Source organism: Wyeomyia smithii, chromosome 1, assembly GCF_029784165.1.
Source record: "Wyeomyia smithii strain HCP4-BCI-WySm-NY-G18 chromosome 1, ASM2978416v1, whole genome shotgun sequence".
In the NCBI taxonomy this organism is placed as follows: domain Eukaryota; kingdom Metazoa; phylum Arthropoda; class Insecta; order Diptera; family Culicidae; genus Wyeomyia; species Wyeomyia smithii.
The window spans coordinates 167,516,845-167,725,902 of record NC_073694.1 but is presented as its reverse complement, the minus strand read 5'-3'; the positions used below and the strand labels follow the sequence as shown (position 1 = coordinate 167,725,902).

At 39.1% G+C, this 209,058-nt stretch overlaps 14 protein-coding genes across 22 annotated transcripts; 9 read left to right on the top strand and 5 right to left on the bottom strand.

Moving 5' to 3' along the window:
- Positions 1–32,119: 32,119 nt before the first annotated feature.
- Positions 32,120–50,563, bottom strand: LOC129719666 (ATP-binding cassette sub-family G member 5). The gene is made up of 7 exons (XM_055671061.1): positions 50,420–50,563; positions 50,181–50,352; positions 48,335–48,933; positions 48,136–48,279; positions 32,995–33,374; positions 32,606–32,936; positions 32,120–32,524 (listed from the first exon to the last, which is right to left on the bottom strand). The coding sequence occupies exons 2-7, from the start codon at positions 50,232–50,234 to the stop codon at positions 32,224–32,226; spliced, it is 1,809 nt and encodes a 602-aa protein (XP_055527036.1). The 5' UTR covers positions 50,235–50,352; positions 50,420–50,563; the 3' UTR covers positions 32,120–32,223.
- On the bottom strand, positions 33,466–37,592 carry LOC129719656 (uncharacterized). The gene is made up of 2 exons (XM_055671052.1): positions 36,705–37,592; positions 33,466–35,408 (listed from the first exon to the last, which is right to left on the bottom strand). Exons 1-2 carry the CDS (start codon positions 36,876–36,878, stop codon positions 33,501–33,503), a joined length of 2,082 nt encoding a protein of 693 aa, XP_055527027.1. The 5' UTR covers positions 36,879–37,592; the 3' UTR covers positions 33,466–33,500.
- A 4,562-nt stretch (positions 50,564–55,125) lies between the features above and the next one.
- On the bottom strand, positions 55,126–59,450 carry LOC129719677 (ATP-binding cassette sub-family G member 8-like). Its single transcript, XM_055671070.1, has 5 exons — positions 59,318–59,450; positions 59,079–59,250; positions 57,233–57,831; positions 57,034–57,177; positions 55,126–56,900 (listed from the first exon to the last, which is right to left on the bottom strand). The coding sequence occupies exons 2-5, from the start codon at positions 59,130–59,132 to the stop codon at positions 56,837–56,839; spliced, it is 861 nt and encodes a 286-aa protein (XP_055527045.1). The 5' UTR covers positions 59,133–59,250; positions 59,318–59,450; the 3' UTR covers positions 55,126–56,836.
- LOC129719646 (ATP-binding cassette sub-family G member 8) lies at positions 59,345–116,477 on the top strand. 2 transcript variants are annotated; one of them, XM_055671041.1, is made up of 9 exons: positions 59,345–60,965; positions 105,048–105,194; positions 111,719–112,084; positions 112,141–112,590; positions 112,651–113,412; positions 113,466–113,609; positions 113,667–113,926; positions 113,986–114,266; positions 115,809–116,477. In XM_055671041.1, exons 2-9 carry the CDS (start codon positions 105,067–105,069, stop codon positions 116,049–116,051), a joined length of 2,634 nt encoding a protein of 877 aa, XP_055527016.1. In that variant the 5' UTR covers positions 59,345–60,965; positions 105,048–105,066; the 3' UTR covers positions 116,052–116,477. The 2 variants fall into 2 exon arrangements, with proteins under 2 accessions (XP_055527016.1, XP_055527019.1); XM_055671044.1 differs by lacking the exon at positions 105,048–105,194.
- Positions 116,478–118,741: 2,264 nt separating this feature from the next.
- On the top strand, positions 118,742–125,327 carry LOC129733936 (protein D3-like). The gene is made up of 2 exons (XM_055695560.1): positions 118,742–119,266; positions 124,969–125,327. The coding sequence occupies exons 1-2, from the start codon at positions 118,791–118,793 to the stop codon at positions 125,108–125,110; spliced, it is 618 nt and encodes a 205-aa protein (XP_055551535.1). The 5' UTR covers positions 118,742–118,790; the 3' UTR covers positions 125,111–125,327.
- A 69-nt stretch (positions 125,328–125,396) lies between these two features.
- Positions 125,397–126,879, top strand: LOC129733937 (protein D2-like). Its single transcript, XM_055695561.1, has 2 exons — positions 125,397–125,949; positions 126,020–126,879. Exons 1-2 carry the CDS (start codon positions 125,528–125,530, stop codon positions 126,171–126,173), a joined length of 576 nt encoding a protein of 191 aa, XP_055551536.1. The 5' UTR covers positions 125,397–125,527; the 3' UTR covers positions 126,174–126,879.
- A 3,287-nt stretch (positions 126,880–130,166) lies between these two features.
- Positions 130,167–131,299, bottom strand: LOC129733934 (protein D3-like). The gene is made up of 2 exons (XM_055695559.1): positions 130,981–131,299; positions 130,167–130,767 (listed from the first exon to the last, which is right to left on the bottom strand). Exons 1-2 carry the CDS (start codon positions 131,161–131,163, stop codon positions 130,276–130,278), a joined length of 675 nt encoding a protein of 224 aa, XP_055551534.1. The 5' UTR covers positions 131,164–131,299; the 3' UTR covers positions 130,167–130,275.
- LOC129733933 (protein D3-like) lies at positions 130,508–133,628 on the top strand. Its single transcript, XM_055695558.1, has 2 exons — positions 130,508–133,412; positions 133,493–133,628. The coding sequence occupies exons 1-2, from the start codon at positions 132,785–132,787 to the stop codon at positions 133,546–133,548; spliced, it is 684 nt and encodes a 227-aa protein (XP_055551533.1). The 5' UTR covers positions 130,508–132,784; the 3' UTR covers positions 133,549–133,628.
- An 11,547-nt stretch (positions 133,629–145,175) lies between these two features.
- On the top strand, positions 145,176–147,362 carry LOC129717347 (uncharacterized protein K02A2.6-like). Its single transcript, XM_055667221.1, has one exon. It carries the CDS (start codon positions 145,176–145,178, stop codon positions 147,360–147,362), a length of 2,187 nt encoding a protein of 728 aa, XP_055523196.1.
- Positions 147,363–147,448: 86 nt separating this feature from the next.
- Positions 147,449–148,906, top strand: LOC129717346 (uncharacterized protein K02A2.6-like). Its single transcript, XM_055667219.1, has one exon. It carries the CDS (start codon positions 147,449–147,451, stop codon positions 148,904–148,906), a length of 1,458 nt encoding a protein of 485 aa, XP_055523194.1.
- A 351-nt stretch (positions 148,907–149,257) lies between these two features.
- Positions 149,258–149,986, top strand: LOC129717345 (uncharacterized protein K02A2.6-like). The gene has a single exon (XM_055667218.1). The coding sequence runs from the start codon at positions 149,258–149,260 to the stop codon at positions 149,984–149,986; it is 729 nt and encodes a 242-aa protein (XP_055523193.1).
- A 1,084-nt stretch (positions 149,987–151,070) lies between these two features.
- Positions 151,071–159,388, top strand: LOC129734101 (yemanuclein). 4 transcript variants are annotated; one of them, XR_008729782.1, is made up of 5 exons: positions 151,071–151,687; positions 153,822–156,464; positions 156,524–156,683; positions 156,795–156,955; positions 158,750–158,891. XR_008729782.1 is itself a non-coding variant. In XM_055695833.1 (4 exons), exons 1-4 carry the CDS (start codon positions 151,442–151,444, stop codon positions 158,881–158,883), a joined length of 3,183 nt encoding a protein of 1,060 aa, XP_055551808.1. In that variant the 5' UTR covers positions 151,071–151,441; the 3' UTR covers positions 158,884–159,388. The 4 variants fall into 4 exon arrangements, 1 of the variants encoding a protein (XP_055551808.1); XR_008729780.1 differs by lacking the exon at positions 156,795–156,955 and adding an exon at positions 158,271–158,586 and having other exon boundaries at positions 158,750–158,886; XR_008729781.1 differs by lacking the exon at positions 158,750–158,891 and adding an exon at positions 158,271–158,398.
- A 6,498-nt stretch (positions 159,389–165,886) lies between these two features.
- On the bottom strand, positions 165,887–193,115 carry LOC129721633 (atlastin). Of its 5 annotated transcripts, none has more exons than XM_055674412.1 (8): positions 192,980–193,115; positions 171,194–171,579; positions 170,980–171,129; positions 170,661–170,816; positions 169,971–170,600; positions 169,627–169,907; positions 169,494–169,560; positions 165,887–167,716 (listed from the first exon to the last, which is right to left on the bottom strand). In XM_055674412.1, the coding sequence occupies exons 2-8, from the start codon at positions 171,386–171,388 to the stop codon at positions 167,543–167,545; spliced, it is 1,653 nt and encodes a 550-aa protein (XP_055530387.1). In that variant the 5' UTR covers positions 171,389–171,579; positions 192,980–193,115; the 3' UTR covers positions 165,887–167,542. The 5 variants fall into 5 exon arrangements, with proteins under 5 accessions (XP_055530387.1, XP_055530413.1, XP_055530377.1 ...); XM_055674438.1 differs by having other exon boundaries at positions 192,889–193,001; XM_055674402.1 differs by lacking the exon at positions 192,980–193,115 and adding an exon at positions 192,002–192,407.
- Positions 193,116–200,174: 7,059 nt separating this feature from the next.
- On the top strand, positions 200,175–205,280 carry LOC129717864 (uncharacterized). The gene is made up of 15 exons (XM_055668095.1): positions 200,175–200,314; positions 200,374–200,748; positions 200,811–200,996; positions 201,055–201,420; positions 201,490–201,666; positions 201,725–201,763; positions 201,819–201,845; positions 201,906–202,142; positions 202,203–202,526; positions 202,585–202,905; positions 202,973–203,251; positions 203,304–203,492; positions 203,565–203,765; positions 203,840–204,292; positions 204,348–205,280. Exons 1-15 carry the CDS (start codon positions 200,305–200,307, stop codon positions 205,106–205,108), a joined length of 3,945 nt encoding a protein of 1,314 aa, XP_055524070.1. The 5' UTR covers positions 200,175–200,304; the 3' UTR covers positions 205,109–205,280.
- Positions 205,281–209,058: the final 3,778 nt, after the last annotated feature.

The window sequence follows — 209,058 nt, the reverse complement described above, 5'->3', positions numbered from 1 at the left end:
CAATCATCAACATAAAAGTAATGGTTTAGATAACTCTGCTTTTGTCATAAAGTTTGTAATAGTCTTGTACAAACAACTCGATTCTCGTTCAGTTCAGGCAAATTTCAGAGGTTTAGTTCGAATAAAACATCAAAATTAGTTGAAAGTTCAACTTTCACAAAAACTCTTTCACTTTTCTCACTTTCACTTTAACTCTCTGAAGTTATGATACCTGAAAAATAGTGGTAGTATTGAGTAATTCCACAAAAAAACGGGCAACCATTTAAGTAGACTATTTTTGATTTGGCTGGAACTTTGCAGAGATGTTTCTTTTGGCAAAAGGTGGAATTTTGTGACATTTTTTTATTTTGTATCACGACTTATTTTTAAGAAGCTATGTAAAAATAAGTATTAATAATTACAAACATTTTTAGAGCCTAAGAGGTTCCTTCGATCAGTGTGATCACTTCGGCAAATTTGAAGAAAATAATTTTGTCTTTCTGATGGGGCGTCCCCTCGTGGACAAGCGAGGTAATTTATCAAACCTCCCCATCCCCCCTCTTTGTCCACGTGGAAAGCCAAGTTTCACTCGCGTTCCTTCATATAACATTTTGCTTGCCTCGTTTTATGTAATAGCGGCCCAAGCTTTGAATAATTGGAAACGCTTTTAATTGCCAGAAAAAACAGCACAATCGATTAAAAAATCTATACTAAAAAGATTTTGATTTCCGAAATAGTTGTAAACTGCTCGAAAAAAAACAAATAAGTGATTAAAAACCAAACGGATTCAATACGGCAGAAAGCTTCTGTTGCAGCTAGAAAGATGAAATCTTTTCTACAAGATAGAAAAGTTGAAAAAAAAAACGCAGCATACTGATTGAAAGCATTTTAACCAGAAAATGAAAAATAGGGTAAGGAAAGCTTAAGCAGTGGCGCCTATTTTAATCAGTCGCAGGAAACGGTCCTCAAACACCCGAATTTTGATCATTATCGACAATTTCAATGACTAGAACAAACACTCCGATTACCTAGCTGTCTCACGAATACATAAAATACTGTTTAACGCAGAAAAATCTTTGAATAAACATCAATAGAAATGAATCCATCGAAATTGCAGCCCTCCAGGCGCCACTTCGGGTGCTGAAAATAATCCCCTGCAAAACAGATGCAAACTGCTTAGAATAGGTTCGGGGTGATTGAAATAGTGTCCCATTGGGAACTTTAATTGATGATTGTTGAAGTTTGCTAACTCAGTTTCACAATCTTAAAACAAGCGCTGACAGAGAAAAAGATAAAGAAAAATTGGATATACGGGTCATTCCATACGAAGTGACCACGAAAAAACACAAACTTGGACATGACCATCACAGATTTTGCTCAAAGTTGGGAGAATTACTCATCTACTGTCACTTTGGAAAAATCCCAAATTTGGTGTCGATTGGAATACTCCCCGCTCTGTGGGACCCCCCTGTTTATTGCAAAGTCACGCATTTTTTGTTCAAAATCTCTTTTTTCTTTTTCTTACAATTCATAGACGTAAGATGTCCGAAAAATACTGAGAGATGATTTTTGAAGAAAATAAACCAAGGAATCCAGAAAAATACACGTTTTGACCGGAAGTGTTGCCAGATAAATTATTTTTCCATTTGAAAACTGCTTCTTACGTAAAACTTTCTGAGAAACACGATGAGACCATCAAATTTAAAAGAAAATTAGCTACATTGGCCGAAAAATGCAAATTTAATTTTAAAATACAAAAATAATCTATCTGACAACCCTTCCAGGCAAAAACAATAATTTTTTTGGATTCCTTGGTTTATTTACTTCAAAACTCACCTATCACTTTTTTTCGGGTGACTTATGTCTATAAATTATAAAATAAAATAATTACGAAGTTTACAACTTTTTTCATAAAAATGTTATATCTCGAGATTGGCTCATATTACCTCGGGATGATAGTTATTTCTTATGTAAAATTTTCCAAGAAACACGATGAAATTATCAAATTTAAAATCAAAATGGCTGCATTTGCCGAAAAATGTAAATTTAGTTTTCAAATACAAAAATAATTTATCTGGCAACACTTCCGATCAAAACGTGTATTTTTTTGGATTCCTTGGTTTATTTTCTTAAAAAATCATCTATCAGTATTTTTCGGACATCTTACGTCTATGAATTGTAAGAAAAAGAAAAAGGGGATTTTTGACAAAAATTGCGCGACTTTGCAATGAAGAGGGGGGTCCTAGAGAGCGGGGGGTATTCCAATCGACACCAAAATTGGGATTTTTCCAAAGAGACAGTAGATGAATAATTCCCTCAACTTTGAACAAAATCTGTGATGGTCGTGTCCAAGTGGTATGTACACCCATATGACCCATACTTATGTTTGATTTTCGCCTAACACATTTCGAGTACTTCGTCGAAATATACAGGCGGCTCCCAAAACTGCTTAAAATATGTTTCCTATCCTATTTAATTTTAGTTTAAGGCAAACAGGCAAATCTTAAAAAATAGGAAAACCTAAACAAATTGAGCTCAAATTTATCTTACGAACGACAGGAAAAGACCGACAACTACCTTAAAAAATTTATATAGAAATTAACGTCAAAAAACTCTAAAAAGTCTCTAAAAACTAGTAAGAAAGCATACAAAAGTTTACACTGGAAAAACATCCTGATATCTAGCAGAAGTCGAGAAGAAAATAACCCTGAATATAACTTTAAGTGACTAAAAACACGTTAAGGAAAACAAAACAAAAATTCTTCTCTAAGCAAAAAAAATACTTCTAAATTTAGTCCAAAAACAAAAATTACTCTTAGAAACAGTTGAATAATGAAGATTAAAATTTACATGTAATTGACAAATGGAAGTCGATTGTCTTTTTCAAAATATTCATACATATTATCGCACGCATAGGAAAAAAAAAAAGCAAATAAATATGGCCCCAAACGCGGCCTAAAAAGCATGAAAATAAAATCATCTCGAACATATCTCCAACTTTTAGAAGTCAGAATGGTTAGAAATTTACATAATCAAAATATAGCGAAAATGCCTAAAAACGTATAACAGCGGAAAGGCCCAACAGAAATTAATTGCAAATAAATAGAAAACTGTTCGAATGAGCAGAGAAACGCCTCTGAAAAAGAAAGAACCTTGATCTCAAATTAGTATCTAACAACTTGAAAGAGCAACTGTTAACCAGAAAAAAACTCGAGTAAACACTATCAAGTTCAATTTCATATGTATAGTCTAGTTGATGTAGCTTGAAACAACTGAAAACATTTATTTCGAATAGAAAAGAAGATTACTGAATTTAGTTCAAAATAATTAAAAAACGTCACTGATGTCTAGAAAAAGTCAACAATGGAACAACAATAGACAGAAAAGATTCAAATAAAATATGATCACAAATTACCCAAAGAGGACTGTCAAATGTTTCGTAGGTAAAGAAGAAACAGAAGAATAAAAATGTCTAAAATTGTGCTAAATGGATAAAGCAAATTAGGTTTTCCGAACTAACTTAAAATGCTTAGGAACACTCCTGGAAGGCTAAAAAAACTAAGAAAATGATCTTAAATTTGGTACAAACTAATAAATTAATTCTGTGGAGAGGAAAAGGTAAAAAATAAAATGATTTAAATCCAGTTAAATGGTTGAAGAATAGAAACGTTCTGAAAGAAAAGGGGAAAGCAGAAAATGATTCCAAGTTTAGCGAAAAGTGGATGGCTGAAACTAAAAGTGCCTCAAAGATCTCTGCTGACGAATGAAAATGATAAAATAAAGAAATATATCTTAGAAGCCTAATTTATCACAAATACAGCTGACAACGACTCTAAGATTAGAACAGCTGTGAATTTTTTAATATTTTTTTTTTACTCTCGCTTATTTTCCGTCGGTCTAGTTCCGCCACTGTTGTTGTGCCAATCACCGACGCACAGTGGGGAATCGCTGGCCATCGACCCAAAATTGAAAATGCGAATTTCGTTTCAATTATATTTTTCCTATAGTTGTACACTGTTGAAGTGTCAGAATCCAAATTTTTAGAGCATTATGATATAATTGGAATTTTCTATGATTTTTAAAAGTGTACTGAGTCAGCGTTTTTTAGCGTTTTTCTTGAAAAAAATGCAATGTTGCGAAATTTGCTAGAGAGTCAAGGGTAACTTGAATCTTGATGACGTCTAAGGGAAAGTTGTCTGTAAAATAGTGGAGAATAAATCCTCATCATTGAATAATGTATAATCACATTGTAATACTCAAAAAAATTAAGCGGAATCAAAAGAATACGTATTTTTTGCATAAAACAGCGTTTAAAGTTTATACGGCAGTTTTTGGCACTATTGGCACTAGTTTTAAAAGATAGCTTGGAAAAAATGCTTCCAAATGCGTCTAGTCCGATCCTGCGCAGAGTTGCGCAGAGTACCCTTCTTTCGAAGAGAAACAACGAGTGTTCGGCACATGACAGATTTTAAAAATGTAAATTTAAGTTGTACACTGCAAACAGTCAACAGAACAACAATTAACTTGTATTCGTCTGATAATAACAATGTTTTCAAACATGTCTCAGTATGATTAATCACACTGTTCTCATATTTACACGTTTAACTCATCAATATTCCGATATTCAACGCAGAATCAAAAACTAATCACATTGTTTTGGATCACCAGCACTGAGTACCAAAATCATGTTTTAAGTTTGTATCATACCAGTCACATGTAAAAACAATCGTGTAAACACAAATTATGACATAATAAATCGCCTGCTAATTTTTGCAGAGGAATTAGGGAATTATTATTTTGACGTTAGTAACTGCATTTTGAAAACTCTCTTCAAAGATATTAAAACCGTATTAAAAATGAACACAAAAATGAAGATGAAGGTAGAAGTGAATGAAAAGAAGAATGCGATAAAGAGACTAATATAGTCACTTTGAAAAAAACAAGTCATAATTAATTTTCTTCACAAAGCATATTTTTTAATTGATTTTTTTTTATTTTCTCAATAACTGATAATAATATTTTTATGTTTTTTATGTCATATGAAAGTTTTTCAAGCATCATGCATTTCGTTTTCTAAAATATTGAAACCGACGTAAAGTTTTCCTCATATAATATATATAAAAAACATGAAAATTCCCCTGGCGTCAAAAATATGCATTTTCATGCAAAAATAATATCAAATTCGGACTCAGCGTCCAAAAATTATATAAAAATCATGCATTTTATATGATTTTAAGACATTTTTTTGCTTGGCCAGCATTTGTATGGAGTCGCCCCACTGTGCGACGCCCAGGGAGGCAACTCCACCCAGAACCCTAACGCCAATGGCTTTACTTCCTCATGCGATGGAAGACGTGATCTCAGATATTTTTCGCCTTAGAAAATCTCCCGGTGTCGGCTAGGATTGAATATAGACCAGTTGGGTTGGTTGTGAGTGGATCACGCCACCCCACAACCATCGACACCTATGTCGGCGTTGGGATTCGAACCCAGGCGTCGAGCGTGGTTGGAGGAGACGTTACCAACCACGCTACCAACCACGCTTTTTTTCGGCATAATTCCATGTTTTTGGAAAAATATCATGTCCACGTGGACATTATCATTACCCCCCAACCGTGGACATTTGCGTACCGCCTACTTCCTCCCCCCCTCCCTAAATTGTCCTCGTAAAATGTGTACAGCCCCTGACTAAGAAAAAAACACTCTAAAAAAATTTCTAAGGAGAACAGTTACAAAAAAAATTAAAGAAGCTCATTCTTTTTAAATTTAATTATTCTATGCAAACTATAAAAGATTAACTAAACAATGATGGCTGCTTGATCATGGAGAAATAAGAAACAAAAAAGTTAAGATTCATCAGAAAAAAAAACAAAAAATTGGTTTGATTGGTATAACGTTTACATTAAAGTTGTAGACAGTTAATTTGTAAATTTGTGTTTCCAGAAAAAATGGTGACAGTGCTTATTTTTTGGACCAAATTATTATCTGCAACTTTACTGAAAGTTTTTTTTAATTGGTATTGATCCGATGATGTTTTAAGATCAACGGATTCATGAAAGTGAATCGATCAGTTAATATATGCATTAATCTAGTCAGTACCAAAATCATCAGTATTGCTGGCTGCACTGCTTCAACGATAGCAGCCTTCTGAACAACATTGCCAATACCAATTCGAATCATCATGACAATACCAGCACCGATTAATACTTAATAAGAGCAACAGATGCGTTTTGAACAATACACATTTGTTGTATTTATTCATTTATTTCGTCAAACTAATATAGACTACATTCAATTACAATTAGATTACAATGATTCACTAATGTGCATTGTTCCTAATACTTAATTGCGTTTTTTTTATTTCTTGTCACCGCTGTGTCGATTACTTCACTGTAACTGTAGATATAATAGCGCATCATGCGATTGACTGGGCCACCATATTGTTTCTTGAGAGTAATTTAAAAAGACATAAAAAATGTTACGTAAAAGTTATTGCCATAAACATATTGCTACAAGATAGTCTATCATATTATTAGTGTCTCTAATTCAAAATATTATTGAAGAGAAGAAGTTTGTTTCGAAGTTTCAAAAATTCTTGCTAAGATCACTCTCGAATGTAACGATGCATATAATGTAACAAACGAAAGTAATGTTGTAGATTCTACACGGCCAGAAATAATGTCATTGATATATGTATGCATTGCAAGTTTACGACATTCTTTTAACGGCTGACAACACAAAATTTGGAATTTTTTCAACTGCTGTCATAAAAAGGAGGATAATTATTTTTCATGAAGATACATTCATTATGAACTAACAAAAACTATTGAGCAATTGAGAAAGGTCCGTTGCCGGCCTCCCGACGAAGCTTTCTTATGATGCCGAAATAAGTGCTTTGTACGGCCTTCAAGTCCGCTTTTCGAGTGCATCTCTTGATTCTACCGATCAATTGTTGCCATAAACATATTGCTACAAGATAGTCTATCATATTATTATTGTCTCTAATTCTAAAAATTATTGAAGAGAAGAAGTTTGTTTCGAAGTTTCAAAAATTCTTGCTAAGATCACTCTCGAATGTAACGATGCATATAATGTAACAAACAGCTTTAGCTTGTAGTTCTACGTCAATCTTGCGAGTCGTGGCTTCACATCATGCTTCGAAACCTGAACCAACTAAAACTATGTAATGAGAAAAAATTTGACATAAGGCATTTAAAAACCAATGTATGTAGGCAGATCCCAAGACCAGAATGTTCTCATTTCGATGAAACCAATCATTTTAAACAATTAATCCTTTGAGTTTGGAGGTGTCTAATATCGGAATCGTCAAGCATTTGTAGACGTTTAACAAGTCGCAAGGTCAATCATTGGAAGTATGTTGAATCATTTTTGAATGTTTAAAATTATCTATATTCCTGTATGGACTCATCACTGCGCCAAAAAATATTGATCTTTTGTGACATCGCCCGGATGTTTACTGTATTCCGCATTTGTGTTACTAGCATTATTAAAGTTAGTGACATGATTACTAGAATATGTATTTGTGTGTATGCTTTTTCACTTGGCTGGATAACGAATGTGTCTTAGCTGAGCAGTTCCGCAAACAATGTCCCAATTTTATTTTGTTTTTTTTTTTAAATTGTCATTTTTGATTTGGCTGAAATATCGCATAGACGTTACTAAAGGCAAAAGATGCCGTTTTTTGGTATTGGTTGATTTTTTTTGGAACACGACTCATATTTGAGAAGCTACTGACAAATGCTATTTTGGGAAGGTATTGATGATTACAAAAATTTTTAGGGCAAAAACGGTTTGTTTGATCGGTGTGACGTCTTCGGCGAAGTCGTAGGTAATAATTTTGTCTTTCCGAAAAAAATATACACTCTAAGAAAAAAATATTTATTTTTCGAAAAAACGTTAGAAGAAATATTAAAAATAATTATCTAAAAGAGCTCATTTTTTTTAAATCTAATTTTTCTTATATAAAAACTACAAAAGATTACCCAAACAATGCAATCGGTCCGATCTTGGAGAAATCAAGGAAAAAAAGATTTTTTGAAAAAAAAGACTTTTTTTTCACAAGGTACATTTCTTTATGGAAGGACAGAATTATTATCTACAACTTTGCCGAAGAGACAATCAAACAAGCCGTTTTGACTGTAAACATATTTTTAATTCCCCATAGAGTGCTCTATTGGATATTAAAAATATTTCCACAGCCAGAACGGTTCGAATGATTGGTATAGTGTCTTCGACAAAGTTGTAAATATATTTTTTTCTTTCCAAAAAATAAATTAAAAAAAAAATTTCTTTCAAAAATCATAACTTTTTCCCCTTATTTCTTTATGATCGGACCGATTGCATTGTTTAGGTATTCTTTTGTAGTTTTTATTGAAAAAAATTGATTCCTCAAAAGTGAGTTTTTTTAAATAATTATTTTAAAATTTTCTTTTACTTTTTTTTTCAAAAAATAAATATTTTTTTCTCAGAGTGTATGATTTTTTCGGAAAGACAAAATTATTATATATAACTTTGCCGAAGACGTCACACCGATCAAACAAACCGTTTTGGCCCTAAAATATTTGTAATCATCAATACCTTCCCAAAATAGCATTTTTCAATGGCTTCTCAAAAATGAATCGTGTCTAAAAAATTCTACCAATAGCACAAAACGGCATCTTTTGCCTATAGAAACGTCTATGCAAAGTTTAAGCCTAATCAAACATGTCCGATTAAACTGGTTGCCCGTTTTTGTGGAATTGCTCAGCTGTGACACAATTTTGCTGAATATATCTTCACGCTCTTTTCGATGCTTTGACTGGTATAATTTACTACTAAAACATAAACATATTATTTACCATCGTCCTATGTGTGAAAGATTTTGAATGTTGTTAAATCTACCTTACGCTAGGTGAAATACCTTCAACAACAGATCATTGTGTTATACTTTACGCACAATTTTTGAATGAAATCGAGGGAAACCTTGTAAGAATAGGAAGAACGAAATAAATAATTAATGTTCAAATGAAACTGATAAAATGAGGATATTTAATAAACACGTGGTTGTAATGAAAATTACATTACATTGCAATTTTTTGGCCTATCATGGTAATGTCCAGTTTAGCTATCAAATAGCAATAAATTCGTAATTGATTAGCACAGTGCAATAGCTGTTTAATATTCCAACTCTGACAGCCGGATTCGATTCGCAATCATTATCGGATTCACATTTTCGATCTACGATGCGGCATCCTTCGCGCATCAATCACTATACTGAGAGCGATTACGCAGTGCCACATTGCCATCACTCTACACTCGTCAGGTGTCATCTTTTTTGTCCCTCTTCTGACGGTTGATCTTGCAAAGATCGGGCTAGTGGATAGTCGAAAAAAAGCTCACTGGTTAGCCCCAGAAAGGTCAGTCGAAACGTAAACACAGAGTGTTGCTAACCAACGTAAAATCCGACGAAGAGCTGCTCAATGTTTGAGTGGAGAAGAGATCAAGATTAATTAAAAGCGGTTTAGTGTCGGTTTGATTGATCGAAATGAGTTTTCTATAATGTGGCACGGCGATTTGCTGGAGATTAGCGATCTAATATGCTGTGGCGTGTTTGATTCAGCAACATTATGGACATGTTTTATGTTTTTGAAGCGAAAATCTCCAGATGAATGTCTTCATCGTTTGCATGGTCTTAAGCGGGGCAGCGTCTTTGGATGAAACCCTAAGATTTACCTCGCATTGCTGTTAATTGGTTCCGAGTGTCGTGAATTCAAACTATTTGTTGAAAATAATAGATTAATAGAATTATGTTTGCTTGAATTGAAAATCTGCTAGTCTCTTTAGTAATCTGTTGTGAAAATTATTTGATAATAAATAAGCCAATAAAAGAAACTTAGTATTTGTTCTTGCTTCAACGACAGTCATTGATGTGGCAGGAACTTAAACAGCAATAGAGCGAATGGTACCGATGTTACTAGTTTTCTAGAAGCGAAAAACCCCTACAACCGATGGCCACTTGGTCAATTATCCATTTTTGTTGCAATCATCCAATTCAAAATCTTCCTTCCGGCCTCAAGGCTATCATCAATTGCACCATTCAACGGTAAAATAATCTCCAGCTCACACCAACACCGACTGTAGGTCATAAATATCTGCTGTAATTATATTTGCGCTAGCACCTCAAACAGTACCGAGTGATGCCGCAAAGGAATGCAACCTAGGTCGGATTTTGGTCACATGGAGGCTGCGCGGCACATAGCCGGCAGCAGTCCGAAAGGGCAATTATTGCCAAATTTTTATTTTTCTTAAAATAACCGACCGTCGTTCATTGTCACCTCGTCATCTATTTGAAAGCAGGTCGTTTTTTTTTACTCAACCAGTCTGTCTGTGATTGCACTATAACGATCCAAGACGGGCGGACGGTAATAAAACCAGCTGCGCGAGTGGAAAATTACAGTCGCCGTTCAAATGCTTGTTAGACGATTATTATCTGCGTGTATTTCCTCGGCGAATTCTCATCATTTAATGTTTTAATTCGACATCACCCCTGCACCCCTAGACGGCGACGACGACGAGGACCGCAAAGGCCGTAATTATGAAGTGTGAAAATGACCGAAAATCACGCGCGTGCATTTTAATGTTTCTTCGTTTGGATATAGGATTTTTTTGTCTTTCATTTCGGCTTGACCGTGGTCTGGGTCATCCATCCGCGATCATCGGTTACAATAAAATTAAGCTCTCGGTCCCCCTTGTAGGCGCTTCGGTTTCCGTTTCCCATTGTAACGCTACCATGAAATTGAATCGAACACACGTTAGTTAGCGCGAATTGCTTCGAAACGCAACCAAATCGTCACACCAGTTGCGTGGGAATATTTGGCAAGCCAGAGGTCTCTCGCATTCCGACTAGTGAACGGAATTGGTGCATTCATCTGTGGGTTTTTTACGATCGTAGGAAGTATTGTTTGACCTTTAGCTTTAAATGCGTGTTCTTACTGTACTTTGGTAACTTCAGATATCATCTTGAACTACTAAGCTCCTAAGGTTTAGAGAACTTTCACATAATTTATTGGTTGCTCGGTCGTGCAACAAATCATTCTGAAATCAACAGCCACCGGCAAACAGCACTGAAGCAGGATATAGTCCTGTGCTTCTTTTATTTCGGTTGTGCAACCGAACGTCAATCAATCGTGACCCTTAGCCCTGCAATGAGTCCGTAAAAGAAGCGGTTGCTCATCAGGTAGGAGCCTCTACAGTAGTGGCCGTCGCAGCTATTTACCGGTAAGCGATTAGAGAAAACTGAAGATCCAATATGCACTGTTCAGCTGTCCAAATTTGAAGATGACACTTGATTGCGACTCACGTCCCAATGGCAGCTCAATCAGAAGCCAACAATGATGAATGCCCCTTCACGAATAGAATAGGAAACCTTTAATGGTATGTCACAGTTACAATGTTGCTCGTAATTTGTCAAAATAACTGCGAGAAACTTTACCGGCACTTGTGTTGTTTGTGAAGAAGTGGCAATCACATTCCGCAGCTCTGGGCTGTGATTCGCCCGGTCACAATCGTGGATAAACGTTGACCTTTATGTGGCATTATGCAACTAGACAAAACAACTATTTTCAACTGTCGGTGCGTAATAGATGAGCTTATAAAGCTAGCTCAAAAATAAACATTTCTTGTGATACAGTTAGTCAAATCTCAAATCTTAAAAGCTTCCAAGTTTGCACTCGTTACGAAATCGCGCGAAAGCTAAACTGGATACGCACTTGCTCCTAATCCGCACAAACGAAAAAAAAAACTTAGGCCATCATGATCATCATGATCATCGCCTCATAACAGCCAGTTATCCGCGACAGAGAGAATGCCGACGGATGTTTGAAATTTAATTAACCTTTCACCTGCCCAGATGGCCAAAAGTAACCGATGGAGTTGAAAGTTAGGGTGGTGTTTGTTTCGTTGCTGCGACGGCACCATCATACCGTTCGACACCGCAAAGCAGGGAAGCGTGGAATACACTTTGCAATATTAAGATAAAAATAGGTGAAATGCGAGTCGCAAGAGCCGGTTACGCAATAAACTTTGCAGAATTTTCTCACTATGTGGTGAATAGTGTTATTTAATGGGCGAACCATTATCTTTGCTTTGAATGCGTTGAAATATAGTAATTTAATGTAAACAAACATTATTCACTCTCACTGAATTCTCAAAGATTGGACCATGGTAATGAACATCAGAAGATTGCACAACACCTTTTTTCGTTCAAATTAAAATTTCTTGTCTTAAAGTATTTAATCTTCCTTTTAATTTTAAATTTGACTTTTCACTATTTCATTTACAGTGACGGACAAAACAATAGGACCACTTGAACATGTTTTCTTGCATCAATCAAATAACTCAGTTAAAGGATCTCGTAACCAGTACAGTATGTGTTATTAATTGATGGATAATAGCACTACAAATCGGTACTATTAAATAAGTAAAAGTGTTACTACTTCAGTTTAACAAAAACAAAAACAACTTTTATTGGTTCATTTCATGTGACAAAATAATAGGACCATTTTGCAAAATATGAGGTCTGGAATGATTCAGGTCAAAGTTCTTGATCGAATGTTAATATTTTGTTGTATATCCTTTATTTCTGATAACCTCCCGAACTCTCTTCGGCATAGAATCGACCAATGCTTGACATGTACCAATGGGTATGGCATACCAAGCCTCTTGAACTTTTGACCACAGTTCTACTTTGTTTCGTGATTTTGACGGGCCAATCGACTTCTTAACAATCGACCACAAGTTTTCAATTGAGTTTAAATCCGGGGGTTGAGCGAGCCATTCCAGCACGTCGATTTTCCTATCACAAAACCACTTTTTTACTGAGCGTGCAGTGTGTTTCGGATCGTTGTCTTGCATAAAAATCCATTTAAGTGACATGTCCCACTCTGCATAGGGGAGCATGATAGTCTCTAATATCTCTGCGTACAGATATTGGTCCATGTTTTGCTTAATTCAAAATATAGGACCAACCCCATACCACGAGAAGCATCCCCAAACCATTATGTCTCCACCTCCATGCTTGAATGTTTTAGTGGTGTACTGAGGCTTGTATGCAGCATCGGTTGGACGTCTGACCCATCTCTATCCATCAGATCCGACCAAATTTATCTTGGATTCGTCGGACCAGAGTATGTTTCTCCACTTTTTGCCATTTTCGGGTCCGACCCGATCCAAATGGTCCCTAGCAAACTTCAGCCGGTTTTGGAGATGTCTTTTGTTAAGCAATGGTACTTCTCGGGGGCTTCGTCCGACAAGATCTTGCTCAACAAGTCTTCGGCGAACGGTTCTCGAGCTGACTGACAAACCCAACTCCTGTTTTATGCTTGCTGTTGATTTGAAAGGATCGACATTCGAAAGCCGCTTGATTTGGTTATCCGGCAAAATTTATTTTATAAACTGAAATCGGAAATTGTGGGCCTATTTTTATGTCCAACGGGTTTTTAACATGCTTGACTATTGTTTATTACTGGAGTCTATAACACAATCTCTTGTGTCGATGAAGCGGTATATGAAAACATCAAATTAGTACCAGTGTTTGACATGTAGAGGCGCTTTGCTGCTTTTTGAAATGGCAGTTAAAGGGAGGTATTTGAATTTAGTATTTAAAGTGGTCTTATTGTTTTGTCTGTCACTGTATTTACACATTTTATGTAGAATTTTATTTTATATTTGTTGGATTTGTTATTTTTTGATTCTTCCAAAATCGAATGTCATGAAATCTACAAATCCTGAAACGGTTAAAATCCATGAAACCTAGAATACTTATATCCTAATATTTTGAAATCTGTAAATTCATATAGGATGCGAAAGTCCTATAATTTTGAAATCCTCCAATCCTGAAATTTTGAAGTCTAAAAATCACGATATCTTAATACTCAAATCTTAAAATCATAACAAAACAAGGCTTAGGAACTAGGATTTTGCTGTTGAAACTTGAGTTTTCTGTTTATTGGACAAAGGGTTTGCAGCTAACCACAGGACAATTGCAGGCTAACGCTGCGATTCCATTTTGATACTAACAGTCGCTCTCAGGCAGGATTCAAACATACAATGACTGGCTTGTCAGGCTTGTCGTATCACAAGACTAACTAGATGGCCTTAAAATCCTACATTTGCAAAATCCCAAAACCTCAAAATACAAGAATCCTGAAATGCCAGAATGCTTGAAGGCTGAGATTCTAAAAGCCAGAGATTGCGCGTCGTGCCATGATCACAATTTCCTGAAGAGAACTATTAAACGTTATTCAGACCAGTTTTATTATAAGAAAGTTCTTTGACAACCAAATGACCTGATTCTACTAAGATTCGAACCCACGACCACTCGCATATCAAAGCGGATTCTGTAATCATAAAAAAAAATCGGAAAAACTCCTAAAATACTAAAAATCTTCAAATACCTATATCTTTAAATTCAAGAATGCTGAAACCCTAAGATTCTTGAATTTTTTTAAATTCTAGCCTCCAAGACTCTCCGATGCTCCAATTTTTTTCACTACATATAATCAAATCCCATATATATATAGTTATATAATGAAATCAGAAAAAATTGATAAATGTTTTGTTGTTTTCGAATAAATAAGAAGAATTTTATTTTTGACAACCCCCTTAAAGTTTTCTTACGAAAAAAAACAATTATATCTTGCAGCCAAGGATGGGAAAAATCGTTCAAGTGATAATTAATCAGTAGTCTAAACTGATTCTCTATCGCTTTCGATAATTTCAAAAAGGTATATGGTAAAAATTTTCACTCGCGATTACTTTGATTTGTTTCGTTTCGCGCTTTCGATTTTTTTCACACGTGTAGATAGGTACAACACGCCCAAACCGAGAAGCTAATTTTCTTCTTTTGAAATATGTAGGTAAACGAAAATGAAAGCTGGATGTTCTACGGCGTGTTGTCTTCTAGAAATAGAAATTTAGATACTGGTATTATGGACGGGGTGCATCAAACAGATTTCCAGAAAGCATGTATTCAAGTATATTACATGCAAGCTTTCATGTAATATAGGGCTTCGAAAGTGGTTTTCTTCGGCAGGTTCCTGCATAAGATCGCTGTACAAAACCTGCCGAAGAAAACCACTGACGAAGCCGTCCGCTACCCTACATGAAGTACTTGCAAGATTGAGATTTTAATTGCCTTATAGTTTGGAGGTTTCAACCAAGAAATACATTAGAGAATTATCGAGTGAATAGTTTGATACTTTGGCTGCACTTGGCTTGTATACTCTCAATGTGCTCTTTGAAAATAAGTTTTTTATCATAAATTAGTCCCAAGTACTTAACCTTGTCGGACCAACAACGTGATTATTGTTTGGCTTGAGGAAAGAAGCCCTAGGCTTATGCGGAAAAATTATCATTTGAGTTTTAGAAGCATTGGGAGAGATTTTCAACTTTTGCAAGTAGGAAGAAAAAATATCTAAACTTTTCTGCAATCGACTGCATATGACACGAAGACTTGTTCCTTTTACGGAAATGCTTGTGTCATCGCAGAACAATGACTTTGTGCATCCTGGAGGCAAATCAGGAAGGTCTGAAGTGAATATGTTGTACAGGACTAGACCCAAGACTGAACCTTGAGGCACACCTGCTCTGACAGGAAATCTATCAGATTTTGAATTCTGATAGACAACCTGCAGAGTTCGATCAGTAAGATAATTTTTTAAAATTTTGATTAGGAAAATTGGAAAATTAAAAGTTTGCAATTTCGCAATCAAACCTTTATGCCAAACACTGTCGAATGCTTTTTCTATGTCTAAAAGAGCAGCTCCAGTGGAAAAACCTTCAGATTTGTTAGCTCGTATCATATTAGAAACTCTGAGCAATTGATGAGTTGTGGAATGCCCATGGCGAAATCCAAACTGTTCATTTGCAAAAATTGAATTTTCGTTGATGTGTGACATCATTCTGTTAAGAATAACTCTCTCAAACAGTTTACTTATTGAAGAAAGCAAACTGATTGGTCGATAACTTGAAACTTCAGCTGGGTTCTTATCCGGTTTTAAAATGGGAGTAATTTTTGCATTTTTCCATAATTTGGGAAAATATGCAATTTTGAAGCAGCAATTGAAAATTTTCACTAAAAAATCCATTGTGCTCTCAGGGAGATGTTTGATTAGTATATTAAAGATTCCATCGTCACCAGGTGCTTTCATATTTTTGAAATTTTTAATAATTGATTTAATCTCATTCAAGTTAGTTTCAATTATTTCTGCAGGTAAAAAATTCTGGGAAGAAATTAAATCAAATTGACGTGTGACTTCATTTTCAATTGGACTCACAAAATTCAAATTTGAGCTATGAACACTCTCAAACTGCTGAGCAAGTCTTTGAGCCTTTTGTTCATTGGATACAACACCATCTTTTAAAACTGGAATAGGCTTTGAAGGTTTCTTAAGAATCTTCGACAGCTTCCAAAATGGTTTTGAATATGGTTTCAATTTTTCAACTTTAGTCTCAAAATTTTGATTTCTCAGAAGAGTAAATCTATGTTTAATCTCTTTCTGTAAATCTTTATAAATAGTTTAAAAATCAGGGTCACGAGAACGTTGATATTGACGTCTGCGGACATTTTTCAAACGAATTAGAAGTTGAAGATTTTCGTCATTATTGGTGAATCAAATTTCACTTGAGCCTTTGGAACAGAATAATTCCTGGCATCAACAATTGCACATTTTAATACTTCCAAAGCGGAATCAATATTCACTTCGTTTTGCAAATCAAGCTCATTATTGAAATTTCTCTCAATATAATTTTTGTATCTTTCCCAATTAGCTTTGTTATAGTTAAAAACAGAGCTCATAGGGTTTAAAACTGATTCATGTGATAAAAAAAAAGTTATTGGAAGATGGTCAGCATGTGTGATCAAATCACTACTCACATGACTTTGATCTGTCAGCACCAAATCAATTGTTGAAGGGTTTCTTACAGAAGAAAAGCATGTAGGACTATTCGGAGACAAAATAGAATAGTATCCTGAAGAACAATCATTGAATAAAATTTTGCCATTGGAATTACTTTGAGAATTATTCCATGAACGATGTTTAGCGTTAAAATCGCCGATTATGAAAAATTTCGAACGATTTCTGGTGAGTTTTTGTAAATCACCTTTAAAATAATTTTTGAGCTCGCGTGTGCATTGAAATGGTAAATATGCTGCGGCAATGAATAAAATCCCAAGTTCAGTTTGAACTTCAATTCCCAAAGTTTCAATAACTTTCGTCTCAAGATGGGGAAGAGCACGATGTTTGATTCGGCGATGAATAACAATTGCAACTCCACCGCCGGAACCCTGAATCCTATCATATCTATGAACCACGTAATTGGGATCATATTTTAATTTAATGTTAGGTTTCAAAAATGTTTCAGTAATAATTGCAATATGCACATTATTTACTGGTAAAAAATTAAAAAGCTCATTCTCATTGGCCTTCAATGAGCGAGCATTCCAATTTAATATTTTAATTGTTTTATTTAAAATCATTGCTAAATTTTAAATTAGAAACAATTTTAATAGTAAAATTTGTGCCTATTTGAATGGCTTCAAACATTGATTTTGCCTGCAACATGGCGTTCATAAGATCGAACATTGCCTGTTGCAAAAAAGAAAGTTTACCTACCGTAATAGGCCCCAGGCAGCAATATTAGCTGGAGTAATAGGTGTACAATTATTTTCTAGCGTGTTTTGCTTACCCATATTAACGGTCATTTTCGAACTACCAACACTAGGCGGTATAATGTTCGAACTACCTGTAACCTGTGCATAAGTTAAACGGGTATGCAAAGGAGTAGGTAAACTATGCGTCACTGGTACGCTTGGAGAATTTTGTTTTGAAGTTGGTTTTAATTGAGAAATTGAATTTTGTTTACCTTGCCTTGCCTTAACAATTGCTAAACGGACTGGGCATTGATAAAAATTTGACATATGGTTGCCGTTACAATTCGCACAGCGAAAATTTTTACTCTCTTTCACAGGACATGTGTCCTTTTTGTGAGAAGAGTCTCCACAATTAAGACATTTTTGGTCCATGTTACAGAATTTGGAACCATGGCCATAACGTTGGCAAGTACGGCATTGGGTGATATGCTTTTCACCTCCGCCATACTTCCTATAAGTTTCCCACTTTACACGCACATTATACAAAGTATGTGCTTTTTCAAAAAATTTTAAGTTGTTAACCTCATTGCGGTTAAAATGAATTAAATAATTAACAAGGGAAATTCCAGCTCTCTGACTGTTTTCGCCTCGTGATTTTTGTTTCATTAGAATTACTTGGGTAGGGGCTATGCCAAGTAATCCTGTCAAGTAAGTTTGATCTCATCAACGGTTTGATCGTTGGTGAGACCTTTCAAGACAACCTTGAACGGCTTGGCGTTCTTGGTGTCATATGTAAAAAATTTGTACATCTTGTCAGTTAAATACTGAACAAGACGATCACGACCCTTTACTGAGTCGGCTAATAAGCGGCATTCACCTCTACGGCCAATTTGATAGGTAACTTTAACGTCAGAAACAAACGTTGAAAGTTCTTTTTTGAATATATTAAATTCAGAAGAAATAGTTACCACAATAGGTGGAACTTTCTCCTTTTTTAAAGATTTTATATTTTGTATAGTTTCATTATTGGTAACTTCCATTTCACCAGCTTCTTGCTCAGGCAAAATATCAAAAGGATTGTCACTACAGACACTCGATGTGTCAGAAAGAGATGCCTCTCTTTTCCTCCCCGCAGCGATGCGAGGTTTCTTTTTCCGTCCAGCCATTTCAGGTGATACGAAAAAAGTTAAAACAAATGTTAATTCAAAAGTAGGTAGTCTTGAGAAAAACTGATGGGAAATAACTTTCAGGTAGTCTTTAAAAGACACACTGACAAAACACAAACTTTGAAGCTATAGGCAGTCAAAGACCAGTCCACAAGCAACCGAAAAAACGTCTGATCTGTAGGACAGTTCAAGACGCACTGAGTTTTCTTATTTGTTTATTTGTTTATAGCATCATCTGACAGTTGTCTTAATGAATCGATCATTTAGGGAACGTTCTTTAATTACGCAGCACTAAACCAACTATTTTCAACACCCCCGGGCTGGAAAGCGTAACAAAATCATAACTCATTAATAACATATTTACTGCCCATAAAAGCAGAAGAGTCCCATATGGAAATGCTCACAATTGAGAAAAATGCAAATGGATCTTAAATTGAAGGCAAATAATTATGATTTATGTTTTGTTCAACTGTATGTTCATGAGGTGGACCATTATATAATTCTCAGAACTTTTGCCAGAATTCCAAACTTGGAAATAATTGATGGGACTCGTTTGCCTTTATTTCTTCTTTATATACAAAAAATAAAAGCATATTAGTCTCTACGCATTTCGGTCAAGGCATTTATTATCATTCCTTTTTATGTCTACATTATGTCTATGTGAACAATTTATTTCAACCCAACATTTTTTGAAATGGTCGCATTTTATCATACGAACTGCAATATAGTGGTTTGGTTTCAACGGGTTGCAACATGGACCAGTGTATGTGAATTACCAAAAAGCAACTAAAGCTAATAGACGAAAGCTCGTTCGACATAGAGTCTACAATGAAACTCCTAGAGAGTCCACGAGGAATCGATGCAAAGCGTTAGGCCACACTACTGAACACTCATCCAAAATGTTAAGAAAGATTTCTGAAAACAGTTGCCAGAAATAATCTTTACTTTCACTTCCGATTTTTTTCGAAAACACATATTAATTTAAATCAGTTTTAATGTCTCTAACTTATTTTTAATTGAACCTTGCAAACATGAACTGTGTTTTCCTTTATTTAAGTCAGTGATATTTTTAGGAGAACATTTGTTTTTAAATTGATAACAAATGTGAAATGTTGTTTTTAACAGACAATTGAATACATACTTAGTACGGGACTCGTATGCCTTTATTTTCAATATGGGATAGGCAAATTTTGGTATTTTTCCAGTATTTTTAGAACAAACTTCCATACTTCATCAAGGCATACGAAAATTTGAACAAAATTAGATACATTGACATCATAAACAAAATTTTGTCTAAAGATCATATGGGACTCTTATGCATTTATGGGCAGTGTAGCTATGAGAACGTCAAAAGATATTCACGTTTCATGCATGGATATGAAAATATTATAAATATTTGAGTTGCTTTTAAAATATCTCATTAAAAGTAAGTTTTTAAGTGTAAATTGTTCGTTACTGGTTATTTATACTATATTCAGTTAGTTTTCGGTGTTCAAAGACATGAGAATAGCTGAATGGGTCATTTTTTTTTATTTTTAATGCAAATTATTGGTTTGTTATTGAAATATCAAGCTTTCATATAGTCTTTGAGGAACAATATTTTGGTATTATTTTTTGTTATTTTACCAACTATGTAAACCATATAACGATCAACATGAGGTGTATTTCCAATATCCTCCGGGCCGCTCCGTTTGTATTGATCCTCAAATTTTTGCGTGTGAGTTGCAGCGCTTTGTCAGATAGCCCCCCTTTCTTCTCCATTAGCGTTACGTATTTTATGGAACTTCCCTCACAACATTTCAGCCTCAAATATGTCATATTTGAAATGAAAAAACAAACAAAAAATCCTGCTATACACATAGAATCGAGTCTAAAATTGTTTACAATCGAATCATATATGATTGAATTTATACATAATAAAGTTCGACCCGCATGCCAAAATCTGTCAAGTCTTAAATTTCGAAAATTTAAATATACCAAACAAAGTAGGAAATTCTGAAAATCTCAAAGTAGTAAAATTCAAAAATCCTGAAATCACAAAATCCATAAATTCAGAAATCTCGAAATTATAGAACCTCAATATTCTGAAATCTTGAGCTTATAACATCCAAGAATGTTGAAAGCCTTAAATCCTAATCTTCTGGTATTCCGAAATCCTGCACTTTTAGAATCTTAAGTCCTGATATCCTAAAATTTTGAAATCTTGACATCTTATAATCATAGGTTTCTGGTATCCTTAAATCTTGAAGTCCCAACACTCCGGAAACTAAAAATCGTAAGTGTTGCATCTTAAATCCTAAATTCTCGGATTTCCAGAATCATAAATCCTAACATTTCTTCAAAAGAGGTAATCCACGCAACTTCTCAAATCGATGCTGATAGATCGTTTCCGATTTCGCTGAAAGTTTGCACAGTTGTTCCTTTTTGATAAAAAGGCCATTTTATGATAACAGTCCTTCATGTAGACTCGCGATTGTTGTTTCAAAAGTGGTAACTGATAAATAAAAATTTCCATATTAGAAAAACGGCCTGTTTGATTGAAATGGTGTCTTCAGCAAAGTAATAAAATACCAAATTTTGACAGAGAACTAGACATTGTACTACACATGCAGCCATCTTCTAGGTGTGAAGAAATTTGATTTTTAGAAAATGGACTTTTTGAGATATTTAATATTTTGTGACAATTTGGAAAAATTGGCACAGAAAAAAAATATTTTTTGCAGTGTATATATTTTTTCTAGAGCCGCAATTTCATAACCTACAACTATGCTGAAGACACCATTTCAATCGAACAAGCTGTTTTTCTGATATAGAAATTATTATTCATCAGTCACCATTTTGGGTAGGTCCTTTTAAAACAGCAGTCGCGAGTCTACATGAAGAACTGATATCATAAAATTGACCTTTTTATCATAATGGAACAACTGTGAAAAGTTTGAGCAAAATCGAAAATGACATGCTAATATATATTGTTTGCCTATTTTCCATGGAATGCCTCAAAAACGCAAGTTTTTAAATTTTAAGCTTCTTAAATCTCAGAATCCCTAATGTTTTAATATGCTTATCCTTAAATCCCAAAATCCTCTTATTCCCAAAGTTCCAAAATCTAAAAAACTTGACAATTCCAAAATTGTTATACATATATTGTAATCATTAAATCGCAAAATCCTGCGATTCTGAAATTCAAAAATACTAAAGTCTATGAATCCATGAATGATATTTTTTAACTTTTTTTTAATTTTAAAACCTCAATATTCCAGAATCCCAATGTACCAAAATCCTAAAATCCTGAAAGCGTCTAATCTCAACATATCAGAACAATGAGGTTTTTAAATCCCAAAATCATAAAACCTCAAACTCAAAAAATACCAAAACCTTAATATCTTGAAATACTAAAGTATCAATATCCTGCAGTTCTTAAATCCTAACATCCTAGAACCCTTTATCATAAAAACCACAATATCGTGAGATCCATAAATCCCAATATCTTAAAGTTGTAAAATCTCAAATTGCTTATATCTTGAAATTTTTAAATCCTGAACCCTAAAACACTAAAGTCGCTTTTTACGCGGGGCATACGTGCCGCGTAAAAGAAAATCGCGTAAAATTCGGAATCCGCGTAAAAAACGCGTAAATTCCGGAATCTGCGTGAAAAAACCGCGTAAATTCTGGAATCCGCGTAAATTCCGGAGTCCGAGTAAAAAAATTCCGGAACCCGCGAAAGAAAAAATTACCACTTAAACTCCGGAATCCGCGTAAAAACTGCTTGAATTCCGGAATCCGCAAAAAACGTGTAAATTCTGGAATCTGCGTAAAAATAGCCGCGTAAAAACGACCTTAGTGTATCATTTAATCCCAAAACATTCAAATTATATAATTCTACATTTCTATAACTTTTTTATCCTTCAATTCTAAAACCGTGATACGCCAATCCATTGGCAACGTTTTAGGGTTTATCGGTTCGAGTAGTAGTAAGTTTCGATGCCTATAAACTGAAATTTTGTTTGTTTCATTGCTCGAAAATTTTGTTCATAAATTAGACTCTTACATAGGGTATCGAACGTCTTCGTCAGTGGTTTTCTTCGGCTCCCTTTTGCATAAGATTGCTGCAGAAAAACTGCCGAAGAAAACCACTGACGAAGACGTTCGATACCCTAGTTGCTTTCGTAGATTAGGGAATATAAGGATAATAAATTTTTTGCCCTGCAGGAAAATAAAGATATGTTTTATATAAAAATGGGTTTTTGTCCCGAGAAAAAAATATTAAACTTGTTCCCTTTCTGTGCTTTTGCGTGGGTCACATTTGCAACCAAATTAGGAACCGGTATCACCCTCCGGTGACCGGTCTAAAACTGAACCAACTGAAGGACTCATTGGGGATATTCAATCAAAGCGATGCAAATAGCTTTGTTGTGTACAACTTAGTGCCCATTCGAAATGCAGCGCGTCGATGTCATGCACGATAGAAGATGTTACACTCTTACTTCATTTATCGATGGATTCTACCACAACATGATTCGTACCGGCAGGATTAGAGCGTGGGAATTAACACAGCCGGGATCGTATATTAGTTTGAAAAGGTAATCGCAGATAATATCTGACACGTACCTAATTGGTTAGTATTCATCATCTGGTTATATCACCATCGATTTGTCTGGTTACATTCACTTTCCCGTGGGTGATGGCATTATCAAAAATCTGCCGAGTCGAGTATCATCATTTTATATCCCACTTAGTCTTGAGTCTAAGCTCGAATTGAAATGTATCAAACTTCTGCAACCTTCCTGGTTAGACTGTTATCCAACCGTTTCGTGAGTCAGAAGTACACACATCGATGTAAATAAACACTCTCTGCTCGAGGTTCATGTTTTGTCGGTTTGCAATCTAAATAGTATAACTTGGTTAAAAACGCGAGACCGTTCGTCATCAGCCTGATACGATTACTTTCAATTTCCGTCGAGATACCACTCATCTTCGGGGCCACGGTCACAAGCTTCCTCCGCTCTCGAGTTGGTCTGAGGCGCTTTGGCGTGCTCACTCTAAACTTTATGGTTACAGCTCAAGTTTCTTTGTTCGGCTTTTCCGTGAAAATATTTTTCTTCTGGGCTTTCGTCTCTGTTGCATGCACGACTAGCAAATGATGAGTGGCTTGGGATGAATATAGCGAAAGAAAAAAAACTATCGCTTGGAAGCAAAAAAAAGCAAGAGAAAGACACGCTTGGCATCTAAAGACCCGATCTACGATGTTGCGCGCAGAGTTCTCACACAGTTGGGGTCTCGACCGATTGCGTAACGTATTAAAATAAATTAGCAAGATACAACGGCAGTAGCAGCATCGGCAGCAGCAGGGTACTACAACAAATTGATAACGTAATTCGCAGCGCATCATTAGACATTCTACCGCGAATTCAACTTTGCAGCTTCTGCTTAATATGCGAAACTTTGTTGCAACATCAAGAAAAGTTTCTTTCGGTTATAGTGATATGTTTTAATGTCACTGCAGCTCATCAAGCACAGTTTCGACATTCCTGTTTGGTTTCCAGTTTTCACTCCGGTTTTCCTAATTACAACATGAAGCTATCCTCCAACAGCATCTAAAGGTCGTCTGTCGCTTTCGGAGTGATGGCATACTTCTTGAGTATTCTTTCGATCTTGCGGAACGCGGGGCCAGCACTACGATCTTGGGCCGCCTACATGACAAGTGAATGGTTCAAGTACACCCTTGTAGCTGCGGGTGTTGTTGTTTATGTTGCAGAGGCCAACCGTGTCGAGTCACAGGACGGGAATTCGTACCCGCACCATGAAGACTGTGATCTAGTTTTGAAGAAGAGTTCGAACCGCGCGCTGCCAGCTAGGGTCGGCAAGCCGTTTGTAGCTTCGTTCCTGCAACAGTCCCAATGACGCTGTCGAGCCATTCACAACCGTTGGGATGATGAGGATGATGATGATGATGAAAGATGCTCTTTGCAGCGATGCGGTATGTTGGATTGTGCCGATCGTTTCCAAAGAGAATGTGATGCGCGAATATCATTTGATCAATTGTAATTTGATTTATGAAGCATTTCGTAGGGCCTTAAACTAAGAAGAAGGCAAAAGATCATCGAGGGTTTGTTTGATGACAATCCTTGTAATTCAGTTTCTTAAAATGAAGATATTAAAAATAATTACAAAAAGATTCTAAAAATAATTATCTAGGAGCCAACAGAATTTCTTCAAAAGCCAATCAATTAATGTTTTTCTTTTTTTTTTTTTTAAGGGGGGATTTGTTAGTAGCTTAAGTATTTATGATAAATATTAGTAAATAATGAGTATGTGTGTCCAATCACAAATGGTGACTTCTCAACACTGTTAGAAATTTGTAATTTTAATTGTTAGGATTTGTTTGCTTTCGCAATTAGGACTTATCATTCGTAGGGATTTAAACCTACATGTCAGAAAAGGCGAAGTAAACTTACAACTAACTTAATTGCTAACTTATTGGCTATAAAGAGAGCTTATCGTAGCAATTGAGGATTGCAACGATTTTTGACGAAAATTGTTAATAATTTTATTTGACATAGCTTCTAATGGTTCAACACCAGTAAGTCTATGTAATTCGAGTGTACCAAACCAAGGAGGACGCTTCAAAATCATTTTCAGAATTTTATTCTGAATCCTTTGAAGCGTTTTCTTCCTTGTTGAACAGCAACTTGACCAGATCGGTACAGCATAAAGCATTGCTGGTCTAAAAATTTGTTTGTAAATCAAAAGTTTGTTCTTCAAACAAAGTTTAGAATTCCTGTTAATGAGAGGATATAAACATCTCGTATATTTGATGCACTTGGCTTGTATACTCTCAATGTGCTCTTTGAAAATAAGTTTTTAATTAATGTTTTTCTTACATTTGTGTTTAGGGTTGGGAAGAAGATTTGAAACATAATGCTACTTTTTGGCTATATCTAAATAGAACCATGGTAATGTAGGTATTTGATATATGAATGATACGAAATGTACGGAATTCTTCGGGCTGCAATAATAAATCAAGTTAGATACATAAAACCACCAAATTGGCCTTGGAATGTACTCTCAAAACTTGAATTAGTTGCATCCTGATGATTAACTTTATCGTAATAAGAATCTCCACACTCACCCACCAAAATCTCCTATAGTAATAAACGCGTCGCTAATACAATGAGATTGAACTTACGTCACGTGGAGTAATGTTTTGCAGTAAAAGCACTGATTTGTTGTTTGATGGTTTTCCATCGCCATAGGTAAGCAGCATATTGAATATGTTCCGCTGCTGGGCCAAGATATTACGGACTGGCATATTGGGTTGTCTCCCTCGGGACCTGAGAGTACGGGTCTAGTTGCTGTTTCCGGATCCGGGGTCTTAACGTGTTCTTGTCGTTTGGTTGGATGTAGGCGGAAGGGAATAGGATTAAACTGGGGCGTGGATGGATTTTAGGAAAACATAATAAGGGACATGTAGGATAGGTCACGGCTAGCCAAGACATCACGAACAGGAACAGCCGGCTGCCTACTTTCGGCCTGCAGGGAAGCTATTAATTTAGACCTGGCGTCACGGTGTACAGGGCATAACCAAACCACATGCTCTATGTCGTGATAACCCTCACCACAGGCACAGATACCACTTTCCCCGAGCCCAACACGACGGAGATGCGCGTCAAATCTATAGTGATTGGACATAAACCGGGACATCACGCAAATGAAAACCCGACCTACATCCAACCCCTTGAACCACGGGTTCGTCGATACTTTGGGGATTATGGAATGTAACCACCTTCCCAATTCCCCTCTGGTCCAAGCATTTTGCCAACTGATGATCGTATTCTGACGTACAAGTGCGAAAAATTCATTAAAAGCAATTGGTCTTTCATAAATATCACCGTTTGTTGCGCCCACCTTAGCCAAAGAGTCCGCTTGCTCATTGCCCGGTATCGAGCAGTGAGAAGGGACCCACGCTAAGGTAATCTGAAACGATTTTTCGGATAAAGCACTCAGATGTTGCCGTATTTTCCCCAGGAAATACGGAGAGTGCTTAACGTCTTTCATCGATCGGAGAGCCTCAATGGAACTGAGACTGTCCCTAAAGATGAAATAATGGTCGATAATCCCTAGGGTGTACTTAATTGCAGCCAATTCTGCGACGTAAACAGAAGCAGGATTATCGAGCTTATGGGAGACGGTTAAATTGTTATTGAAATTACCGAAGCCAGTGGACCCATCGAGAAGTGAACCGTCAGTGTAGAACATATTGTTGCAGTTGATGTTTCGATATTTATTGGAAAAAATTTTGGGGATCTGCTGCACGCGTAAATGATCCGGGATTCCACGAATTTCTTCTATTATAGATGTATCGAAAAACACAGTAGAATCAGAAGTATTTGATAAGTCGACACGATTTGGAATATTCGAAGAAGGGTTAATATTTTGGGACATGTGATGAAAATACAATGTCATAAACCGGGTTTGAGAATTAAGTTCGATTAACCTTTTAAAATTTTCAATCACGGGACGGTTCAAGACCTAACATTTTATAAGAATACGAGAAGACAGGCTCCAAAAGCGGTTTTTCAATGGTAGTACTCCAGCTAAGACCTCCAAACTCATCGTATGGGTCGATTGCATGCAACCTAAGGCGATACGCAAACAACGATATTGTATTCGCTCCAGTTTGATCAGATGTGTGTTTGCTGCGGAGCGGAAGCAGAAACACCCGTATTCAATAACAGACAATATCGTTGTTTGGTAAAGCCTTATAAGGTCTCCTGGATGGGCTCCCCACCATTGTCCGGTTATTGTACGAAGAAAATTCACTCTTTGTTGACATTTTTTCATCAGATACCTCACGTGACAACCCCAGGTGCCTTTAGAGTCGAACCAGATACCAAGATATTTGTGTACCAAAACCTGAGAAATCGTTTTACCCATTGATTGTGTTTGAAGCTGAGCAGGTTCATGCTTCCTAGAAAAAACTACTATCTCAGTCTTCTCCGGAGAGAATTCGATACCTAGCTGTAAAGCCCAAGCAGACAAATTGTCCAAGGTATCTTGCAATGGTCCTTGCAAATCGGCAGCTTTGGCTCCTGTAACAGAGATTACACTGTCGTCTGCAAGTTGTCTTATCGTGCATGAATTTGCCAGACATTCGTCGATGTCATTTACATAAAAGTTGTAAAGAAGGGGGCTTAAACATGAGCCCTGGGGAAGACCCATGTAGCTAATGCGAAAAGTTGCCAAATCGCCGTGCGTAAAATGCATGTGCTTTTCGGACAACAAATTGTGCAAAAAATTGTTTAAAATTGGAGAAAATCCTTGTCGGTGAAGTTTGCTCGAAAGAATGTCAATAGAAACGGAATCAAAAGCCCCCTTAATGTCCAAGAACGCAGACGCCATTTGTTCTTTGCGAGCATACGCCAGCTGAATATCTGTTGAAAGCAGCGCAAGACAATCATTCGTCCCTTTGGCACGGCGGAAGCCAAATTGAGTATCCGATAGTAGGCCATTTGATTCGACCCAATGGTCTAAACGACGGAGTATCATTTTTTCCATCAATTTCCGGATACAGGAAAGCATTGCAATCGGCCTATAAGAGTTGTGATCAGAAGCTGGTTTCCCTGGTTTTTGGATGGCGATCACCTTCACTTGCCTCCAATCCTGCGGTACAATGTTTTGCTCCAGGAACTTATTGAACAAGTTCAACAAGCGCCTCTTGGCATTGCCGGGTAGATTCTTCAACAAGTTGAATTTGATTCTATCTAACCCAGGCGCGTTATTGTTACAGGACAGGAGGGCAACTGAAAGTTCTGCCATCGTAAAAGGTGATTCTATCGCGTCGTGGCCCGGAGACGCATCACGAACAATATTTTGCTCAGGAACAGAGTCCGGACATACTTTCCTGGCAAAATCAAATATCCACCTACTTGAAGACTCCTCGCTTTCGTTGACCGTTACGCGATTCCGCATTCTTCGGGCTGTGTTCCAAAGAGTGTTCATCGATGTCTCCCCCGACGTCTCGTTCACGAACCGACGCCAATATCCGCGTTTCTTTGCTTTAGCCAAGCTTTTAAGCTTGGTATCAAGCTCCGAATACCGTAAATAGTCGCCAGGTATACCTCCCTTCTGGTAGGCCAAAAACGCGTCGGATCTTTGCGTGTAGACATCGGAGAACTCTTGGTCCCACCACGGAGTGGGAGGCCGTTCTTTAATCGTTACGCCGGGATATTTCTTCGTTTGGGCTTGCAACGCGGCGTCGAGAATCAAGCCCGCGAGGAGGTTGTATTCTTCAAGTGGTGGATGATGTTGAATCGAATCGACCGCTTTTGAAATCATTTCCTCGTATAACTTCCAATCGACATTCCGTGTGAGGTCATACGGAATGTCAACTGGTCGCATGCGAGTTGACCCGTTATTAATTGAAATAAGAATAGGCAAATGGTCGCTACCGTGAGGATCGAGGATTACCTTCCATGTGCAATCCAACCGTTGCGACGTCGAACATAAGGATAGATCCAAAGCGCTTGGGCGCGCTGGAGGTTTCGGGATACGTGTCATTTCGCCGTTGTTTAAAATAGTCATGTCGAAGTCATCGCAAAGGTTATAGATTAAAGAGGAGCGGTTATCATTGTAAGGGGAACCCCAAGCCACGCCATGAGAGTTGAAGTCTCCCAAAATCAAACGTGGCGAGGGAAGAAGTTCTATTAAATCAAAGAGCAGCCGTTGCCCAACCTGTGCTCTGGGAGGAATATATACTGAGGCAATACAAAGCTCTTTACCTTGTATTGTCATTTGACATGCGACAACTTCCATGCCTGGAATCGAGGGGAGGTTAATACGATAGAAAGAGTAGCACTTTTTAATCCCTAAAAGTACTCCTCCATATGGGGTGTCTCGATCAAGGCGAATAATATTAAAATCATGGAAGTTGAGATCAATATTTGAAGTAAGCCAAGTTTCACAAAGGGAAAATGCATCGCATTTGTTTTTATTTATCATAACTTTAAACGAATCAATTTTTGGTAAAATACTTCTACAATTCCACTGTAAGACAGAGATAGAATCCTTCATATACGCAGTTGAATTAGGCATCGAAGGATACAATCGCTGCAAGGAGGGGCCATTGGGCAGTCAACTGCTTCAGAAACGATCTAACTGTTGGGAGAAATGCTGTAAGAAAAAATTTAATTGGATCGGGTACATTGAAAGTTTCAAAAATCCAGTCCACAATGTCAGAAAATTTCACTAATCCAGAGTTTGTTTCATCAACTGGATGTGCAAAAGGAACAACTGGGGTTTTAGATGTTCCTGGCAGTGCTGGGAACTCCTTCTGGGACTTTAAATTTGCAAGCCCAGGAGGAGTTTGCTTCGGTTTTTCCGCAGCACTGTTTGGTTTGCTTGTAACTTTCATTTCACTTTGAGAAATCTTAGGACCTTTTCTGGGAAGTTTAGGAGAGGAAATATTTTCCCTCTTTCTAGACTCCCCAGGATTGGCGTAAGATGTTCCCGCTGGTGAATCGTCAGAATCGGTTTCATCAGAGGACAACAGATCATAAGGGTTTGATGTAATGGGAGAAGTGGTAACGGTCTTCTTCAGCATCTCAGCGTAAGAACGCTTCGAACGCTCTTTGAGAGACCTCTTTATTTTATCCCTGCGCTGCATGTACACCGCACATGTCGAGAGCTCATGCTGACTCTCCCCACAGTGAATGCATTTTTCAGCATTTTTACTGCAGGAATCATCCGCATGATTCTCCCCACACTTGCCACAACGTGCCTTATTGCAGCAGTAGGCGGCGGTGTGGCCTAAATGCTTACAATTCAGGCAGTTCATGACGCGAGGCACATATAATCGCACAGGGAGACGAACCCGGTGGATCGAGACGTGGCTTGGTAGCGCTGACCCGGCGAACGTAACTCGAAACGAGTCTGACGGGGTGTATACTGTTTTGCCACCGATGATCGATGCTGACCGCAATTGCTTGCAGTCGAGCACCTTTACATCGGGACAGGTTTTGTTTTTAAAGCACCCTTTGGCACTTGCCAGTATACACTCGACGGACAGACTCGAATCGGTTATGACACCGTCGATCTCCACGTCTCGTGCGGGTATGTAAACGCGATACTCGCGTGTGAAGAGCTCAGAGCAAGCTATATCGTTGGCCTCTTTCATGTTACTGACCACGACACGGAGCTTGTTAGGCCGGACCTTGGAAATTTCGGTCACGCCCTTGTACTCCTTCGTCAGGTCTTTAGAAATCTGCAAGAGGTTCAACTGTTTCGATTTCGGTCCCGCCTTTGGCCGAAAATAGCCAGTATAGCTGCCCTGGGCTCCGTCTGGGTAAAGCCTTGGGCGAGGGGGGACTGAAGAATGAACAGGGGAGGGGGTAACAGAAGGGTCAGGGTCAGAGGGGTTCGGGGATGGTGGCGCGGGAGGCGAGGGATCTACATCCATCCCGCTAAGTCTAGCGCTTTAGCGCCGACAAGAGCACGTACCTTTTTACTTCTCCCTTCCAGTAAGGTTGGTTGTCCGATCGTTCGAAGTTGCAGCCGTTACAGCCAGCAGCACCAATACAGCAGCAGCAAACAGCCACCAGCAGCGAGCCAGGTGTGAGATCACTCCACACAGCGATACCACTCACTGTCAACTGATGGCTTCTTTTTTTTCCTCTTTTGTGTCTCGTCCACTGCTGTAGCACAATTCAGCCAGCAGCCAAATCGGCTTACGCACCAGCTGGTAGTCACGATGCGAAACAGTTGCACAAAGGCGCGACCTTGAACCCGGATTTATTTCACTCGACCAGGCAAACAATGCCAACACTTGTTCACACGTCTTTCTGTTTTATATTCTATCGGAGCGATCACCGATCACACATCCGATACTGATGCGTGTTCGGCACAGAATCCTAGAGAAACAATTATTCCTTCCGATTTTACCCCTGTGCTTTTCTAACTTTTTCTTTCTTGGCTTTGAAAACATTATCGCTATTCTAAGACATTCGGTTTAAAAAAAATTATTCATCGATCGTATCAATGAAACTTTGACCGCTTTTGAGCTACAAATCCGGAAGTCCCATGAAGCCGAAATTTTGCATGACGACTTTTTACCAGAACGCGTCAACTTACGTGAGAGTGTCGTATTGACCTTGCTCGCTAGGTTCGTCGCTTTAACGTTATGTTTTCGAGGAAACTTATTTGAATCTCTGAAAAAATGGTAATGGCTAGGGACACCACATTTTTTTCCGGTTTGAGCTTTTGACACCTTTTGGCACCAGTGTTATTTACGCTAAGACAATTCCTGGCCAGAATTATTTCATTCAGAACATTTCAGATAGCAATAGCTTACTTTTTCTTTATTATTTCAGTTTAACGTTAGGCATAAATAATTAAAAATCACTCTAAAATAATCCATTCGGACTGTCAACCGCGTCAATCCCGAAACTTTCGTCTCACGCACCGTGGCATTGGAAGCAAATATAGAATCATGTTGAAGGCGCACAAACCCAGTGCGAAGGCAATGCAAGCCGCAATGTCGGTCGTCTCTTGCGGGTGAGCTTTGCCGATGCGCTCTAGCAGAAACTCGGCCGGCTGTGGACAAGTTAGCCCTGCCGCGGGATTGCAATCCATCCGGCGTGCATGAAAGATGGTCGTATGCAGCAGTGAGCTGGCGTACTTCGTGTGAATTCCTTTGGCATTTTCCTGCAGCCATGGCGAAAGCCCTTTGTATGAGCTTTTTAGTGTCGGCGAAGAGAAGGAGAGAGAGAAAACCGATTATTGCTGGTTGCATACCATGCGGGCGTTAGCGACTTACCGTACTGTTCCGCTAGCTAGGGACAGACAGATGACCAGAGTATAGGAAACAGCGATCGCTGCGTTAATCTGGGACTTTATCACCAGCAGGAAGGCAATGCTAAGCTGCTCGGCAAGCACGAAACAAGTCCATAGTGCGATTACGATGTACATGAAGGTAAGGCCATCGGGGGTCGTAGGATTCAGCACGAGTGGATAAAATACGCACGATGCGATGGCAGCCGAGATGAAGGAAAATGGCATCGACACTGCATTGTAAGCAATCAGTAGGGTAGCTCCGGTATACAAACCCTCCGAGTATTCCTGACAAAAACGTTTTCTCCAGGTGGGAACTAAATTAAAGCATGCTCTGAGCTTAATTTTCCAAATTTAAAGTAACATAATACTTACACAAGCTTATCGTAGTCCAAATGCCCACTCCATAACTCAGTCCTAGTACTGTCATAATCATTCCACTTTTGCTGAAGAAACCGCGCGAATCGTCTCCAATTTGGCTGTAGAATAACCACATGAGTCCCATGGCTACTGGAAGGGCCAGCAACCGCAGAAACATTGCCTTCATACCTGCATAACCGCAGGAGAAGGTCGCCGCCAGCAGGCGCAGATACAGAACGCCCCAAACCTTGAGCTCTCCTGGTTTGCCATAGGCGAGTGGAATCTTGCCGCTACCGATGGGATTAATCGGAGCTTCTGGCATGGGAGATTCCCGCGCGAAACGTTCTACCAGAGCTTCAATCTGCTGACTCGATTCCAAAAAGCGGTCACGGGATCTGAAGAAAGAAAAATGCAGTGGGTTTTGAATTTGGTAAAAACTGGAGTCCACGAGAAGGGCGGTCATCAAACAAACAGGGAGATACCCAATCGGCTTATAAATACAACATTTCAAGTCTTTTTATTCACGGTCCGTTCTGATTCAAGTACAGCATCATGTCGATTTCATCGTGCCGCAGCACGGCCCGTTTTTTCATAAAATCACGCTGCTGCTCGGTTCGACCGAACAGCTGTTTCATGTCGTCACAGGCCGCCGGAATGTTTAGTACACGCTGGCAAAGCTTCTTTAGTAGTGGGAATGCATTTTCGTTGCGCCAATAACTCAGGATGTCCATTGGTGTTTCCAGTTTGATGTTTACGTACTGCCGGATTTCGTCGTCCACCACATCGGCAGATTCGACCTCTAGGGACGCATCCATGTACTCGTAAAATTTCGTTTCTTTCTGGATTTCACTGCTGTCCGTCTTTCCGCAGCTGTATAGTTTTTTGAGCTGCTCGATGCCATCCTGATCACGTTGCAACTGTTGCTTTACTATCGCGAGGGTCTCTGTGCGCTCTTCGTCAGTGAGAAATCGAAGTCCTTTGAACTTCGGATCAAGAAACACGGCGATTTTATGATAATCGTGTAGTTTTAGGCTTTGCCTAATCTGCGATTGGAATGCTTCTTTTACAGTCTTCGTTTCTGCATCGTCATTCTCCTCCAGTCGGAAGCACTTTTCAAGTTTTTTCTTCCACAGGACCACCTCGCTGATGGTCACATTGCTGTCGGAAATAAGACTACTGATGGGCTCCTTGAACGGAGCCATTATTTTCCACATGGAATCCTCTTCCGCCGCAACATCACTGTCATCTCGTACAAAAGTTCTCTCCAGATAGAGTTTACTATCGAGCTTGACTGCGGCCATGACGGTTTTCATTATTTTCCAGAGAGCGGTCACCACGCATGGAATCGCTTCAAAACCGTCAGTACAAATACCGTCAAGCTCTGAGCCGCACACCAACTTCAGAGGTTCAGTCTGTTCTTTATCCAATGTTGTGGTTACAATAGTTGGAAATTCATCCCTGAATGATTCCAATTCATCCATGGGTACAGTCTTAACGTTGATTTTACGGAAATAGTAGTCTTCCGCGATGGTGTAGGAGTTTATTGTGACGTAGGTTTTCTGTTCAGCTTCGTTTCTAAACCTGCTAAAGCTATAGCTAAGATCACAGTCTTGCAGTGCTTGATTCAGCTGGCATTTTGCCTGCTGATAAATTGAGGGAATGGCATGTTCCAAGAGTTTTTCCCGATCGGCCAGGAAGCCGATGTCCTGTTGGCCGTAGAAAACTCCAATATTGACCAACATTTGAGCAAAGGTTCGAAAGCTTTGACTATCGAACATGTCGACACTGCTGAGATCTTTATAGAGAAAACAGGCCTGCTGTCGGACTAAATCGTCGATCACATTCTGCGGCATTTGGGTAGTCTGGAATTTGACGGCGTTCGACTGTGTCGGTCCCACTGCCGCCGACGCTTTGGCCGGTAAGTTTCGATTGGAAGCCGGCTGTTGTTCAATTTTGACCTCCACTCCAGACGGAAGTTTAATCTTACATTTGTGTCTGAGCAATGATCCTGTTCCGGTGCTCGCCTTGTGCAACACCAGCCAGCCGCATTCCAGACAGCGGACATAGTTCTGCTTGACCCCTTTATAGTACATCGGCATGTACCTGGCCCAGGTGCTGTTGTTGTTGTGATGCTTCCTGTACACCAGATCTGGATCTTTCTCCGTGATCTTCTGCTCTAGCATGTCCTTGGTGAGTAAATTAACCTGGGCCGGTTTAAACATCTGATCCGTCAGATAAGAAAGGTTGCTCATTTGAATTTGAATAATCTTCTGTGGGTTATTCCCGGTAGTCTTCCGGAACGGTTCGACCAGCGAACGCGAACTGGTTTTAATTTCAATTTCCGGTTCGTGAGGGGCTTCATCGTTGGAGAAATCCTCCAAAACCTGAGCCAGGGTACTGTGCGCATCCAGCGATACCTCCGAGTCGGCCTAAAAAGACAGGGGGCAAAGTTGGTTTGGCTTCGCTTGGGGGAAATGTTGAACGCGTGAACAGTACGTGAAAGATAGAGCTGTGTGACGTGGTTTGTAGTGGCATTGTTAGACTACAATCCTTATATAGTAATAATCGTTCAATGATTAATGTTTATGATTGGCGAAATACTGATGAAATATATATTCCGCTATTAATTGCAAAACCTGGAAAAACTTTAACAACAAGCTGTACTGTAATTGCTGAGAACCGTAATCCATTACTGGATATGTGAACAAAATTAAAATTATCAAAAAGTGTCAAGAAATGCCAACAATGTCGAAAATGTTAAAAATTATATTTCTAAAATGTGAAAATCAATGAATTTTGAACAACTCATCCGAAATCTTCTAGTAAAACAAAAAATTAAAAATTAAATTGTAGGTAACTATAATTTTTATTTATTCAAATTAAATTTTTGATTGAAATTTATCGCCCGCTTCGGTCATATGAATTATTAGAATGCAGTAGATGATGATAGAATAACTAAGAAACTTATAAAATCTGACCTTTTGCGAAGTAATCAATATTAAATGGTTAATGGAGATGGCAATCATACCCGCCTAACATTGGGAATTGAATTATGCGTTAAACCTGACAAAAAAAAACATTCCGTTTGAGCAAAACTGCAATGGTTCATACTGAATAGTAACAGAAACATTCTACCAAATACATATAAGAGTTGTAGGCACCTAATTTAACTGAAACTTTGCGTGACTCAAAAACAAACCATCACTTTTGCAACATAGAACGATCACACGTTCCTCAGTATCAATCTACCAATTACTAATAAGTTCAAAAATTGTAAAGGTTTACCACCCAGCGTTTCCCCACTGAATGGCAACATTTCCATTTCATAACTTAGGAATACCGTGTTGAGCACGATATCACGTCACGATATTGCAGTGCGAGGTGAACCCACAAACAAATGCTCTTTTCCCTCTCTAGTTTCGTTTCTCATCCAATCACAGTTAACGGTATTGCGGAACTCACTCTCTTTTTTCCCTCTCCCTCTCTCTTTTCTAATTTCGAGCGCAACAACTACCGACAAGTTGCGTCTCCATCTCCACTTGTTTGTATTTGATTTCGTACAGCTAAAAACGCCGAACAATGCGAAGCTCTACGTCTACGTCTACCGACAAGCAAACCAGTCACTTTCACAGCTCGTGAACTCGGTCGGCCATCTTGAGGCGACCGTTGACCACGTCACGACCGTTTCACGTACTGTCTGAGGGGCGAACAGTAATTCCGGTTACCTGTATGTCATGATTGGGCACCTCCTCCTTGATCTGATTTATCTCAACCGGCATGTAAACCATGTGCATTACATCCTTGCTATCGCGTCTCGAACCGTCCGCAGTTTTATTGCCCACATCACATACCGGGGATGACGTAGACGAACTCGACATCGGCTGATTGCGTCGAAACATCCTCTCAGGTCACGAATTCTGCAGCATACGCCTCAAGCTAGTTTGTTGTATTCTTGCGAATTACCGTCGTGCCTCAGCAGCCTGTTCCAAGCGGGTTGCATGTCCTGTACGCGTTTCGAATTGCTTGCTTCCACCTTTGTTTTATTTTCTTCCCTTCGCTTTGTGCTGTTGTCACGCACGCACACTGATCTGCAGAGAGCAATAACCACCTGTACAGTACGGGAATTCACCTCTTCTGCTGATTCGACAACAATCAAATAAACACAACCATTCCAATGCGCTCCCAAACATCGACTGACTTGTGAGAGTAAAGCCGCTGCTTCAGGCGCTGGCTCTGGTTGAGTGTAGAAGTAGAACTGAACTGCCACCGATCCGAGTGAGAGTCACGTTTTTCGTGGTAGCTTACCCAACCCCTCCGCTTCCAAGTGTCCGTGTGTCCGCTATCAACAACTGACACCGCGATAGTCGAACACGAAATACACGAACGATGGGTGGATTCACAAGTGGCTTCGGAACCACCAACAGCAGCAAACTGTGTACTAGTTTACCTATGTAGCATTCATTGTTCGCCTTCGTTTTTTTAACCATTTAAGTTTTCAGCCCAGCTTTTTACTCGAGTACCCGGTGCCAATAGGCACTTAGCCAGGAACCAAATAGGCTGGGAGAGAAAGGTAGTGCTATAGAAACACGAACGAATGTGAAATTAGCGTTAGCTCAGGTTTTGGAGAGGTTGCCAGTTTGGCTGTTTCGAATTAATGATTTTTCCTGACTACAGACGTAAACTTTATAATTTTGTACTTACACCAACCCGGAAAATATAATATTTCATACCGAATGAATTATAGGAAAAATATGTCTCGTTATGACAGGCTTAGCGCCAACTAGACTAAATGTTAGCAGCATACTTTGAAAATTGGGTTGTTTAGCTATATCATTTGAAATAGCTGCATTTTCTGAGCAATACATATTTTTTCAAAGACTTGTATCCTTTTTTTCGGTATTTTAAATCACGAGTTAAGACTGCTCGAAATCAAAATTGAATGACAGTTCGCCTAATTGTCATGCGATTTAAAGCGATTTCCATTCTTCATTTGAAAATCAAAGGACAACGATATAAACTTTTTGAAAATTACGTTTTGCTCAGAAAAAATCATTCTTTTAGCCGAGATGGTATAAAAGTCAAAAGTTCGTATATAGCTAAACAACCAAACTCAATGGAATAGCAACTCTGCATACTTTTTTTCAAAAAATTGTCTAGACTAACATTTAAAAAAGTCTGAAGTTTTTAATTTTTTTCATAAATTGATATATCTAAATAATGACAAAAAGTGTGTCACTCTAGAGTAAAGATTTGAGTTTACGGGGAAAATTTCAAGAAAATAAGCTACACCAAATATAACAAGCATTGGATAATAAAAACCATACTTTGAATAGGACCTAATTCGAGCTCGCAGTCAGTAGCGAGAAATAAAAAAAAATTGCTCTTAGTTTATAAGATACCTTATAAAGCAAGGTACCAGATAAATTAACTCCGTAAAACATTAATATGTATTGTGTCGTATCAAATATGTCTTATTTGAAGAAAAAAAAGTAAGAGTTACGGTGAACTTGCGTATTACGAAGGCATCGCATTATTTGTTTTATTGTATGGAAAAATGCGGAATATTTAAAAATGTTGTTAATATTTGGTTCAAATAATATTACTAAATCCCAATGAGGCACTCTGGTAACAAAATGGAAGGCTTTTTCACACTGGAAACCAGACAGCCAGCAGAAATTTTGTGTAGTTGCCATAGCTACTGATGCTGCTGCTAAGTAAGGACTGTTGTAGTGGCTATCTAGAACTGATATGACCAGTTTAGGCTGAATCAGGTTGTTATATACGCCAAATAGTACATTCCCGAGTTACTAGGTCTATAGTTCTGTCGACCGTGCTTGGGAAAGTAAGCATTAAGCGACCAATCAGAGGGCGAATTTAGCGTTTTAGTAAGGCTTGACAATTTTCAATAGTACAATAGTTCGAATGATCAAATTACAATTTTTGCATTTGGGAGAACGCATAGGAGATTTTCCAATCGATTGCTGCAAGAACGAAGAAAATCCATCCAAAACTAACCATTTTATGAGCATTTGAAATTGGACAAATTTTTTACTTTTTCTGTATTTAGATTTTTATTTTACATCCCTATGTAACCGAACTTCCTGAGAGACATAGTTTTACATCGAAAAATTTATCTAAAGAGAATAAATTAATTATATTAGTCAAGAATTGATAACGGGTTAACGGAAACAGCAGTCTTTCGAATCACTACTAAATCATAGGTGCAATTATTTTACCATGACTGCATACGGTGTTTGCGCACAATAGTGATCAACAAGGACATATTTAATAGGTACCTAAGTTGAATCTGTTTTAATTGTATCAAGCACGAAAACAGTTATCGGTACGGATGTATAGCCAAGTTGAAAGCTACTTTGCCATAATCATTGCGAACTTTTACCGGTAGCTCACATAACAAAATTCGGTTTCTATGAGAGAACAACTCGGACCTATTCCAAAATAAAACAAAACTCTAGCAACACCGTTGTTTTGTTTTTTTTCTGCTGCTTCAACTGAACAGTGGCGCGCAATTTCGGTCAACTTTGTCTGACTACCGTCGTGCCTGAATCACCAATTTTTCGCCGGAGAAGCGTGACAAAATGCTCACCGTTCGGAGAGGCCAACACAAGCGAGTTTTACGTGCTTATATTGTTGCTTTTTTGTGTCTGTTGTTCACCTCCGAACTAACATAGATGGTGTGTATAAGACGGCAGGAGGGAGAGAGAAAAAAAGCTAAAACAAACATGGTAAAATTTAATCCGTCAAGTCACGCACAGTCTACTACGCCGTGGCGGATTTCGCTCTGGAAGATCACGCTTTGCTAATTTTGCCAGCTCATCGCTCGTGGGAATCGTGACTGCAGTAGGGTTCACGATTTCACAGCATTCTAGCCCAGGCGACGACGTGGGGTTGCTATTGAAGCCAAAAGCGAGCCCGTGAAACAGATAAAGCAAATAAGTGCTTTCCGAGCTTCCATCGAACAAATTGTCCTTGAAAAGAAAAGATCATTCATCTTTTGCATGTTCTCGTTTCTTTCGCTGCGTCCGCTGTCGCAGGCTCGCACGTTGATTGGAAAAGGTGTAACTACGAGAACAACCAAAAGGTGAGCAAAGAGGAAAAGCAACAAAACTCACATCGTGTTCGCTGCCCTATGACGAGGATAATACCTGGCGTAGCAGTTGGAGAAGACAGTGCATTCCGGTGGTCCCCTACAACACAAGGGAAGAAGAGCGTGAGTGTCACAACAGACACCGCAGTATTAACGGAGAATTTTATGAGAGAAGCGAACGCGAGCCAGCGCAGATAGCTCTCAGACGAACAACTGTAAGAGCGAATCTTTTTTCTGTGATGGAATTTAACATTCTACAAAGCTCGTTCGCCTTTTCGGCACACAGTGTGACACGTTGGTTCCAAAGTAGCAACCTCTCAACGACAACAAAACAACTGGCAACAATATTTATGTTTGGGAAATTGGATTAGGTCGGTTTGGATTGCACGCCTAATTTTGGCTTTCCTAAGTCCATTTTCAAACCGTGGAATATAATAATTACCCGATATTCGTGCATTCTTTCAGAGTAGGTTTCTTTTTTTTTAGGAGAAAACAAAATTCTCGTTTAAATTGATAACATGATTTTTTTGTTCTCTGTCATTGATCGTTGATTACCAAAATTAAGGCGAACAGATTAGTACGATTTTATTTCGGAACGGAACCGGTACTCATGTTCATGTACTGAGCTGGGTAATATTTCCGGGGTGTGTAATTCAGTTTCAACAGCATGAACAAAATCAGGAAGACAGGAAATCATCTCACTTCGCTATGGACGAGTTCGCTATGGATACATCAATTCGAGAATTGAAATATTATTACTCTTAAATTATTATTCTTAAATTTGAATCATTTCAATAATTATTTTTAAATTTGCGTACTTATAGTAACCAATAAATTGACAATTTTGGCTGCTTACTCACCAAGATTTACAACAAGAAAATCAAATCATATTTTTTTAAATTGTGTAATAACAAACATGGTTATTGTTTTTGTCATGATATCATGTTTTCTTATAATTGAAATTTTCAAATTTTTGACCATCAGATTTATGTATTACTTTTTACTTTCAGTTTTTTGGAGTAGAATACTTCTCTCAGGAAGTTCGGCTACATAGGGATGTGAAATGAACTTCTAAAACCGAAGAAAGTGAAAAATATGTCCAATTTCAAATACTAATAAATCGGTTAGTATTCGATGGATTTTCTTCGTTCTTGCAGCAATAGATTGGAAAATCTTCTAAGATTCATCCCAAAATAAGATAATTGTAATTCTATTATTCACACTATTGTACTATTGAAAATAGTCAAGCCTTGTTGAAACGAAAAATTCGACCTCTGATTGCTAGTTATATGATTGCTTCCCAAGCACGGTCGACAGAATCATATACCTTGCAATTGAAAACATGCTATTTGGCCTATATAAGAGCCTCAGTTTCAGCTCATAATAGTTCTAGACAGCGACAACAGCAGTCGTCCTTCCTTAGCAGCAGCACTAGCCCTGTGGTTGGTCACCACGTCTCAGGAGCAGCGCGGTTTTTCTCAGCGTGTGTCACCAGACTGCCATTATTCCCCCTGTGTTGGGGCAGCATGAAGATTGCATTGAATTGAATTTTTGACAACACAAGCAAGCGTTCTGTGTTGGATCCTGGCAATTTAAATCTGTCGCGCCCGTCTAATTCACTGAATGTGAAATAGCTTCCACAAAGCATGTTGTCCGTGTATCTTAATTCCCCCATTGTTAGGGCAGCTCAAAGGCTGCGATCAGCAACCGATTTTGAACCGCAAAATGCCTTTTTAAAGACAAATAAACAAGTAATTGAAGGTTAATAATTTTCTGGTATCAACACAAGCAGACATTCTGTGCGTGATGCAATCAAATTCTGTTGCAGTTGTCTAGTTTTTACTTTATTGAGGTAACCCCCCACTGTAAGGGCAGCGCAAAGGCTGTGATCAGCATAAGCGATTTTGAATAACAAACTGCCCTATTAGAACACCCTCACAAAAGCAGTTAGTTCGACTATGCAGAGCTAATGTGAAGTCGATTCAATCGATCAGCATGAACAGAATTTCGTCGTCTCCCAGCTGCTAAGTTGCAACATGATGCGACACGCAGCAGCGAGCAAACGAAATCGCTTGATGTTACAAGCCGCAATACGATTAGGGGTTAAATAAAGTATTCTACTTCAACCTTGCGGTCGTGGCTTTGCACACAACCCTCCTGTGATTTTTTTTTTCATTCAATCTTTCATCCGCTAAATAAGCGTCAAACTTACTTTCGTACCAAGAGTTCGGAACGGAACCGGGCTTTGAAGAACATTCTAATTCTGGACCAAAAACCGGAAGAGAGCTGGAGGTTACAGAATTCGCTTTGATAGGCGAATGGCAACGAGTTCTAATCATAGTAGAATCAGATCAGTTCCTCCCACTTTGATCCGTCCCTCACTTCAGACCCGACACACAGTTGAACTAACAGCTCTGATACTTGGCAGGCGTACCTAACGTGGCTCGGTTTTTTTTTATATCTGTATGCCTGAAGGGCACTGGGTACTGAAATGCCACTGCGACATTCTTGCTGATTGTCTTTTGTGGCGGGCCCTGATTGCTGTGCACAGGTTACGGATTGTTCGTACTCATTGATGGAGTAGAACTGTTTTGTTGTAAACCTGTACCCCAATTAGGTACAACATAGTTGATGAAACTAATGACCTGCTTGGGATTGGAGCTCCATGCTTGGTATGGAGTTAAAAGGTAACTTCCTAAGAAGTTGTACCTAGAGGAAGCAAGAGTATCGCAAGAGCAAAGCAAATGCTCTGAACTCTCTGGTTCAGATTTGCAGAATCGGCAGGTGTCGTTCAACACTACGCCGATTTTCTTTAAATGATAAAAAGCGGGACAGTGTCCGGTGAGGAGTCCCGTGATTATCCGTAGGTCACTACGATTTAGACTAAGTAGCTTTCTGGCGGTTCCAGGGTTCGGATAGATAAACTGTTTGCCTTGTCTACAACCCTGTGCCTGTTGCCATTGGGATACTATTTCTAGCCTTTCCCAAGTTAATAGTTCGCTTTTGATAGCGGAAATGGACGTACCCAGAAACGGCTCGGGACCAATAAACCGCTGAGCTGATCCCTGTCTTGCTAGGTAGTCAGCGTGTTCATTACCCTCGACTCCGCAGTGTCCGGGCACCCAAAACAGAAAAACTGAATTCTGTCGGGAAAGTTCCCGTAGAGTTTCAATGCATTCCCAAACAAGTTTGGAAGCGCATTTGACGGACTTAAGTGCTAGTAGTGCTGCTTGACTGTCCGAGAATATACCGATTTTCGCATGTCTGTAGTTGCGTTGCAGACATATTTTTGCGCAGATATATATGGCATATACCTCTGCTTGAAAAACGGTGGGCCATTTTCCCAGGGAAAACGTTTCCCTGATACCGGGTCCGTATATACCAGATCCCGTTAGGGATCCCATTTTCGAGCCGTCCGTAGAAAAATTGACGATGCCAGGTGGAAGATTAGGCCCTCCATTGTTCCACATAGAGCGGTTTGTTTCAATCACTCTATATGGAATATCCATGTTGGACCTAACGTCCATCCAGTCGGAGACTGTGGTTAATAGCGGAGTTAGTTTGAACTCCCTAAGTATGCGAAGGTGGCCGATTTGGTTCCCTTCAAGTATGGTTTTCCTCCTTTGCAACCTTAGAGCGCCAAGCTCTGCTTCCTTTTTCACATGAAGATGTAGAGGTAGTAGGCAAAGCATAGCTTCCATGGCTGCAGTTGGAGTTGTTCGCATAGCGCTGGTAACCGAAAGACATGCAAGTCTTTGAACTTTTTTGAGTTTGGCTTGCGCAGTCACTTCGTTCACCTTAGGCCACCACACTAGAGCAGCATAGGTGATTCTTGGTCGGGCAATGGTCTTGTAAGATCAGAGTGCCAAGTCTGGTTTCAGTCCCAAGGTCTTACCGAAGAGAGTTCTGCAGGCCCAGATCGCTGAGATCGCTTTCTTAGCGGCATGATCCAGTTGTGCAGACCAGTTCAGTTTCTTGTCCAGAATAATTCCGAGATATTTGACTTCATTGCTGAAGCCCAGTCTAACTCCACTCAGTATTGGAGGAGTGATGGAGATCGTCCTTCGTCTGCCGAATGGAATTAGGACTGTTTTTAAGGGGTTTATGTTTAGACCCTCCTGTAAACACCATGACATGGTGGTATTCAGAGCCGTTTGCATTCGGCTCGACAGAGTTGCGTCATCTTTACCTCTGACGATGAGGACGATGTCATCGGCGTATCCAATGACCTCGTAACCAAGCTGTGAAAGCTTGTTGAGAAGTGCGTCGACAACTAGTGACCATAACAAGGGCGAGAGAACTCCTCCTTGCGGACACCCCTTGATCACTGACATTGTTACAGACGAATCTCCCAAGGTTGCTGTGATCACTCTGCTAGAGAGCATTGCGTGTATCCAGTTCCTTGAAGTTTGGTCGATTCCCTTATGAGAAAGAGCCGTATCGAACGTGGCTCGGTAAAGAAGAGCAGTAGCGTTAGGCGTAGAGGGAAAAGTTAAAGTTTTAAAAAACCGTCTCCCATCCCGGCGACAAAACTACCGCTTCTTTCCGTAACAGTAGTGAGAGATGCAGAGGTAAACTCGGTCTCTGGCGACAAATGAATGTATCACTTTCTTTCTTACTTACCTACCGACAGTAATACCGTAGCCAGCGCCGTTATCATTCTTATATAAAGCGGAAGCTGCTGAATTGTTGTACATTTGAGATGGTAAATTATTCCCTAAATTATTCATCTTACGGTGGTTCTTCGTGCAACTTCTCTAGCTTAGATCCAACACTGCAGAGTAACTGCGAAATGTGCTGTACGGTCATAAAAGCCTAAGTTTAAGAGTTCTAACCTTCGACCAAAGCCCGGACCCCCTCGTCCTCCCTCGTGGACAACCGTGGACATTTATGAAACACCCCCTCCCTCCTCTTTGTCCACGTGGACGTATTTTTGCAAAAAAAAACTAGGAAACGATTTTTTTGTGGTTCATTTAGGGATTAAACATAATTAATGCCAATAAAAAATAACAAAAATAATTTCAAATTGAGCAGCCAAGACCAGAAAAGTGATGAATAAAATGGGCTGAGAAACATACCAGAAGAATTATATTCTAAATTTTGCTGAAAATGGTTCCAAAGTTGGAAGAGACTAAAAACAAAAATAATTTCAAATGCTACTGGAAATTTTTATCAAAAAGAGCTGAAAGGTTGATCTCATATTAGTTGATGCAAAAATTTAATTACTTTCTTTCAAACCAGCAAAGAAATCCAAATACAGGTCGGACTCGATTATCCGGAGTATCAAAAATTTGTTTGTGGATAATCTAATTACAAAAAAAATTATTCAGATTTGCAGGTAACAAACATAAAATAAATATTTCTTTCTGTTATTTTAATTTTGCAGTGACGTAGCCAAAATTTATTTTTTAGTAGGAAAGTGATAAAATCTTGAGTAGTAAACAAATTAAATTGGACATTGGTTATTTTCACTAAGAAGAGACATGAATTGTACCTAACAAATATGCCGGAAGGGGTAGTGAAGGTTAAAATTTGTAATAAGAAGTAAAAACGAACACCAAAAATTTAATTTCCAGATAATCGATTTCCGGATAGTTGAGTCTCCGGATAATCGAATCCCTGATAAGCGAGTCCGACCTGTACTTGCGAACGGCTTTAAAGTCTAGAAGAAACTAAACGGAATATATTCACAATTTATGCGTTGAATGATTGATAACACTCCTAAAAGGGAGAAAAATAACATAATGGACCTCATTAACTGCTCTAAAATGACTTCTAGCAAAACAAAATATGAAGCCAAACAGAAAACAGTCAAAACAAAATTCAAAAAATTTGTGAAACCAAAAAATAACAAAAAAAAAATTCTAATAAATTTGTGAACCGCTCGAAGAAACTAAATAAAAAATGAAAGTTTCTGTTGAAGCTGGAGAGATTAAAAAATTTCTACAAGTTAGAAAAGATTTAAAAAATAATAAATAAACCAAATTTAACTCAAAATACATGAAAACGTTTCGACAAGCAAACTCAGGAAAACAGAAAAACTTCCATTTTATCCGGCAAAAAGAGGAAATTACTTTTAAATACCAGTACTAAACATCAAAATGATCTTAAATTTGGTTCAAATTAATAAAGTAGGTAATTCTAACGAGAGGAAAAGTCCGAAGGGATGATAATTTCAGTTCAGCCCAGTTAATGGTTGGAGGAAGCCTTAAATAAAAGAAAAGATCAAAGCACAAATTGATTCCAAATTCAGCAAAAAGTGATATACGACATTCGGCCCTTTGGAGCAATTTTATACCGTTAGTTTTTTCAGTGATTGCTATACCTTTCTAGGAGAAAGGCAAAAATCGTGTCTATGTGGACATCGTCATATATACCCCCATGTGTCACAAAATATCACAATATTCGAAACCTCCTCCCCCCAAATGCGTTACATCATCAATGGATGGTTCCTAATCAGTAGTCCAAATTGATTCTTTATCACATCCGATAATTTCAAAACCTTTGAAGTATACATATCAAATTTTCGAAAACTAGTTCCAAGTAGTACTTACATATTAGATGAATTTTTACAAATACTAAATTTCAACTGTATTTTCATCTGTTTTCACTGCGTTGAAGATAATCAAAAGTTGCCAAATCAGTTTCTTATAACGCGAAAAAAATCATATTAAAAATGTTGTATTTGGTATAAGTCGAAATGCCTTAAGACGCTGATCTGATGAATGCTAATCAAAACCAGAATTCTTCTACGAAAGCCTTTAATAGTATTATGAATACGGGGGCGCATTGTAAATGGATGTTTGAGCAGCGGTTCCAATGTTGAGATGACTATGGAAGCGTTGTGAAGAATGGTTTGTTTTTCATAATTTAGGATAAATTCAACCAAATTTACTACATTTCAATTGTTGGGCGATTCCATAAGAGCAGCTAACCGTATTTTGTTTATTTGCTCAATGATTTCGCTAAACCCATGAATTCTTCGTGAACGTCGGCTTTGTGAGATGAATAATGGAACAAATACTCTACTTGAGTTTGTTTGTTTCGTTCCCGCACATTCATTTTTTTTACACGTGTTGGTATCTGTATAATACACGCAAACCAAGAAGTTCATATATTTCTTTAAAAAAAAGAAGCAAGAAGGTAAGCAAAATGTTGTGCGGGGCGATCAGATATCAGAGGAAGAGAGGAATACTAGTTTTCCGGGAAGATGTGTTCAGGGAAATTTGTCCTGCATCATTTTTTAAGTACATGCGAGATTGAGATTTTTATTGCCGCATACTTTGGAGCCTTCAGCCTAGAAATATATAGCAGAATTGTCTAGAGACCGGTTAGATATTTTTAAACGTTTCTAGGGGGCTTAAAGGATGTATGATTTATGAAATTCATGTTTTAAAAGTATTAGAAAATCATTGTGAGTCCTGTTTTACAGTATTGTCAGACATTTTTATAGACGTCATATTATTGCGAAAATTTCAGCATAAAATTATTGACCTAAAAAAATATCGGTGCATAAATTTTTGTTTTTTAATAACGAAAATTTTCGACATTGACTATCCTATAATTATCATCCACGATTTTTCTTATCTGTCTCTAAGTAGCCGCATCGTTAATAAATTGAAATTGGTAAAACTATTTCATGCGAAAGAAATTTGGAAATGATTCACCGAGTTCTTGGTGATCACTAAATTCAAGTGACAATGGAAAATGCAGTGGCTCTTGCCTGCGCAAACCCAGAATAACTTGCACTAACTTAGGGATGCAATAGCAACTTAGGTTAGCATGAGCGTTTAGTCCATAATTTAAATTACACGTTTTACACGTAAACCCATTTGGTGTTGAGGTACGATACTAGTCGCAAGATCGAATCTCGACTGGGAAGAGACTGTTATCGTTGGTAGCATCACAGCGCTGCCTGCCCATAAACAACACGAACAATACAAAAGTACGAAGTATCATTAAAATACTAAAACCAACATATTCGAGTCTTTAGTGGACTTCAAATAATTCAGAAGTGTTTCCCAAATTATAAAAAAAATCGTACCTACCTTCGATCAACGGTTGACAAGCACAGATAGTACATCAGGGGGTTCTCTAGCTGTGGACATGGAAAGCCAATCCCGTGGAAGTACTCCAGCATAGCTCTGGTTCCGCCTGAATAGACAGCTCCTCCCAAGCAAAGGAACAAAGCCCTACAAGTCACGTGAAAACAAAATCACCGCCACAGAATAAAAATCTGTACCTTACCTATCCAGAAACGGAAATACGTCCGACCGAGGTTTCTCCATTGAAAGCAGAATCCCGCAGCCTGTCTTCTTCGCCGAGTTGGACAGAATACTGATCAGCAGATAAGCACTCAGCGGATCAAGTCCCTGTGTCGGTTCGTCTAGCAACAGCATAACCGGATCCCGTACAAGCTGAATTCCAATAGCCAGCCGCCTTTTCTCACTGATGTTCAAATTTTCCACCTTTTTGTGCGATACCTGTGACAGCGCCAAATCAGCCAGCACCTGGCGCACCTTCGAGCTCTTCAAATACCCACCAAGAATGGTTGGAGTGTAGTTCAGCGTCTGCGAGACAGTCAATCCGGGCACAAAGGTACAGGCATGCGTTACGTATCCGCAGCGCTGCTGAAACAGTGATTTCGTCAGTGGAGACCCATTCAGCAGCACCTGACCGCGGGAGGATCCTTCGGAACGGCGTGCGATCACATCCAACAGGGCGCGCTTGCCGCTACCCTTGGAGCCCAGAATGGCCATCACTTCACCACTGTGCACCGTCAAGTGGACACCCTTCAGAACCAGCGCCGATTGGCCACCACCATTGAAGCAACCGCCGGTGTCAACCTGCAAGGATTAACGGTAAGTAGTCTTTTTCGATATTTTTTCCACATTTATGTTAATTGAATCTGAAAAGATACATCAGTGGTCTTAACTTGAAAAGGTAGTTATAACAACATTGAATATCCATTACTATAGAACATCTCAAATGTATAGTAGTTCGTTATAAATAACAGAAAGTGAAACAATAATCGTGAATGCAACTTTTGACTATATATTAACACAGAAAAATGTTTTTAAGTTTTGATTTCTTGCGATTTGGTGAAATTTGTTTTTTTTTCTCTTCATTTTTGTGATTCACGACAAAACGATTTGCCTCCCCAGCTGGTCTCGAGGTTCGATGCTGGCCTAACAAGCCAGTTGTCGTAGGTTCGAGTCTCGGCTCGGGAGAGACTGTTAATGTCAGTAGGATCGTAGCGCTAGCCCCGCAATTGTCTTGTACACTCAACAGTTGGCTGCGAAGTCTGTGTATAGTAAACAGAAGGTCAAGTTCCGAATCGGAATGTAGCACCAAGGCTTTGCTTTGCTTTGACAAAACGATTTACGATTTACGATTATTCTAGTAAAACTTCACAGAGCTGTTTTGGTTTACTACATACGTTATGGTTTACGCTATTCCATAATACCTATAATCTCAACATTACAAAAAATGCACTTTCAATTTTTTAGATGAAACATCAAAATGTTGAGAGTATTTGAAAATGCCATAACACTATAGGTACATCATTTTATTTTCAGATTACACCTTAATAGCCCAACAAGCAAATTTTAACAACCTTTAGAATTTTCCATTTCAAATAACATATTTGTACGAGCACGTAAAAGACTCCAAAGTGACAGCAAGTATGCTTTAATTGCATTTTGTTCCGATATACAAAATACACGAAAAGTTACACGTCCAATGTTTTCAAAGCAAGGAAATTTCAGCACAGACGAAAATTCATCACAGTGATGCAATCAAAAACTTCTAATAGTGGACAAGGCTTATAAACATTCCAAAACCCCACCTGTATAAATGAAACATGTTTTCATTCTTTGGATTACCACAAAACAAAAGTGACTTGAATGCTTTCGTAAACACAAACCCGCCATGTAGATCACGTTCACAGATTCGTTTGATTAGACCAACCGAGCAGACGCATCCCGTGCTTCCGAACAGGGCACGGAGAGGCGAGTGTACCCTCGGCAACTCGACAACAGGTCAGTCGAAAAAGGTCACGTCGCTGTGCATGGCCTCGAAGAGCAAAACTTACCTCGGTGGTATGGTAAATGTTATGTGCCTCCAGCACGTAGTCACTGCCGATCATGTTTGTTTGATTGCTCTTGCTCGCTCGATTCACAACCGCGCTAGCTGCTCTCACTGCACCGCGGGGAAACTCTGCAGAAAATGACTTAACTCACAGTCCCACACAACAGTCCCGCTATCTGTGATCCAAGAGGAAAGAGAATTTAGAGAGCAAAATTCAAGAACCGAAAGCACGCAGAGGTCCACCTCGAAAACACAACTGCCACACTGCGCGGTCCGTTCGCGACTGAATTGGTTGGTGGACTCTCGCCGTGGCTCTCGGCTGGGCGATAGTTCTCGCGATTTCGAATCGAATGTTCGAAAATCGTACACCAACAAAACTACGCTAGCAACTCTTCAGAGACTCGCATGATCCATCTCTTCGAGTTTACTGTAGTCCCTAGCCAATTTAGTTTGGAACAACGCGGTTTCCACTTTTTCGAACTTCTATCGTGTACTTTAGTTGTGCTGCACACAACTACCATCACACGAACACGCACGCCGCTCCCGATGCAACTCTGGCGTGGCGATCGCGCATTTTCGCGAGAGACTGCCACTGTCAACATGGCAGCTTGGCGAGCGTCTGCTCAGTTGAGTTGAGGTAACCCCCCTCAGTTGAGTTGAGGTAACCCCCCACTGTAAGGGCAGCGCAAAGGCTGTGATCAGCATAAGCGATTTTGAATAACAAACTGCCCTATTAGAACACCCTCACAAAAGCAGTTAGTTCGACTATGCAGAGCTAATGTGAAGTCGATTCAATCGATCAGCATGAACAGAATTTCGTCGTCTCCCAGCTGCTAAGTTGCAACATGATGCGACACGCAGCAGCGAGCAAACGAAATCGCTTGATGTTACAAGCCGCAATACGATTAGGGGTTAAATAAAGTATTCTACTTCAACCTTGCGGTCGTGGCTTTGCACACAACCCTCCTGTGATTTTTTTTTTCATTCAATCTTTCATCCGCTAAATAAGCGTCAAACTTACTTTCGTACCAAGAGTTCGGAACGGAACCGGGCTTTGAAGAACATTCTAATTCTGGACCAAAAACCGGAAGAGAGCTGGAGGTTACAGAATTCGCTTTGATAGGCGAATGGCAACGAGTTCTAATCATAGTAGAATCAGATCAGTTCCTCCCACTTTGATCCGTCCCTCACTTCAGACCCGACACACAGTTGAACTAACAGCTCTGATACTTGGCAGGCGTACCTAACGTGGCTCGGTTTTTTTTTATATCTGTATGCCTGAAGGGCACTGGGTACTGAAATGCCACTGCGACATTCTTGCTGATTGTCTTTTGTGGCGGGCCCTGATTGCTGTGCACAGGTTACGGATTGTTCGTACTCATTGATGGAGTAGAACTGTTTTGTTGTAAACCTGTACCCCAATTAGGTACAACATAGTTGATGAAACTAATGACCTGCTTGGGATTGGAGCTCCATGCTTGGTATGGAGTTAAAAGGTAACTTCCTAAGAAGTTGTACCTAGAGGAAGCAAGAGTATCGCAAGAGCAAAGCAAATGCTCTGAACTCTCTGGTTCAGATTTGCAGAATCGGCAGGTGTCGTTCAACACTACGCCGATTTTCTTTAAATGATAAAAAGCGGGACAGTGTCCGGTGAGGAGTCCCGTGATTATCCGTAGGTCACTACGATTTAGACTAAGTAGCTTTCTGGCGGTTCCAGGGTTCGGATAGATAAACTGTTTGCCTTGTCTACAACCCTGTGCCTGTTGCCATTGGGATACTATTTCTAGCCTTTCCCAAGTTAATAGTTCGCTTTTGATAGCGGAAATGGACGTACCCAGAAACGGCTCGGGACCAATAAACCGCTGAGCTGATCCCTGTCTTGCTAGGTAGTCAGCGTGTTCATTACCCTCGACTCCGCAGTGTCCGGGCACCCAAAACAGAAAAACTGAATTCTGTCGGGAAAGTTCCCGTAGAGTTTCAATGCATTCCCAAACAAGTTTGGAAGCGCATTTGACGGACTTAAGTGCTAGTAGTGCTGCTTGACTGTCCGAGAATATACCGATTTTCGCATGTCTGTAGTTGCGTTGCAGACATATTTTTGCGCAGATATATATGGCATATACCTCTGCTTGAAAAACGGTGGGCCATTTTCCCAGGGAAAACGTTTCCCTGATACCGGGTCCGTATATACCAGATCCCGTTAGGGATCCCATTTTCGAGCCGTCCGTAGAAAAATTGACGATGCCAGGTGGAAGATTAGGCCCTCCATTGTTCCACATAGAGCGGTTTGTTTCAATCACTCTATATGGAATATCCATGTTGGACCTAACGTCCATCCAGTCGGAGACTGTGGTTAATAGCGGAGTTAGTTTGAACTCCCTAAGTATGCGAAGGTGGCCGATTTGGTTCCCTTCAAGTATGGTTTTCCTCCTTTGCAACCTTAGAGCGCCAAGCTCTGCTTCCTTTTTCACATGAAGATGTAGAGGTAGTAGGCAAAGCATAGCTTCCATGGCTGCAGTTGGAGTTGTTCGCATAGCGCTGGTAACCGAAAGACATGCAAGTCTTTGAACTTTTTTGAGTTTGGCTTGCGCAGTCACTTCGTTCACCTTAGGCCACCACACTAGAGCAGCATAGGTGATTCTTGGTCGGGCAATGGTCTTGTAAGATCAGAGTGCCAAGTCTGGTTTCAGTCCCAAGGTCTTACCGAAGAGAGTTCTGCAGGCCCAGATCGCTGAGATCGCTTTCTTAGCGGCATGATCCAGTTGTGCAGACCAGTTCAGTTTCTTGTCCAGAATAATTCCGAGATATTTGACTTCATTGCTGAAGCCCAGTCTAACTCCACTCAGTATTGGAGGAGTGATGGAGATCGTCCTTCGTCTGCCGAATGGAATTAGGACTGTTTTTAAGGGGTTTATGTTTAGACCCTCCTGTAAACACCATGACATGGTGGTATTCAGAGCCGTTTGCATTCGGCTCGACAGAGTTGCGTCATCTTTACCTCTGACGATGAGGACGATGTCATCGGCGTATCCAATGACCTCGTAACCAAGCTGTGAAAGCTTGTTGAGAAGTGCGTCGACAACTAGTGACCATAACAAGGGCGAGAGAACTCCTCCTTGCGGACACCCCTTGATCACTGACATTGTTACAGACGAATCTCCCAAGGTTGCTGTGATCACTCTGCTAGAGAGCATTGCGTGTATCCAGTTCCTTGAAGTTTGGTCGATTCCCTTATGAGAAAGAGCCGTATCGAACGTGGCTCGGTAAAGAAGAGCAGTAGCGTTAGGCGTAGAGGGAAAAGTTAAAGTTTTAAAAAACCGTCTCCCATCCCGGCGACAAAACTACCGCTTCTTTCCGTAACAGTAGTGAGAGATGCAGAGGTAAACTCGGTCTCTGGCGACAAATGAATGTAACACTTTCTTTCTTACTTACCTACCGACAGTAATACCGTAGCCAGCGCCGTTATCATTCTTATATAAAGCGGAAGCTGCTGAATTGTTGTACATTTGAGATGGTAAATTATTCCCTAAATTATTCATCTTACGGTGGTTCTTCGTGCAACTTCTCTAGCTTAGATCCAACACTGCAGAGTAACTGCGAAATGTGCTGTACGGTCATAAAAGCCTAAGTTTAAGAGTTCTAACCTTCGACCAAAGCCCGGACCCCCTCGTCCTCCCTCGTGGACAACCGTGGACATTTATGAAACACCCCCTCCCTCCTCTTTGTCCACGTGGACGTATTTTTGCAAAAAAAAACTAGGAAACGATTTTTTTGTGGTTCATTTAGGGATTAAACATAATTAATGCCAATAAAAAATAACAAAAATAATTTCAAATTGAGCAGCCAAGACCAGAAAAGTGATGAATAAAATGGGCTGAGAAACATACCAGAAGAATTATATTCTAAATTTTGCTGAAAATGGTTCCAAAGTTGGAAGAGACTAAAAACAAAAATAATTTCAAATGCTACTGGAAATTTTTATCAAAAAGAGCTGAAAGGTTGATCTCATATTAGTTGATGCAAAAATTTAATTACTTTCTTTCAAACCAGCAAAGAAATCCAAATACAGGTCGGACTCGATTATCCGGAGTATCAAAAATTTGTTTGTGGATAATCTAATTACAAAAAAAATTATTCAGATTTGCAGGTAACAAACATAAAATAAATATTTCTTTCTGTTATTTTAATTTTGCAGTGACGTAGCCAAAATTTATTTTTTAGTAGGAAAGTGATAAAATCTTGAGTAGTAAACAAATTAAATTGGACATTGGTTATTTTCACTAAGAAGAGACATGAATTGTACCTAACAAATATGCCGGAAGGGGTAGTGAAGGTTAAAATTTGTAATAAGAAGTAAAAACGAACACCAAAAATTTAATTTCCAGATAATCGATTTCCGGATAGTTGAGTCTCCGGATAATCGAATCCCTGATAAGCGAGTCCGACCTGTACTTGCGAACGGCTTTAAAGTCTAGAAGAAACTAAACGGAATATATTCACAATTTATGCGTTGAATGATTGATAACACTCCTAAAAGGGAGAAAAATAACATAATGGACCTCATTAACTGCTCTAAAATGACTTCTAGCAAAACAAAATATGAAGCCAAACAGAAAACAGTCAAAACAAAATTCAAAAAATTTGTGAAACCAAAAAATAACAAAAAAAAAATTCTAATAAATTTGTGAACCGCTCGAAGAAACTAAATAAAAAATGAAAGTTTCTGTTGAAGCTGGAGAGATTAAAAAATTTCTACAAGTTAGAAAAGATTTAAAAAATAATAAATAAACCAAATTTAACTCAAAATACATGAAAACGTTTCGACAAGCAAACTCAGGAAAACAGAAAAACTTCCATTTTATCCGGCAAAAAGAGGAAATTACTTTTAAATACCAGTACTAAACATCAAAATGATCTTAAATTTGGTTCAAATTAATAAAGTAGGTAATTCTAACGAGAGGAAAAGTCCGAAGGGATGATAATTTCAGTTCAGCCCAGTTAATGGTTGGAGGAAGCCTTAAATAAAAGAAAAGATCAAAGCACAAATTGATTCCAAATTCAGCAAAAAGTGATATACGACATTCGGCCCTTTGGAGCAATTTTATACCGTTAGTTTTTTCAGTGATTGCTATACCTTTCTAGGAGAAAGGCAAAAATCGTGTCTATGTGGACATCGTCATATATACCCCCATGTGTCACAAAATATCACAATATTCGAAACCTCCTCCCCCCAAATGCGTTACATCATCAATGGATGGTTCCTAATCAGTAGTCCAAATTGATTCTTTATCACATCCGATAATTTCAAAACCTTTGAAGTATACATATCAAATTTTCGAAAACTAGTTCCAAGTAGTACTTACATATTAGATGAATTTTTACAAATACTAAATTTCAACTGTATTTTCATCTGTTTTCACTGCGTTGAAGATAATCAAAAGTTGCCAAATCAGTTTCTTATAACGCGAAAAAAATCATATTAAAAATGTTGTATTTGGTATAAGTCGAAATGCCTTAAGACGCTGATCTGATGAATGCTAATCAAAACCAGAATTCTTCTACGAAAGCCTTTAATAGTATTATGAATACGGGGGCGCATTGTAAATGGATGTTTGAGCAGCGGTTCCAATGTTGAGATGACTATGGAAGCGTTGTGAAGAATGGTTTGTTTTTCATAATTTAGGATAAATTCAACCAAATTTACTACATTTCAATTGTTGGGCGATTCCATAAGAGCAGCTAACCGTATTTTGTTTATTTGCTCAATGATTTCGCTAAACCCATGAATTCTTCGTGAACGTCGGCTTTGTGAGATGAATAATGGAACAAATACTCTACTTGAGTTTGTTTGTTTCGTTCCCGCACATTCATTTTTTTTACACGTGTTGGTATCTGTATAATACACGCAAACCAAGAAGTTCATATATTTCTTTAAAAAAAAGAAGCAAGAAGGTAAGCAAAATGTTGTGCGGGGCGATCAGATATCAGAGGAAGAGAGGAATACTAGTTTTCCGGGAAGATGTGTTCAGGGAAATTTGTCCTGCATCATTTTTTAAGTACATGCGAGATTGAGATTTTTATTGCCGCATACTTTGGAGCCTTCAGCCTAGAAATATATAGCAGAATTGTCTAGAGACCGGTTAGATATTTTTAAACGTTTCTAGGGGGCTTAAAGGATGTATGATTTATGAAATTCATGTTTTAAAAGTATTAGAAAATCATTGTGAGTCCTGTTTTACAGTATTGTCAGACATTTTTATAGACGTCATATTATTGCGAAAATTTCAGCATAAAATTATTGACCTAAAAAAATATCGGTGCATAAATTTTTGTTTTTTAATAACGAAAATTTTCGACATTGACTATCCTATAATTATCATCCACGATTTTTCTTATCTGTCTCTAAGTAGCCGCATCGTTAATAAATTGAAATTGGTAAAACTATTTCATGCGAAAGAAATTTGGAAATGATTCACCGAGTTCTTGGTGATCACTAAATTCAAGTGACAATGGAAAATGCAGTGGCTCTTGCCTGCGCAAACCCAGAATAACTTGCACTAACTTAGGGATGCAATAGCAACTTAGGTTAGCATGAGCGTTTAGTCCATAATTTAAATTACACGTTTTACACGTAAACCCATTTGGTGTTGAGGTACGATACTAGTCGCAAGATCGAATCTCGACTGGGAAGAGACTGTTATCGTTGGTAGCATCACAGCGCTGCCTGCCCATAAACAACACGAACAATACAAAAGTACGAAGTATCATTAAAATACTAAAACCAACATATTCGAGTCTTTAGTGGACTTCAAATAATTCAGAAGTGTTTCCCAAATTATAAAAAAAATCGTACCTACCTTCGATCAACGGTTGACAAGCACAGATAGTACATCAGGGGGTTCTCTAGCTGTGGACATGGAAAGCCAATCCCGTGGAAGTACTCCAGCATAGCTCTGGTTCCGCCTGAATAGACAGCTCCTCCCAAGCAAAGGAACAAAGCCCTACAAGTCACGTGAAAACAAAATCACCGCCACAGAATAAAAATCTGTACCTTACCTATCCAGAAACGGAAATACGTCCGACCGAGGTTTCTCCATTGAAAGCAGAATCCCGCAGCCTGTCTTCTTCGCCGAGTTGGACAGAATACTGATCAGCAGATAAGCACTCAGCGGATCAAGTCCCTGTGTCGGTTCGTCTAGCAACAGCATAACCGGATCCCGTACAAGCTGAATTCCAATAGCCAGCCGCCTTTTCTCACTGATGTTCAAATTTTCCACCTTTTTGTGCGATACCTGTGACAGCGCCAAATCAGCCAGCACCTGGCGCACCTTCGAGCCCTTCAAATACCCACCAAGAATGGTTGGAGTGTAGTTCAGCGTCTGCGAGACAGTCAATCCGGGCACAAAGGTACAGGCATGCGTTACGTATCCGCAGCGCTGCTGAAACAGTGATTTCGTCAGTGGAGACCCATTCAGCAGCACCTGACCGCGGGAGGATCCTTCGGAACGGCGTGCGATCACATCCAACAGGGCGCGCTTGCCGCTACCCTTGGAGCCCAGAATGGCCATCACTTCACCACTGTGCACCGTCAAGTGGACACCCTTCAGAACCAGCGCCGATTGGCCACCACCATTGAAGCAACCGCCGGTGTCAACCTGCAAGGATTAACGGTAAGTAGTCTTTTTCGATATTTTTTCCACATTTATGTTAATTGAATCTGAAAAGATACATCAGTGGTCTTAACTTGAAAAGGTAGTTATAACAACATTGAATATCCATTACTATAGAACATCTCAAATGTATAGTAGTTCGTTATAAATAACAGAAAGTGAAACAATAATCGTGAATGCAACTTTTGACTATATATTAACACAGAAAAATGTTTTTAAGTTTTGATTTCTTGCGATTTGGTGAAATTTGTTTTTTTTTCTCTTCATTTTTGTGATTCACGACAAAACGATTTGCCTCCCCAGCTGGTCTCGAGGTTCGATGCTGGCCTAACAAGCCAGTTGTCGTAGGTTCGAGTCTCGGCTCGGGAGAGACTGTTAATGTCAGTAGGATCGTAGCGCTAGCCCCGCAATTGTCTTGTACACTCAACAGTTGGCTGCGAAGTCTGTGTATAGTAAACAGAAGGTCAAGTTCCGAATCGGAATGTAGCACCAAGGCTTTGCTTTGCTTTGACAAAACGATTTACGATTTACGATTATTCTAGTAAAACTTCACAGAGCTGTTTTGGTTTACTACATACGTTATGGTTTACGCTATTCCATAATACCTATAATCTCAACATTACAAAAAATGCACTTTCAATTTTTTAGATGAAACATCAAAATGTTGAGAGTATTTGAAAATGCCATAACACTATAGGTACATCATTTTATTTTCAGATTACACCTTAATAGCCCAACAAGCAAATTTTAACAACCTTTAGAATTTTCCATTTCAAATAACATATTTGTACGAGCACGTAAAAGACTCCAAAGTGACAGCAAGTATGCTTTAATTGCATTTTGTTCCGATATACAAAATACACGAAAAGTTACACGTCCAATGTTTTCAAAGCAAGGAAATTTCAGCACAGACGAAAATTCATCACAGTGATGCAATCAAAAACTTCTAATAGTGGACAAGGCTTATAAACATTCCAAAACCCCACCTGTATAAATGAAACATGTTTTCATTCTTTGGATTACCACAAAACAAAAGTGACTTGAATGCTTTCGTAAACACAAACCCGCCATGTAGATCACGTTCACAGATTCGTTTGATTAGACCAACCGAGCAGACGCATCCCGTGCTTCCGAACAGGGCACGGAGAGGCGAGTGTACCCTCGGCAACTCGACAACAGGTCAGTCGAAAAAGGTCACGTCGCTGTGCATGGCCTCGAAGAGCAAAACTTACCTCGGTGGTATGGTAAATGTTATGTGCCTCCAGCACGTAGTCACTGCCGATCATGTTTGTTTGATTGCTCTTGCTCGCTCGATTCACAACCGCGCTAGCTGCTCTCACTGCACCGCGGGGAAACTCTGCAGAAAATGACTTAACTCACAGTCCCACACAACAGTCCCGCTATCTGTGATCCAAGAGGAAAGAGAATTTAGAGAGCAAAATTCAAGAACCGAAAGCACGCAGAGGTCCACCTCGAAAACACAACTGCCACACTGCGCGGTCCGTTCGCGACTGAATTGGTTGGTGGACTCTCGCCGTGGCTCTCGGCTGGGCGATAGTTCTCGCGATTTCGAATCGAATGTTCGAAAATCGTACACCAACAAAACTACGCTAGCAACTCTTCAGAGACTCGCATGATCCATCTCTTCGAGTTTACTGTAGTCCCTAGCCAATTTAGTTTGGAACAACGCGGTTTCCACTTTTTCGAACTTCTATCGTGTACTTTAGTTGTGCTGCACACAACTACCATCACACGAACACGCACGCCGCTCCCGATGCAACTCTGGCGTGGCGATCGCGCATTTTCGCGAGAGACTGCCACTGTCAACATGGCAGCTTGGCGAGCGTCTGCTCAGTTGAGGTTTCACTTCGCTGCCAACTAGGCACAAACCGTTTTTTCTCGTACTACTACCGTTTCCAGTTATACCCGAAAGTCAGACCACCACCGCCGTGTGGAACTAATCGGGGCCTACTTTACTGTACAAATCGGATTCGACTATTAAAATGATAAGAAAGTAGCCTATAGAACAATTTTGATTGTGCGTTCATCTAGGAAAGAAAAACTAACTGGAGTGCGTTCTGAGTGACGAAAGAAACATATGTGTGGGAGTTTGACGTTTTGATTCTTTGATGGTGGAAAAAAACACCGCCGAAGCTGAATGGAACAAAATTGAAGGTTAAACCTATTTTTCTACGCGTCCAAACGTCGTCAAAACGAATGCGGGAATAATTTAAATGCAGTTTAAAGTGCTAATCACACACCATCATATCCGTTCGGCAATAAAAAAGGTGACAAACAAATAGTCGACCAACTCGAGGGCAGCACGAATTACGGTCATTCCTTCTGAAAACTGGTTGTTGTGTCGGTCCAAAGTGGTGCGATCAGAAGAGTGTACGGTGAGCTCGTGATAAAAAGAGTGGAGAGTAGAAGAAAATTGATTTTGCGTTGCCCCAAGGAACGACGACGGCGACGCAGAGAAATTCCTCTTGGATTAAACCATCTTGATCTGTTTTTCCTGTGCGCATGTGTAAGTGATTGTCTGTTCGATTTTTGTGTTAGTGAACGAAACAAAAAAAGAATAACAAAAAAATCGTCGGGTTCGTCGCCGCACACTGGGAAGACAAATTCTTTCCGAGAGCCGCCTGGAATGAAAAGTAGGCAATGATTTGAATGACTTGGCTGATCTGAATAGGGGGCGAAATATTTCTGTTGATCTCATTTTCCACCCATGGTTTACGGAATCACGATTATCTAATCTCGCGAATGGTTTTTCTGCTAGTACAGAGGAAGACGCGGATTCAGAAGTGTGATTTTGGCCACAATACAAAGCTGAGGTAACCTAAACGAGACAACTTGCAGAAGGACGACAGTAACTTAGAAAGGCGATTAAAGGCTAGGAACAATAAAAAAAGAAACCCGTGGGTGGTAGCGCTCTCACTGAAAGCATTATAGACTTAAAACAAGCGGTTTGCTAGAACCGAGCTTGATCTGATGAATTTTCTAGCTGGAAAATACATGAAGGATTAAAGTCGCCGAACGATTGACCGTCCAACCAGCCAACAAAAACCAGTAAAAAAGAAGCTCGCCCGATTGTGAAGGCGTGAACAAGCAACTTGAAGGTGAGTGAACTGTTTTTTTTAGTTTTTTTTTCTGTTAGTCACGTTTCGCATAAACTTATTCAAGGTTCTTTAGCTGGAACCTCTCGTCTGCATTACAGTCTTGCTTCGATTCTGTCAACTGCATGGTAAATTTTGTTCCAATTGAAACTGTTATTTCGATAGTTTCGAGAAGCATGCAGAACCGAGCCAACCAGTGTAGCCGTCATGGCTTTGAAAAGATGTTAGAAATGTTGAGAACTACGGGAGGGCTCTTAGTGGGAGCTCTTTGGTCTGGGGGTCAACAGAGGATACCAAAAACATGTCTAAAAGGTTTAAAATGTCAGAACTGTTTATTTGGAAGATGCCAATTGTCAGGAACGCCAACCATATCAAAAATATTTGAATTGGTAAATTTACAAATAACCCAATAAACTAAAATTTTAACTTTTCAGCCTACCGAGATTAAATCAAATGTAATCGGTTTAATACTAAATTTTTTACAGAACTTTATTTCTATTGGATAGCTGATCATTTGTAAATCGATTCGAGAAAAAATCATTTCTTTGGTTACTGCGACTCCAAACTCTACAGTCCAATTACTTCTTTAACAGTTATGTCACGACGATGATGTGTTGGATTGTGCACACATTTTGACGCGACTTTCTCCACATGGGCATATGCGAAACCAAGCATATTTCGGTTTATTGTCAGATCGTGCTAATGTTTGTTTGCAAGTGAGATGCAAATAAAAATTTGTTAACATTTCGCAAAAGAAAGCCACACTTATACTTTCTATGAGGTGTACGGAATAACAATTTCCAACCGATCGTGATGATATTTAGCTGAAACGTAATGCTAGCAATTGTTTATAATTACCTAAATAACATTGGTTAAAAGATATGGATAATATTTTATCTGTGAATCCATCAATTACGTAAAACAGTGCCTGGTATACATTTCATAATAAAATCATCCTAATATCAGAAAAAAAACCTAAACTTTATATCTACCATGGATCAGGATTTTTTAATCGCTCAACGGTAATGTCCCTTGCCTCGTCTGGCCATTTGGTTTATTCAGAGGCGGCCAAACCGGTCGGTGAGTGGCGTACCACATTGGCATCGAGCAGAACGATAAATCGTCTAGTTTCTCCTCCGCTGCCTCCATTGCTCCGTCGCGAATAATTACTAGTAGCTGATGGTTGTAGTGAAACCCCTCCGCAACTCTATCCCGTCTTGGGGGACAAGTTTCAGAACTACACTTGTAGTAGACACTAGATTCCTTAGCCTACCCACACAAGTCCACAAGCTACGCGCTTCAATTGCAGCCGATAGTGGGCAAATGGCCACGACGGCAGCTGCATCAGCAGCAACATTCCAAACATGATGAATCTAAACTTGGCATCAACCGACGGTTCAACTTGTCTCGGGGCATAATGGCTTTTATATCCGTGTTTTCTTTTGAAGTTCTGTTCAATGGTAAAACAAACCCGAGCAAGCCAGTACGCGGTTTTGCAAAAAATGGCGGAGAAATGGTTTCAAGTGCAGCACTTGAATTTTAACTACCAACGTCTAAACTGGTTGTAAAACGTTTTCTCTTCGAGGGGGGAATTTCTACTCTAAACTGCAAGTTCTGATCTTTACGACCATTGCCCTGGGAAGTTGGAAGGCAGGATTGTGACTTATACAAGGGATAAACTGAGAAGCAAACGAAATTATTTAGTCACACAACTTCACAGTATATTCAGTGAAATGCAAAAACATAACATTTTACAGTGAAAAAACCCATTCTAATTGACCCCTTTTTTCAGCAGTGAACTCGAGTTTGAAACTAGTTCAGTTTATGATACTGGATGTTACCACTTTTTCGTCCCCTAACATTGAAATGGGTAATGTTTGATAAAAACTGATTTTATTAAATCATCTGTGTAGTAAACGCCGATGCTCGGTTTAATGTGGCCAATTGAAAATTTGTTTTGTATGCGAATTCTCTCCACTCCAAAATCTCCACTTCCAAGACTACCACTCAATATTTTCATTCGTGCTAATTTATCTAGTTGCTTAGTTTTATCAACGCGATGAGAAGCCGTATTGGAATTTGTAAACGTGATTCTTCTTCTAGTTTTAGAGATTTCATTTTGTAACATTTCAACAATTACACCATTACTGTAAAAGTAACATGGAACAACTGTTTTCCTTTTTTGTGCGAAGTGGATTGCCTAAAAATGATTATCGGTAACTAAAGGAGTGCCTGCGAGTGAAATATTCGTGAACAAAAATGAGAAAGTATTTAAAATATACGTTAAATATATTGAAAAACTTTGACCTTTAAATATGAATAACAATCAGACAAGTCGGTTCATACCTTTAACTTTCAAGACTATCCAATTCGTTAATTACGATCACGATCGCAATTACCATTTTCGCATGCAACTATGACGATCAGCAAAATCGACAAGCACACTAATGCAGAGTTATTCACTGGTCCCTTTGGGCTACACGTTGCGCAGCAACTCTCTGTTTATAAACAAAACACGCCCAAATCGTACGTAAGTAGGATCTTTACTCCACACACTTTTTGCCTTTTACCAGAAATAAACAACCAAGCTGAAATCCTCATCAAACCATCGATTATCAGCTGTTATTTTATTTGGCCATTCCAGCGGAAGGCCACATTAGATATTCGGTGAGAAGTGGCAAAGTGGATTCGGCCTAGCTCGAAAGCCCTACTGGCACCAGCGTTGGGAAGCAGATTGCTTACGGGCGGGCAGCATCGCGCTTTTTCTCCTTTTTTTGGGAGGTAATAATTTATCCGCGGAGAAAGTTGACTAACCTGTTGCGAACAAGCTCGCAAGCGAACAAAAACCGGGTTCGGCTTGATTTTGGATTCCGAAATGTCAAATTTCGTTGTAGCGCGATGCGAGTGTGCGCGAAGAAACATGCTAATTGGAGGCTTAACCACAGGGTGTAAACCGACTTGTCGCATCTTCGGCTTCATAGAATCGATTCAAATAATGAAATTTTGTATTGTCCTAGTTTTGAGAGCCTAATCTTTTTCGAATGACGTGCTGATCTGTCCGGTCGTGGTGCAACCCCACTTCCACACTGCGGAACGGTTCAGTGAACCACCGACATTGCTGTTGGAGGTGTCGTTAATGCTAGCTCTAATGACTTCGGATTCCGTCCCAGTTGGTAAAACGCAGTTTGGATGGCATTAAAACAAATGACATAACGTACATCATATAGATATGTTTGTTGGAGATGGAATTCCATAACCACTTATGAAATATTGGACAGCGTAGCGGGTTTTGTTAGCCGAAACTATTGACCTTGACGAGTACTAATTAGAAATATGAAGTTGGGTTTTTGTCGGACTGCATAGCATAGTCGTGGAAAGTGACTTTAGCACCGACTGGGTTCAACCGGTAAAAGTAAACGCAAAAATAGTCAATTGCACACATGAATTGCACACACGGATGACATTTTTTTCCTGGATTCAGAATCACATATGAAGTTTTGCTGCACGCAATCGACTGCTTGGTAAGTTATTAATCTTTTCTATCCATCATAAGTACCGTTCTGTTTGCGCATTGGTTAGAAATATGATCATGATCGTTGTTTTCGCATGATATTACAACACAACTCGTGAGCATATATAGTACGCAGTTACTATATCGTCGATTTGCGTGCCGGGAACCAGATCCAACGGCCACTCCATCCCGGAGCCAACGTTCGGCTACAAAACTCGCTTGTCGAGTTCTCATTTTTCCAGTCTAGCAGCAGCTTAAACTTACAACGTTCGGGATTGGACAGCCGTCCGTTAGGATTTCATTCTTAGCACATTCTAACGCGATTATCGGCTTAGGTAGCAGTGTGCATGATGTGGAGAACATTTCAAATGCGGTTGCATAGAATTGTGCCAATTGTACTGCTATATTGCCACGACATGTTAATCTCTTATTTGGGGAGAAAATGTTAAATTTGTTTGGTTAAATTTTCATCTTATTTTATTTTGACCTTCTTCATCTAATTAGAGCGGTTCAAACCATTATTTCCATAGTTAGCTTGGTTCAGCTTTTAGAGTCGTTCTACAACCATTTTAAGCTGAATTCGTTTTTCATTCTTTCAAGCCTCTTAAAGAATTTTCAGATGTTTCAAACTACATTTACGAAAGTTTTTAAGTTTTTTAAATTAGGCTTGGTATTTTTTCTCCTTCATATTTGCTGGTCTCGAGGTATGATGCTGACCTAATTAGCCAGTCGTCGTATGTTCGAATCCCGACTCTGGAGAGACTGTTCGTATCAATAGAATCGTAGCGCAAGCCCCGCAATTGGGTCCAGTGTTCTAATAGTTGGCTGCGAAGTCTGTGTCCTATAAATTGAAAGGTTAAGTTCGACAGCGAAATGTTAGTAGACACTTGAGCTTTTCTTTGTTTTTCATACTAATTTGTAATCAATTTTTAGCATTTTTCTCTGATTTTATTGGCGATTCTCCGTTGAAACGGTCTCTTTTCAATTTGGAATGAATTTATAATGTGGCCTTTACACTGTTTTAGGTTTTCCAGGCATTTTGGTTGAATTTTGACCATGTAATTTATTGGTCCTTCTAACTAGAAGTTTAAGATATGTTCGAGGTTATTTTATTGCTCTTCAGGCCACATTCTTTTTTAGTTTGTTTTGACTAAGCTTCTTAAGTGCCTTCATTTATTTTGCATCTGATAGATCTAGCTTTTAGTAGCGCTTTTGATAAAATTTGGTAAATTTGTACATCTCATTGAAACTTAAGGTTTTTTTCTTTTTCACTTTTAAACAATTTCTACCGCTTTTTCGGTCACCGGTTCGAGGAAAATTTTCGCTTGTTTTCTTACCTGCAGTTGCGTATTTTGAATTTTGAGTTATTTTTTCTCTATCGTATTTTAGCCACGTTATACTCAAGATTATTTGCTTCTTGACTCCTTTTGGATTTTAGGGATGCATTTAGCATAAACTTATGTATGCTCTCTATCTACCTTTCAGACGTTTTAAACATTTTTGAGGTTTATCAGGAATATATTTTTAGTTGCAGCTTCGGCTTCGTCCTGGCGTGAGGTAAATTCAACCTCAACTTTTGAACTTGTTGAACTGAAATTGGAATTATATTCTTTGTTTACTTTCGGTTTTAAATGTTTTTAATTAGTTTACTTCTAGGAGCGTTTTCATGCATTTGGGTTAATTTTGGTGTATTCGTTTTTATCGTTTTTTAACTTGTAAAAATATTTAATTTTTTTTAAACCTTTTTGTTTTAGTTTCTTTTTTATTTTCTTCGAGCAGTTTACAATTATGCCCGAAATCAAAGTTTGTTTCGGCTATTTCTGTATATAAAAAGCTTTTTCCAAAAATTTTAGGGTAAGTTTTGGCTATTTTATGTTTGGCCTTCAATTTTGTTTTATTTCAAGTTAATCTAGAGTGGATTTTGGAAGCTATTGTGTTGTTCATCTGATGTTAAGAAGTGTTTTTAATCATCAAAAGCAAACATTGCTATTATATTTCTTTCGGTTTTTTCTTGACTATAAAAGCCGTTGCAACATTCGGATTTTTTGCAGAAAAGTTTGTTTTGCAACAATCAGTATGACATCAACATTTCGGCTTTTTTGTAACAATAATTTACAGTAACATTTGAAATTATTTTTAATTTTAGTCTCTTCAATCTTCGAAACCGTTTACAGGAATCAATTTCTGTTTTGCCCTTTTCTATTCTTTAAGTGCGTTTCTTAGCCAAGTGTAAAGTATTTTAAAAAATTGGAGTTATTTTTCTCGGTCTTTTAGCGGTCTTTTCGGTCTTTTAGCGTTGTCATTAAACATGTTGACCTATATTGTTTTCATTGATTGATTAGCTGGTCTTTTCTGGTTTTCGGTTTTAATTTTTCATCATTACCGTGCTGAATCGAAACCCGTACAGTATCGAAATCCGTACACCTTGATGTTTTTTCAGTTTTAAGCATTATAAAAATGAAAATTCATAAGGTAGTTACATGTACATTGTACATGTAATCATCATATGAATTTTCATTTTTATAATGCTTAAAACTGAAGAAAAACATCACGGTGTACGGATTTCGATACTGTACGGGTTTCGATCCAGCAAGGTAATCATTCTGGTAGTGATCGGGAGAAATTTTAGACTATTTTAAGATAAACCCACGACCACGATCATTTATTGCAAAAGGGGTTTTAGGCCATTTCAACTTATCTGGGAATACGCTTTTGATTAATTATTCCGTATTTTTTGGGTGCCTTTAATTTTAATCGATTTTTAATGCTAAATTTGATTTTATAGTACAGTGCTGTTGCGATTTGAGTCCACAATTTAGTGATTATTAAATTTATTTGATCCATTAGATTCAATTGGTTTGAAAAAATGTATGATTGTATTAAAGAACACCTCTAGAGAAATTCTACCAGGTATACAACCTTAGGGGTTGTATGAAATGGTGACGTATATATATTAATTTTAACTATTGTTTATCATATTTAACTACGCCTGTTATACAACGTGTATCTCCAACTGTTATAAGGGCCCCACTTGTTGTCGTACTAAGAACAAGAATGAAGTTAAATTTGCTACACGCTGTCTTCTGTATCGAGTTGAGCGTAGATTTTTGCAATGTAGGTGAGGCGACGCAGACTCGAGAATAAGAAACGAAACAAAACACCTTCGATACTACTGAGTGGTTGTCATGAACACCAAAAGAAAATTTATGCTTTCCTGATGCGGATATCACCTGTTTCTAAGATTAACTAATTTGTGTTTTCGAAATTGGACCGATAACGGGGTTCTACTGGGTACAAAGGAAAAATTGAACCGGAAAATCGAGGGTTATATCTTATTGTGACAAACTGTTCGTAGGCAACACTGCCGTTCTTCTTTGGTGCCCCGGTCGTTATTGTAAAAATGATTATTGAGAAATACATGAATATTTTACATTAGGTTAGTAGTTGCGAAAATTTTCATAACTCTTATCTTCAACCATTCATAATTCTGAAAAGAACCGATTCCGTAATTTCCAACTAGAAATGCGTGCTACAGAACGCTGATGATCGCACCACCGGTAGCATTGAACCTCTAACAGCTATACTCCACTCGTTACCGTGTGACGAACAAGAATGAAGTTGAATTTTCTACACGCAGTCTTTTGTATCGAATTGAGTGTAGATTTTCGCAATGTAGGCGGAGCGACGCAGAATGAGAAACGAATTACTCGAGAATGAGAAACGAAACAAAACACTTTGCTGAGTCAAAACATGTAGGCAGTGGAATTTATTCCGTCCATGTTATTGTTATCCGTGCTCGGGAAGTAAGGCAATATCGAGGAAAGTGTATGGGAATTGGAAAAGCAATAATGTTAAACATTATACCAAACAATTGTCACCCATTTTATCTATCCACCGACACATAAATGACTAAGATGCATTAAGTCGTTCGCTTGCTACAATCGTTTGGAATCTGACGCAACATTTGCAAGTTTCATTTTCAGTTTTACAAAATGTACTCTAGTATAGAAAACAAAGTCATAGTGCTGCGTCAAAACTTGTTCAAAAATTACGATTTTGCTACAGAATTGCCATGTTTATTGTACGACTTTCATGCAAAGCCGCTGTACATAGTCTGAGCCACTGTCAATGATTGTGCACTTCTTCCAGCACTTTTTAGATTGAGCAGTCCACTCGACAATGATTAAGTAATTACCCGAACGCCGATGGTGTAGTGAAAAGCTTAACATACTTTTCTACCACAACACGCTGCATAGTTTCACCGTTCGCTATGTCGTACTGTTTCTTCCACATTCCCGGAGCGGTGCTAGCAAACGTCTTTCCAGGGGACTGAAGCTGGTCACTCCTAAAACTGGGTCGGCATCCATTAATCGTACTGGAAATTACACTTTTTCTTAGATACATGCAAGTAAATTAAATTTGATTTATTTCGCACGTACATCGCATTTCGGGTAACTTCAACTAACGATTTAAATTTTGCTACGATTTAAAACCCGTCTGAACAATTGTATGAACCATGAAAGCAAAACGGCAGCTTGCGCCTTCTCATTTGACAGACACGCATTTGAGCATCATCATTCGATGCGTTTGATTACCACGGATCAAAGTCCTCTCGAAAATTTGTTCACACTATTCTTTCTTTACAGTGGCAAATTGCTGGTGAAATTTTTTGCAAATCTTTTTGTGCAACAATCATGCTTGCTGCAGACAGAGTGGGTTTTTTGAAAGTGCTTTCAGTTCGAACCCGATTCGGTCGGAGTTTGAAGCAAGTTGAAATGTTATAATTGTTAGCACAACCATAAGAGTAGGCATACATAAAACGCCTTTTAACCTTGTTTGGATTTTTTCTTCCAATTGGCCTGCGGTGAATTTATCCAATACACCTAAACTGCAACACTTATGCTCTGATCTGCTCTATACCGAACCCATTGTTGCAGGCGAAGATCGAACGGCAGAAAAGGCAAAGCAAATACGAAATTTCTCTTTTTACTGGGCCATTAAATTAGTTAAAAAAATTACTGATCTCGTATCGGTATTCGCAATTTCGGCGCAAGTAAGACGCACAGGAGAAACGAAAAAAGCCGAAACGCGGAAACGTGGAAACCGGTGGGTGACTGCAGGTGTAAGCAATACCAAAAAACTGCGATGGTTCATTTACCGGCCACTGCACTGTAAACAAAACAAACACTCGGACTTCATTTTCCAAACAATTAATGTTAATTAACCGCTCGGATCGTTTTTCGATCTCGTCTTCATTATTTCTTCTGTTTTTTGTGTTAGCTTGGCGTTTGAAGGAAATATTCAGAGCGTTTCATACGCGTCGGAAATTGTAGTCCCGTCACGTGATTAGTCAGAAATCCCACATATATCGTATTTTATGACGATTTTGGTGCCCCAAGCCACCAACATTTTTTCAGAGACTTAAATAAGTTTCCTCGTAAACTTAACGTTTAAACGACGAATCCACAATTATTATGTGACATTTTGACGCAATTTGAGGCGTTCCGACGATGCACGATGGGTTTAGTGCAGCATTTTTTTCACTTTTGTTGACCAGTGTAATAAAAAATGATCATGTACAATCGATAGTACACGATTCATTCAATGACAAACAGAAGCTTAGACGTTAGACCCGGGAACATTTTGCTGCAATTTTCTAGGTCATCAATCAATAGTTTTATCGTAGTCATTAGTCACCTCGGAATAACTGGCCGACAACAAGCTGCGAGCTGGACAATCAAGCACACGGTGATCGTTTTATTGCCGCTATGTAATGCACCTTTCCGCTCTGTAAAACTCTGCAGCCGGCGGCGGCGGCGCGGCACACTGGAGGAGATGCTCTAGCGCAACCGCCTCCACCTTAAGCTCAGCGGGACCGGTTCTGCTCGGTACACCGCAATCGAACACGCCAGCGCGATTCCGAAAAAGGAGACCGGCTGTTATCTAATTGAATAACGCACCACGTATGCCACCTTTGAGTGCACTATTTTGGAACATGGGGGAGTGATAAACAATTCCTGGCCGAGTCGAGTTTTATTGATGCTATATAGGAAGATCTACGTTGTGGTTGCTGTTTGTGTGAATAATAATTATCCATTATAGCTGCGCAAGCACCGCCTTTTTGCGGCACTTGAGAATGCATATCGCGTACCATGGAAGATCAGTGCACACAACTTAATAGAAGTACGGAACTGACTTGGCTGGTTGCATTTTACTTTCCACTCGGGGAGCAAAGCATTCTTGAATGATGACTGAAAGCGCTTCGTCGTTTTAGTGACAAAGCAATAGAAAATGCAAGCTGCTAGTTTCCGAAACATTTTCCTATGCCGTCTTTCTTTCAATGCCAGGGGGATTAAAAACGCGAAACCGACCGAAGCGAGTTCGCAAGGTTTCGTAGATTGCTCAGCTGAGCTTTAAAAGTGAGCAATAGTTCCGGCACGGGTCTTGTTCGGTGGGAGGGCACATCGCGGGTGTTTCTTGTTGCGTGACGCGTCGGTATAAGTTTGTCTATGATTCGAAGGTTTTTCAAGGTTTATTAAGTCTGCACAGCTGCTATGAATAGTTGAAGGTATGGTTGAGAGGTTGCCAAATTTTGTTGGTATTGAATAAAAGAAAATATTTCGATTTATTTTTCTCTGATGAGAATATAATCATGATGCATAAAACATATTCAAATTTACTGCCAAATTTTATCCGTCTTTTTCCAAAATTTTGGGCATCCATAACTTTTGAAAACCACATAAAATTTCATGTATTTTTCACCAACTGATTGCATAATAATGAAAAAAAATGTGTTTCTTTTATTATCAAGATCCATCAGTACAATATCGGCAATATCGACATTTTACTGTCGATTACACTTACCAACACTTTTTCAGGGACTCAGATGGGTTTTCCCGTAAGAAAATGTAGAAGCGACGAACCCGGTGAGCAATTACTCTGCGGCCTTTTCATCGCACTTTTGTGTTTACTAGTGGCACAAAAAACCGCAGGAATGCTTAAAAAGCTGTAATCATTTTTGGGCAACTTTATTTTCGGTTTTGCGACCAATGTTATATACATTGGAAAAAATGTATTTGACTTATCTAGAGCAGAAATGCTGTGAAGGAACTTCCATAAATTATGTAATACTTAGGGAGCGAGGGTGAGGTTGGGGACTTGCGCAGCATAAAAAAAATTCGTGTGGCATATGACAAAAATTGGGAACATGAATTAAAAAAAATAAAACACATTTAAAGAAATACATTTTTTTTCAAATCCACAAAAAATGTTTCAAAAATTAAAAAAATTTATAAAAACTGTTTTTTAGGAAATGTGTAGAAATTTTAAGGGGGTTAGTCGGAAATAATTTTTTTTTATATATTTATGAACAACAAAAAAAATTTCGATTGTATGAAGTAAAAAAAAAAAATTGTATATAATCAAGTCCAATCTGTATTTGAAATTTTTAAAACTTTTCACAATCTTTTACATATTTGATATTTTTGAATTCGTTGATATTTTCGTCGTTTATGATAGTTTTGACATTTTTGCCATTTTGACTTCTGTGTCAGATGGTCTCAGCGTACGATACTAGTACGATACATAAAATTCAGGCAACAGTTTTGTAAGGAATTTGTATTTAAACCAGTTAATTCCGCAGAATAATCGGAATGAACGAGCAGACAATCAAATAACATAGGACTGTTGCACACTCCTTCCTCTGCAGGGAGTAAAGAGAAACACCTGTTTTTTTAAATTGAATTCCGGTGCCCGCCCACTTTTCTTTTCACTTAGGCCTTTTATTCCGCTTTACTGGGAGAGTAGCTTTCTTTCGAATGATATACTATTCAATTTCGTTCTCATTAAGAGCCGCGAACCGCGAGACCGCCGTCGAGTGCAATGCCACTAGTGCGGTAAATTTCCCATAATCGTGTTGTATGTTGATAACTATTGAATTGCTGTATGCTGCACCCAATATGTTCAGTGTACCGAAACTTGTGGACTGTTTTGTTCAATGCAGCAGTCGGAACACGGATGACCATCGACCACAGAGCAGGTCGATTGAGTCTAAATCTTGAACAACCTGACCAAGAGGGTCAACAAGCAAATTCAATCTCGAACCTCAATTCTTGGCATGACTTCCATCGAGCAAACGCGTGGTTGCACGTGATAATTCGCTCAATTTAACACGTACAGTTATAAGCCTCCACACCGAAAGCGAACCGTTCCGTTAGTCGACGGCGGTCGTCGTCGCGATGGCGGGAGCCGCTGTACTGCCAGACAGGGAAGGAGATTGGTTTGCTGATTTACATGTCTTCGCTTATGAATATTCGTATTTTTTGTTTGTTTGTGATGAGAACATATACCGAACATTTTTGATAGATAGTTCATGTGCTCTAAACCTTACACCCTAACCAGGGGACGGTATTACATTTCTTAGCGGAATCATCACCATTATCTAGTAAAAGTGCTAGACGGTCAATCCATCAATGTATGCAGATGATTATAAACCGAGGAGAGATTGAAGATGTGGTGTTTATTATGTTGACTGTGTTATTGCTTTTTAACGCTTTTGTCTAAACGCGTTGTACTTTTAACTGATGACTCTCAAAATTGAAAGGCAACTCTGCTTACGTGATTTGTCAACACAAATATTACCAGAACCAGTTTTGTTATGATAAAATACACGAAGACTTGAAACTGTGAAGTGTAAAAAGCGTGAGTAACACATTATAAACATTCCATTATAGCGTCCACCATTACGATGAGTAAATCCGTCTCCATATTGGCGGGAAGAAAGATTTAGATTTGAGTGGCCTTGAACATTTTTTAACATACCGAGGATCGGAAAATCCATGTTAGATAAGAATAATTTAAATAGTTATGACTCAAATAACTTGAAAAATTCTGTCTGAAATACTAGAAATATTCTACACAACCAAAGCTATTTTCTGTCCACAACCAAATCATTTTCCGAACAATCAAATTTATGTTATTTGAGATTGAATGAACACTGGCAACATTAAACATTTTGTGAAACTTATGGAAATAATTTAAATTTATGGAAGATATAAATTAAAATCCTGATCATTCTTCAAAAGCCATTCGATGCCTACTAAAATATTCTCAGTTCATCAAATGCTTGCAATTAGGAAATTCACACAATATCATCTTCAAATTTCACACAATATCATCTTCTCCACTATTACCAGATACATTCTGCAAAAACGAAAAATAAATATATAACGTTCAGATAATCAGATTACAATCAATAGTAATTTCCACACAACTGAATGGGTTACAAAAATCGGAATATTGTTCTATAGACAAAACGCACAACATTTCTGCTATGTGACAAATATTAATATTATTTCTATACTTGGGAGTTGAAAATGAAGCACAAGAAATTAACCCTCTGCGGGTGCATCACACTAACATAGATAGAATTAAAAATAAGAACCTCTATTTCTAAGCAAAACAAATCATAACAACATGAATTTCATTAGGTCTCATTGTAGCCTTCCCGATATAGTGCGGTAAGACGTAGTCCTACGTCAAAATTCAAATAAATTTGATGAGAATGGGGACTCTTAGCTATTGTGGAAATGCAGAACGTTTTTCATTAAACACTTTAAGTTTTGGGTTGTGCCAGAGTTGCACGAAGCCGACGTTATGACGTGAAAAATTGTCCCCGAACCAAACTGTGACCGCGAATGAATCGGATGTCAAAATTTGCTTTGCAACTTCGATTTTTTGGTTAGGTAGTTAGTTTTTCCTATTTCCGCAATATAAAATGGCCAACAAAAAAGAGACAATCTTGTCGGAACCATCGCTTAAGTTCTGACAACTTTACAGTGCTAGAGCTAGCAGTACTTGGTTATGTATTTATTACGTAGGTTTCGGACTCGCCGCGTTTGCAAAATCCAAAACGAGTTCTATGGGTGGAAACGGCTACGCTTTTAGGTACGCAACCTTGATGAGTTCCGTTTACTGAACTTCAAACTAGGTAGCAGCCCGTTGCACAATGCACAGCCGTCACCGTTTTAGTGTTAAACAATGTGTGATAAATATTGCGCTCGTTACCGGAATATAGAATGCCGGTGGGTGGTCTTGTTAGACTGAACAATGTCTCAAGTCACCCAATTCCTAATTCGTTGTAGGTTTTGTCTACCCACAAGGAAGCTAGCGGTTTGCTACGGCCTTGCCTTTCACTATCCAAAACAAATACCGTTCAGATGGATTGAGTAGTCTGCCTTCATTTACGACACCTAACCAAAAATAAAACCAACCAATAGATCTTACGTAAAAGCTGCCAAAATTGACCGAAGGTCGACTTGGATTTGCGTGTCGATATGCGAAAATAAAGCGCGGGCATGTTTTTGAACTTGAACTTGCGTTCATCACATTGAGCAGCGCGGTAAAGTCATACGTGCCGTATGGTTTTCTGCGCAGCGAATGTTGCTTTGCTGTTCACAGTTTGCCTTTTAGCACAGCAGTGACGAACGTGGGACCTCGGAAAAAACTGCAGCAAAATCTACCATTAACTCACACAAATGAGTATGCTACGATTTTTGTTGATTCGTTTTCCAACTCGATGATAAAACCAGCAAATATTCGTTAGTTTTACCGGGGAATTTCAACTATCTTCACCGATCCGGCCAGACTTTAGCAGCTTCAGGTCGGATCGTGGCGTTTTTTTTTTGTAACCTCCATGACGGCGACCGAGAGTTCAGCGACTTTTACGTACTCTTCTTTAGCCGTCGTCGCATTTGGCAATTCGTTATAGCGCTTGTTCGTAAGCTCTTGAAAACACCGCGTCTTATCGGAATGGTTGGTGGGTGAAAGCGCTGCTGCTCCGGGCAGGATCCTCGACGGCAGCGCTCTACACTACGAAGACAATAACGATGATGATGACGACGACGGTTACCGGGAATACAAATGACTGTGTAGTGCAGTCCGCCACAAGCGAAGAAGTTCCCTGTGTGGCTCTTCAGTGGTCTGCGGATGTTGAAAAGCAAGAAACCTTTCCTTAGCGCGATGGTCGAGCTATGCAATACGAAGAGTAGCCGATGATGTGGCGGAACTTGCATTCTTACTTACTTCATAATACATGGCTTGTACATTGACCAACCGAACGAAGGAGGTCTCTTCGTCCCATTCCCGCCACGAAATGATGCCGCGCGGGAAGTGATTGTTTTTCTTTGCTCTTCAGGTTTCATGTTGGATAGAAGTTTTTTTTATGGCCATGGTCGTAACAAACGACTGACTAACGTTCTTCGAGTTCTCTTTCGTACTCCTACACTTGGCCGTGCAGGTATGGCACAGGATGATGATTGCTAATGGCGATGTTATGCTGCTAGCAAAACATATTCCAGTTCGTATGAGATAAGTTTTCTATTGATTTTATTAACAAAGCCTGTTGCTCGATATTAAATTCGAATTCATGTGCATGTTTCAATCAGTTCTTCCTATTTGCTGGTCAGCTGGTTTTAAACTATCTGAGTCGTTCTCTCGAAGAGCATCCATTTTCGAATATTTTCTTAAAACACGTTCCAGTGTTATAATCATTGGTAGAACACGTGAAGATTTATTACAATTGTACCCGTCTTTGCTTCCGGTTTACAGTTAATTCAATTCGTGACTCGCTAGTGAGATGGAGCATGAACATTGCATGTTCATCAACGTAAATGTATTCATTCAAATCATTTTGTTAGGAATAGAAATTTCATCCGCTTCAAAATGTTTTCAGAATAGCTGGCGATTTTTTATTATTCAACCGAGATCAGACGCTCTTATGTGACTTGATTAGAGTTTTTTTATTTTTAAAGCAGTGAAATGTATCACCTACGAAAAAAAATATTTCGTTAAAAATTGGGTGGAATGTACAGAATTCATAAAAAAACAATGGTAAATAGAGGTTTTACTCAGAGATCAAACTAAAAAAAATAGAAGATTAAAGCTTTTGAACAATTTCTGTAAATTTCGGTGCCCCTAGTGAAAGATAGCTTTTTCAGAGACTCAAATGAGTTTTCTCTCATAAGCCAACGTAGAAGCGATGAAACTGGCGAACAATTACTCTGCGGCATATAACTATTTTAGGTTTGAGGGCAACATTTTTTTCGGTTTTGTTGTTATTAAACAACAAAACTAACATTACAGGTCGGACTAATTAACCATGCCACACTGTTTCCAAACTGACGCAAAAAATGATTTTAGAGCCGCATTCTATAGATTCTATAGAAGTTGCAGTTTTGTGACTAATCCATTTAACAGTTCTACAATATTGTTTACTATAACGAAACGAACGATTTCTTTAAAGGAAGTTTATTTTTATCTCACATATTTCTTTGGTTATTGACGATTTTTACTTAAATAATGCACTATCTTACACTAATTATTTTTTACTTTAAAAAGTTGATTTTGGAGCCGTAGTGTCTTCAGCAAAGTTATTTTGTTATTTATTCTTTATTTTATATAAGTTTGAGTTCTGTGATTATTCCACAGTTTAAGTGAGAAACAAATTTTATTTTTCTTATTTTTATATATAAAAATCCATTATGCTGAGTAAAGTTGTGGCACATTTTATAGCAAACAACTTTGTCGAAGACACCATATTGCTATCTGCCAATTTAACCCTCTAGTGCCCAAGTTAATTTTCAGACGGACTTCGAAAAAATCACTATGCATTTTTATAAACATTTTTTAAGTATTGATTGGAGATTTTTAAAGGTTCAACTGGAGACCGTCTGAAGGCGGCACTGGGCACTAGAGGGTTAAATAAACTATTTTGAAGTTTTTCTGTAGAATGCTCCTCAAAAACATTTCAGTAGATTTACTTTTCATTATGATTCTCTAAAAAATTTCAATGTTCTGCATGCAATATTGTTCACTATAATACAACACACAAGATTACCGGAGGAAGTTAATTGAATGATGTTTTACGTATACTTCAAAATAAAAATAGTTTAGTCTGCAGATATTTGCCGATTTAAAAAATATCTGCTATTAAATAAGTGCGTTGTTTTAGAGTATATTGAAAAATTGATTTTGTGTGGCAATCTGTAAAAAACTACGAAAGTCTAGTTGGCGTCTTTGACAAAGTTGTTTATTAAAAAATGTGCTACAGCTTTGCCTGTCAAGTGGATTAATCACAAAATTGTAACCTCTATAAAATGGCAAATAATTAATGGATCAACCTTGCTGAAGGTACTAGGGTGCTAAAATCAGTTTTTTAGATTAAAATAATTTCGATCACGTTTTTGTAGCTTTGAAAACAGTGTGCACTCCTGTGAATTTTGGTGCCCCTGGCCTTTTCAGTTACGCGAAAAAAGCTCCCACCCACTCCAACGCGAACGTTAACCGTGCGCCTCCTTTCACTATTGACTCGGTGAAGACGCTAAGTTAATTACTCGACAATCTTCTATGAACGTTAATCGTGCGCCTCCTTTCACTGCTGAATCGATGGAGACGCCAAGTACATCTTTTTAGGGAGCGAGCCTAAGGGGAAATTGGGATATAGAGCTCAATAGTAATATTCTACTAGGTCGCTCAGGAAGGTCGTCTACATAGGGATGTAAAATGAAAATCTAAAATCGGAAATATGTCCAATTCCAAATGCTAATATACCGGTTATTTTCAATGGATTCAATCGATTGGAAAATCATCTATGCATCAGCCCAAATGCAGAAAATTGTAATTTGTTTATTCGAGCTATTATAGGGGAACTGCTCCATTATTCATCTCAGCCCATATATTCATCTCATACAACATGAAAACACAATTGAAAACAGAAAAAAATGCATATTTTCTAACTAAATCGATCTACTAATCCATGGAATGGATTCTTCTTAGTTCACTTTAGTTTTCTCATAAAGTAGAACCCTCAAAAACTCACTTAAAAGCTCTAAATTTGATATAATAGTCAGACATCTGCACTCCAAAAACACATTTATTTCAATCACCTACCTCAGAAAACAAAATCCGTGGATTGTTCAATACGGCTACAACGGGACTCGTTCAGCAGCCAACCAAAGTTTCTTTCATCACTAGCGGACCACTTTTTATTTTAATCACTAAACAAAATCACTCACTACACTAAGAATACTTTAATCTTTGAAATATTCACCTCAAATTTCTAAAAACAAGCTTAAATTAGCAGAAATATATGAGATGAATTACTGCAATTCCTAAATTTCAGCTGTATGTATTTTCATCTGTTTTCACTGCGTTGAAGAAAATCAAAAGTCGCCAAATCGGTTTCTGTTAATACGAACAAATCATACTGAAAATGTTGAATTATTCCGACACAATTGACATAAATGGACAGCACTGCCGTGGTTACCTACGTTACAATATTTGCACGTAAACACTACAGCGGATATCTAGGTAACCTACTACCATGGGCTGCGGCTACGGTCATTCATGATAATGTGATTCATTCATGATTAACAGTGCACTGCAGTGTGATGAATATGGAGGCGTCGTGAGATGAATAATTGAGCAGTGATTAAAGTTTTGAGATTGATATGGAAGCGTTGTACAAAATGGTTTGTTTTACAAAATTCAGGATAAATCTAGCTAAGTTAACTAAATATACAATACTGAACGATTCTATAAGAGCACGTAAGCATATTTTGTTTATTTGTTCAATGATTTCATGAAAATTTGTTGTTTAATCCGTGCATTCTTCGTGAATATCGGCTTAATGAGATGAATAATGGAGCAGTTACCATACTATTGAAAATTGTGGAGCCTTGTTGAAATTTCGATTTCGGCTTCGTTAGTCGTTTGCTGGCTTTCCCTAAAAAGGACGACAGAATAGTATACCTAGCTAGCCGGGGATGCTCTTTGTGGGCTACATAAGAGCCTGCTCCTGCTCAAACTAGTGATGGGAAATATCGCCCGAAGCGGGTATCGATAACTTTGGGATTTTTATCAATAAGTATCGTTATTTTGACAGTGATTTGACAATTGGCGATGAGACAAGTAAAAGAGATTTTAAGGCTGTTCGCACCTACGCGAATTCTCATATGTAAATGTCAATTTATGTGTGAAAACAAAAGCAAAAATATTTCCTTCCTATAATTTTTGAATGCTTTTACTATTTTAGATTCGATTACATATACTATGGACCGGGGTGAAATTGATCAATTTTTATAATGTTTCCCAGTTAACTAGCTTCATGTACATTTTCCCCGGAATAGTACATATTTAACACAAGTACTGGCATATGCTTTAGAAAACCACTATGGCTATTGGTTAAATTTCTATCGTCTACTACATGTAACAAATTCGAGAATTCTATAAGGTACAATGAGATAAATCTGGGTAAATTTGATAAGCCTTGAAATTCATACATTCTGTAGAAAATGTGCTTCTTTTCGATAAGATTTATTATGAAAATGATGATTTCTGAACTGAAAAATATCAATCACGGAAACGAAAATATCGATATTTCAGGGTAAAAACTATTCATTTTGGTTTACGAGCTGCAGTTTGCTAAATTTGCTCTCATTTGATCATCGTTCTATCGTTTTTTATTCGGTTTGTTGCAAAAGCTCAAAAACTAGCTCTGAAATTTAAATCTTTGTGGTTTCCTGCGAATTCATCAGTATTACTTTAATGGTATGGAGTTATCATTGTTAAAAATTATATTTTTTTGGCTTTTATCAAACTTTACTCAGTGCTCAAAATTTGACGTAATTAACCCATAATTATAATTGCTTTAAGTAAATTCAATACTTTTATTTTGTTATTTGGAAACTTGTTTGATCAAATGTGACTGAGTTTTGACTGAGTTAGAAGAATTTTTCGAAAATATGTAAAATGGCACCGTGCATGCAAGGGTTAACTTTGACAAGTATGTGAATCTTGCAAAAGTTGCCTTTAGGACACGTAAACATTTCCTAGTGTTGTAAGATCAATATCTTTTGATTATTATTTTTTACCACGAATTTTCAGGTGATCAATTTCACTCCACTGATTAATTTCACCCCATTCCACGGCACTTAATAGAAAAAACATTTTTTTTTCTTTTCAATTTCAAATATGACTTACATGAAGCTAAAACATCGTATGAGAATATTCATAAAATACGTAACGCTTGGAAGGGAGGAAGACCGGTTAAAAGTAAACAAATCAGTGTACACTGTTCAAATTTTTTCTTTTGGTTTAAATGCAGTTACAATACAAAAATAACTGTGAAATATATTTTCCTCATCCAGACGGGACACAAACCCGCAATTCCCGGCATGGTATTCCAGGCCAATTATACTACTGGGAAGGTAATCCTCCCTCAGAATAATATCGTTCACCCTCTACTATTACGTCCCGCTTCGATCAATCACACACTGCCTTGTGCAAGTTATTTTTGTAACTGAGAGATTGTCTCTTTCACACTTTGTATAGCGACTTACTATACCTACCGGTCAGTGTCAAACGAGACGTTCAGTTGGTGGCAGAACTTCCACCGAAACGTATCAATCTTTAAATATTTTTTTGTTAGAAATTTGTTTTCTGAATTACTGACTTCAAGAGAGTTAGTCGAAAACTAAATTCCTGTTTATTCAAAAAGTTATAAAACATTTATGCAAAATAAACAAAAAAAGTTCTTTTTCTGATTCGATTATATGTAATGAAAGAATGGAGACTATATATAGTCGAGTTCGACTTGACTGTTTTGAGATTTTACACATTTTGTAACGTTTCTGGCATTTTTGAATTTTTTTGTATTTTTGATATTTATGACACTTTCAACATTGTTTTTATTACATTTTTGACATTCGACGGGTTTCGCGTCAACTCGATCAGATGTTGGCAACACACTTTAGCATTCAATAAAACTTTGCATAGCTTGTTTTTGGAAATTTATCTAGACTAAAAGAGGCTAAAATTGATAAACCTATTTTTTATAAATCGTTATATCTGAATAAATACCGAGTGTGAGAGCAAGGTGTCAAAAGACGGCTCTCAGGAAATTGGTTGAAAATTTCATTAAGAAATATTGAAAGAATAATAATTTTAGGATTCTACACTGAACATAAGGGAAATCCCGTCTCAAGTGTGCGCACCTCATGTCAACAACCTTCTCAGATTTGGCTCAAACTTCAGGGAATTGTTCATATAAGGCCACAATACAAAAATCTTAACTGGGACCCTCATCAAAAACTTTTTTTCTTTTAATTATGGTTATAAGTACATAATGTCTAGAGATAGGCTGAACTCTTCAAAACTAATGAAAAAAATTAGTGGAGTAAGCTAAAAGAAATATCAATTTCATGCGTCAGTGTTGCCAAATATATTATTTTCGAATTAAAAAAATTGAATTGCATAAATCGGCAAATGAATATATTTAATGAAAGTTCCGAACAATATGGTTGCAGTGGTTCAAACCTCACAAGAAACGAGTATATTTTGATTTTGAATTTGATAATTTCATCGTGTTTCTGAGACAGTTTTACATGAAATACACTTATAAACTCACAAAAACTCGAGTTACAGCATTGTTAGGAAAGTAAAATTTTCTTTGGGCTTAAGTATTTTTTGTATGTTATAAAAAAGGACAGTCTAGACACTGCATTTTGAAGAAAACTGGTCAAGAAATCCAAAAAATAGCGATTTTGATTGATATTTTATTTTTACGTTTTTTGGCAAATGAAAATATTTTGATTTTGAATTTTACAAAAATTACATGAAAAACATTTATCACTCATAAGTAGGTGTTATGGGTAAAACTCGAATTGCCGCATATTTAAGAAATAAATACAAGTTTACTCGATTTGCTTACAATCACTGTTCCTCTTATGGTAATTCTAGATGATGCAATTGAAGATAATTAGCCAATGAATCGAGAAAATGAATAAATTTCGACCAAAAATATGCAGAGTTTAACAGGTAATCTGACTTTGACAAACGGGGGGTCATGAGTTCGGATCTTAGTAGAATCAGATCATTCAATGCCAAAGAACCTAAGCATGGGATTATTTTCAGGCTCCTCACTTACCTTTACTTGTCGTACAATACTGACTTCCCCTTGACAGAATAAGTCCCTCTCATATTCAAACCCTCCAGTCAGGGTCACATAACTGAAAATTCTCCAGGAAATTGGTTACACTTGTCAGAAAGAACGGTGTAGTGGAACAGTGAGCATAATAAAAGGATGAAAGCATACACACAAACACGGATAAACAATAAGCCTGCCGCTTACTCTCGATAGTGGTGTTGCTAATAACATAAGTGAGGAATACAACAGACACACGGGCAATACCACAAAAATTAACGTTTCTGGTCGCAAAATTCGATTCGCACGATTTTTATGGTAATCTATACAATAATTTTGGTTATACAAATATTGGTAGTTAATTTTTTTTTTCAAATTTGGAACTTACTCGTTTCCTTGCTTTGATGGATCCATGTGGACAAAATAAACCTGTATTTTGGGCTCTTGGGGGTCATATTGCATAACACTGTAAAGGTATATCGGTACGATTTGTTCTGTGAATCGATTACCTAGACTGACTAGTAATAGCAACGGAATGTGCATTTTCGACCCAGAAAAAACCAGCAACAACCGTTACTACTGCAAACTCGCTCCGCCAGGTGAACCCGCTTGATGCAACATCCTATATCATGTAAATTAGATCAGATACACGGCGCGCAGTGGACTTACGTGCCCATTCGCGATCGCCGAAGATTGCATAAATCCTGTTGTCAACTAGTTTTTGCCCGTCTTGTTCGCTGGTTTACTGAACCGTTTCCTTGCGGTTAACTACCGAATCGACACGGTAGTACGCATCGAGCAATGTGCGTCTGTAGGACCTTGTCAACGGCGTGGCGGCGCGGCACTCGACCAAGTATGTTTTTAGGGCTACCTGGAGCGCCGCCTAACTGTGTCTTCACGCGATCGAAGCAAACGACCGGTTGGCTTCAATAGCCGTGCAGCGTTTGCTTCTTCAAACGCTTTAAAACTGACTGACTGACACAAAACAAAATAAAATTGAAAAAAAAAAACGCCGCACGCCATGATGCAACCCACAGAGCACCGAGACGTAAGATAATGTTTCGCTGGTGGTATCCATGTATGTACATACACATCCTGGTACGGTTATAGTATGAACCTGCCATGGACTAGATAAAATTTATTATTTTTACTAGGCCAACATATCGAAACTGAACCTACTTTTACTTCCTCGAGACAATACGCACCTGCGGTGGTGGTAATCAAACAGCGTATGTTTCTAATATGTTCCTTTTACATCACTATGAAGTTGATCTATTCGGAAGCTCTCCACTCGGTCTCGGTTAAACTCCTTCTCCTGCTTTCATTGCTAGAAGATTATCTTACCCTGGCTGTCAGTTTCCAGGTGGCCATTTATCTGCAAAAGAAAATTTACCAATACCAACGCACCAAGTTTTTCGGTTGTTATTTGGTTAGAATATCGACTGCGATTTTTTAAGGCACTGAACAACTTTCAAAAAGGCCAGTGCCAACTAGACACACCCAACGGCGTCTAATTTGGTTAATTTTCCATACTTGGCAGACTCACCGATTGCCCTCGGTTGTGTTCGTGCTGTGGGACGCCATCGGATATCGCTAACATTTGATCGTTCAAAATAAATCTACACTGGACGGTGGCCTTGCCTGCAACGTGCTGCAAGTCAGTATCAAAGAGGATCAACGTCGCGTGACGAGTGAAAATGTGCAATTGAACTTCACCTCGAAAACGAAATCTAGAAACAATAATCAACCCGTCAATGGTTTCCAAATGCGCTTGGACCTTGTTATTCTTCAGTTTTGTTTCTTAGTAGAAGTAAAAATAGAGATATTGGGTATGTTTCTTTCTTGTTGACATTATCCACGGACGGAAGTCTCATGCTTGGCTGTGTGGATTGCCTTTTCTGTGTGTTTACCGTTTCAGCACCAGAGTCAAATATACACGCATTAGCAAGCATCTCTACTGATTCTAAAACGAAAGAAAAAATTGAAAATTCAGTAAACCATTACTTATTTTACATTTGCCTCGCTATTCCGAAGAAAAACAAACCTTGGATAATCAAATGCCATACCTTTTCCGGTTGGCACACTTTGTCATGTTCGAAGTGGGATATTATTCAGCGGCTGCGTAACCGCATGTCCACTGAAGCACAAACTGATCACCGACAGCCCTGATCCCGCTAGCTGAAATGGCAAAAATAAAACTATCTAACCGGATGATGAGAATAACCCAACTCTTACAGACTTCCCTACCCACAGCACCAAACTAAAAGGTCGTACGTTGGACGTATTCCTATATTTTACTCACCACCAAAATGTCAAAAAGTGCAACAAATGAAAAATGGATTGAAGCAATTGGGCACTTCTTCCACCGTCTTCGAAAGCAATGAGCAATCAAAACAATCAAGTTTCGTACAACGACACGAACATCTAATTGTTCACCAGCAGCAGGTGAAATGACTTATCCGATATCGAGAGATTCGGGTACCAGTAGCATGTTGATAACCCAACAACAATGAAAATGACATTTTCTTTTCCATCGGACGGGGTCAACCGCTGGCCACCTCGGAAAAGACCATTGTTCAATTGACTTTTGTCGAGATCATCTTGCTGCAAACCGTGAATCGTGGAACTAAATTGTTGATGACGGTATGATGATGAAGGTGGTAATGACCTCCCACGACTTTCTGTGTGGCAAGGGGTCACGGGCATCTTGGAGCCATTTTCCACCGTACCGCGCAGCATCCAAATTGAATGCACGCAACGCGGAGAAAAGGAAAGGAGGCTTGAGCTTTTGCAGTGTAGCAGACAGTGGTGGCAGTGGTTTCGTGCTCTCACTCTCGATTGAATCGCTCAACGATTTCGCGCGTTTTGCGCTCGTAAAGTCGGGTCGAAAAGAAAGATTTTTCTCGCCATGTCTTTTGTTTTGATTTTGTTTTTACCCACAAAGTTTTAATTTTTCCCTCGAAGTCGCTGAAGCTGTGTGTGTATGTAGGTGCATGGTCGATTGATTGTCGGATGATTATCTGGCACTTTCCCAGAGTTGCATGAATACTATGATTTCCAACGGCAAATTGGACTAGTTTATTTAAGCTCGTTTTGATTCCTATGATTCCAAACTAGCTGCCTATAGTTTTACTTGTGACATGGAGTTGCTGGAGACATTCGTGATAAACGACTTATTGCTGATTATTCGTTTTTATTTGAGCATTGTTTCTTCATGTAAAATTTTAGTAAAAATATTATTGCATTAAATCCCAAAACACGGAACAGCACTTGACATTTTGGAGCATGGTGAAAAATTTTCAAATATTGTAATTTTAAAATATTGTATTGCATAATATTTTGAAAATGTAGTCTACAACGGTTGGCGCAAATAAATACATAAATTATCGAAGATCGAAATTTTTCGCATTTATTTTTTTGAATCATGACTAATTTTTGAGAAAAAATAGTTAGCTTAGCTTACCCGATCAGTAAAACAAAACAAAAATGCAATAGAAGCTGTTAGTTTTGCTATGCGAAAAACCTATCAACCTGTGTTTTCAATTTAACAACACTCGTTAGGTGTTGAAATAACAGAAATTATAACAAAAATTATTCTACTAACTAGTATCAATCCCATATCAAACTTTGTTACTAACGTATCAACTAGCATATAGAACTAGTTGATAGCAACCATTGTTAGTAATAGCATGCTTTTATAGAGACGAATTATTTGGTAGATTTAGTTCAGAACAACTTCGTTTCAGGATTTGTTATCGTATCTCGTTCAGATAAATTCGCATCAATATATGTTATTTGTATCTCGTGTAGATAGAACTTTGATTTTTTTAGTTATGCTCTTCTGATCCGGTAGTTCTGACTGTATATATCTTTGGTTGCTACTCCATGACGGGTCCGAGGTCTCAAGATCAGTGCTGATAAAAGTCATATTCCCCAGCAAAATTCTTCGAAAATTACAGCCAATCATTTTCAATTTTCACTTCCAATGATCGCAGCACTCTTTCAGATACGCTAGATTTTCGTCCTAGTAACGTGCTGTACTCAGATGAAATAGATCGCGCGCATCGTTCACGGTTACGGAATTAAATTTGACGACAAATCCAACCAAATGATCTTCACTTCAAAGCGAAAAAGAAAAACAAACAGTCCACTCAACCAAAATGAACCTCACCGAAACACTTTTTCACTGACACTGACCGATGCCTTGACAATCTTCGTTAACTGATAAACTGATTTTGTTGTCTTGATTCCATCGCATGAAATATAATGAGGTGTTTTGACAGTTCACTTCCATGCAAAAACCGGGAAGGGAGAACTCTGTAAGGATTGTAAAAAAATAACGTTTATGGATGCTTTTTTTCACTTTCACTCAAAAGTGTCAACAAATATCAACCCTGCGGTCAAGATGCACAATGAATCAACTGAAAGAACGACTGGGAGTAGTAATTCCTTCTTACTATGCATCACTCAATGACCCGATTTTTTATAGACCAATGACGGCGCTGGACACGTCCTTACAGTCAGATGAGTATATCGTCGGTTTAGTGCAACACCGGCACAGCTCATTTTTTCCATTTCACAAAGGCCTGTTTCGAAATTCACCAACAAACCTGAGTTTTAAGCTGATGTGTCTTTGGAATTCAAATCAAAAACATGCACCAAAGAAGGTAAAAAAGAGATTTTAACTTGTTCATAGTTTTCGTGAAAGTGATAAAGGTAGTTTCAAACGTTTAAATTTTTCAATCTCGTTTCTTTTGGAACTATGAATCTCGAGCTGTGCTAGTGCTACACGAAACCTACAAGGAATGTTAAAATGTTTGCTTTGTTAGAGACCGAGTACCCCTGCATCCCTACAAAGACCATGGAGTTTTTGTTAGTGGATTGAGTTTTTGATCAGGATTCACTCTGATAAAGTGATATGACCATGATTTAATTGGATTAATGTAATAATATAGTAATGATCAAGTTCATATTATGTGAGATTGATAAAAATAAATTATTACAACGAGAATATTAGTGCATGTAAAGAAGACCTCGGTTGGCTGCATTCCATAGCTGAAATATTCAAATTTCTAACGTATAAAACGCAAAAAAAATATTGACAATATTCGAAAAACTTAGGAAAGTGTCCATCATGTTGTGCTAAAAACCTAAATTAATCCACCTACCGGTAAGACCCAGCCTATCTCATTCAAACTTATTATTTGTAAAAATAAATTTACATGAACGCTTCAATCCAATAAATGTGTATTCACTTTTTGGGTTCTAAAATAATGATGTTGTAATAGAAGTATAAAATATGAAATTTGACGTAATGTAAATGCTCAAAAAAAAGCGAAACAAAAGAAATAACTCTTAATTTCGAACAATTCAATCACGTGCGATACCGGGAACATTCAAATGGTACGATACCACATTTAAATTATATTGTGGCCACATATATTGATCAAAGCAGGTATAGTTTTAAATAGCCTTTGAATTTCATTTCTTTCCATAACTTTTGAACCACATATGAAATTGTTATGAAGTATGTTATTTGTAAGTTTGAGAGATGACTCGTTCGTATGACACTAGTTATGTTCAAATAAGTCGTGTAATCTTTGAGATAATAGAATTTCGTTGTTTTATTAACAATTTAATACATAACGGTTGCTTAGTTCGATTATAATCAAATGAAATGGGAACGTATAGGGCAGCCAAACTTTGAAACCACGTGTTAAATCATAATTCATCAGTTAACCTCAACCAGCCCGTTCATCTGATAATACTATTGATCAAATCGGTTGTGTACTTTCTAAGATAATGAAGTTTCGTGATTTTCACAATTCGGTACATTACAGACGAAGTTACAGTTCGATTACAGTAAAATTCAATAGGGTGTTATGAGTCAGCTAGACCTTTCATTTGACACTGATTTCGTGAAAATCGGTTCAACCATCTCTGAGAAAAGTGAGTGAGTATATGTATTCTTCGGAATATGTTCCTTTTCATAGCTAGATTTCACATTTTTAAACATAACAGGCAAAGTAATATTCCAATTGCAAAAAAATCAAAAGGGTCTTATGGGGTAACTAGACCTTTCATATGACACTGATTTTGTGAAAATTCGTCCAGCCATCTCTGAGAAACATGAGTGAAATTAAACAGTATTCAGAAGACGTTACTTTTCATAACTTTTGAACCACACGTTCAATCTATATAAAATTCAAAACTTAAGGGTTTTTAAGATAGCCCGTTCATTTGATACCAATTTTATTGAAATCGGTTGTGTGGTTTCTGAGATATTGATGTTTCGTGATTTTTACATTTTTAAACATAACCTCTAAAATAAAAATCCAATTACAATGAAATTTAATAGGGTCTTATGGGGCAACTAGACCTTTCATTTGCATATAATTTCATTAAAATCGGTCCTGCCATCTCTGAGAAAAGTGAGTGAAAATAAAAATCTGCACACACACACACACACACACACACACACACACACACACACACACACACACACACACACACACACACACACACACACATACAGAACTGAGTAGAGTGATATATGCCATTTGGCCCTTTGGAGCACTTTCATATCTTCGGTTTTGCAAGTGATTGCTATACCTTTCTAGGAGAAAGGCAAAAAGTTTAAAAAAATTATTAATTAGGAGTAAAATATTCGTGCTGAAGAAATAGCGAAATAAAAGAAATGACTTTGAATTTCGTACACTTCAATCACGAGCAATACCGGGAACGTACGAATAGCACAATACAAAATTTAAATTTTGTTGAGGCCATATGTTTTGATCAAAGCAGTTACAGTTTTAAATAGCCTTTGAATTTCATTTCTTTTCCTAATTTTTAAACCACATATCAAATTGCTATGAAATTTCTTACTTGTGAGTTTGAGGGACAACCCGTTCAAATGACACTAGATATGTTCAAATAAGTCGTGTGATCTTTGAGATAATTGACTTTCGTTGTTTTTATAATTTAATACATAACGGTTGGAATAAAAATACGATTATAGTCAAATAAAATGGGAACCTATAGGAAAGCCAAACTTTTCATTTGACACTAAGATGGTTGAATTTAGTCCAGCCATTTTTGGGAAAACGAGTGAATTTGAAAAGTCACCGGAACATGTTTCTTTTCACAATTTTTGAACCACGTGTTTAATCACTATAAAATTCATCAATTAACCTTTAACTAGCCCGTTCATTTGATACCAATATTATTCAAATCGGTTGTGTTCTTTCTGAGATAATGAAGTTTCGTGATTTTCATATTTTGATACATTACAGACAAAGTAACAGACCGATTACATTGAAACTCAATAGGGTGTTATGAGTCAGCTAGACCTTTCATTTGACACTAATTTCGTGGAAATCGGTTCAGCCATCTCTGAGAAAAGTGAGTGAGCTTAAGTAGTCTTCGGAATATGTTTCTTTTCAAAGCTGGATTTCACATTTTTAAACATAACAGGCAAAGTAATAGTCCGATTGCAAAAAAAATCAATAGGGTCTTATGGCGTAATTAGACCTTCCAAATGACACTGATTCTGTGGAAATCGGTTCAGCCATCTCTGAGAAACATGAGTGAGATTAAACACTCTCCAAAACACGTTTCTTTGAATAACTTCTGAACCACACGTTCAATCTTCATGAAACTCAAAAGTTAAGGGTTTTTTAAGTAGCTCGTTTATTTAAACCAATTTAAAATCGGCTGAGTAGTTTCTGAGATATTGATGTTTTGTGATTTTCACATTTTTGAACATAACCTCTAAACTAAAAATCCGATTGCAATGAAATTCAATAGGGTCTTATGGGGCAACTTGACCTCTCATTTGCAAATAATTTCATGAAGATCGGTCCAGCCATCTCTGAGAAAATCGAGTGAGATTGGGAGAGCGTTACATACACACACACATACACACACACACATACACACACACACACATACAGAAAATGCTCAGCTCGTCAAACTAAGTCGATTGATATACGAGATTCGACCCTTTGGAGCACTTTTATACCTTTGGTTTTCCAGTGATTGCTATACCTTTCTAGGAGAAAGGCAAAAATGATGAATTGAAACAAGAATTGAAATAAGTTATTATAACAACATTGCATCAGCTCGTAGTCGGCTGCGAGGATAAAAAATTTGCTTATAGATTTTAAGTCATCCGATATAATTGGCGCCGTTAAACATTGAATTGTATTTGTGCCGTGTCAAATAAATGATTTGTGAAGAAAAAAAAAACAACATTGCACCGTATAAAGTCATCCAAACAACATAGATATGATCATGTACATATATATTGTGAGATTAATAAAAATGAATTATAAAATACAATAAGAAGTATTTGGTTGACTGCCTTCCATAGCTCAAATTTTAAGATTTTAAGTGTAGAAAACGTTAAAAAAAAATTAAAAAAAAAATAGATTCGAAAACATGTGGAAACTGTCCGTTATATTGTGTTCCCAAAAAATGATGAACTTTTATGAGACTAATTCATGACATATCAACAGCAATAGCTGTTGTGCTCCTTTCTGTGGCTAAAAGCATGAACTAAAATAAGTTATTATGACAGCATTGCAGCGTTCGCATAAACGTGTCGCTCCTTTCTACAGCCATTCACCGCATGAAGTCATCCGGACGTTCACGCATTTATCACAACCACGAACGTTATCGACAAAAAGTGGGGACAAATCGGAGTACCGAGATACGACGATTTACTGGTTGAGCGAAACAGAAAAGACCCTACACGGCTATAGACCGTTTTACGAGACGTTTCAGTACTCAATCTATACGTATAAAAATGGAGTTCTGTCTGTCTGTCTGTGTGTCTGATCCATATAGACTTGGAAACTACTGAACCGATTGACATGAAAATTTGTATGTAAGGGTTTTTGAGGCCGGGTAAGGTTCTTATGATAGTTTGAGACCCCTCCCTCCTCTGGAAGGGAGGGTTCCCATACAAATGAAAATATTTTCATGGTGAATCGACATCCCTCCTTCATCTGGAAGGGAAGGGTCCCATACAAAAAATACACAAATCCCTGCACAACTCAAGAGCTAATCAAATAAACAGAACCAAAATCGCCATGAGCATATTTTTGGGGGCAAAAAATACCTTCGTGTTGGTGCGAAGTTTTCCGGGACAGCTAGTTTATGAATGAAATTTTACCAGAAAACATTGAACTGCTGGCATAACGCACGTTAAAGCAACATAAACATCAGCAAATACCGTTTATCCTATCCTACCAGTTCGTTAAATGATCTAAACACGTATGTACGGGAAATGTCACTTATCTTCATAAGCAAACGCATAAAGAATGTATGATGAAGATCGCAAAAAACGAAAAAATAGCAGGGAAAAACTGATATTGCAATCCACATACGCGACATTTTCCTGCACTTTTTTGAAAAAGTTTAATGTAAAAATGGCATTGATGATTAAAAATATTTTTAGAGTCAAACCGATCAACGGTGTGACCATACCACATACCACATACCATACCATACCATGACAAATTTGGCATTTGGTTGGGGGAATTATTCATCTAGGTTCACTTTGAAAAAATCCCAAATGTGGTGTCGATTTTTCGTGGCAAAATAACGCATTTTTTGTTCAGACCGCTTTTTTTCTTTTCCTTACAATTCACAGACATAAGATGTCCGGAAAATACTGACAAATGATTTTTAAAGAAAATTAACCAAGGAATCCAGAAAAAATATAATTTTTGACCGTAATAGATTCCAAACGATACCAAAATTGAGAATTTTTGTTCAAAACAAAGCTAGATAATAAATTCTCTCAACTTTAGGCCAAATCCGCGATATACGATGCCGATTTTGTGCTGTTTAGTGGTCACTTTCTATGAAATGTCGCATATCTTTCAAGAAAAACACAAAAATATAACTGTAAATAAAATCAAACTCTAGATTTTTTTACGGAAAATACAAAAGCTTAGCGAAACAGTAATAGTTGATTGAACTTAGAAAAACAAATTAATTTTTATGAATTGTTATCTGCTATTATGCCGAAAACACTATACCGATCAAACAAACAGTTTTGGCTCTAATACTATGTTTATCATTAGTAGGCACTCGGCTCAGGAAAAACTTCTAAAATTAAATTTTCCGTTAGCACAAAGAATGTTGTGAATATATAAATCAAACTAACCCGAGAACCTAAAATCGTGATACTCAAATCGTAATAATATATATCCCTGTGTTGCAGAGAAAAGGAGAACCTGCGAAAAAGTCTAACAAATGTGTTTTATCGACGAACGCTAAAAGCTATAATTTTCAATTATTCTTTTGTTTTCTGATTATTATTTCCTTTACTTACATTTAATTGTACCTTACTCTTCTACCACCTATCCACCGTAATATTTCCATCCAATTGACAACTGTAGGTTCGATCGTTTTCATAATTTCAGCATAATTTAACCTCTATTCTACTTTCTTGCATGAAAAATAAGTATCAGCGGCTTGATCCACTTTTTACTCTGTTCTCGATGACAACGAATTAAACCTTTTCAAAGAATAAGTTATTGAGAGCGTTAGTTGCGCTTCTAGCACTTTACTTTTAATATTTTTCAATTCTCAATTCGATAGTGTAATGTGTAACCTTGCCAGTGTTTCTTCGTTCTTCACTTTCGACTTTACTTGTTCTTCTCTCTCTACATTTTCTTCCTCTTCATTTCTCTTTATACATACTTCCCTTAGCCCTGTCAAAGAAACGTCATTGGACAGTCAGCTGAGTACGGGGCTTACAGTTGTTTCAGTAACCCGTTACACCCTGAGTTCTCAGAACTAAAATCAAAATCTAAAACTCCTGAAATTTTGGTATCTTAGATACTAAGATCTAAATACTAATATCCCGAAACCCCACAATCCCCGAATCTAAAAAAAATGAATAAATTAAATCTCAGAATACTAAAATCATAAAACTCCTGTAATACTGCATTAAAATTTTATGAGCTTCTCAATGTCCTGAAATCCTGTAATATTAAGATTATAAGATGCTTAAGTCTTGAAATCCCAAACCTAAAGTCCAAAAATCCAGAAATGTCATATGCCTAAAATTGCAAAATCCTGAAATCCACAAATCCTACAATCCTAAAATCTTAAAATCCCAATATTTTATTATTATTATTCTAAAAACCTAGGACTGTTATAATTCTGGAACTTAAAATTAACAAATTAGGTATACTAAATCGAAATCCTAAGATCTTATAACCCGAAAACCCATTAAATTCAATGATCTCAGAATCTTAAAATCCTGAATTCCTGAAATACCAAAATAGTAAAGTTCCAAAATCTGAAGTTTCTAGAATCTGGAAATTGCAACATCCCAGAGTCTCAAAATCACTAAATCATTAAATCCCAAAAACCTTAACCCTCATATTCTATCCTCAGAACCTAGAATTCCAGAATTCTAACATCCTCAAATTTTAAAATTGGTAATTTCAAAATTGCAAAATTTTTGAAATCCCAAAATCCTAATACACTGGGGTCTTTTTTTACGCGGTTGATTGCACCGCGTTTAAAAGTTTAGAGTAGATTTACTTATACTAAATTTATTTGACACCGCTTACAAATAATTTTCCAAATCGCACAAAAATGATCCGCGCTATTGTAAAAAAACCCCGTTTGGAAAAACGTATAAAAATAACCCGCGTTAAAAAAAGACCCCAGTGTAACCAAAAAAAATCGAATAGCAAAAAATCAAAAGTTAGGAAACCTGAATTATAGAAAAGTCGAAAATTGAGAAAATGAAAAAAAATGTTTACGAATAAATATTTACGATAGTTATCAAAATCATCCATTTGAAATATCATAACATGCAGATTAAACATCGATTAACGAATTCACGAAACGATTCCTACCTACACAGCTAGGAAAGGTGCATTCAATTTTAATTTACTTTCCACTACCAAAAAAATCAATTCACATCGATAACTACACTACATACAGAGCAAATTAAAATCGATTATAGCGTTCTAGTAGGTGCAGCGAAATACATGTAACTGTATATGTAATTTTATTGGTGTTCTTATTGCCAAAAATCAACAATAGATGATCACTAACAACATTGAATGCGGGAAAAATGAGATAGGATAAATGTTTTAATTATGATATAAAAAATATTGATTGCAAATTACAATGTTAGAGACAACATTTACGACATGTTTTGATAACATCTATAGAGGTACATAATATGTTAAATGCATAAAACATAAAGTTATTACTCAAGAAGCAACAAACGAAGATGTGAAAGGTCTACAAAAGAACTCTAATTGTTTTTCTCAAGCTTTAACTGCACTGGTAGGAGAAAGTCAACTTCTTGGGACCTATGTTATATTATTTTCAGAGGAAAAACAAAAACAATACTAAAACAAATAAATCTAATACTTTCTGTCACCGTAACCGAACGCGGTGAAAGGGAAAACAGATTGCTCTCGCTTGACGGCTTCACACGAAATGCCCCTCGAGGGAAAGATTTCACTTACGCAACTCGGACGCGAGAGCCTTATTTGCATTAGCCGCTAGTTTGTTTAAATTCCGGATAGTCAACACTCAACACATTTTAGATCATCGCATACATAACCTCCGAGGTTTCCGAATCGAATCATGGTTTGAACTTTTCGTCTGATTCAAATCGAATTCCAATCGCTCGCCACCACCGCTTTACTATGCAGGTCGCGACTTGCATAAATATTTCTGAAGAAAGTTTCCTCTGTCAAATCCTGTACGCAACGGCGTGGCGACGTTCGATCACAGCCAAAAACGGTCACTTTCTCTCGCAGGCGTCCGGCAAGAGTTGCCATCATCACATCAGCATGCCGCAGCAGCAGTGCTTGGTGGTAACACCTGACACACAGTCGATTCCGATGGTAATGACGAACGATGATGGTAATGATCATGATAATGTAGGCAGTGATGACGGGACGCATAGGCAGAGGAATGAACTTTAAGTGGTCACGTGGTGGCGCGAAAAGAAAGCCAAATTGATGCGAAGGCTTATTTGGTTGTTGGAAGGTGGCATCGCCCTCGCGTGAAATGCGCAGAGAAAATTAGTCAATTCACAAGGGAATTGGAAACTGGATGGACTATACAAGCACCTAGAACCAAGAAGTACTTTATTGCAAAGCAATCCCACGTATGTCAAGATGACAACTGAGGGAGTTCGTGGAAATCATTACATAAGAACTTCGTGTAGAACCCGGATGCGACGAGCAAAACTTCCAACCATTTCAAAGCACAAAGGCGTGATTCACAGTGTCGGTTCTCCGTCACACATCTTCTCCAAATGACAGTTAATCTTTTATGTGCTGCCGGCGCTTGTTTCATTGCTAGCGACCGCAATGTGATGCATGAAAGAGTTCAAACCTCACTCCGAAGTCTGCCGGAAGAAGTCACTTCCTTTACTACCACGAGCGATGCGAGCAGGCAAATAAAAGGCGAACGCCTGCGCCAGCAGCAGACCAAATAGAGATGCTAAGTGTTGGTGCAACCTTGAATTTCGAGCACACCCCATCGACTTGCGAAACCGTACGGTTTTCTCAAGTGGGCACGGACCGGTACCAAAGTAATTGATTACATTTTTTGGTATATATACACATGTATGTAGGCAATTCCAGGCTAATGAGCTCCAGTAGTGTATACTTATATCTGTCCGTAAATGGGTGCCAAGTAAGTTGATCCCGTTCGCAGGCCCCCGATGATGGCTCTCAGCGTGATCTTACACACCCGGCCGATAGACTGTTATTAGAAAGTTGTATCCAAATTACCTAAAACAAACCACTCAGCTGCCATTTCGCTGAAGTTGGTAATTTGTTCCCTTTTGTAGTCGAAAAACTGTGGTTTTGCGGACACTAGAAAGCTTTAATATGTAATTGTTTTCGCTTGAAAAAAAATCAGCTGTAGTTGCTTAGACAAACGATACATGAGCCATTCTAAATTATGCTACAGCCTCAGGGCGCACCCGCAATCCATGGCAGCGCATTATTACAGTGCATACAAAGTAGACATTCCAGTTCCATGGGCAGCGAATTTGTGCCACAGTTGCAGTATGTTGTGGTGTCACAGATATATGATCATGTTTTTACCGCCCAAGGCTGACGCAACTATAGTGGCTTGAACCCTAAACTAAGAGGTACAATAATACTGCCATGCAGCTTGAGGCGTAGCTCAGTTATCGGAATTTCGATCAATTTGTTCGTGCCTCGGACAGATAGATTTTTCCGATTTGAAAACTTGCTTACTTCTCGCAAAGATTTAATGTTTCTTTTCCCATATAGCTAGTTGCAATGAACTCCTAATAATATATACTAATATTAGAGTCAAATTCAATAACGTTTTTCTGTGGTTTTAATTCATTCTCAGCCTCGTCAATCATTGGAAGTCTTCGAAATTCTTTTCATTATTGAATTTTTGATAGTTAGATACATTTTTCTGCGAAAAAAATACTTAATTTGTTTGCCTATTTTGTCCATTTCTGGTTTTGAAAATAATAATTAAAGACTAAATATCAATACAGCGTTTATTTTTTTTATTATTTATATAATACATTAGTTACCGTATAATGGGGTGAAGTTGATCACCTGGAAATTCGTGATAGAAAATACTAATCAAAAGATACTGATCATACACTAGGCAATCTTTACGTGTCCAAAAATGCATCTTTTGCAAGATTTACATACCTGTCAAAGTTAATCCTTGCTAGACCTGTGCGCCGATCATATAATCGGCGGCGGCGGCGTAGAAAACATTTTACCTCGGCGGGGACCGGCGCGCCGTCGTGACGCCGTTGGCTTATATCGGCGGCGGCGGCGTGTATCGGCGTGACACTAATTACCACTCATAATATAATTGCGCATAATGTGTGCGTTCAGTTTTGAAAAAAAAAAGATAGATAGTTTGTCGATGAGTTCATTTTGGTTAACCGTAGACCGACTTTGGGAAAATTCGATAGATCTTACGTTAGAGGGTCGTTTTCAATTTTCATATATTTTGTTAGGTTACCCATGGAAATACTGAAAAAATGGGATACTCTTTTCATTCAAATAGAGTTCTTCGTTAAACTCCACAGATTCTTCATTACCATCTGGAAAATTTTGGTTTGCTCGAAATAGCGTTGAAAAAAGCAACAAAACCACATGAACTATGTGATGTCATTACTATGAAAATCACCCTTAAATATGATGGGTCGAAAGCGATCCATTCTGACCGAAAAATCCGCAAATATCACCATAGTAATGAAAAATAGCTGAAAGTGTTTTTTTCGACGTTCAAGCAACAAAGTAAGGAAAATTCAGCAAAAACATAGTCGATTTTCAGTGAATTCTCGCATATTGATCTAAAAAAAAACTTAGTATTCTAGAGAAAACTAAAATCTTTACCAAAAAATAGATGAAAAACCACTAATCATTTTTTCTTAATTTTTTTAACATTCCCGGATTGCCCATCCGTTTACATAAAAATTAAAAATAAAAATAAACATATAAACTCATGTTATAATAACTGAAACAATATTCTCGAAGCAAACTGGCCCCGTGCAAATTATGATAATGACTTCGAATTTTTCTATATCTTTCGATAAAAAAGACTAAAGTCTAAATATTTAATGTCAAATATCGTATCAAATTTACACAAATTAAAATAATTTACACTTAGGGAACAACCCGTTAAGCATACAGACGGAAGGCATACGGACGCAAGGCATATAACGCTAGTCATAATGGATGGCAGGCATACGGGCACGAGGCATATGGACGCGAGGCCGATTGGACGCGAAGCCGAAGGGACGCGAGGCCGAATGGACGCAAGGCCGAATAGACACAAGGCCGATGGGAAGTGAGGTGGAATACGGTATTATCGTCATCATCACAGCCCTCTTTAAATAACATGTATTTCGCTTCAGGATGTCATTTAGAAAGCAATACACTCGCGGCCTTCGGCTGACTCGCTGTTCGAGCGAATGATGTCGTTACTCGCTACCGCTCGTTCGGACTTAACTAAGGGAAAGAAACTCTGTTTGAGTAGACCTAGCAAATCTGTAGATCAGTCGTTTGTGTGCAAGAGGCCGCCGCTTCCGACGGCGGGTCAGCAGCCGGCACGGACTGCGGAAACCACGGCAGCTTAGTGCCGCCACGTTTTCTTGCCCTCGGTTATGCGTCTGCGCCGCATGATTTGAAAAAATATTATGCCCAACCTAAACTCTTTAGGAATATATTTACGCTTAAACTACATACGTAGAGAAAAAAATATCTGATTTAAATATAGAATTCATTGAATGACGCTTTTTGTCAATCATCAAGGGTGCAACATATTTTTCAATAGACTCTGATGCGGAATATATGTTGCAAATCCGGAACACATAGTCATGATAATTGGATCTCATGCGATCATACAATATCGTATTCAGCCTCGCGTCCATTCGGCCTTGCGTCCGTTATGCCATATGCCAGTATGCCTCGTATCCATTATGCATCACATTAATTAAGCCTCGCGTCTGTATGCCTAGCATACTATGCCTAACATCCATATGCCTAGCCTCCATAAGTCTCGTGTCCCGTGACCTTCGTAAATACGTAAATACAGGGGAGGTACTTAGCGAAGTGTTACACCGCGTGAGGCCACCATGCAAAATTGCGTTACGTCGGAGTGAAGGGGTATTAAGAATTGCCAAATTCCGCGTTACTTAATATACGAGTGTTCCCTTATCGGCTGTGATTTGCGGTATTTCTATAATCAGGAAAAAATCCAGCATACACAATCACTATCGGCGCGGTAAAAATTTCCTCGGCGGCGCGCTTAAAATTTCCTCGGCGGCGCGCCGAGTCCAAATCATCGGTGGCGGCGGCGTGCGTAAAAGTGTCGGCGGCGGCGGCGCGGCGTGGCGGCGCACAGGACTAATGCATGCCCGGTGCAATTTTATATATTTTCGAAAAATTCTTCTAACTTAGTCATAACCCAATCAAATTTGATCAAATAAGTTTCCAAATAACAAAAAAAGCATTGAATTTACTTAAAGTAATCTTAATTAGGGGTTATTTACGTTAAATTGGGAGAAGGGTTAAAAAAAAGTTTGCTAAAAGCTCAAAAAATATAATTTTCAATAATGATTGTTCCATACTATTAAAATAATACTGATGAATTCGTAAGAAACCACAAAAATTCAAATTTCAGAGCTAGTTTTCCAGTTTTTGCAACAAACCGAATTGAAATCGCTCTAACGATGATCAAATGAGAGCAAATTTAGCAACCTGCAGCACGTGAACCAAAATTCATAAATTTTAACCTGAAATATCGTTATTTTCGTTTCCAAACTAGCTGTGATTGATATTTTCCAGTTCAAAAATCATCATTTATCATGAACACTTCGAATAAAAGCACATTTCGAATAGAATGTGTGGATTTCAATGGTGATCAATTTCACTCCGATTTATCTCATAGTACCTTATTGAATTCTCAAATTAATTTCATGAAGTAGACGATAGAAACTTCACCAAAAGCCATAGAGGTTTTCTAATGCACATACCAGTACTTGTTATTTCAGGAAAAATGTACATAAAACTAGTTAATTGGGAGATATTATAAAATTTGATCAATTTCACCCCGGTCCATGCGGTAAAAAATAAAAAAAAAATTTCAAGCACAAATTTTCTTATCGGCAAAACATAAAAAAACGCTTCCTTGTTGTCAAAAATTAAGAGGAACTTCTCTTTCTTAGAAATTTACCGTGCAATGTTATAATGCAAATTTGAGCAATTTCAAATCATTCTTTGATTTGAGTGATAAAGGGACATAGTACAGCCAATGTTTCATTGGATTCTGGAAAGCTACTGCCAGTCACTGCTAGTTTAAGTTGGCACGGAATCCGTCTCTTAAAATTCACTTGTGTATATTATTATTATTCAAATGCACTACTCTCAGCTGTCAATAGACTAATAGACTGTCGTAACAACGCCGGCTTTCCGTAATGCTCTGTTCAACCGGTCTATTATTTAGAGTTTGCAGACATTTCTCCCAAGAGATTGTAGCAACTAAAACTACCACCTGTTAATCACGTCCGAGACACACATAATCTCTATAATCTATATCATGAACCGCTGCTTTTATGAGTCGACCTGATCTATGAGGGGCCTAGAGGTAACCCGTGTTTAGACTCGAGCAAATTGTTGTTATATTGGGTTCAGAGCCGTTAGACACAGCGTTGTCACCGACAAATGTTTGCATCACGGAAAAATAATAAACTTCATTTCCTAATTTTGTGAGACTGGGTGTTTACGGAAATTTTGCCCAGCACCGCCATGACAACGATGGATTACTATTCCTTTACATACCTGTCAAAGTTAATCCTTGCTAGACCTGTGCGCCGATCATATAATCGGCGGCGGCGGCGTAGAAAACATTTTACCTCGGCGGGGACCGGCGCGCCGTCGTGACGCCGTTGGCTTATATCGGCGGCGGCGGCGTGTATCGGCGTGACACTAATTACCACTCATAATATAATTGCGCATAATGTGTGCGTTCAGTTTTGAAAAAAAAAAGATAGATAGTTTGTCGATGAGTTCATTTTGGTTAACCGTAGACCGACTTTGGGAAAATTCGATAGATCTTACGTTAGAGGGTCGTTTTCAATTTTCATATATTTTGTTAGGTTACCCATGGAAATACTGAAAAAATGGGATACTCTTTTCATTCAAATAGAGTTCTTCGTTAAACTCCACAGATTCTTCATTACCATCTGGAAAATTTTGGTTTGCTCGAAATAGCGTTGAAAAAAGCAACAAAACCACATGAACTATGTGATGTCATTACTATGAAAATCACCCTTAAATATGATGGGTCGAAAGCGATCCATTCTGACCGAAAAATCCGCAAATATCACCATAGTAATGAAAAATAGCTGAAAGTGTTTTTTTCGACGTTCAAGCAACAAAGTAAGGAAAATTCAGCAAAAACATAGTCGATTTTCAGTGAATTCTCGCATATTGATCTAAAAAAAAACTTAGTATTCTAGAGAAAACTAAAATCTTTACCAAAAAATAGATGAAAAACCACTAATCATTTTTTCTTAATTTTTTTAACATTCCCGGATTGCCCATCCGTTTACATAAAAATTAAAAATAAAAATAAACATATAAACTCATGTTATAATAACTGAAACAATATTCTCGAAGCAAACTGGCCCCGTGCAAATTATGATAATGACTTCGAATTTTTCTATATCTTTCGATAAAAAAGACTAAAGTCTAAATATTTAATGTCAAATATCGTATCAAATTTACACAAATTAAAATAATTTACACTTAGGGAACAACCCGTTAAGCATACAGACGGAAGGCATACGGACGCAAGGCATATAACGCTAGTCATAATGGATGGCAGGCATACGGGCACGAGGCATATGGACGCGAGGCCGATTGGACGCGAAGCCGAAGGGACGCGAGGCCGAATGGACGCAAGGCCGAATAGACACAAGGCCGATGGGAAGTGAGGTGGAATACGGTATTATCGTCATCATCACAGCCCTCTTTAAATAACATGTATTTCGCTTCAGGATGTCATTTAGAAAGCAATACACTCGCGGCCTTCGGCTGACTCGCTGTTCGAGCGAATGATGTCGTTACTCGCTACCGCTCGTTCGGACTTAACTAAGGGAAAGAAACTCTGTTTGAGTAGACCTAGCAAATCTGTAGATCAGTCGTTTGTGTGCAAGAGGCCGCCGCTTCCGACGGCGGGTCAGCAGCCGGCACGGACTGCGGAAACCACGGCAGCTTAGTGCCGCCACGTTTTCTTGCCCTCGGTTATGCGTCTGCGCCGCATGATTTGAAAAAATATTATGCCCAACCTAAACTCTTTAGGAATATATTTACGCTTAAACTACATACGTAGAGAAAAAAATATCTGATTTAAATATAGAATTCATTGAATGACGCTTTTTGTCAATCATCAAGGGTGCAACATATTTTTCAATAGACTCTGATGCGGAATATATGTTGCAAATCCGGAACACATAGTCATGATAATTGGATCTCATGCGATCATACAATATCGTATTCAGCCTCGCGTCCATTCGGCCTTGCGTCCGTTATGCCATATGCCAGTATGCCTCGTATCCATTATGCATCACATTAATTAAGCCTCGCGTCTGTATGCCTAGCATACTATGCCTAACATCCATATGCCTAGCCTCCATAAGTCTCGTGTCCCGTGACCTTCGTAAATACGTAAATACAGGGGAGGTACTTAGCGAAGTGTTACACCGCGTGAGGCCACCATGCAAAATTGCGTTACGTCGGAGTGAAGGGGTATTAAGAATTGCCAAATTCCGCGTTACTTAATATACGAGTGTTCCCTTATCGGCTGTGATTTGCGGTATTTCTATAATCAGGAAAAAATCCAGCATACACAATCACTATCGGCGCGGTAAAAATTTCCTCGGCGGCGCGCTTAAAATTTCCTCGGCGGCGCGCCGAGTCCAAATCATCGGTGGCGGCGGCGTGCGTAAAAGTGTCGGCGGCGGCGGCGCGGCGTGGCGGCGCACAGGACTAATGCATGCCCGGTGCAATTTTATATATTTTCGAAAAATTCTTCTAACTTAGTCATAACCCAATCAAATTTGATCAAATAAGTTTCCAAATAACAAAAAAAGCATTGAATTTACTTAAAGTAATCTTAATTAGGGGTTATTTACGTTAAATTGGGAGAAGGGTTAAAAAAAAGTTTGCTAAAAGCTCAAAAAATATAATTTTCAATAATGATTGTTCCATACTATTAAAATAATACTGATGAATTCGTAAGAAACCACAAAAATTCAAATTTCAGAGCTAGTTTTCCAGTTTTTGCAACAAACCGAATTGAAATCGCTCTAACGATGATCAAATGAGAGCAAATTTAGCAACCTGCAGCACGTGAACCAAAATTCATAAATTTTAACCTGAAATATCGTTATTTTCGTTTCCAAACTAGCTGTGATTGATATTTTCCAGTTCAAAAATCATCATTTATCATGAACACTTCGAATAAAAGCACATTTCGAATAGAATGTGTGGATTTCAATGGTGATCAATTTCACTCCGATTTATCTCATAGTACCTTATTGAATTCTCAAATTAATTTCATGAAGTAGACGATAGAAACTTCACCAAAAGCCATAGAGGTTTTCTAATGCACATACCAGTACTTGTTATTTCAGGAAAAATGTACATAAAACTAGTTAATTGGGAGATATTATAAAATTTGATCAATTTCACCCCGGTCCATGCGGTAAAAAATAAAAAAAAAATTTCAAGCACAAATTTTCTTATCGGCAAAACATAAAAAAACGCTTCCTTGTTGTCAAAAATTAAGAGGAACTTCTCTTTCTTAGAAATTTACCGTGCAATGTTATAATGCAAATTTGAGCAATTTCAAATCATTCTTTGATTTGAGTGATAAAGGGACATAGTACAGCCAATGTTTCATTGGATTCTGGAAAGCTACTGCCAGTCACTGCTAGTTTAAGTTGGCACGGAATCCGTCTCTTAAAATTCACTTGTGTATATTATTATTATTCAAATGCACTACTCTCAGCTGTCAATAGACTAATAGACTGTCGTAACAACGCCGGCTTTCCGTAATGCTCTGTTCAACCGGTCTATTATTTAGAGTTTGCAGACATTTCTCCCAAGAGATTGTAGCAACTAAAACTACCACCTGTTAATCACGTCCGAGACACACATAATCTCTATAATCTATATCATGAACCGCTGCTTTTATGAGTCGACCTGATCTATGAGGGGCCTAGAGGTAACCCGTGTTTAGACTCGAGCAAATTGTTGTTATATTGGGTTCAGAGCCGTTAGACACAGCGTTGTCACCGACAAATGTTTGCATCACGGAAAAATAATAAACTTCATTTCCTAATTTTGTGAGACTGGGTGTTTACGGAAATTTTGCCCAGCACCGCCATGACAACGATGGATTACTATTCCTTCCTCGATCCCATCATCATCGAAGCGTTAATGGCTTCAGATACACGCTTATGTAATCACTCTTACTGTGTACGCCGCCCTTCCCTGGCTGCGTCACTACCTTGTGGGTCCGTAAGCGTCAACAATGGTTGTTACGGTTCTTTTCCATTCGACTATTCCTTTCGATCATAGATGTTAACCCAAGAGGAAAGAAATAAACATACATACTCATACCCCCTGTCTGGTGCTTGAAAGTCACCTCAGCAGCTCTCGATGGGCAGCGCCCTCAACCCCAACATGCGAAACAAAACGAAGAATTGTGCGCTGTTACTGCAGTGCCACGTTGGTACCCCTGAGACAAAACCAGCAACTCTTACTTTCACTTCGCGAACAACGACAGTGTGGCGCTTATACTAAACAGCTAGCTACAAGTGTAAGTCCCACCGTTAATCATCCGACAGACTATCAATTCTGAAAGTCGAAAACATCATGTCAACAACACCAAAAACAAGATTAAGAGGATTCACTCTAGAAGATACTTTCGGTAGCCTGATTAAAACCCGCCACGGAATTTTTTAGTTAAATCTTTTCTTTTTTCTTACCTCCCTTCTTTGTCTTCCCTCCAATTACAGAACCACTGGCACGAATGGTATGGAATTGCGCACCATGACCACCCCGAAACAGCAACGCGAAGACCGACGGTACTCGATGCCGCACGGAATGCACGGATCGCTACCACCGGGAGCAGCGGATGACCTACACGCGTGGTCTATCTATAGGTTAGTTCGAGGTCGTTTTGTATCTATCGTTACTTCAGTCGAGCTTTGGGTACCAATCCTATTAAACTAACGTTTAATCCAGTTTTGTTGGGTACACTTTTTTGACAAGTCTATCGAAATTGCAATTTAAATAAAGCGCTTTCATATACAGCTGAATTCTGCATTTGATTTTCGATAAATCGAGGTTTACATGTTGTCAACCTGATGCTTACATAATAAATGTAGTTTGCTTCCCTATTTCTAATATATTTCCGAAAAAGCGTAAAAGTTACATCCTCCCGTGTTGACCGAAGTTTAGTTTAAATACATTATTGTTAATAAGACTGGAACGTGTAATCAACTTTGTTACATCAAATGATTTTGAGTTTTTGAGCCTCTTTAATCATTGCACAATGGTCCAGAAACCATAGAAGAAAAAGTTGTTCTACATTATTATAGGTAAGGAACCCATTGTAAGATGCTTCCACGTAGCCCTTCTGTGCATTGAGACAAAAGAATCGGAATAAGGAAAAAAATATAAGTATATCAATTTGTTCTGTATCTTCTTCGCTATTTATCCTCTCGAACGTATTTTAAGCATCTTGCATTTGTTTTGCAGGGAGTTTTATTCAGCACAAAAAAAGCAAAATAGCTACAATTTTGGATATTTGTTTATCTATGTTCATTCATACATTTTTCTATGGTAAACCGTATAACATATATTTGTAAGTTAATAATTCTCGTTTCCATGATTGTAACGGATGACAACTAAAATTTTGGAATTTTCAATACTGCTGTCAAAAAACGTAAATAAACTTGAAGTAAACACTGATTTTGAGAGAGGTTTGTAATCAGTTTTTCGACGAAGCTTTTTCATGACGCCGAATCAAGAACTATCGGCTATCACGCCCAGTTTTCGAATGCCTCTCTTGGTATCAACTGTTGGAGGTTCGTTGCTCTCCAGTTTAGTTTGTACCCCAAGAAACTTGAAATCCCAAAGTTAACTGGATTGAACGCCCCTGGGGCAGATTTTATAGGTAGCGTATTTTGGGTACAAATGGGAGTGGCTGTTCAGAAACGTTTGTGTTGTTGGCGTAATGTGATACTGCTTTATTTGGCCACATTCTATCGGTATGGTATTTTCGAAGAGATGGAATAAACATTTTTGTTATCGTGCCGTGTGGGGAGCTTCGTAGCCGCAAGGCTACAGAGTCCGCCTTGGTAAGCGGATGGTCGTGGGTTCGAATCTTAGTAGAATCAGGTCATTTGGTTGCCAAAGGACTTAGCATGGGTTTATTCTCAGGCTTCCCACCAAGTACCTTTCCTTCAATCTGAATTTTACAGTACCTCTGTTGACTCTCCTTCTTACAAAAATGAGTCCTTGTTATAATAAAACTGGTGTGAGTAACATATGAAAGTTCTCTCCAGGGAATTGTAACTAGGCGATATTGTTAGGAGAGACAGTGGCTCGGAATAGTAGAGTAGTAAGCTTGAAACGGAAAGGTAAAACTTACACACAAGCACGGATATGAGTGATAAGAGTATCACTTACTTCAATAGTGATACTGCCAATAATATGAAGTGCGGATTACAGAAAACACTTGGGCAATATCACAATAGATCTAATCTCTGATCGCAGTGATGAGCCCTCAAAGGAAAAAAAAAATATCGTGCCGTGTCAAATATACTCTTATTAATTGAAAAAAAAAACATTTTTCTCAAGCATTCGTTCTGATGCACATTTCGATTGGTAGCCAAATCATTGGGCTTGAACCATGATTTAGACAAGAAGAACAAATTCCTTTTCTGTTCATTACTTTAGCCTATCTTCCACTACCTTCCTATTTTTGTTGAGAATAGAAGAACTGGTTTACTGTGATTTTTTTGCCATGATTTTTGTGTAGGCCAGTTAGAAAAAATACTGACACAAAAAGGAGAGATAGGAATCCTATATATACATACTCTCATTTCTTTCTGTGCGTATTTGTTGTGGAGTAAGAGAACCTAAAAAATTCAAAATTCTAGTAATCACCCGTCAATAGTAGATATTGATCAAAATTCAGGGGTTGAGGCCCAATTCATTCGACCTATGACGGACTCTGATTAATTCTTTTCTTACCTTGTTATACTGGAATTCGCGTTTTTTTGGACAATGTTCTGCAAAGATGTTGCATTCATACAGGAGATTAAACACTGCTTGGAGTGTGCTTCAGGAATGATAAACGGAAAAGACAGTAATTTTTTTTTCAATTTGACGAAAACCCATTATAAAACAAATAAATATGGTGACTTTTCGTAACTTTCCCCAATGAAATTGAAAAAAAAAACGGAAAGTATGAAAAAATTACAGTTCGACTACTTACTAATGGAGGATGGCAATTTTAAACATAACAACTGCTTAGACTGTCAAGAACTTATCAAATATAAATATAACTATATTCAAATTTCAAAATATTTACCCGAATATAACAAAGATGGTATCCTCATTAATTTTGCGCAATACTAGTGCCAAACTATCATTAAGAAACATAGCTTTAGTGCATCTTTTTAAACCACAGTAAAGCTGGTTTTCTTTTGTTTATCCTATCAATGGCAATTTGATTATTGCGGCTGAAAAACTCATTCTATGGTAGTTTTCTTCAACTAAAGTGTTGTTTTGATCACGAACAAGGCTAGGCTATCAAAATCCCACATTGAACTCATAATTACGGCAACCTGCACCCAACTTCAACTAGATCCAATTAAGGGAGTGTATCGAAAAGTAGTCGTAAATATTAAATACGTTATTAGACACCAAGAGGTGCAAGTTTCTTATCGTGTTTACACAGAGTATTTTGTTCAATGTTCACACGTGAAAAGTATAAACTCAAATGTTCAATGTTCACATGTGGAAAGTAAGTCACTTCGTTAAATTTCCAAGGTTGTTTTCAAAATGTCGTATCGAGCAGGAAACTATTAAGGGGTATATCCACAAAAAAAATTGTTTTTGCCATTTTTTTATTGGCCTAAATCATGCTCAAACTATCCTAGAATCAAAATCTACATCGCCCAAGTACAAATCTAAACTCAATGTTCGTTTAAATCAATTTTTACCGTACAACTTTTATGCTCCAAAATCATAAAGGCACCAGAAGCTCGCAGGATTGTCTGCTAACTGTTTGATCTATTTTCAGATACTGGATAGTAATGAAAAGCTTGCTGAAAAAGAGTTGGCAACTATAACCGTTAAGGACCTGTGTGTGTTTCCTAGCTTGGTCGCAGGCGGTCGCAGCAAAACTCTTTAAGACTTGGGATTAGATACCTAAATCTTGAAAATAGATAAAGAGCCAGCCTGGGAGCTCCTGGGAGTAGAAAGATGCCGTCCAACTAAGTTTGAAATAATGATTATTTTTTTCGCTTGGTAGGCGATGATCGCAGCTAGACTCTTTTGAAATTGTTGGTAGACACCTGAAACATTAGAATAATTAAGGACCCAGCCCGGGAGATCCTGAGAATAAAGAGATGCCGTCCAACAAAATTTCAAAAAATGTTTTTTTTTCGAATTTTTTTTTTTGTTATGTTTCATCTTCTTTTTTCCACATAACCACAGTTTCGCTGAAAGCCTAATCAATAACGTTTATGAAAATATAATGCACCTAATATTTATTTTTATCATTGTAAAAAAATTTCTACTTTCTAAAAAAATGTAGTCCGCCTGAAATCCTATAGTGATCTAGTGCACCAAAAAGGGAGCAACATTTAACCGAGTTAACTTAAGAACACTACCGAGGAATGAGTTTTACACCAGACGGTTGGAGAGAGTGTGCCAGTAACAAAGACGAGTATTGCGATGGAAAGTTTGGTCAAGAGATGCTGATGGAAACAAAAATCATAGCTCAAATTTTCGAAATATACAAAGACAACGAAATGTAACTAAAATGACGTTTCTTTTTCTTCATTTTGCGATTTTTACCGAAACTCATGTTTAAATTCATATTTTTTTTTTATTCTCATTTTCAACATAAAATTCCAGTTTTGAACAAGTTAAGTAACCGTGCAGTTTTAGTTTAATAATAAAATAAAAATCTACCTTCTCAAAAACAAGCGTTGCCAATCATTGGCAGAAATTTACACAATCGTCGTGATAGACAATCGCAAAATTGTCCTATAAGCCATCGCTAACACTCTTGATATTACATCAAACAGATTTTAAATAAGTTAATTTTACGTCGAGAAATTAACATGTTGCTGACATTTTACGGGCATCAGACATCTACCAATCGATTTCTGATACTTTTTTTCTCAATATAATAATTTGGCTTAAACACTCAGATCTTAGCGAAACGATTAATGCTGTACATATTTGATATTATTTTGCTTTACGAAATATAGTAAAACCATGCCAACACCGTTTTGAGCTCTGTTTTTGTCCGTTGTCCCTTAAGGTGAAATTCGTTCAAACTCGGAAAAATTTGTTTTTGCATCAAAATACATCAAAAAAATCATACATAGAAGCCAAGGCAAAAGAAAAAGTAAAATTTTGTTGCACTCTGTAATAATACAGTTTATATAGTTAAGAGATGTCATTGTTTTGTACCATTTATTAATGTTCTGCAAGCATTTTGTGTCAAAAAACTGGGTTCTCATTGCCGGAAATTGCAGATGATGTTTCTAACGGCAATATATTACGATCAAATTTGATGTTATTTCTGTATCAGATAACATTTATTCAGTTGCTCGTTCAAAATGTAGAACACTGCATGAAAAAATAGTGTAACAGATGTCAAGTTTCTTTATCTCAGCTCCGTATACAGTGCGAATCGTCACAGTGGCTCTTAGCTAGGTGAAAAACAGACAATTAACACCACCATTCGAAGAACGAACAACACCAATCATCGTCCCGGAAACGGGATGCGCAAATGATTGAAAATTGGATTCGAGCCATCGCAAACGCCCCCTAATCCACCACCACCACTACCGCATTGGCTGCTCAATTGGTCTTGAAACTGGGTTACCCGAGTAAAAAAAAATGAGCGGCTCGAGATGTGCGGGTCAGTTATCAGTCGTTTACATGGTAGGGGTTCCTTCCTATCGTTCCGCAGCGAACACGGGCGAATGTAAGGAAGAATAATTAATAATTTGCTCCACTGCTTCAGCTGAGTGCGCCGCGCTGTGGAGTACAATGAAAATGGGAAAACTAGCGGACCTCCGCTGATGAATAGCTGCGAGGTGCTTGTGGTCTCCGAGAGGCTGCTCAAGCTGTACAACCGTAAACTAGGCTGGTAATGATAAAAGTTTGGCTACATATGTGGCATCATGGGAAGTGCTAACTGTTAAATAGTACAAATCGAATCTTTAGCTAATCGTTTCGAATGGGTAAAGGCGAAAGAAGGTTACGGAATGCCATAGTTAGTGCTATTGGTAAACTGCCCATTAGAGGTTTGATGTATTCACTGGAAAACTTGTTTAGCAGGCCGAAGTAGGACAAATTTCTACCAATCATAACAGAAACTTCGGAAGGAAGTATTTGAGTAAATAAATACGTAAGCACAACTTTAAATCTAACTTTCCAGAACAATTAACTCTAGATGTCCCTGGCTTTTGTCTTAGTTTTGTCTTTCAATTGTGATCTAATTTTATATTAGATATTACAATCAGAGGATTTTTTTAAATCGTAAAATTGTATAATTCTTTCTATAGGGTTGAAATTGTAGAAACACAATTCATAAGAGAATTCGAGTTTAATCCAGAGTGGTTTTTTAGGATTCTATGAAAAAAAGAGCTCTGAATCATCAAACAAGAAAGATTTGGGAATAATATTAGTTCCGGGAACACAGGTACAAAACCTTTAAGCAAAACCGTCATGAATCAAAAGTTTTTTTTATCCCAACTTTCAATTTAAAATTTACAGCCGAAATGTCGGCGTTTTATTTTTTTTTATTTTATGAAACAACAAAACTTAAAACCGATAACCAGTAACAGTGTAACACTCAATTATCCGACGACTGGAGAAAAATGATCGATCGATCCATCGATCGAATAATTAAGCTCACAGGAGAGAAACTCAATTATACTCTCCGATCGGCTATTTTATAATAAACTTGCTTCGATTAAAAAACCAAACGATGAAAAAAGTTGATAATAATTGCTTATATTTGCGTTTCTATGCTCTCTTCGTTCACTGAAGTGAAATGTGTTCTTGAATTGGCAGTTTTCAGATCGAGCGTTTACGGCTGGCGACCTCAACGAAAATTGTGCAGCTGGATTTTTTTGTTTAAAATAAGCTCAGGTGTCCAACCACGTTTTGTTGACATTCACTTAAACTTAGTTTGCCCAACCTTGGTTTTTTATAAAATATTTGGGTCCATAAAAACACACACACTGTCATTACATTGATGATCATAATTGTAGTTAGGTTGAAACTAAGTTAGCTGCCAACTTTCTTCCAAGCTCAATCTAGTAATTCACTAACTCCACGACGGAATACAACTAAGTCAAAATTCAAAAAAATTCCACAATGTCATGCAAATAATCTTACTCGAATATCAATTCGTCTTTGCTTTCAGACAAAATTTGAACTCCGACTTTGCCGACTCGGCGCTCGGTTCTTCGGACAAATCTCCCCAGCCGTACAGTCCACAGCACCGCAACGGATACCGAGATGATGCAGCCATTTCGAACCATCCGCGCTACGGTGGTTCCAAATCGAATCCACTGAACTCCAACATGTATACCTACCTCAAATTCGGTCTACCCCGAGTTTTCCCACCAAACGGAGGCCCTCCCGGTCGGGCACGTAACTCATCCAAGACAAACGGGCGCGGTCGGGTCAATCGTGGCTACCGGGACAGTACCGGTCCGGGGCCCGGGTCCTCCGGATACGACAGCAGCGATAACGAAACCCACCGCGGTCGAGTGCCAGCTAATTTAAGGTAATATCCTCTGTACAATTCTTAACTGCAGAAAATAACGATTATTTTTTACAAAGGAAATACCGCAGCGAATCGGACTTTCGTGCAATCGGAGCAACAAATTCGCGGCCAAACTCTCGTGCACAGGGCATTCCACTGGCAGCCCTCAAACAGGCCAACAGTCGCGCCAGTATAGCAGGCACTCACGTTTACAACCCATACGCCACTAACCTGCGACATCACAATCTCCGCTCACAAAGCGAAGCGGACCTTCTCGCCGAGTGGGATTATGACGATTCACCAACCTACGGGGAGACCCGACTCTATCCCGAAGAAATTTACAACACACAGAGCAGAAGGCACTCGATGGCGGGTTTGGTGTATCCGAACATTCAGGTGCACTGCTTAGATGTCCTACCAGGGCTGAGAGGCGTTTCATTGCAAGCTAAAGCTGGCGATTTATTCGCCATTATGGCAACATCACAGCGTGAGGGTACAGCCCTTGTAGAAGCTTTAGCCGGAGTACGGTAAGTCAACAATTTATTTCCGCTTAAAAATACATCATTCCAACATTGGCCACTCTCCAGACAACGTATGAGCGGTGAAATTTTAGTAAACGGACAGCAAGTAAACAGGCGTATCCTACGTCAGCTTTGCGGTTATGTGCCCGATCTGAAGACAGCTCCACTCGATCCACGAATGAGTGTTCAGAGCACTCTTTCCTTCCATGCTGCCCTCCGTGGGCCGTACGACCGCAGTGACCTCAAGGAGCGCGTAGACATCCTCGTCGAAGACCTTGGTCTAACCGCCGTCCGGTCGGCCAACGTTTCCCGTTTGACTCATTCCGAAAAGCAAAGACTGAATGTGGCCTGCCAACTGTTAACACAATCATCCATACTCTTACTCGACCAGACCACGGTAAACATGGACATCTTCGATACGTTCTTTTTGGTAGAATACCTGCGACAGTGGTGCAGTGCGGGCAGGATGGTTATCATGACGCTTCAGCCGCCAACTTTTGAAATACTCTCCATGTGCTCTGGAGTTCTTCTACTGTCCGGAGGACGTACTGTCTACTCGGGAAGCAGAGCTGATTTGCCACGACACATGGGAACTTTGGGCTATCCTTGCCCTCCGTTTAAAAATCCAGCAGATTATTATCTGGATCTGGTGACACTGGACGATCTGTCGGCAGCTGCACTACTAGAATCATCCGCCCGTATCGAGTCTCTAGCCAACTCGTGGGATCATGTAAATTCAGAACCACCACTCGCCGCTCCAGTTGCCAACCTACCGGAACCAACCAGAAGTGCCGGATTTTTCGGACAAATTAACGCTCTAGCAAAGAGGTTCGTATTGGTTTTCCACATTCAGGACCGCTTGTTACCTTAGTCATTCGCAGGTACACGTCTTACAAACAGCCAGGATCACTGCTCAATTGGATTAGCAGGCTAATTCTTGCTGCCGTGCTGTCACTTTTCGTGGGCTGCCTATTCTGGGACGTTCCGGCGTCCGATCCTCAGCTAAACCTCAACGATCGCTTAGGGTTAGTCCTTTACACAAGTCACTTAAATTCTTGTATAACGATCGACTTTTCTTCTAGCTTTCTTCATTGTATAATAATGCTCGCTTTATGGCCATTGCTGATCCTGCAAATTCGTGACGTTCAGGAAGATCGGCGACATGCTGAAAAAGACCTTCGTCTTGGTCTGTATGGAAGATTTCTCTACATCATTATACAAGGAACCCTTAGTGTCCTTCCGAGTCTTTGTATCTGGTTAGCCTACTTGCTACCGGCGCACAGCATGGCTGGTCTGTACTCTTCTTCCGGTAGCGACGATACCGCGATCTACCTGTACATGGGTGAGTATTTCTTAGCCGAATACTTCTTCTGTCTATCAAATTCACGATTCAATTTTCAGGTTACATGCTGCTCTACCTAATGGCCATACAAACGATAGTGTTATTCATCTCCCATCTGGTGTCGTGCGGAATCTCTGCAACCATCATTACCTCACTGGTGCTACTGTTTCTTTCCGGCGTTGGAGGTTACTCCATCCATTCGCGCAACATTCCCGACTACTTGCAGTGGGGCGAGATCGTATCGCCAGAGAAGTGGATCCTGCCGCTGTTCACTGAGCAGGAATACAGCGTGGAAACGCTGGCCGCACTCACCAATCAGCAGATGTGTCGAAACAAGCAGGTGAGTTGACTCCACGCCAAAGTATTCAACGAAAGTAAGAAGTGCCGAAAATTTCAAAGCTAAAACATCAACAATGTCGATAATGGCCAAAAAGTCGAAAATGTTTGAAATTAAACAAAACATCCAAAACCACAAAAATATAAAAATGACAACTATAACAAAAAAGTAATAGAGTACCAAATAATTTCAAAATTCAAAAATTATACAAAAATATCAAAAATGACAAAAGCGTCGAAAATGGTTAAAATCTAAAATCAAAGCAAAGCCTTGGTGCTATATTCCGATTCGGAACACGACCTTCTGTTTATTAATCACAGGCTTCGCAGCCACCTGTTAAGTGTATAGGACAAATGCGGGGATAGCACTACGATCCTACGAACAGTTTCTCTCGAGCCGAGACTCGAACCTACGACGACTGATTTATTAGGCCAGCATCGTACCTTAAGACCAGCTGTGATAAAAAAAAATCTACGCAATCTCATAAAATACTAGTAATCAGGCCCGGATTTGAGGGGGCAAAGGGGACAAATTCCCCGGGCCTAGCGATTGAAGTCCCTCCCCCCCCCCCCCTAGTCATGAGGCGCTCTTTTTTTTTTGCTTGACAACTTCCAGAACGTTACCTCTAAATGTTCTAGGAAAGAGGGCCTCGCAAACAAATTTGCCCCGGGCCCCCCGGGCCCCCCAGCCCCTAAATTCGGCCCTGCTGGAAATTTTGAAAATTAAAAAAAAAGTCATGACAAAAATGTAAAAAAGTCATGACAAAAATGTAAAACATTTATCACAAAAATGTTCAAACAAATGTCAGAAATATAAAAAAAAATCTAGAAATTGCGGTTATATCAAAAATAATTAAAGTCATAAAGAGGAGGTTCCGAATGATGAGACAAATATGCAATTATTTCGTTTTTTAATTGATTATTCATAATTTCCAAATGCAGGCCCGGATTTAGGGGGAGGCAAATGGGGCAAATATTCCGGACCATCCAATACGAGAACTCCTAGTCCTGGGCCAGACGTGAAAACAAAGTTCGAGCGAAGCGTTGAGTCATTTCAAAGTTTAAAATGTTCTTACCCCTAAATTTAAAACAAAGAGGGCCCCACGAAAATATTTGCCCCGGGCCCCCAGCACATTAATCCGGCCCTGCCTTAATAGGTTCAAAAACATTCTAAAATGATAACTCTTTTAAATCATTTTTAATGATTCAAAAATAATTTTATATTTTTCAAATAAATTGGAATGATAAAAAAAATTAATTTAATTCCGAAGACATTTTCGAATGAAAACAAGAATGAATGAATGCTGTTTCATGGAAATGTTTTTACACGAATTTAGAAGCGTTTTATACTCAATACATTTTTTTAAGTAACTATGAGATATTTCTGAATTGATCTTTATTCAACAAAATTATTCTAAAATATTTGTATACTAACAATTCTATAGAAATAATGTTTAACATTTCATTCCAACAATGCGAGATTTTGTAGGAATTTAATATATATGTATATATTCAATCAAACTAATACCCCAATTTTCTGTTCCAGGTCCAGCATCAGGAGATCATCGTCCAGCAGCCGTGCCCACCGCCGAATGGAACGGCCGTTCTGGTTGACCACCAGCTGCTGGCTCGAGATCACGTGCTAGATCCAAGCGACATGTATTCCTCTACTGTGCTAGGGCTGCTGTTGACCTGTATCGTGTTCTTCGCCCTCACCATGATTGTCTTCCTGATCAACTGTCAGCATTTGTTCCGGAGGCGGACTGACCGCCGGCAGAAGCGCATCTAGAGCGTGGATACTTTCACTCTACCCATAGGTAGAGCCAGGTGCAAAAAAAAAACAACCGACTATACTATACTAAAACGACTTCCACTGGCAAGTTAATAGTAGGAAAGTGTTTTTAGTTGATCTTTTTTTATTATTTAACTGAAATTACTAGAAAGTACTAGAGATAAGAAGGAAAAAATGAGATCGTTAGCAAACTATTTAAGATTTTTTAATTGAATGTTTTAGAGCGAGATAACAAATGAAATACGAACGCAACCCAGCGGTTATAAACACGATGTTAATAATTGATTCGCCGTTGCTGCGACGAAGATGGAAAATTATGTTTAATACGAGAATATATTGGTGACTTGCATACAAATCGAACTGCGGAAGCATTGCAGATGCACTACGCCGAAAAAAGCTAAATAAAGGTCAATTTTTAATGAGGCTCTTGGAATCACTCCCGAAAACAAACCTAAATCCACAAATCAGCACTGAAATATTCGAAGCGATCGTACCGTTTTGATTCAAACTTCGAACAGTCTCAAACTTCGAACACTTTACAATAAACATCGAATTATTATAGCTAGTGTAATAAAAAGAATGAATATTATGCACCATTTTGTTCCCATGTCCTTCACCCTGTTATGTATAGCTCTCTACTGTAGGGCCACTTCCGGGGAATCAGCAGGCGTTGAAAAAAGTGACAGTGAGTATTCAGACGGTTTTCTTATCTATTCCTTAGCGATTACGTTGAAGTGTTCGGAGTTTGAATCACAGCCGATTTCTAAATTCTTCCTGTTTTCATATACGAAACGTGTTTAAATCTATATTAATAGCACCTCAATGCATTAACAATAAAATAACCTACATGCTAAACCTTTAAGATCGATAAGAAAGTTAAATTTCCGCAGATTTAATGCAGTACGGTAAATCAGTTTTACAATGTGTAAATAGAGAAAAAAAGAATACAAAAATCAAGGCAACCTGATTGAAATACGCCATTTTATCATCTTATATAAATTACATGAACATCATACAAATCAGGCGGTTATATAAGTATTGTTAAGAAAAGTATAAGTAACTGTTTTGGTTTAGTTTAACTTGAAAAAAAGTTGAGTGTTAGTTACTCTAGGACGTAAGTAAGAGGAGAAATCGACATTTCTGTTGAATTTCGAAAATGATCCAAAGTCTTTTGTTCAACTTCATTCAAAAAGTAGTGAAAACAGCGAATTATCTGCAATTGGAAAGATTTCCAGAAAAGGCTAGCACAGAACCAACGATCATAGTCTCATGAATTGCACTACATTCGGTTCCCATACGTTATTATAAAGTGATTTAGAAGCAGTGCAAACCTGCTAATCTATTTCAAACTACAAAATAACTCCTCAATACAATAAACAGCAAAGAAATCACTACTCATGTAACTTCAACCATTTGATGGTTGATTTGATTCGATAGAAATCACTACTGAGCAGCGAACTCCATACTATAGATAATACGGCTAGTAGCTCAACCACCGAGTTACTAAAGCAATACATCAATTCAAAAGATAATGACAGTCATTCAAACAGCAATAAACAATTTCCGTGCCAACCATTTGCGGTGCATCATGCATGCAACATTATTCAAACCTAGGTTAGTGTGCCAAATATGACATTCAGAAGGTTAGCTAAAAAATCGAATCAACACAGAACATATGGAATTGTATTTTTGCCAGCAGAACTATGCTATGAAACCAGCACAAGGCAGCGTCTCTTTGCACGGTATCAAAAATCGTCCTTAATACGAGAGACGTAAAAACAACTGCAGGTGGTTGAACTTCGAATCACTTTCTTTGTACTCATCGAGTAAACCCTTCGGGCAGCAAAATTGTATATAGTTGGACTCCGTTTTTCCATGATTTTCATTCACGTATAGCTGTTTTTTGGCAGAGTTAGACTTAGTGAACCGCATGCATTCCGTTTAAATATATTTAAAGCAAAATTCAAAGGCAAACTTTCGTTCGAAGTATTAACTAATTATTCCTATTGAAAAAAAAAACAGAAATTATGCAATAAAAAACAACACTAAGTATTGCCCATATTTATTTTTATAGGTTTTGAAAATTGGCATTTTGATTGTTTTATTAGTTTATATATTCGATTTTAAATAACATTTTGACCTGTTTTGAAACATTGACTTTTTTACATTATTGGAATTTTTGATCATTTTAGCGATGTGATTAAGACAGTTTTAACAATTTTGGCAAATTTATCTATTTTGACAAATTGTTTTCACAGCATTTTTCACAGTTGCAACAATTTTAAAAATTTAAAAATTTCAACATTTTTGACGATTCTAAGATTGTGATTTCACTATTATCCACTTTAAAATAAACAATGAAAATGGACACTGGAAAATTGATTCGCCGGTTATTCGTAAAATATTACACAACTTTTGAATCAAATTTCCAGTTTTAGTTAATAGCAGTAGTTAAATGATAAACTACTCATAAATAAAATAAACTATATTTTGGGAAGATATCTTAGCTGACATTTCGAGCATTGATTTAATTTTCGATTGAAGACGAAACATATGGAAACACACAAACTGTTTTCTGCGCTTCCCTTCTTCGTACACTATAAAACATAATGAAATCTCGAAACCGGTTCATCCCAACAAAACAACATCGACAACGGTCACTCAATTGCTTTTCCAGTTCGACCCAGACAGTTTCACCCCGTCAGTCGCGTTTGAGACGTACATCTGACGAGTATCATGAGAAAATTGCTTCTACTGTTCGCTATTTGTGTAGGCGCTTACCGCTGCGTCTTGGCTCAAGAGGTTTCGAAAGCTTTCCTAGAGCACGAAATCGTTTCGGACGTCATCTCGGAAGCACCGACCGGTCTGGTGAAGGTATCTTATCCTTCCGGTAAGGAGGTGTCCCTGGGCAACGAACTTACCCCGACACAGGTTAAAGACAAACCGACCGTCAGCTGGGATGCGGAACCGAACGCGTTTTACACGCTGATCATGACCGATCCAGACGCACCTTCGAGGGCCAATCCTAAGATGCGCGAGTGGAAACACTGGATCGTCACTAACATTGCCGGCAGCGATCTTACCACCGGGGAAACATTAGCCGATTACATCAGCTCTGCACCACCAGAGGGTTCGGGCCTGCATCGGTATGTGTTTCTCCTCTACAAACAACCAGGACAGGTGCAGTTCGATGAGCCGAAACAAAGCAATCGGTGAGTTTGAGAAGGGGTTTCTTTGCTTTATAATTATGGTGCAATTGCACTCCATGAGAAGAGTACACTTCAAAAAGGTTTTAGATAAGTGGAACAAAAGCAACCTTGTGATATTGTTTTTTAATATACTATATACTAAGTTTAAACGGTTGTGAATGTGAAAAGCCTATGGTGAATTTTGAGTGAAAGCTTTGTTCAAAGAAATCTAACATTTCATGTAAAGCGTTCCAAAAAATTTACTTGATTCACGGATAAACAGGTACGTGCAGATTTTGAATTTTCCAGATTATAGGGAGATTAAGGGCATAAAAAGCACACGGATTGAAATGAGCACCCCTCGTTTCTGCGAAACTACGCATTTTATAATACAATATGGTATGAGGAACACTTCCGTTGTTACTACATTATCTGTTTTTGTAGAACAAGAGTGCTTTGTCTTTTAAAAATTGATTTTTTTTAATTAATTTGACTCCTGAATGTTGAGAAACTATTATTATGCGCATTACAAAATAAGCTTTTACGGTCGTTTCAATGGCTTAATCACAAGTATGTAGACATTTAAATATGACGTATGGGTCTACCTCTAGTTCCACCATCACTGAAGTTTTAATTTCAAGCTATAATTAGTACAAAAATCTCATTTTAACTTTAACTAATTTGATAGGGGCAAATGAGCACACCTTGTCACATAAACTTACCTAAAATTCAACATTGTGCCCCACACACCGATTGATTGCTAGTTTTTGATGCATGAATCTAATTGGGGGTTTTCACCATTATACGATAAACTTTTCAATTTGCGAATAGTGTACCTTCAATTATAAATATTTAATCAATAGTTTGCGCTAAAGACAGCTTAAAATTTTAGTCGTTTTGAATATCTGATTTTTTCAATGTTTTATGATTTTTTAAATAGCGATTTTTCATGGTTAAATTTTTTTTTACTTAAATGGCCGCCATTTTGGCAATTTTTGGAATTTTCAAAAACGGCTATGTAACAAAATAGATAATTCATTTTTACATTCTGAAGAAAAATTCAGCCAAATCGGTTGAATAGATGCTGAGAAAAACTTACCACCAGTTAGGTACTGATTCAGAGAGAGCATCCACGTTCTCAGCTGTCATCAATAGCTCAGTATATTTCATTCACATCATCATCAAAATACATCTTAAAATAAACCTTAATCAATAGCCAAAATACCCGAACACTTCTGAAATACAAATCACAAAAAATATTATTTTTCGGCCTTCCAGAGTAAAATTATTATTTTAATTATTATTTTTCGAATGTCAAGAATAAAGGGAGTCCCCCCTTAATAGTTCACATCAAGTCTATTTTAATTCAATAATACTCACGCTGTCGAGAAATTTAACATAAAAAGTAACGTTTAAAACAAACAAATTTCAAATTTAAAGTATCGCTTCTTGTAATACACTGGTTTTTGGGTGCCTTACGTCCCATTTTGACCCATTCTTAATTTTGGTTGGTTCAGGTTTCTATGCATTATCTGTTGGATTATTAATTTGTGATTATTCTTCCAATGTATTGATTTATTTAGGATGCTTTTCAGAAAACGGAAGTCGTCATCTTGAAATTAAATTAACATGTGAAGTTAATTTTTTGTTATCATTCTGGCTTAGGAAAATTCAATATTGGGTGATATTCGGCCATTTTGGGCGGTTTTCCAGAATCCGGAAGCTGCCACCTCAAAATTCAAAATGGTGTCTTGGGTTAAATTAAGGCATCAGTTTATCATCTCGATTACGCAAATATTGGGTTTTATTCAACAATTTTGCGTTGTTTCCAGATACCAGGAGTCGCGATCTTGGATTCCAAAATGGTATGCGAAGTTAATTTCTGGCCTCTGGGTATCATTCTGGTTCCGGAAATACCCATAGTGAGCGGTATTCGGTCATTTTGGTATTATTTCCAGAAAACGGAAGTGGCCATCTTCGAATTCAAAATAGTTTCTGGGGTCGATTTTTGACTTCTGTGTTTTTCGGAAAAAATTGATTGAACATATATTTTTTATTTGTATGGGACCCCACCCACCTTCCAGAGTAGGGAAGGGTGTCAGTTCATCATTAAAACATTTTATATACTCTAAAATCCTCACATTTCAAATTTGGATCCACTTGCCTGGTAGATTCTAAAGTTATGTAGAAATTTCTATGGGACCCCTCCTTTTTAGAGAAGCGAAGAGGTGTCGTACCACCATAGAAATATATTCTGCTCCCAAAAACTTCTACGTGCCGAATTTGGTTCATTTGCTAGATTATTTCTCGAGTTATGCAGAAATTTGTCTTTCATTCATTTTTTTTTCCTGTAGAAGCCTATGACCACTGCTACCATTAGTTAGATATATTGTGGTATACTCCGCGTTAATTTTTATGCACTGTAAGTTCGTTCCATCACTATGGGTATCAGTGATAGTCGCACCCAGACTTTGCATTTCACCCCAAGAAGGTATGACTTCTTTGATAAAGTTCCTTACCTTCATTAGTTCAGCAGACCATATCTCGTTAGGCGTGAGGTTTTCCAAGAATACGCAGTCTTTGCTGAATTAATGCGCTGCATTGGCACAGTAAGTGTTCCGAGGTTTCTACTTCAGAATTACAGAAACGACATAAGTCATCTGTCAGTTTACCTAATTTTTTAAGGTGATACTTACTCGGACAGTGCCCAGTAAGTAGGCCAGTTAACGTACTCAGATCAGCTTTATTCATACTGAGTAGGTTTCGTGTGATTCTTTTACATAGTGTAATAAATAGTTTAGATTGCCTTGCTTTGAAGTAAGCCTTCCAGTTGGCATCAATCATCATTGATTCCCAGCCTCTTAGCTCAGATTTCAAACAGGATGAAGATACACCACAGAATGGCTCCGGCCCGACAAAAGCAGTTGAAGAACCAATTCTTGCTAAGAGATCGGCTTTTTCATTTCCTTCTATACCACAGTGACCAGGCACCCAGTATAGATTGACAACGTTTGTTACAGTTAGTTGTCGTAGGGATTGAATACAATCCCATTCCAACTTCGACTGACATGTGTATGCTTTTAAAGCATTGAGAGCTGCTTGACTATCTGAGAAAATACAGATAGATCTTTCATTCATATAAGACCCTTCCTTCCCAGAAAAGGAAAGGGTCTTAAACTTCCAGATGAACATTTCTTGCTCCTCAAAACCTCCACATGTCAAATGTGGTTCCAGTTACTTGATAAGCCCTTGTGTTATGCATAAAGTTGTGTTTTTATTTGCATGGGCCCCCAACCTACCAAAGGAGGGCGGGATGTCAAACCACTTTAGAAATATTTCTTGCTACCAAAAATTTCAATATGCCAAATTTGGTTTCATTTGCTTAGATATTTCTGGAGTTATGTTGAAATTTGTGTTTCATTTGCATGGGACTCCTCCCATACAGAGGGGAGAGTCAAACTACCTTAAAAACATGTTTTCCCCCCTAAAACCACATCGTGTCTAACTTGGTCCCATTTGCTTGATTAGTTCTCGATTTAGGCAGAAATTCGTGATTCATTTGTATAGGACTCTTCCCTTCCATAAGGGGGAGGGGTCTCAAACCAGCATAATAACCTTCTCCGGTTATAAAAACCCCTGTATACAAAATTTCACGTCAATCCGCTGATCCGTTCCTAAATTTATTTCTGACATACGGACAGCGTTTCATTTTTATTATATAGAGAAGAAGAAGATATATAGGAGATTTTCCTATATGTTCTTCGTCTTCGATATTATCGTACAGACTGTTACGCTACATTTTTAATCCTATTTTTTAAACTATCATTGATCATGTTAAAACTTAAAAAAATCACAGATGTCCAGTACCGCAACTGGCGCCGGGGAACGTTTATTTGAGTTGGCAACAGAAGGTCTGAGCAGTCAATATCATTCGTTAGAGAGTCGAATACAGTCAATCGTTGAAGTTTCAGTCGCCTTGTTGAGAGCAACTCAAATAAATGACATCGTTGTGGGTAGTCGGGCAGATGGATCATTCCACGGTAGACGATGAAGAGCAAAACGTAAAAAACATTTTTTACTCGCTCAATTCGAATAACCCGAGAGGTTACGGGCCCATACAGAAGCAGCGTATTTTAGAAAACTGCGTACTAAAGTCAGAAGAAATTTGTTGGCACAAGCCTCTGTGTGAAAAGGACAAAAATCAGCGGTCCCAATACGCTTCCCTGTGGAACTCCAGACGGAAGTCCATCTGATAAGTGTTCCCCGAAATGGCCATACTGGATTCACATGATTGGATAGAAACCCTAACCTATAAATTTCCGGATGATCATTCCGGGAACAACTCGTCAGCAAGACTCAACATGGAGGAAAAAAAATCAAGCAGCAGATCATGCGTCCAGCAACACATGGCTTTGTATATAGAATCGTCGAGAGACAAAGAGGAAGATATTTCAACTCACGATGAGCAGAAAATGAAAGATTATTTGGTTTATTTATCTGAAAAAGAAACGCATCATTTTTACAGAAAATTTCCTGTATGCTTGAAGGAGAATTTGGAGTTAGTGATCAACTTCGTGGGCTACTCAGACGATATTCGTCCCTACCTCCAGTAAGTATTCCCCGTGTGGAACTGTTCAGCAGTGCTGATTTGCCATTGGCTGAATTTGACTACTAATTTCCTTTGTTTAACTCTTTTTGTTGATAAACATGTTTTAAGACAATTCATGGTACACCACATACACAAAACTGGCATTCAAACCAAAAGTTTGCTGCAATAAAATTGTAATTGATCGAAAACTAAAGTAAATAGAGGGTTGGTGTCAAAAAACGAACGGTTTGAACCGTGTGATTTGAGATTGAAAACAATAATGTTAATCAAGTTTTGTGAGAAATAATCAAAATACGTTTAAGGTGGAAGTGTGCTCAAGCCACAAATGGCCGACTTCGAGCCACCACGTGGTATACTTCGAATTTTAAAAAGCATACAATTCGATTATAGTTAATGCATGATCTGTAAAAAACGTGAAAACATATCCTCATGTTTGTTATGGTGATGAAAACATAAGATAGTATTTTCATAGGTAATGCATCAACTATTTTCGAGTCTTGTGCCATTGAAAATACGTAGTCGACCACGTAGTGACTTCTACATACTACAACTGCTATAACCTTAAAACAGTACTACTTTTGAATATTTTTGCTTAGAGAATTTTATTCGTTACTTTTATCTAGACATTTGAAGGCAGTATCTGCTATTTTCTCGGTTTTCAAATGATATTAAAAGAATTGCATTAAGTGATATACATTTCAAGTTAGATCCACTTTAAAGAAGTGTGTTCAAGAAATTTAAAAGTTGAATAATTCTGTGTAGAATACAATAAATAACAACAACGATAAAATTGACAAATATTTCATAAAATGTCAAATATCTCAAAGTGTCGAACACGATAATTCCTTCCAAAATAATACACTAAAAATACGCAGAAAAACGAGTGAATTCTAAAACCCGCATAAGAAAAAATCTCTCGTTTCTTTAGAAAGAAATTTACTATTCAATGAAAATGGATAGATATGTAATGAGCGTGTCTCTGAGAGACAATTATACTGTATATAATATACATATATCTTTAAAAACTATTTTAACTCACCTCAAACTTTTCATTAAATCAACCAAGACTAGTTTCCAAAGTTCTACACCCAACATCATTTCTTATATTTTGCTCCAGTAATCCCAAGCGTGGTAAATTTCAAGCTGCCGAGTTTGCCCGGAAATACAACCTGGGATCGCCGGTAGCAGGCAACTTTTACCAGGCTCAGTACGATGACTACGTTCCGCAGGTGTACGCCACTCTGACGGAAACTAAATAACGCCGATGCACGACATCTGCCTGCTCAGCTCCCCAGCCTGGCCCGGATTCGTGAGGATACACTAGCACCCACTACACACCACAACACAGCATAGCACGGCATGACAAATATTCTTCTAAACAGTACCATTCGCACCTGGTTTAGGCACCCGGACACTCCTGGCAGTTAAAATTACCGAACACCAATAAACAGCACATAAAAATCATAACAAGACATACCTGCAGTTGTTTTTTTTTTTTGCGCTCCTACGAATACAATCTAGTTCTCCTCTATAAACACCATTTTTTCAAACCCGTTACTTGGAAACGTTTGTGACGTTCCCTTACCGATGACCCAGATAAGTTGCAGTCTGCAACTTGGGTAAATCCCTGTCTCAGTCCTATCGCATCTGCCAGTCCCATTCGAAACTCACACCGAATGACGTCGGAATTTGTTCGCGATTTTAAAAGTCACAAAATCGTACCGGATGTAATACCGGTTCCTCCCGAGGGCCTACTGCAAGTCACCTACCCGGACGGTCAGCGGGTTAACCTTGGCAATATACTGATGCCGAAACAGGTTAAGGATATCCCCGAAGTTCAGTGGGTGGCAGAGCCGAACATGCTCTACACCCTGTGTATGACGGACCCGGATGCACCCAGTCGTACAACGCCAAAGTTTCGCGAGTGGCATCATTGGTTGGTAGTTAACATTCCTGGCAATGACGTGGACGGGGGCGAGGTACTGTCGGAGTACATTGGAGCCGCACCACCGAAGAAAACCGGACTCCATCGGTACGTTATTTTAGTTTACCAACAGAGCGGCAAACTTAACTGTGAGGAAAAGCGTCTTTCGAACCGGTAAGTCTGATTGGCTCTCAGAGAAGCAGAATTTGTTTCATATTGAGGATTTGTTTTTTTTTTTTGGCAGAAGTTCCCAAGGCCGAGGAAAGTTCTCCATTCAGAAGTTCTCGGAAAAGTACGAGCTGGGTATTCCGGTGGCCGGTAATTTCTTCCAAGCGCAGTTCGACGATTTTGTGCCGAAGTTGTATCGCCAGCTGGGACAGTTTCAGAATGGTTTTTGAAAGAAAAAAAATGGTGGGTGAATAGTTTGTTAAATTTTAGTGAGAAAATTTTTGATGTTTGTATTAATATATGAAAAGACAGAAACGATGTGTTGTAATGATCACAATCGTGAGTTATTTTATTTCTCAATTACATTTTCAAAACTTTTAGCCTGCTACTAAATAAATCTAATGTCCTGCGGTTCTTGTAGGTATAGAAATTTAAGCAATTTTCAACAAAAGCATAAAATTCACTGTATTCAATGACACTTAATTTTCTCGAATCCACGGTGGATTTCGCGGAAAGGAAGCAACAAGCAGTAACTTTTGTTTTCGGTAGAATTGCTTTTTTTTTTAAGGTACAGCTCGTAATGTCTAGATTGCGTGCTATTCATTAATTAGTAATAAAAAAATCCACAGCTTGGAATGCGTTGTTTGGTGCGATACAAATAACACAGGTAAACACAAGTTTTGCCCTAGTGCTCAAACGGGAAAAAATAGAATATCATAGCTATTCAACCATTCCTGTGAATTTTGGTGCCCTTAGCAAAGATATTTTTTTCAGAGACTAAATTGAGTTTTCCCGTAAACAAGAACACAGCGAGCAATAAGAATGGTTAAAAATTAACAATCGTTTTAAGGCAGCGGCTCTTAATCTGGGATACGCGTGCCCCTAGGGGTACGCGAAAGGATAATCAGTAATGGCGGACAAAGCTATTTTTCTTTATACAGTGCTGTTTCAATTTTATCACGGTCAAAAAAACATTCTCCCGTGAATCCAACGGAACTGTGGGCTTGCTGAAATGATGAAAAACAGTATTTTTTGTTAGATTTCAATGCTACTCAACAAAAAATACTAACCTTCATCATTTTCTCGAATCCACGGTCTCGCTAGATTCACTGGAAAGTGCTTTTTTGACCGTGATAAAATCTTAACGGCACTGTAATACTTCATTTAATGTTCAAACTTGCTCTTAAAACATAATTGTAGCCATCAAACAAACCATAGTTAAATTTGAAACTACACGCAAAATATTTTTCACATTATTGTTACGTGAAATTTCTTGTCATTTTTCATGATTTATGTGACAAACATTACATCTACGTAAAAATCACATACATACTATGTTTTATCACGTAGCATCTACGTCAACTTGGCAACGTCAAAAAGAATGAAATATCGCGTGAACTCTCCGTGCGAAAATACACAGAAACCAAAATGGCGAAGCTGTTGTCTGATTCAGTCTCTGAACATAAAATGGAAATTTACTTGTCTATTAGTGAGCCTTAGAAAAACCATAAGAATCCGACATCGAGTTTTGAGCTTACAGGTGTCACACAGATTCAGTTCAAATGGCGAGGAATTACCTGAACATAAACAGTTGCAGCTAACAGTAATTATCGCCGGCGAATGTCGCAATATCATTTTGTCATTTTGTATGTCATGTGATTTTGCATGCCTGTGCGACTTATCATGCAGCATATTTAAATAATTTCTCAAAACTTTTTCCGGTCTCTTGAGAATTTGGGAAACCACAATTGAAAATTATACGTTGCATATAACGCAGTAGCTATCAGACAACCAAATGCTTTTCACTTTACCGGAAGTTAAATTCTACGTGAAACTCACATGAAATGCATATGTCTGTTGAATAAGATTCACAGGATAAATCATCTCACCAATTCATGATGAACTCAAATGACAATCCCGTAAAATCTACGTGAAAATGACAGTGGAAAATATTTACATAACTTTTCCGGTAATTATAACGTTTATACTAGAATACATTTTGTAAAATTGAAATACAGTCGTCGTTCGATAACTGCAACATGTTTACATTGGAGTTATCGAATGCCGTTCGATAACTGCAATACTTGACACATGCCAAAATTTAGAGGGGGGTCCGTCACTACCATTTCTGTTTTCAATGATGTCGATATGTATTTTTTTAATGGAATAGTGGCAAAAAATAACAGAAAACTAAAACAGGCAAGCTTTTCGATTAATCAATTTGATAATCATATTTCCGCATCATAACTGATTGCGTTTTAGTAACTACTTTACATAACCAATATGTAGGCGAAGATAAAGTTTATCACTACAATTAATAGATCATTTTACGAGACGTTTCTGAACTCAATTCATGAATGAAATTTTGACAGAAAGCTCGGAACTACTGACATAACGCAAGTAAAAGCAACATCAATGTCAGTTGCATCGAACTGACAGGTGTGTTCGTAAAATGGTCTATTCAACGCAAGGTCACAAAATATTGTTTGTGATCTACTATGCACTGCCTCGCTGAGTAGTGAAAGCTAACCAAACAATGCACAAGGGTTTTTTTTTCTCTTATAATAATTAAAGTGAACCACATAACATGGTGATTTTGCTTCATCGATTAATAGTAGAGATCTATAATCTCTCATCTAGAATGAAGAGACAACTAGTAAGCGAAATCGAAAAATATCGAGAGAAATGAAAGAGTCCTTTTGAAATGTTTCTAGAGATTCAACAATTTTCATTTTCGAATGCATTTAGAATCCCTCGCGAGATCTATCATTTCAATGTCAAATAATATGACTTTGACATCAGATTTGACGGATTGCGGTCCGATAACTGCAAAGTTGTTGCAGTTATCGGTCTTGCAGTTAAAAAGCGTTGCAGTTAAAAGTCTTGCAGTTATTGAACGGCGACTGTAGAAACTGGCAAATGTTGCATCAGATTTCAAACGATAATAGCAAGCGAACGACTTATTGCATCTTAGTCATTTTTATGTCAGTGGATAGATAAAATGTGTGACAATTGTTTGATATAATGTTTAACATTGTTGCTTTACTGCTAAATGGTGAAAATAAGTGAAAAGTTCCAAGGCTGAGCCATACACTTTCCTCGCTATTGCCTTGATTCCCGAGCAAGGATAACAATAACATGAACAGAGCAGAGCGGAGAGCAAATTTATTATGTGCGGCCAAGTAAAATATTCAATGCCACCGGTGTTGCGATCATCAGCGTTCTGTAGCACGCATTCCCTAGATGAAAATTATGGAATCGGTTCTTCTCAGAACTATAAATGGTTGAAGATAAGAGTTATGAGAATTTTCGCAACTACTACTCGTGTTAAATTTTCATGTATTTCTTAATAATAATTTTTACAATAATGACCAGGAAGGAAAACGACAGTGTTGCCTGTGAACAGTTTGTCGCAGTAAGATATAACCCCTATTTGGAGAATTTTCACTGATAAATTGAGAGATTTTCCGGTTTAATTTTTTCTTTGTACCCAGTCGAACACCGTTATCGTTCCAATATCGTTAACGTTAATTAGTTAATCTAGAACCAGGGTAATTTTCGCATAATGAAAGCACAAATTTTCTGTGTTTTGTTTCGTTTCTCATTCTCGAGTCTGCGTCGACCCGCCCACATTGCAAAAATCTACGCTCGATACAAAAGACTGCGTATATTATTATAAATATATCAATATAAATATAAATTCAAACAAATATCTTAATATAAATTCAACTTCATTCTTGTTCTTAACACAGTAGCAAGTGGAGCCCTTCTTACTGTTGGAGATACACGGTGTATAACAGGCGTAGTGTAATAAGCTAAAGAGTAAAATCAATGTATAAATTTGTCCTACGTCACCATTTCATACAACCCCTAGGGCTGTATACCTTGTAGTATTTCAATTTAAATTGTAGAAAATCACTCTTGAGTTTGAAAAATCCTCCACCCACGAAAAGCACCTTATTTACGAAGTCACCTTGGAATAAAAAGCTGAATGATTTTATAATTTGCTTAACTTGCTCTGTCTTTCGTTCTCTACAGATGTGTTAAGTATAAAAAAACAATTTCATTTCTTTCCGTAGTGACGTATTATCATTGAAATATCTATTTCTTCAGTGTCGGTACTACGACCACGTAAGTTTTTGTGATTATCTAGTTGAAAACACTGAATTCGTTCCATTTTCAAACACCTTGCGCCTGAAGCAACTCTCCCTGAAACATACCAGTTTTAGTTTAAAAAGTGTTTATTCTTCAAAATCATTGGGCTATGTAACAAAATCAGAGCGCACTACTACTACAAAATATTATTCTATATTTCTACCGCCAGAACATGATTCAATTCGATTTTTCCGATGACAGCTGCGCGTGTAGAGTTGAAACATATTCGTCATACTGGGCCTGGTAAAAATTCCCAGCGACCAGGTCGGTCAATCCGTACTTCTTCACGTAATCCTTATGTTGAAAATTCAGCCGATGGTTACGGCTTCGATTCGATGTGCGAGGTGCATCGGACAGATCGATTTTACCGTTCTGTTTATAGATCAGAAAAGCGTACCGATGCAAACCGCTGCCCTGCGGCGGACCAGATCCAGCGAACGCGATGCGGTGATCGCCATCGTCGATATTGCTACCCGGGATGTTCCCCACAAACCAGTGACAGACCGAACGAAACTTCGGTTCCGTTCTACGCGGTGCATCCGGATCCACCATAAACAGGGTGTAGTAAGAATCCGCTTCCGCCGACCACTCGATCTGTGGTTGATCCTTAACTTGTGTTGGAGTCAACTCATTGCCGCCGTTTGCCACCACTCCACTTGGATAGCTGATCTACGATTAAGAAGCATTTTTATAGACGAGGCGTAATCCGTAAACTATACAAGCCTTGAATATGATCATCAGAAGAGAGCTTTTCGTATGTATTGGTGTTCTACTTTCTGCTAAAATATTGTCTGCAGCTATTGTCTTACAAACATATTTCTATTGATAAACAATTTGCAAAGTTTACAAAGCCCGAATGCAAATGACAAATAATACACTCACCTTGGCCAACTCAGCGGGTGCAGCGTCAATCACGTCCGGAATAACTTCATGGTCGGAAAATATTTTCTGCACCGTCATAGCTACAGATTCATTAGCATCACTTGTAGCAGCGGAGGAACGACTGATGAATTGCGCTAGAATACACACCAACGTAATAGTGAGCTCTAAGGCGCTAGACGACATGGTTGTTCAGTTCGAAGTTTAGCGCTTATCACAATTTGCGTGCACTGATAGCGAGAACAGCGTTGATCAACTCGTCCAATCACTTCGAAAGCCACGAAATGAAAAAATGACAATCCAATGTCGCTCCAGTCATAAGTGGAAGCAAATGAAGCACAGACAGGTGGGATGGGGATAGGGAGAGAGAGAGAGAGAGAGAGAGAGAGAGAGAGAGAGAGAGAGAGAGAGAGAGAGAGAGAGAGAGAGAGAGAGAGCTTACGATTAATCACGATACGACACTCCAGCGAGAGTACGTTTTACTTCTATCTACATATATCCCGCACATTCTCGTCGCCAAGGGAGTTTTCGTCTAAATCTTGCTTTTGAAAATTGCGTTCTCTCAATTCGAACCAGTCATTATTGTAGCTAAATATCCAGTTCTGAGTATAAATTGCATATATTTTTAAAATTAAAAAGTTGCAGGAAACCGGTTATCAATTTTAACAGCTTGCTAACATTTACAGGCTTACCTACATTGACTATTCATGCAGGTTCATGATCTCAGACTCGTAATATTCCCACAGTCGTGTTTTCCTGTGCCAAAACGTTGTACCTTAATCGCGCACTTCCCTATTTGCGCTGGGGTGGGAAGTTGTTCAAAAAACCGAACCTAAACATTTTACAAAAGAATGAATAAAAAACACTATTGGTGAGAAAATCCAGTGAATAAGTTCTTGATTATCTTCAAACAATGCTGCTAGTGAGATTCTTGTGCTTCAAAATTTCAAAATTCATTAACAAGTTTAACTAGTACCAAAATCTATGGTTGTACAGGCAGTAAATGATAAATTAGAAGCCTAAAATGCAAGTTTTTTCAGCAAACAATAAGCTTTTCTCGAAGATCTCTAGGTAGATAGTTTAGTTACAGCTTTCGTTTAACCGGTTTAACCGAAATTTCTAAACGCGACTATTGGAATTGATCGCAGCTAACTGATGCTGGTTCGGTTCTAAGTAAAATATTTATATTTAAGAAATAAAAACATTGCAGGAATCCGGTTATCAGTTCTGTAAGATTGCATGCATTTACAGACTTATATTGGCTGCCGAAGCAAGTTCATGATCTCAAACTCGTTACATTTCCTTAGTAGTTTTTCTAAACCTTAATTTTGTATAACTGGATATGACCACTGACAGACCACTCAGACTTCTAAAGAGGTTTCAAATTGGTTAAGTAATCATTCTAACCTACAACGTTCGTTGATGACTGTATAGCCAGCTGATTTTCTTGGTCTTCTTTGGATTTAAACGCCACCACTTCTCCCACCTAAAACGTACGTCGTACAGATTCATTAACTAGCTGTTGCGTGTTTTGTTTAGCGCCAGGCGGAGTATTTCACATTCACTCGATTCGAACCGTAATTTCTCTTCATCATGTAGCTAGTAACATTTTGCAGATTTTCCACCTCTGCATGGTCACAAGCAGAAAACTCTCTTTTAGGCTAGAACCAGTTTTGTGCAATTCTTGCAATGAACCCATCGGGCAAAACCTTTAAAAGAAGGCCACCGCAGCATTCGCCTCTGTTAGTTTTTTGAGTTCAGTTCGCCCTGTCACGTTGGTTTGTAAACGCGCACGTTTTAACATAAAATGTTACGGTTAATCGCAGTGTCCCTGATTGTGTTACTGCTCGGAATCCGTTGTTCGGAAATCCTAAACGATGCGCACATCTATCGCGCTTTTGCTGCGAATGAAATTGTGCCGGATGTAGTTGAAGAAGCTCCCGACTGTTGGTTACGCGTGGCGTTTAAAAGTGGGCGCGAAGCGGAAGGCGGCAATCGACTAACACCTACCCAAACTAGGAGCATTCCTTCGCTAACGTTCAATTCGAACAATCGCTCGTTTTACACATTGATTTTGACTGATCCGGACGCACCCAGTCGAGACGATCCGAAACATCGTGAGTTTGTGCACTGGATAGTCGGAAATATTCAGGGAAACGATATGGATCATGCCGAAACCATCGTGGAATACCTTGGTGCTGCACCGCCAAGAGGAACGGGACTGCATCGGTACGTTTTCTTGTTGTACGAACACCAGAATCGGCTGAATTTTACCAACGAAGTAAAATTATCAAACCGTTGCCGGAACCCGAGGCGCTATTTTTCCACCCGGAACTTTGCCAGAATTTATGGTCTGACAAATCTGTGGGCGGGAAACTTTCATCAAGCGCAGTACGATGATTACGTACCGGTGCTGCAAGGACAGCTCTCTGAATGTACTGAGTATACTTGAAGTCAACAATCAAGTAAAACTTCGAAAAAATACTAATCCATGCGCGTTGATATTTTTCTGCAGGTACGCTGATCGAGCAGAACGGCCCGAGGAATGGAACCGCATTCGGCGGTTTCTAAATGTTCCTTTCAATGAGTAACTAGTGGCAACTTTTTTCTCATTTGCGATTATGTATATATGGTAGTAAAATAAATCTATCTCCCGATACAAGACCTTCTAGTATTTTTAATCTTTTGCTTACAACATTGTGAAAACCAAAACTATGTATATGGAACAAGGATTGCATATACAGTGCCTCCACAATTATGGGTCAGCTACAATTATGGGTCACTTTCACGCAAAAACGTCTATTCTCACGACACTGAACAATTTTAATTAACAGTAGTTCTTTTTGTAACTCACTTGTAACCTCACTCATGCGATTAGAATGATTTAAAGTTGAAATTGTCACGACAAACTATAATTTTGCTCGGTGCAGTAAGTGAAGTGACCCATAAATGTGGTAATGTTACATTTGCGGTACACAATTGTGGGTCAGTCCATATTTTGGCTATTTTTATTACTTTTACATGATTATGCGACAAGACTGAATAAAGTAACTATCAAGCTTTTATAACAATAAAATAACTTGCGTTATGTCTTTTGGCCTCCCCAGCTGGTCTCGAGGTACGATACTGGCCTAACAAGCCAGTCGTCGTAAGTTCGAGTCTTGTCTCGGGAGAGACTGTTAGTGGCAGTAGGATCGTAGCGCTAGCCCCGCAATTGTCCTGTACACTTAACGGTTGGCTGCGAAGTATGTGTAGTAAACAGAAGATCAAGTTCCGAATAGGAATGTAGCACCAAGGCTTTGCTTTGCTTTATGTCTTTTGATGATTTCATAGTCTAAATGATTTTGAATGACAAAAGTGACCCATAATTGTGTCTTTGGCTATGTAAATGATATATTTCTTCCCAACCGCATTCACACGCATCAACTGCAGTGAAACTAATTGTTGATCGAAAGTACACATCAGAACATAAAGATAGATAGTAAAACAATCGTAGTTGATAATTTTTCCGATTTTATATCCATTTTTGAACATTCAGACAACACGTTGACTGACCCATAATTGTAGAGGGACTGTACTATAATCGATTATTTTGAGTTGGGAATGGACTCCTGGGTTTAAAAATGGTAAAGTCGGAAATAAAAATTATATTGAATAAATCGCTATTGTTGTGCAACCGATTCAAGATTGAGTTAATGAGTTTCAGTCTTCAGTAAAACTGCAGGAAAAAGTAAAGGAGCAGCTACTAGGGATGACACCCTTGCAGACTACTTTGCTGACAACTCAGCCATTGATACCATTGATTTTATCAGAAAGAAAAACAATCAAGTGATTGGCCCTCAGAACACTCCGGTTCCAGAACATGGTCTTAACTATTTCATCGATAATCCCTTTTCAATGGCAGAACTTGATTTTTCTTTCTCTAAGACCACTGGCGTAGCGTGGTGGGGGCGGCGGGGGCGGTCCGCCCCGGGTGTCACCCTCTAGGGGGTGACACCCATGAGGAAAATTTTTCATGTGTCACCTTCAAAATGGTGATATTCGTGAGATTAGGTGGAGGTCGCAGTGAAACGTTTGAAAATAATATAAATTTGCTTTTAATAGTATAATCACAACATTTTTTTTCAAAAATGGGCAGATTTAATACAATTGAAAACGAACGTGCTAACTCACACAATTTTGGATAGCAAAATGATTTCACTGCAATCTGGAGGGCGTGACACCCAGAGAGAGAAAGGGGTGACACTAAACTTTTCCGCCCCGGGTGTCACCCGGTCACGCTACGCCACTGTCTAAGACCAAAAGAAAATAACCTGGTAACGACGAAGTGGGATACCCTATGCTGTAGAACCTCCTAGCTGTGGGTAAGGAAATTTTGCTCCGTTTATACAACAAAGAATAGATACAAACACGTTCCCTCCAAATTGGCGACATAGTTTAGTGGTACCGATAGGAAGACAATGGAACGGATGGTCAACCGACGCCTCAACCACTTCCTTCGACACAACAGTTGCTAGACAGCAAGCAACACGCTTTTCGAGCTGGGCATAGAACTGGCACGTATTTCGCTGCACTAGGAGAAATTCTGAAAAAGGCTAAGGATACCAATTCGCATACTCAAATCGTGTCAGTTGATATCCAAAAGGCTTATAACCGCGCCTACACACCTATTGCCGTCCAGCAGCTGTTAAACTGGGGGCTCTCAGGCCAGATGCCACTAGCTATGCCGCAAAATCTTCATCTAGTGATAGAGGGGTTCACCTTCTCAGTGAGGGGGCAGAATCCTGGAAAAAGATTGCCAGTCGAGCACTCCCCCAAGTGTCAGGGATTCACTGGACTGGAGATCGAGGTTGGTGGTTTACTCCTCCATTTACCGACAAAACATTAACCAGTTATGACCGTAAGAATCAGAATCCAGCACTTTTACAACAGGCAGCACAAGACTTGATCGACGAGAAGTACAAAAACTGCACAAAGTGTTTCACCGATGGATCGAAGGAGAGTGGGAAGGTTGGTTTTGGTGTCCACGAACACGAAATTGATCAATTCTACTGACTACCCGATTGCTCGTCTGTTTTTTCCGCTGAAGCAGCCGGAGTCTTTGTAGCATCCGCTATACCTGCTCAGGGCCCCATCGCTATTTTCACTAATTCTCTTAGTGGCACAGGCATTGGAGTCACCCAATTCTCACCGCCCATGAACCCAGGCAATCTTAATGTATGCCAAACCTGACTGCGTCCCGGGCCGCTATGGCATTTCAGGAAATGTAAATGCAAATCACCTCACTGCTCTTGGCACTCGAGGCATATTATACACTAAACAAGCTCCAGCTATGGATATCCGAAGGCCATCGATAAAGGCGCTCGTGAACAAATGGGAAGAAATGTGGTGCCAAAACCGCACTTTTTGTTTACGTAAAATCAAAAACACCACCGAAGAGTGGCCTGATCGTGAAAACTGGAGAGAACGGGTTGTCCTTTCCCGCGTACGGACGGGACACACCAGAATTACTCATAATATGAGCGGAGCGGGTGCCTTTGGAAGATGGTGTACTATCTGTAGAACGGAACGATCCATTGAGCATATCATTTGTGTATGCCCCGCATTTCACAGCCAAAGCTCACAGAACGGTATCTCCAACAGTCTTAAGGAAGCTTGTGGTGCAAAACCAGTCACCGACAGTAAAAAAAAGCAAAGCCTTGGTGCTACATTTCGATTCGGAATTTGACCTTCTGTTTATTTATACACAGACTTCGCAGCCGACTGTTTAGTGTACAGGACAATTGCGGGGCTAGCGCTACGATCCTACTGACACTAACAGTCTCTCCCGAGCCGAGACTTGAACCTACGATGACTGGCCCAAGTAACCAGTAAGCACTAAATCATTGCCCTACAACAATACTATATTCGATTACAGAATTGGGTCCAAAAGCTATACCAGTTTTTATATATCATTTGAAAAAGCCGCGTTTTCTGAGCAAAACGTGATTTTTAAAAAATGTTTATCGTTTTCCTTCGATTTTTAAATGAAGAATAAAAAAACTGCTCGAAAGGTCTCTAATAACATTTCGCCCATGTACGGTATATGGGAGAGCTGTCATTTAAGGCATTTCGAGCAGTTTTTTATTCTTCATTTAAAAATCGAACAAAACAGATAAACATTTTTTTAAAATCACGTTTTGCTCAGAAAATTGCACTCTTTCAACTGATATATAAAAATCAGAAAACCACGTTTAACTTTAGAGCCCGATTCTGGGTAAGAACTTATTCGGACCTAAATGCTTGTATATATCTAATATAATGTTAAAAAGGCGAAATAGCGAGCTGATAAAGTGCTGCAGGTGGTAACCACTAATATGCATCACTAATGCTGATTTGGAGCACCCATGAGATTTCTCTTTTCTGACATGTGAGTTAAGGAAACAAACGAAAAAAAATTAGAACCTTAATTATTTGGTGTCTGGAACGAATGCAAATAAATATTCAGAAGTAATACATACGGTCTAAAGAGGTATCTTGGGTGGCAAACCCGGGAACTACTAGAATCAGATTTTTTTTCATCTTCTGATATTGACGGTTCAGAAACCACGAGCCCAGGAGATGTAGATCCTGGATCCAACTCACTAGTTTGCAATTATTTTGTATTGGGTATTTCGGAAAGTTTCATGCATTCATATACCCGAACTTTGCGTCGAAAATTCCCACTCCCTAAAGTTTTTTCATATTTACGTGGAGTCCCAAGTAACAATTATTGTTGCCTAAACATTTCCTCGATCACTTTTATAAGGCTACAGTTGAACAATAACCGAAATGGAAAATTTATATTCGGATATATATTTATTTATATCGGAAGGCAACATTCGTCACACGCCACCCTTTTTTTAAACCATCTTTTTTGTTGGGTCCCTGATGAGATTCGAACTTGCGATCCATTGCTTGGTTGCCATCGATGAATGCATGTGAGCTAATCTGTAATATGACGTGTGCTGTGTTAAAAGTGAATATGCTTCTAAACGTTCTGATCTAATAAATGTTGAACAGGCATTGTGATAACTGCTGGAATATAAGCTTATAATTGTTGTTTGCAAGCAGCAACTGCAGCGTGCAAGAAGCTTATATTCCAGTAGTTATATGATGGCTGTTCAACATTTATTAGACCAGAACGTTTAGAAGCATATTCACTTTACACACTGCACACGTCATATTAAAGATTAGCTCACATGCATTCACCGATGGCAACCATGCAATAGATCGCAAGTTCGAATCTCAACAGAAGCCCAGCAAAAGATAGTTTTTGTTGCCTTTTAATGCAAATTAAAAAATCACCCTTATCATTTCCACAAGTAAAAAACTAAAATAAAGCTAATAAAAATAATTTTAACAAAAAATTCGAGCTCCATTTTTGAATTTTTTTTGTGCTTAAAGAGCTGAAATAATGTCGATTAAACCTTTTTTTACGCTACTATTCAGAGTGAGCTACATAAGTATGTTCTAATGCGCGAAACAAAGGTTTGTAAACACTATTATTCAAAATGTTAAACAAGCATTTAACAATTTAACAAGCATTTCAACAGTCGAACAACGGCTTAGCAAATGTTTCATTGATGTTTTATAGGTTGAACACATACAGAACAGTAGCCTAATAGATTTTTTGCAGTGCATCTATTCAACGCTGGTTTAACAAGTGTTGAATGAAATATTCTGATGTTGTTGTTTAAAACCCTCTTCGCCGTTTCTAGACAACTGTGTGCCGGAAAATTTCAACCATTGAACAGAAATTTTCTATTTTCCATTTCGGTTGTTGTTCGACTGTTGTCTAATCAAAGTTATTCAATAATTGTAAAATACTGTTCAAATTTTCATAGAGTTCCTCAGTTTCCGAGAATAAAAAAAAATGTTCGGGGCATCACTGACGTTGATTGGAAAGTTCATAAGCTGCTAAATCTTTTAGTGGTTTCAAAAAATGTTTATACTGCAATAAATCACCATACGACGCGTTCAGAAGGATGTTTTATAAAACCGGTGATCTAGCGTTCGCGTCTATAAGAGCTAAAGAATTGCTCTTTGAAAGACTTCAAACGCATGTATGCAACATTTGAACAACACGTGCAGAATAATAGTTGCGGAGTTGCCGTTTGAAACATTCAAATAGCTTTTATTGGGCGAGAACGCCACTGATAAATGGAGACCTTAAAAGCGCTTCAACGCAGCACATATTTATTAGTACTGCTGGTAATCATTTGCAAACGTTTGAACAACTTCTGTTAAGCTACACCCAACGCAAACGGGGAACATTTTATTACTTTAGAGCAATTTTTTATTACTTATTGTGTCTTATGACTGCGCATTATACACAAATAGTAATAACCGAAAAGTAACAAAAATTATGACGGGCACACGCTTGTATATGTTTCTGCAGGAGAACATACAGCCAAGCACCGCAGTGCATGTGTTAGCAAGACTTCACTCGCTGCATTTGTATTGATGCAACGATCAGATTCAATTTTGCTCCCTTCATCCACACATAATGAGAATCTTACCCGTCAACGTCTACCTCAAATGTCTAATAAGAAACACTTTCGTTTCGTCCCCAGTGTTTACATGAAATGAATATATGTTATACTGTCTGAACAGAGTTGCCAAAGTCGCGAATCTTGTTCTGGATGGGCACGAGTTTTGTATTTTCAAACAGGTGCAAATGAGTTTCCATGAACCAATGAGTGTGTGTTTTATATAGCTTGCAAGAAAGCGAATGTGTTTGTTTTTCTCTAACGCAGTTTACAGATCGTGATGTCATTTAAAGACGCATTTCAAATCTTTGAAATCATCAACGTTTGCATACTCTATGACGGGGAAAATGCTGCTTGGCAGCTCTTGTCATATTCTTCCTCTACTCCGTATGCATACAACGAGCGAACTGATACACGCTCACCGGATGAATTGGAGATTGAAGAAACTTGTAACATGTGCACCATATGCGACGGTGTGTGATTTTTTTTTTAACTTGAGATGGAAAGGAAGCAGTTTTTGACAGAAAAAAACTTGCATGTGGTTGGAACGACCATTATTAGATAGTCGTACTCCCGTAACACGTGCTAAATATATGACAGTATGTGTTGTTACTTGACTGGGGAAGAATTTTATTGCCTTTTTAGTAATAGGTTTGTTACCTAAAAAGCAATTTTGCGCTATTGCTTCTAAGGTAATAAGGAAAAGTTTTGCGTGTAGAGTTCCACTGTTGAATAAGTACATGAACAAAGAATGCTGCAACGTTTGTTCAACAAATAGTTCAACGTGTTGTTTATTCAGCATCGATTGCTTCAAGGCTGCTTTCGTTCCACATTTGCTCTCATAACAGCTTCCAAATTGTTTCTTGGGGTATCCATGTTCCGTCTATTTTTAATTAATCACTCGATATCGTTCGTTATTGGCACTTACGAAAAAATGTAATGCGTCTTCTATATGCATTTAAAACACTACATCGTAGCACTCACGGTAGCCCTTTAAGCGCACATTTTGCACTCAGTAATGCTAGTTTAGCATAATGCCCTAAACATTAAAAAACATGATATAAAGCTATTTGGCATTAACAGGGCTGAATTAGTGCTAATAAAATGCTATCTCCTAATGCTAATGGTTACTTGGGGGCTTGTTAGGCCAGCATCGTACCTAGAGACCATCTGGGAGTCGCCGACAATACAATACTAATTTTTTTAAAAAATTGTAATTTATACAGCGGTATTTAGCATATATAATTAATTTATATTGTATTCAATTTACCTGGGCCACAGGCCAAAAAACCCATGATAAAAAGCTACTACTACTCTGCCGTGAGAATGCCATTCTTTCGAATATGGGGTTTTTATGTCAATTTGTTCGTTATTCGGAGACCCATCTTTTGGTATCTTTCTTTTAGTTGTTACTTATTCGAACGTTGTATAAAATCAAGAAGACAAAATGAAGTATGCACCATTTCAATACAAAAGTGACAAGCAACCCGTTCGTTTTTGGGCCGCTTTGAAAAACTGATCAAATGGATGTGCGTCACAATGTCATATCACGGCAGTACTACTACTACTACTACTACTGCATAAAATTTAAAAAAAAGGCCACGGGGAGGAGGTAGTTATTAAGTGGCGTTATTATCTAGTGGGGGGTCTGCAACTTCGTGTAGAAATGCTACGATGGGGGTGGGAGACGTCATCAAAACTTAAAAAAAGCTACGTCATTTATACATGATCCCTAGAATGTGGTATTGAATTGTTGACAGGGTGACAGATGTTCGTGGTTTAAAACATCAAGATATACAACACCAGCGCCGGAAACGCAAAGCTGGTCTATATTAACTAGTTTTATTCGGGTTTTGCTGATGTAGATCTAGTATAAAAGTGTTCCAAAAATAGACCATCGCTGAAAATGTCCTCAGTGGTGCCGTTTTATGTCATAAATTATCGAGATTCAGCAAATTCTAATTCTAATTCTAATTCTAAAATTCTACGAGACAGTTGCGATCAGCTGATTACAGTTTATTTTCAACTTCTGACAGCCTCAGGTATGTTCAAGAGGTCGCAGCTTGGATGCAATCTGGATCGAATAGCGTAAAAAACAAACTTTGTCCGATCGGTTGCTCTAGTATTGTGCGTTGCAAACCTTTACACAACAATAAAATATCACTTTAGATTTTTTTTCTGACAATAGAAGATTTCGTGTTCGGTCGTGTTTTGGTTTTGCAACTTGAAAAACAAAAGCAATAACAAACGAACAAGCAGTGAAACGTCACCCGTGGATTGCCTAATGGAGTTCAGATAAAACTACCATTCCATTTGAACCAGTGTTGCAAAATTTCGAAACTACGAAATGAAAATGATAATTATAAGGGACCGTTCCTAAACCACGTGGTCATAAAGAGGGGGACGGGGGGGTTTGTCAAAAGACCACGAAAGACCATGCATGGGGGTGGGGGGGTTAACGAAATGACCACGTGGTCTTCTGACTTATAATTTATTGTTGCCACCAAGTCAAGAGCAAAAGGTTTTGCATTTTAGAAATATAGAATGTACCGAATGTTTAAAAATAAAAATTTAAAAAATCTAAGCAAATTTTTGGCATTAGACAAATGAAAAGACCACGTGGTTAAAGTCGCAAGGGGGAGGGGGGTTGGCCCAAAGACCACGAAAGACCACGGGGGTAGGGGGGGTATAAGAAGGGATCAAAATATGACCACGTGGTTTAGGAACGGCCCCTAACAGCAGTTTCATTCTTTTTACTTTACTCATCCTGTGCAAATGTTATTGAAGAAGCAGAGTAAACGCTTATACGCCTTTTTCAGACTACGCCGCATATCACCTGATATCGGCAGATGATATCGGTTATCACTTTGGATGTTCACACTACAGTGAAATGATTGACATGTGATTTATTTGGTTTGGTAACTGAAAAAAGAAGAAAACAAAAACAAAAAAGTCAAAGCAAAAACAAAACACACTAACAGTTGATTCGGGACTACGAAGTAAAAAAAGATTTTGAAGGCAATTGCTAGGGGTAAGACACTATTGATACATTGCGAAATATTCCCAATATTCAATATTAAAAAGTATCTACCGTTCCATTTTCGGGCACCCCTCTATCTATATAATAGCCCATTGCCGTTACATCAAGCGTTATATTATCGTTGGAGAATCCCGCATAATCAATAACCATAAAACGTGCCTATCAACTAGTTCGGGGTATAGTCACAACCATGTGGGTTATCGTAAAACCATCTGGACTATAATCCGTTTATGGTTTTTGTTTTTGCGGGATGTCAGTTGACAGATAAACGATAAATATCGAAATATATCAACCAATATTGTGTCATATTAGCAAAATATTTTTATGGAATTGAGAGTGTCTAGCCCCTAGTTGGGTTGTTTAGCTATATCAGTTTTTTATATCATCTGAAAGATCTGCAAATTCTAAGTAAAAGGTGATTTAAAAAATTTATCTATTGTTGTCTTTCGCTTTTTAAATCACGATTCAAAACTGCTCGAAATCGCTACAATGACAGCCGAGTGCTCGGCAACCATCTCGGCTGCACACTTAGTTCCTTTTACCGAACTCAGCAATCTTTTTAACGAGTTCTCAACAGCTGGGCCATCAGCAATCTGTTCAGCAATTTATTTGCTTGACGAGTGCTCGGTAATTTTTCATTCTCGCTGAAACGTCAAACATAGAAGATAGCTCAGTAAAAATTTACGAAGCGTTCATCAAAAATTGCTGCATGGGTCGGTATATACAAAGCTGACTATTCGTCACGAATTACCGAGCGTTCTGTAAATTTACAAAGCTGACGATTCGTCACAAATTACCGAGCATTCTGTAAACGTAAAGTTTTTCATGGTTACGAGCAGGGTTGCCAATGTTCCAGTTTAAACTGGATTCCTCCAGTTTTTTTCAAATGATCCAGTCAAACAGTTTATTCCCAAAATCTTCCAGTTTTTTCAGATATTTGCCAGTTTTATCCAGTTTTTTATTCACTCAAGCTCCGATTGGTTTCTGGAAATGTTTTTAAAACGTAAATTTTGTAGATTTATAAATTACTTTGACAATTCCCAACAGCATTTTCAGTATTCTATCTTCTCGCACGAAACACGACCAAATTAAAGACTGCATGACATGGTTCAGATAAAACCAAACAAATTTACCACACCATGAAAAATATCGTCTATTCATTTTCTGTTGCGTAGCAGATGTTGTTTTTTTGTTGAAGATAAAAGCAAATTGAAAAGCTCTATTTTCTTAATTTTGAGGTTGATTGATTGCGTAATTTCGAATTTTGCGCTGTTAGAGGAAATTTTCCAGTCCATAATTTAAAAAAATGTAAAATGTAGTTGCTGTATTCAAAACTGATACTGGATTCAGTCTCCATAACGAAAAAGCTCTCTCACAATCTTTTTTTTTCTTTTTTACAAATTTATTTGGAATCCAGTTTTTTCCAGTTTTTTCTTTAGCCTTTTTCCAGTTAAATTGAAAATTTTATTGGCAACTCTGGTTACGAGAGAAATATGAACCATAGTGAAAGTTGCTATTGTAACTGTTGAATAATTTTATAAAGGAATTTCGGATTGTTTAGATCGATTATACTGGTGTTCCCAGCACATTCGAGTAAAAACTTGATACGTTTAATGTTATGATGAATACAGGCTTTTTATTGCAGGCTTCTAGTAAACTGCTCTCTTGTGGTGAAAAAATTCCATATGCTGACTGAATAGATCGTGTACCTTCACGTCTTGTAGATTTGAAAGTAAGATATCCATTTAATTTTTTTTTAAATCACACGCGAAACACTTTAAAAACTCAGCTTCGGAACTCTTTGAATATCTGAAAATGGCGGACATTTGATGTTTCGTTTTGACAAATGCAGAAAAATTGCCGAACAGTATAGTAAAAAACAACAAGACTTCAGTTAAACAATTGAAGAGTTTTCAGCAACACCTAGGTAGATACTGACAGATCGTCAAATATTTACTGAACTTTATGAAAGTGCAGAACATACTTCAGTTTACAGAAAAGGTCAGTAATGTTTTTTGCTGAGCTCGTCAAATGCCTTTTGCATAACGGTAATTCGGTAAAAACTTCAACCGACATCAGTTATTTTTGAGAAAATTACAAAATGATCAGTATTTTTCCAAATTTACTGAACATGACCGTAATAAAAATTACTAAACAATTAAAACGAGAATAAGTGTGTAAACCCGTCTACAGTTGCTTTTGTTTCCTCTAAACGGTAAAAGTAGGTTTAGACTATTAGACATGTCGGTCTGATTTTGACCACTGCAGAGACTGCAGAAATCGAAAGTGTTGTGAGCAACTGGATCGGCAACACGGTTATTGTCACTCAGCTCGCCAGCTGCAGTTATGCTGCCGTTGTGACAGAGCAAACGTCAGCAACCGGAAAGTGACGAACGACCAGTCCAGTTAACGAGAGAGTCCGAAGCGGTACAACATTTTAACGTGTTAAATTCCTAGTAATAAATAAGATATTTTAGTTGATACGCCGCGTGTTTCAGTCCTTCGCTCAAGAGAAAAGAAAGGCCACCTCCCGTACGACGGGGACGTAAAAGTGGCGACGATAAAACGGATTTTTTTCTCAATTTCGTTGGTGAAGAAAACCTAACCGCAAAATTCGGTCACCCGCGTGCAAAAAGCGCCGGAGAAGTATGGAAAACGACCAAACTCATGATGTCGACCCATCCCGGTTCCCACCTCAGCAGCAGCAGATGGATACTTCCCAGGGAACTCTAGGCCAGCCGGTCCGTCAACAGCAGTTCATTCCGACATCTTCCGAACAGCAACGGTTTTCTCATCCAGTTCAACAGCATGCAGCGCCAGTATCAGTGAACTCCGTCGAAGGTTTGCTAGCAGCTGTGGTGCAAATGCTGCAAAATCACGATGTGCAGCAGCCACAACATCAAATGCAACAGCAGCAGTTGCAAGTACAACAACAGCAGTGGCAGCAGCAAAACGAAAAGCGGCAGCAGGATTTCTTCCAGAGTATTGCTTCGTCGATAAGGGTGAACGTCCCACCGAATCCGGAGCAAATTTTAGACTCTTTAGCGAGTAATATAAAGGAATTTCGGTATGATGCAGACAACATTGTCACATTTGGTGCATGGTATTCTCGTTATGACGATCTGTTTGCAAAAGATGCCGCCCGCTTGGAAGACGAAGCGAAGGTACGGTTACTTCTGCGAAAACTCGGTTTGGCGGAACATGAAAGATACGTTAGTTTTATCCTTCCAAAACTTCCTAAAGATTATTCATTCGACGAAACAGTGGAAAAGCTTAAAAATCTTTTTGGTGCGAAAGAGTCGGTTATAAGTCGTCGATACCGTTACCTACAGATCGCTAGAAATCAGTCTGAAGACCACATAGCTTATGCCTGTAGAGTCAATAAATCGTGTGTAGAATTTGAGTTAGGCAAGCTTTCCGAAGAACAGTTTAAATGTCTGGTGTACGTTTGCGGCTTAAAAGCGAAAAGTGATGCTGAAATCAGAGCCCGATTGCTATCGAAAATCGAAGAGCGAACTGATGTCACACTTGAACAGCTTTCCGAGGAGTGCCAGCGTCTGCACAATTTAAAGCATGATAATGCGATGATTGAGCGGGCAACGTCCTTCGACCAGATTCATACCGTAAAACAAAATTTCGAGCGTCATCGATTCAGGAAGCGGAATGCTGATTTCTCGAAGGCATCAACGAGTGGAATAAAACGTTTGCCACAAACACCTTGTTGGTTGTGCGGATCGATGCATTACATTCGGGACTGCACATTTAAGAAACACAAATGCAATGAATGCGGTCAGTTTGGACACCGTGAAGGCTACTGTGGCAGCGCAATTAAATCTCGTAAATCTACGCGACAAAGGGGGAAGGCATCCGTACACAGTAAGTTGGTTGTTGTTAACGTGTGCAGCGTTCACAAGCGACGCAGATTCGTATCTGTCGGTCTAGGTGGAACCAATGTACGCTTACAGCTTGATACTGCATCCGACATCACCGTTATTAGCAGAAACACCTGGCGGAAGGTGGGAAGCCCAGCGCTTGTCCCAGCAACTGTTAATGCAAAAGCAGCATCCGGAGACGTTATTCCCATGGACGGTGAGTTTTGCGCCAGCATGACCGTTGCCGGATCTACCAGAAAAGCGGTTATTCGTGTTTCACAACTGCAACTGAACCTTCTAGGATCCGACATGTTTGACAGTTTCCAACTTGGGTCTGTTCCAATTGACAGTATTTGTAACCAGATTTCCGCTGCTCTTCCTTCCGTTTCAATCCTGAAGTCCAAATTCCCAGCTGTTTTTAGTGACACACCAGGTTTGTGTACAAAGGTGAAGGTTAAGTTTACACTAAAAGCGGATTATACACCGGTTTTTCGTCTAAAAAGACCGGTAGCATACGCGATGTGCGCCATCGTCGATGAAGAACTTGATCGGTTACAACGCGCGGGCATTATCACGCCGATTGAGTACTCCGAATGGGCAGCACCGATCGTCGTCGTGCGTAAGGCAAGCGGTGCCATTCGAATTTGTGGTGATTATTCGACTGGGCTTAATGACGCTTTGGAGCCACACCAGTACCCGTTGCCCCTCCCTCAGGACATTTTTGCCAAACTGGCAAAATGTAAAGTGTTTAGCCAAATCGATCTCTCAGATGCATTCCTGCAGGTTGAGGTCGATGAGCGTTCCCGTGAGCTTCTGACCATCAACACACATCGTGGTCTGTACCGCTACAATCGATTAACACCCGGCGTCAAGGCTGCGCCGGGTGCTTTTCAACAGCTAATCGATACAATGCTGGCAGGGTTGAGTTGTACCAGTGGCTACCTTGACGACATTTCACAATAAAAGCTGATAAGTGTGCATTTGGCCAACGGCAGATTAAGTACTTGGGTCATCTCTACGATGGCCAAGAGATTCGACCAGATCCAGCCATGATCGACGCTATTCTCCGTATGCCAGCTCCCATGAATGTCACTGGTGTTCGTTCATTTTTCGGAGCTATTAACTATTACGGTAAGTTTGTTCCTGGAATGCGAACTCTTAGATACCCGCTGGATGAGCTGCTGAAAGCGGGAAAGAAGTTCATCTGGTCGCCCGCCTGCCAGAAATCCTTCCAAGCTTTTAAGAACATTCTTGCTTCTGATCTGTTGTTAACGCATTACAACCCGGACTTAGAAATTATCGTTTCGGCAGATGCGTCGTCCGTCGGAGTAGGAGCTACTATCAGCCACAAGCTTCCAGATGGATCCATTAAAGTCGTACAGCATGCATCCAGAGCATTGACATCCGCTGAGCAGGCCTACAGTCAACCCGATCGTGAAGGTCTCGCTATACTATTTGCCGTCACTAAGTTCCATAAAATGTTGTTTGGCCGCCGTTTTATACTTCAAACCGACCACGCACCTCTATTACGCATATTCGGTTCTAAAAAGGGCATCCCAGTGTACACAGCTAATCGTTTACAGCGATGGGCTCTCCAGCTGGTACTTTATGATTTCAAAACCGTTTACGTTCCAACCGAAAAGTTTGGTAATGCAGATATCCTCTCCCGCCTGATTGATCATCATGTAAAACCTGAAGAAGACTTCGTCATAGCCAGCATCACACTAGAAGAGGACATCAAGTCAGTTGCAAACGGTTCTCTTAAAAATATGCCTCTCAGTTTCAATATAGTACTGCAGCATACACAGTCCGATCATGTGCTCAGTAAGGTCTACCAGTTCATACAAAACGGGTGGCCGCTATCTAGAAAGGTTATAACCGATAGGGAAGTCCAACGATTTTTCGATAGGCGTGAATCACTAACAACCTTCCAGAACTCCATCATGTTCGGTGAGCGGCTGGTTATTCCATCTGATTTCCGGAAGCGTTGCCTCAACCAACTGCATCGTGGTCATCCTGGGATCCAGCGTATGAAAGCCATTGCGCTAAGTTTTGTGTACTGGCCATCTATCGACGATGACATTGTCGCGTATGTTAATGCATGCCGCAACTGTGCAGCTGCAGCACGAAGTCCACCTAAGCTACTGCCACAGTCTTGGCCTACTGTTGTGAGCCCTTGGCAGCGTGTCCATGTAGACTACGCGGGGCCACTGGAAGGAGATAGTTACCTGCTTGCGGTGGATGCCTACTCGAAGTGGGTCGAAATAGTAAAAACCAGTTCTACGACGTCTGTTGCTACTATCACCATTCTGCGCAGTCTTTTCGCTCGCCTTGGAATGCCTGAAACCTTGGTCAGCGACAACGGGTCCCAGTTCACCAGTGCTGAGTTCAGACAGTTCTGCCTCGAAAACGGCATTGATCACGTCACTACTTCACCCTATCACCCGCAGTCGAACGGCCAAGCAGAGCGCTACGTCGATACGTTCAGACGTGCAATTGGGTCCTAAAGCTATACCAGTTTTTATATATCATTTGAAAAAGCCGCATTTCCTGAGCAAAACGTGATTTGCAAAAAACGTTTATCGTTTTTCTTTGATTTTTAAATGAAGAATAAAAAAACTGCTCGAATGGTCTTAGATGACGTTTCGCCCATGTACGGTATATGAGAGAACTGTCATTTAAGGCATTTCGAGCAGATTTGTATCCTTCATTTAAAAATCAAAGGAAAATGATAAACATTTTTTAAAAATCACGTTTTGCTCAGAAAATTGCACTCTTCCAGCTGATATATAAAAATCAGAACTTCAGGACTTTAACTTTAGGACCCCATTAAAAAAATTCGCGAGGGATGAGCAACGATGCAGGAATCTTTGGATACCTTTTTAGCTACTTATCGCACAACCCCAAACCCCTCAGCTCCTGAAGGCAAATCCCCGTCAGAAATCATGTTCGGTCGTCGTATACGGACAAGTTTGGATCTACTGCGTCCATTCATTACTAGAAAACCAACAAATGAGGAAAATCAGCCAATCAAACGTTCTTTCGATAAAAACGACAAAGTTTACGTAAAGGTTTACACCAAAAACACTTGGAGTTGGCTTTCTGGAATTGTATTTGAGAAAATTGGAAAAGTAATGTGCAACGTTTGGATTGAAGGTCGGCGAATGATTCGTTCCCACTTCAATCAAATGCGACATCGGAGGTCTTCAGAAGCTATTTCAGCTGGTTCCATCCAGAATAAGTTACCATTGGACATTCTCCTTGAATCATGCAATGTGTCATCGCCCGATTGCTCAGCAGTGCAACCCAGTGTCGTTCCAGCTCCTTCCCCTGTAGCGAGTGAGGCATCAACATTGAATGCACCGCCGTCTCACCAGTCAACACCATTGCAGCAGGTGCACCAACCAGGGAAAGTTTGGAGGTCACCAATGTCAGATTCCCGTGAGTCCTCTTCGTCATCCCAGTCACCATCCTCAACATCGCCCGAGTTCCTCTCAGCAGATAGTGATCCAGCTGTACCTTTGCCAAGGCGTTCTTCGCGAGTCCGAAGACAACCCCAGCGGTTCGATGCGTACCAGCTTCACTGAAGGGGGAGATGTTGTGAGCAACTGGATCGGCAACACGGTTATTGTCACTCAGCTCGCCAGCTGCAGTTATGCTGCCGTTGTGACAGAGCAAACGTCAACAACCGGAAAGTGACGAACGACCAGTCCAGTTAACGAGAGAGTCCGAAGCGGTACAACATTTTAACGTGTTAAATTCCTAGTAATAAATAAGATATTTTAGTTGATACGCCGCGTGTTTCAGTCCTTCGCTCAAGAGAAAAGAAAGGCCACCTCCCGTACGACGGGGACGTAAAAGAAAGTAAAAAAAATCAAAGGTTGCTATGTTTTTATCGAATTTATTTATCGACATATCGAACGGCATGTCGAACACAGTATCGAATAGGTGTGAACGTAAACCAACATTGCATTCGATATATTTTCGAGCAATTAGCTCGAATCAGACGAAAATCTCAGATAGTCTAAACATACCTTAAGTCATCGCAGCTCGTTGCTTCGACTTTTTATCACTTTTTACCATTTTTGGTCGATTATGTTTAGCTGCTTCTTCCGATTCATGATCACGAATGAAAAATTTATTCAGAAACGAGCTTAGAACTTATAATAAGTGTTCAATTGATTATTTGTCCAGCTGCTAAAAACATAGCATTGCAAACAAAACAGCGAATTGTAAATATTTTCCCCAATGAGAGGCACTAACACATCCGTACGTAAATAGATCTATAGCATAGTTTTCTTAAGCCTGTAGTACACTCTTTGTCTCATGGTCAAATATTTGACCTTCTGACATAATGGTCAAATTTATTTGACATCATGGTTGTTGTTTGCCCGTGTTTGCCCCATGTTAAAATTGAAGAGTGACAAACAATTATGCTTGACAAAATTTCTATCTGTCAAAAAGTGCCAAATATTTGACGCTTGGTTAAAGAGTGTAATACAGGCTTTAACAGTCAAAAACAGCCACCAATAATGGTAAAACGAATGATGACTTTTGCAACACGTACGCTACATTCGCGACATCGATCAGATGTGACACGAAACTGTCAGATATCAACAAAAGTCGCTGTTGTCATCTGTCATGTTGAACGACGCTGTCAAAAGTGAGCGGTCAAATTTTATGCTGCGTGCAGGCAAGAAAGAAGAGGCTTCGCATACGTCAAAACGAGTGTAAATTTTCATCCTCGAAATCGCAGTGTTTGAACGTTTTTGCAGGTCAATTATTATTTTTAATTGCAATGTGTATAGTTTTTGTGTTTCCTCGGTGCGACTTCATTACGACCGAAGTGCTTCGAAATATCGAATAAACGCAAACAAGTGGAACTTGTACTTTGTGTTTGCAATAGTGCACAGTGTTCGCGAAAAGTGAGAGTCCAATCGCACAAAATTCCTTACGGCAATGGTTTTATCTACTATTGGTTGCTTCTACTAAAAAAGCATTCTTCGACGGCAGTAGGCGGATGGTAGAGTAAAATAATTAACATGTCGGATATGAAACGTGTGGCATTGACGACGATCGGTGACGCGGTACGGAAAAGTCCCTTCGGTGGTAGTGGGTCCGACCAAAACACGGAGGGTTTTTTCTCCGGTTCTTTGGCCAGTGCAAAGAACGGTGGTAGCAACAGTAACAAGGACCGCAAAACGGTTCGCCTCGAGCTGAAACTGTTCGATCCAACGGAGAACAGTTTTCCGGAGTTTAACTTTTCGAAGCTGGTACGAGAAGAGCAGGTGAGTGTTGAGAATTCGTGTCGGTTTGTAACGCACACAAGGTAAAGGGAAAAGCGTGGAAGGATGAAGACGAACGGCGGTGGCGGGAGATTTTTTGCGTACGAAGGACTTGATCGAATTGTTTTATTTTTCTGATGTGTTTTCGAGTAGATCTGCAATAATATGCGGATTTACTGCATTCTTAAAAACAAGCATATCTGTCGCCATGCTGCTTTTCTTTTTAGCAGAAGCGGTTCAGATGTATGTGTGTGTGTGTGTGTGATCTTATCATTTATTTTGGAAAAATATTGAAATACTATCAATGTTTGTACGCAGTTGTTGCATTTTACTCAGATTCCTCACCTTTCTTGGAAATCTTAGTAAAGCTGATTAGACAAATTAAAAATAGTTAAGAGGTTATGTACATATGTAACAGTACAACAAATAAAATATATACGCATGCAAGGCCTAACTTATGGGACTCGCTTTCCAGTTGCAGAATTTCAATAAATGTCTTTTTTTGTATTTAGTCATGACAAGTGAGTTTTTGTGGGGGACCTGGGGACCACACCCCCCAGGGCCTTTCCTAAATCCGGGTATGCTTACGGATTACATGAGCTTCAAGACCAACCTAATTGATGAATTTGAAATTTGAACATCTTTCTTACTGCAATAGCTAGTTCGTGAACACTAAGTTTTTGTTTACGTGCGTACAATACATAGATATTTATACAATACAATACATAGATATTTATTTTATTTCATTTTCGAATATAAATATTAGCCAAACTCTCAACTTATTATAAAGTTTTTCCTACTATACGTTTGCTGTTGAGTATATATTTGTGATGAAGTATCCATAACAAATCCAGTGATTATTATAAGTAAAATCTTGTTATCGCTAGTTTTGAATATTGCATGACTATTTGGTCGGAGTGCAACCAAACCGAACCTAGCGCTCAAAATATTTTTTAAGCAGGTAATTGACATTCAAAGATTATCCGTGTATTTTCTGAAACCTGCTACATAATTTTTTTTTTATTTCATTATAAGTTGTTCAAATGATACCGTTTTTTTTTGTTCATGAAAGATAGGTTATTAATTTCTATGAAATAAAGCAGCGGTTCTCGGCCTGGGGTACGCGTACCCCTAGGGGTACGCGAGAAAAAAATCAGTAATGGCGGACAAAGCAATTTTTCTTATAACATTTCATTTGTTTTGCATTTTTGCTTTTGAAACATGACTGTAGCAATCAAACAAACCATAGTTTGATTTGAAACCTGAATTGGACTACCACAACATGATCTATCACTACTCTCTCTCTCTCACCCTGCGATAACAAACCAAGACAGGGGGTACAATTGATTTTGAAAATATCACCACGGGGTACGCGGACAAAAAAAGGTTGAGAACCGCTGAAATAAAGAATACAGCCTGCAAAAACATATAACCATGCAAGCAAACCGGTAGCACTGGAGCAATCACCGGTTCATAGTTTACTAGATCATTTTACCAAAATTATTCATGACCATTTTTTTAAATCTTCAGTTTACAGTAGCAACTGAAAACACCATTACTACTGCTAACAAAGGTTGACGCCGCCAGGAAAATTTTCTATTTTGTATCATAAAATGCGAGTTCGTATGATATATGCGCACGTAGATTTTATTTCTTTAATTTATACATAAAAATGTTGACTGATTACCGCTTAAATATCCACGACCTTTAACCTACTCGATTGCTTACTGTCCATAGTCGCTGTCGCTAGTTCGGGTGAGATTTAGAGGATAGTTCATAGGGATGAGTTACTCTAGGAAACCAATAGATCATTTGACTGCATGCTAAAGGCTGCTGCTTTCGCTGGCAGGTCGGCGATCAGTTCTGAATACGAATGCCTCTCGATGATGCGTGTTTCTTATAACATTTTCGAAAATATCGATAACAGCATAGTTTGGGGATGTTCGGTGATTAATGCTCATCAGTAACAAAGACAAGCAAGTAAGCAATTTTGAAAAATACATAGAAGTTTGCTTCTACGACCTATGCGGAGCGAAGATAAATTACCTCTTACTCACAATCTATTGCTTCTTTACGAAGTAGACACAATTTTGTCTGTCCTGTATTGATTACTTTTTGTTTTTCATTCTCCCAACAGAAACGCCAACGTAAGCTAGAGAAGAAAAGCACCACTAACGGATTTCTTCCCGAGCCAGACGACAATAGCGATGTAGCGCGTATCGCCCGTGAGCTGGAGAAAAAATACGGTTCTGGCACGCCTTACAGCAGCAGCGGAAAGTTCGCTCGACCTACACAGCTGGAATACTGTGACCGAGGCGCTGGCTACGACGAAGACGACTCCTTTATCGATAACACCGAAGCGTACGACGAGTTGATCCCAGAGGAGATAGAAACCGTGTGCGGCGGTTTCTACATAAATTCTGGCCCACTGGAGTTCAAAAAGTTATCCAACTTCGAGCGACCCGAGGATGCAATCCGAATGCCGAAACGTAAGAAACGAGCGCTATCTTCATCCAGTGAAGACAGTAGTGGCCGGGAGGAAGCCGCCAAAACAGTAGCTAAAAAAGTAACGAAGAAGAAAGATGAACTGGGTGCTGGCAGTGCGACCAGTGGAACTGATAGTACAGCTGGCAAAGCTGGTAAAGCAGGTCGGAAGCGATTGAATGGTCATGTTGTTAAAAAGGTGAAGGTTTCCACAGACAAACAGGTGAACCGTAAAACGGCACCCGCAGAGAAAGAAAACAAAAAGAAGAAGGGAACAAAAGGAACAAACGCTGAAACAGTCGGTAGCAAAGACGTAAAGGTGGTCAAAACAACGACGGTAAAGGATATGCTACGGGCGAAACGGGATAGCTTGCGAAAGATGGAACAGGAGAAAAAGGGTGGTCGAAGCAGCGGTTCAGCAACGACTTCCGAGGCAGAAGAAGATGGAGAAAACGATGGATCGGACGATGGAAGCGATTCGAGTGACAGCGATAGTAGTGGCAGTGGATCCGATGATTCTGAAAGCGACAGTGCCTCCGCTTCCGAACAAGAAAAGAAAGTTGAGAGTGGAGCCGACAGCAAAAAACGTAAAGAAGCTAAACTTCCAGACCATCTACCGGATCATTTATTACAAGATTTAAGCAGTTTGAAGGGAATCGCGAAAAACACGACCGGAAAATTGAATTTCTTCGATGCTGCTGTTGCTGATCTCCTGTTGCAGATTGATGTAAGCTCTCGAATGTGCGGTGGTAGCGCCCGGAACGCTATTTACAAACACTTAGAACTACACCTTCAAGTTAGTAGACAGACACTGATGGTTAAAATTAAGAAAATCCGAATTAGAAAGGAAGATAATAAGGTTAAAAAGGCACTCAATAAGCTCGAAGATGCGGTAACGGAGCTAATGCCTAAAGTAATAACCAACTTTGAAAATGAGAAACAGAAGGCAATCGAACTTCGTAACGCCGTACCCTCTACAAGTGAAGGTGGCGAGAAAATAGATGTTAAGCTTCCAAAGAAAAAATTCCCTTGGAATGATCAGCTTCGAACATTGCTATACGATGTAGCCGCCATACGGAAGCAATCCTTCCACATACTTCGTCCTAGAAAAGAAACAGAGGAAGATTATGTGCACAGCTACCTGAAAAAATCAGTAGTTCCACTTTGGCCCAGCGGATGGATGAAATTCGAGGAGCTTCAGAAGGAACTGGACCGTCGGAAAAAAGCCGACTCAAAAGTTGCCAACAAGGACATTAAGAAGACAGTCCAATTGTCGGCTGCGACGGCTTCTGTGGTGACACAGCCTCTGTCTAATGGACCGGCCAATAAACCAGATACAGTATTAACCCCAACAATAAAACCGAAAGTCGAAGAGAAAAAGCCGGTTCGACCGCCACAGTCATCGCCGGTGATAACTGCCACAAATATGGCCCAGCCGTCTCCCAGTACTTCACCGGCGGGTCTAAAGAAAACTTCCGATCACAGTATCATTAACATCATCAGTTCGCCGCCAAGCAAAAGTTCCTCACATTCCAGTCATCCGCTATCACAGCAACAACCTCAATTGCAGCAACAGCAACAACAACCGCCACGACCTCAATCACAGCCACCACGGCCACCTCTCAATTTCGACGAGGACTTAATACAAACCCACGTCATCAACCTGGAAGTAGGCAACAATACCGTCAAACGATCACCGATGAATCCTACCACTATAGTGGATTATCCAAAAGATCTTCGAATAAATTCTCCAGCTCTGTCGTCCGCTTCTTCGGCGTCTTCATCCCGCAGACAATCTTCCTACCAGGATCCGTCGCCACCGATGGCCCACACAACTCCAACAACGATTGTACCTGGCAGCAGCAGCACCGGCCGCAAGGATCGTAAAAGCCTGGACGACGACAGTGACAGTAGTATCGAAATCATCGGAGAGTACAACGTTGCCGATAAACATGTCATTTCACCCGTACAACAGAAAGTTGATCCATTGAACTTGGCTTTGCCTTTGTTGAACAAGGATAAGTACAAAAAATTCGGAAGCAGTTCCAGCAAAAACAGCGGCCATGGTAACAATAAGAGTGGTTTTCCCGTAGTGGGAACCTCAGGAACGAACATCAACAACAATCTAGACAAAGCAAAGTACGTCACACCACCAACTGCAAGCACTAGTGGATCCTTTACTTTGCCAACAATGACCGGACTGATGCAGGCTGGTTCTAATATGCCACCAAAAGCGACCTCCATACCAGGAGAACTTGATGTCATTCGAATTATGAAGGAGCTGCAAGAGTTACAGGTTCGTTATTGATTGCTTGGAAAAAATCTTTTATATTCCATATTTCCATATACGCACAGGCAATCCAAATGAACTCCATCAATAAAACTAGCATAAAGAGCGACATTTCGAAACCAGCGCACATCTTCCCATCCTCTTCAAAGAAGACAGAGCCCGTCAATCACAAAACACCATCTCCAGTACCGGCTAGTTCCCAGCACCAACAGCAATCTCATCACAGTAAGTATTTCAACAAACACCACTGAGTAGTTCCCATTCCACTTGTCGTGTATGCATTTTACGCAAATTTTTAATACGTTTTTCACGTGGTTTCGATTGTGTGTCGTCCAGTTCAACTTCCACAGCTCGCCCAATTCTTGCCCAGATCATAGACGGGGACTACGAGCAACACTTGCGTGAAGACGTGCTACCTAACACTGCCACAACACCGCAAAACATAGCAACAGAAACAAAAAAAAAGGTCGCGGATGGCATTTGCAGGCCAGGCAAATGTAACTTTTATTTTCCGTACTGACTTGTGGCTTTTTTTGTAGTTACTTGCCATCTAGTTCTGTTGTGTCAAAGCATGAATTTTCTGAGCTTTTTCAGTTTACTGTCCTCATTCATAATAATAACAATTTGTTTATTTAAACTGTCTCGTCAATATTCGACGCTCGATTCATTTGAAAAGACTACTATTTTTACTTTTTACATACCTTTATTATAGCATTTGTTATTGCGTGTTTTGATTTGAATCCAAGATACAATTATTGCTTTCGGCACCTCAAGTCTATTGTTAAGGCTGGAAATTGAAGTGAAAGAAACATTTGGAACACAGTAGAAACTTCAAACGACCGTTGCTGTTTGTGCAGGACTCTTAAGCAATCACCGACTGTATAATTGGGTATTTTTTAGTTATACCACAAGTTTGGATCGGGAGGTTTCAAAATTTCAGAAGAACATCACCGTAAAAAAAACCTATAACTCACAAACCGTGAATCGTACTATGGAAGTTAGTAGGTTTTATTGATGGTGGGATTCAACATTTTTAAACCGGAACCCGATTTTTTCCGAGTCCGACTATCTCTACAAGTGTTCTACAGCAATCAGCAGAAATAACCAAAAAGAAAAATAAGATTACAGTGCCAAGTTAACTATTCAGCACTTTCACGTTCTGCAAATTCCAACCAATATTCACTTTGCTGGAAGTGTAAATTCGTGGATTTTGTTTCGCATTAACTGCAAACTGCAGACTGCTGAAATGTCATTGCACTCCAAAACCGAGTTTTTTTACTTGCATCAGTTTTTCACTTCACTTAAGAAGTGTAAACTATGCTTTACGAAGTAGCGAAGTAGGAATATGTCTACTGCAAAAAGCGAAGATTCAGTGATACTATAAAAAGTGGAAAGAAATAACTTACCAGACGATGCAAACAGACGATGAATTGCGAAACGTTTGGTGCCTGATCAATCTGAAAGTGAGACAAGAGTTTATTGGCGTCTTGAAAAGTACTAAGAGAGGTTTTGGTGAGTTCATATAGAAATCTGTACAAATACAGATTTTTGTGGAAATGCTGTTTTATTGACGATATTCAAATGAAAATCAAATATCTAGAAATTGAACATAATTTTATGCTATCCTGCTCTATTTTTTCCAAATGCAGATGAAAAAGTGGCTTTTCTGGTTGTATACCGTTTTCTATAACTAGCGTCGTAGTATAATATTGTTTTGTTATAACTGTTTGAACCTTTCGCGTACTACACAGTATTTGCAAACCAAAAAAAAATAAAGTTGAATACCGAAGTACAACTTCCGTCACTCCTCAGGTTCATCAACTGCACCAACCAGCAGCAACAATAACAACACCAACAATCAACACAATCCCAGCATTTTCGATGAGGATTTCTTACTTGCCAACTATACGTACGATCGATCTCAGAAAAGATCCTATCAGTAATCCGAGAGAAATTTCTGTTGGTGTCTCTTAAAAAAAAAAAACAAGACTGTACACACGCATGCATGCTGTATGCCATGATAGCCAGATTTTTCAATGGCATCATAATTACAACTCAGATAAGCTTCACTGTCCTCGCTGTAGCTGTAGTTCCAAAATCGATGATATCATTTTTCGTTCTCATTGAGGTAATTGTTGTTTCTTAGTTTCCAAGAGCACAATTGTTTTCGTTTAAGATCTGCACGCTTTATTATCACTTGTATTTCTGTAAATAACGCTCCTAACCTGCTTCGAGACCGTTTTCTCAACTGAATCGAATTGAATCTAATGCTGTTTCGTTGCATCTTCCAGAGAAACCGGTCGTCGTCATCGTCCCGGTGAACGGAACCACCAACGCAGCCAGCAGCAAAGTCACCGCCGAAAGTTGTTCAAAACTGCTGAAGCCGGAAGCATTGGCCACGCCGAAGAAGGCGACTCAAAACTAGAACTAGGAACGATGATATAATGCCACTGACATCCAAGATGTTTGTTAGAAATTACTGTTGTTCGTGTGTGTGTGTTCGCGTGTGCGTGAGAATACATATATCTATGGAATCACGATACTTGTACAGACGAAAACAATAGGCGTTAGCGAAAGAAAATTAACCAAAATAGTCACTAGGCAGTATAACATGCTAGATTTGAAGATGTTAAGATGTTAAGGCACTACTGCATACAAACAGCGTAAATATAGTCGATTCATCGTCGAAGCCACAGGATAATTATCGATATAGTTTTGTTAAAATATGTTACTGGATATTTCTGATTTAATAATTTCCTGTTTTTTATTTAATTTTTTTTTTGTTCTCGTTTTATGGATAATATAATGTACAGTTCTATTCAGTCAGAGAAAAGAGGATAGTAACATCGAACTCATCATTTACTTATCGCTTAAGTTGTAGTGGTTAGGAAGAGGTTAATAACCAATAAAAATCATTTCCAACTCTAGTACATTACTGCGTTGTTATTGCACTGTACTCCTATGCGTAAATTTTATATGCAACTGGAAAAACTACAACACAGCGACCAAATATTTGCTGTATGTAACTATGACCCAAAAACACGTAGAATTTTGTGAACATGCTTCCACCTAACCACATCTACCCGTAAGCTCGATAGAGCGACTTGGCAGGATGAGAAATGCCGGCGTTGGGGCGTTACTAGCCACGTTTCAAACTGTAATGGATCAGAATCAAATTGATCGGCCAAGGCCGTCGGCCCCCCACAAAAGTTCACTTCTTCTAACTCGGTGAGATTCTATGCCGAATCCAGAATACGCTTCAACAAAACTAGTCTTGGGCTGCTCCTCTCCAGTCGTCCCTTACACCCGCTGCTCGGGCATCTTCGTTGACAGCACACATCCAGCGCGTGCGAGATCTGCCTCGAAGTCGTCGGCCTCTATCCGATTCTCGGCTAAATATTATGTTCGCCAGTCGTTTATCCGCCATTCTTGCTACGTGCTAGCCCACTGTAACCTGCCGTGCTGTACTTCGTACAGCTCGTGATCCATGCGCCTGCGCCACATCCCATTTTCTAGTTTGCCACCAAGTATTGATCGCAGGATTCTACGGTCAAAGACCCCATGCGCTCGTCGATCAGCCTCCTTCCACGTCCACAATTTATGTCCATAGAGCGCCACCGGGAGGATCAGAGTCCTATAGAGCGCCAATTTCGTACGGATCTGTAGGCTACGGGACCTAAGCTGGCTACGCAAGCCGTAATAAGCCCTTATCGCTGCCGCAATTCGTCTCTTTACCTCGCGGCTCACCTCGTTGTCACATGTCACGAGAGTACCAAGATAAACAAATTCGTCGACCACCTCGAAAGTATCCCCATCCATCTTCAACGAAGAGTTACCACGCCATCATTTTAGCAGTGTTTATGTTGAGTCCAATGCTCGCAGCTTTCCTTCTTGGAGTCGTATAAGCCTCCTCAACAGCTTTACGGTCAACACCAACGATATCAATGTAGTATGTGAAGTATGTGAGACTTCGTGATGAAAGTGCCTGCCCTTCGTATTGCACCTTCTAAAGCTATGTTAATTAAATAGCAAGTTCGAGAGCCCGTTGCTTTAACGATACAAACGCGTCTGAAAATTCTCTCGCTGTCCTGACGCTTGATGTGAACCCGTCAAGAGTCGCACGTAACAGTTTATTTACTTTTGTCGGAGAACCATGTTGAAGCTTAATTCGTCACAGCTCGTTGCGTTTTACTGTATCGTACGCCACCTTGAAGTCTTCAAACAGATGATATATCTGCAGGTTGTGTTTCCGAATCTTGTCGAGGATCTGTCTCAAGATGAATATCCGGTTCATTGTGGATCGTCCCGCTCGAAAACCGCATTGGTATTCTCCAACAAAGGCTTCCTGCAACGGTCACAGTCGCTGGAACAGGATACGGAAGAGAATCTTCTAAGCGGAATTGGGGAGGCTTATGCCTCGATAATTACTACAGTCAAGTCGATGTCCCTTCTTGTAGATAGGGCATATGGGTCCTTTCAACCAGTCCGTAGGTAGTTGTTCTTCAGGCCACACCCTTAGGATAATCTGGTGAATTGCACTACACAGTCGCTCGCCCCTGACTTAGACAAGTTCGGCAGGTAAGACATTCTTCCCAGCGGCTTTGTGGTTTGCCATCTCTTTGCAAGCATTCTTCACCTCGTCCACCGTTCAACACCACTTCAAAATGTTGTTTCTAACGTCTAGCCACCTGCGATTTGTCGGTAATCAGGTTCCCCTCCATATCATTACACATGGCAGGTACTGGCACGCTCCGGTTCATGATTCCGTTAATCGTTCTAGAGAAGGTTCCATGTCGTGCCTGGGGAAGCAATTCTCTGCCTCCGCGAGGACGCGATCGTTGTGCTTGTGCTGTTTCTTACGGCGGTGAAGCCTGTTTCGGCAGCTCTTGCCTTCCGGTATTTATCCCGCATCTGACGCGTCACACGATTAGCTGCTACTAACATGTTGGCGTGAGCCCGGTTCTTCGTTTCCGTCATCTCTAGACACTCAGCATCGAACCACCCACTACGCATGGTTACCGTTGTCATGCCCATCACTTCTCGCACTCGTTCGCTGACCGGATTTGCTTCCACAGCTCGTTCAGGTCCACTCCAGATGGTTCATCGATCTGTCTGTCAACTTCGAGTATATTCTGCGACTGCAGCAACTGCTATTAACCGTCGGAAAAGTGCCGGCCGTCGATCAGCATGTGGTCTATCTGGGAGCAGTCCTCTCCATTGGGGTGTCTCCAGGTGTGCTTCCGGCGTTCAAAATGGGTACCTACTACTAGCATTGGCCAAAAATTGTAGAAGTATCGATACTCGAGTATCGATAATTTTTCCCTGGCGGTATCGATGCCTGGTCGATATCGAGGGAGGAGCATCGATACCAGCTGTATCGATACTCTGCCTGCTACTTGAAACAGGTCTATGAAAAATTACCATATTTTCTTGATCATTATTACGGAAAATCAGAGATGCCAGGTGTTTTTGAAAAATGTAAGCAACTATTCGAAAAACAGACAAAATTTGCTTAAAGTCTGAAAAAAATTTGTCTGTGATTTGAAGAATACATTCGCGCAGGCTAAAGTCTGCAAAAATTTTCACAGATGTTGAGAAAGTCTGCGTAAATATTAAGAAACTCTGTCAAAAATCTGCAGAGACTCTGGAAAAAATATACTTATCTGCGAATCAATAGAAATCTGCATACCGACTCTGAAAATCTGCGTTTTGAAGACAAATCTGCATATTTTATATCCCTGCAGTCAATAGACTAATGGTACCAGAATGGGACAGTGGTGACAGAATTATATGTCACACACACAAATCAAAGCAATAGCATACGCGCGTCTGCGTCCTTATTTGAAATATAGGGCAGCACGATAATCCTGGGTTCTTATTCTTTATTGCCTGCCTTTTTGCAAAAACTCGGCGCTTACGATTTTGTTCTGCACAGACAGTATTACCAAATGCGGCAGCATTTTTCTCGCAAGAGGCATGAAAAACCGCCTTATAAATGAGCGGGTATATTCAATCCTGTTGGTGTCTTTTACAAAAAGAGCACAAACCAAATTTCTGCACTGTTTGTAGAAGACTTTAACGCGATGGATCATATCCGCGCACCCCTACAAGGCTTTTCCGTTAGACAATTTGTAGAAATCAACAATATTTCCCGATTTTATAGTTTCTCTTCAGTATCGAAAAAATATCGCGGTGAAAGTATCGATCCAGCTCGATATCGAAGTCGCTTGCATCGATAAAAAATAACGATATTGAGGCCCCAAGGTATCGATACCGTAAGTATCGATACGATATCGGCCATACAGCTCGCTATTCCTCTGGCCACGGCGGAGTTCACTAACCCCAGGCCGTTGTCGTTGGTGATAGGGTGAAGACTTTCCCTACCAAAAACGGGACGAAAGAACTCCTCCCGTCCGACTTGTACGTTCATTTCTCCGATGACGATCTTTAAGTTGTGTTGTGGGCATTTTCCATACGTTTTCTCAAGAAGCTCATAGAACTCCTCCTTTAGGTCTCCGGTTTAATCGTTTGTCGGCGCGTACACGTTTATAAGGCTGTGATAAAGGAATCTGCCCTTAATCCTCAACACGCATAGACAGTCAGTAACAGGCCAATGACCCAATGACACGCTTCATTTGGTTTCCTAGTAGCACGAAACCGACCCGTGCCCGCGGTCGGATCAACCGCCCGGAATACCCATTCTCCAGTTTTTGGCTAACGCACCTCTCGTATGGCTGCTACCTCCATTTTTGACTTCAGTAACTCTCTGGGCAACAGAGTTTTCCAGGCGCATTAGTATTAGTGCGATGTATTGAGCTTTTTTTTGTTAGCAATAAAAATTTTTGGTAACCTGTGAGAACTGTCATCTAAAAGAGAGAATAAAAAAACTTTCGAGTTTGCTTCACAGTCTCAAAAATTTCAATATACAGTGCGAAGCGGGCCGTGTAGTAGTGTTCGCTTGGAGAACTCTATATGTTCGCGCGTGCCGCTTCGAACAGAGTCCTAACATCCCAAGTGCCAAGTTACCGAACGTTGTCCTTTTTCGTTTGCCTATATGTTTATTTCAGCATGCTGCCTTACTAGGGCTGCGATGTCTAGTCTCGCGACGGGGCTGCCGTCTTGGGTGCAGCTGGCGAGACACCGCATTTCATAGTTCAGCCGTCCGCTCCTTTCCCTGTCAGCATACGACCAAGTTCCCACCGGTTCATCGCTCTTCTCTTGGTTGCTCATATTCCAGCCGGTACAACGTTGAGGTTGGGATGGGTGTTGCTGGGCATTATAATTATGATTACGATTAAATGGAAACCTACTCTGTTTTAAATATTTCAAATCCTATCAACTGCTCCCAAATTATTAATTATTAACCGAATCACTTGAAAAAATGATTTCAACCTACATAATTTATACAGTAGCCATCGGTGCGTGAACTTTGCAGCCTCCCGTGGCGTGGTAGTCCGAAATACCTTCTCTTCCCGCAAAACTACCTGGAGATCATTCGACCAACAGACATAGAATTGAATCGACTACGTTCTAATCGACGGCGGGTTCTTCTCCGACATCATCAACGTTCGCACCTATCGCAGTGTGAATATAGATTCGGACCACTACCTGATAGTTGAGAGCGTCCGCTCAAAACTCTCGGCGGTGTATAATATCCGCAGAGCAGCTCCCGTAAAGGCTACTTGCCGCAAACCGATAAGTGCAGGAGCTTAGGCGGCAACCTCCTTACGGACGAGCGCGAGGTGATCGAAAGATGGAAGCAGCAATTCGATGAGCATCTGAACGGCGATGCAGTAGCGCGCGAGGACGGTATGGCAATTGATCTTGGTGCAGAAGACAACCGAATTCCAGCCCCTGATGATATTCTGGAGGCGGATATTGGCCGGCTGAAAAACAATAAAGCTGCTAGAACGATTCAACTTCCCAGTGAGCTGTTGAATTACGGAGGAAAAACACCTTCTAGAGCCGTGTACTGAATCATTGCCGCAATTTGGGAGGAAGAACGAATACCACAGGAGTGGATGGCAGGTATTGTGTGTCCCATCTACAAACAGGGCGACAAGCTGGAGTGCTGCAATTACCGGCCAATCACTCTGGCGAACACAAAGTACTCTCCCAAATATTCTGCCGTCGATTATCACCTTTTACGAAACAGTTTGTGGGGCACTACCAAGCGGGATTCACAGATCAGGCGGTTCGGCGGGTTATACTTAAATGCCGCGAATATAGCGTGCCCACAAATCAGCACGTGGTGTAGTTCGAGTATCGGGGGCACTCTCCAACCCCTTCGAAACTCCAAGAGGTTTAAGGCAAAAGGTCTCTCCTGCCTACTAATTAATGTTGCACTGGAAGGTGTCATTAGAAGAGCTGGGATTAACATGAGTGGCACGATATTCCAAAAGTCGGTCTAACTGACAACTGTCGGGCAACTGTCAGTTCCGACCAGAAAAAGAAGAAAAAAATTTATTGGCGAATCATGGCAGAAAATCGCGCATACTTTGGTCTCCGGAGGATGACCCGATCAAGTAGAATTTGCTGCCGCACCAAATTGACCATCTACAGGACGCTGTTCAGACCGGCGATGGGACATGTACTATGCTTGTGAAGGACCAACGCGCCCTTACGGTCTTCGAGCGCAAGGTGTTGCGTACCATCTTCGGTGGACTGCAGATGAAGAACGGAACGTAAAGAAGACGAATAAACCTTCGGCATCTATCGTTAACACTGCTAAAGCCTGTATTACACTCTTTGACCAATGGTCGAATATTTGACCTTCTGACATAATGGTCAAATTTATTTGACATCATGGTTGTTGTTTGCCCGTGTTTGCCCCATGTTAAAATTGGAGAGTGACAAATAATTATCTCTGACCAAATTTTTATCTGACTAAAAGTGACAAATTTTTGACGCTTGGTCAAAGAGTGTACTACAGGCTTAAGATTGGCAGGTAGTCACAATGCTTGGTACTCGAAGGAGCATACATAAATAACGTGGCATTCTTTTCATGATTTCCCCCTCCCCTCTCATAGCATTAGGTCACAAAATATCAACCCCCCTTGAAAGAAAAAACGTAGCATTCGGTGACACCAACCTCCCCCCCCCTTCCACATTCTAAGAAAAACGTACAAAAAACAAACTGTAACATTTAAAAAAAAATCATTTGAAAAAAACTTCACCGTGTCAAATTTAAATTATTTATCACTCATACATTTGTGATAGCATTTCATATGACGATCACAGTGCTTTATATAATTATCTTCTGCTTTGAAGAATTTGTCTTTTGGTCCTACGAGGAAAAAAGTTGATACTGCTCCATACAGTCCGAAAGATTTGCTTTCTCATATTAAGTCATGGACTACCTTGATCGATTTGATTTCGCTCTTGGTTACATCTACTGGAAAAAGTCATCATACAAGACAAACACAAAATGAGCTTTTTGAGTAACTTTAATATAAAAATAATTCACATCTTAACTGTTGTCATATTACACCCCCCGTCCGCCGCCACCCGGCGGTTGAATACAGTTCAATGTTGTTTTCATCTACCACGTGATCGCCTAAACCGTGCGTTATCATATACGATATATTTGCGATTACAACCTCCGTAAACCTGTTGTGAGGCTCTAATCACGCCTGGTCGAATGCAACTGCAGCACGCGGTTCATGTTATTCGCATCCGTCAAACATTATGCTATCTTATCGAATCGTTTTGCGTTATCTATAAATTTTAATTCGCTTGTACACGCGTGAGAAGCGACGTAACAGTAGAAAGTAGAACACAACGTGGGCACGAAAAAAGTGGTATGAGAAACAACATATCTATTGAGCACAATGCGCGGAAACACCTTTGCGTCACATTTTTGTATGTTTTTTAAGGCTACTATAGTACGGTCGCGGCTGGGGGCCCAGCTGTTCGAGAGCGAAAGTAAAAATCCATCAAAGGTCTAAGTCAGACAGGAAAAGTAGATATTTAACAATGGCCTCTTACTACGATTAATGATTTTTATGAAGCATTCTCTTTTTTCAGTTACACTAAATCCGTTAATAAATATATTGCGTTCTAGCCTTCTCTTCCAACAAAACATTCCCGCTTGTCTTCCCGTCTGTTGAAGTATGCCTTTTCCCTAGAAACATGGATTTAGCTCACAAACAGTTCAACCAAACACAAGAAAAAGTCTATCCTAAACCTTGTAGGTATCTGTACTAATCGTTGCCATTAGCCGCAAATTTCACCTCACGTTAAGTATTTACACTCTCCCTGTGGAGTTTTGCATTTAGTGCGCTATTGGTGTGGAACAAAACAACTGAAATCATTGATAATGCTGTATTAAAGGGAATCGAGCTGAAGCTGAAGAAGCGTCAGTAAGTAGATTTTCTTTTGGCAAGAAAAAGCGAATAGATCTAACGGAGGCTTCCGATTTGGCACATTTTTGAATAGATTCAAGCAAATTTTGTTTTTTTTTTTGGTTCATACCTTTGATTTAGCCGAAAATCCTAGGGTACTGTTTTGGTAAAACATGTGAGTTCGTTTCAATTATATTCGCTGAAATATTCTTTCTTTGTAACAACACAGCAGTCGGAACAACGTTACAATCTAGCATAGTAAAATATTTTTTTATAAAACAACAAGGTTGATAAACAAGAGAAAAATAAACCAAAAATGCAACATAAATGGGTCTGGTTTCATTGCTAGAGTACCTGCCGTGAGTTATTTGATGGCAAGCCGTACTTCAATGCATGCTTTTAAATTTTGTTCGTCGTTCTCCTTCGACTCGCTTTACCGACTTTCTCGGTGCTTGCGGCAGCGCTAGCGCTTACCTCTATCACACAGCTTGTCCTACTGTTGTTGTCGGTGTGGTTACTTCTCTTAGTTCTATTGTTATTAGTAGTGTTATCTCTAAAACTATCGCTAAGGGCACTAAACCTACTGTTGCTGCCATTGCTAAGGGCGTGGTGACCAGCCGACCATTCCCACCAGCCACCATTTTGACCAGCTGACGAAGACGCTGATTGGCGACCACCGAATGACCGCGACCACCATCCACCCACAGGCTGAGCGTTTGTGGTGCCACTTGTGGCGTACTCTCAAGAATATTTTACCTTGCCGTTTAGTTGGCGCGCTACACCGCCGCCACCAACGGCTGACCGGGACGAGGAAATGGCTGATGCTCCATTGCCCCCGAAGGCGTACTCGGTCGCGTGGCTCGCCACTTGCTGGATGCCTTTCTCCATACAAGACTGATAAATCGGTTTCATGATCTAAGAAGAAAAGCGAAGCAAACAAACAATTCATAATAGCAAATATACAAAAACAGGAGCTGCGACAGGATAGCACCGGACACTGGGGAGCTTGCTGAGTTAGTAAGAAATATGAACAAAACCATTAAACAAACCAGGTGTGGTATTATTATGCATAAAATATCAAAGCCCTTTACTTTGAATAAAAGCTTGGCCTGGAAATTTGGGCTCAACTTTCTGCCAGCGACACGAGCCTGGCCATGAAATCAATTTGAAGATTTTTAATATCAAGCAAACAGCATGAACCTTTCTATAGCTCCCCAAAATTTTGCTTTCGATCTGATAACAAACCGAACAGAAAAAAAAACATTATAAGGAAAATAATTAAATAAATAATAATTATTATAAGTTTACTCTAATAGCAAAACTACGGTCACACTACATGGGTATGGACGGACCCATTTTACTATTTTTCTCACTCACAACATGTTTACGTTTCCCACGAAACTGTTTTAGTCCTTGAATAAATCTATACCTACTCGAAATATAAGACACTGAAGTCACTTTTTACGCGTAAAAACCGAAATTCGCGCAATATTCTAAAATCGGCGTAAAAAAGTGCGTAAAAAGCGACTCCAGTGGAGTTTGTATGCTTCATTTCGAGACTAATATATTTCTGATATACTCACAAGCCAATAAAATGAATACGATCTAGAGAATGAGAACAAATTTGTAAAGATTTTATGGGTATTCAAGTAGCGCTCGTATACAGATGAAATATTCAACTCCATGGACGAGTAATACAAGATACGCAGTTTACGGCTGGGTATTCACGAATTCTATAGGAAGACCCCTAATATATCAAATTCAATCTCATTGTTACTTTATAAGGGATTCACATTTATATTTAGAACTTACATTTTTAAAATTAACTTAACAATTTTTTATCTTAAATACAGTTTATTGTTTTTTTTGTACTATGCAAAATAATAGCAAGTTATTCAGTTTCGAATTCTCAAAGAATTATGCTAATTGAATGTTCAATTATGTTATTTGAATGTTGATTTACTTTTGATTGAAATGAAGGATGACTGCTCGACGCGGTATCAGAAACTAGTAAAGTGCTTGCGATTGTTTGAAAACAAATTGCATGATTTTTGAAATAATCTCCTTTATTGCTACTGAAGAAAAGCGAATGAATTCTAATTATTAATGCAATATTTTTTTAATTAATTAGCAGAAAAAACATCTTCAATCGCATATATTTCTAGTAACAAGTGAAGATTTGGCGATCATTTCATGCAAAACAAACATCTTTAATCGCATTAATAGTTATCTATAAATCAAAATATGGCGATCACTTCATGGAATTCGATCTTGTACAAGATTTTTTTTTATCAGCGATGAGTTTCGTTGTGTAAACGTTTAAATCCAACTATATACTTACCTGATTAGTGCGACCAAGGTAGAACATTGTTTCAAATATTTACCTTTGATCGTTGTCGAAATTCTTGAATACCAAATCGCTTCTACCTGTTCGAACACTATGCAGAGAAGCTTCCTTCCCGAGTAAACCCAAACCGTAAAAAATCCAAAACCAAAACATAAAGCCAAACTAAGCAATGAATCGACACACGGCACAAGTTGTTGGTTTTTCAAAAAAGTTTTGGTTCACTATTAAACTAGTACGGATTTACAGTAAATTTAACATCTTAAGAAAATACACGAGCTCGTCCTGGTGCACGTACAGTACTATCCCGAAACCGGACAAACAGAACAAATAAACAAAGTAACTTACATTTTCCCACAGCAGATTCGCGAATTCATCTAACCGCACGCCAAAATCGCTCAACTCGCCACTGTACCTGAAAAACGCAATCAAAGGACAACTAAATTAACCAACGCACATGATTATGTCGCATTAATCCTACCGAATATAAGCCCACGTGGCCAGCGTTAGTAGAGCGATACCCATGATCAGGTTGGCGAAGTTGGCGAACGTGTACAACCCGACCAGACCGAAGATCCCGCTAAAAATGTACATCACTACGGCAATCGCAAAGTAGACGGCCGGCGTTCGCGCTGCTTTGAAAATATTTTTGCTCTCGTTGTTTGCCCTAAACGTCATATACGATTCATCCAGGTCCTGTTCCAGCTTTTCACGATACTTCTCCGAAAACTCCTCGCCGCCCATCTTACGTTTAGAGGAGAACTAAAACAAATATAGAATACCGTCAGAATATTTGCTAGGCTTCAAGTTGAACCAGGTACTTACTTGATGCAACGCTTTCTCCTTTATTCGATTGTGCTCTGAGTCAAGATGGGCTGTACTTAAATATGGCTTGGCTCCGCCACAGACGTCCTCCATCAGCTGTGAATAGATTTCCTTAGCTGCGGCCACTGCGGTTAGATTATTGGCTTCAGCAGTCGCCACCAGCATGCTTTTCGGTTCTGGCAGTTCATTGCCCTTGTAGATTGCCATGTACGATTTAAAGTATTGTACTAAATCGCGTGCTTTAACCTTCTGTCCGTTAATTTCCTTTGCAATTATGTTCTGGGGTGCGAGCAACATCGGCACCAACTCCTTGAGGCTGTTTTTAAACTCGGTGGTAATGTCCGCCAGCCGACCGTCAAACGTCTGATTGGTGGCTACCGTGAGCCCAGGATGGGGCATTAGGAAGCACGCGATCTCGGTGAAGCACGAAGTAATGTGCCTCCGCAGTGACTGCAACTCCGGGTGCTGCTTGTCCTGCACCTCCAGTCGCCGCTTCAGAACCACGTCTCCTCCCAAGGCACCGTATTCCGCTTCGTATGGAAAGCTCCAGTCGCGCACCAGAAATTGCAACCGTTGGAAGGGCTTTTTGCCACTGTCGGCCAGCGCAAGACGACCATACTCAGTAAACAGCTAGAAAGGATATAGATCATTAGCGATTTGTATTTTTAATAAACAATGTGTTTGAGTCACCTGTAAATGCTGTAAGTCGTCCTCTTGGATGTTCTGAGACAGGTTGTAGATCTGCACGGACGAAAGCATTGTACTAAGTGCGAACACTGTAGCACAATCCCGCACGGTACTTTGACTATCGAAGGCACCTTGGGTGTCCATTAGAATAATCGCCAGCTGTAAGTAATTGACGAGTGAGTTCAAATTTTAAGCTAAATTTCAAAACTGTTAATCCAATCCCAACAAAAAAATCTGGAATTTATACTAACACTTTTAAGAGCGCATAAATTCATATTTTTCATCAATACGGCTGGTTATTGTTCGCATTCCAGAAACCTACCTTTTCACCGTTCGGTTTATCATGCAGAAAGATGTCTGACCACATCAGAATACCGGTTGTGTCACGTTCGCTGCCACCTCGCCATGAGAAACCGGTCAGCGGTTCATTTTCGTCACCCAGCCACTCCGAGGCGCTCTGATGATGAACGTACTGTAATGATACAACATAACATTAAAAGTTTTAGGATTTGCAGTTGACAACGCTTGTAACTCACTTTCGAGTACATGTATCGGAGGAAAAAATCTAACAAAAAACTTTTGCCCTTCCGAAAGGCGCCGGCCACCGACACGACGCAAACCGTTCGATCCCGTACATTTTCCTGCAGCAGTATCCCGTTCAGAACATCCTCGTTCAGGACGAAGGTGTGATCCTTTAGGAATTCGATCACCTGCACCGGCTTGGCCTCCATACTATCACAAGCGTACCAATCGTGCCACCGGTTCGAATCGTTCGCAACTATCACTGTCGCTTTCTATCGGCGTGAGTCTGCACAATCCGAATGTTTGGGCACACCGTGCCAGCTCTGTATAAAGGAATATATGCTTTCACTATTTTTTGTTCGGTTTGTTTTTCTAACTGTTGCTTTCGATGTGCTGCAATCTGTCGGATGAAAGATAAAAGAAAAAAAATGTTAAATTATTTCAAACGAAACAGAAAACTTCTTATTGTGATCCGATTGGTTCAAACGAGCGCTGTTTGTTACTTTGTTTCTCCCTTCAGATTATTCGCTTATTATGGCTCACATTACGTCGCACGTATGATGATCGTGAGCATTGTTTCTTCACTTTTCCGGCTCAAAAGATGCACATACCGCAAGGGAGAGAGGTAACAGAAGAGTTCGATTATTGCACAGGTGGGCAGAGGCTGGAAAATGGCGTATCAAGGTCGCTTGGCTTACATAGCTTAACCTGACGCCGTGTGTAAATCGTGTTAAGGTGCTGGGTCGGTTGCAGTGATGTGCTCAAATGAATCGGAGAGAAGGTCGCATGAAAAATGTATCTACTTTGCTAGCATAAAATAATTCAACCGGAAATTTGGATTGAATCATTTTCTCATGCACGGCGTGGTCCAACGCTTCACAGAACGCGGGTTGATTTAGGTGTCAAATCTTTACAAATACAACAATATCTTCTAACACTTTAAGTTATTCTTTCTCCCAGTGACAAATGTTGTGATTGTCATGATTATTTATTTATTTGGCATTTCGTCATAATGACATGGCCTGATTAACAAAGTTTCTCCAATTCACTCGGTTATTAGCTGCCGCTCTCCAATTCCTGGAACACCGTGTACTCTCTGCCAGATCTATCTCCACCTGGTCTACCCATCCTGCCCGCTACGCCCCTGGTCGTCTTTTTCCTACCGGATTCGAGGCAAACACTACCTTCGCAGGGTAGTTGTCCGGCATTCTTGCAACATGTCCTGTCCAGCGTATCCGTCCAGTCCAGCTTTAGCCACCTTCTGAATACTGGGTTCACCCCGCATACTATTGTCTAATTGCAAAACTTAGCAGAGGGGAGTTTCGTAGCTGCAAGTTTACAGAGTCCGCTTTGAGAAGCCTACTTAAATCCTACTGAAATTAGGCCATTCGCTGCTGAAGAACCTTAAGCAATAAGTTGATTCTCAAGCTCTCTCCATACAATGAACTCTACAATCTCGACAAAATAAATCACTCCGACAATAGAACTAGCCAGAGAAACGTATGGCAGGAAAAAGAAGGATCGGTAGAAGAGAGCAATAAGCTTTTTCGGATAAGACCGCTGCGGAAAACCTGCTGAAGAAAACCACTGCCAAAGACGTTCGATACCCTATTTAAATAGAGATAAGAGATTGAGACATGTTGTCAAGGAATGGCTTTCAGAAAGTTGTCTGAATTTTCATTTAAAAAAAAAGGTGATTGAAAAAATACGGTCATCAAAGTTTTTTTCAGGCGAAACTCCGTACTCAAAATATGCAAGACAGTTTTCTCGAAAATAATCGAAACTACGTCCGTGTGAAACATTGATCGATTATTTGTACCGCAGACGCATGCATATAGTAGCAATTCGAGAGCTATTTAATAGGTGGAAGCTAAGATTTTTACGCTCAAAATCGTCCAGTGAAAACCCCAAAATTGTATGAATTGTATAACCTCAAAATTGTATGGGAAAAGCCACTGTCCAGCTTCAACTTAAGATTATGCTGCAATCACATTTCAGACATATTTAAGTTCATGCTGCAATTATAAAATTGTATCAAAAATGATTTTTGTATCAATTTTTTTTTATTAAATCATTATTCTTTATTTCACCCCTATATCGAGAGCATGCTGAAAGTTTCATCCCAGATGAAAATGCTCGAGTCAGTACTATCTTTTGGCAGCTGATCAGAATTAGTACCGCGAAACCACATTCAAAGCTATAAATGATCGCCTCTCTGATTCGAGTGGTGAGTTACGATGATGATCTAATAATTCGAGTAGCTTTGCATATTACAATTGGAAGTCTAGCTTTCATATCCCAAGTGCAATGCATCCAAAATAACTTGAACCATTCGATTATATAAATACATATAAGAATATAATGGGCAGCGATGATGATGTTGATGATGACTACGCTGTAATGTACCAACCAATACAGGAGAGGTGTTCTTATAGACGTGATTGTCTAAAAATAAATATTAAATTACTGTTCCTGCCTCCTCGAGCCGATTAAACGACGGAAGATTATTGTACTTGCTCTTGTGCCGTTAAGCGGAATGAAATCAAAAGAACACAAGTACCTACACACATACGGGATAGGCAAAATGTAGAGCAAGATTAGTTGCATCGTTGCTTTGTTTTTTTTTTGAAAATGAAACCGGGCTCTCTCAACCCGTTACATGTTAGCAGCAGGTGCAATACATTAGAATCTAGCTTTAACAATTCACATGAACAAATCATAGGAGGATAAATTTCTGCACTAGGTATCTTCAATTACTTAATCAAACAGTTAGACGCTTATATACTTCAACTTCTACTGGATTGGATACATGATCTCATGCACTCTCTCTCCCTCAACTATACCAATCATACCTATGATTTTTCGAATTTTAAGTTTTATTTCAAGTCCCAGAGTCTCAGGTAATTATTATAAATTACAGGCAACACTAAAAAAAATGTTGTGAACAATTCAATCAGTTCAGTTAGGAATCCAAATCACCTCGACGAAGGTGATTTATGGTAGTCACGTATATTCAAGCGGCGTGGTTGATTTAAATATTAGTGCATACATTTTCGCGTGCTCGAGTTCAACGATGCTTGAAACAGACATGCATGAAAATTTCATCACTACGATAGTGTCGGCCAAAGGGGTATTCTAATGTTCAATTCATTTTTCCACTTTAACATTTTCTTAAATTAGATACCAACTACTGGCTTTATACTCTAGCTAGCAGGTGTGCTTAACATAACAATTTATTTTTTATAGTCTGCCCTGAACTATCCTGTGTCGAAATGCATCCATATTCTGTTTTGTTTGTTCAACAAGTAAAATTTGGGTTTTTGCTAAAGTTAAACAACTATGCATTGACTGGTCTCACGATTTTTCATCCATAGCTCCAGTACTACATTTTCTGAAAATCACAGTTTGGGGATGTAGATCTTGAAGTTTCATTTATTTTCAAGACATTTGGTTAAAAAAACAATTTTGACAATTTAATTAAAAAACAATTGAACTTCTTCATGAACAATAACATTTTTCATCGATTAAAAAATAAAGATTTGACTACATTGAGGGACACCCCAAAGTTCGATTGAGATGCATTGTGTTTTTTGCATTTTTTTTTTTAAATTATTGCGCCCTCATAAACAGTAATGCAGAACCCTGATATAAGAAAATACGATCAAAGGCTCTGAGAATGGGTGTGAACCCCGTTGCCTAAGACACTTCTAAATAAATCAAAGTGGGTGCTCATAGAGAAAAAAACCTTTTTTTATTAAAAAAAACTCTTTCATAGTCATATATTTTTGCTTAAAAGTGCCCACTTTGATTTGTTTAGAAAAATTTCAAGCAAATAAATTGTCTAACTAAAAAACTTTTTTCCAAAAATATCTGAGTGTAGTGAGAGTGACATTTGGTGTAAGATCTCAAAAGTAATTTTTTCAACATTTTTAAATGAAAGCTTAGATAACTCTTCAAAGGTCATCCCTTGACCAGGGTGGGGAAATGTACTTGTACGCTACAGTATTCACACGACAATAGCAAGATTTTTGTAATTACCACTGTGGAATGAAACACTACGCGACAGTAGCCGCTACCGAAGTTGCATACGATCTGCTTTATCTCTTGCTTTATGTCACGAATTCAATATGAACAACAATTCTCTCGCTCACTTCTCTTTATACTGTTGTCATTGTACAGACAATCTCTGTCTCGTGTGTTATTGACTGCACTGAGAGAAAAACACTTAAGAATTTCATAAGTTCAAACTTATGAACATGCATAATTTTGATTTCATTAGACACTTATGCATCACATATCAACGCGTATAAATTTTATAGGTCTACCTTAAAATTTTCATGTAAACGTTATATGTATTTCATACGCGTAACTTATGATTTTTATAAACGTCAACATTGTGAAAATTCCATAATTATATCTTATAAAACCTGTAAAATGGTGGACCAGGATTGTATCATTCTTAATGAGCCGAGTTTAATCGCCGATTTCATTACTAGTGCACCGTCAAATAAGTGTTTTAAGTTTATCGAACTAGTTTCATTGAATGGACAAGCTTTTATTGGTTTCGCGGCAGGTTATTTGGAAATAGGGGATACAAAATTATTCTAGAACTGGGTTGAAAATTGGAAAAATTGTAAGTACCTACCTATCTACAAATCATTTATTATTCTAGTAACTACGAAATATCATTTTTATTATTTTAGCAATCCCGAAGTATTGTATTCGTTGAAGAGACCAACGCTGACGCTGAAGACATTCAGCAAGAGGAATCAAAGGGCAAACATGTTAGCATAAGATACTTTAAATGTTTTGAGTTTTATTTGTTATATATTGAAAATGCATATTTACAAATAAAACTGTTTTGAGTACCTTCCGAAAATAAAAATCTAATTGTCTGAAGTAAAAGAACAGGCATGCGTTTTATAACATAACAGTTAAGAATTTCATGGCAACAATTATGAGCTTTATAACATGAAACTAATTATATTCATATCAATATCTCCATAAAATTCATATTGAAAAGCTATGATTTCGATATGTCTGTTTTTATAACATGCATACATACGACCAATAAATTTCACAATTATGACTTATGAAAATCGTTAGTGGTCGAAAATCAATTCATAAGACAAACTTATGACTTCCATAGGGGATCCTTGTGGCGCGAAATCATAAGGGGTTCTTATGGAATTCAATAATTATTTTCTCTCGGTGTGTAGCTGTCTGTGCTATATAGTGCATTTATCACGCATTGAAGTGGAATCAATTTACTTAGCATGGATTTTTATTTGGGTCCGAGGACATTAATTGAATTTGTAAGATTCATGCTTTTATTGTCCTGCTTTTGCTTAAATATGCTAAATTTGGATGAGACTTTCGCTACAGCGAACTATTTTCGAATGAAAAAGTTTAGAAGTTGGGATTCAAATCTTCTGGTGTTCACGATTGGTGATGTTTTTCGGCAGTACATATATAGAAATTATTTATTTTCCATCTTATTGCTGTACTAAACTGTCGCATGATTGCTAATTATTGTCATTCGCACAATGGCTACAGTCGAGATATCGAAGCGGCCGGAGATCGGCACAGAAGAGAATCGTTAACCATCCGTGTTGGCTTCTAGTCAAACGCTTCTCTCAAATAGAGAAGCGTACAGTTGAACGCAGCTGTCGCAGTCTGCAAGAGAGGCAACAATTCTTTTCGATACGGTGTCATGCAAAAATGTCAACTGTTCGACACACTGCCCTTGACAACTTTGCTCTAACTCTTGTCATTACCAGGAGACACGTTCAGAAGCAAATAACGTGAAAAATACTGAACATGGAAGTTTTTGCTATTATTCGGATCTTCACACATCCTCCGAACTAGGTTGTCCAGAGTAATGTCTGGCCCGCTCACTACCATCATGTCGCTCCGCGCACGCGCAAAGCGAGGACAAACGAAGAAGACATGCTCTTTAGGCTCTACCGCATCCACACACTCGGGGCATATGGGGGACTACCTGAAGCAACCTGTGTCAGGTGGAAGTTAACTTCTCCATGGGGCCTCCCTACCATCAGTCAGTGCATCCATCTACCCTTCGCGGAATTGGTGCCAGCTAATCATCGACAATGATCTTCTGGAACCTCGTATGCCCTTGTGTCGCGTTGGTCGATGCATTCCACGTCCTCCCCAATGACTTTGCCGATAGGCATCATGCCGGACAGGACACAGATTGCGTCGTATCACACTGTACGAAACGCACTCGCAACCCCCAGGCACATGATCCTGTAAGTGCTTTGCAGTTTAGCACGATAACTGTTAGTACCTAACGCTTTAGACCAAACTGGGCCCCATACCTAAGTATGGACAAAACCACGCTGGCAAGAAATTTACGCTTTCTGCCATACACCGCTGAGCTATTCGAGATAGTGCTTCAATACCCGTTGAAGCTCTCTTGCAGGCATAGTTGACGTGGCTCTTGAATGTGAAATTATCGTCAACCATAGACCCCAAGAGTTACAAATATCGCTTCGAGATAATGGTGCAGGCTCCGACTCTGACCACCGACTATTGCTCTGATTTTCACAACCATGACCTCCGTCTTATGATGCGCTAACTCCAGTTTCCTGGAGTGCGTCCAGTCTTCGACCTTGCGTTTACTGTGCGCGGCCATCAACTCGAACTCCTCGATCGACTCGCCGTAGACATTTGTCATCTGCAAAGCCGACGATCATAACTCCTACAAGAAACTTGAGTATCAACACTTCGTCATACATGACATTCCACAACACCGGACTCAGGATAGAAGATAATTGCGAGCGCAACCACTATGGAGCCAATTACGCAACCACTGGCGCTATCTAGCTTTCTACGAGCGGTAACGGCGGACAGTGCACGCAGCTCATTTTGACGTTTTCTGTAGGTCAGAAAATTTTCAATCGCAATAACGGAGTAGAAAATATAACAACGTCGTAGCGTAGCATAGCAACTTTAACAAACTATGGGCGTTTTGTTATTTAAATTTCGGATCAAAACAAACAAAGATGTTATTTGAAGTTGCTATGCTACGTTGCAAAATTTTTATGTTTTTGACTCCGCTACTGCGATTGAAAATTCATCGACCTACAGAAAACGTCAAAATGGGCTGCGTGCACTATCCGCCATTACCGCTCGTGGGAAGCTGGATTGACCCATGCTTCACGTCAAGCGCGACGATTACGCAAATGGAGTGCCCTTCCGGAAACCGAACGACCGTTTACACCCTCCCTGTACCTCCACAGTCTGTTGGGGATAATCCTCTCAAGCACCTTGCTCGCAGTGTCCAGCAGGCAGATAGGCCTGTATTCCTATGGGTTCCCTGACGGTTTCCCAGCCTTCGGCAGTAAGACCGATCTCTGCCGCTTCCACCTCTGCGGGAAGAGGTTCGCCCACTAGATTTGTTTGGAAAACCGTTTGGCAACTAAACTGTCTCTCTAAAAAAACATCAACTGAGCGTCTTGACTACCCACAAGCCGTAGATATGGTGAGTAGCTATGCACAGCATTTTTCTTTTGAAGGACGAAACCATTTACAACCATGCTTGTCTTTTCTCCTCAGTAAACCTCTAGAGTGCAGGAAAACATCTTGCACTGCGGAGACAACTGCCGTCACACTAAAGAGCAAATCAATACGCTCATGCTAGAAGAGAGCGACAAACGATTTTTTCTGTTCAGCTACCTGAACGCACTGCGGTGAAATCTGAAATCTCTCTCTTGCGAGACAATGAACTATGGTGTACTTTCTCACACGTGTGGACTTCACGCACAATAATTACACTGCAGATCTATCTGCGGTGCGTTTCACAGTTGGTTTCTTGAGCATGGCAGAAGAGGAAAAGGGATTGGGAGAAAAAAAATAGACTGCGTTGCTCGTGCCGGTCGAATTTACTCTGATAGAATCCGTTCGTAGCTTCACGACGACTACATTTTTCCCGGTAGGTTTTTTTTCACCTTCCGGACTACTCGCCAGTTTTCTCTGTAGAGTGTTTCACCCCTCTTGTTTCTATCAGATGTGGGGTGAGCTGGAAGTGTGCTTGTCTCTCTGTAAGCTGGTTGGGACACTTTGGAGTGAGAAAGAAGCAGTGTGGTGGAAGCATTTGCTACACGCAGGCACATACTGGAAGGGAAGTGCGCGGTGAATTTTTTCTCCTCTCCTTTCACATACTGAGGAGAATGACAAGCATGTTTACAACTGTGCCGAAGAAATCACACCAATCAAACAAACCGTTCTGGTTCATTAAGCAGACAGTATGTGAAGTAAAGAGAGCGAAAATAAGCGAACTGGAAATGTGATACAGATTTGGAAAATATACCGCATTCCGACGGGACTTGAACCGCAATCTCCCTGTCTCCGGCATGGTGTTTTGACCAATTAAATTACGGGGGACGGTGGTACTGTTCCACAGTCTATATCGTATAACATTCCACTGCCGACTTATTCTATTGCCTTCCGTTGTTGTGTCGCACTTGCAAGCACGACGCAGACTGACTTAGGTTTCGATCACACAGGTCACAGTTATCAGCATCAGCTGACTTTTCTGTGTGTGATGAGACATTCCTTTCAGTCTATAAATAACGCTTGCACAGCAGTGTGTGTAGTTAGGGATGTGCAATAGAATAAGTCGGCAGTGGAGTGTGATACGATATAGATTGCGGAACAGTACCACCGTCCCCCGTAGTTTAATTGGTCAAAACACCATGCCGGAGACAGGGAGATTGCGGGTTCAAGTCCCGTCGGGATGCGGTATATTTTTCCAAATCTGTATCACATTTCCAGTTCGCTTATTTTTCGCCCTCTTTACTTCACATACTGTCTGCTTAATGAACTTGCGTGTTAACGGGAAAAAGCCGTTGTTAAAAATAGAAATTTAGTTCGAAAAAACCGTTCTGGCTCTAAAAATATTTTCAATTATGAATACCGTGAGGCGCCCTAATTCTGCGCACTTCGTATCAAAATGTTGATGCTGTTTAATAAAAAAGGAAACATAAGCAGAAAGTTGACATCTAATACATAGGAAATCACTTCCAAACATCATTTTTGAAGATCTGCTTTTAATTGATATTTTTTTAACATTTTAATAGCAAGCAGAATTAAGAGCCGCGTAGAATTAGGGCACTTTACGGTACCTATTTTACACAAGCCCTTTTAAAAATCCAACTTGATGAGAAAAAAATAATTATAATACAAGAAGATATTATTTAGCCTGGAGGAACTTCTGTGCAAAATAAGTCAATTGAAAAATGACCGATCAAACTTGTTTCCCTTAGTTGCTTGCAGAGACTTTGCAAACAATCCTCTGGCCAGTTTTATTATAAAATATGATCAAATATCATAAATTACAGTGTTGAGCAAATTCGGGTTACACAGAAAAGTTGAGCCTCACTTAACGAACCAGAAAATCCGGTAATAGGAAGTATAAATGTCCTGGTGAAAGATCACAGAGCTCGTTATGCGTCGGTGATTGACATCACATACTGAGCGTTGACAAAAATAATTTTATACTACTTGAACACGAAATGACTAGAAATAGATACCCAAAAAAAGTCCCCAACAACGACGCGCAGAGATCTAATTCTGGAAGAAGAGTCAATTTTTACTCTGTTGCTTAGCATTTTCGCGTTGGAATCGAACAATAAAATTAAGACTGCAGAGAAAAAATTGATACATCACCGATTACCAAGCAAATATGTCTTGATCAGACGATTCATTCAATTTTCGGCCAACTCACGCTAAACGCGTTGTACAGTGCGACGCTGACGACAACATACAAGCGACTACCCACAGCCACAATCAGCGTTCACAAATACGACCTCTACTCGGTGCTCAAGAATTTTATTCAAATTCTTGTTGCAGAGCAATTACTAATACTGTTTTTGCTTTCCACGAGAAGCATTCGTACTAAAACAACAATCAGACCTCTACGCCTGTGCAGTAACCAATTTTTTCACTTTTTGCCATAACATGGTAATTTACACTTTTGCGCCACTTCAACGGGTTCTAACGAACATTTCTAATCTTGTGTTTCAGCAGCCGATTGCAAAAAAAACTAATCACTTTTTTATACCTGCTGCTGCTGACGTCGAGTACAGGTTCCAATTTACACAAAACCCCGGCCGTCAATAATAAATAATCGCTTGTAATTCGACTCGGCTACCAACTCAGTGGTCATCGGCAAATGCACCTCCAAAAAAATCAACTTATCGCTTCGATTCGATAAGACACTGACTGCGCTGGTCTGTTCCCGTATGCTTCAGTAGCTTTAACAATGTTAACAACCGCCTTTTGCACAGCAATTTCAATCGATTCAACCTCAACGCGTGACACTTGTCACTCGAGCCACACCACTTTCGGTCGAACAAAGCATCGTAACCGCAAACGCGTCGATCAATAATCGTTGACTCAATCAATCAACACTAAGAAAGCCATCGATCGCACTCACCCCACCGGAATGGAAGAGCCCTTAATTTCGCGGCCCGTGGTCCCGTGAAAATGACTATTTTCGTACGAGCAGCATCACCGCACCATTACTTGTGACTGTAAAATACGAACGGACGGACACCGACTTGAAGGAACCGAAACTAAACCAAACCCCTGCCCTGCCCTGCCGAGTCGAGAGTACAACCTTGACTGGCCGCGAGGGCACCGACTCTGAATCTCTAGAAACAGTACATAAAACGTATTTATTTCATTGACTTTAAAGTACGGCACCGAGTACCGGACAGTGTCGATCACAATAAAAAAACCGGAAATTTCCTGTTATATGACAAACTATGTAATGCCAAAATGCTGTCTCGCTGCGTTTGACATTTCAAAGTTATTTACGGGATAGTTTAGGGCTAAGAATATTCTGACCACGATCTGTGCTTGGTTCAGTGCCATCTGGCGCGATCCCGTCAAATAATAGCGGGGCTAAATTCAACATTCGTTCTATACTTCGTTGAACTGACTAGCTTCTGAAATTGAAATCGGTCACCCGAAGAACATTTTGGCTGAATTAAATAATCAATTTTTCTAACAAAAGTATACTTAGGTTACATGCAAATGTTAGAAACCGCTGCAACGCTGCATGGTGAATCGTTCAGTAAACAGGAAAAGAAGTAATTTGAAAACGCCAAAACAGTATAAAACAACCATCGCTCTACTGTTGACTGTTTGAAGAACGATTTCGTGGAAAGTTTTTTATTGACTAGTTTGATTACCATACGTTTGCATGCTGCATTATTTGCATCCTATACCTGATTTGCGCTTGTTCAACTGCAATACAGTAACACCACCTGTATGATTACTAAAAATCTGCTTGATGATCAGCATACAGTTGGCAATTGAGACAGGTTGTTGGAGGGATTTTCAGATCGTGATACGCGAAGCCATTGCAAATGCTCATCATAATGTCATATCACGGCAGTATAGTACCAAGGCGCTTTTCCTTTTCGATTTTCTTTCGAGCTATATTGAGCTCCCATGCAAAAATCCTTGCAAAACAGAGTTCGTAAAATATGTGGTGTAAACTTTGCATCTAAACTTATGCCATGATCAGTAGATCATGGAGGTACAATGATCAATAGAAAATCAATAGAAAATAGAAAATTACTATGAAGCAGGGGCGACTCGTGGCTTTTGAACCTACCTGTTCAACTACAAATTTTGAAAATCTCAGTTTGAGGAAGTAATCACAATCATGTCCGCGTAATCACGCAAGTCATTCTATTCGTAACTAAAAACCAATAAAATATTAATATAAATTTGCGATTGAAATATATTTTTGCATGGCGTTCCCGTGTGCAATGCACAGGTTGCACTTATGGACGAGTCGCCCCTGCTATGAAGCTAACAAATTGATTAAATTTTGAGCAGAAGCTGCAGTCAAACAATCACAAAGTAAATTTTATTTCTATAAACGAGCAACTCAATCCGCTATCGGCGCGGTGAAGGGTGTTACGGGCAAAAATTGGTCAACCTAAATTTGCCGTATTGTTTTTATCGGGTATAAAAAAAACTGGACACCCCCCGATCAGAAGAGCATAACTAAAAAATTACAAAATTCTATCAACGTGAGATACAAATAACATATTTTGATACACTTTTGTATTTTTCCATATAATTTTGATAACAAAATTGAATCTGAATGAGTTATGATAACAAAACGTGACATGAAGTAGTTCTGAAAAAAGTCCAACTAATTTTTCGTTTTTATCAAAACCTGTTGTTGTAACAATGTTTGTTATTATATTGTTCTAAATACTATCTTATTTTGTTAGAAAGCTGATATATTAGTAACAAATTTATATATGTGTGTGATACTAGTAGAATCATTTCTGTTATATTTTCTGTTATTTTAACACCTAACGGGACCAAATTGAAAACACAGCCTGTAAGGTTTTTCCCGTAACAAACTAACATCTTCTGTTACATTTTTGTTTTTTTCTTTCTGATCGGGCCCCCATTTTAAAGATGTGTGTGCATCGTACCATACCTTATGTTTAATTTTGACATTTGCTATTCAGTTGTGAAAATATCGTCGAGGCAAAAGAAACAACGCCTCAAAATTTTGCGCGCGTATCCCGAAAATCCGAACTACGCCCTCGCCTAGTTGGCAAAATTATTGAATGTGACCAAATCAACCGTCAGCAACGTAATAAAAGAGTTTATGTTGCTCACGGCATAGCACTCCATGGCCTTTAAAAATACTGGTCTATCGTCAAGCGTAACCTCAAAAAGACACGAGAGATAGTTGTCAGCGAGATGCAGTTCAAGGCTATCTGGCATTCTGCGTCGAACAAAGTGACCAAGAAGGTTGTACATTAGAGTGGGGCGTCGTTATATGAAAAAACCCAAAATTAATCCACCTAGCGGTGAGACCCAGCCTTTCTCTTTCGAACTTATTATTTGCATAATTTGCATGAAACCTTCAATCAATAGAAAAAAATACACCTTAATAATTTCTGCAGAGTGCTCTTTTCACTCTAAATAACGAATTACTGGTAGCCAAAAGCATAACTATGCCGAAAATTTTGGAAGTTACATGAACTAAATATGTTTTAAATATATGATGCGAATTTTTTTTATCCCGGGTATAATCGAAACGTCACTGTATTCATATATAGGTCGGATTATATATCATTTTAGATTCAACTTTTTGTAGTAGGAAAATTTTCCCTGATGAATAACAGCCAAAACAGACCAAATATCATTCAATATGAGAATTCGTGGAACAGTATGATACCCAGAGTCCAAAAATCAACTTCAGACATTCTAAATTTTTGGATAGTAGCTTCCAGTTTCATTACCAAATGTAAGTTTTCAGGAACTGAGATAATGCTCAGAGGCCGGGAATCAACTTCATACTTCAATTTGAAATCCGATTTTGCGATTTATGGTTTCTGGAAAACTACCTTGGGGCATCAAATGGTGAGTTGATAACCTGGAAGGAGCGTCAAACATAGCTTCGGCTATGTTCCTATCTCACACCTCCACGAGTTATATGATTACACTAGACTGCCGGTTGAAACATGGATACAACTGGTTGGTGTTGCCTGGGCAATGTTGTCATCCGACAATAACTAAGTGAGAAGGTGCGACGCGATCATTGGCGCGTAAACCATATTCCGGCGGTAGAGGAAATGCTTCGCCAACCCGAGCGTCTGTTCACCAAGATGGTGCGGCTCAAAACAGCGTCTGATCTCCATGTTAGGAGCGGCTGATCAACGTCCTGGTGGCAGCGTGGGACTCTAAACAGAGCTGACACGATGGTCCTCCGGCGAGACAGGGGGTTGGGGAAGGCCTAACGAGCCGCCCCGGAAAACATGTTACAAACAACGTAAGAGATAATACGGATCGGAACAATCGGCATGGACCTAGGCAACGAAATAAGGACTACGATTGGAAACTTGTGACATGGAACTGCAAATCGCTCTGCTTTCCAGGATGCGACAGGATAATATATGACGAGCTACATCCACGCAACTTCGAAGTCGTAGCGCTGCAGGAACTTTGTTGGTCAGGACAGATGGTATGGAAAAGCGGGCCCCGAGCGGCTACTTTCTACCAGAGTTGTGGTACCACCAGCGACCAGGGAACCGGCTTCATAGTACTGGGTAAGATGCGCCAACGCGTGATAGGGTGGCAGCCGATCAACCCAAGGATATGCAAGTTGAGGATAAAGGGCCGGTTCTTCAACTACAGCATCATAAACGTGCACTACCCACATGAAGGAAGACCCGACGACGAGAAGGAAGCGTTCTACGCGCAGCTGGAGCAGGTCTACGATAGCTGCCCGCGACGGGACGTGAAGATCGTTATTGGGGACTTGAATGCTAAGGTAGTACGGGAGACAATGTACAGACCGGTAATCGGACCAGATAGCCTGCATGCCGTGTCTAATGATAACGGCCATCGGTGCGTAAACTTTGCGGCCTTTCGTGATATGGTAGTCCGAAGTACCTTCTTCCCCCGCAAAGGTATCCACAAATCCACCTGGAGATCACCCGACCAATAGAAAGAAACAAATCGACCACGTTTTATCGACGGCAGGTTTTTCTCCGACATCATCAACGTTGGCACCTAAGAATATAGTGCGAATATAGATTCAGACCACTACCTAGTATATGTGTGCATGCGCTCAAAACTATCGACGGTGTATAACACCCGCCGAAGTCGAACGCCGCGACCAAATATTGAGCTACTACGGGACGCCGAAGCTGCACAGGAATACGCGCAGCAGCTGGAGGCAGTGCTACCTACGGAAGAGCAGCTTGGCGCACCTACCCTTGAAGATAGCTGGAAAAGCATCCGATCCGCCATAGGTAGCACTGCGGTAGCGCTACTAGGTACAAGGGCCCCGAATCATAGAAATGACTGGTTTGACGGCGAATGCAAACGGTTAGTCGAGGAGAAGAATGGAGCCGGACGAGAATGCTGCAACACCGTACGAGAGCGAACGTGGAACGATACCGACAGGCACGGAACAGCCAAAAATCAGTCCTCCGAAGGAAGAAACGCCAGCAGCTGTACCAAGCTAACGACACTCGGAAGTTCTACGAGAAGCTGAACAGCTTCCGCAAAGGCTTTGTGCCGCAACCGATATGTGCAGGAGCTTGGACGACAACCACCTTACAGACGAGTGTGAGGTGATCGAAAGGTGGAGGTAGCACTTCGACGAGCATCTAAACGGCGATGTAGTAGAGCGCGAGGATGATATGGCAACTGATCTTGGTGCACAAGCAGAAGACATCAGAATTCCAGCCCCCGATCTTCTGGAAGTGGAGGAGATTGGTCGGCTGAAAAACAATAAAGCTGCTGGAGTGGACCAACTTCCCAGCGAATTATTGAAATACGGTGGAGAAACACTGGCTAGAGCCGTGCACTGGGTCATTGTCAAGGTTTGGGAGGAAGAACAAGTACCGGAGGAGTGGAAGGAAGGCATTGTGTGTCCCATCTACAAAAAGGGCGACAAACTGGAGTGCTGCAATTACCGGGCAATCACTCTGTTGAACGCCGCCTACAAGGAACTCTTCCAAATACCTTGCCATCGACTATCACCATTTGCGAAGCAGTTCGTGGGGCACTACCAGGCGGGATTTATGGGTGCCCGCGGCACCACGGATCAGATATTCGCGGTTCGGCAGGTTATGCAGAAATGCAGCGAATATAACGTGCCCACACATCATTTGTTCGATTTTAAATCGGCGTACGACACAATCGATCGGGACAAGCTATGGCAGATTACGCACGACTACGGATTTCCGGACAAACTGACGCGGTTGGTCAAAGCGACGTTGGATCGAGTGATGTGTGTAGTTCGAGTTTCGGAGGCACTGTCGAGCCCCTTCGAAACCCGAAGAGGTCTAAGGCAAGGTGATGGTCTCTCGTGCCTACTGTTCAACATTGCCCTGGAAGGTGTCATTAGAAGAGCGGGGATTAACACGAGTGGCACGATATTCCGAAAGTCGGTTCAACTGTTTGGTTTCGCCGACGATATTGACATTGTGGCTCGGACCTTTGTGAAGATGGCGGATACGTACATCGGACTAAAGGCTGAAGCCAAACGGATTGGACTGGTCATCAATGCATCGAAGACGAAGTACATGAAAGGAAGGGATTCACGAGAGGACAATTGGTGGTGATGAAATCGAGGTGGTTGATGAGTTCGTGTATCTGGGCTCACTGGTAACTGCCGACAACGATACCAACAGAGAAATTCAACGGCGCATTATGGTAGGAAATCGTGCATACTTTGGTCTCCAGAGGACGCTCCGATCGAGTAGAATTCGTCGTCGCACCAAGTTAACCATCTACAAGACGCTGATCAGACCGGTAGTCCTCTACGGGCATGAGACATGGACTATGCTTGTGGAGGACCAACGCGCCCTTGCGGTTTTCGAGCGGAAGGTGAGTACCATCTTCGGTGGACTGCAGATGGAAACGGAGAAGGCGAATGAACCACGAACTGCAGGAGCTGCTTGGGGAGTCATCTATCGTCCACACCGCTATGATAGGCAGGTTGCGGTGGGCTGGACATGTTGTAAGGATGACAGACGACATTCCGGTAAAGATGGTTCTTGAAACCAATCCGTCAGGGACGAGACGGAGAGGTGCACAGCGGGCAAGGTGGATCGATCAGGTGGGAGACGACCTACGGATCCTACGCAGACTGCAGAGCTGGCGAACTGCAGCCATGGACCGAGTGGAATGGAGACGACTCTTACGTACAGCAAAGGCCACACCACGGCTCGGGACTGTTTGGTAAGGAAAACTACCTTAAATTGCCAAATCCAATCCAATAAAGGTATATTGATGTTGTATCTGAAGTAATAATTGAAGTATAAAATGTGAAATTTGATCCTAAGTTGTAGTTTACGAAAAAAAATTTTTTTGAGAAAAAAATATTTTTTTAATAGTAACTATTTAAAACAATATGTTGAAAATCTATGTTCTGGGGCACTGGAAAATCTGAAAAAATCACAAGTATTTTCGACGAAATTTCGAAACTTCCCTAAAAATTTTGCGGTGGTTATTTTTTGATTAAAAGATATGAACCTTCAAAGTTGGTGCCGCAACGCGAGAAGCGAGTGAGCAATACTACTATTGACAATCCCAGTTTCAGTTATATGCAAAAATTCTGTAAGGTTTGTAAAATTAGTTTGATAGAAATGATTAGCAAATAGTAGGAGGGTGGTATCCAAGACACGACCGCATAGTTGACGTAGGACTACAATAATATTATATTTTCATTTCGAAGCTATGTTTGATTTAAGCTCGTTTTACCTCTGTAGTTTGCTTGATTTATTTTAACCAATTTAACATCTTCCAAAAGGAAAGTATTTTGGTTCGGGTGGTAATATCAAGTATCTAGGTCGTCAGCCCAAATTCATCAAGCGACACTTCAAACGACTTGGAACTTCATTGGTGGCCATTTCTACTGTTAAGGTCGTCTTTGACCACTTGAAAAGTCAAAAAAGTCATGAAAAAAGAACCGTTCATTTTTGGCATGGTTCGATTTTGGCAACAGAAAAAACTCTGGCGTGTTGTCAAAATCGAACGGGGTCTGTATTTTGATTATTTCTTTGCAGCACTCTATCTTAGAAGAAAAAAATTCTCTTTAACATTCACAATGGTCCAGAAACCATATTAGGGGGAAAATTGGGTCTAGAGCTCTATAGTAATGTTTTAGAGAAAAACTTTTTTTTTTACAAAGTTACCTAAAATTATTGGAGCTATAAAATTGTAGAACAAGGTTTTCTATCTACAAAAATGAAAAATTTATATACTTGATAGCATCGAAAATTTTGGTCACTCTAAAATATTGCTATAGAGGTCTAGACCCAAACTTCCCCCTAAATTTGGTTTCTGGACCATTGATGAATACCTTTCATTCTAATACAGCGAATTTTCTTTTTTACGCGAAAAGCCAACCTTATATAAAATATTCAATTGAGTACGATTTAGTAGAAATTAAACTTCCTTCTTCATCTATTTGTGTTGTTGAACTTGGCTCACTCACCGATCAAAAATAGGCAAAGATGTTACATAAATTTTTTTCCTGCAGTTACAAGCTAGTGGAGAAACAATCGATAACGAAGTACAGTTTTAGTAGAAAATGAATATTCATAGAAAATTTGAAATTGACATAGAATTTTATGAACATGTTAACATTCAATTCAGGTCAATTTAAACATTTTATCAGTACACAGAATCAATCAGAAAAAAATTGATCAGTTTCAAGATACCAAAGAACAACGAAGATACCATATTTGAAAGTTATATGTCCGTTATCTTCGAAAATAAACTAGGCTAGAGTGATGCACAACATTAGCCTCAGCAATTAATGTTTGCATACATTGTTCAATAACAAGTAAGGTTATGGAAAGTAATATTTTCTTGCAAATGCTAGTTCACAAAAAATTTCAATTGAAAAATACAAATACTAATGACGGAACTCTAATATCAATATGAAATGAATTTGGTTTTCCTCTATACCGCCACCGCGTGATGCAACTAGTATTGTCATATTGGACTAAATTCATTTAGCTAGTAAAATATAATCATCAGTACAGCTCGTTTAACTACATAACTACATATTGTATGGAGCATTTTGGTTTTCTATTGTCTTTTTATTACCCTATATTCAGTTATTTGAATAAATCTGAAAAAAGCAGAGTGTAAAGTTCAAAAATAAACATTGAATTCTGATATTTGCTGCTATACGAAACAAGAAAAAGAAGAAGAAGAAGACAATTCAAACGGCAATTCGATTGTGTTCCACGCCCCACTTCGCGTCAACAGCGGTAATGTCGGTTTCACTTGGCTTGACTGCATAAAAATGAATTTCGAGTTTTTCTGCACTGATAGAAGACGAGTAACCAGCGCTCTTTCATACATTGCTCGGTGCAGTACTGTTGCCTGTGCCATCATATTCTCCTCCAAGACATCAGTTTTATTAACATTAACATATATATTAACAGCAGAACGTAATACTGTTTGATAGTGGAGGTGGTTACGAACTTTCCGAAAAGCTTCACCTTCAAGACATCAAAATAGTCTAGGCTCATGGAAGCTAATATTAGTTGACCTATTGGGACGGGGAGATTCTGTCAAATTTTTTTTTGCCACTGCTATACAGGATATCTCAGCAGGCAGTTGGTGTCTATTCATGAAGTCTGTGCCAGGCGTGCTCGCATATAATTAGTACATTGTTGGTGACAATTCGACCTTGAAACTTTTATTCAATTTTTACTGTTAAACAATGAAGTAATAATGAAAATTGAAGAATCACAAAATTGTCCATCATTTTATCAATCCAACGACATATTGACTATTGTGATCTATCATGTGGTTACATCAGTATAACCGTTTGAAATCTTTCATTCCGACGTTACATCTTGGTTTTAGTTTTCGCGGAATGCATCTCAATATAGTGCGGTTAGACGTAGTCCTACGTCAAAAGGAAGTAATCGAGGATCGTTTCTGTTTACATAAGTGGTGATATTTTTTCCCATAATATTTATTTTCAACTTATGGTCAAGATTATTCTCGGCGCAAGTGACCGGATATTGAAGCGGCACGGTAATTCGCGATCATCGCGAACAATTCTAAGGCGGCATCATCGCTATCGCGCACATGCGCCAGCAGTTTGCGTGCAGTTTCTCGTTGTGTATATAACCGAGTCAACAAGGTAGAAGTTGTTTGGTTTTTCTTCTTCCGATTCGTTGAGGAGAATAGGGATAGGATTTTAAACACCTTTCGTATGGAGGTGCTCACTAATAACACATATTTAGAAATACAGTTGCGAACTCTATGTTGATCATTCAAAGTGCACTGGAAGGAAATAATAACACAAAATTATATTGCTCTTCGATTTAAAACGTCTTTAATATGAGCAAAACTGATGTAACAAGCTATGTTGTCCGAAGATGAATAAACAAAACATCATGGACTAAACAGAAAATCATCGAAATTTTTAGTATATATAATATTAGTACAGCAATACTAAATCAGTAAATCTCAAAACAAACAACATAACCAGTGTTTTGAATGAATGAAGGCTGGCACAATCTCTATTTCCCATCTACGTGTAGGTATATAAAAATATCTACAAATCAAGATCGTTTTGTTTTTAGAATACTAAGTCCTGTTATCACAATTTGGACTTTTGTCTAAACCCTATCCCCGCATAGAGAAATCAGTTTTTACATCGAAAAATGACATTCAAACTCTTATTACTCAGCAACCGCATGCATAATTGGCACAAACTATATTGCATGTTGACGGCTTAGAAAATTTTCATCGTTAGAAATTCCAAGTATAGTTGTTAAACTGTTCTCAAAGTTTATGTGTCAAGTGATGTCATATGGCATCACCTGCGGGGAATGGGTTGACGTAGGATGCAGGGGTAGCAGTAATATGCTTAAAAATTGCCTGCTAGATGCCCATTTACCTTAATTAGTTGAATTAGAATGTGTGACAAACATGCGAAGAACAATAGTTTTATCAATGCCATATTTTGGGACAATTGAAATGTCCATTGTCCTCACATATAAGCCAATCGGTATTATAAGGGCTCTTTCCTATTATGAATTTGAACAATTAACCAATGCGGGTCGTTTTGTTCAAAATCAAGATTTAACACGTTGGTACTAAGTTTAGGAGTCCAGGATAACAGTAAGACATAAAATTCTATGTTCCTACTATAATTTTTATTGAAACTTCAGTGGAAATCTAAACACAATGAAGAATGGAAATAGCTAATGATCGTAGGAGTCTGCGCACTGATACAATAACAAAACCTTCCCAAAAATAGTAAATACCTATTCTGCTTCCTTACAGTTGTTTCAAACACTCATACTGTTTCTAGCTGGTGGTTAATCGTTTATCTCCAATTCACAGAACGATTTACTTAATATATGCACTATCAAACCACTGGTGACGCTGCACTGGATGCGTTTTAACTTGGGTGATGCATCAGCACATCACAGAAAATCATGTTCTATACTACTTTCGTTGACCCAACTCTATTGCTGTTATTTTTTCACTGCCGTGGGTCGTATTCTGCTATCTCACTAGCTGATAATTGCCGCTAGGATAAAAACCATGCGATGATTGTTATCAGCGCTTCGACCTTTGGAATTAAGGCCAAAAACAGACTTTTCACAGTATTTTTAACCATGAGCTCATAGCGCTAATAGCCATCACTTTCGATAATCGGTTTGGCCCAAGTCACTACGTAACCACCTTGGATTGAATAGCGAAAGACAGCTCACTTAAGCCTGTAGTACACTCTTTGTCTAATGGTCAAATATTTGACCTTCTGACATAATGTTCAAATTTATTTGACATTGTTGTTTGCCCGTGTTTATCTTTGTTATCTTTGACCTTTTAATTATCTTTGACCAAATTTTTATCTGTCAAAAAGAGACAAATATTTGACGCTCGGTCAAAGAGTGTACTACAGGCTTTACAGAAGGAACATTATATTCCACGAAACAACACATCACACACACTTCTTATTTTGCACGATCGCTCTCGCACGGTTGCCTTGATGAGGTGTTGCAATCCGAACCAGCGCGAGAAAAAAAAAACTCTTTTCACACAACTTATTATTGCACTCGATTCGCCCACCAAATTATTTGATCAAATCCATAGACCTCAGCTGCGCCCATCACCGAAAGGATGATCGCGCTTTAACAATTATTACCGTATTACGGCATAGACAAACTTTTTCCTCTAGTCGCGGCTAGAAAAATCCACAGCCAGCACTCGAAAATAAAATAAAATTACAAACTTACAGATATGGCGATGATGACGAGAACACTGATTGAATGCTTATAACTCCTGCTTCTCTGCGACGACGGTGTCCAGCAAAGTTGCCAGTAGCATTCGAAGAAAATCTGGCAAAGTATATATTACAAGTTGTAACAGCTTCAGTAATGTCGTGCACCAAATGGTCATTTTTATTTAAATTTCTGAGCGATAAGCTATGTGCAATATTCGGACGATCTGTTTACGAATCATCCCATAAGAAATCGTCAAATATCTAAGAGATTTCATGGTTCACCACGTTCACCAGCTTACCTGGCGCGTTATCAGAACCTGGTAAAATTCAGATCAATTTGACACACTGGCAACCAATATGGCGAACAACGCGGAGACAACGACGCAAAAGTAGCTGTCAACCTTGTCAACCGTTTTCGATGCAACAGGATGCATCCGTGCACGCGTTTGCACATGAGTGATGATCAAGTGACGCTTCGCAAACTCTACACGCTTAACCATTTTCACTTTAAACTGAGTAAAAGGTACTCAGTTTCGTAATTAATTAGCGAATTTCTTCATTCCACAGATCTGTGTAAATCTTCCCAGGAATTAAAACGACATCGATATTTACGACACAAGTAAGAAAGAAATGCCAGATATATTTTTACGAACTAAGCCCGTGCAGTGCTGGGCTAAAACTGACAAATATTACGGGACGCTTCGAGCAGCACGTCAGGTCCATACTGGGTCAAAATCAAGCAAAAAGAAAAAGATTTAAACAGCTGTTATGGTTGGAGGTTCGCATATTACGAACACGCCTTATAGCGACCGCCATTATTGTGCGTAAAAAGCTGGATAGCGAGTTTCTTTATTTAACCAACCCAACTGAGTTTTGACCTGAAGCGAAGAACTAGAACAAGATACCTAACTTCCATATTATTCATACATTTTGAACACGACCGATTTCCGACGGTTAGTGCTGCCATCTGATGACTTATATTCTCATAAAATTGTCACTATGAGCAAAACCGATTAATCGTGTATAGTCCGTCATCGATCGTTGAGCTGTTCAAGATTATATATGAAAAAGGTGTAACAGTTAGGCAGCTCGACGCTTAGAATAACATGCAGATTAATGATATTGTCATTTTTTGCACTTAATGCTATTGCCATATTTTCGGCACTCCAAAGTTCGAAAGAAAAGTGTGAAATTGACTGTCAGAGTGGGGGTATATATTGAAGGGGTTATATTTGTTTTCAGGTCCCATTCTACCAAAACTTAAAGTTTGATATGTCACAAGCCAGGTTTCAGAACCATTGTGAATATGATCAGGTTCACCGGGACGTTACATTATCGTTGGAAGGATGACAATTGACAAATAAACAATAAATATCAAAATATATTTACCAATATCGTGTAATATTATGGAAATATTTTTCAAAAAAATAGTGGTGTCTAAGTAAGTAACTCTTTAAGTTTATGAAAAGAAAACGATCGCTATAGCTTAGTTTTGAACCTATATCGATAAGTTTCAGTTGTTATCGTTTTGGTAGAAAAGGTACAGCAATCACTGGCAAAACCGAAGGTATAAAAGTGCTCCAAAGGGCCGAATGGCATAAATCACTCGTCTCAGCTCGACGAGCTGAGCATTTTCTGTATGTGTGTGTGTATGTACAACTTTTCAATCTCACTCGATTTTCTCAGAGATGGCTGGACCGATCTTCATAAAGTTATTCTCAAATGAAAGGTCTAGTTGCCCCATAAAACCCTGTGCAATTTTATTGTAATCTGATTTTTAGTTTGTATGTTATTTATCAAAATATGAAAATCACGATAGTTCATTATCTCAGAAACTACACAACCGATTTTAATAAAATTGGTTTTAAATGAACGGGCTATCCAAAAAATCCTTAACTTTTAAATTTAATAAATATTGGACATGTGGTTCAAAAGTTATAGAAAGAAACGTGTTCTCGAGACTATTTAATCTCACTAATGTTTCTCAGAGATGGCTGGACCGATTTTCATAAAATCAATGTTGTATCCAGCTTTCCACGAGCGGTAATGGCGGATAGTGCACGCAGCTCATTTTGACGTTTTCTGTAGGTCAGCGAATTTTCAATCGCAGTGACGGAGTTGAAAATATAACAACGTCGTAACGTAGCCTGGCAACTTCAACAAACAATGGGCGTTTTGGTTTTAAATTTCACCGTGCGCATGCGCGTATCGAAATAAACAAAGGTGTTTTTTGAAGTTGCTATGCTACGTTACAAAATTTTTATGTTTTTCACTCCGTTACTGCGATTGAAAATTACCCGACCTACAGAAAACGTCAAAATGGGCTGCGTGCACTGTCCGCCATCACCGCTCGTGGAAAGCTGGATGGAAAGTCTAGTTGCCCCATAAGACCCTATAGATTTTTTTTTGCAATCGGACTATTACTTTGCCTGTTATGTTTAAAAATGTGAAATCCAGCTATGAAAAGAAACATATTCCGAAGACTACTCAAACGTAATCACTTTTCTCAGAGATGGTTGAACCGATTTCCACAAAATTAGTTTCAAATGAAAGGTCTAGCTGCCTGATAACTGTGAATTTGACTGTAATCGGGATGTAACTTCGTCTATAATGTATCAAAATGTGAAAGTTTAAAAAAACACACATGGGCACGCTTGTAACCTTACTCGCAATAACCGAAATGAATATTGACTGGCGCACAACTGGTAACATGGCTCTGTTGCGCGCAACTTGTTTGAAGGTCTGCGGATTTCAGAAAGGAAATCGCAATATGTCTTATGTATGTAGTATAACATAATATATAAAACATACTACATACATAAACATACATATACTAAACATACATACATACTAACATAATAGTGGCGTTTTGGGTACACTCTCCCCCACATTGGAGGAATTTTGGCTGCGAAGTCTGTGTATAATGAACAGAAGATCAAGTTCCGAATTGGAATGTAGCACCACAAGGCTTTCCCCACATTTCCTAATACATTTTGGTCCGAACACCTTTCAAATTGCGACAAATAATAAACGAAATGAATTTCTCATATCGGCTCTACACGAACCATAAACAAAATCTTTTTAAAACTGTCAAAAAGTTAAAGGGTATGTGCTTGAGTGCACAAACGTAGGCTTACCGTGGGACTATGGTGGGTGTAAAGATTTAATTCTGCCATAGCCATAGTATATAACACACACCAAACGTACAAATACCATACACAATAATCCATGAACATTTCAGAAAAAAACCACATACACCTGTCATAAACCACAGCATACAAATACCAATACTCACATGAACCGCCCATAAATGCATAACAGTCTCATGTAATTTCTCATCACATTTTGCTTAAACCTCAAAAACTTCTTCACATACCCGGTGCTCGCAAAAAATCGCAAGAAAAAACTCACAGACACACACACACAAACACAGACACACACGCACACACACGTACACACGCACGCACACACACACGTTACTTACACATACACACACGTTACTTACGCATACACACACACGTTACTTACACAAACACACACACGCTACTTACACACACACACATACACACACATACACACACATACACGCACACGCCACCACACATACACACCCACACGCTATTCACACATACACACCCACACGCTACCCAGACACACCAATGATAGACGACACACTATACCTACACTCAGAGTTGCCGTTTCGAAATCTGTGTTTTGACGACAAAAATCTGTGACCAGCGAAAAAAAAATCTGTGATAATATCTGGGGTATGATTATTTGTTTAAAAACGGAACGAGATTGATTGAAATGCTTTCTATTAACATTAAATTTTTCTCCACTCGATTGAATTAACTATTAAGCTTTTAAAACTGCATTGGATCAGTCAACTTGCTCCTCAACTAAGTGTTTTTCAGGTTGGTATTGAAACCAAATAAGCTGCGCATCAGAGAAAGTGGTCATGATTTAGTCAGAAGAAACTTATCCATACGTTGGATACGGTAAACGTCAAAATATCGTAAATTCAATCATAATGAGGTGATTCAATCAGTTCACCTCTCTGCACAATTCATTGAGTTAACTAAACAGCATATAGCGCGAAAATCTAGCATTCCTAGATGGAATCGATAAAAAGGCAAATGTCGGAATTGTAAACTAATTCGAAATTTGCGAAAGGAATGACTCCGGATAGTCGAATTATTTTCTACGGATGATTATTCGAGCTTCCGGTAAGACGTACCTTCGAAATAATGAGTTTAACCTGTAGAATGTAGGTAATTTGTTATTTCCGGCATTTATGGGAAAAATCTGTGAAAATCTGTGATTTTCCAAAAATATCTGTCATCTGTGATCACAGATTCCGTGATTTGAAAAAGGGAAAAAATCTGTGATTTTACAGAAAAATCTGTGAAAATGGCAACTCTGCCTACACTATCGGTAGCACCCAAATGGCTTTCAAGACTTCCAATGGTCCCTTCCAACGGTTTCCAATGGTCCCCAGTGCCGTTCACATCCAATTTCGGGCTGTATTCCAACAACGATATCTGAATTAGATTACCACTGATGGGGTCCAACTCAGATCGAAGGGAAGCCGAACTGTTCGCTTTGACGATCGACCAGGGAATGATCTTCTCTCAACACGGAATATCCTTTCATAGCGTCACTCAGTGGGGGAAACTTGGGTGATTGAGGGAAGAACCAATCACGTGAAAGCATCTCTGCTTTCTATCTTCGTCGTTTACGTTGGGTGATGAATGCGATGCCTATTGGCTGGCATTGCTAGCCAATGACTGAATGCGTGAAATCAATCCGTATATGTTTTTGAAGTCTGCGTTAGGGAAATATACCAATCGTATGAAAAATGTATGTGGATATTCGGCCTTCAAATTTTTCCGCAATTTTCACGGAGTAATAAGGAAATGGTAACTAAAATTATCATATTATACAAATCTTGTATATTTTAGCTTTTCAACGGTATATTAACTATTGAAATCGGAACAGTTGTTTGAGCGCTATCAGCATCTAAAATCTTCCATTCCGCCAACCAAAAACGTTACATGTTCAATCCAGTTTGCACAGAATGTACCTTAGTATAGTGAAGAAAGACGTAGTCCCACGTCAAAAGTTGTTTACAAAACAAATGCAGTATTCTTCGAGTGAAAATGAAATACATTGCTGCGCTGATATATCGTCTTCATAAACATATTTTCATGTTTAACCAAAATTTGTAGAAGATTTCTTCGCTGAATTTGATATATGAGCCGTTGAGAGCAAAAGTGGTACATGTGCCATTAGGTGAATTTTTCAGGAGACGCGATAAACGAAAACACTCAAATAGTAAATTATTTTCCAACATAACTGCACTAAATCATTGCTGGAAAGGTTTCAAAAGACAGTACATGAAAACATAACGAGTTCTGGTTGAGAAACTTACCCAAACTTCAATGGAAAAACATGTACCACTTTTGTTCTATAGGAAAAATAATGACAACCAAAAAACGAGAGCAAAAGTGGTACATGTCCAGTGAGCATGAAGGATGCATTATAGCTCTCTAATCTTAGGACATAGAACATTCATGTCTTCAGCAGAGTTGTCTATACTATTGAGTACTATAGAATGATGATCTGTTTGTTAAGGAATTCTGCCTCTTCGTGGCGCTAGTGTATATGTATTTGGTAACGTATTTGGTACGAGTTGATACTGAAATAGGTAAAATGCTTTCTGTTACAAAATAGCGCCACGTAGTGAGAAAATTCCAAAGCAGGCAGATCTTCATCTGAAAGTACTCAATCACTTGACCAATTTTGCTGAAGACATGTTTGTTTTATATCCTAAGATCCTCGACTTACAATTCATCTAACATGCACAGACTGGACATCTACCACTTCTGCTCTCAACGAAAAGGTGATTATGTTAATTACCAAACATTGTGTTGGCTATAACTTTGGTTTATGTTATCAGATCTCGGTTTTTCTTGGATATTCTGGTACATTATTGCGTTTTGCATCAATTTATGCAAAAAACTCAAAAAGTGTAAAAATGGCACATGTACCACTTTTGCTCTCAACGGCTCATATAATGGAGGTTACCAAACTACTAGTTCAATAGGTATTCGGGACTACGAAGCTGCTGATATTTGTTTGGTTTTTCGCAAAAAGAGTACTCTTCTTCGCAAAAGTTTCTTACTCTTCTCCATCATGCACCTCAATAATCCCAATAATCCCCGTTGTATTTTTCGTAAGTGATGCCATTCACTCAGAAAATACTTGAATGTTTTTAATGCTTTTTATCACCATTATGCACAATTATTCTTGCAGGCGAAAGCTTTACCGTCTGAGGGTTACTGGAGAATCTACACTTTAATATGTTTCAAATCGAATGTGTCATCCATCAATGATTGAATTTTATTCATTGAACCATCTGACTTGTGCTCTCCGCACAAGTAATGTTCTTCAACAGGTATGTTCCAAACTTAATCCGAAATGAATTCAAAGGTGGCTTATTGCTCACACTACACTGTTTACTTTCGACATTGAGCAGAGGTATGTGGCTTCACGCAAAACCGTATTCATTCCTTGCGCACTATTGGATCTTTTGGTAATCTGGTTGTTTGCCTATTTCCGGGTTTTGGATTTTGGAATATAAGCTTAAGGAGTGTAAGTTTTTGAGCAAAACTATAGACGCTATAGACCTGCGGACTGAAGCGCAGCGAGCCAAAACAACTGTCAAACGTGTGAGCCAAAATGAACATAATGAAAAATTCGTATTAAACGAATAACAAGGATATAAAAAACCAGCGATGCCAGTGCTGCTGCCATTCACAACGCAGGTCTATACATAAAGTGTCTATAAGCGAAACGTGATTTTTAAAGTTTTATATCATTGTCCTTTGAATAGAATTGAAAATCGCTCTAAACCGCTACAATGGCAGGTGGTACTTGAGCGAACTGTCATTGTAGCGATTTCGAGCAGATTTCAAGCAGTTTCAATTCTTCTTTTAAAAATTAAAAAACAACGATAGAAATTTTTCGTAAATCACGGTTAACTTAGAAATTCCAGCTCTTTCAAATGATATAAAAAACTGATATAGACGAATAAAATCAAGTTCAAGTAAACGTGATATTTTTTACAGTGTAATACATCGCACCGGTGTAGCAGCACCGGCGTAAAAACGAATTCGACGTAAGTGCTTTTCTTGCAGTGTAGGCTGTCGATGCTTGTTTGCTCATTTTGATTGTCACTTTTTGTTGCCTGGCTTGCTTTGCTGGAATTGTCGGAAAACTTACTCGCAACGAAAGTTTTTTTTTCAGTCTGCCGAAAAGTTTATTTCACTGTTAACAATGTCGAAGTGTATGTTCAGTCAATAGTGAAACTAATTCTCGATCTACTAATGATTTTATTATCGATAGATATTACAGAGGACAATGCGGCAGTTGGATATTCATCGGAACAAGATGAGGACCTAGATTTGCTGGAACCCAAAAATGTTTCCGAAGGCAATAATCCCGCTGAGATTTACATCGGTAATACCGGTAAAGTGGCGGCGAGCAAGTTTTTCAATCTGTTCAGACGGTACGGTGCAATCCGCAATATGACCATTTGGCGTACTCACAATCATCTGTATCATGCTCGAATCGCGTATGGGCAACCTGTTTTTGCGCAGAAAGCAATCGCAGAGCAGAACAATAAATTTTACAACGGAAAGCGGCTTCGCATATCATTTGTTAAGGATAAAATCACGCTAAAATTTGCGGCCGCGTTTCGGATCGATGATCTTTGTGCCGGTAAGTTCAAAGGGGACATCTGTTTTCTGGTTGTTTTACATGAATTTTCCTTTTTTGCAAAGAATGCACAGAGGAAGATATATACGAGCACTTTGTACAGTGCGGACCAGTTCAGTTTGTCGTAAAGACTGGGTTTTCTGCTTACGTTCAAATGGAAACTAGTGAAAGCGCTCTTCTCGCTACGAACTTGGAAATGATTTTGAATGGCGATCCTTACACTCTCAGCAGAATATACTCAGACGATCGAGGTTGGTGTTGATAAAGTTAAAAATTTTTAGCAGAGTAAATATATTTTTCGAGTTTCAGTGGATCATGTTCAAGTGTTAGAAAACATGAGGCGTATCCAGTATCCCAAGCCATTTGTTATGGTGGAAAATTTTCCAGCTATGGAAAAAGAAGCATCAGTGGATCTGTACAAAAGCTTCTTCGAGTCGATAGCACCGATTCAACACTTCAAGATTGCTCCGACAGCCAAAGAAACAGTCACTTTGGCGCTTTGTGTGGCAAAAGCAGAAGAACGTCATATGCTGGTCGATAGGTTTGACGGAACGTGTCACCATGACAAAAAGCTCAAGTTATTTATCACCGGGGCTAGGGCGACAATGACCATTGATCATGCGGTGATATTTGCTAGTGCTAAGACGTCGGTTGTGGTGTCCGGCTTTCCACCCTGTAGGTTTCGGTTGATCTGTTGTTTCAAATTTAAATTTGGTTGAGGTTTAAAATTATTCTCTGTTTCAGATTACAAGGATTACGACGTTTGTAAACTGTTCAAAAAGTGCGGAGTAATTAATTTTCTTGAAAAGTTCAATGGAAAATGGTTGATTTGCTTTGAAAAACAATCTGCCGTGTCGCTGACGAACTTTTATCAGTTTGTCATCAATAGAAAACAGCTGGAAATTGTAAACCTTACACCAAGTAAGCTACGTTTTGATGTTTTGGTGGTTATTAGCCATTAACAATAAAATAATTTCAGTTACGATTCCTGCACCAACGTTGTACAAGCTAAAGGATTGTAAGTTCTCCCCTTTTATTTTTTTAATTTACCTTACGCAATTTTTTTCTTTCAGACACTGTACCACAGCCGAAAAGTCAAGGTAAATAAAAAATGCCGATACAGTTGTCATGATTTCAACAAAATTCTTTATTTTCATCAGAGCCAAAATCAATCGTTCGTCCTGAAAGACCCGATAATTTTATAATGAAAACAATGCTATCAATTGATCAGAATATTAAAAAATCAACGGAAACAGTACCATCTATAAGCAGTGCGAAAACAATAATACCTCCATCGGTTGTAAGCTCAAAACGTCCTGTCTTACAGCCAAACGTTTTCCCTAAAGCGCCATTGCCCACACCGAGTACTGACCCAGCTGAAAATGTGTCGGATGATGGTAAATACCGTTTTTTGTTACTTTTCCGCTTGCTTCAAATACATCTCCATAATATTCTAGATTGTGATGCAACATATGCGAGTCCCATCCTGCGGGACGAGCGAACAGTATACATAGGTAATCTAGCCAAGCGGATAAGCGAGGATGATCTTCGTGAGTTGTTTAGCGGACAGGAAATTCGAGCAGTGTCACTGTCGTGCAGTGAGGACTCATTCTTTCCATCATCTGCAGCGATTATTACCTTCGGCACAAAAGAAGGTGCGGCCAAAGCGATTTCTAACAACCACAAGCGCTATCGGGATAAACGCGTAATGATTCTTCCCTCACGAGGGTCACAATCCTTTAACTACAAACGAACTTTGATGGTGAAAAACCTAACGAGAGGTACGGTTTTGCTTTATTACAAAGCGCACTTTATCATAAGCTGATTTTTCTTTTATAGCTGTTAGTGAAGAAGGTTTACTCATAGAGGTTGAGAAAGTGTTGGGTAACAACAGGGTTGAAGATGTGATCAAACCTGCCCATTACTACGCGTACGTTGAACTCAGTGGAAATTTAACCGCATTCTCGTCGATCGAACGATTGCGAGCGGCCTTCACCCAACACCAAATAGACGTGTATCCGTTATACACCTCAGTTCCTAAACGATGTTTGCTGTTTCAGCTAATGCCGTACGAGCAAGTGCGAATGCTTAACGGATTGAAACCTGTAAGTGAAATCGATCACAACGACCACCACTTTGGAGCGCACAATGCACACAAATGTAAGCGCCAAATTCTGTCGAAAAACCATTTGTCGAAACTGTTCAAATTACGATTTTTTGCTTATAGTATTTGTGGGTAATATACCACGGGACGCAATGGCCGAGGATGTTATTGATTATTTTAACAATTTTGGCAAAGTTGTCGATTATGCACCGATCGATAAGAAGAGTTGTTATCTACGAAAGTCGGCAATTTTAAGTTTCATTAATTCTAAACACGCGCAAAATGCCTACCAGTTGAACCACTTCTTTGAGGGCTCCCTATTGGATGTACATCTTATGGATAGCCCTCCGTGGCACTTCCTACCGGATGTGGGAATAATAACCGTGAAATTCCACAGTCCTTGTAAGTTCGAGTACCTTTTTAGTACTACTTTATAAAACTTTTCCCTTTTCAGTTTTAACGAATGACGAAATACGGCAAGCTTTCCGCGATCGTGTAAAATCCGCTAATTTCCGTTTTCTGCGATTCGATGCATACGATGATCGGGTTAACTTAGTGGTAAAGTACACCCAAACCGACAGAAAAGTTTTCAACTCCTTAGTCCAAATAGAGCAAATTAACCACGAGGCAGTGCTGATAGTAGGTGAGTTTCTGTTTTCTCAGCTTTGAAAGTAACAGTAAAGAAATCTACATTCTTGCGTCTTCGTCCCACCAGATGGCCTGGAACTTTCCCATCCCACGGCAACAGAAGCGCAGGAGAATAGAAAAATTTCACAATCTCCATACCGTCAGCAAAAGGAAAAATTTCTCAGTTACGTCGTGTACAAGGAAAACCTCAAAGAAGATTTGGAGATCTGCACCAAATCGAACAGCGAGGCGGATATTGCCTTCCAGCGATTTTACAACGACAAAGCAAGTAAGTTTTCCTTCTTTCGGATGTAGAGTAACAGCAAAAAATAAACTCCTGAATCCTTTCTATTGTGATCTCAGTACAAATTAACAACGTGTCGTTGAGCACCACGGTTGAGGAACTGCGCGATTTGTTCATTAAATGCGGTGATGTAACGGATTACGACGCCCTCATTCTCGAGGAAGACCAAAGCAAAATCTGCTTCATAACGTTCGATGTCGATCTCGCAGCTGATTTAGCGTGCACGTACAACCAGCGCATGCTTCACGGAAAACGAATTCTTATACACCTAGCAAAAGAAACCGTCCGGGTGGAACGGAGCAAATCAGTTCTGATTGAGCAGCTTAATTCGGAAACCTCAAGCGAACATATCTATCATGCCCTCAGCGATGCTGGAGTGGTGAAGTACGTACAAAAAATGTCCCCATTTACGGCCATCGTCTGCTTCAGGGATTCGGAAAGTGCTAATGAAGCGTTGAGGGTTAGGGTGATCCAGAATTCCAACAGGTTTATAGTAAGCCCGTGCTATGCCGGTAAGTTGTTAAATACCAACAATCCGTAAAAATTATCAATTTTTTTTTTTTTCAGAGTATGACGCCCGCTTCTTCAAAAACTTTACTTTGCAACCAGAAAATATCTCCGCGGATTTCCTGCAAAACGTCCTAACGCCTCGCTTACGATCAGAATATCATCAATCATGTAGGGAGCGCCATGTGCTAGAAACACTACCAGAGGACGTACGATTACAGCTTTTCAACGCAATCACCGCGGCGCGAAGAACAATCGTTAATTTCGATAGCATGTCTATTTCCGAACAAATCACCGCCCTAAGTACAGGCAACGAGCCGTTCCTTCAAAGTAACATTTATGCTAACTTGAATCAACAGGAAAGGGATAAACTGTTCGAAAAAACAAACACCCTTCAACCGGAACGCACTGCCGTTGAAAATATCGATGGTCCGTCACAGCCTGCAAAGCAGCCACGAGTAGATTCTTCCACTGATTGGTGTGCAGAAACACCGAACGTATCAAAAAACGCTCAACTCGTGGCGCAAAAGCTTCCCTCTTCTGATATACTGTCGCTGTACAGCGGAGCACTAATACCCCCCCGACTGACTGTTCCTCAGCAACCTGCTATTATAATTCCACCCGTTTCTCAAAATATGTCATTGCATCCGGTAAGAATGATGCTACCAGTTAGTGTGCTGTCACCGGTAAGAATGGTACCCCCGGTACGCCCTCAGCGTCCTAGTGGACCGTGGGTGCAACAGTTGGCTTCGTTGGCATACAACGCGACAATCCCAAATAGCATGAACCCACATCGACCGCCTTATTTTCGCTACCATTGAATTGATAGCTGTATGAATCTGTACAATCCGATGATGCGTACATATTCTTGGCGAGAAATAACAACTGAAGTAAAACTAAAGATGCGAATAAATGTAAATTAATCTTTTCATTGCATTTACGGAATTTGATCTGTAGAACAAGATGAATAAAGCGTGTTTTTTTTTTCAACTAGCATAAGTTATAGGACTCATCAGAGCGATTCCTACAGCCACTCTGGCCCATGTGTTATTCATTCATGGTATCTTTCCATGTTGGTTAATGGTCCATGGGAATTGGGCTGTAGCCATACACTGCTTTTAATAAAGTTAAACTGGATTCAAACAGTTTCTTCATTTTCTGTTTAAATTTCAGTCAAAAAGTTGAAAAATCGATAAATTATTAGGAATGAGTAAAGGGTAAGGGGAGGGGGGGGGGTCAAGATAGGTCACCTAAGCCAAATTTTCAATATCACGTAACTGAAAATAGTTTCGGTCTACCTTTCAGATGATTATTTTGAAGTTATGTATATTTTATTAAATTACGCTAAAAAATTACGAAAATCAAGTGCTGGTTCGCTTTTACAGAATTTTTAGAAAAGGTTGTTTTTTTGCCCAGTAAAATAGGCGGGGCAAGATGGGTCACCCTCTCAAACAACACAAAATTATGATTAAATCTCAATGAACTTTTTACGGATAGCAAGAAAAATGCCTTCTCTTCATAGATAACAAAAATATGGGGTCATCTCGTCCACGTTATACCGCCGAAGGGGTTAAATTTTCCTCGACGATTGCTTTCTGCAGCATTTTTTAGAACTTCTCTACTATCGGCTTATTGAAACAATGAAAGTTTTTTTCGAAGTGACAACACCGTTTACGTCGAATCTAGCCTTAAAACTGAAACGTTAACATTGAAAAATCAGCTGTCGATGCAAACTATACTGCCTCGTCTTTGGTGACCCATGCTGCCCCAATCATCAATTTAGTTCACGATTGTGATATTCATGATTATTTTACATTTATTTATGCTATTATTTAGTACATCATGAGCAAAACTGCTGCTGCAATAAAGATTTACTTTAAATTATATATGTACGACGAGAGAACACGTTTTTTTTTTTTTCAAAAGTGTGAATCGCGTAAGAAACTTAGCGAAAAAAAAATTTTTTTTAAACAAGCAATATGCAAATATGAACTATGAATACGTGATACACAGTCGAAAACACGTTACGCATCATGCAAAATTATTGTCATCACCAAAAAAAGTTATTTCAAGCTCAAAAACGGCACTGACCCGTCTTGCCCCACCTTACCCAGAGGCGTCTCGTCCACCTGTTCAACCTGTTCATAGGACAGGTAGACAATCTCAGAAAAAAGGTGATTTTTTCATATTTGTAGAGTGGATGAAAATTAACGAAGGTAATTTATTTGTAATTTTAATGTTCTCCCGAACATCCTTATTTTATTTTCTACATAGTGGAAATTTATGCACCATAAAGAATGTAACCTGATGGGCTACACTTCAGACTACGCCATACAATTCACACGCAACGCAACCCACACGCAATAATGACTACCGTTTGTTCAGACCTTTCACCTGAACTAACCGCCGTTCAACACTTCTCTGCACCTTCAAGAGCGGAAGGGTAGACGCAGTCATTTATGCTCACCACTACTAATGCGACGCCTCGCGTAAAATGACATTTTTGGTTCAAACTTTCTGCTGAACAAAACCGATGTCAGCGAGAGAAAACATTCATTAGGGGAAAGTAGGTAAAGACGGACACCCTAAGGTTTAATCTAAATAATTACTTAGGTATTGCTATTTAGATCGCAGTAGTCATACAAATTGAAACTTAAGGTCATTTGTTTTCATGATTATTTTTGGTATTAGTGAACTTCCTCCAAGTTTTATGTGTTTTGGGTCTTCAAAAATAAGACTACAAATTGCTGTTTTTTGACATGGTTGGGTAAGACGGACACTTGGGGTGGGTAAGATGGACACTACGAAGGTAACGGTGGACACTCACAAAAAAGATGTAGTACGTTAAGTATTCTTTTGATTTATGTGTTAAGTGATGGCCATACATTACTCTACGTTATTAGAGTCCATCTATAAATCACGTGAACAGTTTGAGAGGATGGGTTTCGATGAAGGCGAAAATTCTCCGCCTATATGGCCTGTTCTAACTGCTAAGTGATTAATATCTGCTGGTTTCTCTCGCGGGTGTACTTTGTGAACATCTGTAGTACACAACAGATGCTGCATGTGAAAATTCTTGGAAAATTTATGTGTCCATCTTTCCCTACTTTAGTGTGTCCGTCTTGCCCGACCTGGTTGTAAATTTTTCAAACGATCGTAGCTCTTCATCGGAACATCGAAAATCTGCTGGATTTTCACTAGAAACCCGAGGAAAGACTAATTTATCACTTTACTATTGTGAACAAATGAAAACACGTAAGTTTCACGAGTTTTTCACTATTTTCCGTGGAATAAAAATTACATGAAATTGCGCGTTCACGAAAATGTTTTTTGTTTTACTTACAAATTTGACAGTTTGCTTGCTGAAAACCGATAATGCAACTCAAAAGCATTAACACACTATAAAGAAGGTATTCGCATCACTCAACTATCATAATACATTCTAGTTTGTGAAATATTAAAAGTGTCCATCTTACCCGCAGTGTCCGTCTTTACCTACTTTCCCTCCACACCACCTCTCTTCAGTGTCTGGTAAATCTGTTTCGTTTTGCCTTTCTGTTTCTTCTCTCGACGTCATTGAAATTTAAGAGAGACCACGTGGCCGCGAGAGTTCGCAGATCCATCTTCAGAGCTTTCGTAGTGCAAATGAAAAACGAGCAAATTCATTCATTATTTCTGTCAATGTGGTGTAATTCTTCCGTCGATGTATAGTTTCATTCAAACCTCTACACCCATTTTGTTCAAAACTTGAACCTCGCATATTCCGCATAGTATACGTTTGTCTTCTTACGCGCTGCTTTCTTTTTAGCTTAAAATTTTAACATCGTCTAAGGAAACGCTTTAGCATTGAACTAATATTTGATAAACAAAGATAGGTTTTTTACTCATGCGAAAAGTTTAGAGGCAAAAAGATCATAAACATAATTTTAATTATCGTTGGACGAAACCTGAATGATACTGACATTGCATATCACAACTCCATCCGTCGAGCGAACTTTTTTAGTTCTTCGACGGATCAAGAGTTATTCACGACTAAAACCGATCATTGAGAATCATGATGCGATAAATGTGGATAAAGGTTTCCTCTATGAAATGATGCAGATATCATTATTCTACGAGAAAATTATCGGAAAACTCGCGGTCATAATAGACCGTAAAATTTCTTTGCCATATAGATAAATGTAGAAAGATAAAAGTTTTCGAAACTGTTATCACGATACTGTTGTTTCAGTGTTGCAAATGTTGATTGAACAGGTAGCCCACTTGGTCACGCGTCGCCTCTGACCTTACCCTAAGTGTCCTCTATAGCATTCTAGGGCGAAAACTAGCTTGACGTGATCGTAACGCGTTATAACTAAAAATTTAGATTTTTTTTCTACAGCTGTCAAAAAAAGGTGGAAGAACTTGAAAAAAAAAAACTGATTTATTTCTCATGAAGAAACATTCATTGTGAACTAACAAAAAATATTGGATATTTGAGAAATGGTCCGTTACCGTCCTCCCGACGAAGTTTTCTTATGATGCTTAAACAAGAACGTTGTACGGCCTTCAAGTCCGCCTTTGAATGCATCTTTTGATTCTACCGATCAACTGTTTGCAATTTGTTGATCTCCAGGTATTTTAACACCGAAGAAACTCAAGATTTCAAAAAAATCCTCGATTGGACGACACTGAGGTGAATTTGTTGGGTTGTGTATTTGGGGTACAAATGGAGTCGACTTGCTGTGATGATCAGGGATCGGGTGCTACTCATTTTTCTGCGTGCAAAGCA

Coding starts and splice junctions, on each gene's coding strand:
- LOC129719656 (XM_055671052.1), bottom strand. CDS start 36,878: ATGTTTCGACGCAATCAGCCGATGTCGAGTTCGTCTACGTCATCCCCG. Junction 35,409..36,704: donor TGCCCAATCATGACATACAG/GTAACCGGAATT, acceptor CTGTCTTTTTAG/GCCGACTCGGAGGTATCGCT.
- LOC129719666 (XM_055671061.1), bottom strand. CDS start 50,234: ATGATCGGCAGTGACTACGTGCTGGAGGCACATAACATTTACCATACC. Junction 48,934..50,180: donor ACATTTACCATACCACCGAG/GTAAGTTTTGCT, acceptor TAATCCTTGCAG/GTTGACACCGGCGGTTGCTT. Junction 48,280..48,334: donor GTATTTCCGTTTCTGGATAG/GTAAGGTACAGA, acceptor CGTGACTTGTAG/GGCTTTGTTCCTTTGCTTGG.
- LOC129719677 (XM_055671070.1), bottom strand. CDS start 59,132: ATGATCGGCAGTGACTACGTGCTGGAGGCACATAACATTTACCATACC. Junction 57,178..57,232: donor GTATTTCCGTTTCTGGATAG/GTAAGGTACAGA, acceptor CGTGACTTGTAG/GGCTTTGTTCCTTTGCTTGG. Junction 56,901..57,033: donor TTGTCAACCGTTGATCGAAG/GTAGGTACGATT, acceptor GTTTATGGGCAG/GCAGCGCTGTGATGCTACCA.
- LOC129719646 (XM_055671041.1), top strand. CDS start 105,067: ATGGAATTGCGCACCATGACCACCCCGAAACAGCAACGCGAAGACCGA. Junction 113,927..113,985: donor CGCGATCTACCTGTACATGG/GTGAGTATTTCT, acceptor TTCAATTTTCAG/GTTACATGCTGCTCTACCTA. Junction 114,267..115,808: donor AGATGTGTCGAAACAAGCAG/GTGAGTTGACTC, acceptor TTTCTGTTCCAG/GTCCAGCATCAGGAGATCAT.
- LOC129733936 (XM_055695560.1), top strand. CDS start 118,791: ATGAGAAAATTGCTTCTACTGTTCGCTATTTGTGTAGGCGCTTACCGC. Junction 119,267..124,968: donor GAGCCGAAACAAAGCAATCG/GTGAGTTTGAGA, acceptor ATTTTGCTCCAG/TAATCCCAAGCGTGGTAAAT.
- LOC129733937 (XM_055695561.1), top strand. CDS start 125,528: ATGACGTCGGAATTTGTTCGCGATTTTAAAAGTCACAAAATCGTACCG. Junction 125,950..126,019: donor GAAAAGCGTCTTTCGAACCG/GTAAGTCTGATT, acceptor TTTTTTTGGCAG/AAGTTCCCAAGGCCGAGGAA.
- LOC129733934 (XM_055695559.1), bottom strand. CDS start 131,163: ATGTCGTCTAGCGCCTTAGAGCTCACTATTACGTTGGTGTGTATTCTA. Junction 130,768..130,980: donor CACCCGCTGAGTTGGCCAAG/GTGAGTGTATTA, acceptor TCTTAATCGTAG/ATCAGCTATCCAAGTGGAGT.
- LOC129733933 (XM_055695558.1), top strand. CDS start 132,785: ATGTTACGGTTAATCGCAGTGTCCCTGATTGTGTTACTGCTCGGAATC. Junction 133,413..133,492: donor GCAAGGACAGCTCTCTGAAT/GTACTGAGTATA, acceptor ATTTTTCTGCAG/GTACGCTGATCGAGCAGAAC.
- LOC129717347 (XM_055667221.1), top strand. CDS start 145,176: ATGGAAAACGACCAAACTCATGATGTCGACCCATCCCGGTTCCCACCT.
- LOC129717346 (XM_055667219.1), top strand. CDS start 147,449: ATGATCGACGCTATTCTCCGTATGCCAGCTCCCATGAATGTCACTGGT.
- LOC129717345 (XM_055667218.1), top strand. CDS start 149,258: ATGCAGGAATCTTTGGATACCTTTTTAGCTACTTATCGCACAACCCCA.
- LOC129734101 (XM_055695833.1), top strand. CDS start 151,442: ATGTCGGATATGAAACGTGTGGCATTGACGACGATCGGTGACGCGGTA. Junction 151,688..153,821: donor AGCTGGTACGAGAAGAGCAG/GTGAGTGTTGAG, acceptor TTCTCCCAACAG/AAACGCCAACGTAAGCTAGA. Junction 156,465..156,523: donor AGGAGCTGCAAGAGTTACAG/GTTCGTTATTGA, acceptor ATATACGCACAG/GCAATCCAAATGAACTCCAT.
- LOC129721633 (XM_055674412.1), bottom strand. CDS start 171,388: ATGGAGGCCAAGCCGGTGCAGGTGATCGAATTCCTAAAGGATCACACC. Junction 170,817..170,979: donor ATAAACCGAACGGTGAAAAG/GTAGGTTTCTGG, acceptor AATTACTTACAG/CTGGCGATTATTCTAATGGA. Junction 169,561..169,626: donor GCCACGTGGGCTTATATTCG/GTAGGATTAATG, acceptor TGCGTTTTTCAG/GTACAGTGGCGAGTTGAGCG.
- LOC129717864 (XM_055668095.1), top strand. Junction 201,846..201,905: donor ACCACAGCCGAAAAGTCAAG/GTAAATAAAAAA, acceptor TATTTTCATCAG/AGCCAAAATCAATCGTTCGT. Junction 203,252..203,303: donor CGTGAAATTCCACAGTCCTT/GTAAGTTCGAGT, acceptor TTCCCTTTTCAG/TTTTAACGAATGACGAAATA.